Source organism: Hyperolius riggenbachi, chromosome 3 (assembly GCF_040937935.1).
Source record: "Hyperolius riggenbachi isolate aHypRig1 chromosome 3, aHypRig1.pri, whole genome shotgun sequence".
Taxonomy (NCBI): Eukaryota; Metazoa; Chordata; class Amphibia; order Anura; family Hyperoliidae; genus Hyperolius; species Hyperolius riggenbachi.
The window spans coordinates 39,153,751-39,442,108 of NC_090648.1; the positions used below are offsets into that span (position 1 = coordinate 39,153,751).

General features: G+C 45.4%; 3 protein-coding genes across 9 annotated transcripts; 2 read left to right on the forward strand and 1 right to left on the reverse strand.

Annotated features, from left to right (window-relative positions):
• Window positions 1-10,680: 10,680 nt before the first annotated feature.
• LOC137562550 (basement membrane-specific heparan sulfate proteoglycan core protein-like) lies at window positions 10,681-87,897 on the reverse strand. 6 transcript variants are annotated; one of them, XM_068273996.1, is made up of 8 exons: window positions 87,856-87,897; window positions 66,499-66,900; window positions 61,067-61,387; window positions 56,984-57,367; window positions 39,844-40,242; window positions 30,682-31,029; window positions 24,309-24,689; window positions 10,681-11,151 (listed from the first exon to the last, which is right to left on the reverse strand). In XM_068273996.1, exons 1-8 carry the CDS (start codon window positions 87,857-87,859, stop codon window positions 11,027-11,029), a joined length of 2,364 nt encoding a protein of 787 aa, XP_068130097.1. In that variant the 5' UTR covers window positions 87,860-87,897; the 3' UTR covers window positions 10,681-11,026. The 6 variants fall into 6 exon arrangements, with proteins under 6 accessions (XP_068130097.1, XP_068130103.1, XP_068130098.1 ...); XM_068274002.1 differs by lacking the exon at window positions 87,856-87,897 and adding an exon at window positions 65,788-65,935 and having other exon boundaries at window positions 66,499-66,669; XM_068273997.1 differs by lacking the exon at window positions 61,067-61,387.
• A 1,659-nt stretch (window positions 87,898-89,556) lies between these two features.
• Window positions 89,557-134,481, forward strand: LOC137562551 (uncharacterized). 2 transcript variants are annotated; one of them, XM_068274003.1, is made up of 5 exons: window positions 89,557-89,644; window positions 105,859-106,236; window positions 124,232-124,573; window positions 127,596-127,964; window positions 134,243-134,481. In XM_068274003.1, the coding sequence occupies exons 1-5, from the start codon at window positions 89,611-89,613 to the stop codon at window positions 134,380-134,382; spliced, it is 1,263 nt and encodes a 420-aa protein (XP_068130104.1). In that variant the 5' UTR covers window positions 89,557-89,610; the 3' UTR covers window positions 134,383-134,481. The 2 variants fall into 2 exon arrangements, with proteins under 2 accessions (XP_068130104.1, XP_068130105.1); XM_068274004.1 differs by having other exon boundaries at window positions 127,596-127,907.
• Window positions 134,482-136,395: 1,914 nt separating this feature from the next.
• Window positions 136,396-180,340, forward strand: LOC137562552 (uncharacterized). Its single transcript, XM_068274005.1, has 6 exons — window positions 136,396-137,444; window positions 141,304-141,420; window positions 142,979-143,356; window positions 164,907-165,021; window positions 168,235-168,603; window positions 180,166-180,340. The coding sequence occupies exons 4-6, from the start codon at window positions 164,949-164,951 to the stop codon at window positions 180,324-180,326; spliced, it is 603 nt and encodes a 200-aa protein (XP_068130106.1). The 5' UTR covers window positions 136,396-137,444; window positions 141,304-141,420; window positions 142,979-143,356; window positions 164,907-164,948; the 3' UTR covers window positions 180,327-180,340.
• Window positions 180,341-288,358: the final 108,018 nt, after the last annotated feature.

Consider the following 288,358-nt stretch of genomic DNA (forward strand, 5'->3'; position numbering starts at 1 on the left):
ATCTTTGTTTGATAACTTTGCAGGGAATTGGAACGCGAGCTAGCACTCATTCCCTGCTAACCTCCGCCTCCAGGACTTGACTCCAATTGGCGTTAGGTGGTCCTGGCCGCGCCACCTTCCCAACGCCAATTGGTGTGAGGCAGTCAGGAAGAGGTTAGAATTGTTCTGATAACTAATTAGAATGAATGTGTAAGTGGGTATTTTATTGAAGATTGCCACTTATAAGTATTGTGCTATGACGCTATAAAATCTAAATTCGGTTAAATGGTTTCGCAGTTATGACACCATACCAAGTGTATTACCTGGACAGAACAAAAATACAAAAGGGATACTAAGCCCTTACCGCTGGCAAAGTTTTCAGAATCAGAATCCGCTTTATGCATACAATGTTTGTCGTACCTGGGATTGTTTGCGATACACCTGGCATTGGCAACAGACAAACAAAGATTGGCAAACAAATTGTGTTTGTTGTTGGTCTTTAACTGCTTCCAGATCAGTGCAGTTGAAATCTATGTCCTGCTAGTGGCTGGGCAGCTCTGACAGGACGTAGATTGCAACATTGCCTCTGTGTGCACCTGCCGCTCTTGGCAATCGTGCCTCTTTATCCCCGGCATAACTTACTCGCTCTGCTATTAATATGAAGGCAGAGCGCTGTGAGCTAGTCACGAGCTGATTTCATTGGCTCCTGACCACGTAATCACTGTGAGCCAATCCCGTTGGCTTATATTGATTAACAGTGTCAGGGGCAAATGAAGGCGGCTCCTGAGTGGGGCACAGAGCTCTGCTGTCATAGCAACAGCAGACAGAGTGACCTGCGGGATGGAGGAGTAGTGTGACCAGTGGGAGCAGCAGGTATGTGTGAAAATGTCATTGGGAGACGCTTTTTTGCAGTACTAGCAGTCTCTGGTCCTTAAAGGGAACCTTAACTGGCGAGCAAAAAAAAATTCACTTACCTGGGGGCTTTCCCAAGCCTCCCGCAGCCGTCCGGTGCCCGCGCCGGTCCTTCGGTGCCCTCCGGTCTCCCTCCGCCGCTAAGTTTCGTTTTCGGACGACTGCCAGTCGTCCTCGGGCCTCTTCCGCACTCCTCGTCGTAAACTGCAGTAAAGCGCGTCCGCATGACGCCAAACGCGTCATGCGGCGCGCTTTACTGCAGTTTACGACGAGGAATGTGGAAGAGGCCCGAGGACGACTGGCAGTCGTCTGAAAACGAAACTTAGCGGCGGAGGGAGACCGGAGGGCACCGAAGGACCGGCGCGGGCACCGGACGGCTGCGGGAGGCTTGGGAAAGCCCCCAGGTAAGTGAATTTTTTTTTGCTCGCCAGTTAAGGTTCCCTTTAAGTCTGGTCTCTGGTACGATTCAGAATTTTAGACTTTCTTTCCAAATTATATACAATTTTCAACAATAGTATGATCATTTGTTGAAAAACATGACTTCAACTCATCAACACCACACAATCTCGCCTTACAGAACTGGTTCTCTGGATCAAATTCCTGCCAGGGCACTATTTGCACAGAGTTTGTATGTTCTCACCGTGTTCTGTGGGAGTTTTCTCTGGGCACTCTGGTTTCCCCCCACATCCCAAGAACATACAGATTGGTCCTAGACTACAACACAATAATACATACACTAAACCAGTCAATCCCAAGCTGTGTGCTGCGACACATTCAGGTGCCGCGGTAGCATCAGGTATGTGTCGCCGCTCACGGCCCCAGCTCTCTCCCTGCTCTGTCTGTAATTAGAGCAGTGCTACAAGAAAATGGCCACCAATGTCCACAAATGCGGACATAGGCGTCCATTTTCGTGTAGCTATCTAACTACAGACGAAGAGGAGGCAGGGAGAACCAGAGAAAATACTTGCGTTGCAGAAGAGGAGGCCCACTGGCGGGAATGTGCATAGAGATAGCGACTGCCAGCTCAGAAGGATACATGAGGGGCGGCCGCAGGAACGGAGGGGGGAGAAGGCTGGCCACCTAAGCTATGCTGGAGGCAACTATACTACCTACACTGGGGCAGCTATACTACCTACACTGGGGCAGCTATACTACCTATATTGGGGCATGTGTATTACCTATACTGGGGCAGTTATACTACCTATACTGGGGAGGCTATACTACCTATACTGGGGCAACTACACTAGCTACCTATACTGGGGCAACTATACTAGCTACCTACCTATACTGGGGCATCTATACTACCTATAGTGGGAGGAACTAAACTAGCTACCTATACTGGAGCACGTATACTACCTATACTGGGAGCAAATATGCTAGCTATCTATACTGGGGCAACTATACTATCTATACTGGTGACCACTACACTAGCTATCTATACTAAGGCAACTATACTACCTACATATACTGGGGCAACTATACTGGCTTCCTATACTGGGGGCAAATACACCTGGCTACCTACCCCTACCTATCTATACTGAGTCTGAGGGAATTTTTTTTGGGCGGGAGGGGGGGGGGTGCACCATGGCTATAACGCGCGAGATGCAAATTGTTGGTACTATGCTATCATTCCAAATTGGATGGGGCCCCTAACTGTCCCCCTGAAAGGTTTTAGCCTTTATTTTAAGTGTATTCAGTATAATGTACTCTTCCCATCCATTTTGTGGTTATTAGTATTTATCTATTATACCTATATGATATGTCATGGCGTGGTGTCATGACTTCAAAAAGGTTGGGAACCACTGCACTACATGATGCAGGCATATGACTATGGTAGGGATTAGATTGTGGGCCCCTCTGAGGGACAGTTAACGGGTACTTTACCCTTGATTTAAATTTAAAAATTATGCCGTGTGTGTGTGGGGAGGTGTGCAAAGGCTTACCACACCTCCTGTGGCCCAGCATCTTCTATGGTTCCCCTGCTGTGCCTCCCGTTCCTCATTTCCGAGTTGGCATGCTTGGCACCTTTTGACCTGAACATACTGTGCTGCAAGCCTATGCGCACCTCCCCCCACACACAGGGTGTAATTTTTTAATTTAAATTAGGGATTAGGTACCCTTTAAGTGACAAGATAATAGACTCAGCTCCGTGCAAGATGTCTGCACTATATAAATAGTAACAATTATGATAATAATACTCACCAAACAAAAATAAAATACACTTTTTTCATGAAATAGTTTTATTGAACATGCCAAGGTTGTCATACATACTAAATCATGAACATAGATAACACAATAAAAATGTCACCATCTTTATAAATAAGCCCTTTAATAAATGCTATTTGGACCTTAAAACACAATGGGCTTGATTCACAAAAGAGTGCTAACTGTTAGCATGGCCGTTTTCGCGCGAATTTTCGCATCGCGCGCGATCGCGAATTTTACCGCAAAATCGATATCGTTTTCGCGCGAATCTTCGCGCGAAAACGATATCGATTTTGCGGTAAAATTCGCAACCGCCGTGCTAACAGTTAGCATTCTTTTGTGAATCAAGCCCAATATCTTAATATGTCTAAAGATATAACTCATATGTATTGTTACTATAACAATATTTGTTTATGTGACTATGTATAAAGGCTTTATTTACAAGTTCTCCAAGCATCTAATACATCTGGTGGGAATATCATATTTGATACTAGATCCCCTAAAAAATTAGGAAATCCTCTGCCAATATGTAGTGTAAAAAACCCTCTTACTATGGGTATTTGAAAATCTCTTAAGATTTCTTAGTAACTCAGGGCCATATCTATCTAAGCGCTGGCGAGTCCTTCATTTAGGCCAGGGGAGTATTGCCTAATCCTATGTAATGTAACATACCCCAGGTGAAAAAGAACTCGCTTGGGGGATATAATTGCCCAGCGAGTTCTTTACACATTAACCAATTGCCTTTTTTCATGCAGACATGAGTATTAGCTTAGACCAGCAAAGAGCAGGTCTAAACACACTAATGCATGTTGTCGCCACTGCATCTGGGGGTCTCCTTTAATATGGAGACTCCCAGAGCTCCCCGTCGGGTCGCCACACATCGCGAAGCCCCCTACATAGCTGCGCCGTTAAGCCTGGCAATTTACATACCATGGCTAAATACCCACCGCCTCTCACCGCAATGTAATTACCATGTACTCTCACCGTAATCAGGGCTGGATTTGAGCCAAGGCCAGATAGGCCATGGCCTAGGGCACCACATGAACAAAGGGTGGGTGGGCAGCAGGCTATACTGGGGGGGGGGGAGGGTCACCTGGTTACCTATACTGGAGGGGGGGGGGGTCATCAGGCTATCTATATGGAAGGGAGAGGGTCATCTGGTTTCTTATACTAGATGGAAGGGGGGTAGGGGTCTTCAGGCTACCTATACTGGAGGGGGGAGGAAGGGTTATCTGGCTACCTATACTAGAGGTGTGTGTGTGTGTGTGTGGGGGGGGGGGGGGTCATCTGGCTGCCTATACTAATGGGAATGGTCATCAGGCTACCTATTCTGGAGGGGGGGGGGTCATCTGGCTACCTATACTAAAGGGAGGGGGGGGCGCGGCTGCTGATAATGGCCTTGGGTGGTAAAGTGTACAAATGCAGCCCTGACTGTAATTATTGTGTATCGGAGCCCCGGAAAAGCATCTTTAAAGCTCCTGCCGGGCTCCCCATTGGTCCACTGCCTGGACCATTTTCATTGGCTCAGACAGTGGACTAATGGGGAGCCCCAGCGGAAGCTTCAAAGATGCTTTACCGGGGCTCTAATACACAGTAATTACAGTGACACATAGATTAATTACACAGTCAGGAGACTAGCGGCGAGAGGCGGCGGGTGATTAGCGGCAGTATGTAGATTACTTGCTGGTGACCGGCGCAGCTGCGGGGGGCTTCAGAAATGTGCCGTGTCCAACTGAAAGCTCTGGGGGTATCTTTATTAAAGGAGACCCCAGAAGCAGCACGTGTGGGGAGCGAGGCCGTGGTGCTGAAGGTCAGCTCCACATGGTAAAACCTCTCTCCCCATTGCCTGGAAAAAGGGAGCATCCCTAAGGCTTTCTCCTGAGTATTGATCCCTAACTACTGACCATTGCGTGAAGGATATGGGCAATAGGATTTGCCGGTAGTCCTCGCGTGATGGTAAGGTGATACGTAGCTTGCATCTGCAAGCTACTTATCACCTTTAATTGGACATGGCCCTTAAGGGGCCCATACACTGGTCGATTTCAGCCATCGATCGATCGATTCTATAGAATCGATCAGAAATCGATTCTTTCAAATTCCTAGATCAATCGATTTGCGGCCGATTGTGATCGAATTCAATCAATTTGATCTATCTGACTGGATGGAAAATCTAGGTCGATCTGCTGCTGGCAGCAGATCGATGGCCCATAGAGTTGAATTGGATCTAATGGTCCAATAATGCATTTAGATCGATTTCCAATAGATTTTGTTATAAGTTAAGTATTATGTAGGCCTCAGTGATTTGGACTGAGTTAGTCAAAAAGGCTTGGGGTGAAGACTTGTCCTTTAAAGAGATTTTCTCTTAAGAGAGAAAATCTACAGTTTTGACCGTCAGCAGAACTAGGACATACCAAGAAGCTGTTCTATGGACAAGGCCACAGGTTTCACTGACCTCAGCATGTAAACCACAAGAACAATCAACATAGGCCATATTTACCAAACATAACATTCTTGTATGTAGGTTATAGACCGAGCGGAATATTAATTAAGTAGGTGTGTATCATGACATCACAAGGGGTCTGTGCCAATAGTAGGTTTGGGAGGATGGCTCAGATGATGTCACATTTAACTCTCTGGTGACCGGTATTAAAGGGGTCACAGGCTGAGGAGAGACACTCTTTGCTTCTCTCTCCTAGCTTTCTCCAACCCTTGACTTCTATCCAATGATGTTGTGTCATATTCTATAACGTATGCTGTATATACTTAGTTTACAGTGGCTTGCAAAAGTATTCGGCCCCCTTGAAGTTTTCCACATTTTGTCACATTACTGCCACAAACATGAATCAATTTTATTGGAATTCTACGTGAAAGACCAATACAAAGTGTTGTACACATGAGAAGTGGAACAAAAATCATACATGATTCCAAACATTTTTTACAAATCAATAACTGCAAAGTGGGGTGCACGTAATTATTCAGCCAAGTCAATACTTTGTAGAACCACATTTTGCTGCAATTACAGCTGCCAGTCTTTTAGGGTATGTCTCTACCAGCTTTGCATATCTATAGACTGAAATCCTTGCCCATTCTTCTTTGCAAAACAGCTCCAGCTGAGTCAGATTAGATGGACAGCGTTTGTGAACAGCAGTTTTCAGATCTTGCCACAGATTCTCGATTGGATTTAGATCTGGACTTTGACTGGGCCATTCTAACACATGGATATGTTTTGTTTTAAACCATACCATTGTTGCCCTGGCTTTGTGTTTAGTCTCGTTGTCCTGCTGGAAGGTGAACCTCCGCCCCAGTCTCAAGTCTTTTGCAGACTCCAAGAGGTTTTCTTCCAAGATTGCCCTGTATTTGACTCCATCCATCTTCCCATCAACTTTAACCAGCTTCCCTGTCCCTGCTGAAGAGAAGCACCCCCAGAGCATGATGCTGCCACCACCGTATTTGACAGTGGGGATGGTGTGTTCAGAGTGATGTGCAGTGTTAGTTTTCTGCCACACATAGCGTTTTGCATTTTGTCCAAAAAGTTCCATTTTGGTCTCATCCGACCAAAGCACCTTCTTCCACATGTTTGCAGTGTCTTCCACATGGCTTGTGGCAAACTGCAAACAGGACTTCTTATGCTTTTCTGTTAACAATGGCTTTCTTCTTGCCACTCCTCCATAAGAACCAACTTTGTGCAGTGCACGACTAATAGTTGTCCTATGGACAGATTCCCCCACCTGAGCTGTAGATCTCTGCAGCTCGTCCAGAGTCACTATGGGCCTCTTGACTGCATTTTTGATCAGCGCTTTCCTTCTTCGGCCTGTGAGTTTAGGTGGACGGCCTTGTCTTGGTGGGTTTACAGTTGTGGCATACTCCTTCCATTTCTGAATGATCGCTTGAACAGTGCTCCGTGGGATGTTCAAGGCTTTGGAAATCTTTTTGTAGCCTAAGCCTGCTTTACATTTCTCAATAACTTTATCCCTGACCTGTCTGGGGTGTTCTTTGGACTTCATGGTGTTGTTGCTCCCAAGATTCTCTTAGACAACCTCTGAGGCCGTCACAGTACTGACATTTGATTACACACAGGTGCACTCTATTTAGTCATTAGCACTCATCAGGCAATGTCTATGGGCAACTGACTGCACTCAGACCAAAGGGGGCTGAATAATTACGCACACCCCACTTTGCAGTTATTGATTTGTAAAAAATGTTTGGAATCATGTATGATTTTCGTTCCACTTCTCACATGTACACCACTTTGTATTGGTCTTTCACGTGGAATTCCAATAAAATTGATTCATGTTTGTGGCAGTAATGTGACAAAATGTGGAAAACTTCAAGGGGGCTGAATACTTTTGCAAGCCACTGTAGATGTAACTTAGTATAGAAAGAAGATAGCCTGATTACCCTTCAGTAGGAAGGTAATCAAGAAGCTGTAACGAAATGAACCTACTACAGAAGAATCTGCTTTGCTAAGGTGTAACGAACTGTATCTGTATATCTGTTTACTGAATAAACACTTTGGAACTTGGAAGCTGCCTAAAGAAGTTCTATCTCCTATACTGCTTGCTGTGATGAGAGTCGTGTTTGCAGCTCTTGCTAATGAGTTGCTGGTGCCGAAATAAATGTTGTTGACGAAGAAGACATATATAGTGTCTTACAGATTTCATTCTGAAATCTATTGGAAATCTCTTCCTAGTGTGTGGCACATATCAGATAGATTCCTGTCAGATTGGACTTGACAGGCGTCTGACAAAAATCTATCTGATGGTCAAATCTGCTGCAAATCTAAGTGTATGGCCACCTTTAGTCTCTATCGATAGCAGACAATGGTCCTTATTTACATATGTTCCTTAGGGATAGGTATCATTGGAGATCAAAAGTAATCCTAAAGGTGGCCGTATCTTCAATTCAAAAATTATAATCAATTTTTCCAATTAATTGTAACTTTTGAAACATCTGACCAAACTATTTTTGCCCCATTATGCCCCATTATGAAAAAAAAAAATATAAAAACTATAGAAGTAAATAAAAGAAGCTGACGATCTTTTCTACACCATTCACATTTCAGAAAAATTGTTCCGAATTTTCTACTTCTCCCAATTGATATAGATAGATAGAGATAGAGATAGATAGATAGATAGATAGATAGATAGGATAGATAGATAGATAGATAGATAGATAGATAGATAGATAGATAGATAGATAGATAGATAGATAGATAGATAGATAGATAGATAGATAGATATTCAATCACATGTTTTGTGACATCAACAACATTTCGGATTTCTCTTTAAAAGCGCTGGCAAAATCGCTCTGTGTAGGTTTGGACGAGAGATTAGGCCAGCGTTTATATACTTTACATTGCAGAAACGCTAATGTAAAACGCTAAAAAATGCTGCATGTCCTGCTTTTGCGATTTATCAATCGCTCCAGTGGAATTTGGCCCATCCATTAAGATTAGCTGAGTGTTTAGGGAAATCACTAGCATTTTGAATCGCTCCCTAAACGCTCTAAAAATCACTCTGGTGGGTTCCAGCCCCTTAGGCTGCATTTCCACTTGTGCGGTGGGAATCGCCGCGGTAAAAATTTGCATGCGGATGCGAATTTCGCATGCGGGTCTATGCGAATTTGCATGCAAATTCGCATGGATGACGATGTATGCGAATTTAACCATGGCAGTGCCGGAGCGATTTCCCATTGTTTCTATGCGAATTCGCATGCAAATTCACATGCAAATTCACATGCCCAAACCGCATGCGAATTTCCTATTAAATACATTGTATGCAATTCGCATAGCGGCATGCGAATTCTGATGGCTCTGCCATGCGAATTTTTTCTGCACAGAAAAACGCAAAGGAATCCTGACAAGTGGAAACAGTCCCATTCACTTGTATTGCTATGCGAATTTGCATGCGGAAAAACGCATGCGAATTTGCGATAGTGGAAATGGGCCCTCAGAGTTACTAAACATGTTCTGCAGATATGTGTTGCAACTCTCATTTGGCTCTTATAAAATATAGGAAGGGTTTGCTGAAGCATTGCTGTTGGTGGGGTCTTCACCCTATTTTGACATGACTTTTTATTCATTCATTCTTGTGGTACAACAAACAATAAAATAGTAATAATAAAAATAGGAAACTTAAATAAAAGTAAAATAAATGTTGCATTAAATTTAAAGAGGACCCAGTTCAAAAACTTATATTTTGCACAATTTTTCCCAAGTCTAATCATTCATTTTACTGATTGCAGGCTGAAGCTGTTACACCCTAGGGCATTCTGGTGAGACAAACAATCATGTTGCATGCTGGCATAACTTCTACACAGGCTTCCAGAATTGCGAATGCAAACAAAATTGCAGAAAAATTGCAAGTGTTTCCACGCATGTACGCTTTTCATGCATTTGTGTTTACGTTTATCATACATTTGCATTTCATTTTTAACCTCTTTCAGAACTTGATGATTGAAATCTATGCCCTGTTTGTGGCCGCTTATTCCTGTCTATGGTTAGATAGATAATTTCCAACATGTTGGAAATTATCTATCTGGCAGGTAAATCTAACAGAAAATCTAACAGAAAATTGTATGTTGTGTACCTAGCATTACTGCAAACTCAAACGGCCGTTCTTTCTCAGGGCTCACTTCCACTAGATGGCGTTTGATACAATTACTGAAGCGCTGGTGTTTTTTTCAGCTAAAGGTACACTATTTTTGAATAATGTGAGTTGTGAATTGTGTCGCTCTGGTTCCACTGGCATGATGGGATTCTTGTGGGATCTCAAACCTACCATACACTGCATTTTGGTGTTTGTTGCCTTCAGTATCCTTATCTTATGCTTATTCTTAACAGATGCAGAGTTACGAAGAGGGGACAGTTTTTTAAAGGGTATGAAAACTCTTCTATTATCAAAAGGTTAAATAGAGGAGAGAAAAAAGAAAATATTTAACCACTTAATGACAACTGGATGTTTATTAGCGTCCAGTGTATTTGTGGAGAGTGAACCATCAGTTGAGGCACATATGGTATCATTTTTAACTGAGATGGATTGTAGAATACATTTTGGTGTGTCTTTAAGCTTGGACACACATCACATAAAAAATAGGTACGGACAAACTCAATCCAAAATAAAAAAAAGTCATTTTCTAAATTATGATCAAATTTGGGAAAGTTTTAGCAAAACTACAAGAGACATATGTAGTAACATTTTAACCGTGATAAGCAGTAGAATAGAGTTTAGAAAGTTTTAGGGTTGAGGCCCATGTCTTGTGTATTCTTGTTAGTCACAAACTGAATGAAAGGCAATTACATTTTTGCATAGGCTGTACCAAAAAATAAAAGACTTGTAAAATTAAAACAAAGTGGCAGAATATAAAAGAAACAACATATAGTTACCTTAGAAACTTGCCTTTTTAAATATGTGTGCCATGAGGGTATATTACTATTATTTTTGCAAATAAGGTCTTATAATTATCAATAGTGTACAATGAGAAAACAAAAATGAAAAACAGAAAAAAGACACTGTTATTTTCAAATACAATATTGTCACCATACATTGTGCTAGGAATATAATCTAAATGTTGTTATAACCAGGATGAATAAGCAAATTAAATTAGTGGCTTTAACTTATAGTTAGCACTGTTTATTGTAAAGCTATAATGGATGTACTGTACATGGAGAAATTGTGTTTTTCAGTTTTTTTGTTTTTTCTCTCTCTACTTTTCTCTCTCTACTTTTCCCTTTAAAATGCATTAAAATAGGGTCATTACTAAAGAAAATTAGCACACACTAAAAGCCTAATTTGTCCTGAAAAAACTATATATAGATCATTTAGGTGTGATTAGTAGTAATAAAGTTATTGGCAAATGAATGGGAGCAGTGCTGATAGGTGACAATTCATTTGGTCCTGAAGTGGTTAAATGATGAAAACATGTTTTCATATCACGCGCATTTCTTCACATAGACGAAACTGAATATCACAGCAATAAAGAGGAGGAAGGCTTTCATTGCAGCGTATGATACGAGGATCACCGTTTGCCTAGAGAGCTGTACAGATGTATTGTGGTCTGGGTAAGAAAGAGAGACAGAGACAAGTGTTAGGGCACAATGAATGGTTTGAACTCTGGTAAACATACCCCATTTGAATGTTCCATGATTGGCCAATTCTACAACCTCCGTGTAGTATGAGAGCCACTGGGCTTGATTCACAACAGCGTGCTAAGTGTTAGCACAGCAGTGAAAAGCCTCTTACCACGTGCAAGCTGCCTCTTCACGCGCTAATGTGCACGTAAGAGTTTGCGCACGTAAAGTTTAGCTCGCATAAACTTTTTTCCAGCCCTAATTAAACCAGTGTCTGATTTCAAGTCATGGTATCTACTTCGCAAGGCAGACCTATCAGGTTGGAGTAGTATGATACAATGATTTGCCTATTTACTCACTGTTCTGAAGCTTGAAATTGAACCAATCAGAATAACTTCCTGTCAACTTTTATTGGCCCAATTTCAAGCTGCATATAACTTACATGAAATTAAAATTTTGGGCGAACACATTTTCATCTCATTGACCATCTCACTTTGGCTATCGCTAAACAAAACCCAATGGGCAAACTTTGGGATTAATTTAACAATAACACCAGTCCTGATATAGATGGGAAGTAAGAGGCGCCCCAGAGGAAAGATGACTTCAATGAGTGATAATATATAAACAAAAGGCTTACATGAAAGAAGTAAGCCACTAAAACTAAGACATGTAATATTCTCTATTAGCACTGGAAACAATGCGTTTCATGGTTGACTGCTACTTCATTGGATCAAGGATTACCGCTGAGCATCCGGGGTTTGTCGGCTAAATGTTCCCATTCAAGTGAATGGGAGCGTGTAGCATTGGGCGGTTACCACCTATTACTGTCGATTGCACAAATGGGACGTTCCGATCTCAATTTACCGCATAGTTTAAGGTGACCCTATAAGCCTCATGCGGCTTCTAGGGTCGATCCACCACCGCATCTTCATGCCCTCTTGCGGGGATGAAAACCAGCAATCGTGATGCGGACGATCACTGCAGGAAGCCCGGCGCCGCCCCCGAACGTGACGGCGCAGAATGGAAGGCTGGAGAACGCCGCCAAGCGTCCATGTGAACTGACTCTAATACCTGAATTATCTCTGAAAATAAAGTAATCCAGCCGTAGGAGCACCTGTAGGCTTATATAGAATTTATTAGTTTTAGTGGTTTACTGCTTTCACATAAACCCCTTTTGTTTGTTGTACTTGGGGAAGGGGGTAGTCGAGTTAGAGTCCTTTGGACATCCTAACCATACACTCTTCAGAAAAGCGACCCAACTGCTGATGGATGACTTCTTGAGACCCGAGAGCAGGATTTCATCTGCTTGTTACTGTAGTTGCTGGTTTTGCAACCCACCTTTGTGAGTAATATTACTTGTATGTTATTCACACACTTTGCTTGATATACTACACCGTATGGGGCTCCCACGCTCTCTTTGTATTTTTTATTTCTGAAAGTTGTTTTGGAGTCCTGATAGGTCCCATAAGATGCAACATGTATACCTTGTAGTACATTGTGGTAGTACATTGACACTGCAAAGAATGAGAGATTCACAATGTCCAGAGGGAATGACAGGTAGTGTTGGGCGAACACCTAGATGTTCGGGTTCGCGAACGTTCGCCGAACATCGCCGCGATGTTCGGGTGTTCGCGCCGAACTCCGAACATAATGGAAGTCAATGGGGACCCGAACTTTCGTGCTTTGTAAAGCTTCCTTACATGCTACATACCCCAAATTTGCAGGGTATGTGCACCTTGGGAGTGGGTACAAGAGGAAAAAAAATATTTGAAAAAGAGCTTATAGTTTTTGAGAAAATTGATTGTAAAGTTTCAAAGGAAAAACTGTCTTTTAAATGTGGAAAATGTCATGTTTCTTTGCACAGGTAACATGCTTTTTGTCGCCATGCAGTCATAAATGTAATACAGAGAAGAGGTTCCAGGAAAAGGGACCGGTAACGCTAACCCAGCACAAGCAGCAGAACACGTGATGGAACAGGAGGAGGCGCAGGAGGAGAAGGCCACGCTTTTTGAGACACAGCATCCCAGGCCTTGCATGAGGACAAATAGCGTGCGGATATAGCAATGCTTTTTGCCGCCATGCAGTCATAAATGTAATAAAGATGAGAGGTTCAATAAACAGGGACCGGAAACGCTAACCCAGCAGCAGCAGCAGCAGCACACGTGATGGAACAGGAGGAGGCGCAGGAGGAGAAGGCCACGCTTTTTGAGACACAGCATCCCAGGCCTTGCATGAGGACAAATAGCGTGCGGATATAGCAATGCTTTTTGCCGCCATGCAGTCATAAATGTAATACAGATAAGAGGTTCAATAAACAGGGACCGGAAACGCTAACCCATCACAGATGGTCATTGTTCATGTTACTTGGTTGGGGTCCAGGAGTGTTGCGTAGTCGTTTCCAATCCAGGATTGATTCATTTTAATTTGAGTCAGACGGTCTGCATTTTCTGTGGAGAGGCGGATACGCCGATCTGTGACGATGCCTCCGGCAGCACTGAAACAGCGTTCCGACATAACGCTGGCTGCCGGGCAAGCCAGCACCTCTATTGCGTACATTGCCAGTTCATGCCAGGTGTCTAGCTTCGATACCCAATAGTTGAAGTGTGCAGATGGATTGTTCAACACAGCTACGTCATCTGACATGTAGTCCTTGACCATCTTCTCCAGGCGATCGGTGTTGGAGGTGGATCTGCACGCTTGCTGTTCTGTGGGCTGCTGCTGCATGGGTGTCATAAAATTTTCCCACTCCAAGGACACTACCGATACCATTCCCTTTTGGGCACTAGCTGTGGCTTGTGTTGTTTGCTGCCCTCCTGGTCGTCCTGGGTTTGCGGAAGTCAGTCTGTCGGCGTACAACTGGCTAGAGGAGGGGGAGGATGTCAATCTCCTCTCTAAAGTCTCCACAAGGGCCTGCTGGTATTCTTCCATTTTGACCTGTCTGACTCTTTCTTCAAGCAGTTTTGGAACATTGTGTTTGTACCGTGGATCCAGAAGGGTATAAACCCAGTAATTGGTGTTGTCCAGAATGCGCACAATGTGTGGGTCGTGTTCAATGCAGTCTAGCATGAATTGAGCCATGTGTGCCAGAGTCCTGCCAGAATCCTCATCATCCTCTTGTGAGCGTTGTGAAAGTTGTTGTGATGCATCATAGTCGTCACCTTCTTCCTGGTCTGCTTCTGCTGACCATTCGTGCTGAATTGTGGAAGTCCAACGTGCACCGCTCTGGCCCTCGTCAGTGGTGGCAGGAAATTCCTGCTCCAACTCCAGCTGTTCCTCCTCCTCTTCTTTGTCATAGCTGCTGGGGCCAGCGTTTCCTGATGCGGATGGCCTGATGTTTGTACCATCACGCTGATCGCTTTCTCCTTCAGATTCCCCCAGTTGCATCATGTCAGCTGTTTCCTTGATTTTCAACATTGACCTCTTCAGTAAACACAGCAGTGGTATGGTAATGCTGACTGAAGAGTTGTCACTGCTCACAAGCAACGTGGATTGCTCAAAATTTTGGAGGACTTGGCAGAGGTCCAACATGTTGGCCCAATCGGATCCACAGAAGCTTGGCAGCTGTCCGGATGCGCCTCGGTACTGCGCCGTCATGTACTGGACCACTGCACTCTTCTGCTCGCAAAAGCGGGCTAGCATGTGCAGCGTAGAATTCCAGCGCGTAGGGACATCACACAGCAAGCGATGGTGGGGGAGATTGAAGCGCTCCTGCATCTTGGCAAGTGCCCCCGAAGCAGTACTGGAATTTCTGCAATGTTTGGCCACTCGTCGCACCTTCAACAGAAGATCGGCCACGCCTAGAGATGAGCGTAATGGCGTAATTACGATTTCGCGAAATTTCGCGTAATTAGTGTAATTACGTTTATGGCCGTAAGTACATAATCGTAATGAAGAAGGATTTCGCGAAATTTCACGTAAGCGTAATTTTCGCGTAATTTTCGCATTGCAACGGGTATTACAAAATTAATGCGTATGGCCATGCTCCCGAAGCGGAAAAGTTGACGCATGGATCAATGTTAGGTAGCCGCCGACTTTAAGGGTTAATAGCAAAGCCCCCTTAAATGCTAAGAGCCTCAAATTTAGAGAATATATTAAGGAGATCAGAAGGAATAAGAGGAATTTTTTTTTTTCAAAAAGACCTTATAGTTTTTGAGAAAATCGATGTTAAAGTTTCAAAGGAAAAATGTAAACATTTAAAAACCCGCCGACTTTAACGGTTAATAGCAAAGCCTGCTTAAAGTTTAGGAACACCAAATTCCCAGGGTATATTAAGGGGATCAGTGGGAATAAAAGGGACATTTTTTTTTACAAAAAGACCTTATAGTTTTTGAGAAAATCGATTTTTAAGTTTCAAGTGCGAAAATGTCTTTTAAATGCGGAAAATGTCAGGTTTTTTTTGCACAGGTAACAATAGTGTATTATTTTCATAGATTCCCCCAAGTGGGAAGAGTTTTACTTACTTCGTTCTGAGTGTGGGAAATATAAAAAAAAAAACGACGTGGGGTCCCCCCTCCCAGACCTCTTTAACCCCTTGTCCCCCATGCAGGCTGGGATAGCCAGAATGCGGAGCACCGGCCGCGTGGGGCTCCGCACCCTGACTATACCAGCCCGCATGGTCCATGGATTGGGGGGTCTCGGAAGGGGAGGGGCAGCCAAGCTTTCCCCTCCCCCTCCGAGCCCTTGTCCAATCCAAGGACAAGGGGCTCTTCTCCACCTCCGATGGGCGGTGGAGGTGGAGGCCGCGATTTCCTGGGGGGGGGGTTCATGGTGGAATCTGGGAGTCCCCTTTAAAAAGGGGTCCCCCAGATGCCCACCCCCCCTCCCAGGAGAAATGAGTATAGAGGTACTTGTACCCCTTACCCATTTCCTTTAAGAGTTAAAAGTAAATAAACACACAAACACTTAGAAAAAGTATTTTAATTGAACAAAAAACATAACCACGAAAAAAGTCCTTTAATATTCTTAATTAACCATTAATACTTACCTGTCCCTTTAAATAAATGATCCCTCGAAATAGCCTCGGAAATGTTCTATCAGTTACAATGTAACAAAGTTATTACAATGTAACAACCTTGTTACATTGTAACTACGCCGCACCCGACGTCACTCGCCGTCGCCGCATACGCGTCCGTGCTGCACGGACCCGACAGAGCTCTGAGCTATATAGCTCAGAGCTCTCTAAAGCATCTTTGTATTTGGGCTCCAAGGAGCCCCATTGGTCCTTAGCAGACCAATGGGGTTCCTTCTGATTTGAAGGAACCCCATTGGTCTGCTAAGGACCAATGGGGCTCCTTGGAGCCCAAATACAAAGATGCTTAGAGAGCTCTGAGCTATATAGCTCAGAGCTCTGTCGGGTCTGTGCAGCGCAGACGCGTATGCGGCGGCTGGGCGGCGAGTGACGTCGGGTGCGGCGTAGTTACAATGTAACAAAGTTGTTACATTGTAATAACTTTGTTACATTGTAACTGATAGAACATTTCCGAGGCTATTTCGAGGGATCATTTATTTAAAGGGACAGGTAAGTATTAATGGTTAATTAGCGCGGCCGGTGCTCCGCATTCTGGCTATCCCAGCCTGCATGGGGGACAAGGGGTTAAAGAGGTCTGGGAGGGGGGACCCCACGTCTTTTTTTTTTTATATTTCCCACACTCAGAACGAAGTAAGTAAAACTCTTCCCACTTGGGGGAATCTATGAAAATAATACACTATTGCTACCTGTGCAAAAAAACGGACATTTTCTGCATTTAAAAGACATTTTCGCCCTTGAAACTTAAAATCGATTTTCTCAAAAACTATAAGGTCTTTTTGAAAAATTTTTTTCCTCTTATTCCCACTGATCCCCTTAATATACCCTGGGAATTTGGTGTTCCTAAACTTTAAGCAGGCTTTGCTATTAACCGTTAAAGTCGGCGGGTTTTTAAATGATTACATTTTTCCTTTGAAACTTTAACATCGATTTTCTCAAAAACTATAAGGTCTTTTTGAAAAAAAAAATTTCCTCTTATTCCTTCTGATCTCCTTAATATATTCTCTAAATTTGAGGCTCTTAGCATTTAAGGGGGCTTTGCTATTAACCCTTAAAGTCGGCGGCTTTTTTATATTATACGGAGCGTTACGGTTTAACGCGAAATTACGGTAGCGTTTAATGCAAAATTACGGCATGAACGAAACGCGAAATTACGCGTTGAAAATTACGCTTACGGTATTTTCAATTACGATTTTAATGGCAATTACGCTACCGTAATTTCGCATCATAATCGCAAATTTCGCATGCGTAATTTTAGTAATGTGAAATTACGAAAATTTCGGCTCAACTCTAGCCACGCCTGGGTATGTCCTCAGGAACCGCTGAACTACTAGGTTCATCACGTGCGCCAGGCAAGGGATGTGTGTCAGCTTAGCCAAATTAAAGCGCGAATGAGATTACTCCCATTATCACACACAACCATGCCCGGTTTCAGGTCCAGCGGTGCCAGCCACAAATCCCTCTGTTCCTTTATTCCCCTCCAAATTTCCTCCCCTGTGTGCTGCTTATCCCCAAGGCAGATCAGCTTCAGCAACGCTTGCTGACGCATGCCAACAGCTGTGCTGCACTGCTTCCACGATCCTACTGCTGCTGGGTTAGCGTTTCCGGATGAGGTACAGCTTTGAGATGCATTGGAGGAGAAGGAGTCAGAGAGGTAGGTGCTGCTGTTGTTATCCAGTGGGAGGGACGGCGGTGCAGCTGTTTGCGTCGTGGGCAACACCCGCGCCCTAGCAGGTGAGGAATCGCTGCCAGGCTCCACAAGGTTCACCCAGTGCGCGGTAAGGGAGATGTATCGACCCTGGCCGAACGCACTCATCCAGGTGTCAGTGGTGAGGTGAACCCTGCAGGCAACGGCATTCTTCAAGTTTCGGGTTATTTTGCTGACCACGTGCTCATGCAACTCAGGCACTGCAGAGCGCGCAAAGTGGTAGCGGCTGGGAACCACGTAACGTGGGATGGCCACTGACATCATGCCCTTGAAGCTGTTTGTCTCCACCACTCGATATGGCAGCATTTCGCAGGCCAGAAGCTTGGCTATGCTGGCTGTTACTGCCACGGCCCGGGGGTCATTTGCTGGCAATTTCCTCTTGCGATCAAACATCTCCGAGACAGACAACTGAATCGTAGGGCTGCACACTGAAGGGCTGTTGGTTGTTGTGTTTGATGAACACTTGGAGACCTCAAGAGCACTACTCCGGAAAGTGACAGTGTCAGCGTCTGATGTTTGTGAATGTTGTGAACCACGCAATGGCTGGGCTACTGCTGCTGCTGAGGCGGGTCTGGTGGTGAGTCTGGTGACCCCAAGGGAGGCAGTGTTGCTGGTACCCTGTCCTGCCGCATTTGCCCACAGAGTGGGATGTTTGGATAGCATGTGGCGGCTCATGCTGGTGGTGGAGAGGTTGTTAATACTTTTCCCCCTGCTCAGGCGGGTCTTGCACACCTTGCAAATCGCCATAGTACCATCCTCAGTGCAGTCTTCAAAGAAAGCCCAGACTTTGGAGCACCTGCCTTGCTGGCGATTTCTGTTTGCGCCTCTTTTGCCTCTCACTTGAACTTCCACGCTTGTGGTGCCTGAAATTGTGCGCCGCCTACCTTGTGGCACAAGGCGAACTCGTGCAGCAGTGGGTTCTTCAACAGACTCATCTGTGCTGCTGCTACGACGGCGATGTTCTCGTTCACAAACAAAATCTGGGTCTATGTCCACATTGTCCATACCCTCCTCTTCCATCTCCTGAAACTCGTCATATGTCATTGTGGGGGGTCGCCGCCGTGGAGTAGAGCTCCCCAGAACAACCTCTGCGCAGCTCACTCCAACGTCTACTTCCAGATCTTGTCGGCCGACCTCCTGCAATTGCAACCCCTCCTGCCCAACTTGCTCTGGGATTTGGGTTTCCGAGTCCTCCTCGGACTCGCCTTGTATTTCAGTGCGCGGTGCATTTCCCACAGTTAATGGTTGTGAATCCGGGCACAACATTTCTGGCTGTTCCTCCATTAACCTTTGAAAGGTGGAAGTTTGTTGGGCTGGGAATAGCTCCTGCGAATACCCCATTGTGTCCTGAGGTAATTCATCGGACTGGTTATCTGGCAGTTGTGTGCTTGGTGTCGCTGCCGGTTGTGTCAGCTTTGTGCCCACTGGCTCCTTGTAACTGGCTGAGGACTCGGACCTCGTGCGTGATGTGCTGGTGCTGCTTAACCCACTGCTGGACGCTTGAGAGGTCATCCAAGTAATTATCTGGTCCTGTTCTTTTGGATTTGTGAGGGTTGTTGTTCTGGACAACATGGGCGGTATTGAGTGGGTTTTCTTGGGTGCTCCCCTGTGGCCTGTACGTGAACCGTCAGGGGAAACACCTCTTCCCTTGCCCCTCCCTCTTTCACCGGATTTCTTCCTCATTTCACGTATCCTTAAAGTACACGCTGACTGGCAGCAGTACAGTGGCAGTACAGAAATGCTATACAGTGGTGGGTGAGCGGTGTACCACTATTCCCAGCAGCGACACAGAGCACAATGCTATACAGTGGCGGGTGAGCGGTGTACCACTATTCCCAGCAGCGACACAAGCACAATGCTATACAGTGGCGGGTGAGCGGTGTACTACTGTTCCCAGCAGACACAGAGTGGCAGTAAACACAATGCTATATAGTGTGGCTGAGCAAGGTACACAGAGTGGCAGTAAACACAATGCTATATAATGTGGCTGAGCGAGCGGTGTACTACTATTCCCAGCAGACACAGAGTGGCAGTAAACACAATGCTATATAGTGTGGCTGAGCGAGGTACACAGAGTGGCAGTAAACACAATGCTATATAGTGTGGCTGAGCGAGCGGTATACTACTATTCCCAGCAGACACAAAGTGGCAGTAAACACAATGCTATATACTGTGGCTGAGCGAGGTACACAGAGTGGCAGTAAACAGAATGCTATATAGTGTGGCTGAGCGAGCAGTGTACTACTATTCCCAGCAGACACAGAGTGGCAGTAAACAGAATGCTATATAGTGTGGCTGAGCGAGGTACACAGAGTGGCAGTAAACAGAATGCTATATAGTGTGGCTGAGCGAGCGGTGTACTACTATTCCCAGCAGACACAGAGTGGCAGTAAACAGAATGCTATATAGTGTGGCTGAGCGAGGTACACAGAGTGGCAGTAAACAGAATGCTATATAGTGTGGCTGAGCGAGGTACACAGAGTGGCAGTAAACACAATGCTATATAGTGTGGCTGAGCGAGCGGTGTACTACTATTCCCAGCAGACACAGAGTGGCAGTAAACAGAATGCTATATAGTGTGGCTGAGCGAGGTACACAGAGTGGCAGTAAACACAATGCTATATAGTGTGGCTGAGCGAGCGGTGTACTACTATTCCCAGCAGACGCAGAGTGGCAGTAAACAGAATGCTATATAGTGTGGCTAAGCGAGGTACACAGAGTGGCAGTAAACACAATGCTATATAGTGTGGCTGAGCGAGCGGTGTACTACTATTCCCAGCAGACACAGAGTGGCAGTAAACAGAATGCTATATAGTGTGGCTGAGCGAGGTACACAGAGTGGCAGTTAACAGAATGCTATATAGTGTGGCTGAGCGAGCAGTGTACTACTATTCCCAGCAGACACAGAGTGGCAGTAAACAGAATGCTATATAGTGTGGCTGAGCGAGGTACACAGAGTGGCAGTAAACAGAATGCTATATAGTGTGGCTAAGCGAGCGGTGTACTACTATTCCCAGCAGACACAGAACAGTAAACAGAATGCTATATAGTGTGGCTGAGCGAGTTACACAGAGTGGCAGTAAACAGAATGCTATATAGTGGGGCTGAGCGAGGTACACAGAGTGGCAGTAAACACAATGCTATATAGTGTGGCTGAGCGAGCGGTGTACTACTATTCCCAGCAGACACAGAGTGGCAGTAAACAGAATGCTATATAGTGTGACTGAGCGAGGTACACAGAGTGGCAGTAAACACAATGCTATATAGTGTGGCTGAGCGAGCGGTGTACTACTATTCCCAGCAGACACAGAGTGGCAGTAAACAGAATGCTATATAGTGTGGCTGAGCGAGGTACACAGAGTGGCAGTAAACAGAATGCTATATAGTGTGGCTGAGCGAGGTACACAGAGTGGCAGTAAACAGAATGCTATATAGTGTGGCTGAGCGAGGTACACAGAGTGGCAGTAAACACAAGGCTATATAGTGTGGCTGAGCGAGCGGTGTACTACTATTCCCAGCAGACACAAAGTAGCAGTAAACAGAATGCTATATAGTGTGGCTGAGCGAGGTACACAGAGTGGCAGTATACACAATGCTATATAGTGTGGCTGAGCGAGCGGTGTACTACTATTCCCAGCAGACACAGAGTGGCAGTAAACAGAATGCTATATAGTGTGGCTGAGCGAGGTACACAGAGTGGCAGTAAACAGAATGCTATATAGTGTGGCTGAGCGAGCAGTGTACTACTATTCCCAGCAGACACAGAGTGGCAGTAAACAGAATGCTATATAGTGTGGCTGAGCGAGGTACACAGAGTGGCAGTAAACAGAAAGCTATATAGTGTGGCTAAGCGAGCGGTGTACTACTATTCCCAGCAGACACAGAACAGTAAACAGAATGCTATATAGTGTGGCTGAGCGAGGTACACAGAGTGGCAGTAAACAGAATGCTATATAGTGTGGCTGAGCGAGCGGTGTACTACTATTCCCAGCAGCGACACAATGACTGGGGGGACCCTGGCTAGCGTGGCTGGAGCGCGAACTACCCTGCCTGCCTACCCAAAGCTAAACCCACAGACAAATGGCGGAGATATGACGTGGTTCGGGTATTTATTTACCCGAACCACGTGACAGTTCGGCCAATCAGAGGGCGTTCGGGTCCGAACCACGTGACCCGTTCGGCCAATCACAGCGCTAGCCGAACGTTCGGGGAACGTTCGGCCATGCGCTCTTAGTTCGGCCATGTGGCCGAACGGTTTGGCCGAACACCATCAGGTGTTCGGCCGAACTCGAACATCACCCGAACAGGGTGATGTTCTGCAGAACCCGAACAGTGGCGAACACTGTTCGCCCAACACTAATGACAGGTAGTATAAATCTAATACTTGGCAACCTAAAAAATAACCCTTATTTGGATCTATTTTGGGTGTGTATTTTTGTCATGTTATTCCTTAAGATGTACTCTAACACTTTTGCTGGGCTTATTTTTCACCTCACCGCATCAGCCCCTCCCAAAAATCCTCACACTTCACCTATGAGACCCCCGGGTTAATGGCTGGTCATTCTATCCTTGACCTGACCTGATTAGATCACTCAGATGCTTCCTGTATCAGCTTCAGAGACTTTTGTACTGAGGCCACCTCATCCCCAGGTCATGCCTCTCTTCTTTGACTTGACCAGGAAGGAGGGTGAAATACAGTTTTTTTTCATGTTTTATCTCATGACTCTGTTACCTTTACAACAACGTGTTTCAGAAAGAGCTCACAACCTCCAGCACCATATCCACCCCTCCACCACAGCAGAGAAGGGGACAGATAGTATTAGCCATGCCTTCCCTCCAATAAAAAGAGATAAAGAAAGTAAGTGGTGTGAGCCACGCCCTCCCTCCTGTGAGAGTTAGGGCCTCTATGATAACATTGTGACTCCAAAACACCCTAGTTTGGAAAGGAAAAAAAGGGTCTGGTCTGGTAAAAGAGGGCTTGGAATGACAACAGTTTTTTTATTTTTATTTTTAAACAAAGAACAAGGCTACTACATATCCCCCCCCCCCCTTCCCCCAAACAAAAAAACAAACAAAAAAAAAGGTCCTGCTGCTTAAAATGATGCAGTGTTGAAATGAAGAATTTCCTTTGTTCCATAAGTAGTGGCTGGATAGTGTAATGGTTAAGAGCTTCGCCTCTGACACAGGAGGCCTGGGTTCAAATCTCGGCTCTGCCTGTTCAGTAAGCCAGCACCTATTTCAGTAAGGAGTTTCTTGGGCAAGTCTCATTAACACTGCTACTGCCTACTGAGTGCGCTCTAGTGGCTGCCTCGCAAGCGCTTTGAGTCCGACAGGAGAAAGGCGCTATACAAATACTGCCATTATGCCATTAAAGAGTAACTGTCAGGCTGCAGAAGCTAATTTAAACCTCTATTCTCCTGTGTTAGGGCTGGTTCAGACGGACGTTTGCAGAGCGTTTACAGCCAGCGTTCAGGGCTTGGTGTTAAACGCTCCCATTCAAGTGAATGGGAGCGTTTGTACCAAGCTTTCAAGCGCGTTTACACAAACGCGGCGTTTGGGTCCCGATTTTCTCTGGCGTTCAAGGAGCCCCTGGAAGCTACATGTAGCTTCCAGGGGAGGTTAACCGCGACTGCTAATGTCCCCCTAGGGGAAGAAAAAACGCGACCGCATCCAAATGCACACGAACGCTGCTGAACGCGACGCCAGCAAACGCAACGCCTCCAAACGTCCGTCTGAACCAGCCCTTAAACAGTTTAGAAGGAAGCCCAAAAGCAATTAGTGAAGATAAAAATCTCAGTTACCTTTGATGTGTGCTTATCAGCAAGGCTGTTATTCTTAAGAAGACGCAAGCCGCATACCATACTGCAAAGCATTCTGGGGCTCTCCCCTCGGCTGCTAATGAGACGTTACAGCAGCTTGTAATCCCGTAGCACTGATAAATCTCGGGCAGAGTACACTGCAGGAGTCAGCTATTGTTCCTAGCCACATGGCTCATTAATATTCACTGCACACTGTGTTGTTCAAGTACGAGCTTATCTGTGATCAGGAAGCAGGCAGGACATGAGGACACATTTGACTGTAAAACATGGAGCCTGCCATGAGCTGTCAGGAGCATCTATCTCTGCATATACTATATACAAATTCTGTGAAATCCAAACGTGGACAGTGAAATGCATATGTAATGTAAGTACAGCCAATCTTTAGCTACTGATATATGTGTTTATTTTCTCTGAGACCTTATACCTAACAGCTCCTCTTTAAGTAGAAAATATAAAGACTTTCAACGTATTCAACTTAACAGCTGAAGATAATGACCTTGCAATGTGGAGTATTTACCTATCTATAAAGTCAAATGGTATAACCCTTCTGGTCACTTGTACTTGCAAAAGCAGAAACAAATATAAAATTACCTTCAGGTTTTCCAATTATTGTTAGTTGTGTTCCCCCTCCATACTGAATCACAGACTGGGCACTATGATTTCCTGTGCAGAATTTCAGCATCACAAAGCAGTAATAAGTGGCATTATCTGTTTCTACAATGTCCTTTATATGGAGATTAGCCAGTCCCTCCAGCTCAGTTCTTCCATAGTAACTGGAATCAACCATCAATCTGTAGGGGTGATAGGCATAGATTCCACTTGGGCCTCCCACTCTCCAGAAAACTCCAATCCACAGCGGGGTTTGGCCTGGTGGTACATGATATAAGCAATTGATAGTAACAGTGTCTCCTCTCTGAGCTGATATTTCTCCAGGCTGAGTGGCTGTGAACTCAGGAGGGCTGTCTTTGGGGTCTATTTTTTAAATAGAAACACAGGATTAACACAATATGCATTTAATAAAAAAAAAAAAAAACGCTACACCAAAACGCTCCAAAAAATTGATAGGCACCAAAAACACACCTACAGAAGTTACTACACATGGTCAGTCTGTGACATGCTCAAGTGGCATTCAACCTTTGTGACAAACAAACAAAACTGCTCCTGCATACATCAATGATACACAAGATTTTTTGTAATTTAATGGTTGGGTTTTTTTCAGTTTACAGCCGTCTTTGAGTTTCTACAAGGGCCTATACATTTTATAAGTTCAAATAGCTATTTTTTTCTATCTATAAATCAGCATGTTTTGGAGCAGTAAGCATGGTATGAACTGCCCAATGATGCCCCTGTTACTCTTATGCTGCGAATACACGGGTCAATCGGCCGCCGGATCGACCCCACCTGCGTCCCAGCTGCGTCCCCGCTCGTCCGCGTGTGCACGCGGATCGATTGCCGCTCGTCCCCGCTGGCACTTCCGGATCAGCGCTCGATTCCCTGCCATTGTCCGCCGGGGGAGATCGAGCGTGCGGGAGTCGAGCGGCTTGATCGGGCCAGCTGAATATTATCAGCTGGCTGGATCAGCTGGTCGATACACGGTACAGAAACGTACCGTGTATCCCCAGCATTATAGTATGATTGCACACAGCAGGCAGCTTTGCAACTGTAGAAGAACTATCCATCTGTAATTATGAATTTACTATCTATATAGCACCAACATCTTCCGTATCGCTGTATGCAGTGGTATAGCTAGGAAAACTGCGCCTGTGGCAAACACTGGCGTTGCTTCCCTGGGAAGCAGTGTTTACCTCATCCAGGTGCAGCAGTTCCCGCATCCCCGACTCCAAACGTCACATCAGTGGTAATAAGGAGACTTAATGGAAGAGTGACTGGCATCACACAGCTACCACCCCTACCCATGTCACTATGCTTGAAGGCAACGTGGAATTCGGAACTTCTCAATTGCCCCTCTGGCTGAAACGCTTCCCCCTCCTCTTCTACTCTGCAGGCTGCAGAGTCTGCCCCCCTCCTAATGTGAAAGGAAGCAGTTCTAGTGGTGTCCGTAACTCTTCTCTGCTCTCCTCTTCGGCTATCAACGTGGTGCAATGTGTTCATCACATGACACACTTGGGCGCCATACATTAGTACAGTGCACCGGGCTGATAGCCAAAGAAGAGAGCAGAGAGGAGTGATGGACACCAGTGGAACTGCTTCCCTGCATGTTGGGAGGGGCACAGACTCTGCATCCTGTGGAGTAGAAGCAGAGGGGGAAGCGCTTCAGCCAGGGGCAATTAAGAAGTTCCGGACTGCCCGTTGCCTTCAAATACAGTGACAGAGGGACGGGAATTGAGCTGGCCACTCTTCCATTAAGTCTCCTTATTGCTGCTGATGTGAGGTCTGGTTTTGGGGATGCAGGCGCCACCACACAGACGCACGTGAAGTGGTGCAGGCAATGCCACCCATGCGCTGCTGCGCCCATGGCACGAGCCAAGCCTGTACCATAATAGATACGCCAATGGCTGTACATAGTACAAAAAAAGAGTATCGTGGGGAGCATAGATACATGAGCAGTTCAACACATTGTACAATCAAAACAAACAGCGACACATCTAGTACACACAAAGAAACAGGAAACACTAGGAGTGGTCTCTGCCCTTGTGAGCTTAGAATCTAGAGCATTGTTGAATAGAGGCATCAGCCATTAAAGGGGAACTGAAGAGAGAGGTATATGGAGGCTGTCATGTTTATTTCCTTTTAGACAATACCAGTTGCCTGGCAGCCCTGCTGATCCTCTGCCTCTAATACTATTAGCCATAGCCCCTGAACAAGCATTCAGCAGTTCAGGTGTTTCAGTGGTTCAGACTTATAAGTCTGATTTGACAAGACTAGCTGCATGCTTGTTTCTGGTTTTAATCAGATACTACTGCAGAGAAATAGACCAGCAGGGCCGCCAGGTAACTGGTATTGATTAAAAGGAAATAAACATGACAGCCTCCATATACCTCTCTCTTCAGTTCCCCTTTAAGCAGTGCACTGCTACTAATCTTATGGCAAGGCTATAGCTCTCTCTGCTGGTGCAACAAAACTAAGGCCTTGTTCACATTTTAAATTGCTAGCGCAATTGCAAGCATTGAGTGGTTTTGTGAGCACTTTTTAAAGCGCTTTCCCCACACTTTAAAGTGAACCTCCGGACTAAAAATCTACTCAGCAGAACTGAAAAGGCTTGGTGTTTCTTTAAAGAGACTCTGTAACAAATTTTTCAGCCTTAGTTCTTCTATCCTATAAGTTCCTATGCCTGTTCTAATCTGCTCTGGCTTACTGCAGTCTTTCCTAACTGCACTGTCTCTGTAATAAATCAATGTATCTTTCCTCTGTCCTGTTTGTCGGGCTAAAGCTTGATTGTGTGGAATGTGCAGGGCTGCTTGTGATTGGTAGAAGCGATACACACCCTCTGCAGGCCCCCTGCATACTCTGAATGACTCACACACTATGCTTAGCTGAGCCTATTAGAAGCTGTTTAGTTTGTTTGTAAACACTGCCTAAAACTGTTAATTACAAGCCAGGATTGCAGCAGAGAGTGGCAGAAACAGCACAGAGGGGCCCAGGAGAAAATAATGAATAGAATGGTATGCTTTTTATTGTAAGGATATTAGAGTACAGATTCTCTTTAACAGTTTCACAGCATCAGAACTTTTCTTTTCTTACCAAAGCATCATTTTTAGCTGCATTTTTATCTAAGCTCCACCCATCAAAGAAAAAAAGCCCGGGCTTTTTTTCCCTGATGCTGTGCAGAGCATGATGGGATTTCCTATGTTGTTATTCACGTTGCCTAGCAACTGGGAGAGGTGCTCAGGACACAGGACAGTTGGAACTGTGTCTCGTGCTCCCTGTCACCTCCTTTCAACCAAAAAGATGGCTGCCCCATGAAATCACAAACATTTGCCTGTTCTTTTAAAACAGGGTGGGTAAGAGATTATATTACCTATCCATTTTAATTAGCATAACTAATGTAACTTAATGACAGTTCATTGGCATGTTTGTTTAGGCTGGAGTTCCTCTTTAAGAGCGATTTGCGCTTTGTTAAGTGCTTTTAGAAGCGCTTACAAAGCACTTTTGTCTGAAAATCAAATCAGGACGTGAACTCTTTGACCTGGAACTGAATAAATACAATGGGCCCGATTCACAAAGCGGTGCTAACCCAGTTAGAGACTTTAGGCATGATAACCATTGCACCATGCTGGTGAAAAGTCAGTTTAGGCGTGATAAGTTTAGGCGTGATAAGTTTAGGCATGATAAGTTTAGGCATGCTAAGTTTAGATAAGCACCATGGTGAAAAGGCCCTTATCACGCCTAAAGTCACTTTAGGCATGATAAGAAGAAACTCGCGCGAAGTTGCCGCGCGTAAGTGCGCGCGCAACACCCGACGCTTCGCGCGAAGCTCCCATTAAGCCCTATGGGACTTTGCGTGCGCTCTCACGCGCGTACGCGCGAACGCGCTTACACGCGGTAACTTCGCGCGAAGAGCAGGAAAAATCGGTGATAACTCAGTGGTGAAAAGGTCATCACGCCTAAAGTCTTTTAGGCGTGATAACTGGGTTATCACCGCTTTGTGAATCGAGGCCTAGGTGTGATAAGTTTAGGTGTGATAAGTTTAGGCATGATAAGTTTAGGTGTGATAAGTTTAGGCATGATAAGTTTAAGCGCGAACTACGTTAGCACCGCAGTGCACAGCTGATCAAAAGTTTTACGCTAGCAAAGTCTGGTGCACTTCGTATAAAGTTTAATGGCGCTGCTTTGCGTGCGGGACTTTGCAAGCGATCTAAACTTATCTAAACTTAACATGCCTAAACTTATCACACCTAAACTTATCACACCTAAACTTATCATGCCTAAACTGGCTTTTCACCAGCATGGTGCAATGGTTATCATGCCTAAAGTCTTTTAGGCATGCTAACTGGGTTAGCACCGCTTTGTGAATCGAGCCCTTAGTGCTTAAACTTATCATGACTAAACTTATCACACCTAAACTTAACATGCCTAAACTTATCACACCTAGGGCCTGATTCACAAACCGGTGCTAACAGTTAGCACGCTGGTGAAAAGCCCTTTATCATGCCTAAACTCAGTTTAGGCATGATAAGTTTAGGTGTGATAAGTTTAGGTGTGATAAGTTTAGGCATGATAAGTTTAGGTGTGATAAGTTTAGGCATGATAAGTTTAAGCACCAACTGCGTTAGCACCGCAGTGCACAGCTGATCAAAAGTTTTACGCTACCAAAGACTGGTGCACTTCGTATAAAGTTTAATGGCGCTGCTTTGCGTGCGGGACTTTTCAAGCGATCCAAACTTATCTAAACTTAGCATGCCTAAACTTATCACACCTAAACTTATCATGCCTAAACGTATCACACCTAAACTGGCTTTTCACAAGCGTGGTGCAATGGTTATCATGCCTAAAGTCTCTAACTGGGTTAGCACCGCTTTGTGAATCGAGCCCCTAAACTTATCATCCCTAAACTTATCATGCCTAAACTGAGTTTAGGCATGATAAAGGGCTTTTCACCAGCGTGCTAACTGTTAGCACCGCTTTGTGAATCAGGCCCAATGGGCTTGATTTACTAAGCGGTGCTAACCTACTTAGCATGTCTAAAGTCTTTAGGAGTGCTAACCAGGGTGCTAAGTAGGTTAGCACCGGTTTTCTCAATCAGATCGCGCGCTAAGTCCCATAGGCTTTAGTGGGCACTTCGCGTGGAGCGCCCTGGTACTTTGCGCACAATCACTACTTCTCACATTTAATCTGAGTTTAGACGTGCTAAGGGCCAGTGCTAAAGTTAGCACCGTTTTGTAAATCGAGCCCAATGTATTTATTCAGAAAAGCACTGGGAAATCACTTTTTAAAGCGCTTCTTCAAGCGGTTAGCGATTTCCCTATACTTTGTATTGAAGCACAAACACTCGCACGCGTTTGCAATTGGAAAAAAATCTCAGCACTCAAGTGAGAACACTCTCATAGAAAATCATTGCACTAGCGCTTTTAAAGGGCTTTTAAAAATCGCCAGCGCCTAAAAAAAAACAAAAACGCTTATAGGGATTGATTCACAAAGCCGTGAAAACTCACATCACGGCGGCGCTAGCGTTTTGTGTGCGTTACATGGTTTTCACGCATAATCACAAATTTCCACGCAAAATTTTGGGTTAGCGCATGAAAATTTACGATTGCATGCGAAAACCATTATGCGCGTTATAACGTGCGCCAAACCCTAGCGCGACCGTGATAAGACTTATCACGGCTTTGTGAATCAAGCCCATAGTGTGAACAAGCCCTAAGATGTATGAAATAAAGTTTGCAAAGTTCCATAAATCAGTTTGCTTTTATATCAGCAACATTAGAATATCACTTTAACCTCCCTGGCGTTCTATTAAAATCGCCAGGGAGGCTGCGGGAGGGTTTTTTTTAAATTAAAAAAAAAGTATTTCATGCAGCCAACTGAAAGTTGGCTGCATGAAAGCCCACTAGAGGGCGCTCCGGAAGCGTACTTTCGATCGCCTCCGGCAATCGAAAGTAACAAGATAGGCCGCAATGAGCGGCCTATCTTGTTTCGCTTTCCTCGTCGCCATGGCGACGAGCGGAGTGACGTCATGGACGTCAGTCGACGTCCTGACGTCAGAGCCGCCCGATCCAGCCCCTAGCGCCGGCCGGAACTGTTTGTTCCGGCTGCGCTGGGCTCGGGCGGCTGGGGGGACCCTCTTTCGCCGCTGCACGCGGCGGATCGCCGCGGAGCGGCGGCGATCGGGCAGCACACGCGGCTGGCAAAGTGCCGGCTGCGTGTGCTGCTTTTTTCAGACTGCAAATCGGCCCAGCAGGGCCTGAGCGGCGACCTCCGGCGGCATACCCCGAGCTCAGCTCGGGATTACCGCCAAGGAGGTTAACCTTAAAATATATATAAATGAAAACGTAAATTAGCTTACCTACTATTACTACCTGGGTGCCGTGTGCCGGCTGCCGTGCTGGTGGTATCTCTGGTGTAGTCCTCACGTCACAGCAGTACTGGCCAATGTCAGAAGACCGAACTTTCTTTATCGGTAACAGAAGCTTCCACGTGTTTTCCTGGGGTGACTGCCACACATATTCCTTTATGTGGTCATGTCCTAACCGTGTTTTGACCTCCTTATTCTCTGAACACACATCACTTGCTCCTTTTCTCAAAGTGACCTCTCGTATAGACTCAGGATTTATGTTATGAACAATGCATGGTATAGCAGCATCTTCTCCCAGGACAGCAAGGATCACATCTGGCTGCTCCGCAGAGGCTTCATCTGAATGAAACAAATGTAATTACTGATTACAGAGCTGATTACAATTCAAATGCAGGCACAGATAGTTAAATGCCACTGTATTCATTGTTTAAGTATTAAACTTTACATTTACAGTAATTTACTGAATACCTTGAAGCACTTCTATAGTGAAAAAAGTAGGGATGCTTTTTCGGATTGCGCGGAATCACAAGACTGATTTTCCATTTCTCGATTTCCGTTTTTCTGATTTTAATTTTTGGTTTTTTTTCTTTCTTTTGTTTTTTTGAGGGGGGGGGGGGGGGGGGGCGTTCATTGGCATTTCCAACTATGCCTAGAGAAAAGGTGATTTGTTTTGCCACTCTCAATAAAGTTACTGCAAATATCAGATGTAGTGTTTTCTTGTACTCATTTTTCCTGTTTGCCTCAAGACCAGCCAATCGCCTTGATGAATGTTTTCAGCGATGTGGATTACACCGTGTTCTACAGACTGCAGAGACTGTCCTATCAGAACTGCCATTCCTGCTGCATTCTTTATATCATGGTATGTTATCTTCTTATTGTGCTGATGGGGCTCTGATAGTAAGCATTAGTAGTACTGGCTGGTGAGGCGATCAAAAGTTTTATGCCTGGTACACACCATGCAATTTTCCATCAGATCGACGGGTTGAATTGATCATTTCTGACGGGTTCAATCTAGATCCGATTGAATGTGTACATACGTGATCAGAAAGTTGATCTGAAAAAGGGGCGGAAACCTAATCGGACCTGTCAGAAATTATGGACTTGACCTATCGATCTGACAGGAAACTGCACGGTGTGTACCAGGAATTACTAGAAGAGCACTTTGGAAAATGTAGCCTACAGAAGAACTAAGATTTCAGTATCTCAGTATGAAGCTACTTTCATGGAGTGTCTGCTTTAACCTGAACATCTCACATGTTTGTTACCCGGAATAAACTTTCATACAACATTTTTAGAGCGTTTCCTGTAAATAAGAGCATTGTCAGGAACAATAGCAGACAACTGTGCGCTCTTAAGGCCCGTGAAAACGCTAGATTAAATCTGGCTGAGGCAGTCGATAACAACCACTAGGGGCATTTCTACGGTCCTAAGAGATCTGGGGCAGTTTTGGGCACTCCAGCCAAAAAAATGGGTGTACCCATGCACCAGAATGTGGGTGTGACCATGGGTGGAGCCAAATTTACATGAACTTAAAGTGGTCTAAGTAAGCCTGCCCAGCAACCCCCCCCCCCCCCAAAAAAAAAAAAAAACACGGGGGGGGGGGAAGCCCAGAAGAGAAGATGTTTTGGTCTTTCCCTGGAAAACATCCAGGGCACCCCAGAATAGATCCGTGGCACGTGCCACTGATCTTTTGGGCTAGCAATGTCCCTGACAACCACCTTTACTGATAATCTAGGATGTGTACACCAGTTCCCCACCAACACTATTGCTGCATTTTTATAGTAAAATATCAGTAATATTTACCAATATTTTACTTTGGCTAAACCTAACCCTATTCTCACATAAAACCCTTCCCTGGTGGTGCCTAATCCTAAAACAATCCCCCCCTCCTGTGGTGCCTAAATCTAACCCCCTCTGGTGACACCTAACCATAAATCCCCCTCCTAAAACTACCCCATCCATTAAGCTGCAATCTACAGCTATAAAGGTAAATATGGGCGCCTGATTAGCGGTAAGAGGGGGCTATTAATACGGAAATGCTTGCAGTTATCACAATCGGCTTGTGGATACCAAGATTGCGGCATTCTCTGTGCCCGCTGTGTAATGCCACAATCTTGTTATCCACAAGCCGATTGTGATAACCGCAAGACTTTCCACATTAATAGCCCCCTCTTACTGCTTATTGGGTGCCTCCGGGCACGCAAATTTACCTTTATAGTAACCATGAAAGGAGGTAAAATGTGGTTCCCTGAGGCGTCTGCTAGCGGCAGAGGAGCCCAGCAGAAAGTGATGTCCCATGGAGCCCAGAAGGAGGTGAGTTGTTTCAGGTTTCCCAGCACCACTATATCATTTCAGTAGAGGGTGGAGCACAGAGGGGGACCCAGGGAGAAGGGGGTAGAAGTCAGTCCCTCCCTGTGGCTGATTCCCAGTGTGCACTTATACCTTGCTAACCTATACTGGGGGCACTATGCCTGGCTAAACCTTAAGTGGAGGCACCTATGTCTGGCTAACCTTTACTGGGGCACCTATGCCTAGCTAACCTATACTGGGGGCACCTATGCCTGGCTAACCTAAACTGGAGGCACCTATGCCTGGCTAACCTTTACTGTAGGCACCTATGCCTAGCTAACCTATACTGGGGGAACCTATGCCTAGCTAACCTATACTGGAGGCACCTATGCCTGGCTAACCTTTACTGGGGGCACCTATGCCTAGCTAACCTATACTGGGGGCACCTATGCCTGGCTAACCTAAACTGGAGGCACCTATGCCTGGCTAACCTTTACTGGGGGCACCTAAGCCTAGCTAACCTATACTGGGGGAACCTATGCCTGGCTAACCTATACTGGAGGCACCTATGCCTGGCTAACCTATACTGGAGGCACCTATGCCTAGCTAAACTATACTGGGGGCACCTATGCTTGGCTAACCTATGCTGTGGGCACCTATATCTGGCTAACCTATACTGGGGACACATATGCCTGGCTAACCTATACTTTAGGCAATTATGCCTGGCTAACCTATACAGGGGCACCTATGCCTGCCTAACCTATACTTGGGGCACCTATTCCTGGCTAACCTATATTTGGAGCACCTATGCCTGGCTAACCTATAATAGAGTAATTTATACTGGGCTAACCTATACAGCAGGAACCTATGCCTAGCCAACCTACACTGGGGGCACCTATGCCTGGCTACCTATACTGGTGAAGCTATGTCCAGCTACCTATACTGGGACAGCTATACCTGGCTAATGGCTGCGAAAAACCGCATCACAAATTACATTCTCAAATCAGGGGGGTCAAATTTTTACACCCTCGCCCTGGGTGCAATTTACCCTTACCCTGCCCTTCCCAGACAGAAGGGAGCTATGAGTCTGCCCCTCCTCCTGCAGGGTGACACAGACAGACAGGAGCTGGGAGTCTGCCCCTCCGCCTGCAGGTTGACACAGACAGAAGGGAGCTATGAGTCTGTCCCTCCTCCTGCAGGGTGACACAGACAGAAGGGAGCTATGAGTCTGACCCTCCTCCTGCAGGGTGACACAGACAGAAGGGAGCCGGGAGTCTGCCTATCCTCCTGCAGGGTGACACAGACAGAAGGGAGCTATGAGTCTGTCCCTCCTCCCGCAGGGTGATACAAACAGAAGGGAGCTGTGGGTCTGCCCTTTCTCCTGCAGGGTGACACAGACAGAAGGGAGCTGTGAGTCTGCCCCTCTCTCTGCAGAGTGACACAGACAGAAGGGAGCTGGGAGTCTGCCCCTCCTCCTGCAGGGTGACACAGACAGAATTGAGCTGGGAGTCTGCTCCTCCTCCTGCAGGGTGACATAAACAGAAGGGAGCTATGAGTCTGTCCCTCCTCCTGCAGGGTGACACAGACAGAAGGGAGCTGTGAGTCTGCCCCTCCCCCTGCAGGGTGACACAGATAGAAAGGAGCTGTGAGTCTGCCCCTCCCCCTGCAGGGTGACATAGCCAGAAAGGAGCTGATAGACTTTCCCTCCTCCTGCAGGGTGACACAGACAGAAGGGAGCTGTGAGTCTGCCCCTCCTCCTGCAGGGTGACACAGACAGAAGGGCGCTGTGAGTCTGCCCCTCCTGCTGCAGGGTGACACAGACATAAGGGAGCTGTGAGTCTGACCCTCCTCCTGCAGGGTGACACAGACAGAAGGGAGCTGGGAGTCTGCCGCTCCTCCTGCAGGGTGACACAGACAGAAGGGAGCTGTGAGTCTGCCTCTCCTCCTCCTGTAGGGTGACACAGACAGAAGGGAGCTGGGAGTCTGCCCCTTCTCCTGCAGGGTGACACAGACAGAAGGGAGCTGATAGTCTTTCCCTCCTCCTGCAGGGTGACACAGACAGAAGGGAGCTGTGAGTCTGCCCCTCCTCCTGCAGGGTGACACAGACATAAGGGAGCTGTGAGTCTGACGCTCCTCCTGCAGGGTGACATAGACAGAAGGGAGCTGTGAGTCTGCCCCTCCTCCTGCAGGGTGACACAGACAGAAGGGAGCTATGAGTCTTTCCCTCCTCCTGCAGGGTGACACAGACAAAAGGGAGCTGGGAGTCTGCTTCTCCTCCTGCAGGGTGACACAGACAGAAGGCAGCTGTGAGTCTGCCCCTCCTCCTGCAGAGTGACATAGACAGAAGGGAGCTATGAGTCTGCCCCTCCTCCTGCAGGGTGACACAGACAGAAGGGAGCTGTGAGTCTGCCTCTCCTCCTCCTGTAGGGTGACACAGACAGAAGGGAGCTGGGAGTCTGCCCCTTCTCCTGCAGGGTGACACAGACAGAAGGAAGCTGTGAGTCTGCCCCTCCTCCTGCAGGGTGACACAGACAAAAGGAAGCTGTGAGTCTGCCCCTTCTCCTGCAGGGTGACACAGACAGAAGGGAGCTGCGAGTCTGTCCCTCCTCCTGCAGGGTGACACAGACAGAAGGGAGCTGTGAATCTGTCCCTCCTCCTGCAGGGTGACACAGACATAAGGGAGCTGTGAGTCTGACCCTCCTCCGGCAGGGTGACACAGACAGAAGGGAGCTGTGAGTCTGCCCCTCCTCCTGCAGGGTGACACAGACAGAAGGGAGCTATGAGTCTGTCCCTCCTCCTGCAGGGTGACACAGACAAAAGGGAGCTGGGAGTCTGCCTCTCCTCCTGCAGGGTGACACAGACAGAAGGCAGCTGTGAGTCTGCCCCTCCTCCTGCAGAGTGACATAGACAGAAGGGAGCTATGAGTCTGCCCCTCCTCCTGCAGGGTGACACAGACAGAAGGGAGCTGTGGGTCTGCCCCTCAACCTGCAGGTTGACACAGACAGAAGGGAGCTGGGAGTCTGCCGCTCCTCCTGCAGGGTGACACAGACAGAAGGCAGCTGTGAGTCTGCCCCTCCTCCTGCAGAGTGACATAGACAGAAGGGAGCTATGAGTCTGCCCCTCCTCCTGCAGGGTGACACAGACAGAAGGGAGCTGTGAGTCTGCCTCTCCTCCTCCTGTAGGGTGACACAGACAGAAGGGAGCTGGGAGTCTGCCCCTTCTCCTGCAGGGTGACACAGACAGAAGGAAGCTGTGAGTCTGCCCCTCCTCCTGCAGGGTGACACAGACAAAAGGAAGCTGTGAGTCTGCCCCTTCTCCTGCAGGGTGACACAGACAGAAGGGAGCTGCGAGTCTGTCCCTCCTCCTGCAGGGTGACACAGACAGAAGGGAGCTGTGAATCTGTCCCTCCTCCTGCAGGGTGACACAGACATAAGGGAGCTGTGAGTCTGACCCTCCTCCGGCAGGGTGACACAGACAGAAGGGAGCTGTGAGTCTGCCCCTCCTCCTGCAGGGTGACACAGACAGAAGGGAGCTATGAGTCTGTCCCTCCTCCTGCAGGGTGACACAGACAAAAGGGAGCTGGGAGTCTGCCTCTCCTCCTGCAGGGTGACACAGACAGAAGGCAGCTGTGAGTCTGCCCCTCCTCCTGCAGAGTGACATAGACAGAAGGGAGCTATGAGTCTGCCCCTCCTCCTGCAGGGTGACACAGACAGAAGGGAGCTGTGGGTCTGCCCCTCAACCTGCAGGTTGACACAGACAGAAGGGAGCTGGGAGTCTGCCGCTCCTCCTGCAGGGTGACACAGGCAGAAGGGAGCTGTGAGTCTGCCCCTCCTCTTGCAGGGTGATACAGACAAAAAGGAGCTGTGAATCTGTCCCTCCTCCTGCAGGGTGACACAGACAGAAGGGACCTCAGAGTCTGCCTCTCCTCCTGCAGGGTGACACAGGCAGAAGGAAGCTATGAGTCTGCCCCTCCTCCTGCAGGGTGACACAGGCAGAAGGGAGCTGTGAGTCTGCCCCTCCTGCTGCAGGGTGACACAGACATAAGGGAGCTGTGAGTCTGACCCTCCTCCTGCAGGGTGACACAGACAGAAGGGAGCTGGGAGTCTGCCGCTCCTCCTGCAGGGTGACACAGACAGAAGGGAGCTGTGAGTCTGCCTCTCCTCCTCCTGTAGGGTGACACAGACAGAAGGGAGCTGGGAGTCTGCCCCTTCTCCTGCAGGGTGACACAGACAGAAGGGAGCTGATAGTCTTTCCCTCCTCCTGCAGGGTGACACAGACAGAAGGGAGCTGTGAGTCTGCCCCTCCTCCTGCAGGGTGACACAGACATAAGGGAGCTGTGAGTCTGACGCTCCTCCTGCAGGGTGACATAGACAGAAGGGAGCTGTGAGTCTGCCCCTCCTCCTGCAGGGTGACACAGACAGAAGGGAGCTATGAGTCTTTCCCTCCTCCTGCAGGGTGACACAGACAAAAGGGAGCTGGGAGTCTGCTTCTCCTCCTGCAGGGTGACACAGACAGAAGGCAGCTGTGAGTCTGCCCCTCCTCCTGCAGAGTGACATAGACAGAAGGGAGCTATGAGTCTGCCCCTCCTCCTGCAGGGTGACACAGACAGAAGGGAGCTGTGAGTCTGCCTCTCCTCCTCCTGTAGGGTGACACAGACAGAAGGGAGCTGGGAGTCTGCCCCTTCTCCTGCAGGGTGACACAGACAGAAGGAAGCTGTGAGTCTGCCCCTCCTCCTGCAGGGTGACACAGACAAAAGGAAGCTGTGAGTCTGCCCCTTCTCCTGCAGGGTGACACAGACAGAAGGGAGCTGCGAGTCTGTCCCTCCTCCTGCAGGGTGACACAGACAGAAGGGAGCTGTGAATCTGTCCCTCCTCCTGCAGGGTGACACAGACATAAGGGAGCTGTGAGTCTGACCCTCCTCCGGCAGGGTGACACAGACAGAAGGGAGCTGTGAGTCTGCCCCTCCTCCTGCAGGGTGACACAGACAGAAGGGAGCTATGAGTCTGTCCCTCCTCCTGCAGGGTGACACAGACAAAAGGGAGCTGGGAGTCTGCCTCTCCTCCTGCAGGGTGACACAGACAGAAGGCAGCTGTGAGTCTGCCCCTCCTCCTGCAGAGTGACATAGACAGAAGGGAGCTATGAGTCTGCCCCTCCTCCTGCAGGGTGACACAGACAGAAGGGAGCTGTGGGTCTGCCCCTCAACCTGCAGGTTGACACAGACAGAAGGGAGCTGGGAGTCTGCCGCTCCTCCTGCAGGGTGACACAGGCAGAAGGGAGCTGTGAGTCTGCCCCTCCTCTTGCAGGGTGATACAGACAAAAAGGAGCTGTGAATCTGTCCCTCCTCCTGCAGGGTGACACAGACAGAAGGGACCTCAGAGTCTGCCTCTCCTCCTGCAGGGTGACACAGGCAGAAGGAAGCTATGAGTCTGCCCCTCCTCCTGCAGGGTGACACAGGCAGAAGGGAGCTGTGAGTCTGCCCCTCAACCTGCAGGGTGACACAGACAGAAGGGAGCTGTGAGTCTGCCTCTCCTCCTCCTGTAGGGTGAAACAGACAGAAGGGAGCTGGGAGTCTGCCCCTTCTCCTGCAGGGTGACACAGACAGAAGGGAGCTGTGAGTCTGCCCCTCCTCCTGCAGGGTGACACAGACAAAAGGAAGCTGTGAGTCTGCCCCTCCTCCTGCAGTGTGACACAGACAGAAAGGAGCTGTGAATCTGTCCCTCCTCCTGCAGGGTGATACAGACAGAAGGGACCTCAGAGTCTGCCTCTCCTCCTGCAGGGTGACACAGACAGAAGGGAGCTTTGAGTCTGCCTCTCCTCCTGCAGGGTGACACAGACAGAAGGGAGCTGTGAGCCTGCCCCTCCTCCTGCAGGGTGACACAGACAGAAGGGAGCTGTGAGTCTGCCCCTCCTCCTGCAGGGTGACACAGACAGAAAGGAGCTGTGAATCTGTCCCTCCTCCTGCAGGGTGACACAGACAGAAGGGACCTCAGAGTCTGCCTCTCCTCCTGCAGGGTGACACAGGCAGAAGGAAGCTGTGAGTCTGCCCCTCCTCCTGCAGGGTGACACAGACAGAAGGGAGCTGTGAGTCTGCCTCTCCTCCTGCAGGGTGACACAGACAGAAGGGAGCTGTGAGTCTGCCCCTCCTCCTGCATGGTGACACAGACAGAAGGGAGCTGTGAGCCTGCCCCTCCTCCTGCAGGGTGACACAGACAGAAGGGAGCTGTGAGCCTGTTCCTCCTCCTGCAGGCCTATCAATGGACTGAAGAAAAAATGTTGACCATATCAACCCCCCTGGCGGTATGAAAAATTCCGCCAGGGGGCAGCGCAGCAGTTTTTTTTTTTTTAAATCATGTAGCGAGCCCAGGGCTCGCTACATGATAGCCGCTGCTCAGCGGCATCCCCCCGCCCGCTTCGATCGCCTTCGGCGATCTCCGATCTCCGGCGGGATGACGTCACCAACGTCAGCGACGTCGGGACGTCATTGGGAGTCCCGAACCACCCCTCCGCGCTGCCTGGCACCGATTGGCCAGGCAGCGCACGGGGTCTGGGGGGGGGGGCGCGCGCCGCATCAGACAGCGGCGATCGGGCGGGGGCCGGCGGCGATCAGAGTGCTGGCGCAGCTAGCAAAGTGCTAGCTGCGTCCAGCAAAAAAAAAATTATGAAAATCGGCCCAGCAGGGCCTGAGCGGCACCCTCCGGCGGCTTACCCCGTGTCCAGCACGGGGTTACCGCTAAGGAGGTTAATTGATAGAAGAGTATGGCATTAGCACGTAGGTTTTCAAGATTATCAAGCCAGATAGTCAAACAAAGATTGTTGGTTCCAGTGTACAAACTGAGCACTGATGTCACTGATGATGATGATTACCTTTGAACAGCATGTAGGTCCCATGTGGGTTCTGCCATTTTAGGTCTGGAGATTGATTATCATGATCAAGTTCTATCCTGCAGCAGAACATGGACTTCTTCAGTTTTTTGAGGATCGTGATTGTGATTGCTGCCATTCTGTTTGTCATGATGCCTCCCTGCACTTTGAATTCCCGTTGGTAGGATGTATTTATCCACTTGTCTGTATGGTTGTAAATGAAATCACTCTGAGCACATTTGCCACTGGCCGCAGTTCTCCAGGACACTCTGACCTTTGTAGGGTTTATATTCTCCGGATAAGAGAAGTAACACGGGATAGTCACCGTTTCTCTTTCTTCTACCCTTATAGAGCCAGGCTGGTCTGCACATACATTCTGAGCTTTACTGATGCAGATATGATCTACAGAAGAAGATATCACATATATACATTAGCTTAACAAATAGTATTTATGCATCTGCAATAATTATTATTACTATTTTTCTGTTTTGTGTTCCAGCCTTTACTTTGCTACCATTGACTTCTCCCAAATGAGCACTTATTATGCATGGCAGAGGTCAGAGTGTATATGAAAGTGAAATGTATGTGCAAACATTAAAAAAAATGGAACAATTTGCATAGCTAACCACTACCATAGGCGTAGTGGGTAGCGATCTCGCCTTGAAACGCTGGGTCCCTGGTTCAAATCCCAGCTAGGACACTATCTGCAAGGAGTTTGCATGGTCTCCTTGTGTCTTTGTGGGTTTCCTCCAGGCACTTGAGTGTCCTCCCATGCCCAAAAACATATAGGTAAGTTAATTGGCTGCCCCCTAAATTGGCCCTAGACTATGATACAAACACTACATGTATGATAATGGTAAGGATTAGATTGTTAACCCCTCTGAGCGAACACTTTCATTCCAGCGCAGGAGACTTGGGCGCAGCAGTGAGTAACTTTAGCGTCGTCAGAAGACGGAGCTGAAGTTACTTATAAAACACTATAATTCGGAAGTCTAAGTATGTCATTCCCCACCATCCATGGTGGCCTGGAGGGGGAATAGTATTTAACCTGGATGGGAATTTGTGCAGGAGCAGGATCAGCCATACCGGCTGTATCCTGCGCCCAAGTCTCCTGCGCCGATTCCTCTCGTACGCCCTCTGAGGGCCAGTTAATTGAAAAGGCTATATACACTGTACATCACTGCAGAAGATGTAAATTTAAAATACATGTAAACAATACAGGTAAGAAATATGTTTCTTCCAGAGATGCCAGAGATGGACTACTCCAAAACCTGTCAACTCTGTTAGATTTCTACTACCTACTGTAAGTGATGGCAACATAAGAGAAAAGTAATATATTGCTCATTTTAGTCTGGAAGAAATATACTTATTGCTTGAATGCATTTACATGTATTTAAAATTTTACGATTTTTGTGATAGTGGTAGTCTTTTAATTAAGTGTGTATATGCGATTCATCCAACACCAGACCACTCCTACATATATATGTAATTGTCACCTATAAATATGACTCAGAGTGACTGGGTCAAGGAAACAGAGAAAAGAAAGCAGAACCCATCTGCACCCAAGTCTCACTTCAATGAGTCATAGACACCAGGGATATATATAAAAATAAAAATACCATTTATTAATACACTTAAAAAAGTTAATATTAGTCGTACAATTTTAGGTGATCTGAGTGTCTGGGCAGCTGAGGGGAAAAGATGTTATTATACAGCAGCAAGTATACAGCAATAGAACATGGTTCGAAACAAGGAAAGATAGCAATGCACCCCAAATATTGGAGGGTAACCCATATGGCTAGAGAGTCCTTGATGTAAGGATGCTAGGATACAAGAAAATATAGTAGCAGCAATCGGTTAGCACCAAGTTCCTGACCAGAAGCAGGCAACTGATGATTCTGTGAGGTTCCTGTCCACAAGCAGGCAACTAGTTGTACATAGATTTCCTGTCCACAGGCAGGCAGTTGCTGGTTTTGGAGGATCAAGGATTGCCTATCGGCCGTGATGGAGCTCAAATTTATGGTGAGTTAGCGTCATAGCAGCAAAGGTTCATCTCAAAGTTCCTGTCCAGAAGCAGGCAACTGTATATCAAAAAGATTTCAAGATGTAATAATGAAGCACTAAGTCCTGAAAAAACAGTATTGTGGCAATACAAAGGCAATCCAGAGTTCCTGTCCAGAAGCAGGCAACTGATGTAGATAATATAGCTGGTTTGGATAGTTCAACTGTATCCACCATTAATGTACAGTGGCACATATCACATTCATGCATCATGTAGAAAGAATAAGGCATCCATAGGATCAATAGTAGCTCAATATGAGTCATTTGTGAAAGTCCCAATGTGAGGCAATAAGTGAGCCTCAACACATATGATGAAAAAAGTTTATGGTGCTATTGCAGGCTTACATGTCCTTGTATAGATGCCGAGTGCCAACCTCCATGAAGGATCGTGAGTGGTGCTGCAGTAGAGCCATCCCCAAGCCGCCCAGACCTTGTCTACCGGTTTCGCCAAAAGATTCGGCTCATCAGGACACAGACCGCCCTTCATAGCGGTCAGTGCGCTGTCTGCTGGGCACTGTGCTACTCTGTATAGTTCTGTTATTGTAGTTTGATGTGGCAATACTTCTTCTTCTTGCTTGAAGGTTGAGGCACTTAGCCTATTATATATATAGATTGCCTAGTTTCCATGCCTGATGGATGTTCATTGCATCCGTGGTGGATCAGTGAAGTCCATTATCCTAATAGCTTGGATTCTGCCATCACCACGTTGGTGACTGGTAGTATTCCTGCTACTCTAGTTCTGGGACTGTAACTATAGGCTGCAGTTGCTATTAGTTACGTTCTTTCCTGTAGTCTTGCCTGTGTGGATACTTGCTGGTGACTGTTAGCCTGCTTCCGCCGCTTCTGTGGATGTGACTGTGAGCTGCGGTTGCTACTAGTTACACTCCAATCTATAGTCCTGTCTTGTACCTGTCTGAATGCTTGCTATCGCTAAGGCAGCACATCGCACTGCACTGCCATTGTGTCTTATTTGTAGCGATATTGGAAGCTCAGAGCTGCAGTTGCTCTGGGCAACCTGTGTAGCCTCTTCCATTATTCAGCTACTAGCCTTGTTGCTCTGGGTGGTCAGAAAGAATGACCCCCAAGCATTACACTTGTGATTTGTAAACAGACAGTATTGCTTATGCACACAAGCATTACACTTCTATTGTAAAAGAGATACCAACTGAAAGGAAACAGAACGGTAATGGATCAGTTGGGATGGAAATTGAATCCTTTTTCATGGATCCATTTACCAGAAAGGTGCCAGTGTGAACCAGGCCAAAATAGTACATGTTGGAGGTAGCAGGGGATCTGCACACACTGCAGACATTAAGACATTAGAAGCACTCTTAAAGTGAACCTCCAGACTCAAAATCTACTCAGCAGAACTGAAAAGGCTTGGTGTTTCTTTAACAGTTCACAGCATCAGAACTTTGTTTTTCTTACCAAAGCATCATTTTTAGCTGCATTTTTAGCTAAGCTCCACCCATCAAAGAAAACTGTTTTTCCCTGATGCTGAGCAAAGCATGATGGTATTTCCTATGTTGTTATTCATGTTGCCTAGCAACTGGGAATGGTGATCAGCACACAGGACAGTTGGAACTGTGTCTCATGCTCCCTGTCACCTCCTTTCAACCAAAAAAGATGGCTGCCCCTATGAAAGCACAAATATTTGCCTGTTCTTTTAAAACAGGGTGGGTAAGATATTATATTACCTATCTATTTTAATTAAAATAACTAATGTAACTTAATGACAGTATGTTTGTTTAGGCTGGAGTTCCTCTTTAAGTATATGTACAATCTACAGTGGCGTAGCTAGAGATTATATGGGGCCCCATAGCAAAACTTTTATTTGGCCATAAGATGTAGGCATTCTTGGGCAACGCCACCTGCCCCTACCCTATGGATAGGAATTAACTGGGCAATTTTAATTCTCATTGTACACTGGCCACTTAGGCAAAGTCATAGGGTGGAGAAACACAAGAAAGTTAACAGTGAATGCATCAAGTAACACCTGGACCCCCTTTGTTCCAGGGTCCCATAGCAGCTTCTTTTGCTGCTATGGCTATTGCTACACCCTTGTACCTTGTACCATGCTAGTTAAAGGAGTGCATGCACAGATAAGAGCAGACTCTGCACAGAACTTGGAAATTATTTATATCTGGAGTTGAGCTTTGAAAATGCATGAATAAGCTGAGTCGATTGTACTTACCCTGGATGAGGAGTAACAGCAGAAAGACTTTGGCAGCTTCCATACTGGATGACTGGTTCTACCTAACTGCTGGATGACTGGTTCTACTGAGCTGCTGGATGACTGGTTCTACCTAACTGCTGGATGACTGATTCTACCTAACTGCTGGATGACTGATTCTACCGAGCTGCTCAGTTCCTGTGTGCTGCCTTCTACAGAATTAATGTTACGAGCTGATTTCCTGAACTTCATAAACTGTGGTGTAAGTTACCCAACTACTTCTTGTTTCTCGTGCTGAAAACACAGATAAGCTCACAGTGAATTGTTAAATGGCTGACAATAAATGAGTATATTGATAATTAAAAGAGATCTCAGAGTCAGGAAAGATTGAAAAAGAAAATGCTTGTAGAAAGAGGAGACTATAAAGAATAGTGATGAGCTCCGAATGGATTCCGAATTGATTTTGACTCGAAATAATTCAGAATCCAAGTGCTAATTAATGCACCTGAGCTGGCTGGTTGGAGGAGTTAACCTACCCAGGGTTCCTTCTTCTTTAATCCATGTCTAATTGTGTGTCACGTTGCGCTCCAAGTTGCGTCATGTGGCTAACATGCTTCCTCCTTCCGGGTTGAAAGAGGAAGCGTGTTAGTCAGGTGATGCGACTTGGAACGCGACGTGACCTGCAATTAGACACGGATTAAAGAAGAAGAAAACCTGGGTAAGTTAATTCCTCCACACCAGCCCACTCAGGTGCACTAATTAGCACTTGGATTCCAAATAATTTTCGAGTCGAAATCAATTCAGAGTTAATCACTAATAAAGACTTATTTAGGATGGATCTCCACAATTTACTAAGACATCTCTACCCAAACATCTCCAACCATCTCCACTAGGGATAGCATGAATGATCCAGCCGAACTGCACTGGAGTAACCCATTCCAATGCAGTTTCTGGATCACCCATGTCTCTGCCAGCACTTACTTATTTTCCAGTGTGTAGGGGAAGGGGGTGCGTGGGTGATCCAGCGAGTGCTGCAGCAGAAGGGATTGGAAGGGTCTCAATCCCCTTGCACTAGAGTGAAGAAGTGAACCAGCATCAGGTGTGGGTCTGGGAAATGTGGGTACCACCATAGGCTCCTTAGTTGCAGTAGTGCACCCTCCAAGCTTTGTAATGACTGACCTGGCTTGCCTGGTTGATTAGCTGTTAGACACTTGAAGTTCGCACCAAAGTTTATTAGCACTGCCACCAGCAGGATAGCAAAGCCACAGGTCCTGACAGGACATGGGATAATCCTCATCAATTTGCATCATCTCTTCAATTTTCAAAAGCTCTTCTTCAATGACAGTCCAGCTGCCAGAATGGAGGCACACTGGAAGCATTCCGGCTGGCTTCTTATTTATTATTATTATTATTATTATTATGAATTTATATAGGACCTTTCAAGGGAGAGTTTTGTAAGTAATTAAAATAAACTTTAAGAATTCCCTGTAATGATACAGTGAGCTACTCCAAAACCAGTCAGTAAAAAGTTCAAAGCTGCCCCTTTAAGGAACTGAATAGAAGTTACTATATGAATTTACAACTTTTTCTCCATAGAGCTTATTCAAGTTATAGCTGGGCATTTCATTTTTTCCTTTATAAATACTGTAGGCTTGATTACATGATACTAACACAGGACAGCTAGGTTTGTGTTAATAAATGACTGACACTTTTTCAGTTGTCTTTTAGATTTATTTTAGGATCCCGACATTTAATGGATAAGAAACAAAACATGCAACTTTTCTCTGAGCATTTGGTAATATTGTCACCTTTATCCCTCCTGGCGGTCTATTAAAAGCCGCCAGGGGGCAGCGCAGCAGTTTTTATTTATTTATTTTTTTTTAAATCATGTAGCAAGCCTAGGGCTCGCTACATGATAGCTGCTGTGCAGCGGCATCACCCCATCCACTTCGATCGCCGGAGGAGATCGAAGTGTCAGGAAATCCCGTTCAAAGAACGGGATTTCCTGGAGTGCTTCCCCCATCGCCATGGTGATGGGCAGGATGACGTCACCAATGTCATCGACATCGTGACATCATTGGGAGTCCCGATCCACCCCTCAGCGCTGCCTGCCGCTGATAGGCCAGGCTGCGCAAGGGTTCTGGGTGGGGGGGGGGGGGGGCGGCGCAGCGCGGCGGGTAGCGGCGAATTGGCGTGGAGCGGCGGCGATCGGTATGCACACGCAGCTAGCAAAGTGCTAGCTGCGTGTAGCAAAAAAAAATTATGCAAGTCGGCCCAGCAGGGCCTGAGAAATCCTCCTGCGCGGCTTGCCCCGAACTATGTTCGGGGTTACCGCCAGGAAGGTTAATTGCAGGTACACTGCTGCTGAAACTATACTGATGTTGGATTATCCATTCTGGGTTGATCAAAGATAATGACTGATGTAACAAATAACAATTCCTGGAATGATTAAGATTCTTCACAGCTTCTTACTTTAGGAACTTAGGAGTCTATGCATGTAATTGTAAAATCTCATTGGTGTTTTAGAAATTAAAGTATTTACATAGGGTTGAAAAAAGACATACGTCCATCGAGTTCAACCTCAGGGGCGTAACAATAGACCCTGCAAGGGATACAGCTGAAGAGAGGCCCAGAAGCCACAGGGGACCTCTTCCTGTCAGACTGACAAGTCAGGACAAGGAGTGAAAGATACTTTCTGCTCTCTGCACAATTGTTCTAATGACTGCATCTGCTCAGCCACTGATAACAAATCAAACAAAGTTTTGTAGACCAAGATTTGCAGACAGTCCCTATGCATTGTACAGGGGAGGGGGCCCCATCCAAAGTTTTGCAGGGGGACCCAGTGATTTCTAGTTACGTTGTATGTTCTTAAATATATAGGCACTTTAATTTGCATGCCTATGAAAGCATCACATGTAGAAAATAACAGCAATAGAATATTGGTAATTTTACTGATATTCTATTATCCACTTTAGTAAGATATTGGTAACTTTACCAATATTTTACTATGTCTTAACCTAACCTATTCTCACACAGCACCCTTCCTCTTAACACCTAAAACTAACCTTAATTAACCCTTAAGACCCCCTCCCCCTTCCCCATGACTAACTCTTAAGATCCCTACCATGCACACCTAGCCCTTAAGACCCCACCCCCATGCCTAACCCGTAAGATCCCTTCCTAACCCATAAGGAGTAGTTAATGCTACAATTACAGGGGAGCATTATAGATCCTCTTAAATTATGAGCAGCTAAAAGAAAGAAATGTCCCCTCCCCTCCACATCCCCCCCCCCCCCCCCCAAAAAAAAAAAATAACATACACACAAGAAAACTGTGCAACATCTGTATTGATACACATGTTTTTCTTTAAAAAAAAAATGTTGTTTATCCTAGACAATGCAAAATGTTTTGACATGAAAAATATTTCATCAAAAGTAGGTGAAATGGAGAAGAGAGGAATACAGGGGAGAGGAGAGCAAGGTAGGTGAAAGCAGAGGAGAGGAGAGACGTGTAGTGGAGAAGAGCAGGAAGGAGAAGGGTGGAGATAAGTGTGGAGAGAAGTGCAGGGGCGAGGAAGATAGGGGAGAGAAGTGGAGAGGAGGGCAGAGGAGAGAAGGGGGGGGGGTTGAGGGCAGGATAGAGGAAGGCAGGTGAGAGAAGTGAAGAGGGCAGGGTGAAGGTGAAGAGAAGGCAGAAGAGATAAGAGGAGGGCAGGGGAGACAAGTGTAGAGGAGGGAAAGAGATAGGAGGGCAAGGGGGAAGAGTGGAGGAGGGTTTCGAAGAGGAGAAGAAAGGCAGGTAGGGAAGAGGATAGGATGGCAGGGAAGAAAAGAGGAGGGGAGAGGAAGGGGAGCAGGAGACAAGAGAGGAATGAGGAGGGAGCTAAAAACAGGCAAATGGGAGGCAGGAGATAAGGGGGCAGGGAAGAGGAGGGGAAAGGAGAGGAGGCAGTGGCGGCGCCACGCTGGGGCTTACCCAGGCTTAAGCCCCAGCTGGCAACTCATTAGCCCCCCTCAAAGCCCCCCCGCCGCCGCCGGCTGTGTCAGACCCGACCTGGCTCGTCGTCACTCTCTGGCTGCACTGAAGTGAGTGGAGCCGAGGGCTGCCTGGGAGTCTGGGACTCTGGGAGGAGGGCGACTGGGCAAGGGCTTGGGCTGGCACCCACCCCAGCAGCGATCAGTCCCACGGACCCACCCACCCTGGCCGGCCGACATGTCCGCTTCCGTTCTGTTCTGTCCCTGGGCCGGGCACAGGCTCAGCTGAGTGAGTCACGCAGAGCGGCCCGCCCCAGGGGTAACATGGTGGTGGCGACTCGCCGGCGCCGCGTATAGCGGCGTTATAAAAGTGTGACTGCGTCACAGAGTCAGAATCTCTCTGCGGGGCGGGCTAGTCACACCCAGGCACCGACACACGGACAGCGGGGCTGGACTCTGGACCTGACAGCCAGGCTAGCCAGGCAGCAGGACTTGGAAGTTGGAACTAAGTCGGAACTTCGCGACAAGGTGGGTGCGGTGGGCGGTGGCTGTCCTCTCCAGTCAACTGCCAAATTGTCTTTCTGCCGCAGCCCCCCCAGGCCTCCTGAGCCTAGCACCAGCAGCACCACCAACAACAACCCCCAGGCTCCAGGCCTGACTCTGGGGCCCCAGCCCACCTACCAGTCCACCAGCCAGGCCTGAGCTGCCCTGGGCCCCCCCTCCCACCATCACCAGCCAGGCCTGAGCTGCCCTGGGGCCCCCCATCCCACCACCACCAGCCAGGCCTGAGCTGCCCTGGGGGCTGGGGCCCCCCATCCCACCAGCCAGGCCTGAGGCCTTCCCACCAGGCCTGAGCTGCCCTGGGGCCCTCCATCCCACCACCACCAGCCAGGCCTGAGCTGTCCTGGGGCCCTCCATCCCACCACCACCAGCCAGGCCTGAGCTGCCCTGGGGCCCTCCATCCCACCACCACCAGCCAGGCCTGAGCTGCCCTGGGGCCCTCCATCCCACCACCACCAGCCAGGCCTGAGCTGCCCTGGGGCCCTCCATCCCACCACCACCAGCCAGGCCTGAGCTGCCCTGGGGCCCTCCATCCCACCACCACCACCAGCCAGGCCTGAGCTGCCCTGGGGCCCTCCATCCCACCACCACCAGCCAGGCCTGAGCTGCCCTGGGGCCCCCCATCCGACCACCACCAGCCAGGCCTGAGCTGCCCTGGGGCCCCCCATCCGACCACCACCAGCCAGGCCTTAGCTGCCCTGGGGCCCCCAGCCCACCACCACGAGCCAGGTCTCAGGCCTCCAGCCCACCACCAGCCAGGCTTGAGGTGCCCTGGGGCCCCCAGCCCACCATCACTAGCCTGACTACATATACTGGGGACAGCTATACGCCTGGCTACATATACTGGGGACACTGGCTGTCTGTCATTATGTGCATTAACTGGTATAGGCTGTCTCTCATTACATGCATTTACTGGGGAAACGCTATCTGTCATTATGTACATTAACTGGCGAAAAGCTGTCTCTTATGTGCATTTACTGCAGAAACGCTGTCTGTCATTACGTGCATTTACTGGTGAAAAGCTGTCTCTTATGTGCATTTGATGGGGAAACGCTGTCTGTTATTACATGCATTTACTGGTGAAAAGCTGTCTGTCATTACGTGCATTTACTGGTGAAAAGCTGTCTGTCATTACGTGCATTTACTGGTGAAAGGCTGTCTGTCATTACATGCGTTAGCTGGTGAAAAGCTGTCTCTTATGTGCATTTACTGGTGAAAATCTGTCTCTTATGGGCATTAACTGGTGAAAGGCTGTCTGTCATTATGTGCATTAGCTGGTGAAAAGCTGTCTCTTATGTGCATTTACTGGGGAAATGCTGTCTGTCATTATGTGCATGAACTGGTGAAAAGTTGTCCCTTATGTGCATTTACTGCGGAAACGCAGTCTGTCATTATGTGCATTAACTGGTGAAAAGCTGTCCCTTATGTGCATTTACTGCGGAAACGCAGTCTATCATTATGTGAATTAACTGGTGAAAAGCTGTCCCTTATGTGCATTTAATGGGGAAACTGTCTGTCATTACATGCATTAACTGGTGAAAAGCAGGCTCTTATGTGCATTTACTGCAGAAACGCACTCTGTCATTATGTGCATTAACTGGTGAAAAGCTGTCTCTTATGTGCATTTAATGGGGAAACGCTGTCTGTCATTACGTGCATTAACTGCTGAAAAGCTGATTCTTATGTGCATTTACTGGTGAAAGGCTACCTGTCATTATGTGCGTTTACTTCATTTTTTTTCCATGTAACTACGTTAGCTGGTACAACTACATTACAGTTAGCCCCGCCCACATGACATCATGACCACGCCCAATTTTTCGCTGCGGCAAATTCCCCCTCCCCCAAGCCCAGTCTGCCAGCCCTCGTGCCCCCTTTGAGCCCCCCCAAAAATCTGAAGCTGGAGCCGCCACTGAGAGGAGGGGAGGACAGATGAGAGGACGGGAGCAGAGGAAATGAGGACGGGTTTTAGAAAATATTTGTCCACAATGACATCACACACATTTCTTCCTGTAGAGCACACTGAATATAACAGTGATAAAGAGTAGGATGAGGAAGACTTTGATTGCAACATATGATATAAGGATTGTAGTTTGGGGAGAGAGCCACATAGATGCATTCTGACCTGTATAAAGCAAAAAGACACATTAGCACACAATAACCCATTTCAAATCTAACAATACGACGCAGCACTACATCATGCTGAATAAATAATGTTAACATTCCTGTTACCATTATCCTGAGACCGTAAACACACATCACTAATTGCTGCAATTGATATGCTGCACATTTTGATCAGGAAAAAACACGTCAGTGTCTGTCTCCTACCACTATACCTAGCTGTCCTTCAGCACCATGGCACTTCTGTCTCGCTCCCCAGGAGATGCACGTGACTCACTGAACATCCGCCGCCATCTTCTGCCTCTTCATCTGGGGTTTCCTTTAACCATTTCAGCCTGTGGTTATTTTTCACCTTATGCCTCAGAGCAATTTTCACCTCCCATTCATTTGCCAATAACTTTATCACTAATTATCACAATGAATTGATCTACACCTTGTTTTTTCCGCCACCAATTAGGCTTTCTTGGGTGGTACATTTTGCTAAGAATTATTCTTTTCTAAATGCATTTTAACAGGACTATAAAAAATGGAAAAAACATACATGCTACTATAATTAAAACCTATGTATTTTATTTGCCCATTTGTCTCAGTTATTACACCATTTAAATTATGTCCCTATCACAATGTATGGCGTCAATATTTTATTTGGAAATAAAGGTGCATTTTTTCAGTTTTGAATCCATCACTATTTACAAGCTTATAATTTAAAAAATGTTCATAATATACCCTCTTCTCATGCATGTTAAAGAATGTCAGACCCTTAGGTAACTATTTATGTTTTCTTTCTTTTTTTAAATTGTAATTTTTTTTTCAATAATCCTTTTATTTGGGTAATTTTTGGTGTGGTAGGTAAACAGTTAATTTTAAATGTAAAAATATGTGTTTATTTCATAAAAAAAAATGTATGAAGATGTAACTTTACTATTTGGCCACAAGATGACCACAGTCAACTTTTTTTTTTAGTCCTGGAAGCGAGCACTCTCGCTTCAAGGATGTATAAGGAGGACGGGAAACTTTTTTTTTTCTCAGAAAGGCTGTGGCTTCTGATAAGAAGCCGTCAGCCTTTCTACCAGGGACTTAGATCAATGAATGGGAACTATGTTTCCATTCATTGATCTCCAGGCTAACAGGGGGCAGCACGGAAGCATGCGGGAGCACGTGCAATCAGCAGCAGCCTTTTGGACGTGACAGTCACATCCGATCGGCTAGAATGGTTAATAAAAGAGACCCCAGAGCTCCCAGTCAGTCCATCCATGCAGCAACAAACTCGCCCACAGCTGGGTTGGGCACCTTTGCAGTTGAGCAACTCACCCCACAGCGCTGCCAAACATCCACCACCCCTCGCCACAATTCCCTTCCCTGTAATAATCTATGAGCCCCGGCAAAGCATCTTTAAAGCTCCCACTGGGGCTCCCCTATGTTTCACTGTCAGGACCAATAAGGATTTTATTACAGGGACAGGAGTTGCGGCAAGGGGGTGGCAGATGTTCTCTGGGGCTGGGGGGTGCATTGCTCAGCTGCGGGTGTGCCTGGCTCAGCTGTGTGTGTGTGTGGGGGGGAGGGGGGGGTGCACAAACCACTGGCGTGGAGCTCTGGGGGGTCTCCTTTATTAAAGTAGTCCCCCAGATAAAGTGGCAAAGATGTGCATTGGTATGCTGCATGCTGCACAATGAAGACCAAGAAAAGCCATGTGCTCTGAAAGAAGTTGTCAACTCTCTGGTCCCTCCAAACTCAGATCCACCAATCCTATCAAGAGTCCAGATAAAGCACACCACAGCCAAGAGCAAAGGGGACTAGGTAGGTAAATGGAGGAATGAAATAAAACAGTCACAAACGGTTACCATATACCAGTCCAGAGAGAATCTAAAATAGCCCCATACCTGGAAAAGCTCCAAAACACTCAAGAGAGGAAAATCCTGAGCATCTTGCATGTAGAATCCGTGATTACGGGCGTGATCACGGATTAGACTTTAACATTAATAGCAAAACCACCATACATGCTACAATCACCACAATTGCATGGATTATAAAGGTGATAAGGGGCTACAACTTAAGAAAAAAAATAAAAAAAGAACTTTTAGTTTTTGATAAAATCGATTTAAAAATTTCAAATGGAAAAATATCTGTGATTAAAAACCCTCCAAAACCCAACGACTTTAGCGGTTAATAGCAAAGCCCCCTTACATGGTAAGAAACACCACATTTGCCAGATATGTTAAAAAGAATAGTGGGAAAAATAATATTTTTCTATTTTTTTAACCACTTCACCACTGAGGGGTTTTACCCCTTGAACACCAGAGCAATTTTCACCTTTCAGCGCTCCGTCCATTCATTCATCTATAACTTTATTATTACTTATCGCAATAAAAATGAACTATATCTTGTTTTTTCCGCCACCAATTAGGCTTTCTTTAGGTGGGACATTATGCCAAGAATTATTTTATTCTAAATGTGTTTTAATGGGGAAAATAGGAAAAAATGTGGGAAAAAATTATTATTTTCAGTTTTCGGCCATTATAGTTTTTAAATAATGCATGCTACTGTAATTAAAAGCCATGAAATTTATTTGCCCATTATTCCCGATTATAAAACCGTTTAAATTATGTCCCTATCACAATGTTTGGCCCCAATATTTTATTTGGAAATAAAGGTGCATTTTTTTCAGTTTTGCGTCCATCCCTAATTACAAGCCTGTAGTTTATAAAGTAACAGTGTTATACCCTCTTGACATAAATATTTAAAAAGTTCAGTCCCTAAGGTAACTATTTATGTTGTTTTTTTTATTGTATATATTTATTTTTTTTAAAAATTACAAAAAAAAAATAATTGGGGAGTGTGGGAGGTAATGAGTTAATTTATTATGTAAAACAATTTATTTGTATGTGTAAAATGCATTAGGGTGTAGTTTACTATTTGGACACAAGTGAGTATGTTTACATGTGACCTGTAAGCGACCGGAAGGACGCTTACAGGAAGCAGTAGGAGGCTGGGAGACTCACAATGATCGCGCTGTTTCTGAAAGAAGCAGCAGATCATTGCGGGAGCTTAGATCAACAAACGGGAATGGATTTTCCCGTTCATTGATCTCCGGGCAAGCGGGCGGCGGCGTGCACGAGCGGCGGGTGCGTGCGCACGAGCGGCGGTAGCGCGGACAGCGGCGGGAGCGCGGAAGGTACGGATTTCTCCGTCCCTGGTTTTTTAGGAGGGAAAAAAGGGATGGAGAAATTCGTACTGCCGGGGGTAAAGTGGTTAAACTTTGTTTTTTTTATGTTTAGAGGGTGGGAAATTTAAGAAGGGGATCCCCAGATGCCCACCCCCCTCCCAGGAGAAATGAGTATAGGGTGGACGCCACATCATTTTTTTTTAATTTCCCACCCTCTGAACATAAAAAAAGAAATAGGAAAATATTATTTCTCCCACTGTTCTTTTTAACATATCCTGCAAATTTGGTGTTTCTACCATGTAAGGGGGCATTGCTATTAACCGCTTAAGTCAGCGGGTTTTGCTTCAGGTTTGGCAGGTTTTTTAATCCCACATACTTTTTCCATTTGAAATTTTTACATCGATTTTCTCAAAAACTAAAAGTTCTTTTTGAATTTTTTTTCTTAAGTTGTAGTTGTAGTTGCGACCAACTTCCTGAAGACCCAGGAACCCAGTTGGAAAGAGATCAAATTACATCACCACTGTTGTTTTCTGAGTTATTCAATAGGGATGAGCTTCTAAATTCAACAAAATTCTGATTTCTCCATTGGAAATCAGCTATCCGTGGTAGAAATCGGTATGCAGAAATTGGATTTTTGTAAAATTACCGAGACTCGGAAGCATTGGACCAATCAGAGAATCAGTGTTGCCACACAAAAATCATATTATATAAATACGATTAGTTAGTTAATTGTAATTGTTAGTTAATTGTAAACATATATTTACAATTAACTAACTTTATTAACAAAAAAAAAAAAATAACAGTCTGCAGAAATAAGTATTTGGACATTGCACTTATTAGAAAGCATAAATCTGTCAGGATTGCAAAGTGACATTTCCAACCACCCCTGCTAATCAATAAGTGTTCTTGTTTCAAAGCTTACTGCTCTTACTTAGGTCACTCAAAAATAATTACTGGTTGAATTGGTGTAGAAACTTGGTTGAAACGTTTGTGGAGACAATTGCAAAACTTTTCAGCAATTGTACAGATCATGTAGGAGACATAACTAGAGATGGCCCAAACTGCTCTGCCAGCGAATAGTTAGCGGCGAACAACGCGCATGTTCACGTCTATTCGCGAACATATGGCATTCGACCCGCCCCCTGTACATTATAATGGAGCCAAACATTTACCCCTCACCCTGCAGCCAATCAGCTATCCCTCCCACCTGGACACCCCCCCCCCCCCACACACACACACACACACCTATCAGAATGCCAGCACAGAGGCTATTGTCGTATTGCTGTTCAGTGTGTCCACACAGTGCACTGCTATTGCAGACAGGTGCAGTCAGTGATTAGTGCTGCAGTAGTTCCTCATTCTAAGGGCTTTTTCTTTTTCTTGCTATTGTTATATTGCAATTCTGTGTGTCCAGTGCACCCATTGGCTGTTGGAGACAGGTCTGCTCGTCCTAGTAGTGCACCAACTTGATAAATCAATTGCCCTTGTAAGGGCAGTTTTTTTTTTTTTTTTTTTTTTGCTATTGTTATATTGCAATTATGTGTGTCCAGTGCACATGCTAGCTGTTGGAGACAGGTCTGCTGGTCCTAGTAGTGCACCAACCATAACCCAATAATCCATCACTACCACTACTGGCATCTAGTATCACTACTGGCCTCAGTGCAGAATTATCATTTTTAGTCACTTAACTGTCATTGAAGTACCTCAGCCCGACCATAGGGGCTGGAAAACCTGCCTGCAGTCCTGCGAATGTGCACACAAGTACGGCTGCCTCTACACACCACTACACAAAGATTGCCACCGAGAGAACTAACATTTGTGTCTCAGAAGTGTCAACTAGCAAAAACAACGATTTGCTCACCTGACGTTATCACAAAAGCTCTTTGTGGTTGTTTGTGGTGCATTAAACGCAGATTTTCATCTGTCAGTGTAAACTGGGCCTAACTTTTACACGACCTTATCGCCCTGTATGCATGCTGGACATTTTAAAGCACTTTGTTCCACAAATTTAGGAATGCAATGTGATTACTGCCCTTTAGAGATTAAAACATGACTGCGTCAACTCCGTAATTCTTGGTGGGACTTTTGCCATGGATCCCCCTTTGGCATGCCACAGTCCAGGTGTTAGGCCACTTGAAACAACTTTTCCATCACTTTTGTGGCCAGAAACAGCCCCTGTAAATTTTAAAATTCACCTGCCCATTGAAGCCTATGGCGGTTAGCCAGGCTCGCCTATTTGCAAACTTTTGAAGAAAATTTGCGTTCGCGAACCGAAAATTTAAAGAGAACCCGAGGTGTGTTTAAAGAATGTTATCTGCATACAGAGGCTGGATCTGCCTATACAGCCCAGCCTCTGTTGCTATCCCAAACCCCCCTAAGGTCCCCCTGCACTCTGCAATCCCTCATAAATCACAGCCGTGCTGTGAGGCTGTGTTTACATCTGTAGTGTCAGTCTCAGCTGCTCCCCCGCCTCCTGCATAGCTCTGGTCCCTGCCCCCGTCCCTTCCCTCCAATCAGCAGGGAGGGAAGGGATGCAGGCGGGGACTGGAGTTCTGCAGGGGTTGGGGAGTGCAGCAGACTGACACTATAGAGATAAACACAGCCAGCTCTGACAAGCTGTTTGTCAGAAGCGTGGCTGTGATTTATGAGAGATTGCAGAGTGCAGGGGGACCTTAGGGGGGTTTGGGATAGCAACAGAGGCTGGGCTGTATAGGCAGATCCAGCCTCTGTATGCAGATAATATTCTTCAAACCAACCTCGGGTTCTCTTTAATGTTCCCTACATCGTTAGGTAGTTGTTTAGGTAGGTGAAAAAAAGTTGTTTAGGTAGGTGATACCTTTAATGACTAACTGTACAAGATATCCTTGCAAGTTTCCAAAATGTTAAGTTTCTTCTACAAGCAGGATAGAGATTTTTATTTATTTATTTTTTTATGTCTTTGGATTCTCTTCATGACTAACACTAGCCCACATACAGTAGGAGTTAAGAAAACGTTGCAGTTTTGGGCATGTATTGTTTCATGAAGTTACCAGGCATGATGAATAGTCAGTCACTTGGGCGTGTAGAGTACAGGTATTAAAAAAAGAAATGTACCTTCAGTTATTCCAAGTATCTTTATCTGAGTCCCTCTTCCATACTGGATCATGGAGGTTGTACTGTGAGGTCCAATGCAGAATTTCAGCATCACAAAGCAGTAATATGTGGCATTATCTACTTCTTGAACCTCCTTTAGATGGAGATTGGCCCGTCCCTTCAGCTCAGTTCTTCCATTGTAACTGGGATGAACCATCAGTTTGGAGGGGTGGTAGGCATAGATTCCACGTGGACTGCCCACTCTCCAGAAAACTACTCCAGTCCACAGAGGGACTTTTCCTGGTGGAACAATGTATGAGCAATTGATAATTACGGCATCTCCTTTATTGACTGATATTTCTCCAGACTGAGTGATTTTGAACTCAGGAATGCTCTCATTGGGGTCTGAAATGGTAACATAAACAAGGTAACAAAAGAAAGAAAAAGAACCATGTTTATAAAGGTGGCAGTCTGCAGATCACCACAGAAAGATTTAGGTTATTGCCACAGGCTTTTTCAGTATATAGAGGATGGGATATGGAGGCTGCAATATTTATTTTTTCCTTTTAAAGTGTACCCGAGGCAGCATTTAATATGATGACATAAACATATGTACAGTGCAAAACTTATTAATAATAACATAACAAGGCAACACAGAATAGAGACACTGAGAGCCCAATATAGTGTAGTATGAACTGGTATGCGGATTTGACAAGTAAGTATCTATTTATACTCACAAACATAAGTTACCGTCCAGGTAACCACTATATCACCAGGTAAGGAGATTAGACCTGTCCCCACTAAGGATTAAGAAGTCGCTCTCTGTAGATAGGAAATACGGGGCAACACCCCTACCTCAAAGGGTGGACTCAGGAACTGTATAAGCAGACAGAGGCGCCAAAAGGATAAAATATTCTAAAACGTTTAAAATGAGAGGAGGCAGAGATGGACTTACCTCTCCCAAGCAGACACATGAGTGTTGTGTATATTCAAAACAACAAAAAATGATTTAAATACTCCAGAAAGTGCAAGTGAAACGCGTTTCGCGGCATCTCCCGCTTCATCAGGCAATATAAACGGAGCATAAAACTCAAATAGGTCTGGTGCAAAGCTCAGCACCCCTGGGACTACTCAAAGAGGCACTGAGCTTTGCACCAGACTTATTTGAGTTTTATGCTCCGTTTCTATTGCCTGATGCAGCAGGAGATGCCCACGAAACGTGTTGCTTTTGCACTTTCTGGAGTATCTAAATTATTTTTTGTTGTTTTGAATATACACCACACTCGTGTGTCTGCTTGGAGGAGGTAAGTCCACCTCTGCCTCCTCTCATTTTAAATGTTTTAGAATATTTTATCCTTTTGGCACCTCTGTCTGCTTATACAACATAACAAGGCAGTTCTTCTTATCTTGTTTTGTTGCCTGAGTACTTTTTTAGGCATGGAAGTGAAAGCTTCTGTCTTGTCGGTAAATACAGCCATAAAAGTTTTCAGGACAGAACACAACTTCTGAGAGCAGAGGAAGCTAGAAAAAGGTCAATAGTTCATGTATTTTCATTTAGGGACACTTAATAGGCTGCCAGTGCAACTGAGCAACGACAACAAAACATTTGTTCTACTTTGTAAATGTTTAAATATAAAATAATACCATTTGTAGAGTAGGAGGATAAATACAATTGTTTATCTTATCAGTTTATTTTCACCTCAGGTTCACTTTAAACTTGCCTCTCGCTTCAGGTGTACATTAAAGGGAGATTTCCATTTCTTTATAAAACTGTTAAAAAACATTTTTTTTCTTTTCAATGTGCATTTAACTAACACCTGGTACACATGTCTCACTTGAGAATCTAAAATAAGTGATAAACAAGTACATTGTTCTTTAATGTACCCCGCCCAACCAAAACCTGTTGATCATGCACCGCACTATGGTCCCTTCTTTTTCAAATAAACAGTACACACTACTCGGCTATGGCTAAGCGCGCGTGTGTGTGTGGGGTGTGTGTGTGGTGTGTGTGGGGTGTGTGTGGGGTGTGTGTGGGGTGTGTGTGTGGTGTGTGTGGGGTGTGTGTGGGGTGTGTGTGGGGTGTGTGTGGGGTGTGTGTGGGGTGTGTGTGGGGTGTGGGGTGTGGGGTGTGTGTGTGTGTGTGTGTGTGTGTGTGTGTGTGTGTGTGGTGTGGGGTGTGTGTGTGGTGAGTGTGGTGTGGGGTGAGTGTGGTGTGGGGTGTGTGTGTGTGTGTGTGTGTGTGTGTGTGTGTGTGTGTGTGTGTGTGGTGTGGGGTTTGTGTGTGGTGAGTGTGGTGTGGGGTGTGTGTGTGGTGAGTGTGGTGTGGGGTGTGTGTGGGGTGTGTGTGTGTGTGTGTGTGTGTGTGTGTGTGTGGTGTGGGGTGTGTGTGTGGTGAGTGTGGTGTGGGGTGAGTGTGGTGTGGGGTGTGTGTGTGTGTGTGTGTGTGTGTGTGTGTGTGTGTGGTGTGGGGTTTGTGTGTGGTGAGTGTGGTGTGGGGTGTGTGTGTGGTGAGTGTGGTGTGGGGTGAGTGTGGTGTGGGGTGTGTGTGGTGTGGGGTGTGTGTGTGTGTGTGTGTGTGTGCGTGCGTGCGTGCGTGCGTGCGTGCGTGTGTGTGTGTGTGTGTGTGTGTGTGTGTGTGGTGTGGGGTTTGTGTGTGGTGAGTGTGGTGTGGGGTGTGTGTGTGGTGAGTGTGGTGTGGGGTGTGTGTGTGTGTGTGTGTGTGTGTGTGTGTGTGTATACACCTTAAAGAGACTCCGTAACAAAAATTGCATCCTGTTTTTTATCATCCTACAAGTTCCAAAAGCTATTCTAATGTGTTCTGGCTTACTGCAGGACTTTGTACTATCACAGTCTCTGTAATAAATAAACTTATCTCTCTCTTGTCAGACTTGTCAGCCTGTGTCTGGAAGGCTGCCAAGTTCTTCAGTGTTGTGGTTCTGCTATGAACTCCCCCTTCCAGGCCCCTCTATGCACACTGCCTGTGTGTCATTTAGATTAGAGCAGCTTCTCTCTTCTCTCTTATCTTTTACAAGCTGGATAAATCGTCCTCTGAGCTGGCTGGACTTTCACATAGTGAGGAATTACAGACAAGGGCAAAGCTGTTTGCAGGAAGAAACAAGCAGCCTGAAACTTCAGTGCATGAGAGATACAGGGGGAAAGAAACACACAAATGATCTCTTGAGATTCAAAAGGAAGGCTGTATACAGCCTGCTTGTGTATGGATGTATTTTCTATGTGTGGACATACTGTACATCAACCTACTTCCTGTTTTGGTGGCCATTTTGTTTGTTTATAAACAAACTTTTTAAAACTGGTTTTAACCACTTTTAATGCGGCGGGGAGCGGCGAAATTGTGACAGAGGGTAATAGGAGATGTCCCCTAACGCACTGGTATGTTTACTTTTGTGTGATTTTAACAATACAGATTCTCTTTAAGACATTTCACACTTGACTGTAAGTTGAATCTGAGCATCTCTGCAACCTTCACAAAATTTGTGTGAACTCTATTTGGGGTTCTGCTGCCATAAGTGTGTCCAAAAGCTCCCACCTTTTTGCATGAGCAATTGCCTGCATGGTGTAGGAAACTTCACTAATTACTCTTTACCCTAGCAGAAAATGTGTGACTCCTGTCTCCACATTTCTGGTAAAAAACACTGTTTTGTATGCACATAAGGACAGCGAAATTGAGTAGAAACAAGGTTTGCCATTATTCATTTATCCCCATATACATTCCTAATGGTTTTGGGTCACCCCGAGCTGCTTGGTTACTCTGTTGTACTGGTCCAAGCCCTCTCCCATACAGCCATATCAATCCCTGCCCATGCACTGATGATGACCAAAAGTCTGAAACAGGCTGTCTACATGTGGGGTTGATGTAGCTGTGTAATATTTAAAGCTATAGGCTTGCTATACACCAACGATTCTGGATGCTACTCTGGCTTACATGGGAGAAAAGAGATAATTTGCATATTCAGTAGTGGTGCATTGTGGGTAACCACATATGGTTACTTCTAGCTGAAATATTGCAAGTTTCCTTCCATTATTCCTTGAAACTTAAAGTAAAAAAAAAGTAGAATTTCCTTTTAAAAGCTGAAATCAGTGTACCTGCTATCACTAGTTGGGTGCCATGTACAGCCTGATGTTCTGGTGGTATCTTCACCCTTGTCTTCAATTCACAGCAGTAGTGGCCGCTGAAATGAGACTGGACATTCCGTATGATGAGTGATAGCTGCCCAATCGTCAACATTGTCCTGTTCACTTTTACATTTACAAAGATGCCATTTTCCCAGCACAAATCACTGTACCCTATCCTCCAAATCCCCTCATAGATAGAATCAGGAGGCATGTTATGGACAATGCATGGTATGGTGATATCTTCTCCTAAGACAGCAAGGACCACATGTGGCTGTTCTACAGTGACTTCGTCTGCAGAATAGAACAATACAGAGGTTGAACTTTATGGATGCATATTTTTTTTAAATCTAAGGAACTACAGTATGTAATGTGTAAGAAGAACTGTAAAGCATATAGATGTAAAGCAGGGGTCTCAAACTCACGGCCCGCGGGCCATTTTGCGGCCCTCGGTACAATATTTTGTGGCCCGCGCCGGCAAAAGCAAAAGAGACATGGAAGCGAACTATTTTACCTTATAGTTCGCTTCAGTGCTCCCAAGTAATCCGCCGCATCCCCGCCGCTAAACGAGGGCTGCAGAGCCCCCAAATCCCCCGCTCAAACATCCACGACTGCGCTGAGGGGCAGAGCTTTCAGCTGTAGCTCTGCCCCTCCTGACGTCAATCGCCGCACGGATCGCCGCCTCTCCCCGCCACTCTCTGTGAAGGACGAGTGAGAGGGGCGGGCAGAGGCGCGATCCGCCGCGATTGACGTCAGGAGGGGCAGAGCTGAAGCTGAAAGCTCTGCCCCTTCCAGGAAATGCCGGCGGATTGCCCCCCGGGCGATTTGGGGGCCCTCGTTTTGCAGCGGGGAGAAGGCGGATTACTTGTAATGGGAGCACTGAAGCAAACTATAAGGTAGGACACTTCATGTTCAGAAGAAATAATTAAAACTGTTAATAATGACATTTAAGGACTTTTTTAGTTAAATCCCTTATGCTGCCCAGCCTCATCCTGACTTTGCCTCCTGTGGCCCCCAGGTAAATTGAGTTTGAGACCCCTGAGATACCCAGGAGAACAGGTTTGATTAAATGGAGGGTATAGAGATGTGTGTGGATCAGTGCAGAGACTTCCCACTTCTTCGAATTACTCGTGTCCTGCTCCAATCCTATGTAAAGGCCCCATTAGCATTGCAGACCTTTAACTTGGAAGTACTCCGATGTGCATGCGCAGTATGTCCAATTGAACCTCCTTGTCACCGCACTCCCTGAGCTCTGCCTTCCTGTCCAGACCACAGCATAAGGGGTGGATCAGACATACTGGGCATGCGCAGCCAGGTACCTTCAGGTTAAAGGTCGGTGACTCGGCCAAGTTGCCACTACTAGCAGAGCATTTTATATGCAGGATTGGAGCAGCATGGGAGTGGTAAGCCTCGCCCTTTTACACATCTCTATAGCCTCCATTTAATCATACATGTTCAGCTAAGGTACCCTTTTAATATAAACTAATTAAAACATAAACTGAGCTCCCTACTGTTACTGGAGAGATTGTACTAATTGGAAAAAAAAAGTTGAATATTTTCGTTGTGCAATGGCAAGTGGCAACAGTACTTTGCGTGTAAGACACTCAGCAAATCTCAGACATAATCCACTCCTTTCTTATATAACGCATAGTACAGTGACAAAAAAAATATACCCATATTAACTGGAGTGAACTGAGGTTAATTTGTTTGTTATTTATTTATTGTTATTTTATTTTAATAGTAAAGATGTGCTACAAAATGTTGTGCGAACAAGTAATGCTGTTGGCTCGATAATAGTAGTTAGGGCCATAGTGTGTAGAATAGTCACAGTGCCAATTAATGCCTAGATAAATATGCAGCACTTGCAAATCTTCTGCAGCAATGAGCCCCACTGATAGCAGAAAGCCAGAAAGCAGTGCTGATGCAGCCCTTTACTGCTGGTCGAGCCTGGAATAGACCTTGCCAAATCAGCCGTCAGGATCCGCACCATCTAAAATAGTAATTTATTTATAGCTCAATTAAAATCCAAGGCAGGCATGAAAAGTTTGTGCCGGGTCACCATGACCCGGCACACACTTTTCATGCCTGCCTTGGATTTTAATTGAGCTATAAATAAATTACTATGTTAGACGGTGCGGATCCTGACAACCGATTTGATACTGATCCTTGTGCACTCCAGGGGTGATCACTGCTCGTCTTGACCCATTGGCGCGGTCACAATTGAAAATTGGCATAGACCTTGCCTGCAGTAAGAGTGAAATATCCTGCAAATATACATACGGTAGTTTCCCATGGCCCACATGAGTAGAATCATGTTTCCTTCCCCTTTTTAAAAATAAGGTCCTTGTTAGCTAACTTTGCCTTCAGAAGCAACACTATTTGACACGCAATCTCAAGTTCGAATGTACAATGGATGCTAGGAAGCCACATGTCTTCTCTTCCATACCCTGGCTGCAGTCAAATACTAGTTGATCAAGGCATCCAATACAGCAGCTGCCACCAAGGCTGGACACTGGAATTACCATAAGGCACTGTAGACACTTGCCTATAGGCCCCGTATGATGGAAAGGTTCTTCACTCTTCTCCCAGAGTGCCTCCCTCCCTCCTTCCTATCCTAATGTGTGTAAATGAGAGGTTACTCACCCAGCTCTCTGCATTCCCCTGGTGAGAGTTCCCCTCAGTCAGGGGCACCAGCACCACTAGCTACTTAAAGCGGAATACCTGCATTTCAACTTTGCTCTAAAACATTATTTACAGCATATTATATGCAACCAGCATTTTTTTTTACTAGACCAGCATTGGAAGGGTTACACACAGAGCTTTAAAGTTCCATGGAGAGAACTGCTCCCCGCAACCGAAGTTTAGATAGATACATTCTGTTTACTTAAATGTAACAATTGTGGAATGTGACTCACTCTCTCTGACTGTGCAGGAGTTGGAGGACAGCCAAAAAGTGTGTAACATTCCTCACTTGTTACATTCTGTTGACTTAAATGTATCTATCTAAACTTCGGATGCGTCTGCATTTCTATCCATGGAACTTTAAAGCTCTGTGTGTAACCCTTCCAATGCTGGTCTAGTAAAAAAAAATGCTGGTTGCATATAATATGCTGTAAATAATGTTTTAGAGCAAAGTTGAAATGCAGGGTTATATTCCGCTTTAATACTGAGGGTACTTCTGGCTACCTAATACTAAGGGGCACCTGTAGCTACCTATGATGGGCAAGGGAAGTAAGGGAGAAGTGCGAGCCAGCACACTTGCGGTGGAGTTTAGTGGGGGTTTGTGGGATTATGGAGGGCAAAGGCTGAGGTGCCAGGGCATCTGTGCCTATAGGCTCCTGTGAGGTGAATCCGGGCCAGTCTACCACTGCTAAAATAGTTGTCAAATTTCCCTTACTTGTCGTCTTTGCTGATTGGTGTAACAGGGCATTATGGGGGAACTTGCTAATTATTTTTTTCTCATAAAGTAATTGTTCTGATTGAGCTGAATGACTGATGTTTAGAATGAATTTAAATTAAAACTGAATCTGAACAGCAACACTGTTGCTTTGGGTGTCAGCTTTTCTCCTGTGTTCTCCAACCTTAAAAAACCTTAGCCAATGAAAGTGTGACTTTTTACATATTTACTTAAAGTGAACCTCCAGACTAAAAATCTACTTAGCAGCACTGAAAAGGCTTGGTGTTTCTTTAACAGTTTCACAGCATCAGAACTTTGTTTTTCTTACACTAGCTTAATTTTTAGCTGCACAGAAGCTAAGCTCCGCCCCATCAAAGAAAACTGCCTGGTCATTTTTCCCTGATGCTGTGCAAAGCATGATGGGATTTCCTATGTTGTTATTCATGTTGCCTAGCGACTGGGAGGGGTGATCAGCACACAGGACAGTTGGAACTGTGTCTCATGCTCCCTGTCACCTCCTTTCAACCAAAAAGATGGCTGCCCTCATGAAATCACAAACATTTGCCTGTTCTTTTAAAACAGAGTGGGTAAGAGATTATATTACTATCTATTTTAATTAACATAAATAATATAACTTAATGACAGTATGTTTGTTTAGGCTTAGGTCTCTCTTTAAAGTGAACCTGAGGTGAAAATAAACTGATGAGATACGCAATTGTGTTTATCCTCCTACTCCTAACTCCTAAAAATGACTTTTTTTTAGATATCCCATAGTTTTATTTTATATTTAAACATTTATAAAGTAGATTGAATGTTTTATTGTCTTTGCTCAATAATAGCACTTTGTTGTGTCCCAGAGTTAATACACATGAACTACTAGCCTTTTTCTATCTCACCACTGTCTTCAGAAGTTGTATTCTGCCAGGAAAACTTTTATGTCTGTAATCTGCTTATCAGTGATGTTTACTATATTCCCAACAAGTTACCAGCAAGACAAAAGCTGTCACTTGCATGCCTGAAAATTAACTATTACAGACAGCCTGGTTATTAGGAATTGCCGGAAATGCCCATTTACGATTCTGCTGAAATTCTGATTTCTGCCATTGCCCATTTCCATTTTTCCAATTTTCTGTTTTTACGATTTCTGATTTTTGAGTATTTCATTAGTCATTTTTTTTTTTGCATGAGAGAATGAAAAAAATAAAAATAAAAAAATGGAGAAACGGAAATCGGAAAACTGTAAATCAGAAAACGGAAATTGGGAAAACAAAAAACATTGTAATTGGTCTAAAATTACCATGATGATCTGATTTTTGCAAATTCTGCTTTCTCTGATTGGTTCCAATGCTTCCAAATTCTGTGAATGAGCTAAAGTAACCGAGCTGCGGTAAGTTGGATTTCCACGGAATACCACTTTCCGACTTCCTATCTGAAATGTTGATTTCCTGTCAGAAATGCGGAAATTTCAATTTTGCAGAATCTGAATGAGCATAACTACAGTACTGGTTATTAATATATTTGGCACTTGACAAACACATGTTTATCTCATTATGTCAAATGTTGCCTCGGGTACACTTAAAAGTGGATCTGAGCTCAGAACTTCCTCTCTGCTCTAAAAGATTAGGGACGTATAAAAATAATCAGAGGAAAAAAAACCTTTTTACAATGCACAGGAATCCAAAAAAAAGCCCTGAAAATGTACTGGAAGAACTCTCAGGGAGCAAAGGAAGGGTTAAAGCATCTGTCTTTCCTGTACAGCTAATGCTGAGACGCTGTGAGTCATGCCTACTGATTATACACTTGTTACATTCAACTGTAACTAAATAAACAAACACAGCTGTGTGCAGCTGATTTCTACAGCATTTCTATGTGGAATGAACACTTTTCAGTCTGTTCTTTGTAAGAACTCAGGTCTACTTTTAGGTTACTGAAGTGCACACAATCATCTCTATGGCTGAAACAGGGTGTGTTAAAATGCTTTGGTAAACAAAAATTTGCTTATTTTTACCTTTAAAAAGAATATAAGTCCCTTGTCGAGTTTGCCATTGTACTTTGAATTTTCCATCAAGGTAGATTTCAGTTCTACAGCAGAACACAGGCCCATCTGATTTCCGTATGCCCTGAATGACGATTTGCTGTTTTCTCTCTTCCTTAGGGATACCCACCCCTCTGATTCGTCCTTCATAGTCTTTATGAGTCCATGATGTCCCTGTGTCAGTATAATTGTAAATGAACCCATGGTCACATTGGCTATTTCTGCCTTGTTTCCATGTCATTTTCACCACTGCAGGGTTTTTATTCTCGGGATAAGAGAAATGACACGGGATATTCACTGATGTTCCTTCTTCTACCATAATGGACCCACCTTGCTCTGTACAGTAGGCCGAGTGCTCATCAGAGGATATACTGCCTAATAAAAGAGATATTTATACTTTTTTTAGGTTGAACATTTCTATACAAACAACTATTCAGCCTAAATCCAGGTAAATGTTAACTTATTTCAGATTAAAAAATTAAAAATGGGATAGAACCTTTCTGGACTCACCATGTCTACACCTGGAAGAATTTGCTTCACTTTCTGCGGTGGCAGAAAGTGGGTGAATCCTCCAATAAGGAGAGAGACATAAGCAAATAAATAGAGATGTCGCGAACATAGAATTCTCTGTTCGCGAACCGTGAACACGAACTTCTGCAAAATGTTCCCGAACAGGCGAAGACAGTTTCTGGCCACAAAAGTAATGAAAAAGTTGTTTCCAGGGATCTAACACCTGGACAGGGGCACATCAGATGGGGATCCAAGCCAAAAATTATGGAGTTGACGCAAAGTCGGGTTTTAAACCCTAATGGGCAGAAATCCCATTATGCACAGCTCTGGGTGTCAGTGGGCTGTGGAGTGTCTCACACAGAGAGATACAATAGTACTATCAGAATACAGTGAAATAATAATGCATTGGAGTGGTTCTGTGCCTGAAACTTAATTAAGCAACAGCAGTAGTGTGCACACAGCTTTGGGTGTCAGTGGGCCATGGAGTGTTACATAAGAAAACACAGGAGACCGATGTGTTAGCCCTCAAAAGGGCTGTTTGGGATGTTTTCACAGCAAGTAAGGAACAAGAACACAGGCATAGCTAATACTTTCCCTACCTATCTGCTGCAAGTCTGACCCTGCTCTCACCAACAATCAGCAGCCAGCAGAGAATTAATCCAATATGGCCACCGCAACTGTTTTTCGATAGGCGGTGGGAGGTCCAGGAAGGGGTGCTAGCTGATTGGGCGCCATGTGTCTGCTGACTGTGATGTAAGGGGTCAACGTTTAGCTTAATGATGATGTATACGGGGGGGGCAAATCAAACACGCCAAATGTTCGCTGTTCACTGCGAATGCGAACAGCCGATGTTCGCAGAATACTGCTCGCACTGTTCGAGCCATCTCTACAAATAAACCCTTTTTTCTTGTAAGCTAGGAAAAAGTAAGAACCCCCATCAAATTCTAACATTTTTCTACTCGTCCTCATTTTTTTTCCCGAGCAATATACCCTCATGACACACATATTAAAAAAGAGTCTCTAAAGCAACTGTTTATGTGGTTTTTTTTTTTTTTTGCTGTTATTTTTTTTACAAGTGCAAGTTTGTTAATGGGGGAGGGGGGCTTTGGTAGGGATTCATTTTAATAAGTGTTAGTAAAAAAAAATACCTCACTGTGATTTTACTTTTTCACCACTAGATGGTGCTGTTAATGATATCCTGGGTTACCAAGATGGGTTCCCCCTGAAATCAGGGTAATTCAGGGTAAGTCCATTCATTCCAGGCACTGCGATTGGCTTGGGGAACACTTGTCCCCCTTACCAATTGTTGCCACATACATATTTGCCGCTGGGAACGAGACGTAAGCCCCATACACACATTCAACAGCGGTCTTTTATGCTTACACAACTTTTGTTGTGAAAGAAATTAAAACACCTAAAAAAATCTTTTTCTATAGTTCAAAGAGCTGATAAAGGGGCCCATACACTTAATGATTTTCCCACCGATACACAGCAGATTTGATCACTGTGATCAAATCTGCTGTGAAATCATTGCGCAAACGCTAACCGAATGATTGATTTCCATCTGGAATCAATTGTTCCCGTCAATCCGTCCGTGCGGAAGATTTCGCTCAATCGCCGGTGGTTCGGGAGTGCGTCGATAGCGGCGTTCAAATGTCTGATGACCGACGCTAGCGGCAATACATTACCTGTTCTGCCGGCGCGAGTCCCCTGGTCTCCGCTGTCCCTTCTCCGCGCTGGGCTCCGGCAGGCTTCACTTCTTCCTGTTCCGGCAGGAAGTTTAAACAGTTGAGCACCCTCTACTGTTTAAACTTCCCCCGGCAGGAATTAAAGTGAAACTGTAGCCCTGAAGCCCAGAGCGGAGAAGAGACAGCGGAGACCAGGAGACTCGCGCCGGTGGATCAGGTAATGTATAGCTGGCAGGGGGCGGCGGCAGCTCCACAGATGGTGAATCGATTTCATGCTGAAATCGATTCACAATCTATTTGCAGTAAAGCAGCCATACGATCCCTCTCTGATCAGATTTGATCAGAGAGGGATCTATCTGTTGGTCGATCTGATGGCAAATCGACCAGTGTATGGCTACCTTAAGACTGATAAGAAGTATTCTTATCAGTCTTATCAGCTCTTTGAACAATAGCAAAATATCTTTTTTAGGTGTTACAACTTGTTTCACAACAAAAGTTGTGAAAGCATAAAAGACCGCCTTTGAGTGTGTGTATGGGTCTTTAGACTTAAGGTGCATACACACATCAGACTATAGTCTTTGGAAAATGAAAGATCACAGACCAACCTTACCACCCTTCACTCTCTCTCTCTCTCTCTCTCTCTCTCTCTCTCTCTCTCTCTCTCTCTCTCTCTCTCTCTCCCTCTCCCTCTCTTTCTCCCTCTCCCTCTCCCCCTCTCTCTCTCTCTCTCTCTTTCTCTCTCTCTCTCTCTCTCTCTTCAAATGGTCAAAATCCCTTTCAGAGGTCTCTCTCTCTCTCTCTCTCTATCCCTCTTCCTCTCCCTCTCCCTCTCCCTCTCTCTCTCTCTCTCTCTTCAAATGGTCAAAATCCCTTTCAGAGGTCTCTCTCTCTCTCTCTCTCTCCTTCTCCCTCTCCCCCTCTCTCCCCCCCCCCCCCCTCTCTCTCTCTCCCTTCAAATGGGATTTTTGCCATTGAAGGTGATTTTAGCTTCTGCTCGGATATCTGAACTAACTATCCGCCCGGATTTCGGATTTCAGATGGGATAGTGCTATTCAGATTTTAAAAAATATCCAAATTGCTATTCAAAGTGGAAAAAGTTCAGATTATCTGGGTAGTTCGGATATCCGGAATCCAGATGAGCTCCACTGATTAACAGTAAAGAATGGCTGCAGTTAATGTGTGAATGGAAGCAGTTTATCCACCAAGAAAAATCTGATTGGCTGTTTGTGGCTTGGTTGTTTGTGGCTCCGCCCTTTAGTGAATTTGAGCAGTGTAAGAATTGGAGCAGTTTAAATATTCCCCTTGAAAATCAATAAGTGAATTTTGATTGACTGTTGTAGGCTCCATCTTCTTTCCTGAATATTAATCCCATTCGCCCAGTGACCAAGTGTGCCAAGTTTGAAAAAAAAATAAAAGTCTAAGAATTGCTGCAGTTTACATTTTCCCATTTAAAATGAATGGCTGAAATTTGATTGGCTGTTTAATCCTCTGTAAACTTTCCCTGAATTTGTAACCTCAGTCACCAAGTGACCAACTGTGCCAAGTTTAGGGACTCTGGCTTGATTACTGTGAAAATGGCAGCCTTTTACATTTTTTCCACTGACATTAATGGATGAAATATGATTGACTGTGTATAGTTCAATAGAACATATCATCCCAGGTAGTAAGGGATCTGTATACCAATTTTCATTGAAATCGATTAAGGCGTTTTCAAGTTATAGCGGCACATACATACATACATACTTACACACACATACATCCGGTTGTATGTAGATTTATAGAGCACTGACATTTTCTTCAGCACTTTACAGAGTACATAGTCATGTCACTGACTATCCTCAGAGGAGCTCACAATCTAATCCTACCATAGTCTTGCCCAGTGGCTTAACATATTATTATTAGTATGTGTTTATATGGCACTGACCTCTTCTGCAGCACTTTACAGAGTACATAGTCATGCACTGACTTTCCACAGAGGCGCTCACAATATAATCCTACCATTGTCTATTATGCGACCATACTATTATGTATTTATATAGCACTGACATCTTCTGCAGCGCTTTACAGAATAGCTATGTCACTAGCTTTCCTCAGAGGAGCTCACAATCTAATCATACCACAGTCACAGTCTATTATCCTACCATATTATTATTATGTATCTGTAAAATGCTGCAGAAGATATTAGTGCTATATAGAGTGCATAGTCAATGTCACTGACTGTCCTTAGAGGAGCTAACAATCGAATCCCTACCATAGTCATAGTCTAATGCCCTACCATATTATTATTATGTATTTATATGGCACTGGCATCTTCTGCAGCATTTTACAGAGTACATAGTCATAGCTACATGTATGCATCCAGCTGAAAGCACCCTGTACATAAAGAGGAGCATCTGACAAGCAGTTACGTTTTCTGCTGTCAGCCTTTCGTTCGAAGAAGCCTTATGCAGGGATGAGCAGAAACTACGCCAGTGCGAATTTACGCATCGTAGTTCGCATCTACGCATCGTAATTCATAGGCGAAGTTTTAAACCTACGCTTATGAATTTACGTGTAGCGAAGTACCGCTACACCTATGCATACAAATTTACGCATTGGAAAGGGGAATGTACGCATAGAAGGGTTCCCAGTATATACATTTCTAAAGAAATTAATGCATACAATTTTCTGCAAACGGGCATAAGTATCTGCATACACTACGCTTCGCACTACGTGTAATTGCGTATTTTAACGCGTATTCTACGAAATGCATACGAAGCGAATATTTGTTTTCGAAGCCGTAGTTTGGCGAAGCGTAATTGTGTAAAACTACGCGTATTTCCAGCGTAGCGAAGTTGGCTGACTACGACCATCCCTAGCCTTATGCAGTTCTTTGGCAATTCAACACAACAGATTACTAACAAATTAATGACAAATGAGTACATTTTCTTTTTTACAGAACTGCCCCAAATTACTTTACTCACTTTTTAGCTACCCATGGTCCCTTTTCTCCTTTACATAGAACAGTACATGCTGCCAGTAGGAGAGGAATGGGCAATGCACAGAGGTATGTGGATTCAGCATAAAGATACCTCTTTGCGTTTATGGTCCTCGATATTGGAAAATGTGTGTGCAGCTGTGAGAGGTGTGACAGGCAGACCAGGAGCCAGGAGTGGTGTGACACTGCCCCCTTCAGAAATTAAAGCAAACTACTGAAACAGATTTTGGGACACAGAGGATAGGTCGAGTCCTGCCACTAAAAAAAAAAAAAAAAAAAAAAGATAATTTGAGAGAAAAAAAAAAGATAGTTGTATTAAAGTGGTATAAAATCCTGACATAATATTCAATAAAAACATGTTTTCCTACTTTTTATATGCCATACAGTTATCAAATTTTCATGTGTGCTTAACTATCATTGTTCATTTAGAAATGACAAATTCCCAAAAGTTCAGTTTTTTTGCTTTGTGAGCTGCCTTTGCATTTTATTCATAACTGGTTTTATTCATGATGTATTGAAGGCAGAAATGCTTTCAGTGTCTGTGTCCAGGAGCTTCTGCACAGTCAGAGAATGTGTCACATTCCGCACTTGATACAATTGAGTAAACACAAGATAACATTATCTCCACTTTTGGATGCCGCCAGATCTCTCTTCACTGAACTTTAAAGTACTGTGTGTAACCCTTTTAATTCTGTTCTAGTGAAAAAAAATGCTGGTTGTATATAATATGCTGTAAATAATTTTTTAGAGCAAAGACAAAATGCTGGGTTTCATTCCGCTTTAAGAAAAAAGGTAATTTTGAAAGATATAAAATCAGTAAGCCAGTATTAACTGGTTCAAATAATTATTATGAAATTTGCACTGCATGCATGGCTTTGGTAATAACAATTAAATAATGCAGACAATTTGGCATGAACAGAAATGGTTAAAGAGTACCTAAAGCCAAATTGACAGAGCCTGTAATGTCTGAATGATTGAGGATTGGAGGGGTTGTGGGGTTAAATACTCACCTGTCCTGACATTTTACCTTCAGGCAGGTGAGTGCTCCATCTCCCTCTCGGAATAGGCCCTGGCAAATTTTTTAAAAAAAATCGTTGCTGAGGCTGCCACGCCCACCCGCGTAGCTGTGGGCCGCTTTCCTCAAGCAGCCTGATTGGTGGCTGCCATGCAGGCAGAGGTTTTGAAAGACCGTCTGCAGTCTTCCTGTTAGGACTGATAGCAAACCTGTTGACCTTCCCACTGGGGTGAGGGTCCTCCAAGAGCATATAGTCTAAGTGCCCACGGGTGTTCACCAGAGCGCCCAGCAAGGGACAATGGACTTTCAGTGGTCTATTTATTGTTTACCAGTAGTGTTGGGCGAACAGTGTTCGCCACTGTTCGGGTTCGCCCGGATTTTGGGCTGTTCGAGTTCGGTTCGGGCTCCGCCGGACACCTCGTGGTGTTCGACCATGCGTTCGGCCATGTGGTCGAACGTATGGTTGGCCTGACAGCGCATGGCCGAACGTTCCCCGAAAGTTCGGCTCGCACTGTGATTGGCCGAGCGGGTCACGTGGTTCGGGCTCGAACACGCGGCTCGCACTGCGATTGGCCGAGCGGGTCACGTGGTTCGGGTAAATAAATACCCGAACCGCGTCATTTCTCTGCCACTTGAAGTTGGGTTTAGCTTTTGGGTAGGCAGGCAGGTTAGACTCTCTCACCAGCTAGGCTAGCCAGGGCCCCCCCAGCCTCCTAGTCATACTAATGTAGTGCCAGTCAGCGTGCTTGTACTGCTGGGATCAGTAGTACTTCCGCCACCAGTATATAGCATTGTCTATTTGCCACTGTACTGCCAGTCAGCGTGTACTTCTGGGATCAGTAGTACTTCCGCCACCAGTATATAGCATTGTCTATTGCCACTGTACTGCCAGTCAGCGTGTACTGCTGGGATCAGTAGTACTTCCGTCCGTCACCAGTGTATAGCATACTATATAGCATTGTCTTATTGCCACTGTACTGCCACAGTCAGCGTGTACTGCTGGGATCAGTAGTACTTCCGTCCGTCACCATTATATAGCATACTATATAGCATTGTCTTATTGCCACTGTATTGCCACAGTCAGCGTGAAAATAATACAAGATTGTTGTTACCTGTGCAAAAAAAACTGTCATTTTCCGTATTTAAAAGACAATTTCCCTTTCAAACTTAAAAATCGTTTTTCTCAAAAACTATAAGGTCCTTTCGGAAAAAAATAGTTTCCTCTTATACCCACCCCCCCTGTCCACATACCCTGAAAATTTGGTCTATGTTACATGTAAGGAGGCTTTGCAAAGCAGGAAAGTTTGGGTCCCCATTGACTACCATTATGTTCGGTGTTCGGAACGAACGTACCGAACATCGGGACACCGTTCGGCCGAACGTTCTCGAACCCGAACATCTGGATGTTCGCCCAACACTATTTACTAGGTTACGCTCAAGGGGAGACCCTAACAGTGAGTCAGAGAACAGGAGATGCTGCAGTGTGGAGTAGTCCAGTAGATAAGCCAAGGTTCAGGGCAGACAGCAGACAGTGGAGGTTGAGGTCACAAGCCAGAGCTCAGGGCAGGCAGAGATCAATCAGTGGTCGGGATCCCAAGCCGGAGGTCGAGCAGACAGAGATCAATCAGTGGTCATGGTCACAAGCCGGAGGTAGAGGAAGGCAGAGATCAACGTAGGTCGGGGTGACAACTGGAATTAATCAGACAAGGTATAAGGGTTCATCAACAGCGGTTAGTAGTGTTGCTCGGATACCTCATTATCCTATTCAAGTTTGCTCGAATTCGGATAGTAAACTATCCGAATTCACTCGAAGTTCAATATCCGATGTAATCGAATATCCGATTCGACCTCAGATATCCGACGTCACTATCCGAGTCTGTATTCGAGTAAAATATTCGAGCTGGCCTTAAATAGCTTGTAAAACTTGTATTGGAGGTCAAAGATGCATGAAACCACCTTTTTTATGTCTCAAAAAAGTAAATTAACTTCATGAAAAGTGTTTGCATGAGAAGGTGTGTCCAAAATGGGTGTTGGAAATCTTCATTTACGTCGTCTTCATCTTCTTCTTCTATATCTTCTTCTTCTTCTTCTATATCTTCTATATCGTCTTCTTTTTCTTCTTCTTCTATATCTTCTTCTTCTATATCTTCTTCTTCTTCTTCTTCTATATCTTCTTCTTCTTCTTCTATATCTTCTTCTTCTTCTTCTATATCTTCTTCTTCTTCTTCTTCTTCTATATCTTCTTCTATATCTTCTTCTTCTTCTATATCTTCTTCTTCTTCTTCTTCTTCTTCTTCTTCTTCTTCTTCTTCTTCTTCTTCTTCTTCTTCTTCTTCTTCTTCTTCTTCTTCTTCTTCTTCTTCTTCTTCTTCTTCTTCTTCTTCTTCTTCTATATCTTCTTCTTCTTCTTCTATATCTTCTTCTTCTTCTTCTATATCTTCTTCTTCTTCTTCTTCTTCTATATCTTCTTCTATATCTTCTTCTTCTTCTATATCTTCTTCTTCTTCTTCTTCTTCTTCTTCTTCTTCTTCTTCTTCTTCTTCTTCTTCTTCTTCTTCTTCTTCTTCTTCTTCTTCTTCTTCTTCTTCTTCTATATCTTCTTCTTCTTATTCTTCTTCTTCTATATCTTCTTCTTCTTCATCTTCTTCATCTTGTATATCTTCTTCTTCTATATCTTCTTCTTCTATATCTTCTTCATCTTCTTCTATATCTTCTTCTTCTATATCTTCTTCATCTATATCTTCTTCTTCTATATCTTCTTCATCTTCTTCTATATCTTCTTCATCTTCTTCATCTTCTTCTTCTATATCTTCTTCATCTTCTATATCTTCTTCTTCTATATCTTCTTCTTCTTCTTCTTCTTCTATATCTTCTTCTTCTTATTCTTCTTCTTCTATATCTTCTTCTTCTTCTTCTTCTTCATCTTCTTCATCTTGTATATCTTCTTCTTCTATATCTTCTTCTTCTATATCTTCTTCATCTTCTTCTATATCTTCTTCATCTTCTTCTATATCTTCTTCTATATCTTCTTCATCTTCTTCATCTTCTTCTTCTATATCTTCTTCATCTTCTATATCTTCTTCTTCTATATCTTCTTCTTCTATATCTTCTTCATCTTCTGCATCTTCTTCTATATCTTCTTCTTCTATATCTTGTAAAATATCAAAAGAAAAGAGAATTGGCTCTTGGGTGCATGAAAAGGATGAAAAAACCTTTTAATAACATATAGCAAAAATGAGCAAACACATTACAAATATACAAATAACAAAAGTACAAAAACCCCACAAATACCCAAAGGAAACCCCATAAAATTCTCCTCGCAAACCCCTCAAGAATGAGTTAGGGGCTGCAGTCCCCCATGTTGAAATACACTCAGCAAAGGCTTGGTAGTGGTCCCACTGTAATGAGCAACTGAAAGGGCCGCCAAGGTGAAAGTCCAGCAGGTAAAAGGCAATACAGGGCAGTTGATATAGGCAAAGCTTCTGATTAGTATTCCTGAGGCTGGTAACACGCACAGGTAAGCGGATTTAAAGGCAGCATCCACAGCAAAGGCACAAGCAAGCTTGTAAGCTGGAAGTGAAAATGGCATCAAGCAAATTGGTGGCATGCAGTGTGGTTAGATGGCAAGCGATGAGCACATGCAAGCAAAACAGTCCCCCAATCGCAGGGCATGTGACGATGGGACACAAGACGAAAGTCTTTTCCCAAAGTAGACTCAGGGGGTGACAGAAACACAAAATCACCCACTCGCAGGGCACATGAAATCATGCAGCCACCTGTAAGCATGAAAAGCTGTTCTCATATAGTTACCACACTGGAATGATGAAATCCGGAGCCAGTGTGCGTGCCGGCAAAGTTTCTTTATGTGGCCATGCAGCTGCCCCGAAGCCAAAAAACTGGATATCCGTGGGACCAGAAGAACCAGAAGAACCAGCAATTGTCAAACGGCGTCCATAAATGCCGAATGCGCCTGCCATCCATGGTGTCCTGGTGTGTCATTTGTTGGGCGCCGGTTGGCGCCCGCCTGTGACGCATTGTTGGGGCGCATCCGCGCTCCACATGGGGGCCGCCTATACGCCGGCCGGATGGTGGGCGTGTGGCGGAAACGCGCACGGCTTTGGGCGGGCGGTGGGTCGGGCCGCGCAGGCGCATTCGGCATTTATGGACGCCGTTATGGCGTCCATACTATTACCACGCTGTTTGCCTTTGATAAGGCCGCAAGATGCGGCGAAACATGTCAGGCTTTTCCTGACAGCGCGGATGTTCTCCTCCATCCCTTCTCCATTTGACAATTGCTGGTTCTTCTGGTCCCACGGATATCCAGTTTTTTGGCTTCGGGGCAGCTGCATGGCCACATAAAGAAACTTTGCCGGCACGCACACTGGCTCCGGATTTCATCATTCCAGTGTGGTAACTATATGAGAACAGCTTTTCATGCTTACAGGTGGCTGGATGATTTCATGTGCCCTGCGAGTGGGTGATTTTGTGTTTCTGTCACCCCCTGAGTCTACTTTGGGAAAAGACTTTCGTCTTGTGTCCCATCGTCACATGCCCTGCGATTGGGGGACTGTTTTGCTTGCATGTGCTCATCGCTTGCCATCTAACCACACTGCATGCCACCAATTTGCTTGATGCCATTTTCACTTCCAGCTTACAAGCTTGCTTGTGCCTTTGCTGTGGATGCTGCCTTTAAATCCGCTTACCTGTGCGTGTTACCAGCCTCAGGAATACTAATCAGAAGCTTTGCCTATATCAACTGCCCTGTATTGCCTTTTACCTGCTGGACTTTCACCTTGGCGGCCCTTTCAGTTGCTCATTACAGTGGGACCACTACCAAGCCTTTGCTGAGTGTATTTCAACATGGGGGACTGCAGCCCCTAACTCATTCTTGAGGGGTTTGCGAGGAGAATTTTATGGGGTTTCCTTTGGGTATTTGTGGGGTTTTTGTACTTTTGTTATTTGTATATTTGTAATGTGTTTGCTCATTTTTGCTATATGTTATTAAAAGGTTTTTTTCATCCTTTTCATGCACCCAAGAGCCAATTCTCTTTTCTTTTGATATTTTACATGATTCACGTTGGCAAGTGCATGTTTAGGATACACAGTGTTGTTTTGATGTTATGTTATATTATTTGTGGTTAAATTTGTCATATTCCCATTGACGCTGCCCTTGCACATTCAAAGAGGTATTTCCGCTTCTTCTATATCTTCTTCTTCTTCTTCCTCTTCTTCTCTATCATTATATTATGTGTCTTGGTTTTCCTTTCTTTTGTAATATTTTTTTTACTTTATTTGTGGAAATATTTTATTTTAATAACACCATTGTTATATTTGTGTTGATGGCATAATAGGTAGGTAGTGGCACATTGCAAGCCACAGCGCCTTTTTCTGTGTACCCTGGCAAAACACAGACATCAGCAGGAGGAGGAAGTAGTTGCAGCTATTGTAGTGTGGTGGTAATAGCTGGTAGGAGAGTGGGTGGCAGCAGAAAATAGTTCTTCTTCTGTTCTCCCTGGCAGTGGTAGCAGCACACAGACAGCAGAAGCTCAATGCAGCTACAGGAGGAGGAGTAATGTGTGTCAGGCAGTGTGATGTGACTGACATAGTAGGCCCTGGTTCCTAGCGGTGGTTCGAGGGCCGTAAATACACAGCATGAGGTTCCAGACAGCGGTCGTGAAGCCCACATTGTGTCCAATACACAATTGGGACAGCACAGTTTTCAACCCGGACACCTCTAAAATAATTAAAATGTTTTATTTTTTTTTATTTTAAATTATTGCAGCTATTGTTGAGCGTAATAGCTGGTGGCGCTTAGGCAGCAGCACCTTGTAATGTGTTCCCTGGCAGTGGAGAGGAGACACAGACAGCAGGAGGAAATATAACAGCAGGCAGCTTGAGGAGGATAAGTGTGTGTGGCAGACTGGCATTTGGCAGCAGGCAGGAGGGCAGGCAGCGAGACATAGTAGGCCCTGGTCCCTAGCGGTGGTTCCAGGGCCGTAAATACACAGCATGAGGTTCCAGACAGCGGTCGTGAAGCCCACATTGTGTCCAATACACAATTGTGACAGCACAGTTTTCAACCCGGACACCTCTAAAATAATTACAATTTTTTTTTTTTAAATTATTGCAGCTATTGTTGAGCGTAATAGCTGGTGGCGCTTGGGCAGCAGCACCTTGTAATGTGTTCCCTGGCAGTGGAGAGGAGACACAGACAGCAGGAGGAAATATAACAGCAGGCAGCTTGAGGAGGATAAGTGTGTGTGGCAGACTGGCATTTGGCAGCAGGCAGGAGGGCAGGCAGCGAGACATAGTAGGCCCTGGGTCCTAGCGGTGGTTCCAGGGCCGTAAATACACAGCATGAGGTTCCATACAGCGGTCGTGAAGCCCACATTGTGTCCAATACACAATTGGGACAGCACAGTTTTCAACCCGGACACCTCTAAAATAATTACAATTTTTTATTTTTTTTTAAATTATTGCAGCTATTGTTGAGCATAATAGCTGGTGGCGCTTGGGCAGCAGCACCTTGTAATGTGTTCCCTGGCAGTGGAGAGGAGACACAGACAGCAGGAGGAAATATAACAGCAGGCAGCTTGAGGAGGATAAGTGTGTGTGGCAGACTGGCATTTGGCAGCAGGCAGGAGGGCAGGCAGCGAGACATAGTAGGCCCTGGGTCCTAGCGGTGGTTCCAGGGCCGTAAATACACAGCATGAGGTTCCAGACAGCGGTCGTGAAGCCCACATTGTGTCCAATACACAATTGGGACAGCACAGTCTTCAACCCGGACACCTCTAAAATAATGACAATTTTTTTTTTTTACTTATTGTAGCTATTGTTGAGGGTAATAGCTGGTGGTGCTTGGGCAGCAGCACCTTGTAATGTGTTCCCTGGCAGTGGAGACCCAGACAGCAGGATGAAATATAACAGCAGCAGCAGCAGCAGCAGCAGGTGTATGTGTGTGTGCCAGTCGTCACTTCATGTATCCCTCTCGCCGACAACAGGGGCCATGAATTCGCCTTCCACCCAAGCCTGGTTCATTTTGAGAAACGTCAGTCTGTCCACAGACTTGTGAGACAGACGAGATCGCTTCTCAGTGACGACTCCACCGGCTGCACTGAAGCAACGCTCTGACAGTACGTTGGAAGGGGGGCAGGAGAGCACTTCCAGGGCGTACTGCGCAAGCTCGCTCCAGATCGGCAGGTGCTTGACCCAATACTCCATGGAATCAACAGGGGCCACGCTGTCAAGCCCGCTGAAGGACCCCATGTAGTCAGCCACCATGCGGGTCAAGCGCTGCCTGTGACTGGAGAAGAATGCTGCTGCACGCACCTCCTCTCTAGTCCTTGGCAGCTCTACACTCATGTAGAGCTCTTGGGTCAGAGACAGCAGGTCTGTGGTGCGCGAGCGCTTGCTGCTGGTGGATGCAGGCACCTGCTGCTGCCTCTGTGCTGGCTGGACAGTGGGGGTGGATGGCTCAGGGAAGGCTTCCTGCAAGCGCTCAACAAGGGACAGCTGCAAATCCCTCATTTGTTGCGCACGGTCTCCTCCTGCAGGCAGGAACTGGCTGAGCTTCCCCTTCAGAAGTGGGTCCAGCATCATGCAGATCCAGATGTCCTTCCTCTGCTTCATCTGGATCACCCTTGGGTCCTTGTGCAGGCACCTCAGCATGTGCGCTGCCATTGGGAACAGCCTGACCACGTCTGTTGGCACATCATCGGCAGCCCCAGAGCCGACATTGCTGTCCTCCTCTGCCTCCTCCACCTCATCCTCTCTCCACCCCCGCACCAGTCCAGCTGCGCTCTGCTGCTCCCCCTCATCAGCAGCAAGGTCAGGGACCTCCACCAACTCCTCCTCCTCAGAGGTGGCCTGTGAAGCTGCCTGCAGCTCCTGCTGGTCCAAGGCTGCCGCTCCCTCTTCCAGCAGTGCATACAGGGCCCTGTCCAGCACACACACCAAGGGGACCCACTCGCACACCATTGCATGGTCCCTGCTCACCATGTTGGTGGCCTGCAGGAAGGGTGCCAGGACTGAGCACACCTGCTGCATGTGCCCCCAGTCCTCCGTGGAGATGATGGACGGGAGGTTGGTGGCGGCACGCCCAGTTGCAGTGAGGGATGCAACTGTTGCTCATGCAACGTACTGGCTGACAGCCTGCCTCTGTTCAACCAGACGCTCCAACATCGCCAGGATGGAGTTCCAGCGAGTTGAAACATCGAGCATGAGCCGGTGCTGTGGCAGGTGCAGCTTCTTCTGCACCTCTTCCAGGCTCGCTACGGCTGCAGGCGAGTGCCGGAAGTGATGCACAACCTTCCTTGCCGCCTCAAGGAGTCGGTCCATCCCCTGGTAGGTCCGCAGGAACTTTTGGACTACCAGGTTCAGGACGTGCGCCAGGCAGGGGATGTGGGTCAGGTCTCCCCTGCTGATGGCAGCAACCAGGTTTGCCCCATTGTCGGACACCACCTCTCCGACTCTGAGGCCTCTGGGGGTCAGCCAATTCCTCTCCTGCTTTCAGAGTTTGGCCAGGATGTGGTTCGCCATCAGTTTGGTCTTCCCCAGGCTGACCAATTCCAGCAGCGCTTGGCAGTGGCGGGGCTTCACGCTGCTGCTAAGGCGGGGGGTTTGGGCTGGTGTGGCGGAAGATGGAAGTGGATCAGAGGAACCTGCTGCTGTTCCGCTGACCCTGCATGGTTGCACCACCCACTGCGTTGTTGGTGCTGCTGCTGCTCTGACAGTGCCCGATGCTGCTCCCCCCTCCTCACCCCCTTCCACCAAGCTGACCCAATGCGTGGTGAAGGACAGATAGCGGCCTGTCCCAAACCGGCTGCTCCACGAGTCCATGGTGACGTGGACCCGTTGACCCACCGCGTGCTCCAGCCCTCTCCCCACATTGGCCATCACAGAGCAGTGAAGTGTAGGGATGGCCGTGCGTGCAAAATAATGTCGGCTGGGGATTGGCCAATCGGGGGCTGCACACATCAGGAGCGCACGCATGTCGCTCCCCTCCTGCACAAGGGAATAAGGCAGGAGTTGGGAACACATGGCCTGTGCCAGCAAGCCGTTCAGCTGGCGCACGCGACGGCTGCTGGGAGGCAGAACCCTGAACACCCCCTGGAAGGTGTCGCTGAGCAGGGTGTGGCGAGGTCTTTTGCTGGCACGGGAAGCAGTGGAGGGAGCAGAGGAGGCCACTGAGGACTGGCTGCCAGAACAGGCCTCAGTGTCGGTGACAGGAGTTGCAGAGGGAGGAGGAGCAGTGCGTTGCTGACGCACTCCTGCTGCCGACGGCTTCGCAGTAGTGGCGGGTCTGCCACTGCCACTGCCAGCTTCCTTCAACTTCACGAACTCCTCATGCTCGTGAAAGTGTTTCCCTGCAAGGTGGTTGACCAGAGAGGTGGTGCCAAATGCAGAGGGCTCCTTCCTTCTGCTGAGCTGCTTGCGGCACTGGTTTGCAGGTGGCATACTTGCACTCCAAATATGGAAGGGTGAAAAAATTCCATATTGGGGAGGTGAAGTTGCCCCTTCGGCTGGAAGGTGCTGCTGCCGCTGGTCTCCCTGTGGTGGTTGGGGGGGGGTTCTTGGTGTGGCTGGTGGTGGCACTGGCAGAACTTGTCTCCTGATCAGCACGCTGTGTGGCCTGCATACCACGCCCACTTGTGATCCTGCCCATGCCTGCGATGCTGATCCTTCTAGCAAGGCCCGCAGATGCATCCTCCTCCTCCTCAGAGCTGATGACATCCCCACTCCTAGGACCTGGCAACCAGTCTTTGTCCTTCACAGTGTCATCATCATCCTCCCCCTCCACAAACATGTCCTGCTGGGATCCCCCAAACTACCCTTCTGCATGCATGGGCGGATGGACAGTCACCACTGTCTGACTGTCCAAAGCATCATCCCCCAAAGTGCCCATGAGCATTCCTTCCTCCTCCAATTCTGCCGCAACAGCACTCCATAACCCCGCTGTGCTTGGGGATAAGAAGGTGCTCAATGACAGGGTGCTGGTGTCGCCCGCTGGGGCTGGAGAACTGCACTCCTCCTCCTCCCCAGGCAGTGCTGGTCGGCTGCTGCTGCTCTTGCGAACAGGAGTGGTGGCGGGGTTGGAGGACTCGGTTCCATAGCTAATGGTGGCCTGCTCATCCACCATCAGTTCCACCACAGCGTCTGCGTCCTTCTCCTCAATAGGACGGCTACGACCTGGTGGTGGGAGGAACATCTGGGCCACACGCTGCTGCTGCTGTTGCTGTGTCTCTGCAGCGTGACTCCCAGCTGTTGGGCGGCCAAGGCGTCCACGGCCAGTGGCTAATGGCGGAATAGCCACTGGTGCAGACGCAGAATTGCGCTTGGTGGTGGTGGCGCGGCTGCTACGCCCACGACCTCCTCTCTTGGCGATGCCCTTGCTGCCCCTGCCCAGAATGTGGCTGCCAGTGCCAGACATTGTATATTTTTAATATTATACAAATGAAAAAAAAACTTATGTATGTAAAGGCGGGTGGGACAAGTGGGGTACTTTAATGGGGTGGGACTGGTGGTGGTGGGTGTGTGAGGTGACGGACACGTGTACTCTACAGCAGAGATCGGTGTAGCGCTAACGAGAGAGTGCGCACTGCGCACACAAAGACCCTAGCTGACGCTGACTGACGGTGTCCCTATACACAGACTACAGTACAAGTCAGCAAATACACAATAGAAGTAATATGTAAACAATAGGACGGGTGTAGCACTAACGAGAGGGTGCGGATAGCACAGACGTGCACTGCGCACACAAAGACCCTAGGTAACGCGGTGACGGACGGTACCTATACACAGACTAGAGTACAGTACACTACAGTACTACTAACTAAACAATAGAAGAATCTAGCTAAATAATACAACAGGTGTGACTAGATTACAGAGAGCAGATACAGCAGGACAGGTATAGCAGTAAAGCTGGGCCTTGCTAACTATAAAATAGTACAATATATATCTAACACAGAAGTAGTACAGTAAGGACAGGTGATAGCACAGGTGAGGCGAGGTAACTAGAGACTAGAGCAAGAGCACAGAGCAGGGCAGGCACAGGGCCTAGCTGCTGGCTGCAGGCCTGCAGCAGCAGCACCAGTGACAGACTCTCCCTCCCTAGTCCCTAATCACACAACCTAAACTGCCTAAAATACAATCTATCTACAATACAAAGCAATACAGTTGAAGATGTGTTGGAGTGTAAAAACGCTAGGTTTAGAACAATAGCAATGCACTTGCACACAGACAAAAAGCACTGGAGCAGTCTCTCAGTACAATCAGTCAGTAAGTCGCAAGCAGGACGAGTGAGGCAAGATGGCGTCCGCTATTTATAGAGGGGGGCTTGGCCAGGCTCCCCCTCTGTGATTGGCTACAGTCAGAGGGCTTGGAGCCCTCTGATTCGCTTGTGAGGACTTGAGGTGACGTCTGTCGTGACGCTATCCAAGCTCGTGACGCTATCCAAGCGTCACGAGCCTAGGATATCTCCGGATAGCTGCTTACTATCCGAGTGCTATCGGATAGCACAGCCCGGATAGTTAATACTATTCGAGCTCGGTATTCGAGCTCGAATAGTGAAAAAAGAGCTAGGATATCCGAGTAACTCGGATATCCTAGCTCAGATGAGCATCACTGGCGGTTAGCGTGACTCATGGTAGCAGCCAGCAGGCCTGTGCAGAGCATAGCGCACAGCAGGCATTTTCACTCACCTCCTGGGGCATCCAGATGCCGGCAGCCAATCTCCTTCCAGTCCACTGAGTGTTTCCATCCCTCGGGTGAGATCCAGGGCCAGATTTGTACTTCCAAGTGCCCTAGGCCAGCTGTCACCAACCGCCCCTCCCCCCCCCCATCAAATTCTGTCCAACCCTCCGAGTAGCAATAACTGGTTTGAATGGGCTCCCCTCCATTTTGCTGCTCTGCCCCTCATTTGGCAAAGAAGCAGTGCATGCCCAAAGCATTCCTGGCCTCGGCTGCTGTGCACATCTGGGCAGGAGTGCGAAATTGCAAGGAGCGTGAGTAAATAGAGCATGTGCTGCTTCTTTGTCCTCTGTGCGACTGGCTACAGTCAGAGCCACAAACAGGTGACAGGGCAGCGCTATTAAAAGAAGCCCATCCAAAACAGAGAACATGTGAGTAGAAGATCTAAAACTACACATGCTGACATAGATGTGCTTTAAACAGTGACAATATAGTGCTTAGGGCAAGGCAATGAAGGACAGATGAGTCAGTAGGAAGTTTTGAAGTTATTGAAACAGAATGATAACATTTATTAGCTAACTGTAAATAAAAACAGTGAGCCTTTTGTTTCTTCAGACTTTGTATATGTTTGTAGACTTTATACTAACAAGATGTTAGAGCACACAACTATATATACATTCAGCATAAGAAGGAGATACTTAGTTTGTTTTGCAAATATAAATAAATATAATATAATTGCCATCCTGTTTCACTGATAGCTAGCTAGCAAAGTACAATGCTCTTCTAAAATGAGTCAGGAAAGAGTTAAACTGTAGCACAGAGAATGCTGTGGTCATTCCCTAGGAAAAAACAAACAAACCATAAATTTAACAGGTCTCAGGTCTTTAAGAGCTGACCAGACCAGTAATAAATCTGACAGCGCAGAGGGAGAAGATTCCTGTTTATGATTCTGAATTTGTGCATGAAAAAAACTTACAGAACTCAAGAGTTCTGCTACTAAACCCAGGCTGGCACTTCTCACAGCAGCTTGTATGTCCCCACCATCATACATACGACATAATCATCAGGTGACAACACATACTGACTGTCCTCAAACACACTCTACACAAGTTAGAGAGATGCAGGGATCTCTGGAATTCAGGCAGACCAGAGAAAAGCAGGGGAGATGATTTACTTTGACATGTGACCTCTTATCTCTCAAAGTCCAGCGCCGTGCTGATATTTAACGCCATAGGCCATGACCTTTGGGGCCTTCCCAGAAATCCAGCCCTGGTGAGATCACCATTTGTTGACATGACGACAGATGGCAAATTCACTACAAGGTCACAGCGCCACCTGGAGGACCAAGGGAGAACTGCAGCGCTGGATCCCAGGGAGGTGAGTAAGTGCTGAGGCTGTTGCAGATCTCTCTGCAGTGTGATTTTTTCCAGGTTTAATGCTAGGTACACACCATACAATTTCCTGTCAGATTTACCTGCCAGATCGATTATTTCCAACATGTCCAATCAGAATTTCGACCGATTTGCTGCTCGATTTTCCAATCGAATTCCATTCACTTCCGTGGAAATCGATTGGAAAATCAATCAGAAATCGGTCAAAATTCAGATCGGACATGTTGAAACTATTCGATCTGGCAGGTAAATGTGCCAGAAAATTGTATGGTGTGTATCTAGCATTAGGGTCTAAAGAATTGCACCGTTTTTAGACCCTAAAATCCAGAAAGAATCAGACCACCAGGGGGGTTAATACATGGTCTTGGAGGTCCACCTGTGGTATCACGGGACTGTCAAACAGTTTGGAGATTGTCTGATCTTATTCCATTCTGCTGAAGTGATGCAAGCCTCGAAGGATAACCCACTGCTGTATGGATGAGTCCACCTGCACCTGTCCTCCTTCTATGGTGGCAATGGATGCTTCCTGTCTTCCTTAAGTATCCTCCTTTGGGCAGCACTCCACCTCAGCTGTTGCAACTGCCATGTAAGGTCTCTCTCTCGTCTGGGGTACGAAGTTGAGTTCACCCTTCCCCGTCTTCCACAGCCTGACTGCAAATTCTCCATCTGAGACCTTTTGTCAGAAATCTTCTTCCGTTGTTTTGTGGGTCCCCATGCACATAATACACTGCCCCCATAAGACCTTAGGTGTAACCATGGTTACATGGCCAGCTCTTGACATTTTCTATTTGCCCCAGGACAGCAAGAGCTAGACAAGTTGGCAGAAAAACATCTGTGTTCATCATGAGGGATTGTCCTGCTGATTTCACCACTCCTAATCCCCCTTTTAGACGAACAATATTCCACTCTATTTTTATCAAACTATAGTGATTAACCAGTTCCACACCACATGTTACTTCCCCTTAAAAACCAGAGCAATTGTCACATCACGCTTCTCTCATTCATTTGCCAATGACTTTATCACCACGTTTGACACCAAAATGATCAATACATTTATTTTATTTTCACTACAAGCAAAGGCTTTCTTTGGCAGGTACTTTTTGCTTAGAATTCTTTAATTTTATCTGCATTTTAAAGTTAATAATACTAAAAAAAAATAAAAACATAATTATTTCTCAGTTTTTAGCCATTATATTTTTAAAAAATAAAATGTGCTACGAAAGATAAAAACAACACGTTTTATTTGCCCATTTATCTAAATTGTGTCCCTAGTACAATTTATCTCAACAATATTTTATTTAGAAATAAAGGTATATTTTTTTTTGTGTGTTTTTTTTTTTTTTTTAAATACTAGATCAATAATTACAAGCCCTAATTTGCAAAAGTAATAGTGACATACCCTAATGACATACATATTTTTACATAATTGAGTTAGACATCTTTTTTTTTTCAAAATCTATTAAAGGGCACATCCAAGGGGAAAAAGACGTTCCTCCAGCCCCTGGAAGCCGATATGTTCCTCACCACAGCTCTGATGTCCCGGGTCTCCTCCGTTGCAGATGCTGACCTCGCCGACCTAGCGTGCAGTTGGGCTCCAGTGGCTGGGAGCGTGCTGCGCAGGTGCAGTAGTTTTGCGCCTGCACAGAACGCTTGAGGCAAAGTGAGCGCAATCGCGAGCAGCACCACTGCGCGTGCACCCAGGCACAGAAGATGCCAGGGTGCCAGGTCGGCATCTGCAACAGAGGAGACCCCGGGACACCAGGGCTGTGGCGAGGTACATATCGGCTGCCAGGGGCTGGAAGAAGCCCTGGGTAAGTAGAACTTTTTTTGTCTTTTTTCTTTGGACCTTCCCTTTAAGAAGTTTGAAATTTATGAGATGGGTCATGTGTGACTTTAAGCAACTTGTTGGCTAAAATAATCCCATAAAGAAGCACAAGGAGGGACAGATATCATCTTTGCCTGATTCAATAGCCTCCCTTTAAGCACCTTTGCATATTCTTCGCTTATATTAGTGTTGTGTTATTGTTTTACATATATGTTTGTTAAATGCACTTCACTTACGCATACTGACGAATGTTTTCACGGCTTATAGTACTGATTTCTGGACAAAAGAGAAAAATGTAAGCTCAAATTCATGCAATGACTTATAATATATATATATATATATATATATATATATATATATATATATATATATATATATATATATATATACACCTCTACTTATGTTTGTTTCTGTATTACAAAGTGTCTTTTATGAGAAGCATGCAGGATACAAGCTGCAAAGTCATTGTTGGAACTCTGACACGCCCTTATCTCTGTCTATCATATGCTGCCTGTAAGAGTGTATTTCTACGATGTATTTAAAACTTGTGCCATAGTAAAATGTAGGAAGTGAATACATTACTTGGTGCGGCATGTTTTCTTTTTCCAGCGCTGAAGCTCAGTAATTGGACCCCAACAGAGAAGCTGATTGTAGGGGCCGCTGGTGCTCCTTACACCAAGCAAGGAAACACAGTGACCTTTCAAGGTGACAGTTATGTATCATTAAAGGGGACTTCCTGCTTGCCAAGGGTGAAATCACAGAGAGCAGCTGTATTGGTTAAATTGCAGTGGTAGGGCTCATGCAGCAAGAGAATAAAAGCTTTCAAACTGCTTCCATGCTTGGAAAAGGCGTTTAGGGCGCAGAAATCCCAAGGCAATCAAAAGGCAAAATTTAAAACTTTGCAAATGTGATCAAATAATAAAATGCATCAGCTGCATCAAAGGAAAAATGACAAGAAAGACCTCCTAAGCAGAGCAACTGTAGAGCAAGAAATCTGATTGGTCTACCCAGATCTTTGTGGTCCAATGAAGACCTTAACTCCAGGAAAGAAAAAGTATTTTCTCACCTTCACTGCTGATTGCTCCAGATATACCACAGTGTACCTGTTGCACAACAACATGAACTTCCCGAGAAAATAGAGCAGTACCTAGCTGAAGTAAACAGCAATCTGAGAGAATCATACAAACAATGGCGCCGAGTATACTGGTAGCACCACACAATCTATTCTCAAGAAATTGTCTTCCAATCTACAGCAAAATACAATCCAGAACACAATGGAGCTACAGAAAGAATGAATCAGACTCTATGTGAAAGTGAAAGGATTATGCTGAGAAGCAGATATGAAGGCCACCTATTGGGGAGAAGCTATCACAACAGCATGTTATCTTCAGAACCGCCTACCAGGATAGGCAACTGAGAAAACGCCATATGAATTCTGAAACAAAAACAAGACATATTAAATACACAGTCAGAATCTTTCAAAGTAGTCTCTGCGCACGTTCCAAAAGAAAAACACACAAAGTAGGACGCTTGTGCTGAAGAAGGATATCCTTCAAGCTTATACAGTGGTTGCAGGGATCTGAAATCCACTCTTGTGAGTATAGCTCCATATACTTACAACTACGATACTGCACCATTGGGTTCCTAGTCTCTCTTTTTGCCTAGGTATTCCTGAGTACGAAGCTACTACAAGGAGCACTGAAATCTCCATCTCAGATTATATCGGAGTATTGAGAGCCCCTCTCTCTGAAATACTAATTGATAATAATATTGAGAGTTCGAAGCTACCTCTTTCATTATTAATAAATAATATATTACAATAACACTCTTTGCTCAACATCTGTATTTTTTTTTTACTACTTCCTATTTTTACCATGTGAGACGTTATTTCTCTTTCCTCAAAAGGAAAAAAAAATACATCTCAGACAGGATATAGCAGCGATCACACGCTCCCCGCTCTGTGGTGTAACTTCTGCTCTGTATGAGGAGACATGAGGCTACTGATCTTACTCTTCTGTTTTCAAGGTACGTAAATAAATCAGCAACTCTGTATTATAGGGTGGATAGTATTATACTTACTGTATATGTAAGATATGTTATATGTTCAGTTTACCCCAAGCATATGCTTCGGTCAAGAGAGCCCTAGCTTTGTGGTGATGGTGGTGGTTGGGGAAGCACTATTAGTTTCCCTGGGGGAGGTGAGGGTGCAGCCACAGCAGCTTTTTGGTGCCCCCAGGATGTCTCAGAATTACTGATTTTCAGACAATGGGACCCCAAATGATGGAAATATAACTGCTGCCTCTCCATGATCCCTGGTGTCTTTCATCCTTAAAGAAAACCTGAACTGAAAATTAAAAGTCAAAATAAGCATACACAAGTCATACTTACCTTCCATGTAGTCTACTCCTCAGTGTCTTTCTCCTCTCCTGCGTCCTGTTTGTTCACTGCGATCAAGAGAATTTCCCTCCTCCATTTTGAAAATGGCCATTACCCATAACAGCTTTCTGATCAGCAAACAGTTAAACTGTAACATTGCCCACTTGAGCCATAGGGAAACATGGACATTACCTGGTACATCAGTTTTCCTCTCAGCTATAACTGACAGCAACTGATATTTTACTGACAGCAACTGATATATTTCAGATCTGACAAAATATTGTCAGAACTGGAAGGGATTATTGTCAGAAGAAAATGGTGAGCTTCTGAGATGAACTGATGGCAAGGTAACTATGTAATGTTCATTTACAGTTACCTCATGTATTTATTTTAGGGATGCTCATTCGGATTCCGCGGAAATGCAATTTCCGAAATTCCGATCGGAAATTGCATTTCCGCATCGGAATTCGGAAATCGGTAATGCAAGTGCGTTAGGCGGATTTCCGCCGGAAATCGCGGAAATTTCCGCCGGAAATCGCGGAAATTCCGCCCGACTTTAACATTGATTTTCTCAAAAACTATAAGGTCTTTTTTAAAACTTTTTTTGCATCTTGTTCACAAGATTCAGTTTAATAACCCCTGAAAATTTGGTGTTTCTAGGACTTACGGGGGCTTTGCTATTAACTGCTAAAGTCGGTGGATTTTTACTGTAATGTAAAATGCAGAAAATCTGCTTCTGCCTATTTTCTGCATTCACATTACAGGAAAAATCCGCCGACTTTAACGGTTAATAGCAAATCCCCCGTACTTCCTAGAAACACCAAATTTTTAGGGTTTATTAAACAGAATCTTCTGAACAAGATGCAAAAAAAAGTTTTCAAAAAGACCTTATGGTTTTTGAGAAAATCGATGTTAAAGTCGGGCGGAATTTCCGCGATTTCCGGCGGAAATTCCGCATTGGAATGCGGAAATTGGTAGCGGAAAGCGGAATCGGTATTTGGCAATGGCGGAATGCGGAATTACCGCGGAATCGAAAATTGGAATTTCCGACCATCCCTAATTTATTTTAAATATTTTTACTCAGTACAGGTTCCCTTTAAGACTACAGCCATTTCTGATCAGTCCTCCTGCCCTAAACATAATATTTTCCTTATACTATTATTTATATTTATGTTTATAGCAGTGGGATTATCTATTCTGTAGCAGTACAGAGTACATAGTCATGTCACTGATTGTTCTCAGAGGGGTTCACAATCCAGCCCCTACCATAATCATAGTATATTGTCCAATCATATCATTATGTATTTATAAAGCAGCACTTTACAGAGTACATAGTCATGTAACTGACTGTCCTCAGAGGAGTTCACAATCTAATCCCTACCATAGTCATACTCTAATGTCCTTGCATAATATTATTATGTATTTATATAGCACTGACATCTCCTGAAGCACTTTACAGAGCACATAGTCATGTCACTGACTGTCCTCAGAGGAGCTCACAAACCAATCGCTGCCATAATTATAGCATATTGTCCTACCATATTATTATGTATTTATATAGCACTGACATCTTTCACAGCACTTTATACAGTGCAGAGTCATGTCACTGACTGTCCTCAGAGGAGCTCACAATCTAATCCTACCATAGCCCTAGTCTAATATCCTACCATAGTATCATTATGTAGTTATACAGTATATCACTGACAGCTCCTGCAGTACTTTACAGAGTGCATAGTCATGTCACTGACTATCCTCAAAGGAGCTGACAATCGATTCCCTACCATATTCATAGTCTTTTGTCATACCATATTATTATTATTATTATTATTATTATTATTATTATTATTATTATTATGTATTTATATAGCAGTGACATCTTCTGCAGCACGTTACAGAGTACATAGCCATGTCACTGACTGTCCTCAGAGGAGCTCACACTCTAATCCTACCATAGTCATAGTCTAATGTCCTACCATATTATTATTATGTATTTATTCTCATTGGACTGCTGTAATGTAAAAAGTAAGTTTATTTTTATATTGTTTTAATATGTCTTGGCATATTGTTAAAAAAATTTTTGGAAATTCCAATAAAAAATATTGAAAATTATTATGTATTTATATAGCATAGTAATATATATATTTACTAGCCGACCCGCGGCGTAGCATACGCCGCATAAGAAGGTAGAGGGCAGGAAGGGGGTATTGGGCACAGCGGCGGGGAGGGGGGTTGGACCCCCCTCAACTGGGTCCCCCATGTGCGCTCCCCCTCCTGCTTAAGCACAGTAGCAGCCGCCACTATTAGTAAGAGGCAGCGGGCGGGGATGACTCACCTCTTCCGTGTCCCATTGTGCGTTCCACTGTCGTCACTTCCTGCAATGCCGCACACTGTATTGGTATAATTTGCCTTTTTAAAACAGAAAGAATTCTGCAATAATTCAGCTATAAGTGAACATTTATGGTTACCCACAAATAGCCTATAACTTTAATTTTTACACAGCCATATCAAACCCACATGTCACAGTCTGTTTCAGACTTTTGGTCCTCATCAGTACAGAGCAGGGATTGATAAGGCTGTATGAGATAGGGTTTGGACCAGTTCAACAAAGTAACCAAGCAGCTCAGGGTGACCCAAACCACTCGGAATGTATAGGGGGATAAAAGGGACCAAAAAGACCTTATACTAAAAAAAAATCAAAGCTTGGTGTAATTTGCCTTCTTAAAACAGAAGAAAATCTGCAATAATTCAGCTAAAAGTTAACATTTGTGATTACCCACAATGCACCGCTACTGAATATGCAAATTATTCCTTTTCACCCTTGGTAAGTCAAGCAAGCCTATAGCTTTAAGTTTTACACAGTCATATCAAACCCACATGTGACAGCAGGGGAGCCTCTAGGCATAGGCAGTACAGGCCATTGCCTGGAGTGACATTGATCCTGGGGGCGCCATGTTGCTGAATTAAGCCACGGCCCCTAGCCAAAGCCACACTCCCTTACTAAGCCCCGCCCCACAGGTGTTATATTAATTGCTTCTGCTGCATCTGCTTAGCGTAAGTTGCAGGCAGCTCTGCCACTGTGTCCTTCTGTGCCTTGTACATCCCCCCCCCCTTGTGCCTCCTTCTGTCCCTTTTTTGTCTCCTTCTGTTTCCTTGTGCCTTCTTCAGTCCCTTGTGCCATGTCTGACCCCCTGTTTGTCCTTCTGTCTCCCTTTATGCCTCCTGTCTCCCTTTGTGCCTCCTTCAGTCCCCTGTGCCTCCTTCTGTCCCCTTGTGCCCTTCTTTGTCCCCCTGTGCTATTTCTGCCCCCCTGTTCCTCCTTCATCCTACTCTGCCTCCTTCTGTCTCCCATTGTGCCTCATTCTGTCTCCATGTGCCCTTTCAGTCCCAATGTGCCACTTCTGTCCCCTGCGCCTTCCTCTGTCCCCTGTGCCTTATTCTGTCTCCCTGTGACTCTGTCTGTCCCCCTCTACCTCTTTCTGTCTCCCTGTGCCTCCTTACATCCCCCTTTGCCTTCTTCTGTCACCCTTTTGTGGCTCCTTCTGTTCCCCTTTGTTCCTCCTACTGTCTCCCTGTGCCTCCTTCTGGCCCCTTTGCGCTTTTTTCTGTTCCCCATTGTGCCTCCTTCTGTCCCCTGTGTGCCTCCTTCAGTCCCCCTGTGCCTCCATCTTTCCTCCTGTGCCTCCTTTTGTCCCCCTTTGTGCCTCAATCTGTCCCCCATTGTGCCTCCCTCTGCCCCCCTTTGTGCCTCCTTCTGTCCCCCTATGTGCCTCCTGCAGTCCCCCTCTGCCTCCCAATGTCCTGTTTTGTGCCTCCTTCTGGCCCTCATGCCTTCTTCTGTCCCCCTGTACTGCCCGCTGCCCCTCTGTGGACCTCCTTCTGTCCTCCTTTGTGTCTCATTCTGTCCCCCATTGTGCCTCCTTTTGTTGCCCATTGTGCCTCCTTGTGTCTCCCTGTGTGCCTCCTTCCGTTCCCTTGTGCCTCCTTCTGTTCTCCTTTGTGACTTCTTCTGACCCTCATGCCTCCTTCTGTCCCCCTGTGCCTCCCCATATCACCCTGTGTGCCTTATTCAGTCCCCCTGGGTCCCTTTCTGTCCCACTTTGTGCCTCGTGAAAGTGGAGCCCTGTCTATGCGTATTATTGTGTATTTTCTAGTGAAACGCTGCCGCATTTACGTGTATTTTTCTGGTGAAACACTGCCACAATAAGTGTAATTTCTGGTGAAACGCTGCTGCATTACGATAATTTTCTGGTGAAACGCTACTGCAATACGATCATTTTCTGATGAAACGTTTCCGCAATACGCGTACATTTTGGTGAAACGCTGCCACATTACAATTAATTTCATGAGGTGGCGCCACCTGGGGGATGGGGGGGGGGGCACAGGTTTTCTCACCTGGAGTTACCAAATGGCTATAGGCACCCCTGTGTGACAGCCTATTTCAGCCATTTGCTTATCATCAGTACATAGCAGGGATTGATAAGGCTGTATGAGATAGGGCGTGGACCAGTACAACAGAGTAACCAAGCAGCTCAGGGAGATCCAAACTAATAAGAATGTATAGGAGGATAAAAGAGACCAAAAAGCCCTCCTACTAAAAAAGCAAAGCTTGGTGTAATTTTCCTTCTTAAAACAGAAGCAAATCTGCAATAATTCAGTTATAAGTGAATATTTGTGGTTACCCACAATGCACTGCTACTGAATATGCAAATTATCCCTCTTTGCCCTTGGTTTGATAGGACACTACTTCTTCTTCTTGCTTGGACCAGCCCCTTCTTCTTGCTTGGACCGGCCCTGGGGGCAGGGCGCTACTTCTTCTTCTTGCTTGAAGGTTGAGGCACTTACTCTATTATATAGATAGCAGTGGCATCTTCTGCAGAACTTTACAAAGTACATAGTCATGTCACTAACTGTCCTCGGAGGAGCTCACAGTCTAATAGTCATAGTCTAATGTCCTACCATATTATCATTATGTATTTATATAGCGCCACTGACATCTTCTGCAGCCCTTTATAGAATAGTTAGAAGTTATGTGACTGGCATTGATAGTGTTCCTTTAACCACATTTAAAATCTGCCAGCAATCTTCTGCTCACTATTTAATTGAACCTAAATTGAGAATAAACTAATAAGACGAATTGTAAGTGTAGTAGACATGATAAATATTTAGTAGTATAAAAAAAAAATCTCATATACAGTATTTATTTTTAGTTTCATAGCTTAATTTTTAAGATTGCACCAGACACTGCTACTGTATAGAATCCACACTCTGTGGAAACACAATGGAAGCTGATGCTTAGCCACAAGGCAGCACCTGCTATTTAACTGGGTAATGCCCAGTGGTGTTGATCCAGGGATTTTATCTGATTGCAATCTGGAGTCGGGAAGGATTTTTTTCCCTTTTGGGGCTAATTGGACCATGCCTTGTAAGGGTTTTTTTTTTCCACCTTCCTCTGGATCAACAGGGATATGTGAGGGAGCAGGCTGGTGTTGTACTTTGTTCTCTGGTTGAACTCGATGGACATATGTCTTTTTTCAACCCAAATAACTATGTAACTGGTGTGCAGGGTTAAAGGGATACTGTAGGGGGGTCGAGGGAAAATGAGTTGAACTTACCCGGGGCTTCTAATGGTCCCCCGCAGGCATCCTGTGCCCGCGCAGCCGCTCACTGATGCTCCGGCCCGCCTCTGGTTCACTTCTGTAATTTCTGTGAAGACGTGTATCCAGGAGCACCCACACTAACGCTCAGTGGTAAATAAGTGTGTGCCTAGATCCTCACCCTTGTACCACAGGGTCAATGCAATCAAAGTAGTCCACAAAGGATCGGCACGACACAATATGTGTATCAAGTAGCTCTTAAACCTTTATTGCATATTTAAAGGTTGACAGGCAGCCTGTCAACCTTTAAATATGCAATAAAGGTTTAAGAGCTACTTGATACACATATTGTGTCGTGCCGATCCTTTGTGGACTACTTCTGTAATTTCTGACTTTAAAGTCAGAAAACCCCTGCGCCTGCATTGCCGTGTCCTCACTTCCCCTGATGTCACCAGGAGCCTACTGCACAGGCACAGACCATACTGGGCTTGTGCTATACACTCCTGGTGACATCAGCGGGAACGAGGACATGGCAACGCAGGCGCAGGGGTTTTCTGACTTTAAAGTCGAAAATTCCAGAAGTGAACCAGAGGCGGGCCGGAGCATCAGTGAGTGGCTGCACGGGCACAGGATGTCTGCGGGGGATCATTACAAGCCACGGGTAAGTTCAACTCATTTTCCCCCGACCCTCCTACAGTATTCCTTTAAAGCGGGCCTAAACTCAGAATTCCCTCTCTGCTCTAAAAGACACGCAAGAGTATAACATCCTTTAAAGGAAAACATGTATTTGTTACAGCTGATACAAATCCTGAAATACATCTGCACTATTTTTACTTCCTGATTCATGGAAGCAGACATATTTTTAGCATCCCGTGCTTTCAAATGAGATTATCAGCCATTTCTGCCATGACAGTCATGTCACACTGCAGAGAGATTAAATGACAGTGGTGATTAGTCACAGATGAGGGGAAGATTAGACAGGCTAACCTCTCTAAATGCATACAGGGTGCATTTCTTTATGTTCTCCGTCTGCAGTGCCCTGTGCAAGAGTTCTGGTCCATTTTAAGCCAGTCACCAAATGTAAAGACACAGTAATGTGTTCTGACCTGCAATCTCCCCTATACTACAAGGAGACTTTCAGTTTCACATAGTGAAATGATATCAGCAGCAGCAGGGGCAGCATGTGACTCCACACTCTGCATTTTATGCTGAGAAAAGAAGAAGTAATGACCCTTTGAAATTTTTGCAGCAAAACCTCATTATCTCGCCTCTCTCTATCAGCTATCAGCCTTTTAGCTTCTATTTCAGGCAGGGAACACACTAGGTAGAGACGCTGGCATTGCAAAAAACGCCAGTGCTTTTGCTGTTAATGGGAGTCTATGAGCCCCACGTAAAAATGTATATGGGCGCTTTAACGTTCTGCATCATTTTCAAAAACACATGTAAAACGCACATAATGTATCTCAATGGAGTTGCAGAGAATTGCATTTTTACATGCCTTTTTTAGGTTTTTTTGTTTTTAGATTATACTGTATTTTACTCCATTGATAGAAGGCAAATTATGAAAAAACGCACACGCAGCAAAAACGCATGAAAAACACAAACTCAAAACACAATCACAAAACTCTAACACATACAAAAATGCATCAAATAATGAATAAAACGCACATTGCAAAAACGGCATGGCTTTTTGCACTGCCTAGTGTGCCCCCAGCCTCAACCAGACTACATATGACAAGCTGTCAACAAGCTCCTTTTCATAGCCCCAGCTTATCACTAATGTGAACATTTAAAGGAAAACTTAAGAGAGAGGTATATGGAGGCTGCTAGATTTACTTCCTTTTTAGCAATACCAGTTGCCTGGCAGCCCTGCTGATCCTCTGCCCAGTAGCGTCGTGAGGGGGGTGCGACCCGCACCAGGTGGGGTGACCCCAGCCACCCTAGAGGGGGTGCACTCATAGCCAGCGCTGTGTGTGTGCCAGTATGTTGTGCAGCTCAGCTGCAGTGGCAGGGCAGCTAGGAGGTCAGGGTGGTTGCAGCTCGGAGGAGGGGGGTGGTCGGTAGATAATAAACAAACGGAGGGTAATTATACTTTACTCGTCCTGTTGTGATACAACGGCTCCTTCACTCCACTTCTTAGCAGTTGCATGAGCCGTACAGCCAGCCAATCACCTTGCAGGGAGAGTGAAGCCGCATGGTGATTGGCTAGCTGCACAGCACATACAACTTATGAAGAAGTGGAGAAGCTGTGTGTTTCCTAACAGGACCAGGTAAAGTATAGTTACCCTCCGCTCTGTGTTTACCTTGTACAGACCTCCACAGACTGCACGAGCACTGCTGGCTGCTTCTCAGCAGCTGACAAGTGCTGGAAAACCTCCGTGCAAGTCTGTGAGGCACTAGTGTCTGATGTCAGGCAGAGTAACCCCACCCCCTCCCATAGCTGCGTAATCTGAGGCTGGAGCTTCCCCAGGACAGCATGCAGAGCAGACAGCAGCCATAGTGCACCCACCAGGAGATGTACAGGAGAGGAGAGTCTGCAGGGTGTGTGTGTGTGTGTGTGTGTGTGTGTGCGTGCGTGCGTGCGTGCGTGCGTGCGTGCGTGTGTGTGATGTGTGTGGTGTGTGCTTGTGTGTGTGTGTGTGTGTGTGTGATGTCTGTGTGTACAGTGTGTGTGTGTCTGTGTGTACAGTGTGTGTGTGTGTCTGTGTGTACAGTGTGTGTGTCTGTGTGTAGAGTGTGTATGTGTGTGTACAGTGTGTATGGTGTGTCTAAAGTGTGTGGTATATACAGTGTGTGTGTGTGTGTGTGCACAGTTTGTGTGGTGTGTGTGTACGTGTGTCTATGTATAGTGTGTGTATCTGTGTATAGTGTGTGTGTGTATACAGCATGTGTGGTGTATCTATATTGGGGGGCTGCTAACTATCTAACCTATACTGGGGGGCTGTTACCTACCTAACCTATACTTGGGGGCAGCTACCTATCTAACCTATACTGGGGGCACCGACCTAATCTAACCTATACTGGGGGGCAGCTACCTATCTAACCTATACTGGAGGCACCTACCTATCTAACCTATACTGGGGGCAGCTAACTATGTAATCTATACTGGGGGCACCTACCTATCTAGCATGTATTGGAGCACCTACCTACCTAGCTAGCCTATACTGGTGGCAACTATACTGGCTACCTATATTGGAGGCACCTACCCAACTAACCTATACTGGGGGCACCTACCTATCTAACCTATGCTGGGGGCAACTATTCCGTCTACCTATATTATCCCACTGCCTTACTGTTACAGTTACCCCCACCCATGTGATGTCATGTCCACACCCGTTTTTTTGCTGCTGCGCTTTTTTTTTGGGGGGGGGGGGGGTGTCGGTAAATTATCCGCACCGGGTGTCAAACACCCTAGCTACGCCACTGCCTCTGCCTCTAATACTTTTAGCCATAGACCCTGAATGAGCATGCGGGAGATCAGGTGCTTCTGACATTATTGTCAGATTTGACAAGATTAGCTGCATGCTTGTTTCTGGTGTTATTCAGACACTTCTGCAGCAAATAGATCAACAGAGCTGCCAGGCAACTGTTATTGTTTAACCTCTTGAGGACCACAGTCTTACACCACCATACTGACGAGGCAATTTTTCACAATTCAGCACTTCACCGCTCAAACAAGTTATTGCTCGGCAATACAACTAGGCAGCCTGTAAATCTCGCTCATCGTGAGGGTCACGCCATATGGCGTGACGGAGGAACAAGGGAGTCACCCTGGGGCCGCCATCCTGCGTTAGGCAGTTGCAGAATGGTTAAAATGAAATAAATATGGCAGTCTCCATATACCTCTTGCTACAGTTGTCATTTAACACCGATCCTAGACTGCAATGGACATATTTCTATGTTGGGAATAGATTGTGAGCTCCTCAGATGGACAGCCTGTTCATGTTTTGGTAATTCATTTATGAACTTTTTTATATAGCACAGTCCAAGACTAGTATCCGGCATTGCTTGAACAACCAGCTAACATAGAGCTAACTTCCCCCTTAAATACTTATTGACCCTCCAGCGATGTGTAGCAGGCTTCCTGTATCTCCCCACGGGCTCTGAGTGGTTTTCCGGCTTCCCCAGTTGACCCGCATTGGATCATGTGGCATTCCGTACACTGACGCCGGAAGCCGCTTGGAGCTCGTGAGAAGGTACAGGAAAGCTGCTACAGACCGCTGGAGGCTCGGTAAGTATTTTACTGCTAGAGATGTTGCAAACAGCGAACACAAACTTCCACAAATGTTCGCAAACATGCAAACTGCCATAGACTTCAATAGACAGGCACATTTCTGGCCACAAAAGTGATGGAAAAGGGGCCTAACACCTGGACAGGGGCATGCCGGAGGGAATCCATGCCAAAAGTCCCACTAAAAATTATGGAGTTGATGCAAAGTCAGCTTTTAATCCCTAAAGGACACAAATCACATTATGCACAGCTCTGGGTATCAGTGGGCAGTGGAGTGTCTCACACAGAGAGATACAATAGTATTATCAGAATACAGTGAAATAATAATGCAGAGGAATGGTTCTGTGCCTGTAACTTAAAGGAATACTGTAGGAGGGTCGGGGGAAAATGAGTTGAACTTACCAGGGGCTTCTAATGGTCCCCCGTAGACATCCTGTGCCCGCACAGCCACTTACCGATGCTCTGGCCCCGCCTCCGGGTCACTTCTGGAATTTCAGACTTTAAAGTCTGAAAACCACTGCGCCTGCGTTGCCGTGTCCTCGCTTCCCCTGATGTCACCAGGAGCGCACAGCGCAGGCACAGACCATACTAGGCCTGCGCAGTACGCTCCTGGTGCCATCAGCGGGAGTGAGGACACGGCAACGCAGGTGCAGTGGTTTTCAGACTTTAAAGTGAACCAGAGACGAAGCACCCTTGTGTATTTTACCATAGAAATCAGTGGGAACATTAGAGAAAACATTTCCCATGCTCTCTGTTCCATCCTCACTGCTAAAAGTGTCTGTTATCTAGCTGAGATAAGAATCCCGGGCTGAGCATTGAGTCTGGCTTTGCTATAATGACTCAGCTATAATGATTCCTGAGCAAAGCCAGCAGGGGGCAGGCTTGGACTTGAAGACAGCAAAGAACACAGTCTCAGCTATAATTATTCTGTAGCAAAGCCAGACCGACTGCTTAGTCGGGATTCTTATCTTAGAGGTGATAACAGGCAAATTAAACAGAGAACAATGTAACAAAGAGCAGATTAGGTGTTTACAGTCATGTTCCCACTGATTTATAAGGTAAAATACATGAGGTTGCTTCATCTCTGGTTCTCTTTAAAGTCTGAAATTCCAGAAGTGAACCGGAGGCGGGGCCGGAGCATCAGTGAGTGGCTGCGCAGGCACAGGATGTCTACGGGGGACCATTAGAAGCCCCTGGTAAGTTCAACTAATTTTCCCCCGACCCCCCTACAGTATTCCTTTAAAGAGGTAACAGCAGTAGCGTGCATACAGCTCTGGGTGTCAGTGGGCTGTGGAGTGTCATACACAGATAAATGCAATAGTACTATCAGAATCCAGTGAAATAATAATACACTGGAGTGGTTCTGTGCGTGCAACTTAATGAGGCAACAGCAATAGCAGTATTGTGCACACAGCTCTGGGTGACAGTGGGCTGTGGAGTGTCACACACTAAAAAAAACACAGGAGACAGATGTGCTATATAGGGCTGTTTGGGGTGCTTTCACAGCAAGTGAGTAACAATAACTCAAGCCTAGCTAATGCTTTCCCTACCTATCTGCAGCAAGTCTGACCCTGCTCTCGCAGTCAGCAGCAAGCAGACAATGAATCCAATATGGCCACCGCAACTGCTTTTTAGGGGGGTCCAGGAGGGGGTGCTAGCTGATTGGCTGCCATGTGTCTGCTGAATGTGAGGTAAGGGGTCACAATTTGGCTCCATAATGATGTATAGGGGGCAGGTCAAACACGCCATATGTTCGCAGTTCGTGGAGAACGCAAACAGACAAAATTTGCCTGGAAATGTCTGCCAGCGAACCGTTTGGGCCATCTCTATTTACTACCTGCCAGCGCACCCAAAAACCCACAAAAGAGGTCCCCGTTATCCCTCAGGCACGCCGGTTAGTTGAGACTTCAAGTTGCCTGAATTCCGGATAACGGGGACGCTTATATTTTGAGGAATTTCTTATGGTAGATGGCTGTTAAGCCCTCTGGGTCTGGGGCTTTCTTGGCTCCATACACAGGCTAGATCAGTGTCATTAGTAAAGGAATGATCACAGAGAACTATGTGACTTCTGATCATGTGACCATAGAAGTATGTGACATCTGACTGTGACATGGCACGTTTGAAGTAAACAGTGGTGCAACAACATTATACGGAGATATTTAGAGGAAGTTCAAACAAAATGCATCAGAACTCTACATAGGGAGCCATTAGAGGGGCTTATTCAAATTCCGCGGAATATAAATTTACGCATTTCTGATTGGAAATTGGATTTCCGTGAAAACCGCATTACTGCAACTGGGTAATTTCAGGCTAATCACAGAACTTGACAGCATTGGACCAATCAGAGAAAGCAGAAATGTTTTTGGGGCATAAATCAGATTGCCACAGTAATTTTAGAATTTAGACCAATCACAAGTATTGATGATTGTAATCTGCTAATCACGATTATGTAAAATTTTGTGTAATTTTTTGCAGTTACGGTCATACACAATTCCGGTTTGGATGCTTGTTCGGATTCCGCAGAAATGCAATTTCCACATTTCCGATCGGAGATTGCATTTCCGCATCGGAAATTTGGAAATCGGTAATACAAGTGTGGTAGGTGGATTTTCGCGGAAATTTCCACGGAAATTTCCGCTGACTTTAACATTGATTTTCTCAAAAACGACAAGGTTTTTTGAAAGATATTTTCCCCTCTTGTTCCCACCCTTCTCTTCTTCTTAACATACCCTGAAAATGTGGTGTTTCTAGTCTAGTCTGCCTGTCTGTCTAGTCTGTCACCTACGGGGGCTTTGCTATTAACCACTAAAGTCGGTGCTATTTACTGTAATGTAAAATGCTAAAATCCGCATTACCGATATGCGGTATGTCGCCGACTTTAGAGGTTAATAGCAAAGCCCCCATAGGTGCTAGAAACTAGACCTTGTAGTCTTTAAGAAAATCGATGTTAAAGAAATTTCCACGAAAATCTGCATCAGAATGTAGAAATCGGTAGTGGTAATCGGCTGAAGCGTAAATTGGCAATTCCGATCATCCCTACATGCAATTGATTTTGCATAATTCATCCATAATTTTGCAAAATTACACAAAATTTCATGTACTTCCATGCCGACTTTAGTGGTTTATAGCAAAGTCCCCATACATGCTATCATCAAAAAAACACTTTTCATTTTTCTGAGTTTAAAAAACATTTTTTCCTTTGCACTTTCAAAATCAATTATCACAAAATCTACAAGGTCTTTTTGAATTTTTTTTTTTTACTTGTTCCCAAATCCCAATACTCCCCTTAACATACGTAGCAATTTTGGTGATGGTGGGGGGGGTTTCTATTAACCACTAAAGTCGGCACAAAATTATGTAAAATTTCACATAATTACGTGAAATTACAGATGCATTACGTTTACATGCCAAATTAATTATGAATTTTCCATAAATTTCACATTATGTTTTTGCATTGTAATTGTGAATTATGATGTGAAATTACGATTATGCATAATTTGTGCTCATCAATAATCACCAGACTCGAATACTACCAAGTATTTTTGAGTCTTGTGATTTTCCTAAAATTTCTGTGGTATTCTGATTACTGCGGTAAAATTATTTATTCTCTTATTGGTCCAGTACTTCCGAGTCAACTCCAAACAGACAATGCAAAAAAAGTAAAAAAGAAAAAAAAAAGACTCTGGCTCTCTGGACATATGCTTGAGCTACATTAAAAGGCCTTCTTGCAAAAGAGAGCTTGAGAATGCAAGCTGGAACAAATATTGCTGTGCAGGCGTATTGTGTACTACAATTGTTTATTATTTTTCAAAATCCATGTTTTCTACCAGTAAACACAGATATTCATGCCAGCAGATGCACAAGAATGGCTTGGTCTACATGGACATGGATAATGACAGTTTATTATTATTTAACAACTTTTGCATCTTTGCTACGTATATCTACGCCCCTGTATACTTCACTTGCAGATTAGGGGCGTAGATATAAGTATTGTTTACTTACTACCGCCGTTTGTGTTCACTGCGTTGCTCCTGTTCACCTGTGCCGCAATCTTGCTGTTCTATGATCAGTGAATGGGAAACAGCTGTTCCCAAACCCGATCATAGGGCCTGTGATTAACTATTCTTAAAATGAAAGTAAACACATACACACACACTATTTCCTGTCTACTGTATTTTTTGGACTATAAGACTCGCTTTTTTCCCCCAAAAGTGGGGTGAAAAAGTCACTGCATCTTAGAGTCCAAATGCAGGCAGTTCCTGACTTATGAATGCCTGCCAATATGAACCTCCAACATGCAACAATGACGGGATCTCCCTGTACTGTGCCCATGCAGAGGAGGACACAGGGGGACAAACTGGGGACACAAAGAGGCATAGTGGAGGACACCAGGTAGACGACACAAAGGGGCATAGAGGAGGACTCTAGAGGTACAAAGAGGGCATAATTCACAAGATGCCCCTTCACCATGGATGCTCTATATATATATATATATATATATATATATATATATATATATATATATATATATTTCCCCTGTTTTTTAGTCCTCTAAACCTAGGTGCGTCTTATAGTCCGAAAAATACGGGTAAGTGTGGAGACAGCATGTGGCCTTCAGGTAAAAATACACCGTTATATGCTATTAAATAGTAAAATTAAATACATTTGTATGATTTTCTAACTCCTTCCACCCCTACCCAATAGTTATCAAAATAAAACACTTGTTAAATTTTTTTTATAAAATAAAAAAAAAATACATAAATAGTGACCTTAGGGACTTTTTAAAATATGTACGTATGGGTATGTTACTGTTATTTTTGTAAATAAAGGCTTGTAATTAGTGTTATAGTATTACAAAACCACTAAATGGAAAACATAAAATTAAGAAAGAACTTACTACCCCCCCCCCCCCCCCCCCACAAAAAAAAACAGCCTAGTTTGTCCCTCAAAAAATACTATATAGATCATTTCAGTGTGATGAGAAGTGATAGTTATGGAGAAAGAATGAAAGTGACATGAAAATTGCTCTGGTTTTGAAGGGGAAAATACCTGTGGTTTGGAAGTGGTTAAGAAAACACAAATGTGCTAAGTGCTCACAAAGTTATTATAAGCAATCACTCAAAAGCATTAAAAATGCCCAGTTTGAACAACACCAATTCTAAATGCCCTTCTAGGAATGTCTTCTCACTTGTGAGATGGTAATTAAGCATGTATCGTAATAAGGCTGCAGAAAGTAGAAGAAAAAGAGAGCGCTCCTATGGTGGTTTAAACTTCTTTAAAGAGTATCCGTGGTGGGCTAAAAAACTGCAAAAAAAAATTAGGCTACCTGATCCGTGGGGCTGAGCGGATCAAGTAGCCACAAAAACCGCCACTCCCCGCCGCTTCCATGGGCTGCAGTAGCCCACCTTCACTTTTGTGACTCCTGGGTCACGTTGCTGCGCTGAGAGACTGTGTTATCGCTCATAGCGTGCAGGGAGGTGGGGGAGCGGCAGGAGGTGCAGCCAGGGGAGAGAGCTGCCCAGTGGCAGCTCAGAAAACTCTGTAAGAACGCCCCTGGCGGGCATTTTAAACAGGGAATTCCTCTCTATTTACCTCCGAGTTAGTGACAAATCTTGTCGCTAAACTCAGGGGGCTATAGCATGGCAGTGAGGGGGGGCTGGGCAGAGAGCGGTGGTTGGGGGACACAGAGCCATGTCATTAGGCAGAGAACATGCCTCTGTGTCCCATCTGTCCCCCGAAGATCCACCTTGGGTTCTCTTTAATCAAAACGCAATCAATAGTTGCACTTACATAATTAGTAGATAATACCGTTCAGGTCTAGCCTTTATCCCCTGGGTCTGGCCAGGACCTGGGACCGCTGATGGAAGTCGTTGGCTTTAAACATAGTATACTTTCCCTTTTAGTTACATAGTTACATAGTTATTTTGGTTGAAAAAAGACATACGTCCATCGAGTTCAACCAGTACAAAGTACAACTCCAGCCCGTCCCCCACATACCCCTTTAATCAACTGGATGTTGTCTGATCTCCTATCTTTAGGAATTACAACCTCTTCTGGACAAAACTGTACTTATCAAGTGACAACTCTGGCTGTGGAGTATGGAGGATCTGTTACCATCCCGTGTTCTTACTCTGATCCTGAGGACTGGGAGGATAATACCAAGATAGAATTTCACTGGTGGGAGACATCTGGAAGAAACTGTTCATCTTCCACAGAGAAGGTCCTTTCTGGAAATGTTTCTGAGAGGTATAAGGGGCGTCTCACCATAGAGAGAGATTCCAATTGGAAGAGGACAGAAAATCTCATAATAACAGAACTCAAAAATTCAGATGGACCAAGGTTCTGCTGTGGAATATCCAGTGTTGCACTTAACTTTACACTGAATAATAGTTTTGGGACCCTTCTGCAATTTACAGGTGAATACATATTAATTTACATTTAATAACTATGCCAATTAACTACATGTAGTACATTTATGAAATATAGCAAAAAGAATATACTGGACATTTGTAGTCAGGGAAGTTTCTGGCCTTTTTGTCATCCCAGGCAAGAAAGCAAACTCCCACATATATATATATAATTCATAATTTGACATATTTTGATGATTTTTTTTTTATATGTTCCAGAACACATGAAGCACACTATGATCAACAGTGTCCAAAATGTGCTACCATACTAAAATGTTGTAAACACTGGTATAATTGACGAGAGCTGTGTAGACATACTGTACATTTTACCATGGTTTTGTGAATCAAACACATCTGCCTTCCTTGAGGAAGCCACAATTCTAACCTTGTTGGTTAGAATTGTGGCTTACTAATTTGAGGTGTGTGCTTTCATTCCTTGAGAAATCCCAACCTGGCAAATTGCAATGGCTCAGCGGTGGTGGCTCCAACAAAGGCAGATCTTGTTTGGGTAGAAATACCCCCTCTTTGCACTGACACGGTTTCTGGGTATTAGCAGTAGGGTATTGTACCGTGTTAGCCATCAGTAAAAGCAAGACGTTTTAAATCAGGATGATACCATTTATTGGCTAACTACAAATGAATAAGAATAAACAAGCTTTCAGCCTTGCAGCCCCGACGAAGGCTGCAAGGCCGATAGCTTGTTTATCCTTATTCATTTTTAGATAGCCAATAAATTGTATCCAGTGGCGTAGCTAAGGAGCTGCGGGCCCCGATGCAAGTTTTGCAATGGGGCCCCGCAAGCACTCTATACATAGCAATTGATACGGCGCACCAAAACCTGCCAATGGAAACTACAGTGTCAGAGGTGCAAGAAGGGGATGGGAAACAGTTTGTTAATGATTACCACTGTTCAAAGTATCTATAGAAGGGATTATTATGAGCACAGGACCAATAGAGAGATAATACTGTAGTTGAGGGATGGCCCTTCGGGGCCCCTCTGGCCCAAGGGCTCCGATGCGGTCGCTACCTCTGCACCCCCTATTGCTACGCCCCTGATTGTATCATCCTGATTTAAAACGTCTTGCTTTTTCTGGGTATTGGATCCCTTGTGGTTTCCCTTTTGGGTGTCTTCAGGTGAACCTTTTTTTTTGACATTTTATCGCTGATTGCCCTACCATGCATAGCTTTGTTATTTTAAGTGTTTTTAATTCAGTTGTGGCTGTTCAATGAAGATGCTGTTTTGATATTCAATTATACACCAGTTTGGTGCGGTTGAGGATTAGCTTTTGCTTCTATGCTCCACCCAAAAAAAAAAAAAACACGTTTCACGGGACCTTCCAGCTTCCTCAGGTCAATATGAGTCAGTGTCTGTGCTGTGTATCTCTGTTTCAGAGAGCCTATGGGGTTACCTTTGCAACTACATCCAGTGGTCCTTTGTTTTTTTTTCTGGAGGGTGACCCACGTTGACCCAGTCGAGTCATCGTGGATATGGTCTTTCTCCACATGCTCAAAATTGTGGTTGCCTCCCTCTGTCCCCTTGTCCCACTATCTGTTCCCACCCTCCTCCTGTGCTCCCCCAGTCCAGTATATAAAGGCAGAGTATAACGCAGCAGAAGCTGTGCTCTAACCTCCCCTCTGGAGTCCAGCGCTGTGCCTGTGTGACTATCCTGTCTGTTTTTTGCTCCCTCTAGTGCTGGCTCTCCTCATGTAGCGTGTAATCCCTGTACATATGGTAGGAGATGCTGGGCACTAGGGCGAGTGGACAGGTGGAATCACAACACTGGACCCCAACAGAGAGGTGAGAGCACAGCTTCTGCTGCACTATACTCTGTATTCACACACTAAGCTGGGGTAGCGCAGGAAGGAGTGTGCAACAAAATGAGACAGGTTCGGCAAGTTGTTTGTATCTCAGGGACTCCCTGTATTATGCATCCACCCATCCAGTTCCTGTAACCACCATATAGGCCTGCACGGAATTCACTGTCCCTGCTTGGTGCTCCAGGTCCTGCTAGATGCTGGATGGTCGCTCTCCTGCAGTACGATAGACTGAAATCTGAAAAGCTATTACCTCCAAAGCAGGTCTGACTAATAATGGGTAGGATGCTGTGTTCTATTTTAGTGTTTTAAAATATTACTAAAAAATAAAAAAGAGAGGTAATTGCTTATCTCTCCAGAAGATATAACAGTTCAACTGCAAAATGTTTAGTCTTTAGCCCCCAAATATCTCCAACAAAGTCATAGGCAGCAGATTTATAGACTGCTCCTCCCACTCTCTCTGTACTTCTGTTCCCTTAAAGGACATCTGAGGTGAAAATAAACTGATAAGTTAACAATAGTATCTATCTTTTTTCTCCTAAAAATGATTGTTTTAGCTACCCCACAGTTTTATTTTATATTTAAATCTAGTTTTTAAGTTTTTTTTCTCTTGCATTGTCTCTGCTCAATGATACATTCATTGAAGTTCACCAGAGCTAAAATCTATGAACTATTGACCCTTTTTATCTCTTTTATGCTTTAAGAAGCCATTTACTGCCCAGAAAGTGTTTTATGTCTGTAATTACTTATCAGTGAGTGTTATGCTACAGTCCGACACAGTTCCTATCCAAACAGAAACTGCCACTTGCATACCTGATTTTTAACTTTTTCAGGCATAGAAAGAAAAAAAGGACACAGCCTAGTTATTTGTGTGCTTGGCACTATACATACACATGTCTATCTCATCATGTCACATGCCACCTTGGTTGTCCTTTAACCATCTGAACCTGAACCACAAAGTTACTCCACTGCTGTTTGCTAATATAGGAAAGGTAACTGCTACATATTAATAGGAAGTGAACATATTTGTATACCTTTTTATCTAGTTATCCACTTCCCTTGGTCTGTAGTGTAATTCCTATGTTGTAGAAAAGGTGGACTTACAGCATAGGTTTATAATCTGAAAAAGGAAAAAAAAAAAGGGCCCGCAGACGCCTTGTAAAAAGGTGCCGCTTTAGGCTCTCATTCTAAAAGCCGTTATTTGTGGCAATGGGTGGAGATTTTGCCACAGGGAGGCACCCAATACATTAGCAGGCGCCGGGTCTTTCTGCTATGCAAAGCCGCAATCTACATAGTGGAAAAACTCGGCACCCACTATTTTATGGGGTGCCTCGTTGCGCCCAAATGTACCCTCATTGCCAAAAACAGCTCTGGGGGCGGTTAAGGTTTAGGCACCACCAGTAAAAGGGGGGGGAGGGGTCGGGGGTAAGGATTAGGTGCAGGGGTGGCTAGGTAGAGGGACATTTCAGTGTTAGGTATCGGTAGAGAGAGGGATCTGTGTTAGGCATTGGTAGAGGGAACAGTTGCGTAGCTAGAAATGACGGGCCTCATAGCAACATTTTCATGCGACCCTCAGAACTAGGTACTCTTTAGCAACCTGCCCCTATGGATATAAGTTGATTGGCCAATTTACATTCCCAAGCAATGTACACTGTGTGTAGTCCTTGGGCTAAGAGACAAGGGCCTCAATTCTGGTAGGGTTATCAAACAAATTACCTCATGTGAGGCAATTTACCTCATGAGGTAATGACATTTAGCAATTCTCATAGTTTGTAGTCATGTTTTATCTCATGAGGTAAATTGAGGTAATTCATGAGGTAATTTACTGGAAATTACTATTCTCATGGAAATTAGGGAGCATGTTAGCACATAATTTACCGATCAGTTTAAGACCTGCCTGTACCTGGAGGTAAAGTCAATTTGTACGCATTTTGCAGTTTTTAGTGGAGTTCCTATTGCTGCTTTAGTAGAGTTCCTATTCAGGCTGTGTAATAGAAAAGAATAGTAGAAATAAAACTCAAAGGGCTCGATTCAGTAAACCGTGCTAAGTGTTAGCACGCCTGTGAAAAGCCCTATATCATGCCTAAAGTTAGTTAAGGCATGATAAATTCACATCTAAAGACTTTAGGCGTGATAACTAAATTCACATCGCGCGCACAGTCCCGCACGCAAAACTTTGTGCGCACACCGCGAAAACAGCGCACCCGGTGCGCCTATAAGGTCGCATTGGGTGCGACCTTAATGTCGCACCATGTGACGTTAAAGTCGCACGCAATGCGACCTTATAGGCGCATCAACGCACCGTTTTCGTTGCACCGCGATGCGACATTTCGCGCACACCGCGCTGTGGGCACGCAAAGTTTTTAGTGTGGGACTTTGCGCGCGATGTAAATTTAGTAAACGGTGCTGACCCAGTTAGCACCCTAGTTATCACGCCCAAACTTTTTAGGCGTGCTAACTGGGTTAGCACCATTTACTGAATTAAGCCCAAAATATTTACTGGATTTTTTTTTTTAATAAGGGATGCCTATAAATATACTTGGCATAGGTTGCTACATAATCAAATACACTCCCCCCCCTCAAAATAAAAACAACAAACATCTTCCAAAGACTATCCTAACTTATGGAAGACAATTAAAGACTACTATTATTTATTTATTGCATGCTTACTGCTGAAATACCTCATGTTTTACCTCACTTCTTGCATTTACCTCATGTTTTACCTCATGTTCGGAAATGGAGAATAATCTTTCAGAATTGCAAAAAAAAAAAGAGGAAAATACTTCATGAGGTATTTTACCTACAAAAAAATATTTACCTCACATAGCTTCCAGAATTGAGACCAAGATCAGAGAGTGGAGAAACAAAGGAAAGTTAAAAGTGAGCAGCACATCTAATACCACCTGGGCCCCCTCTTCTCCAGGGCCCCATAGCAGTTGCTATGGCTGCTATAGCTATTGCTACACCCCTATGAAGAAAGGTTCTGTGTGAAATTAGGGTTAGGTTCAGAGATAGCAAAATATCGGTAAAGATTACCGATATTAGACTATTGAAATTCAGTAGTAAATATTGCTAATTTACCGATATTCTACTAGTGGCAATCACCAGTGCCCTTTTTTTCCAGGTGCCTTTTTTTCATGTACCCTCATAATCCCAGTATTATCTTCCACTACACAAATGTCACATCCCTCCTGGGCATTTTCTGGAATAAATGGGTATTTTATGACATTTTAGAACAGAAAGGCAGCATACTGTAGTGAAAATAACATAGTGAATAAAATATCTTTTTTTTTTTTTTTTTTTTTTTTTTTTACAATATTTTTCCAATATTAGGTCAGTGTTTGCCCATTGTAATTTTTTTTTCTTCCCGATTTACATTCTGAAATGTATCATAGAGTGCAACATCTTTAGTCCTGGCAGAGGATGTCTATGAAATATTTGGCTACTGAGAGTTTCTAAGCCAGTACAAAATATATCTGGTCTCCCAGAATGCTCAGGGGCGGGGGAAAGAATTCCACAAAGTTAATCAGGTTAGGCAAAGCATCACTGGGAAGGAGGGGCTACATTCAACCTACAGTAATATATAGTTATAGGAAGTGTTTCTGATGCTAAAACCAGGAAAATTACTGTAAAAGTGGGTATCCTGAATAATTATCTGCATTCTACTATATGTCACTACGGGGCCTCTTTAAAGAGGAGCTGTCAGCCATACTATCTCAGAAAAAAACACATTTATAAGTAGATACATACTTGCTCTACTTACATAACATATGTATTGCACTGTCCATGTTTTGATTTTAGTGATTTTACTACAGTAGAAAAAGAGAAAATCCCTTTTACCATTTCCCATTTTAACTGTGGCTATTTTAAAGCCAATCCTTATATCATTTCCTCCCTTACTCTCCTCTGCCTGATTGTGTATGCATTGCCCACCCTGCACTATAGAAAGTGCATTGTCTCAGCATGAGAAATATTGGCCAATCAGAGAGGAACAGAAGTGTGGGAAGGGAAAACAGGAGGGAAAGAGGCTTCAGCCAATCAGGCTGCATTAGTTAAGTCTGAGGGGAAAGTAGAGAAGCAAAAAAGGACAACCCAGCATGCCCTGCAACTTCCTTTTTGCGGCAGTGTACCAAATAAGAGTCAGGTAAACTGGGGAATCATGCCTATGATGAGTCATACCAACGAAACTAGTCGGGCGGAGCCTAGCAGGACGGGAGATGCTAACTACATGTGTTGCTGTTTGATTATATGCACATTTTAACTTGTGAAATGTAAGTGCACTACTTTTAATGGTTTATTTGAATAAACGTTATTACGCTATGGAAGCATCCTTTTGAGTTTGAAGGTCTGCTGGAAACTTTGAAGCTGCTGGATATTGGATGAACAGGTGCAATAAGCTGGTCTGTGCTGGGTCAGCCATTCAATCTGGTGAGAGGCTTTAACCTCCTGAGCATTACGCTGCTCTAGAGGTTTTGTTTGCTGAGTCCCCCAGTCTAAAATTAATAGCTTTAATGGCTTCATTGTAAGTTAGCTAGCACTAGGCTAGCTTGTTTAGGTCACCCGCGATCCAGCGGTTATATACATTACCCAGCCTGGCTCCAGTGATCGGCGCAGCCTCCCCGCACAGCTCCGGTCTCTCTATGGGCAGGATCGTGTCTGTGCATGACGTCATGTGCAATCCTCCCCATAGAGAGACCGGAGCTGTGCAGGGAGGCTGTGCCGTTCGCTGGATCCAGGTTGGGTAATGTATATAACAGCTGGATCGCGGGTCATCTAGGGGTGCCAGCGACCTAAACAAGCTAGCCTAGTGCTAGCTAACTTACAATGAAGCCATTAAAGCTATTAATTTTAGACTGGAGTACACCTGAGGTCAGCAAAACCCCTGATGCGGCATGCCTGACACAGTGTCAGGCATATCACTTAGGAGGTTAATATCATTCAGGTGTGGGTTCACACGTGTGGCGGTGCTGGAAGTTTGAAGCTTCTGAATACTGTATGAATAAGCGCAATAAGCTGGTCTTTTTTGGGTCAGCCATATAATCCGGTGAGAGGCCTATATACTATTGAGGGGTGGGTTCACACATGTGATGGTGCAGTGTGCGGGAGCACTCAAGGGGCCATATGCAATTCGAGGAGATAAGAAGCTGAAAACATGCGAGCTTCTTATCTCCTCACATCGCTCAGGATTTACCGGCAAATTCAATTGCCAGTTTCACCTGAGCGATGTCCTTGCGTAAAGGAGCATAACTCAGGCGAATACTAGGTATTCGCCGAGCGATGCTCCTGTGTGGCCAGCGATGTGGAGTGAGGCATTTGTGCTGTGGAGCTGTCCTTCAGCACCACAACACTGCTGCCTCGCTCCCGGGAAGATGCGCGCGCATCGTCGCAAGAGCCAGCGCATCGTTGCAAGGCTCATACCCGCCGCCCGTCGCCTTCTGCCGCTCGTCGCTACCGCGGGACCTTCAGAAGATACATACCTCCATCGTTCCGGCTCGCCGCATGTCCCACGCCGCTCCTCCGCTCATCTCTGTGACTGTGAGTATTCTTGAAGCCGGCAAAGCATCTTTGAGTCTCCCGCCGGGGCTCCCCATTCCTCCACTAGGTGGCCCAATGAGAATCATCCTGATTCTAATTGGACCAATGAGAATCAGGATGATTCTCATTGGGCCACCTAGTGGACGAATGGGGAGCCTCGGCGGGATACTCAAAATTGCTTTGCCGGCTCCAAGAATACTCACAGTCACAGAGCTGAGCGGAGGAGCGGCGTGGGACATGCGGCGAGACGGGAACGATGGAGGTATGTTTTTTTGTTACATTTTAAATAGGTAAGGAGTCAAAACTGACTCCTTTACCTATTTAAATCACTGGCATCTGGGGTTTCCTTAGTAAAGGAGGCTCCCAGATGCCAAAATCAGCCCGCTGACAGCAGCGATAGGTCTTTTCGCCTGCTCAGAGCAGGTGAAAAGTTAGCACCTATGTTTGCCGGTGCAAAATGCAATTGCATAGGGGGAAAGGAACTTGCTGGGCGATTATATCGCCCAAGCGAGTTCTTTTCCGCCCTGGGGGGTGTTAAATGCAATTGCATTAGGCGACCTTGCTGACGCCTAATTTAAGAACTCGGCAGCACTTAGCGCTGGCGAGTTTGGTAATTGCATAGGGCCCAAGGTGTTAAACTGTTGTGAACATACCACACCATAGGAGTGTTTTCTTTCTATTTTCTTGGAGCCACTGCAAAGTTTGCCGACAGAAGGAAGTTTGCTGGCCGGGCCAAAAGTGTAATTGATAATCTTATTCTGATTAGCCTGGAAATCTGGTGAGCATATTACACAACTGCTGCTGTTGTAGAGACATCTACAGTTCATGAACTGCAACCATTGAAGTGGGACTTATTACATTTGTTGAGCGCTAGACCTATTATAACCGTTGTCTAAGCGTTCAAAATACGATCTGGCATTTATGTTGTGCTGTAATTACAGTTCCCTGTTGGAATAATTTCTAAGGAGCGCACTACTCTGTTACATTTATAAACTGGGGAATGATCATTTATGAACAAGAAAAGTAATAGTGATTTTAACTTTTGGATTGCCTGGTTAGCATCCTTATTACTTGTTAACCAGATAAAAATAAAGATTTGATTTTTTATGTTATGCCCCACAGTTACACTTTAATGACAAAACCAAACTTCTAATATTCAGGACCTAAAAAAATTCCACTACAGGTCATTTTTAAAAAGACACTGAAGCGAAAAAAAAAAATGATGATATTATGATTTGTATGTGTAGTTCAGATAAGAAATAAAACATTAAGATCAGATACATCAGTCTAATTGTTTCTAGTACAGGAAGAGTTAAGAAACTCTAGTTGTTATCTCTATGCAAAAAAACCATTAAGCTCTAGGACTTTCAAAGTCATGGAGAGGGCTGTCTTCTGGACTTTTATTAACTCAAGTGTTAGGCCTGGTGCACACCAAAAACCGCTAGCAGATCCGCAAAATGCTAGCAGATTTTGAAACGCTTTTTCTTCTTTTTCTGTAGCGTTTCAGCTAGCATTTTGCGGTTTTGTGAAGCGTTTTTGGTGTAGTAGATTTCATGTATTGTTACGGTAAAGCTATTACTGAACAGCTACTGTAACAAAAAACGCCTGGCAAACCGCTCTGAAGTGCCATTTTTCAGAGCGGTTTGCGGTTTTCCTATACTTAACATTGAGGCAGAAACGCCTCCGCAATCCAAAATCTGCATCAGCCCGGGAGTATGCGTTTCTGCAAAACGCCTCCCGCTCTGGTGTGCACCAGCCCATTGAAATACATTACCCTAGCGGATCCGCACCCGCAAGCGGATCGCAAACCGCAGCCAAACCGCTCTGGTGTGCACTAGGCCTATGTGAACAATTTTCTTTTTCTCTGCCAGAGGAGAGGTCATTAGTTCACAGACTGCTCTGAAAGACTCATTTTGAATGCTGAGTGTTGTGTAATCTGCACATATTATAGAGTGATGCAATGTTAGAAAAAACACTATATACCTGAAAATAAAAATATGAGAATATTTTCTTTGCTGCTAATCTTCTAGTAATTATTCATAGTACACAACCAATTCACGATATCATTTTTTTTTTCGCTTCAGTGTCTCTTTAAGTCATCAGTTATTAGTCACGCAATGAAGGCGAGGAGAGGCACAATATCACAGAGCAGAGGTAGGTAGACTATGCGGGGACTCTTGGAGACACCCAGAGTAACTTTGAGTCTATGGCCCTGAATCACTAATCCATAATAAAATTGCCATTCTGTTTGTGCCATGCAGGCTACACTTGAAACACCCATGTTGAGTACATGACGCAAGTTGTACTAATGGTGGCCACTAATGATCCAATCTTTTTCATCCAATCTTACCATTTCTATGTAGTATAAGGGAACTGCCTAAATTATGCATTCAATATATTCGCTCAGTTATCCTTATACTACATAGATTTGGTAAAATTGGATGAAAAAGATTGGATCGTTAGTGGCCACCTTTAGAGTGCAACACTTATTACATTGTTTGCATAAACACCAGTAAAATTGCCAAACCCTGTCTGCATAATTTAGTTATCCCCCCCCCCCATTTTTTTTCTTTCTCTGTTTCAAAGAGTTAAACATCAGGCATGCAAGTGACAGTTTCCGCCTGGGTTGGGACTATGTCAGACTAGAGCATAAGATATTTGGGAAAGAAGCAGGCGGTTTACTTCCAGCAAACAGAAGGAGCGATCAGTGTGGCAGGGTAGAAGAGGGGAAGGATAAAGGTGCTGCTCTTGGTATCCACCTCGGTGGCAAAAGTATCTGTGTTTGAGACAAGAAGAGACAGAGCGCACTCAGGGGAACAGTACAGCAGTAGATTGGGTGAATTCAGAATAATCTCACCTCTAGAAGTTGCTGGTGAACTTGTACAGGAGTAGCCAGCGTGTAGGCTTTTATCCCTCTAGCCAGGGATCAGGCACAAAGGCAGCTGGATTCCTCCTTCACTCGGATGGTTGTTGGCAGGCAGCGAGCGGCTCTGAGGTTGTACACCCTGTCTGTGTGCGAGTCCGCTATATGCGGTTGCACAAACAGATTGTGGTGGATTTCAAAGCATCAGCTCCAGGATTGAGGGATCTAAAAGCAAAGCTCCACGCTGCTCCATGAGTCTTGCACAGGCAGTTCACGGGCAGTTGGAGTGGTAGTCTGATTGTAATGCAGCAATGTGTGTAGGAAAGAAGAAACGGCGGCTGCCGTATAGTGTTAAGATTTATTAAAATATATTGCAACGCGTTTCAGGAGACCAAGTCCTCCTTTCATCAGGCAAAGAGTTCACTACCACTCCAACTGCCCGTGAACTGCCTGTGCAAGACTCATGGAGCAGCGTGGAGCTTTGCTTTTAGATCCCTCACTCCTGGAGCTGATGCTTTGAAATCCACCACAATCTGTTTGTGCAACCGCATATAGCGGACTCGCACACAGACAGTACAACCTCAGAGCCGCTCGCTGTCTGCCAACAACCATCCGAGTGAAGGAGGAATCCAGCTGCCTTTGTGCCTGATCCCTGGCTAGAGGGATAAAAGCCTACATGCTAGCTACTCCTGTACAGGTTCGCCAGCAACTTCTAGAGGTGAGATTATTCTGAATTCACCCAATTTACTGCTGTACTGTTCCCCTGAGTGCGCTCTGCCTCTTCTTGTCTCAGACTAGAGCATAACTCTTACTAATACAACCATAAAACACTTTTCTAGCAGGAAATAGCTTCTGAGGGCAGAACAGAGATAAAAAGGGGAAATGGTGCATCGATTTTAGCTCTGTCATGCTTAAATGAATGTGTCATTGAACAGAGACAATGAATTAGTGAAAACTTAAAAAGTATATTTAAATATAAAATACAACAGTGGGAGACCTCAAAAAGTCATTTTTTAGGTGAAGGATAGATATAACTGTTTATCTCATCAGCTTATTTTCACCTTGGGCTTGATTCACAAAACGGTGCTAACTGTTAGCACGGCTGTTAACATGGCTTTTTGCGCGTTTTCGCGTGAAAAAACGGGTTTAATGCAAAAACGGTTATCGCATGTAAAAATTTGTGTCCGTGCGTTAACGCAAATTTTTCACGTGTTAACTCTCGCATTTGCACATTAATGCAAATTTATTGAGCAAACGCAACCGTTAACGTGCGAAAAATTGGCGTTAACGCGTGAACGTGAATTTTTGCACGAGATAACCGTTATTACACGAAATTTTGCGCGAAGCACTTTTCACAGCATGCTAACAGTTAGCACCGTTTTGTGAATCAAGCCCCTTGTGTTTCCTTTAACCACTTTTCCCACCAATACAGTATATCTACATCCACTGTGACTTCATTTAAGCCACAAGGACGTAGATATACAATTTTCCCCTGCAGTACAGCTGTGCACGATCGGGCAGGCTCCGTGCATGCCCCCTGGCACTTTCAGCTGCAGTACTAATTGGTGTAAGGAAACATGTTCCCTTTAAGCAAACTAGTCCCCCCCCCCCCCTCTCATTGATGAACGATCACTGCAGCAGCCAACTACAGTGATCCTACATCTGTCCCCCTCCGTGGCCAGATCACTAGAAGAAAGAAGCTGCAAGCAGCCTATCTCACCTCGCCCAGTTCCTGCAATCATCCTGCAGCCTGAGACTCGATTCACCGCTCTGCATTCAGCCTCGTGATGCTGAATCATACTCCCCAACAGTCCCGAATTTTGTTGGACCGTCCCGATTTTAGGGGGCTCTCCCGCAATCCTGATGTGGCCCCCTTATGTCCCGGCTGCCGGCAATGGGCAGAGAGCGGGGAGAAAAGATCGAGACGCCAGCCGGCAATATAAGATGCAGAATGCCAGTATTCACAATGTATATTCATTCGTACCTCCCTCCCACCCTCCCTCTGAATGTGCCCCCGTGTCCCCTGTTTGCAGAGTATAAAGTGCACTGTGGAGCGGCGTTCATCTTACCATTCATCCTCGTCGGACCAGCATCAGCTTTCTTCTGCTTCCTGTGACGTCACAGGAAGCAGGAACCAACAGAGCCAGATGCCGGCGAGGATGAACGGTAAGATGAACGCCGCTCCGCTGCGCACTTTATACTCTGCAAACAAAGGACACGGGGGAACATTCGGAGGGAGTGTGGGAGGGAGGTACGAATGAATATAAATTGTGATTACTGGCATTCTTCATCTTATATTGCCGGCTGGCGCCTCGATCATTTTTTTTTTAAATAATTTCTTTAAACATTCTTTATGGAATGCGGGACTAGGGGTGTATTTGGGGTGTGGTTAGGGGTGTGGCCTTAATGTCTCGGTTTCTCTTTCCTAAATGTTGGGAGGTATGCTGAATATCTCAGTCCTGGCTTGATGATGTCATCAAGCTGGGGCCCCAAATGTTTGGCAACATGCGGCTAAGTGCAGAGCAGTGTATTAAGGCTCCGGCTGCAGGGTGATCGTGGGAACGAAGCGAGGTGAGACAGACTCCTTGCAGCTGCTTTTTTTTTTAGCAATCTGGACATGGTGGGGGCTTCCTGAGTAGGGGGGCACATCTGGCAATCAAAATGGGGGCTGAGGAGATCGGAAAGGGAAGGGAGGGGGGTACATTTCACTAAAGAACATCTGGGTAACTGGAGGGGGGGACTCTGATAATAGAGGCACATTAGGTTACCAGGGGAGGGGACAACCCAATACTGGGGCCACATCTGGGTATAATGGGGGGTTGCTAATCCTGGAGACAAATCTGACTATAATGAGGGGAATTAATCCTGGGTGCACATCTGTCTATCTATACTGGGGGTGGCAAATGCAGGGGGCACATCTGGCTATACAGGGTGGACTAATACTGGGAACACATCAGGCTATCTATACTGGGGGGACAAAAACGGGTGGCATGATTTTTTTTTTAGTAACACTGATTTTTATTAAGCAGATTAAATAATACACAAAGACCGTTAGAAGATTGGAAGTTAACTTACAAATCATATAAAATTTAAGAGTCAGTGATGTAAGAGTCTTAGGGTGAAAAGTTCTTCAGCCAGTCTTCATGTGGCTCGTAGAATTGTTTACTTCTCTGAGATGGATTTTAATAATATACCTATTTCTTTAAAGAAGTAGACAGCCTTGTATATGGGAGGGGGGAGGGAGGGAGGGGTATGAGGGGGGGGGGAGGGATTAGGGGGGGGGGGTAGTGTAATAGGGATAAGGGAGAGAGGAGTTTAATTATTATTAAAGGTCAACCAGCTAAATAATCAGCAGATAGCAACAATTGAAAATAAAGAACTGATGGACAACAGGTCCAAGTGGGTCACGATGGTCAGATATCCCGCATATCAGTTTTGATAGTTACCTCAGATGAGGTTAGTTCTATTTAGAGATAGAGGGAAGGAAGGGCCTAATAGAGAGGATTGTATAGAGTCCTTGTATTGGGTATAGAGGGGATGATATGGGGATTTGTTTTTCCCTCAACTACCACATTCACTCCAAAGCCCATTCGTCTCCTTCAGCATCCCAAAAAGATTTAAGCATATGTTCTACTCAGCTAGATAATAAAAGTGGCAAACACGCTGCACCATTGACATCACAGGACAGTTGCCTATAAAACTAGACTTCTGACTCTGGGCTCAAGCTTCATTCATCTTACAGATCGTTATCTTCATCTGGCAGTGCTGTGGTCTGGGGCAACCTATATATCATGTTCATGTGGTGTTGCCAAGGCAGGATCCATATCCACTTCGGGTGGGGTATGGGGAGGCATGGCTAGAGACTCAAGGTTTGGGTCCCCTATCAGCTTCCTGGCAAACCCCAGGGTAAATAGGGTACCGGCTCATTTTAGAGAAGGGTGGGTGGTCAGGGTCCCCTTTTTTTTTTTTTTTTTTTTTTTTAAGGGGGTATGTAATCTGAGGAGTTAAAAGTCCATGGGTCCCAGATCTTATGGAATCTGTCTTCGGAGTCTCTCAGAGAGGCTGTCATTTTCTCCATAGTTTTATACCAGGTAATTTTAATTTTTATCTCTAAGGTTGTGGGTGGAGCTATTTGGTTCCATGCGGCTGCTATGGAGAGTCTGGTGGCTGTCAGGATGTGGGTAATTAGACGCATAGAATGTGTAGGGACACCAGGTATGGTTTTACCCAGTAGCATATAAAGGGGATCGTGAAGGATAAAAGTGTCAGTGACATGTTGAATCAAAGATTGGATGTCTCTCCATAATGTATCAATGAGAGGACAGAACCAGAATATATGTGCTAGGGTGCCTTTATTTCCACATCCTCTCCAGCATAAATCAGAGGGTCCATTGTATATTCTGGAGAGTCTATCTGGGGTGAGATACCAATGGAAGAGGATCTTGTATATGTTTTCTTTTATTTGTGTGCAGATGGAGCTATGTTTAGCATTTTCCCAGATGTCTGTCCAGTCCTCCAACGTGATAGAAGTAGAGAGAGCGGACTCCCATTTAGCCATGTAAGGGTGAGAGGGGGTGAGGGAATTTGATTTAGTCTGAAGAAGAGAGTAAATTTGTGATATCAGTCCTTTTTGGTGTCCTCTAAAGTTACATAAACGCTCAAAATGTGTCCAGGAAGGGATTACGTTTGCCCCCTTGGTGGTTTTTTGGAGAAAGTGTTTGATCTGGTAGTACTCTAGGTACATCTGAGGGGAGAACTGGGTCTTTTCTTCTAGTGCTGTTCTATCCCAAATTTTACCCGTTAAAGGATTAATCCAGTCTCTAAGGTTAAAAAAGCCCAGATTGAACCAGCGGGCCATAAATTGTTTTGAGATTCCAGGGGGAAAGGACTGATTTCCAAGTATTGGGAATAGCGGGGAGGGAGTGGACCTAAGCTTGGCAGTAGACATAGTGTTCCTCCATATGCGAGCTGAGAAGGATATAGTAGGTAGTGTAATAGTGGGGGGGAGTTTTGGAGGAGTTGGTGACCAGATAAGTGAAGCTAAAGTGGTTGGTAGGATGCTTGTAGCCTCTATTAGGGCCCATTTAGTAAAAACTCTTGGGCTGGTCCATTCGGTAAGTTGTCTAAGGTGGGTGGCCTGATAGTAAAGCTTCAGGTGGGGGACTGCCAAACCTCCTGATTCTCGTGGGGAAAGGAGTATATTTTTGTGGACTCTCGGGTGTTTGTGGTTCCAGATGAATTTGAAAAACTCAGTTTGTAGTTTGGAGAGTTGGGTTGAAGGGACTTGGACTGGCAGTGTTTCGAATAGGTATAAGAGGCGTGGGAGGATGTTCATTTTTAGAGAGTATATTCTCCCCATCCAAGAAATTTTATATGCTGTCCACTTGTGTAGGTCCTTAAGAATGGTCTGGATGAGTGTAGGGTAGTTTTGTTTATATAGTGTGGAATATGTAGGTGTGAGGTTTATTCCTAAGTATTTGAGGGCGTGTATTTTCCATCTATAAGGGTAGTGAGCTTTAAGGGAGGACAGTAGGGTGGGGGGTATTTTGATAGGGAGAGCTTCTGTCTTATCTTGGTTTAATTTGAAACCTGAGAGGGATTCATATTCTTTTATGGTGGAGTGCAATGTCGGGAGAGAGATAAGGGGTTGTGTGATTGTGAGCAGGACATCATCCGCAAATAAAGATATCTTTTGATCATGTTTGCCTTGTCGAACCCCATGTATATTCGGGTTCAGTCTAATAGCTGAGGCTAGAGGTTCGATGCTTATGGTGAACAATAAGGGGGAAAGGGGACATCCCTGGCGAGTGCCATTTTGTATTCGTAAGGGTTGTGTAGGGGCAAAAGGAAGCTTAATGGAAGTGGATGGTGTGGAGTATAAATACTTAAGTAAAGAGAGGAAGGGCCCTTTGAAGCCTTGATGTTCTAGTACTCGGAATAGATAGGGCCAGGATAGTCTGTCGAAGGCCTTCTCTGCATCCAAACTCAGGAGCAGAGAAGGCCTGCCACTCTGACTCATAAGTGAGATAAGATTTATTGCTTTCCTGGTGTTATCCCCAGCTTGGCGTCCTAGGATAAAACCTACTTGGTCATTATTAATAAGCGTGGTTAGAATAGGGTTAAGACGATTGGCCATGACTTTTGTTATAATTTTCAGGTCTGAGTTTAGGAGAGAAATAGGTCGGTAACTTTGAGGGAGTTGAGGGTCCTTCCCTTCCTTGGGTATTACTGTGAGTAAGGAAGCTAGCATGGATGAGGGGGGAGAGTCTCCTTGGAGTATTTTGTTTGCCACGGGTGGCATGATTTTTACCTACTGTAGCACTTTTTATTTTTTAACTGGAATTGGTAAAAACTGAGAAATAATACAGTTTTTTCATTTTTCATTCATTCATTTTTTCCCTCTTTTTCCCATTTAAATGCATAGAAAACAACGTTTTTTTGGAGAAAAAATACCCGCCAATGAAAGTCTAGTTTGTCTTGGGAAAAAAAAAACGATATAGAGAACATTTATGTGTCGTGAGTAGGGATAAAGTTATGGCTGATTAAATAGGGACATAGCTAAGATGTCAAAATTGCTCTGGACCATAAGGGGAAAACAAGGTCTGGTTGCGAAGTGGTTAAACAAATACAGTATAGGTAACAACCCTGCCCCTAAAAGAGGCTTGTAAATGATGTGGGGTGTGGGGGGGGGGGGGGTAGCCACAGTGATGTTGTGCATGCTCTGGTACCACAATGCATGCTGGGTGATGTATTACACTCATGTGATTACATCTCCCAGTCAGGAGCCAAAATCACATGAATGGACTACATCTCCCAGCACCCACTGCGGTGGTCAGGGACATGTGACATCACCGCGGCTAATTCAGTATGCGGTAAAGCAACACAAGGACAGAAAAGATGGTGGCCCCCATATAGAGAAAAGAGAGCAGCCCTCCATAGGTAAATAAATGTTCTATGTCTACCCCCACCCCACAGCGCACAGTTTTTTAGGTTGAGGTTCGTTTTATATATTTGTTGAATTTGTTGTTCTGGCCTCTTTAAATAATATTTTGGGCTATATCCAATTCCGAGTGTACATACGTTTCTTATCATCTGGCATTACTCAGCTGTTACTGGCAAATTAAATTGCTTGCTTCACCTGGACAATGTGAGTGAGCAGAGCCTTATTTGGGTGAAAATATAAGGGGGAGGAGGTTTCCCACTGATGTGTTAGGATAATTGCTGGTATAGTAACGAACAGTGTTTGCTCGTTAGATGGGTTTTTAAAGTTTTATTGGACACCACAAACAAACAATGCATTTCTCGGGATTTATCAGGTTAATAATACAGTGTCTTAGTGATCACAGCAATTAGATCAGCGTGTCTGGCTAATTGCTCTATTCTGTCCTAAAAGCCTGCAGAGGCTGCTTTGGCCAGGACGACAGCAGTGCGCAAGTGCTAGGCCCGGCGGTGCACGTCATTGATTGTGACTTGAAGTGTACATGTACAGATCACTCCCATCTTTGGGAGCGCCACCAGGTCTACCGCTTCCGTGCTGTTGATGACCTGTCCACCCCAAAAGTAGCTCTTGCTGGTTTTTAGGAAAGAACAGAGGGGGACAGAGGTCAATGGGAGGAGCGATGCACCCCCCACCTCTTCTCGGTCTTACATTCGTAGTCATCTTGGGCATCTTTAAACAGTTCCATACATCTGCATCAACTCAAAATTAGTTTTATTGCATTGATCCTCTCTACTGAGGAAATTATAGTTTGAGTATACTTTTATCGATTTTACTCTTTTCTCTTCATAAAGATGGGGTGTCGGTTACTCAGCTGGATGAAGTGATAGGTGTTCCTGGTGAAGAGGTCCTCATCCCGTGTCATTACCCTGAGGAGGACTCTGGCCCTGCACAGGAAGTCACCTGGTATATTCCAGACACGCCTCATACATGTGATGACCATACAAGAATACTTCATACGTGGAAACATGCAGATGTTGTGAATAACCGTTTCTCATTGGTCAATTTCCCGCAAGATATTTCACTTCGAATACATAAACTGAAAACGTTTGATTATCTATATTACTGCTGTGAGGTCAATACTACCAAAAGTGGAAGATTACTAAGTGAACAAATCACAATGGTGATCATTGGAGGTACAAAGTCAGCTCATTTTCTGTTCCTAAGTTAAGCAATTTATCCTGTTCAGTGAAACATGTTGCAGTTACGTAGCATACGAGTTGATCTGAATAAAGAAGGAGGATGGATGAAAAGAGAGCAGGAAGTAGATGATTCAGGATGGGGCGGGGCCATGACAGGCAGCTCTTCCACCCAGTGCAATTGGTCATTTTCCTGACAAAGCTCACCAAGCGGTTTCTGCAGGCCATGTGTATGTGCACCACTAAAGGTGGCCCCAAAATAGTACATGTCCACCCATTCTGCCCACAAGATAGTCCCCCTTCTGATTGAAATCTGATCGGAGAGGAATTTATACCTGCCATGCACTGCCTGTATGATATTCAATAGATGTCCGCATAAAATCTATTGAATAACTATTGAACCACCGTATTGCCCTGTTCCGTTCAGTGCAATGCTATGGGCCATCAATCTCCTGCCACCACTCCCAGTGAACAAAACTACCAGGAATTATCGGGAAAATGTATAAGCATATGGACACCTTTAGATGAAATGTTAGGCCTCATTTTACAGATTGCCCAGCAAGCTCATGGTGAACCAGAACTCCTAGGAGAGTGTAGGGGGCTAACAGTCTCCTAGCAGCAATCGCCGCTGGGAGACTGATGACGGAGCGGAGCTCCATCATTCAAGTGGAGATACATGCACTTCGGCGCGCACGATCTCCTGCAAAACACGCCCCCAGGACTTAACGCCAATTGGCGTTCCTGGGGGATCCACTGCGTTCACACCAATTAGCATGAGGCAGTCCTCTTTAAATTTTATAGGAAGATAGTTCAGATATGCATGTATATAACCACATAGAGGCCTGACATAGAAACTTCGTTTGCGAGCATAATTCATTCCAAAGCACTCTTATATCAAAGCAAATTTCCTCATAAGAAATAATAGAAACCCAGTTGATTAATTTCACAATCCAAAAACCTTTATAGTAAATAGTATAAAATGAAAATGTACACAAGACTATAACTAACAGAATCCAATGGACAAACCCAAAATCTATTGCCTACTGTAAGTGACAGCAACATAGGAGAAAAGTAATTTATGGCTCATTTTACTCAGGAAAAAACGTACTTCTTATTTGTCTGTTTGCATATATTTTAAATTTTACAATTTTTCGCCATAGTGCCCCTTTAACAGGGAACTTATCCAGTGACATTTACTTTTGAGGATTTCATGGAAATGTGACATTTTACAGTCTCTGCACTCAGATTAAAGCGGAACTGAAGGATCTTTTTTTAATACAATGTGATAATATGGGTATGTACCTTTAATGATGACATACCTCTGTGCGCCCTATGGAGCTCTTTATGTGTTCTCTCCATCCCGAGATTCTGCCGGTAAACAGCATCGACTTATAAGTCGATGCTAAAATCAGGCAGACGAGTCAGTTTTCCTCTCCCTGCAAAATGGTTTACTTCCCCTCAGGCCAGGTCCCCACCCTTTCTCCGCCCCACTCCACGCTCGTTCCTTCAGCGCAGCGTGAGCGCTGATATGACACATGAACGAGGAGGAGACAGGCCTCTGTACATTCCTTCCTTCTGATCCCCCAGCGTTAGGCAATACATCCACCCTGCCTCCACTCTGCATTCCCTCTGATCCCCCAGCCAGCGTTAGGCTGTAAATCCCCCGTCCCTCTGCTGTGCATTCCTTCTGATCCCCCAGCCAGCGTTAGGCTGTAAATCCCCCGTCCCTCCACTGATCTCCCCCCTATTGTGGGCAGTGTCCCTGGCAGCGCTGTGAATAGGGCAGGGGGTGTTTTACTCACGGAGGCTCTTTCCAGCGATGACAGAGTATTCTTCTCTGCATGCAGCTCTGGGCTATTGTATACAGTCAGCCGCGTGTACTGTTTACAATAGCCCAGAGCTGCATGCAGAGAAGAATACTCTGTCATCACTGGAAAGAGCCTCCGTGAGTAAATCACCCCCTGCCCTATTCACAGCGCTGCCAGGGACACTGCCCACAATAGGGGGGAGATCAGTGGAGGGACGGGGGATTTACAGCCTAACGCTGGCTGGGGGATCAGAGGGAATGCAGAGTGGAGGGAGGGTGGATGTATTGCCTAACGCTGGGGAATCAGAAGGAATGAATGTACAGTGCAGGGAGCAGTAACCCGGAAGTTATCAGGCACTGCGACCATCTTGGCTGAAACCAGGAAATGAATAAAAATTACAAAATACAGTGATTGCAGCAGCGGGGAGCGGCAAAAATCATACAGAAAGATAGAGTTTATAATTTAGAATCTACTGGTATGTTTATTTTTATTTTTTTTTTCTATATTGCAGTTCCGCTTTAAAGAGACACTGAAGCGAAAAAAAATATATGATATAATGAATTGGTTGTGTACTATGAATAATTACTAGAAGATTAGCAGCAAAGAAAATATTCTCATACTTTTATTTTTAGGTATATAGTGTTTTTTCTAGCATTGCATCATTCTATAATATGTGCAGATTACACAACACTCAGCATTCAAAATGATTCTTTCAGAGCAGTCTGTGAACTAATGACCTCTCCTCTGGCAGAGAAAAAGTAAATAGTCCAGGAACAGTTGAGATAATAAAAGTCAGATAACAGCCCTCTCCACGACTAAGTTAGTCGGAGAGCTTAATGGCTTGTTTGCATAGAGATAACAACTGGAGTTTCTCAACTCTTCCTGTACTGGAAACAATTACACTGATGCATCTGATCTTAATGTTTTATTTCTTAGCTGTACTACACATACAAATCATAATATCATCATTTTTTTTTTTCGCTTCAGTGTCTCTTTAAGTACAATTAAGTACAATCCTGCAGCTCCGAAGGGAGAAGAGTTATCGTCTCAGTTGTGATGACGTGACGCACATATATTTTTTCAATGCTTGTATATCAAGTCACAATTTCACAAAAATATTTGCTTGTATTTCAAAGCGCTCTCAATCCAAGTTACTTTCCACCCAAGGTTATACTGTACTTGTAAAATGCTTCCATTGCTTTGTTTTTCAGGCTATACATCCTTATCAGTCTCTGTTTATCAGCATGCTGAGACAACAGTTCAAGAAGGAGGTTCAGTAACCCTAAACTGCTCCTACACCATAGATGACCCAATTACAGAGAGTGAAGTTGTGCGGGTCAGTGTGTACTGGAGGGTAGGCAATGAAACTGGACCATATGCCTACCACCCCCACCAGGAAATGGTTCATCCCAACTACAAGGAGAGAGCAACTATAACGGGAACATTGGACCTCTTTATAGAAGATGTGCAGATGGCTGATAACAGCTCCTTCTACTGCATTGTGGTGATAAAGCTGTGTATAGGTAATGGATTTGCAGATGATATTCAGTATGGGAATGGCACCAAACTAAGAGTCCAAGGTAAAATAAACCTAAGGTCTTATTTTAGTTGTATAAATACTTCAGAGGGCAATATAATAGCTTGGCAGATGAGCTTTTTGTCCCTAGGCCTTCTCAAAGGACTAGAGGACATGATCTGCGAATGGAGGAAAAACGTTTTTAGCTTTTTTATTGAGGAAAGGGTTCTTTACAGTAAGAGTGATTAAGATGTGGAATGCATTGCCACAGGAAGTCGTTATGGCAAACTCTATACCTGCATTTAAAGGGGGCTTAGATGCTTCCCTTGCGTTGAAAGACATCCATGGCTACAATTACTAGGTAATGCCTAATGATGTTGATCCAGGGATTTTATCTGATTGCCATCTGGAGTCGGGACGGAATTTTTCCCTTTAGGGGCTAATTGGATCATGCCTTGTAAGAGTTTTTTCATCTTCCTTTGGATCAACAGGGATATGTGAGGGAGCAGGCTGGTGTTGTACTTTATACTGGTTGAACTCGATGGACGTATGTCTTTTTTCAACCAAAATAACGATGTAACTATGTAACTATGTAAATATATTACTGCATTTACCTTAAAGCACCTGTTTATAAAAAAATATAAAAGTAACCTCCCCATAAGGAAGATTTGTGATAAAGTGTGCCGGTGGGTGGGGGCAAGGGGGTTGAGGTGATAGGAACCATAACTATGGGTGTTGCACCTGAAGCCCACTGTCTGTATGGGATTTTCTATGTTCCCCGGGGAACAACCACAGCAACCACATTTTGAAGCTACTGTGGTGGAGTCACATGCTTCAGACCACCGCACTGCAGGCCAGGAGATGTAGTTCATTGATGTAGTCATATCAACAGAACCTCCTCATAAGAGAGATTTATAATAAAGTGTGTCGTTGGGTGGGACAAGGGGGTTGAGGTGATAAGCAGGCACCTTACCTACGGGGCTTCTCCTCTGGCCCACCGTCTGTGTATGGGATTTGCCATATTTCCCAGGGAGCAACCACAGTTTGAAGCCATCGACGGACTACATCTCCCAGCATGCATTGCGGTGGCCATGAGCTTGCTCCACCATCAGAAGCATGAAGCTAAGGTTGCTCCCTGAAGAAAAAAAATGAACCTTATACAAGTAGAATCTATGATCAGCTAACTGCGGTGCCTACATGTTCATCTATGGGAGTTAAAATGTGATGAAACAGTTAAACGCTGGGAAGCCCAAAAGGATCCCAAACGCTTTTCTGCTCACCAGCAAAAAAGCTTTTGACTTTGCCTGAGCAAGATGCCACCGTTGCTAGTTTAAACACCCATCTCAACCAGCCCTACATTCTGCCTGCAGGCAGATATCGCTATGCTACCCAAATCAGAGGTTGAGTCCCTATTTCCCCAAAGTTCAGTGCTACATCGTTATTGATCATAGATATAAAGCTCTTATAGAAAATCCTGGCAACAAGGGTTAACTTGTTCATACCTACTATTATAAACAAAGACCAAGTTGGTAGTGTTCTGGGGAGACAGGCCTCAAAGGCGGTCTTTAGAGAAATTCAAGTTATTGAAACATTACGTAACTGTGAGGAAACGCGGAAAGCCGCCGCGTGTGCCAAGAGCTAGGCGGCTGACTCCGCGTCCTATGCGGCGGTTTTCTCGCGTCTGGGTGTGTGGTGGAACGCAGAAAAGCCGCCGCATGTCCTGACAGCAAAGCGGCTGTTTGCATGCAGCAGCATGTGCTTGGTGTGGCTGGGTCTGTTAGTGCACTTAGGCAGATGGAGAGCTATGCTCGCGCGGGCCTGAATTCAGGACCTTTATACCTGCAGAGGAAGTGTCAGCTGTTCAGGAAGGTCAGCTGATTCCTGCAGGACTCATGATTGGCTGAATGGTTCGGGCGGGGCAGCAGAGTCCAGCAACTATATATTCTGCTGCTTAGTCAGTTGCTGGTTGCCTGTCGTTGCAATCACATACGTAGGAGCACGCAGACCCTTAGTCAGATCCGAAAGTGTGCCGGGACCAGCTGGAGCTGTAATCCTACACTTAGCTAGATTCTCTTGATAGTCTAAAGTACTAGTTTGATTGTGATTATCTGTTTTGACTTTCTGCCTGTCTGACTACACTGCCTCTGTCTTCTGATCCTGTATTCGCTGGGCACCTGCGCCCCAGGGCCTTCCCGACCCTGAGAACTATCTCTATCACTAGGAGATAGTTCATGCCTTGTATGTGCTGGGCACCTGCTTCACAGGGCCAGCTCTGTATTCGCTGGGCACCTGCTTCACAGGGCCAGCTCTGTATGTGCTGGGCACCTGCTTCACAGGGCCAGCTCTGTATTCGCTGGGCACCTGCTTCACAGGGCCAGCTCTGTATTTGCTGGGCACCTGCTCCATAGGGCCAGCTCTGTATGTGCTGGGCACCTGCCCCACAGGGCCAGCTCTGTATTTACTGGGCACCTGCTCCATAGGGCCAGCTCTGTATTTGCTGGGCACCTGCTTCACAGGGCTAGCTCTGTATCTGCTGGGCACCTGCTCACAGGGCCAGCTCTGTATTTGCTGGGCACCTGCTCCATAGGGCCAGCTCTGTATTTGCTGGGCACCTGCTCCACAGGGCCAGCTCTGTATTTACTGCCCCAGGGCCCATCTTGAATTCATTGGGAACCTGCTCCTCAGATTCCCCAAGCTTGTTACTATTCTTCTGTATTCTGATCTTGTACCTTGTCATTCTGATACCCTGTTGCCGGACCTCGGCTCGCTCTTAGACTCTGCATCTGACTCCTGATTCTGTACCCCGATATTTCTGATACCCTGTTGCCGAACCCTGCTTGTTTATTAGTCTCCGCCTCTGCGTTCTGAATCTGTACTGTATTTGTCCGTGTGTTACGACCTGGCTTGCCTGACTTCGAAAACTGACCTTACTGTTAGAGGCAGTTCCCAGATCTGTTAGTGACACTCTCTCCTAGGTGTCACTCACGTTCTGTCCTTCCTACGCTCCGCCTGACTCCTCCCCCGGGAGAGTCCAGGCCTTCGGAAGGAATCTGTATTGCTGCAGTACTTCATACTGTACGGCACTTGTTTCTGAGGCTTAGTCCTCAAGGTATTACTGTTGCACCAAGCACTTACACTACTCAGGTGTTCAGAGGTTAGCGTTATATCGGATTATCGGTGATACTGCAGATCATCGATAATCGGGTATATTCTGCATTCTCGGTGATACTGCAGTTCACCGGTAATCAGACCCTCTCTCTGCTACACCGATCGTGACAGTAACAGGAAGACCGCGGGGCTGTGCTTAACTTAAGATATAAATAGGACCTCGTCTGTCATCCAGCAATATTAACTATGAGTCCTAGACAGATGTGGATTTGAGGTCTTATTTCCAGCATCGGCGCAGATTTTACATTCAATTCCCTCAGCCCAGGTTCATTTTGCTGAATTTACCTCTCTTCCCTTTGACATTTTTCAAAGCACTAGCCAAGGTTGTTTACTTTTTCCCTTCCCTTAATTTTAGTTATGGAGCCTCTGGCCAGTGCTTTCAGATGTATCAGTGGCATTGAATTAGCAGGTGTACACAACAAACTTAGGAATGCTCATTCGGATTCCGCGGAAATCGGTAATGCAAGTGCGGTAGGCGGATTTCCGCCGGAAATCACGGAAATTTCTGTCGATTTTAACATCGATTTTCTCAAAAACTATAAGGTCTTTTTTGAAAACTTTTTTTGCATCTTGTTCACAAGATTCAGTTTAATAAACCCTGAAAATGTGGTGTTTGTAGGACTTACGGGGGCTTTGCTATTAACCGCTAAATTCGCCGAATTTTTACTGTAATGTAAAATGCAGAAAATCTGCATCTGCCAATTTTGTGCATTTTACATTACAGTAAAAATCCGCCAACTTTAGCGGTTAATAGCAAAGCCCCCGTAAATCCTAGAAACACCAAATTTTCAAGGTTTATTAAACAGAATCTTGTGAACAAGATGCGATGAAAAGTTTTCAAAAAGACCTTATAGTTTTTGAGAAAATCGATGTTAAATTCGGGCAGAATTTCCGCGATTTCCGGCGGAAATTTCGCATTGGAATGCGAAAAAGTTTCTGTACCGTGTTAGCCAAACAAGTTATATAGGTAGAAAAAAAACAATGTTTTGTAAAAAAATAATACCTTTTAATGGCTAACTAATAGAGTTAAATGATGCAAGCTTTCTGGGATCTAGTCCCCTTCTTCAGGCATACTTCCAGATGTAAGCTGAAGTAAAACACGGATGCAGATAAATGGTAAACACGAAGATGACAGTTGTGCTAGTTACTGTTTATCCGTTAGGTGTCAGGTGATCAGCAGGCTTGAGCCAGTGAGTTAGTGCAACCATACATGATGTAACTTCAAAAATGATCAATCAAGAAAAATTTCTGAGTACAAATTTATGAAAATGTTCAAGACATTAACAGAAGGTTTAAATTGTGGAACAGGATTCATGACGCCTTATGTAACATGATTGATTTGGCTTCATGATCTTCAGAAACCTGCTGGATTTCATGTATGGTTGCACTAACTCACTGGCTCCAGCCTGCTGATCACCTGACACCTAACGGATAAATAGCAACCAACACAACTGTCATCTTTGTGTTTACCATTTATCTGCATCAGTGTTTTACTTCAGCTTACATCTGGAAATATGCCTGAAGAAGGGGACTAGATCCCAGAAAGCTTGCATCATTTAACTCTATTAGTTAGCCATTAAAAGGTATTGTTTTTTACAAAACATTGGTTTTTTTTCTACCTATATAGCATTGGAATGTGGAAATTGGTAGCCGAAAGCGGAATCGGTAATTGGCAATGGCGGAATGCGGATTTACCGCGGAATTGGAAATTGGCATTTCCGACCATCCCTAAACAAACTAAATCTTTTAATGGATTACCTATTTCTAACTGATCAGCAGTGCAATTGATGGACACCTTGAACCAATTCTTGATGGTCTCGGGCCTATGTAAAAATATAAAAAAAAGTACTCAGTGTCAATCTAGTTTGACAAGTGTCAACAAAGCTAAACGTTTACTCTGCACTTTTCAATAAAAGGTTTGATGAAACACCAAAGAAGCTTCCCAAATGTTATCTTTGTAGCAGCAAAATAGACTATTGTTAAGGTGTGAAAAACACAGTTTTGCCCATATGCAATTCATTTTTTTTCTCCTGAGTCTTCTCCTAGTAGATATTTTTTAATATTCTCTTTAAAGAGAACCCGAGGTGTGTTTAAAGAATGTTATCTGCATACAGAGTCTGGATCTGCCTATACAGCCCAGCCTCTGTTGCTATCCCAAACCCCACTAAGGTCCCCCTGCACTCTGCAATCCCTCATAAATCACAGCCATGCTGTGAGGCTGTGTTTACATCTGTAGTGTCAGTCTCAGCTGCTCCCCCGCCTCCTGCATAGCTCCGGTCCCTGCCCCCGTCCCTTCCCTCCAATCAGCAGGGAGGGAAGGAATGCAGGCGGGGACTGGAGTTCTGCAGGAGGCGGGGAGAGCAGCAGACTGACACTATAGAGATAAACACAGCCAGCTCTGACAAGCTGTTTGTCAGCAGCGTGGCTGTGATTTATGAGGGATTGCAGAGTGCAGGGGGACCTTAGGGGGGTTTGGGATAGCAACAGATGCTGGGCTGTATAGGCAGATCCAGCCTCTGTATGCAGATAATATTCTTCAAACCCACCTCGGGTTCTCTTTAAAATAATTTGTCATCACTTTGCAAATGAAAAAGTACCAAAAAGCAGGTGAAAAAGTACTCATGAACCATCAGAACCATAAAGCCCAGGTAGATAAAGTATGGGTTTGTGGTATCGCTTGGAGGCAATGGGGTATGGGTAAGAAGGGGGGGGGGGGTCCCGGGGTTCTAGGCAACTGATAAACTTTCTACACTTTCCTGCTTGCTTGCCATCTCTCTCACTTTTTTCTTCTGTTTCTGTCCTTCCTTTGTTCTAATTCTCTTTCAATATGGAGCTCTAAAGTTGGACTTGCAGAATGCAGAACAGCAAAGACATCAGCATTCATCTGGACTTCTTAACTAGACAATGTTCACTGAGTATCCGAACACTGCCACCGAGGGGAGTGTTCATGGCACATTACTAAATGCTTGGAATTTGATTTGTGATGCAAAGTATTCTTGTGCTAATGTTGCGTGATTTTCACTTTTTTGCTCTTGTTAAAAAAATTTTTTTTTCTTAAAATAAAAAAATCAAGAATTTTGATTTGTCGCATTTATTTGATTAATTGATTACTATTTCATACCTAGGGTAAGAATAGATAAATGTTATACTTATTTTTGGTTTTTGATTTTACAGATCTACATATGAAGTCACAGATGAGTTCTGCGGAAGTAATATTGGCAGCCTCCGTTGCATCCATATTCCTTATCGTCCTCATAGCTGCCGCACTGCTTGTGTGCTACATACAGTACAAAGGACAAGAAAAGCCCGTATGACAATAGATCCGAGTGGATGAAGAATCGCTAAAACCCAACTGCTCAAAATGTTTCATTTCTGTTTCACATTTAATGGAAAGGAGTTATGACCTCTTCTAAGTTTGTATTGCTCCGTGGTTCTTTATTTAAGGGAATTTCCACTATCTTCTATCCTTGGTATTGAAGTAAATATGCACAAAAGGGATGAAGAAAAAATACAGAACTAAAAACCTACCCTACTCAGGTCTGGGTTTTCTGGCAACACCAGGAATCATGAGAAAAAACACATAGACCCTGGGACTAGAAGGGTAAAGAGAGACAGACGTCAGTAAAAGACAAAGACAAGGACAGCATTGTGGTTAAATACTTACCACATTTGCTTTGCTTTGCAACTTTTTCTCCTGGGAGGTCATTTTACATCTTCATCCATCTTTCATTTCCCTCCGTACGTTTCTCCATTAATCTCCAGATATCAACCCTCCCGGAAAACCTTCACTCCTCCCCAAGACCAACCTGTGTTCTCCGGCTTGGTCACCTCAACTCTCTCTTGCATCGAGGACTTCTCACAAGTGCCACCTCTCCTTTGGAACTCTCTCCTAAAGCCTGTCCATCATGCTCCAAGCCTGTACATTTTCAAACATCCCTTCAAGACATACTTATTAAGACAGGCTTATAATGTGTCATCCACTTATCACTGCCTTATCCACTAACCCCTTTGTCTCCCCCCCTAACATCTATACCTCACTACTCTCTAGATTGGAAGCCCACAAGGGCAGGGACCTCCTCCTACTTTTTACTATTTCTGTTGTATTATTGATATTTTCAAACTCCACCTCAGTTGTAGGTACGTGTATGTTTGCTGCTGGATGTCCTCATTGTACAGTGTTGAAATACCCATGTATTTATGCTCCTCACTATTGTATGTTTTTGTACTACATACTGCACTATGGAAGATGTTAATGCTATTTAAATAAAAAATAATAATCATTTTCTCCTAACTATAAGTACTGAAACATACCGTAGGTAAAAAAGTACTGCCAAAACTATTCTGAATATGTTCTGGCTTGCTGGTGAAATAAAAGGCATTTTACTGACAAGTTGTGAAAATACCCCCTAGAAAAACACAGAAGAAAGGCCTATGGGTCATATTCAATTCACTTTTTCTCCTGAGTTTTCTCCCAGGAGATATTTTTTTCATTTTCAATTTAGAATAACTTTTCAGCACATTGCCATGGAAAAGTACCAAAAAGTAAGTGAAAAGTAATATCAAACTTATTTTGATTATGTATTTATTTATTTATGCATTTGTTTGTTCGTTTGTTTATTTTGTTTGCTGGTAATTTAAAAGGCATTTTATTGACAAGGTTGAAAATATCCCCTAGGAGAAAAGAGAAAACTCAGGAGAAAAAGTTAATTGCATATGGGTCTATGGCCCATATGCAATTCCCTTTTTCTCCATAGTTTTCTCCTAGGTGATATTTTTAAACTTGTCAATAAAATGCCTTTTAAGCCACCAGAAAGCAAGAAAATACTCAAAATAAATTTGATAGTACTTATTCACCTACGTTATGGTACTTTTTTAGTTGAAAAGTGCTGGAAAGTTATTTAAAAGTGAAGATAAAAGTTATCTCCTAGGAGAAAGTGCAGGTGAAAAAGAGAATTGCATATGGGCCCTTGTCATAAAATGTATTTCAAACCATCAGCAAGCAAGAAAATACTCCAAATAATTTTGATAGTACTTTCTCACCAACTTTTAGGTCCTTTTTTCAATTGTTAAATGCTTAAAAATTATTTTAAAGAGAATATAAAAATGATCTCCTAGGAGATAATGCAGGAGAAAAAGTTAATTGCATATGGGTCCATGGGCCATATGCAATTCACTTTATCACCTGAGTTTTCACCTAGGAGATCATTTTTCACCTTCTATTTAAAATAACTTTCCAGCACTTTTCAACTAAAAAAGTACCAAAAAGTAAATGAAAGAGTACTACCAAAATTATTTTGGGTATTTGCTTGCTTTCTGGTAGCTTAAAATGCATTTTATCGACAAGTTTGAAAATATCATCTAGGAGAAAACTCAGGAGAAAAAGTGAATTGCATAGGGCCCCATGTGTTCTACCTGTGATTTGCATGAGTTTCATCTGGGTTCTCTTTTTTTTTCTCACATAACACAAAAGCTATTGTAATGAGCTTACCTTCCAGCGGCAGGTCCCGCTGCGTCTCCGGCGTGCTCTGGGCGAGCGGCGGGGCTTCTGCGCTGGAGTCTTTTGGCGGCATCCCCGGCGTTCCTCCGACAGTGTCTTCTGACTCGCGCGTGCGTGGTGCGACCTTTGGGTCGTGCGCGAGTTTGGATGAGCCTTATAGGCTCAGGAGGAGGGTTTAGGGATGACAGCAGGTGAGGTGATGTCACTAGGTGACATCACCAGAGGGGAGTGGCTGCAGATGGAGTACTTTTGTATTTAAGGCCAGAGCATTTAGTGCTCACTGACCTTGATACTAATCAGTTTGCTGGTTCTAGGTCTAGCTAGCTACTTTGAGCTACATTGATATATTGTGTAGATGCACAATATATATGTACTCCAGTTAGTCAGTCTTTTTTATTTCCATATATATTCTTGTAATATTATTGTAACATCATATTGTATATTATCCATGTACCGACTTCTCGCTGGCCTCTTGACCTCGCTCCTGTCTAGTCCTTCTGTACCGCTGCCATCTGATTTATGTTACCGACTCGGCCTTTCCCTGACTTTGTTACTGCCTGATCCTTTCAATATGACTGACATCTGCTTTATATGTATGACTCTGCTCGATTATTGACTACGATCTAGCCTAGCTACTCTGTACCTCGATATCTCTGACCTGTAAATGACCTCAGCCTGATCTATACTATGCTTTGTACCATTGTTTTATTTATACCTGTACGCTACCTCATGTACCCTAACGTAATACTGATATTACCTATATGTTATCTCATCACACACTAGCGTGATAGCTATCAATTGAGACAATACAAATAACATTTATATCTCACTTTTTTTTTCCAGCGGAGGAGTACTCAAAGCTCTTAAGAGTTTTTCAGGGTATGTGGAGGGGACAGTGCCTACAGGAGGGAAAAACATCGAAAAGACCTTATAGTTTTTATGAAAATCGATTTTAAAGTTTCATAGGAAAAACGTTTACATTTAAATGTGGCAAATGACAGTTAATGTAGCAAACCTAACAGTAGTGTAGATTCAAATCCTCCAATACACAGCTGTGTGACCTTACCGGAACCCTTTGTACCATTCACGGCATCCACGGCATCCATATCTCACCGGCTATGTGGCAATTGCATGCCTTCTCCTGCTGTGCCGGGTCATTCGGTCTGCTTATTGCTCTCCGCGGCATCCCGCGGTATTGGAGGATTTGCCAGGGCTGAGAACTGTTGGGAAGCAAGTGTTTGCAATTACATACGGAGGGACTGTGAATCTTTCAAGAAACTGCAATTGCATGTATATTGGATCACAAGACTGTCCCCTATTGATCAAAGCTTCATATTGCAGCCTTCTTAGAGATCAGAGTGCCACAGTAGAATGCAGTTCAAGGATCGGCCGATCCAGATCTGATGTGTGTGGGTTATGAGAGTGGTCGTGTGCACTAGGAGTACTCCTGTGTGAATTGTGCCCAGGTCCTATATGTTTTTAGGGGTTTGGGGGGTTATTTAATGGGCCGGTTGCAATGATTTTCCTATAATAAAGTAATTTTTGCATATCATTCAGTGAGTGGCGGTTGTTTGTGAATTTGTTGCTTGAGTTGAGAATATCAACCTGCCTTCCCTCTGATTTTTCTGAGGTGAACTAAGCCCAATTAAAGGGACCTGTGCACCGTTTTTTCAATTTTTTTTGTGTAGATTTACATATATCAAAAGAAAGAGCAATGAATTTCGTGAAGGGGTTCCCAGGGAGTCCATAATGCTTTGGCCAGGGATCGCTATACAGCTGCAACATGGCTGTATAAAGACTCCTTGCAATTGTATCTATTTTTTTTATTTTTTTTAATGTTCAGAGGGTGGGAAATTTAAAATAGAAATGACATGGGAACCCCCCTCCTCAGCCTCTTTAACCCCTTGTCCCTATGCAGGCTAGGATAGCCAGAATGCGGAGCCCCGGCCGAGTGGGGCTTCGCACCCTGAGCTATTCCAGCCAGCATGGTCCATGGTATGGGGGGATCCGGGGGGGAGGGCAGCCAGGCCTCCCCCTCCCCCTCGGAGCCCTTGTTCAATCCATGGACAAGGGGCTCTTCTCCACCTCCAGCGCCCAGGAGGAGGTGGGGGCGATGACAACGAGCTTGATTGTAGGAAAAGATCAAAGTTGCACACCGACACTACACACCCCCGCTCCCCGCCGCACAGCACATCTCTATACTTTGGCCCATCATAATAACCAAATTAACTGTTATAACCTAATCTAGTCACCTGCTGATATAACCAATGTTGTAGTTGCATTCACATAGCCTAAAAAAAAATCTTGGCTATATCCAGCACCCTTTTATAGACGAAAAATCTTTGATATAAAAGGGCACCTTTTTGTAGCCAAATCAAAAACCTTGTAGCCAAACCTTGTAATCAAAAATCTAATCTATAAATTGGTGCCCTTTTGTAGCTGAATCAAACATCTCAGCAATAAAAGGGCAACCTTTTGTAGCCGAATCAAAAACCTTGTAGCTGAATCGAAAACTCGGGCGCCCTTTTCACCAGCTTGTAGCCGAGATTTGCAGTAAATAACATTAAATAACATAAAGTCTACACAGATGGCTCAGGTGCCCTTTTCAACTGATCTCTTAAAAGCACATAGGGCCATACGCAATTCACTTTTTCACCTGACTTTTCTCCCAGGAGATAATTTTTCTTCTTTAATTTAGAATAACTTTTTAGTACTTTACAATGGAAAAAGTACCAAAAAGTAGTAGAAAACGTACTATCAAAATTATTTGGAGTATTTTTTTTGCTTTCTAGTGATTTAAAAGACATTTTATCGACACATTTGAACATTTCACCTAGGAGAAAACTCAGGTGAAAAAGTTAATTGCATATGGGCCATCCTGTCTTTTAAACTATAAAACAAAGCAGAAATACAGGAATGACCATTGAAACTTTCCTGCAGTAAAAAGGTATCTCAAGCCGTCTCTCGCTGCTTCTTGGCTGCTCAATTGCTTTAGAAAACAGGACAGTTGGTTAAAGAGTTTAAAGAAGCTATTTTGCATAGATAACAACTACTACTCATACAATTCATTATCTCATATGTTTATTTTTACTTCAGGTTTGCTTTAACCCCCCTCCCCCACCCCCGGCGGTATGATTCTTTCCAGGTTTTAGGGTCTAAAAGCGTTGCAATTTTTTTGCAGGTTTTTAGAACGTAAAAAGGGGAATAAATAACGCTGCCAGAGAGCCTGCAGCAGCCCCTGCATGTTACTCACCTCCATGGGATCCAGCGCTATAGTACCCCCACCATCCTCCGGGTGGCGCTTTAACCCTGTACTGAGATCGCCATCTGTCCTCATGATGATGGCCTCTGAATCCCGGGGGAGGTGAGTCAAAACGCCCGCTGTGCATAGCAGTCTGCCCAGACCTCCCGGCGGCTTCCACGAGTTACGCTCGGGATTACCACTCCTGGCTTGTTTTTTCCACCCCAAGCCTGACTCGGGATAACCGCCAAGGAGGCTAAAGCCTCTCTGACTATAAAATATTTAGTAATGTTAGTAATATTTAGGGATGCATTAAAGTAAATCTGGTAAAGTTGCCGTACGCAGGGAGCACATGGCAATTTTACCATTACTAGTGCAGGGGGAGCACCGGCCATCAACCTTTAGTGCCTCCTGTGTTACTGCGGTAATGCCACACAATAGCATTGATATTATTATTATTGTTGATTATATAGCGCCAGCATCTTCCGTGGCGCTGTACAATAGCAAACAAGGTATAACAATACATAGTATACAATATAACACTTGATACAAGACAAGAGGGTATAACAGCTAATAGAGTGGACAAATTAACTACGTTTTTACAAAAGGTGGGGGATATGTACACCCATTACACAGCATTGTGAGACAAAAGGGGAAGAGAGCCCTGGCCAAAAGGCCTTACAGTCTAAAGGTTTAAGGTATAGGACAGTAGGTAAAGGGAAGCTGTGTGTGGAGTGGTAGAAATGGTGGTCAGTGGGCAGTGTCCTAGGTAGGAGAGTATGCTTGCCTGAAGAGGTGAGTTTTCAGATTGCTCCTAAAATTAGTAAGTGTGGGTGAGTGGCGGATGTGTTGAGGGAGAGTGTTCCAGAGGAGGGGAGAGGATCGAGAGAATTCTTGCAAGCGGGAGTGAGAAGAGGTGATCAGGGAAGAAGACAGAAGGATATCGTTAGCGTAGTGGAGATTGCTTGTAGGATGGTTTCTGGAAATAAGTTGATTAAGATAGGAAGGAGCTATGTTGTGGAGAGCTTTGTAGACGAGAGTAAGGATTTTAAATTGTATCCTTTGTGTAACTGGCAGCCAGTGGAGGGAGTGGGACTGACAGAGGGGGATTTTGGTTGGAGAAGCGGGAGGAGAGGTTGTGCAGCAGAGTTCATGATGGACTGTAGCGGGGCTAAACGGTTGGCAGAGAGGCCGCAGAGCAGAGAGTTGCAATAGTCTAGTTGGGAAATAATCAGGGCAGTCAGGAAATAATCGGGAAATAGCATGGCAATATGTGCGTGAACCAGGTAACACAAATGGCATTAAGTGGTAGTGGCTGGTGTGCTAGTAACAGTGAAATTGTGCAGGAAGCGCACAACAACTTGGCAGGAGTTTACTGCATCAATTCCTATCTGCAAACAAATAGCATTTTGCAAAATGTGAAAAGTGTCTAAAACTATTCTTATCTTAACACCTCCTTTTTATACCAACTTAGCCTTGTTTCCTCTCTCTTACAAGCAATACACACTCCCCAAACAGGATATAGCAGTGATCACACATTGCCCGCAGTATACTGTATTGACTGCCCTGTATAAGGAGACATTTGGCTACTGATTTTACTCTTCTGTTTTCATGGTAAGCAAACATTTCCCTATTATAGGGTGGATATTATTATACTTACTGCATATATTTTATCTTCACTCCACTCCAAGCATATGCTTCAGGCTGGGGATAATTGGGAACACGTTGCTTGGTACTGGAGGAGGGGGCACCACTGAAGGACATGGAAGAACCGTGACAAGCAATAAAACTATCTGTAGTTAGTCATTCAAGTTTCTTTGAGTAGAGTAGGGCCTGGTGTTAGTCGTAGAGCAGATATGCAGACATCAAACCAACAAACGTTGATTTGGGTAATTGAATGACTAACTGTACATGATTTATTGCAGTAGACTAAACACATTGGTGCCCTAGCAATGTTAACAAATACCTGCAGGCACCTGAAGAAGCGGACTGTGACCCGAGAAATGAGTTGTCTAACGTGCATGAATAAAACAATTATTTTTTCCATTATTTATGGTTTGTTCTTCCGAGAAGGTAAGATGTTATATCCATCACCATCACCTGTTACACATCATTCAGGGCACCTCCAGCAGTATTTAGTCTAGTCTATACCCTAAGGGGTCCCAGACAGTAACGAAGACTGTTTAGTCCTCAGAACCCATCCAGGAGAGTGACCAACCGACACCTGTACCCGCAGACTCGGGATAACAACGGGAACAGTTAACTTCCTGTAGGCTCTGACGATAGTTGCAAGTTATTGCAAACCAGCTTTGTATGTTCAAACCTACTTTCTACCTATAATCCTTATCCTGCAATACTGCTCCATCGGGCTCCTGGTCTCTCTCATCACAGATACTTGGAGGTTATGATCAACCATCAAGGATCAACAGTTCCCCATGGTATATTCCAAGCTTTGACATTTTAAGTTTATTCTTCAGGCGGGTCAGAAATGTACAAAAGTGAAAGTAATATACAGAGAATTATGATGATGTTTATCAATCTGTAGAGATGTTGGCGAACTGTTCGCCAGCGAATCTCTATGGGCCGATACTACATCCGGGCCGCTATGACCCATAGTAGTACGGCTGCGCTGGGCCGGCGGTGTGCGTCTTTGATCGCGCGCCTGTTGCCGGGCACTCTCTGCGCATGAGCGTGACGTCACTCATGACGTCACACACATGTGCAGAAAAAATGCCCGGCAACAGGTACGCGATCAAGGATGCGCACCGCCGGCCCAGCGCAGCCGTACTACTCCGGGTCATAGCGACCCAGAAGTAGTACAGGGTGAGGTGTTCACCGTTGAACGGTTTGGGAACCTACATCTCTATCAATATGAAACCTGTCCATGTCGTATAGTCTTACCTCCTTTGCAATGTAAAATACCTCATCAGTGCTTAGATCTATTGAACCCTGACAGCAATTGACAATAAAAGTAAAATACAAACAGTAATCAACTTAGTCTCAGTCAGAAAGCAGCAATGGCCACTGAAAGATTCTGAAGAACACTTCCATATCAGCATAGCTTCCTGGCTGATTTAGTAGTTCAGTTTATTACAAATGTATTGAAATCACAATGCATTGTCTTGAATGAACTGAATTTAATAACAAAGATTGTCTGTTCTTCTATTTTTAGGAATAGTAACCTCCACTGGACAGTACTGTATTTATCAGGTGACAGCTCATACCGTGACATATGGAAGTTCTGTTACCGTTCCGTGTACAGTCTCCGCCCCTGAGGAACTGGAGGAAGATACCAAGATAGAATTTCACTGGTGGGAGACAGATGGAGAAGACTGCTCATCTTCCAAAAATAAACTCAGTTCTGCAAACATTTCAGGGAGGTATAAGAACCGTCTCTCTATACCGAAAGACTCGAATAAGGCCAGGGCAGAAAATCTCATAATTACAAGACTCAAAAGGAATGATGGCCCTAGATTGTGCTGTGGAGTATCCAGTGATAAACTAAACTTTAAAATGAATAATAGTTTTGGGACTCTTCTGCTATTCCCAGGTAAATACATATGATTAATTTATGTCTAATGACTACTTCTTATGCATTTGAAGCATCAGGGACAGCCACACTATCCCAGGGAAAAAAGCCGCACTATCCCAGGGAAAAAAACACATACAGTATATAAGTAGATAAATACTTGTTCTCCTTACGTAACATATGTATGGTACTGTCCACATTTTGATTTCAGTGAATACTATACAGTAAATAAAGAGAAAACTGTTTGAGACATTTTCCATTTTAACTACCTCTGACTAAAGCCAATGCTGATGTCATTTCCTCCCTTACTCTTCTTTTCTCATAGAAACTACACTGTCATATCTAGCTTGCTTTGTAAACACATGTGAGCACAGCATAGATCACATTTTCAGCAGCCTCACACTGAACTGCCCTCAGCCAATCAGTGAGGAGCAGGAATATGGGAGGGGAGATAACAACCTTCCTTCTCATCAGCAATATACCAAATATTACAACAGAAACATTTTGGATCAGATTGGAGTGCACCTGTACCCACAGACTTGCAGAGTCAGGTTACAGGCTGCACACTGACTGAACACAAAACGATGAGAAAATGTAATTGAATTTTGTGGCTGATAATACCACTTTAAGGAATAAAGAAAGGAAAATATACTTTTATGTATGTTAAAAAAAAGTTCAACATTTCCCTTTCCTGTTTGGCTTCTGTGTATAATGAGGCAAAGCAGGTAATTTAGGTGCTTCCTCTAGTGCCTTGGAACTGGTGTGTGTTAGGATGCCATGCCCCACACCCTTTGCTGACTCTTCCTCCCGGTAAGCACCAGCATTTGATTTCAGCGTGTACACGCTGTCTTCTTGCACTTTCTGCACACTCTTCAGCTGCTTTTCTTACACTCATCTACCTCAGTGGTTTATCTGCTATTTTTCTGCACTAATATTGCACTTTACTCTTTTCTCTGCACTTTTGCTTCCCTTATGGGATCCTACCTCATGTAATATGGTTTATGGTTTATGGAATATGCTTTGATTACACTATATATTGCTGAGGCTTTCTGGTTACTCATTAATTGTGTGGCTGGCAGTGTGGTTTATGGATTTTTTCCCCACTGCCATCCAATATTATTGCTGCTAAAAAATTTTATGTGATGTGGAAACCTAGTCATTTTTGTACATATTCTTATTTACTTTGATTATTGGTTGGGTTTTGTGCATGGCTGTCCTCATTGTTTTTAAGTGTTTTTATGTATTTTGTGAATAAAGATGATGATATACCGTATGTACTCGAATACAAGTCAACCTCATGTACAAGTCGACTCCAATATTCAACCATCTTAAGCTGGAATTTTTTATTGACTCAACTATAAGTCTACCCAGCAAAGTTAATGGCTGTACTTGGGGATCAGGAGGGGTTAATGACTGCACTGCATACAGTATTGTAGCCATTAACCCCTCCTGTGCCTTAAGTGCAGCCAGCCCCCCCATGTGCTGCAATTATTCACTCCCTGTTATGCAGCCCAGTATCTCCCCCCCCCCCCCCTGCCCCTTTCCTTTGTAATTGTTGTTGTCTGGACTTTCACACCTGTGCTTTATTGGCATTTCCTTTCCTCAAAGTATCACTTACCACTGGGTAAATTGCTGCAAATGGGAATGTCACTAATAGTACACACATTACTCAGTATGCTTCATGTTGCTCCGACTCGTGTATAAGTCGACCCCTATACTTTTATGAAATGAATCAGACCTACATTTCTAAATTTATACTTGAGTATATACAGTATTTATTTACGTGAGTGATGCGGTCTGTCTAGGGAACTACTGTGTCTTGTCTATTTACTATATACACTTTGAGTTCCATTCTGCACACTCATTTTTTGATTACCCAGATACTTTTGGGTGTGGTTGATGGTGCTTGCCCTTAGTGTGCTTTTTTCGGAACTAAATATTTTCTGATGTATTTATCCTTTTCTTAAAGAGAACCCGAGGTGGGTTTGAAGAATATTATCTGCATACAGCGGCTGGATCTGCCTATACAGCCCAGCCTCTGTTGCTATCCCAACCCCCCTAAGGTCCCCCTGCACTCTGCAATCCCTCATAAATCACAGCCACGCTGCTGACAAACAGCTTGTCAGAGCTGGCTGTGTTTATCTCTATAGTGTCAGTCTGCTGCTCTCCCCGCCTCCTGCAGAACTCCAGTCCCCGCCTGCATCCCTTCCCTCCCTGCTGATTGGAGGGAAGGGACGGGGGCAGGGACCGGAGCTATGCAGGAGGCGGGGGAGCAGCTGAGACTGACACTACAGATGTAAACACAGCCTCACAGCATGGCTGTGATTTATGAGGGATTGCAGAGTGCAGGGGGACCTTAGTGGGGTTTGGGATAGCAACAGAGGCTGGGCTGTATAGGCAGATCCAGCCTCTGTATGCAGATAACATTCTTTAAACACACCTCGGGTTCTCTTTAATGTATATTCAGTAATGTGTAGAATATTTTCTCATAACGTAAGGAGCTTTAACGTCCCCTCTAACAGGCACAAGGCTATGCAGGATTATGCAAAACATAAACCAGTTATCACAGCTTTACAAGAAACTCGCTTAATTTAGGTTGTATTTCCTAAATATACACACTCCTCCTATAGGAGAGTTTTTATGGCCTCTTCACCTACTTGTAAGGTGCAAGGAGTCACCATTGTTCAACACAATGTTGTCGAATCTGATCAAGTAGCTGACGATGAGGGTAGATTTAGAATAGTACTTATTGAACAATAACCGTGTTCGCATTTTCAATGCCTGTTAGAGATACTCAGAAATTCCAATTTCCAATTACGCGGAAATTCTGATTTCTGCCAATGCCAATTACTTTTTCCATGATTTTCTGATTTTTGATTCTGATTTACAAGTACTGGTAGTCTTTTTTTGATCATTTTTTGCTTTCTCTGATCGGCCAAATACTTCCGAGTTGATTCTGCATTCTCTGTTTGGTCCAAAACTTCCAAGTTCTGTGATTGGGTTAAAATTACCAAGTTGTGGTACTGCCATTTGATCATTCTATCTTTATATAAATCATTTAAATTCATTAGGCCCGCCAATCTCATAGGCAATGTATTGATGTTGTACCAAACTGTGAACATTTGTTATAGTTTGTATTGGACAGAATAATGTTCAGGATTATATTAAGGTCTGTGAAATATTGATGGTGACTTTGTACTTCTTTAGTATGTAGTTGAGGGTCTTGATGAAAAGTTGTTTCATTCCATGGATATTAGATGTAACAATGTATAGAACGATCTAGTCCATAGACAAAATATACTACTCTTGAGGCATAGAAAGAGATTGAATTGAACGACAACAAAAAGAAACATAAAACATAACCTCATTCACAACGTTATTTATAATGACATTGTTAATCTCACCACTATATTATCTCATACATTTTATTAGGTAAAATTGTGCAGCTAAGTATTAAGAGAGCAGTCTGGCCTAAGATATTTCTCCGTTGTTATATTGCGTTTATACATTGCTATGAGAGAGACAAAGTCTAATTTATCTGTGGATTTCCAGTTACTCGTTATTGTGCATTGGGTTGCCATCATTAGATGGCAGATCTGCAATCAATATGTGGGATCAATTTTATCTATATCTATACATAACAAGGCTACTTGTGGTGTCATGGAAAATCCCGGGTCTAACTGCTGCCTTATGTACTGCTCTACAGTCTCCAAAGGTCAGAAAAATGTGGGCACTCCCATAACATATGTATTATTGTTCCTATGGAATGTGAACATTTCCAGCATATGGGTGAGGAGGTAGTTACTTATGAATTATGCTAGTTTCCTAGGAGTTATATACCCATATTTGAGTATCTTTATATATTGTTCCCAATGGGAATTACACTTTGAAATTGTGATACTTTCTTAATTGAAGAGATTGTTTGATTATTAGTAGAGATGTCGCGAACCTCCGATTTTAGGTTCGCGAACCTCCGCGAAAGGTTCGGTTCGCGAAAAAGTTCGCGAACCGTTATAGACTTCAATGGGGAGGCGAACTTTGAAAATTTTAAAAAATTCTACCAGCTGGAAAAATTATATAAAACATGTTTCAAGAGCTCTAATACCTGGAGGCACACCTGATTGAGTGAAATACACATCACTGCTGGAGGACCCACCCTCCCTCCCTCCTCCAAGCAAGGTCCTTATACCATTTGACTCAGTTGTCTGCCTACACTAATTAGCTATGGGACAGCTGCTACACACTCTGCTAGGGAGATTTTAATTAGCCTCTTGTGGGTCTCCTCCTTCCTTCCTCCCTCCTACCGGAGTGAGGAGGGTCTCATCTGCCAGGGAATTATGCTATTTCAAAAACCAGTTCACATCACACCATGGCTGGGAATCGAACCCAGATCTCACTGTGTGGTGGGCAAGTCACCCTAACCACTGTACCATCACACCAGTACTAACTGAAGCTGGCCTAAAATTTACCACTTATGCTAAATGCAATAGAAACATTAGGTTGCTTAAAGGGAACCTTAACTGAGAGTGATATGGATGTTTCCTGTAAACAATACCAGTTGCCTGGCAGTCCAGCTGATCTTTGTGACTGCAATAGTGGCTGAATCACACCCTGAAACAAGCATGCAGCTAATCCAGTCTGACTTCAGTCAGAGCACCTGATCTGCATGCTTGTTCAGGGGCTGCGGCTAAAAGTATTAGAGACACAGGATCAGCAGGCGATTCAGGCAACTGGTATTATTTTAAAAGGAAAAATCCATATCCTTCTCCGTTTAGGTTCCCTTTAAGGATTTGTAGCATAAAAGTCAACTCACATTGGCTGGGATTTGAACCTTGGTCTTACTGTGTGGTGGGCAAGCACGCTAACCACTGTACCACAACACCAGTAGTAACTGAAGCTGGCCTAAAATTTACCATTTATGCTAAATGCAATAGAAACATTAGGTTGCTTAAAGGGAACCTTAACTGAGAGTGATATGGATGTTTCCTGTAAACAATACCAGTTGCCTGGCAGTCCAGCTGATCTTTGTGACTGCAATAGTGGCTGAATCACACCCTGAAACAAGCATGCAGCTAATCCAGTCTGACTTCAGTCAGAGCACCTGATCTGCATGCTTGTTCAGGGGCTGTGGCTAAAAGTATTAGAGACACAGGATCAGCAGGCGATTCAGGCAACTGGTATTATTTTAAAAGGAAAAATCCATATCCTTCTCCGTTTAGGTTCCCTTTAAGGATTTGTAGCATAAAAGCCAACTCACATTGGCTGGGATTTGAACCTGGGTCTTACTGTGTGGTGGGCAAGCACTCTAACCACTGTACCACAGCACCAGTAGTAACTGAAGCTGGCCTAAAATTTACCATTTATGCTCAATACAAGAGAAAAAGTAGACAAGACAAATAACATTTATATCACACTTTTCTTCTGGCGGACTCAAAGCACCAGAGCTGCAGGCACTAGGGCATGCTCTATAGGCAGTAGCTGTGTTAGGAAGACTTGCCTAAGGTCTCCTACTGAATAGGTGGTGGCTTACTGAACAGACAGTACCTTGTGAGACCTAGATATGTTGAGTGGCACTCCCTTCTTACAGATCTGCAGAAACGTGTGTGTGGCATAAAGCAAACAATTATGTCTCTCACCCTTCCTCCGGTGACCTTGCATCCACCTGCGCAGACGTGTGCTCCTCGGATCGTGGCAGGAACAAAGACTGTCGGTACAAATCAGGGAGAGAAAGAAAGAAACATCCGGGCACCATCCGTCTTCAAATGCGTGTCAGTGTTTATTAATTGTTTCAGGTCACATACCATTGGAGCTGTCAGCTAAACATCAATGTGATGATGGTGGTGAGTTGGAGGTGGGGGTGCCAGGTATCAGTCGGGGCTTGCGACGGCCGTTTCGCGTCTGCTAGACGCTTGGTCACGCTGCGCTCCTATTGTCAAGGCGGGCTGTAAGCATCCGGTATATGCGGGAGATAACCCCGCCTCTTCCGGGTGTTACGTCCGCCTGTGTTTGGAGAGATCAAAGGGAGGGATTGCGGGAGGGGCACGGGCGCGTATCGTCTAGCCGGCCGGACTACATTACCCATAGTACGTTGCGGGAGAGGAGTGGCAAAGGTGCAGGGGATCCCCGACTCCATCTTGCCTACCAATGGTTAGCGACAATTGTCGCCAGCTCCACCCCACACATAGCAACGTGTTCACTCTGTGTACATTTTGACAGAGTGTCCAAGCAACGGGTAAACATGCCCAGCCGGTAAGAACAATTCTTAATGTACAGTCAGATGCCGCACGTCCGATTCCGCATCCCTCCTGGAATTCCGTGTTTTGTGACTTAGTGAACACAATAGTGGGTTAAAAGAAACCTCATTTAAAAACACGTAAGACCTGGGGAAATAAGACCTAGCTACAGTCCTCAATAACCTTAAAGCTACAGTACACACCCTAGATACACTTATAAATTTAAAACCTCTCATGACGGGATGACAAGGGCATCAAACCAAACAATATACATATATAAAATATACACATATATATTATATCACCGGAAGTAGGGGACTTTATAGAGGCACCACTCATGTTCCTGCCATGATCCGAGGAGCACACGTCTGCGCAGGTGGATGCAAGGTCACCGGAGGAAGGGTGAGAGACATAATTGTTTGCTTTATGCCACACACACGTTTCTGCAGATCTGTAAGAAGGGAGTGCCACTCAACATATCTAGGTCTCACAAGGTACTGGTTGTTGCTTCTTTCTTCCCTCTACTGAGTAGAGCACCCCTACCATGACCTCACGATCAAATGAGGCTTCAGAGAATGCAGATGAATTCAGTGATAGTGACAATGAGATAGATCTACTTGACATCGATTCACTGTTATGTGTGAGTGACAAAGTGGCTGTAGGAAGAGAGGACTTGACAAACTTCTTCTCAAATACAGCAGCCTCTACAGAAGCAAACAAGGAGGTGGGGGCCCGGGTTTTGGAGACCAAATTGGGGAGACTTAGCGAGCAGGAAACAAAACTTTTCTGGACAGTCACTACCCTAAAACGATACAAAGAGGACGGCATTGTAGCCAGGGGATTCAGACGGTACTGGGAACCATCCGAGTACCGCGAGGACAAACAGTTTGTCGAGGATTGGACAGTGGCACATTTAGATCTGGCCAAGAGATTACAAAATATAGTACTGGCACGCACCACAGTCGAGTACAATAAAGTATCGGCTGACCTGAACGATACGAAGCAGAAATTCGAGATTTCAGTCACGAGAGAGAAGTTTACAGCAGTAACCTCCAAAATAGAGGATAAAATAATTAAGATCCAAGATGAAATTAAAACGAGGAAATTAAAAAAGTTTTTTCGCGACAAGGAGGACTTCGATAAAGGCAAAATTTTTAATTGGAATCCGGTCCCTTTCCCTTAAAATCCAAGAGGCCGGGGCTATTGGACCACCGATTCGGGGTCCGATAGTGACCCAGAAACAGGGAAACAACCAAAGAAGACCCCTAGGAGGAAACCTAGAAAGAACCCCAAAACCCCTAAAAAGGAGGACAAAGGAGAACCGTCTGATCCAGCATGTGCAGGAGCAACGGGCCCTTTAGAAGTAGAGTCCGACGAGGAAGGGGAAGTACACGTAGCGGGGTCCTCAAAGACAGTGCACTGGGAAGGGATCAAGGAGACCAAACAACCAAAAAAGAAACGGAAAGCCACGGCTTAAAGGCTGGCAGACAACAGGAAACTTTACAAGTAGTGAATATTTCAGGAGAAGTCATTCCCCAAGCCTGCATTACTCTTTTGAGCCGAGGACTTAACTTTTGCCCTACCCAAGACTTCGATATTGTAGCCTTCACCATTGATCTCTACAGATCCATACGGAAATTGGTGATCTGTCAGAAGTTTGGAGAGCGGGACAATGGGAATAAACACCAGGAGAATATATCACCTTTAAACATAAATTTCACACACCCTATGACAGGAGCCACAGAGATTGGTGAGCCGGGGTTTACCCCAAGTGCCACCAGTCAGGCAATAGAGGGTGGCTTATTGTATGCCCCTCAGATGACACAGGGTTCTACCACTAGCAACTTGGTCTCAGGGCCAACTATGCAGTGGGACCCCACGGATGAGGAGGTAGAAGCCCTGTTGAATGAACTTTGGGAGGAAGGCGGGAGAATGGACTGGCCTAATGCCCTATCTGTAGGGGGACTCACTCTGGGGGACACTCAAACCTTCAGAGCTTGTAGGTCAATACGACCTTTCCCGGTGACCCCGGGGTCAAGCATTGACCATTTCTTCGATGCTGTCCTGAAGGATATGAAAGCTCAAATTTATGAGCGAGCCCTTCCAAATTTGAGCAATCAGGAGAGAAGGGCACTTGACTGGTTAAGGATGAACGACAAGTTGATCATAAGAGGTGCGGACAAGGGTGGAAATCTAGTTATAATGTCCGCTCAACAATATAAAATGGAGGCCGAAAGGCAATTAAATGATAGAGACACCTATTGTCCGCTTTCTTGTGATCCAACTGTACAATACCAGTCGGACCTCAGGACACTCCTTGATAGGGGCGTTGCAAGGGGGTTTCTTCCAAAGAAATTGGCGGGAGATCTTGTCCCGGCCTTTCCCAGACAACCTGTGTGGTATCACATTCCTAAATTGCATAAATCTATGGCCGCACCGCCGGGACGTCCCATAGTCTCAGGCTGTGGGTCTCTTACTGAGAGATTGTCCAGGTACCTGGACCACCTCCTCCGCCCCCTACTTGCAGGAGTGCCCTCTTATCTGAGGGACACCCTGGAGGTTCTGCGGGACGTGGGGCGTGCCACTTGGGTCCCGGGGACAGACTGGCCACCATTGATGTGGTCAGTCTGTACAGCAGGATTCCCCAAGACCTGGGGGTACAGGCCGTCAAGAAATTTTTGCAATGCACTAACAAAGACGAGGATTTCATTGAATTCATTTGTGAATGTTTACATTATGTGTTAACACACAATGCCTTTGTGTTTGACGGTCGATGGTACCAGCAGGTGGCGGGGACAGCTATGGGGACCCCGGTGGCATGCTCCTTTGCGAACCTCTTTTTGGGGGCGTGGGAAGAGTCTGCTGTGCACTCGGACTCCAACCCGTTCCGGGGGCACATCAGACGGTGGTCCAGGTACGTGGACGACGTCCTGGTGGTGTGGTCTGGTACCCTACTTGATTTTGAGGGATTTTTAAATTATCTCAATGATAACCAAATTAATATGCAGTTCACTTCAGAAATGATTGGGGAGGAAGTAGTGTTTCTTGACCTCAAACTCAAAGTGGATGGTGATAGAGTAGTCAGTGAGGGCTATCGTAAGCCGACTGCGACAAATTCAGTTCTCCATGCAAGGAGCTTCCATCCCAGACATGTGGTGGAGGCGATCCCATACGGTCAATATCTACGCTTGAGGAGGAACAATCAGTTGCAGTCGACTTTCGACCAACAGTCAATTGACAATAGGAGCGCAGCATGACCAAGCGTCTAGCAGACGCGAAACGGCCGTCGCAAGCCCCGACTGATACCTGGCACCCCCACCTCCAACTCACCACCATCATCACATTGATGTTTAGCTGACAGCTCCAATGGTATGTGACCTGAAACAATTAATAAACACTGACACGCATTTGAAGACGGATGGTGCCCGGATGTTTCTTTCTTTCTCTCCCTGATTTTTACTGAACAGACAGAGCTGAGATTTGAACTCTGGTCTCCAGTGTCAAAGGCAGAGCCCTTCACCATTACACCTTGCAGCCACTGCTTACAGATATGTAGCCAGACGTGGCCTTGTGTTCAACAATTGTCAAGAGAAAAATTAGACAAGATAGCAGTGTTAGGAAGACTTGCCTAAGGTCTCCTACTGAACTCTGGTCTCCTGTGTCAGAGGCAAAGCCCTTAACCATTACACCAAGCAGCCACTGCATATGGATACACAAGACCATGTCTGGCTACATATCTGAAGTCAGACTGGATTAGTTATGTCTTGTTCTAGTGAAACCCATTTTATAGCGCCGTTTGCTCGAATAGCTCGAATAGTGAATGGGCTATTCGCGTTTACTCGAATAGCCCATTCGAATAGCTGCAGCTATTCGGAGCTCGAATACCGAGCTCGAATAGCTGAAAAAGAGCTCGAATATTCGAGCTCTGCTGAGCACCACTGCTTAAAATTACCAAGTTGTGGTACTGCCATTTGATCATTCTATCTTTATATAAATCATTTAAATTCATTAGGCCCGCCAATCTCATAGGCAATGTATTGATGTTGTACCAAACTGTGAACATTTGTTATAGTTTGTATTGGACAGAATAATGTTCAGGATTATATTAAGGTCTGTGAAATATTGATGGTGACTTTGTACTTCTTTAGTATGTAGTTGAGGGTCTCGATGAAAAGTTGTTTCATTCCATGGATATTAGATGTAACAATGTATAGAACGATCTAGTCCATAGACAAAATATACTACTCTTGAGGCATAGAAAGAGATTGAATTGAACGACAACAAAAAGAAACATAAAACATAACCTCATTCACAACGTTATTTATAATGACATTGTTAATCTCACCACTATATTATCTCATACATTTTATTAGGTAAAATTGTGCAGCTAAGTATTAAGAGAGCAGTCTGGCCTAAGATATTTCTCCGTTGTTATATTGCGTTTATACATTGCTATGAGAGAGACAAAGTCTAATTTATCTGTGGATTTCCAGTTACTCGTTATTGTGCATTGGGTTGCCATCATTAGATGGCAGATCTGCAATCAATATGTGGGATCAATTTTATCTATATCTATACATAACAAGGCTACTTGTGGTGTCATGGAAAATCCCGGGTCTAACTGCTGCCTTATGTACTGCTCTACAGTCTCCAAAGGTCAGAAAAATGTGGGCACTCCCATAACATATGTATTATTGTTCCTATGGAATGTGAACATTTCCAGCATATGGGTGAGGAGGTAGTTACTTATGAATTATGCTAGTTTCCTAGGAGTTATATACCAACATTTGAGTATCTTTATATATTGTTCCCAATGGGAATTACACTTTGAAATTGTGATACTTTCTTAATTGAAGAGATTGTTTGATTATTAGTAGAGATGTCGCGAACCTCCGATTTTAGGTTCGCGAACCTCCGCGAAAGGTTCGGTTCGCGAAAAAGTTCGCGAACCGCTATAGACTTCAATGGGGAGGCAAACTTTGAAAATTTAAAAAAATTCTACCAGCTGGAAAAATTATATAAAACATGTTTCAAGAGCTCTAATACCTGGAGGCACACCTGATTGAGTGAAATACACATCACTGCTGGAGGACCCACCCTCCCTCCCTCCTCCAAGCAAGGTCCTTATACCATTTGACTCAGTTGTCTGCCTACACTAATTAGCTATGGGACAGCTGCTACACACTCTGCTAGGGAGATTTTAATTAGCCTCTTGTGGGTCTCCTCCTTCCTTCCTCCCTCCTACCGGAGTGAGGAGGATCTCATCTGCCAGGGAATTATGCTATTTCAAAAACCAGTTCACATCACACCATGGCTGGGAATCGAACCCAGATCTCACTGTGTGGTGGGCAAGTCACCCTAACCACTGTACCATCACACCAGTACTAACTGAAGCTGGCCTAAAATTTACCACTTATGCTAAATGCAATAGAAACATTAGGTTGCTTAAAGGGAACCTTAACTGAGAGTGATATGGATGTTTCCTGTAAACAATACCAGTTGCCTGGCAGTCCAGCTGATCTTTGTGACTGCAATAGTGGCTGAATCACACCCTGAAACAAGCATGCAGCTAATCCAGTCTGACTTCAGTCAGAGCACCTGATCTGCATGCTTGTTCAGGGGCTGTGGCTAAAAGTATTAGAGAGACACAGGATCAGCAGGCGATTCAGGCAACTGGTATTATTTTAAAAGGAAAAATCCATATCCTTCTCCGTTTAGGTTCCCTTTAAGGATTTGTAGCATAAAAGTCAACTCACATTTGCTGGGATTTGAACCTGGGTCTCACTGTGTGGTGGACAAGCACGCTAACCACTGTACCACAACCCCAGTAGTAACTGAAGCTGGCCTAAAATTTACCATTTATGCTAAATGCAATAGAAACATTAGGTTGCTTAAAGGGAACCTTAACTGAGAGTGATATGGATGTTTCCTGTAAACAATACCAGTTGCCTGGCAGTCCAGCTGATCTTTGTGACTGCAATAGTGGCTGAATCACACCCTGAAACAAGCATGCAGCTAATCCAGTCTGACTTCAGTCAGAGCACCTGATCTGCATGCTTGTTCAGGGGCTGTGGCTAAAAGTATTAGAGACACAGGATCAGCAGGCGATTCAGGCAACTGGTATTATTTTAAAAGGAAAAATCCATATCCTTCTCCGTTTAGGTTCCCTTTAAGGATTTGTAGCATAAAAGCCAACTCACATTGGCTGGGATTTGAACCTGGGTCTCACTGTGTGGTGGGCAAGCACGCTAACCACTGTACCACAGCACCAGTAGTAACTGAAGTTGGCCTAAAATTTACCATTTATGCTCAATACAAGAGAAAAAGTAGACAAGACAAATAACATTTATATCACACTTTTCTTCGGGCGGACTCAAAGCACCAGAGCTGCAGGCACTAGGGCATGCTCTATAGGCAGTAGCTGTGTTAGGAAGACTTGCCTAAGGTCTCCTACTGAATAGGTGGTGGCTTACTGAACAGACAGAGCTGAGATTTGAACTCTGGTCTCCAGTGTCAAAGGCAGAGCCCTTAACCATTACACCATGCAGCCACTGCTTACAGATATGTAGCCAGACATGGCCTTGTGTTCAACAATTGTCAAGAGAAAAATTAGACAAGATAGTAGTGTTAGGAAGACTTGCCTAAGGTCTCCTACTGAACTCTGGTCTCCTGTGTCAGAGGCTGAGCCCTTAACCATTACACCATGCAGCCACTGCATATGGATACACAAGACCATGTCTGGCTACATATCTGAAGTCAGACTGGATTAGTTATGTCTTGTTCTAGTGAAACCCATTTTTTTTCTTTAGAATTAGACCTCCAGGCCTTAGCAAAGTCAAGGATACAAGATTGATAATACATTTCTAAGTTAGGAAGTCCAATACCCCCTAAGTGTTTAGATAAAGTCATAGTGTTATAGGCGATTCTTGGTTTACGGCCTCCCCAAATAAAGGTATTCATAATTTTTTTTTTAGATCTAGGAAGTATGTGCTCTTAGGGCCCTTTTCCACTAGCAATCGCTAGCGTTCACGCTGAACGCTAGCGATTGCTGAATCGCAATTACCGGCGATTCCCCGACGTTCGCGGCCGCGATTTTGCTATGCTATGCACTGCATAGCAAAATCGCGGCAAATATTGCTCCGCCGCGCGTTCGCGTTCCCGACAAAAACGAATCGCGGTAGTGGAAATGACCTACCGCGATTCCTATGTTAAAAAGCAAACCGTAGAAGTCGCTAGCGGTTTGCGTTTTTGCGATTCAGTTTGCGCTGGTGGAAAAGGGCCCTAAAAGTGTATTGGTAGAGTACGAAATATGTAGAGAATTTTTGGTAGCAAGAACATTTAGAAGGAAGCTAATCTACCCGACCAGGATAAGGAAAATTTGGTGAAAGATTGAGATTCAGTTTTGAGAGTTTTTAGAAAGGGTAAAAAATTATGTTTGAATAAATCCGAGACCTTCGGTGTCAAATGGACTCCCAAGTATTGTACTGCTTCTTCAGCCCAAGGAAATGCAAATCTAAGAGAGCTGGAATTTTTGAATTTTGGGGGAATATTCAAGCCTAAAATATAGGACTTAGTTTGGTTCAATTTATAATAAGATGCTTCAGAAAAGGATGTTAGTACTGTAAGTAGATGTTGTAGTGATTCAAGGGGCTTTGAGATTGTTAAGGTGACGTCATCAGCAAAAAGACTGATCACATGTTTTTTGCTTCCTATAGATATTCCTTGCATTTCAGTTGTAGTTTGTGCTAATTTTTGTGCTAATGTCTCCATCAGAAGGACAAATATAATAGGAGAGAGAGGACACCCTTGACGGGTTCCATTTGAGATATCGAAGGTCTCAGATAAAATACCTGCAGCATTCACTTTAGCCGAAGGGTTGGTGTATAGTGCTATTATGGCTACCAAAATTGGGCCTTGAAACCCAAATTTGAGGAGGGTAGCACTTAGAAAACCCCAGTGAACTCTGTTAAACGCCTTCTCAGTATCCAAAGTGAGGAGCAGAGAAGGCGTTCGACAGAGCTCTATGGCCCATATGCAATTCACTTTTTCTCCTGAGTTTTCTCCTAGGTGATATTTTTAAACTTGTTAATAAAATGCCTTTTAAGCCACCAGAAAGCAAGAAAATACTCAAAATAAGTTTGATAGTACTTTTTCACCTACTTTTTGGTACTTTTTTAGTTGAAAAGTGCTGGATATTTTAAATCAAAGATGAAAAAATAACTCCAAGGAGAAAACTCAGGTGAAAAAGTGAATTGCATATGGCCCTATGTGTCTTAGTATATTCAACATTCTTCTTGTTCCATCCGGTGCCTGTCTTCCTTTTGTAAAACCCACTTGGTCAGATAATAGCAAGGTTGGCGTTATATGCATTAGTCGGTTTGCAATTAGTTTGACGTATAGTTTTGTATCTGTGTTTAGTATTCATTAACCCTTCTGGCGGCCAGGGGGAAGCACAGCACTATTTTTTTTTTTCTTAAATCATGTAGCTAGCCTAGCGCTAGCTACATGACAGCCGCTGTGCAGCGGCATCCCCCCACCCTCTTCGATCGCCTCCAGCGATCAAGCCCGTCCGGAAATCCCATTCTGAATGGGATTTCCATTAGGGCTTCCCCCATCGCCATGGCGATGGGCGGGATGACGTCACCGACGTCATAGACGTTGTGACGTCAAAGGGAGCCCCGGTCCACCCCCCAGCGCTGCCTGGCACTGATTGGCCAGGCAATGCATGGGGTCTGGGGGGGGGGGGGCGGCTCGGCACGGCTGGTAGTGGCAAATCGGCGTGGAGCGCCGGCGATCGGGCAGTACACGCTGCTAGCAAAAAAAATTATGCAAATCGGCCCAGCAGGGCCTGAGAAATCCTCCTGCGTGGCATAGCCTTGCCGCCAGGAAGGTTAATAAAGCCATCTGGGCCTGGAGCTTTATTTTTTTAAGGATTTAATGGCTTTAAGTATTTCTAGTGTGGAGAATGGTGTGTTTAGTTCTTCTAATTGATCCAATTTAAGTGTGGGTAGTTGTTTGAGGATAGAAAATCATTAATTAGAGCGGGGGTCGGTTGAACAGTATTGGTATCGTTTTGGAGATTGTACAGTTGGGTGTAGTAATCTGCAAAGGCATTTGCTATACTCTTAGGGTTCATGATTTTGTTTTTTGCGGTTGGGTGTATGCTTGAAAAAATCATCGATTTGAGATTTCCGTGTTTTACAAGATTCGCTAAATATTATTCCTGCTTTGTTATTACTAGAGTATTTGGTAGAGTTGAGTTTCCTCATATTAGCTTCATATTGGTACAAGAGAACATTTCTCAATTCTTGTCTGAGCTGATAAAGTTGGTTGTTGATCAGTGGATCTTGGGAATTCTTGTGGGACTTTTCAAGTATTTGTATCTGGGATAGTTGGTTTGAGTAGGTTTGTTGTCTTTCTTTTTTCAGTTTGGCGCTCTGTTGGAGATAAAGGCCTCTCATATAGGCTTTATGTGCTGACCAAATTGTATGATTGTTAATATCAGGGGTTGAGTTGTTAGCAAAGTACTCTTGTAAGTGATTTTTAAAGATAGGTTTATAAGTGGAGTTAGTTAGGATAGAGTAGTTCATCCTCCATGTCTTAGGTTTCTGGGTCAAGGAAGTGTTCCTAATAGATATCTGTATTGGAGAGTGGTCTGACCACGTTATATTGCCTATATTGGTGTCAACTACTGATTGTAGGAGAACTCTTTCTGGGAGAAAAAAATCAATACGTGAGTGTGTTCGATGAACAGAAGAATAGTGTGAGTAATCTTTTTCGGTTGTATTAAAGATTCTCCATGGATCTAATACATTTTTTCATTTCAGGACTTTCTCCAATGGAAGTGTTTTTGGCGGAGGAGTCTATCTTAGATATACAGGCATTGAAGTCACCTCCTATCAAGAGATGACCCTGTTTGACTTTCTCAACTTTAGATAGTAATTTTTGTAAGAGCTGTCTTTGGGAGGTATTGGGTGCATACAAGGATAATACAATGTAGGTTTGATCGTTAATCTGACCAACAAATATTATGTATCTACCACCTTCATCAATAGATACTGAGATAGGTACCACCTTAATATCTTCACAAAAGGCTAATAATACGCCCCTTTTTTGTTGTTGAATGTGCTATGGAATACAGACAAAAAAAGACAACAGTACCTGGCACCAAATGTAGCAGGGCAGACACACCAGGGCTGGGACCAAGATGCAGAGCGTGCTCATCCAAGAAACTTTGCCATCCAATCAAATTGAAGAAAAAAGCGGGGCACCACTCCTTTTAAAAGTCCCTTTATTCCGGTGGGGGAGACAGCAGGTACATGCAGTGGGGGTATCAAGTGCCTGACAGCTGTTTCGCTGGTTTAAATATGTTCCGCCCATTTTTAAACTGGTGGCAATGGTTACAGGTTTAGAGGTAAGGAGGCGGTTTGTGTCGCCCAGCACCCAATCAGAGTACTTGTTTCTCGGAGAGGTGGGAGGGTGTTTCTGGCCTCCATTACAATATTTAAGAAGCGTTTCTATGGTGTCTTGTGTACATACTGCCTCTGAAGAAGCTGGTTTAAACCAGCGAAACAGCTGTCAGGCACTTGATACCCCCACTGCATGTACCTGCTGTCTCCCCCACCGGAATAAAGGGACTTTTAAAAGGAGTGGTGCCCCGCTTTTTTCTTCAATTTGATTGGATGCTATGGAATACAGTTGGGTAATTTGAGGAAGAACAGAATTTAGTATCAATATTTAGTAAATGTGTTTCTTGTGCCATGAGAATATGGACTTTTTGTGATTGTGCATCTGACCACATTATCCCATTCAGGTTCCGTCGTTTTCACGTGAGAAATGTTCACCTCCCATTCATTAGCCTATAACTTTATCACTACTTATCACAATGCACTGATCTATATCTTGTTTTTTCCACCACCAATTAGGCTTTCTTTGGGGGGTAAATTTTGCTAAGAGCCACTTTACTGTAAATGCATTTTAACAGGAAGAATAAGAAAAAAATGGAAAAATTCATTATTTCTCATTTTTCAGCCATTATAGTTTTAAAATAATACATGCCTCCATAATTAAAACTCACGTATTGTATTTATCCATATGTCCCGGTTATTACACCATTAAAATTATGTCCATATCACAATGTATGGCGACAATATTTTATTTGGAAATAAAGGTGCATTTTTTCCATTTTGCATCTATCACTATTTACAAGTTTCAAATAAAAAAAAATATAGAAATATTTCATCTTTACATTGATATTTAAAAAGTTTAGACCCTTAGGTAAATATTTACATGTTTTTTTTTTTTTTATTGTAATGTTTTTTTTTTTTTTATACTAAACATTTTATTTGGGTACTTTTGGGAGGTAAACAATAGATGTATAATGTAAATGTGTGTTAATTCTTTTTTTTTTTTTTTTCAGGTGTAGTATTACTTTTTGGCCACAAGATGGCGGCCATGAGTTTCTTTACATGACGTCACTCTAAGCGTAGCATGCGCTTAGAGTGACGCATCGGGAAGGAGACGGCCAGAAAAAGCTCAGCTTCCAAGAGAAGCTGTCGCTTTTTCAGCGGGGGAGAGGAATCAGTGATCGGGCTCCATAGCCCGATACATTGATTCCTTGGCTACCGAATCCGTGGCCGGGAGTGCGCGTGCACGCGCACGATCGGCCGCGGGGGCGCACGGTAGCGTGCATGGTTCCTGGACGTAGAAACTACGTCCAGGAACCAAAATAGGTTAATCTTCGTTTAAAAGCTGAATTTAGGCCTTGAGCATTAATTCACTAGAACTTTAGGAAAAATTTCAGGCCATGCCAACCGTAGTATGAATATGATGCTTGTGTATAGTGGTTTAGATAACAAAATTCTTTATATGAGATCACAACTATATACATTATAACAGTTTGCGATTGTAGAATGAGGAACCATAGAAACAATAACATATGAACGTATAACTTTAGTAACGTAAATGTAGAAACAAGTTCAACTTCTACATTGTGTCTCATTGCTTGGACACGCAATGTAAAGAATGCTAGTGAACAGTTATGGCCTGGTTCGGTTTTTAGATTTCTTATGTGCTTGATCAGGAGGTTGTTGAGGAGGAGAAGGGATTCTTCTGATTGGGATTGTATTTGGTGTTAGTAATCAAGTCTCCTTGTATCTTGATTTTAAGTTGCTTGAGAAGGTTTATTCCAGAGTCGGGTGTTGAGATGGTATATTGCTTACTGTGTACGGAGAAAATCAGTTTAGTGGGAAATCCCCATTTGTAGGTAATTTGAGCATCTCTCATGGCTTTTGCAAGAGGTTGTAATGCTCTCCTGTTCTGAAAAGTGGCTTGAGAAAGATCAGAGTAGAGTGAGATTTTAGAAAAGAGGTCCGGCAAGGTACCCATCTTTCTTAAGGCTAACATTAAGTTCTCTTTTATTTGAGAGAATAAAAAGCGAACAATGATGTCTCTGGGTATGTTTTCTGGATGATGTGCAGGTTTTGGTAGGCGGTGGACTCTATGGTGAGCTCAATCGTTGTTGCCTCAGGTAGTGCTGCTTTTGCAAGAGATGTTACATATCGTCTCAGCAGTCAGCTCCCCAGATGAGATGGTTTCTGTGATTCCTCTTAGTTTAAGGTTATTGTGTCTGGAGCGGTCCTCCAGATCTGATGCTTTTGTTTTAAGCCATTTAATGTCATTGGTGTTCTGTTCCGAGGTATCTACCATGAGATTGTGTTGTTTCACTATAGCAATGATTTTATTTTCTGTTAGATCCTCTCTGTGACCTAAGTCATCAGTGTCTCTTTGCAGAGATGTGTGAATGGTTGATAAGTCTGCCATTAATGCTGAACTGAAGGATAGAAGGAGATCTTTAAGATACTCCTGAGACACAGGTTGATCTGTCGCTGGGAAAGCTAATATGTCTGAGGGGCATGCTGCATTCCCTGTGGGAGAGTGAGAGCTCGGCCTACCTTGTCGGTATTGTGGGCGCCGTCATCAAGGCGGGGACAGGATCTCGCCGGGCTGTTAGTCGGCGATGTCTCATTGCAGTGTTCCGGAGGTAGCGAGGAGAGGGTGTATGAGTCGTCACCTTCTGGGCTCTCTGTGTTGCTGCCAGCCACGATGTCAGGACGAGCAGGGAGCTGATTCTGAGATGGAGGAGCGGCGCCATCTTGGTTCCTCCTCGTGGAGCACTGAGGACGCTCGGTGAAAAAATCAGTGAGTTTCTTTGGTTTAGGGTGCCCTGCTTCCTTTTGTTAGAGGAGCCCGTGTCGGTATCCATTCCCTCCTGCATATTCGCCGGATTGCTGTGAATTTGCACTGCTTTGTGCCACTTTAGAAGGAGCCGAACCAGGAGCTCAGGCTTCACACCACCTTCCTGGTCTCCGTCATTGCCATGCCCCCTGGTGTATACATTTCACTAGCAACCTCTTTGTTTACTGTTATCAAAATACTTTCAAACATTACTGATGCCAAAACTGAGGGCAGAATGAGCCATTAGGGGAGGGGAAATTCCCCTCACACTTGATTAGTTAACCCTGCGTGTGACTCTGTATGAGAGAGAGAAAGCTCCCAACAGCTGCAGCTTCTGTGTCCTGTGTTTCTGACTGAAGTGTGTGAAGAGAGCAGAGGAAACTTGTAATTTTCACAGCTTTTCATCCTGTTTTGGCTTTCAGAGAAAAATACTCTGTAGTCCGATATGCAACACTGGCTGTGCATTGAAGCAGAGACTCCTTATGCAATTGATTTGTCCCAGTATAGCTAAATCCTACACTCAATAAATTAAAGCTTTTGCCTCTGATATTTAACATGAAAAGTAGGGAAATGTTTACACAGCTACTTAGACATTATTTGTACATAGTCATTTTAGAACACTTGGGTATTGATAGTATTCCTTTAAATATAAAATAAAACTGTAGAGTATGATAAAAAGTCATTATTAGTAGAAAGAGGATGGATACAATTGTTTATTTCATTAGTTTATTTTTACCTCGGGTGTCCTTTAAGCAACTTGCAATATACATTGGACAAGTTAGTAGCTGAGCATCAAAATTCTCTTTCCCTGTTCCTTTATAAGTTTATCAAAGACACTAACCAGCTGGAAGATGTACTTCTCTCCAATAATGCTGAAAAGGCATCTAAATGGAAGCTATCCAAGTGTCACAAGCTTCTGACAGAGGGCTGGCAGCTCACCTTCAGGAGAGGCAACAGTTGAATTGTGTTAGAAAGATTAGTTTAGTAGATGATACAAGACAAATGACAAGACAAATAACATTTATATCGCGCTTTTCTCCTGGCGGACTCAAAGCGCCAGAGCAGCAGTCACTAGGGCGCGCTCTATAGGCAGTAGCAGTGTTAGGGAGACTTGCCAAAGGTCTCCTACTGAATTAGGTGCTGGCGTACTGAACAGGCAGAGCCGAGATTCGAACCCAGGTCTCCTGTGTCAGAGGCAGAGCCCTTAACCATTACACCATCCAGCCACCACCAACATACAGCGTCATCTAATCCACTATCAATCTTACCCCTAACAAACAATTGTGGCCCAAGAGTCAAAACATTTGCCAAAACCTAGTCTAGTGGATGGTTTGATTTTTTTTTCTGGATATAGGCAGCCTCTTAACCTCCTGAGCGGTATGGACGAGCTCAGCTCGTCCATCACCGCCGGAGGCTGCCGCTCAGGCCCTGCTGGGCCGATTTTCTTCAAATAAAGTGCAGCACACGCAGCCGGCACTTTGCCAGCCGCGTGTGCTGCTTGATCGCCGCCGCTCTGCGGCGATCCGCCGCGAGCAGCGGCGAAAGAGGGTCCCCCCAGCCGCCTGAGCCCACCGTAGCCGGAACAAAAAGTTCCGGCCAGCGCTAAGGGCTGGATCGGAGGCGGCTGACGTCAGGACGTCGGCTGACGTCCATGACGTCACTCCGCTCGTCGCTATGGCGACGATCTAAGCAAAACAAGGAAGGCCGCTCATTGCGGCCTTCCTTGTTTATTCTGGGCGCAGGAGGCGATCAGAAGAACGCCTCCGGAGCGCCCTCTAGTGGGCTTTCATGCAGCCAACTTTCAGTTGGCTGCATGAAATAGTTTTTTTTTTAATTAAAAAAAAACCCTCCCGCAGCCTCCCTGGCGATCTCAATAGAACGCCGGGGAGGTTAATAGTTCTTATCCAAATAGAAAATAAGGTAGCCTTAACCTAACCCCTTTTATTTTCTTTAGGTATGCCACAAGTTGGATAACAAATCATCTTTACAGAAATGTATGCATTTTATTAATTAAAACACTGTATTTGAAATTTCAATAGAAATAAAGGAATAGCTGAAGTGTTTGATAAAGTTTTTTTTAAAACTATTTTGTCTTTGTAAAGATGGGGTGTCGGTTACTCAGTTGGAAGAAGTGATAGGTGTTTATGGTGAGGAGGATGTCATCATCCCGTGTCATTACCCTGAGGAGGACACCGGCCCTGCACAGGAAGTCACATGGTATATTTCAGACAGGGAACATCATACATGTGATCCTACAAGACCCCTTCATACATGGAGGACACCTGCAGATTTGCATTTCCATTTTTCATTGGTCAATTTTCCTCATGATGTTTCACTTCAAATACATAAAGTAAAACCAGGACATTACCAGAACTACTGCTGTGATGTCACTACTGCCGGAAGAGGAAGATTATTAAGCAAGCAAATCACAAAACTGATCGTTACAGGTATAAAGTAAAAAAAGTACTTAAAGGGAAGGTCCAGGCAAAAAAAAAAAATGAGATTCACTTACCTGGGGCTTCTACCAGCCCCATGTAGCCATCCTGTGCCCTTGTAGTCACTCACTGCTGCTCCAGTCCCCCGCTGGCAGCTTTCTGACCTCGGAGGTCAGGGCCACATTGCATACATTTTTACGCATTCCAGCTAGTGCAGGAACAAAAATTTACGCGTTGCACCACTAACGCGTAAAAATGTATGCGTTAATGTTCCTGCACTAGCGGGAATGTGTAAAAATGTACGCAATTCGGCCCTGACCTCCGAGGTCAGAAAGCTGCCAGCGGGGGACTGGAGCAGCAGTGAGTGACTACGAGGGCACAGGATGGCTGCATGGGGCTGGTAGAAGCCCCAGGTAAGTGAAACTCATTTTTTTTTTTTGCTTGAACCTTCCCTTTAAGTTCATAAATGATGAGGGAGTTGAAAAGAGAGCAGGAAGCAAATGATGCAGGGTGGGGGGTGTGGGGCATACATTTAAAAAGGGTACCTGGAAAAAAGGGCACCTGGTGTAAACGAAAAAGCCAGATTTGGATACAAAGGGCACCTGGTGTAGCCGAAATGCCAAATCCGGCTGAAGAAAAGTGATTACTATGACCTAACTTCTCCCTACTCTCACACAGAACCCTCCCCTTGTGGTGCCTAACACTAAGACCACCCTGGTGGTGCCTAATTCTAATCACTCTCCCCCTGGTGTTTAACCCTTACCCTTCCTTGGGGGTGCCTAACACCAAGACCCCCCCGGTGATGTCTAACCCTAAGACCCCTGTGGTGATGCCTAACCCTGAAACCTCCCCTGGTGGTGCCTAACCCTAATACCCTCTAGGTGGTGCCTAACCCTAAGACCCCCTTGGTGGTGCCTAACCCTAAGACTAGCCCTGATGGTACCTAACCCTAAGACCCCCCTTGCCCTTGGTGGTGCCTAAACCTAAGACCCCCCCCCCCCTGGTGGTGCCTAACCCTAAGACCCCCCTGGTTGTGCCTAACCCCCCAGTGGTGCCTAATCCTGAATACTCTCCAGGTGGTGCCTAATCCTAAGACCCCCCCCTGGTGGTGCTCAACAATAAGTGGTAGGGGGGGGGGGTTAAGGTTAGGCATCAGTAAGGGAGGGTTCTCTGTGTGAGAATAGCATTAGGTTAAGTTGTAGTAAAATATCATTATTATTTTAACAATTATTGAAGTAATTTACACTTTTAAAATGTTCTACTAGCCGAAATTGGGCACTCACATTTCCTTGTGCCTTTTTTTCATGCATGCAATAAATATGGCAGCCTCTATATCCCTTTCACTTCAGGTGTCCTTTAATGAAGACAGAACAAATAGTTCACAGACAAAAATCAATAAAAGACCAGATAGCACTGCCAAATATAGACTGAACGCAAGGACTAACGAGCTAATTCATAACAACTGTGTAAATTAAAATTCGTAATATATGCAAGAATCACTCACTGCAAGTAACATTGGGATTAGCCATTATAAATACAAAGCAGCTACAAATTAAATTTTCGGCTCTACTCCAAATTTCCTTTTTGACCATAAACTTCAGATTGTTATGTTCATGTGGAGTCTCTCAGAGGGTGTAAAGGTAGCCATAAACTGGTCAATAGCCACCAGATCGACCAACAGATAGATCCCTCTCTGATTTAATCTGATCACAGAAGCAATTCAAGGTCGGCTGGCACACCAACTCAAAGTTCCAAGCAATTTTATTGAATGCACAACATGACAATTGTTTCGGGGCCGCAGAGGGTCCCCTTGATCAGATAAAGTGCAGACATACAAGTGATGCGAAGTACAAACACTGTGTTTGTACTTCACATCACTTGTATGTCTGCACTTTATCTGATGAAGGGGACCCTCTGCGGCCCCGAAACAATTGTCATGTTGTGCATACAATAAAATTGCTTGGAACTTTGAGTTGGTGTGCCAGCCGACCTTGAATTGCTTGTATTGGACTGATGTTGCTTCTGCATCAAGGCTGAGCACCCAACTATCCACGGCAAGGTGTGCCTATCCAAAACCTGATACTGTAATCTGATCACAGAGGGATCTATTGGCTGCCCATACACTGCACACGGATTTTGAATCGATTTCAGCATGGGATCAATTAAAAACCTGTGGGGGCGCCACTTGCCTCACCACCCCCAGGCCTCCCCCGGCCAGCAGCAATAATAACACCTGTCCGATGGCGCAAGTCCTGGGTCAATGCTGTAATTTCTTCTGGCGTCAGTGGAGGGCGCTCTACTGCTTGAACTTTAGCTTATTACAGGATGGGACAGAAGAGGAGAAGAAGGCCAGCATGAAGAAGTGACAGCAAGGGCTCCAGGGACTTGCGCCGGCGGACAGGTGATAGTATTGCTGCTGCTATGCTGCGTCGGTCATCGGCGAATTAAAAGCTGCTAGCGACGCACCCCTGACCCACCGACGATCAAGCAAAATTTTCCGTCTGGACCGACCGATTGAATCGACTGATGTCGGATGGAATTTGGTCAATCGGTCAATCGGTCAATGTTTGTGTTATTTCATAGCAGATTTGATCACAGTGATGGAATCTGCTGTATATAAACGGGATTTCGAACAAGTGTATGGGTACCATAGGAGTGCTCTTCACATCTACTCAAAACACAACCATCAGTTATTTCAGAAAAGTAAACCATAGACTGTCTCTTTTGAAGAGTGTGGACACTGACCAGTTTACCATCCAAATCATGACATCTTTTTTATATCAGTACAACTTAAGTTGGTCAATTGGCCAGTTTGAGGTTGAATTCTTATCTGTTAAATTTCAGCAGTTCATCACAAATATTTACAAGAAAACTGACATTGCAAAATGATGAGCTGTACCAATATAACAGGTGTGGATGTATCTAATGTATCTACACATATATGGGAATTACACATGTCCTTCATTGCTGAATGTGTGAAATGCTCTATTTTTAGGAAAGCCACCTTCAATATTCTCTGTTAATCAGCCCATCGAGACAACAGCTCAAAAAGTAGATCCTGTAACCCTAAACTGCTCCTACACCATACATTACCCATATATAGAGAGTGAAGTTGTGCGGCTCAGTGTGTACTGGAGGGTAGGCAATATAACTGGACCATATGCCTACCATCCCCACCAGGAAATGGTTCATCCCAACTATAAGGAGAGAGCGACCATAACAGGAACATCAGACCTCTTTATAGAAGGTGTGCAGATGGCTGATAGCACCTCCTTTTACTGCTTTGTGGTGATAAAGCTGTGCACAGATGATGGACATGTAGACTTCATCCAGTATGGAGCTGGCACCAAACTAAGAATCCAAGGTAAAATAAACCTAGTGTCTCGATGAAACTCCTGTAAAGATATTGCTGGATTAGCTTATGTATAGCTTACATATGTTTTCAGGCCTAATGTTTTGTGAGCTTAAAACACCTCGCTGGAATTAAGAATAATAATTATGCAATTAATAATATAATTATATTATAATTTCTTAATAATATAATCAGTTTCAAAGTGAAACATTTACGTGACCAGCCCCGGGCCGCCCATGCCCATGAGGCGGGGTGAGGCAGGTTCCTCAGGCGGAAGGGGGGGGGGGGCACCTGGCCATGGGGAGGGGGGGGTGCCAAGCTGGAGGGCGTAGCAGCCAGGAAGGGGGCAGTGGGGACGGGATTCTGCCCCCCCTCCTCACCTGGGTCCCCTGACTGCTCTCCCCCACCCGCTATGTGTGCAGAGTGGGTGTCAGCAGCAGATGGGGGAGTAATTACTCATCTCTTCCTTCCGCATTTCAAGCAATGAGTACCACCGCTCATCACTTCCTGCAATGCTACCCACTGTACTTGTAGTTCTCAGTAAGGGTCACACTGTAGTCACTTCCTGTCTGAGTCAGGACTGAGTCAGCCAATTACATACCTGATAATTAACTCTTTCAGGCAGAGAAAGAAAAAAAGGAACACAGCATAGTTATTTGTGTGCTAGGCACTGTACATACCCATGTCTATCTCATCATGTCACATGTCACTTCGGGTATCCATTGAATAATAATAAGAAAAGACCATTTATGCAAAAGGTTGCAATAATTTATTTCTGTGTCAATCACCTGAAACAGTGCTGTTCCTTCTAAAACGTATAAGACGGACCCCTTTACCATCACAGGACACATTTTCATAATATTGAACCACAGTTTGGGCAACTGGAATTCCATATGTGATTGTATGACGATTGCAGTCAGGCTGCGTATGTCCAGGTGAACCTAGTTCCCTAATACAGTACCTCTCTTTAGCAAGGGTTGAATTTAAAATTCCTTTAAAAATGTGAAAAGGTGCAGATATCAAAGGTAGAGAATTGTATGAGCTTTTCCACAGTTCAGTTTTTGCAGATCTTCATTTGGTGCCCAAAAGCCATTTCCATGCGAGTTTACCACAGATTGATTGCACAGTCAGTAGCATGGGGCATATTCAGTATGAGTCCCATATCATGAGCAGCATCACATGAGGTAATGTTATTAGACTCCATGCAGTATTTCCAAACTCACAGGTCCTGCAAAGGCCTCAATTCACTAAGTGCAGTTCGTTTAAAATAATTCAGGTCGGTAAAATACCGCTTTCAGCATTTTACACTTTTTTTTTCCAAATTCACTAAAATTTCCTGCATGCAGTAAAAGTTAGGTAATTTACTGAACAAACATACTTTGATTCAATAAGCCCTGCTCGGTAAATGTGTCACTTACCAGCCATGCAGCAGGGCAGCGGTGAGGCAGGAAGCTGCATCTATGACTGGGGGTTTTCTGCCAGTGCATCCCCAGCATCCCTTTAGATGTGCTGCAGCCACCAGGGGGAGCTCTTCTGTGTAAGAACATAGAGATATTAACATCTAAAAGGAAGCAGAAAAGCCTTTTGAAAATCTCCTTCTGCAGCTCTACCATAAAGTCCCGCCTTCCAGGCTATCGGACAAAAATCGGGGTGAGAAGCAGAGCTCTCCGTACTGGTGGTCTGCTACATCTGTCAATATGTTGCTGCATGGAGAGTGTGAGCGACCGGCTGGTCAGAGCTGGAGGTAAATGCCAAACACTTTTGCCCGATTTACCGAATGTGTTAATCTTTGTGAATTGAAGGATTGTTCGTAATCAGCCAATCTCGCTACGCTGCAACTTCGCGTAGTTTTACGCAATTACGCTTCACCAAACGACGGCTTCAAAATCAAAATCAAATATCCGCTTCATATGCATTTTGCAGACTACGCGTTAAAATATGCAATTACGCGTAGTGCAAAGTGTAGTGTATGCGGATGCTTATGCCCGCATGCAGAAAATTTTACGCATTAATTCCTCTTTAAACGCTTATATCGGGACCTCTTCTATGTGTACATTCCCCTTTCCAATGCGTAAATTTCATTCGTAGTTCACTACGCAATACACATGTTAGCTACGCATAGTGGGCGTAAGCTACGCGTAGCGGTACTTCGCTACGCGTAAATTCGTAAGCGTAGGTTTGAAACTTCGCCTATGAACTACGATGCGTAGATGCGAACTACGATGCGTAAATTCGCACTGCCGTAGTTTCTGCTCATCCCTGGTGAATTGCAATTACTTGACATTTCTTGAGGTATTTACCGCACACGTCGGTAATTTACCTCACTAGTCGGTAGTTTTACTTTTCAGTGCGATAATAGGTTCAGTGAACTGGCATTTGGCAAGGTGATCAGTAAAATCAGCTGTTTTCTGTATTACTGAATGGGGTATGCTTAGTGAATTGAGGCCAATGAGGGAAGTGCAGGCTGTGTCTCTAACCCTACCGAACTTCCGTCAGTGTGTCCACTCTGTCCATTAAGCAATCTTGCAAAGATATGCATAAAGGGACACTTAAGTCAAACAAAAAAAAAAGAGTTTTACTCACCTAGGGCTTCCAATAGCCCCCTGCAGCTGTCCGGTGCCCTCGCCGTCTCCCTCCGATCCCCCTGGCCCCGCCGGCAGCCACTTCCTGTTTCGGTGACAGGAGCTGACAGGATGGGGACGCGAGTGATTCTTCACGTTCCCAGACACATTAGCACCCTCTACGCTGCTATATGGTATATGATATATGCTATAGCAGCATAGATGGTGCTATTGTGGCCAGAAAAGCAAAGAATCACTCGCGTCCCCATCCTGTCAGCTCCTGTCACCGAAACAGGAAGTGGCTGCCGGCGGGTCCAGGAGGATCGGAGGGAGACGGTGAGGGCACCGGAAAGCTGCAGCGGGCTATTGGAAGCCCCAGGTGAGTAAAACTCATTATTTTTGTTTGACTTAAGTGTTCCTATAAGATTTTGCTGACCATCAGCAGCATATGTATCTATGCTGCATGGGGACGTCTCCCCTCCACTCCAATCTCTGCAGCAGCCTGCTCCATGTAACATGATTGACAGCCAGACCAGGAGACAACCACGTGGACAAGAGTCTGCTGCAATCAAGGATCAATGCATTTCAGTTGTTGACCAGTTTTCATCAGGATCTTCAAGCTGTTGTCTGCTGCCATCTAGTGGCTATTTATACTAGTGAAGTATCAGCTGTAATAAGACAATTCATTTGTTTATTGTGACTTAATGTTAGTGGTGTCGCTAAGGAGCTATGGCCCTCGGTGCGAGTTTTACATGGGAGCCTCCCAAGCACTATATACATAACAATTGATACGGCGCACCAAAACCTGCCAATGGCAACTACAGTGTCAGAGGTGCAAGAAGGGGATGGGGAACAGCTTGTTAATGATTATTATCATTCATAACATTTATACAGGTGATCATTACAACCACAGGACCAATAAAGAGCTAACACTACAGTTTAGGCAGGGCCCTACGGGCCCCGGCATGGTTGAGACCTCTGCAACCTTTATTGTTACGGCACTGCTTAAAGTGAACCTGAGATGGTAGGATAGAAAAAATGTATATATATACCTGGGGTTTTCTCCAACCCCCCTTCAGTCTGATTCGTCCCTCCCTGCCATCCACTGCTGCCTGAATCCTCCATAAGGGCTCCCGTAAGTTTTGCCAGTCGGAGCTTATTACGCATGCTTGCCCCCGTTGTGCTCCTGTAGCTGGGAGCATTCTGCGCCTGCGCCGTACTGCTGCGCAGGTGCAGAATGCTCCTGGGCACGGGAGCACAATGGGGAGCATGCGCAGCCACACTATGCATGCACCGACTGGCCCCGATTAGCCGAACTTACGGGAGCCCATATGGAGGATTCAGAAGGTGGAGGAAGGCAGGGAGGAACAAATCAGGCTGAAGAGGGCTGGAGGAAGCCCCAGATATGTATAAATGTAGGCATAGAACGCTTCCGGACACAGTGCGATAGGGAACGCACAAAGCCAGCCTGCACAGTATGCCCCAGACCAGAGGATTTTCTGGGGCAATTTGTGGAGGCTGCAGGCAGCAGAGGACGGTGGTCTTCATTTCTTCATCTTAACGTTACCCCTTCCCCCACAGTGTATGATATAGACTGCTACTTAAAGAACAACTGAAGCAAGAGGGATATGGAGATTGCTATATCATTGGCAAACTGTTTCTTCCTCCCACTTTCAACTCACTGTCAGGGTAGCTGAATTTGGCAGATTGTGGTGCTCCCTGTCAATTGCTTAAAGAGACTCTGTAACAAAATTTTCAGCCTTAGTTCTTCTATCCTATAAGTTCCTTTGCCTGTTCTAATGTGCTCTGGCTTACTGCTGTCACGATTGTGGAACTTTCCCCGTGATCAGTGCACAACGCGTGCGCTGACACGGCGGAGATCCTCCACAAGCGTATAATTTGCAGGAACCCAGCAAAAGGTGCTACGCACCTGTAGAGGGAAATTCCTGTCGGCAGATGGCGCTGGGGAGTGCAGAGGAACCAATCCTCTGTACCTCCACAAGTGCCAGACAGGAATTGTACGAAGCGCAGAATGCAATCGCAAGAGAGGCGATAGTGAATGAGATTGAGCAAAAGGGATAGGTTGTATGTGTGTGCGCCAATCCAGTCGCCACTCCGCGACCACGCACACACAACAGCAGATACGAAATAGGAACGCGATCGCGAGAGGTGCGATCGCGAGACGTGACACAAGGCAGAACAGAATAGAATAGAATACAAGGGTAGCAAAGGCACAGCAAATACAATAAGGAGATACGGAAAACAACAACCGCTAGCTAACCGCGAACACCGCACTCATTCGCAACAGTGCAAGCGGTTATGCGCGATCTCCACGTGATAAGCACAATAGAGACAAGCACGCCTAACTAACCATAAACAGACAAACATGAAACAGGGGACGCGAGCGCTTGCTTAACGGTTACCTCACCGAGCCTGTAGCAAGCGCAGCGGACAAGACAGACACACGAAAAACAAGAACTAGGCAGGAAGGATCCACCGCTCTTCCGCCAGAGCAAGTGTGATCCAAGCAGGAACATAGATCAGAAAGATCCACAGCCGCTAACGCTAGCGGCTAGTGCGATCTCAGCAAGACAGAACGATTCGCTATCAACCGCCGTTGGTGACAGCGCAATCGCGACCGACAAGACAGAACAGAAGGATCCCCAGCGCTCGCACAAAGTAGCTAGCGCGATCCCAGGAAACAGAACAGAAGAGATAGCTGGTAGCAACCGCTGCACCAGCTATACTCCAAGAACATAGATCAGAACCATTTCCTGTCAACCACCATAGGGACAGGACAATGGCAAACAGGCAAGACAAGACAGAACAGGCAATACAGATAATACAACCTGACTGGGCTAGAAGGGGAGCCAAAAGCAACCCCCAGGAATTAACTATACTAGATAGCAATGGCTGACACTCCAGCAGTGTCCATCAGGAACTGAGCAAGGAAGGGAAATTACCAGCCAAGCATTCTGGGAAACATAAAGCTCTTATAGTGCCAGTCATCAAAGAAGGCAGGTAGGGGATTTGCATAACGAATGTATGCAAATTCCCCAGCAAGAGAACAGAACAGAAACTTGCAATGAAAAGACAGGTCTCTGTTCCAGAGACCTGCACCCCATAGACTAGAGGAATGGACAAACAGCTGTCTGCCTGTGCAGCCAGCTGAGCGGATCATCACAGTACCCCCCCTTCTAGGGATGGATTCCAGACATCCCTCAAGACTGGTAACATCACAAAACTCTAACTGAAGACTCATGAAGGTCAGGACAGCCCGACAAGGCCCAATTCCAGAGTCAGTCCATCCGAAACCGACCTCATCGGAAGCAGAAGCCACCGAAACATGCCCATCAGCACTACAAGTCTCAGCGTAACACCCATCCGGACTGTGGACACCAGAGAAGAAGCCATCGACACCCTCCAGACAATACCCACCACCTTCCAAGGAGCGTCCAAGAATACCAAACCTGCCGCAATACCTGTTCGAAGTGTCCCTTACAACACCAAAGCCATTGCTGATCGTATTCAGGGCACCAAGCAAAACCTTTCCCGGAATCTCCCAGAACGCCTTGAAGCTCCGCAGAGATCCCAAGAAGCCAGAACGCTCACCAGGCTCACATGGAGAACCACCAAGAACCCTTATGGAACCTATGATCATTCCAGACTCAAAATTAGCAGGACACCCATCAAGATCAGGACTTTCAGGGACCACTTCTGGGCATGCAAGCAGGCAGGCTATATCAGAACATGTCTCCACTGAGGAAGCATCTGAGTACGCTGGTAACCGAGGCACACTTGGGCTTTCTGGGTCACAGAGCACATCGGGGTACACTAGTACAGGAGAAACCTCAGGACATGTCGGGGAACTGCCAACCTCAGAGTCCGATACGACAAGACAAAAACCAGTACCGGGCAGAAAATCATCACGAGTAAAGGTCACAGGTACTGGTCTTTCAAAAGAAGACTCAAATTCAGAATTTTCTGTAACTGTAATATCATCATTGACTACACATGAATGAAGCTCCACAAGAGCTGCAAAAGTAGTCAGCAAGGCAGCAATGCCTACTGAAGTGGGCAACACCTCAGAAGGACCTGGGGGGCAGGAGACATCTCCTTCAAGTTCTGCACCCTTTGGGAGGAACTCGGAGACCTTCAGATCATCAAACAAGACCTCAGGAACATCATTTTTCAAGTTGTCTAAGAAGGATTCTGTACTATCCATGTTACAGGGCAAAACTGGAACTTTACTTTGAGAACAGGGCAGATGTCCCAGGGAAGGTTCCACCATAAACTGAGACTGAATTTCATCATCATGAGTGGAACGTACAGGAATATTCACTGGACCACACACTGACTCCCTAACTTTAATCTCGCTGCACCCAGAACTCTGCGTAGTAATCAAACTAGCTTGCAACTCCAAAACTGCAGAAAGACAGGTAAAAATAGCAGCAATACCTAGACGAGCCTCTAGGGGCAGGGCAGGAGATATTGTACAAGGCAATATTGACTCATCCAGAGTACTGGGTGGAGAGTCAATACTTTCTTCAGAATCAGACTCGCAAATGTCAATGCAAGTGGACATCATGCCTTCATTCATGGTACAGGGCAGGTTCAGAGAAAGCTTCTCTGGACAAGGCAAAGAAGCTTCAGCATCAGATTCGCAAAACCGAAGCGCTGTCTCACTCTTAGATTCGGCTAACAAGGTCGAATCCGAGGAGTCAGAACGCAAAATTTGCGGATCCACGATCGCTTTAGGTTGCGAAACTGACGCTTCCATATCGCAAACCTCCGCGATCTGCGGAGCAGACTGCAAGGCATCTAGGACAGAAACACTGGAGCAACTGTCATCAGGCAACAGGCCTGCACAGGTGCGAACAGAATAAGACATAGATTCATTTGCAAAAGAAGTGGCGACAACAACAGGAGAAACTTTATTAGACACATCAATAATTTTCTTAAAGTTGCATAACTTAGGAATTTTCCCCATGGCAGGCTCACAAACGGACGATCTTAGAGATCCTGAGGGAAAAAATCTGTCTTCCTTAGACACAGGACCACACAGACCTTTTGCAGCCATACGTGCGGTGGCGACATCAGACCGCACTGGTTCAACTTCCACACAAGCAACTGCTCTGAACGACTTGCACTCAGACTTCAAACACTCAGTTGCTTTGGGAAAGGGAATGCATTCAAAACTCACTTTCTTTAAATCCAGAGGATTGGAACAATCGTCCGCTGACAATGTGTTTTTAGCAGATTGAAGCGCATGTAGTTCATCCAAAATCATTCTCCACACGTCAAACAGCGGAGTCACAAAGTCAGAGATACATTCACCAGTCTTTATTAAAGTGCACGCAGACTCAATGCACGCATACAAAACTGCTTCGTTTTTAGAACGGTATTGATTGCAAAACGATCTCCAATCACATTCCAATTCATAGACCAGGAGCTCGATCTCCCATTTCTCAAACGGGGGCTACCATGCACACTTAACAAAGGATGAACAATCATAGTGCGCACAGTCTACAGATGGAACTGGAGCAGGAACAGAACGGGAATCTTTTACCTCTTTATTGGGATCAATTAATTGGTGTGTGTGTGTAATTCATCCAAAATGATCTGCCACACATACATCACCAGATCCACAACACACTTGTCACATTCATCAGAATCAATCAAAAGGCACACAGAGTCAAGACAATCGTTCAGGACATCCGCGCTTTTTGCGATGTAAAAATCGCAAAAGGCTTTCCAATCCAAATCAAATTTCTCCACCAAGGCCCCGATTTCCCATGAGGCAAATGGCGGTTCGAACAACCCAGTATCTAAATAATCTCCATATGGGTGGGGATCAGGAACGAGTACAGATTTTTTGACTGCTTTAATATAGTGTGCGATCCTACCTATAGCAGGATCCACATAAGCTTTGGATTGGGGCAAAAAACCTGGAAACTGATCAGCAGATGCATTATAAACATCATTATCATCATGCATGGTTTTGCCCATTTCAGACTTGACAGAAATAACCTCTCTATCTGTGGTTGCCATGGGCAACGGATCTTTCCGCTGGGAAGCCTTCCTAGATCTTTTACGTTTAGACTTAGAGGCTTTGGATGGCTGCTTTATGGATGAAAGAGTAGATGGAACAGCTGATTGAGCTGCTGACAACAACTCATTAAGGGGGTATGGTAATTGAGGTAATCTCAGCCAATTGTGAATTAAAAAGGCCAAGAATTCCAGGGGTCTTTGACTCAGGGTGGTATGATCTAACACATCATAACCCCACATTGACATTTCTCCCCCCAACAGAATGTAGACCATTTGGGGGGCCCAGGTAGACACTGGGGTGCATTGGAATTCAGGGTTCGCTAACAGTTTCGTACACTCAGACAAAAATTCGTCTGCTGATTCAGGTTCAAGTTTTTTAAATCTCTTAAAGGTACAAGAGCCATATTCGACAAAATCGTACAAATCGAAAAATTCCGTCTACACTGGGGTTTTGGGTTAGGCTGGTCATTCTGTCACGATTGTGGAACTTTCCCCGTGATCAGCGCACAACGCGTGCGCTGACACGGCGGAGATCCTCCACAAGCGTATAATTTGCAGGAACCCAGCAAAAGGTGCTACGCACCTGTAGAGCGAAATTCCTGTCGGCAGATGGCGCTGGGGAGTGCAGAGGAACCAATCCTCTGTACCTCCACAAGTGCCAGACAGGAATTGTACGAAGCGCAGAATGCAATCGCAAGAGAGGCGATAGTGAATGAGATTGAGCAAAAGGGATAGGTTGTATGTGTGTGCGCCAATCCAGTCGCCACTCCGCGACCACGCACACACAACAGCAGATACGAAATAGGAACGCGATCGCGAGAGGTGCGATCGCGAGACGTGACACAAGGCAGAACAGAATAGAATACAAGGGTAGCAAAGGCACAGCAAATACAATAAGGAGATACGGAAAACAACAACCGCTAGCTAACCGCGAACACCGCACTCATTCGCAACAGTGCAAGCGGTTATGCGCGATCTCCACGTGATAAGCACAATAGAGACAAGCACGCCTAACTAACCATAAACAGACAAACATGAAACAGGGGACGCGAGCGCTTGCTTAACGGTTACCTCACCGAGCCTGTAGCAAGCGCAGCGGACAAGACAGACACACGAAAAACAAGAACTAGGCAGGAAGGATCCACCGCTCTTCCGCCAGAGCAAGTGTGATCCAAGCAGGAACATAGATCAGAAAGATCCACAGCCGCTAACGCTAGCGGCTAGTGCGATCTCAGCAAGACAGAACGATTCGCTATCAACCGCCGTTGGTGACAGCGCAATCGCGACCGACAAAACAGAACAGAAGGATCCCCAGCGCTCGCACAAAGTAGCTAGCGCGATCCCAGGAAACAGAACAGAAGAGATAGCTGGTAGCAACCGCTGCACCAGCTATACTCCAAGAACATAGATCAGAACCATTTCCTGTCAACCACCATAGGGACAGGACAATGGCAAACAGGCAAGACAAGACAGAACAGGCAATACAGATAATACAACCTGACTGGGCTAGAAGGGGAGCCAAAAGCAACCCCCAGGAATTAACTATACTAGATAGCAATGGCTGACACTCCAGCAGTGTCCATCAGGAACTGAGCAAGGAAGGGAAATGACCAGCCAAGCATTCTGGGAAACATAAAGCTCTTATAGTGCCAGTCATCAAAGAAGGCAGGTAGGGGATTTGCATAACGAATGTATGCAAATTCCCCAGCAAGAGAACAGAACAGAAACTTGCAATGAAAAGACAGGTCTCTGTTCCAGAGACCTGCAGCCCATAGACTAGAGGAATGGACAAACAGCTGTCTGCCTGTGCAGCCAGCTGAGCGGAACATCACAACTGCAGCCTTTCCTAATTGCACAATGGCCGTGTTATCTCTGTTCTATGATCTAATCTGTTTTCTTCTGTTGGCTCTGTCGGCTAAGGCTGGAGTGTGTGGAATGTGCAGGGCTGCTTGTGATTGGATAGAAGCGATACACACCCTCTGCAGGCCCCCTGCAGGCTCTGTATGACTCACACACTCTGCTTATGTGAGCCTATCACAAGCTGGTTAGTTTGTTTGTAAACACTGCCTAAAACTGTTAATTACAAGCCAGGATTGCAACAGAGAGGGGCAGAAACAGCACAGAGGGGCCCAGGAGAACATAATGAATAGAATGGCATGCTTTTTGCTGTCAAAATTTTAGAGTACAGATTCTCTTTAAGGCCCGGTACACACTTGCATAAAAAAATGGTCAGTTTGTAGATCTGAACGGAATGGACTATAATGGATGGGAACGGATCCAATGTTACCTTAGGATCTGTTCACATTGGGCTGTTAGAACAGATCCACTCCACACGATCCGTTGAACGGACCACAAAGTTCGTTCTGCAGCAATTTTTCTGGCCCGATGAGCCCAGCAGCACTGCACTGGGGGCAATGAGAAAACAGAACGTTTCTTAACACTAGTGAATAAATGGACCACTCTAGCCAGCAAAATCCACTTTGGTGATGGGGGTCAGGGCAGGAAATGGGAAAACGGAATGGAAGCAGCTTAGTGGCAATGGAGTGAAAATGGATCCGATCGACCGGTAATCAGATCCATTTTCATGAATCCATTTGCCACTTAATTGCCAGTGTGAACTGGGCCTAAGAGAATCCCAATGTACAACGTGCACTGGGGCCCCAAGCTACTTAGCTACACCACTGTGTATAAACTACATAGCATGTGTTATGTGGTTTGTGCAACACTTGGTATAATTTACTAGTGCTGTCCAATAGTAAATATACCCCAATGACTAAAAAAAAAATCAGAAACATTTTTGCAAAAAGTTGTATGTGTGGAACTTTTTCAGAGAGGGGAACTTACCCTTTCCATTAAAATGTGTGAATGCATCAGAGTTCTTGCGTTCAAGTTTTCATTTTGTTGTAATGTTTGTACTGAGGTCAATAATAGATCAGTAATGTGCCTATTTTATTTATTACAGATTTTACAGCTCCACCTATGAGGTCCCTTATGTTTCCAGGAGAAGAAATATTAACCCTCTACGTTGCATGTAAATCACTCATCTTGACCATTGTTGCAGCACTGCTTGTGTGCTATGACCAGAGAACAACCAAAGCCCGCATCACAACTCAGAGTGGATAAAGAATCGCTTAAGCCCAACCCCTGAGGAACATTCCATGTATGATTCTGATAGGAGGAGAGGGATTATAACCTCTCTTGGCTTTTATTACAATATATATTGTTTTCATATCTAGAAGTTTCCCTAGCTTTCCGTGAGTGAGGTCGTTAGCCATCTCATCTTATCTATTTTTTTTTCACCTTAGCTATATAAAACCTTATAAAAGGATGAATGTTATTTTATACGTAAGGTGAGAAATAGATTAGACATTATTCATGCTGTGAGTTTAGTGAATCAGTTTCCTGAACTAATAATTTTTGGTTTAAACAATTATGGACAAGCACCATGTAAAGTAAGTTCATGAAATAATTAATTGAGAAGGGAATGTGCTAATTTTGCGTATAATATCACAACGAAAAAACAGGAAAAAGTACCCAATATAAACAGCACCAGACCAATCAGGATTATATCTCAAAATATAACAAATTGTATTGGGAATAGTAATCACATAAAAACATCTAAAATCACCAGCGGTGACAACAGCGGGATGAGTATAAATAATGAATCCAAAAGTGAAGGTTAATAACAGATCCTCAAAAACCCCTTCAATATTGTATCATAATGATCATGGGTCATTCCTATCACAGTACCAAAAAATAGTAACATAAATCACACAAGACCCATAAATAGTGATAAAGATGTCACTCACTGTACAGCAAATACAAAATTATATTTTGCACAGTAATCTAAGAAAAGTATGTACAGTGAACGTATAAATAGTCACAAGGGTTGTGATCCAATGAGAAGAGCAGAGAAAATAACTCTGCAATAGGTGAGGTAAATAAGGAAGAAGATCTGTGCAGGTTAGAGTGAGGAGTGACGAGGGGAGAGGGCAAGGAACTTACATGAGGAGTCTTAATGCATCTTGCGGGTCCAACCGGCTTCTGAAAGGGCCTCTTAATGCATCTCGCGGGTCCAACCGGCTTCTGAAAGGGCCTCTTAATGCATCTCGCGGGTCCAACCGGCTTCTGAAAGGGCCTCTTAATGCATCTCGCGGGTCCAACCCGCTTCTGAAAGGGCCTCGCGAGATGCATTAAGGCCCTCAGTGGCGACAGTCACGGTCCTCAGCCTCTCCTCATGTAAGTTCCTTGCCCTCTCCCCTTGTCACTCCTCACTCTAACCTGCACAGATCTTCTTCCTTATTTACCTCACCTATTGCAGAGTTATTTTCTCTGCTCTTCTCATTGGATCACAACCCTTGTCACTATTTATACATTCACTGTACATACTTTTCTTACATTACTGTGCAAAATATAATTTTGTATTCGCTGTACAGTGAGTGACATCTTTATCACTATTTATGGGTCTTGTGACTTATGTTACTATTTTTTGATACTGTGATATATTACCCATGATCATTATGATACAATATTGAAGGGGTTTTTGAGGATCTGATATTAACCTTCACTTTTGGATTCATTATTTATACTCATCCCGCTGTTGTCACCGCTGGTGATTTTAGATGTTTTTATGTGATTACTATTCCCAATAAAATTTGTTATATTTTGAGATATAATCCTGATTGGTCTGGTGCTGTTTATATTGGGTACTTTTTCTTGTTTTTTCGTTCTAATAATTTTTGGTATCTGGCCAGCAAAAAATAACTTAAAGATGAGATGAGAAATGCTTTCCAACTTTATATAATCCGGGACAATTTCATTCTAGTAATTTTTTTCTCACTCTTTTTTTTTATTTTATATAAAACGGTATTACATTATTAGTATTATTCTTAAAGCTATTATATTCTTAATAATATTCTTAAAGAGACACTGAAGCGAAAAAAAAATATGATATAGTGAATTGGTTGTGTACTATGAATAATTACTAGAAGATTAGCAGCAAAGAAAATATTCTCATACTTTTATTTTCTGGTATATAGTGTTTTTTCTAACATTGCATCATCCTATACTATGTGTAGATTACACAACACTCAGCATTCAAAATGATTCTTTCAGAGCAGTCTGTGAAGTAATGACCTCTCCTCTAGCAGAGAAAAAGTAAACAGTTCACTTACAGTTGAGATAATAAAAGTCAGATAACAGCCCTCTCCACGACTAACTTAGTCGGAGAGTTTAATGGCTTGTTTGCATAGAGATAACAACTGGAGTTTCTCAACTCTTCCTGTACTGGAAACAATTAGACTGATGTATCTGATCTTAATGTTTTATTTCTTAGCTGTACTACACATACAAATCATAATATCATAATTATTTTTGCGCTTCAGTGTCTCTTTAAAGTTATTATATTTTTAATATTAATCTTAAGATTAGTAAAGGGAATCTGAAGTGAAAATAAACATATGATATAATGCATTGTATGTGTAGTACATCTAAGAAACAGAACATTAGCAGCACAGATGTGAGTCTCATATTGTTTCCAGTACAGGAAGAGTTAAGAAACTTCACTTGTTATCTATGCAAAAGAGCTTATCTGAGTTCTATGACTAATTTAGTCAGAGAGCAGCAGAGCTGGGACAAGGTCCTCCAGCACCCAAGGCTGAGACACCAAAGTGCGCCCCCCCATCCCTCCCAACCCAGCAATCACACACTGATTGCTATTAGACTAGGAGGCGTCACAGGGCCCACAACCTCCCCAACACCTCAATATCTAGTTATCTGGCTTGCAGTCACTGTCATGTATCCCCTTTTCTTATTTCTTTCTGCTTCAAACAAAAAAGGGGAATGATAGCTGAGTGAGTTGTGCGCCCCTCCCTCCTACACTGCGCCCTGAGGCTGGAGCTTCTCCCGCCTCTGCCTCGGCCCGGCCCTGGAGAGTAGTGCTATTATCTGAAGCACTTATAGATCAAAGAAACAGTGTAAGACAACTTCAGATAAGATTTTACTACAGAGAAGTTCAAAGGGTCATTAGCTCTGCTCTGTTTCATCGTTTAATATGCAGATTGTAGTTTGTAAACTGCCAATATTAGAGAATGATGCAATGTTATAAAAAAAAAGCTGTATAACTGAAAATAAAAACATGAGACTCTTTTCTTTACAACTAATGTTCTATTAATTATCCGTACTACACTTACAATTATATCATACTTTTTTTTTTCGCTGCAGCGTCCCTTTGAGAACCATTTAGGCTTAGGCATATTGTATATTCTTACCCCATGTTTGCTAATATAGTGCTATAGGTGTGATCCCACATAAGCGATGTGATTTTTAAAAAATCCCCCATAGCATTGCATAAGCAAGAATCGTTAAATTTACAAGCACTTAGAAAAATGCTGCCAGTGGGTCTTAGACTTTACTTAGTACAGGTACAGTACGAAGGGGGGGGGGGGGGGGGGGGGAGCTGACGCTTGGGAAGCTATCGCAAAGGACCTGGGATGAAGGAAAACCTCATTCAACATGCAGAACGCCGGCAAATCGTGCCGCAAATCGTGGCCAAGAACAGTGAGCAAAGCGCCTGCAATTTAGGAAGTGCAAGCGCTGCTCCCAGTGGGCACCTGATCTAGTGCTGAGTGCATGCAGCTTGGAATTAGGTCAATTAATTGCACCTCCTGTTAACTTTAAGCTCCAGTTACAAATTGCAGTAATCCTACTAATATAATAAATGAGAAAGTTCGGATGTTTGGATGTTTGGATGTTTGGATGTTTGGATGTTTGGATGTTTGTTACTCGATCACTCAAAAATGGCTGAACGGATTTGAATGAAATTTGGCACACACATAGTACATTACCTGGAATAAAGTATAGGATACTTTTTATCCCCATAACCAAAAAGAGACAAATACAAATTTCACTGGAAAATGTAAACTGCAGCCATTCTTACACTGTTACACTGGAGGTGTGTTTAGCTTCTAAGGCCTCGATTCATAAAGCATTCCCGCATTCGGAAATGCTGAAAACGGCTCACTTTACCGACCACACAGCAAAATCTGTATTCATAAAGGCTTTTTCCGCATGAAAAGCCGACATTCGCGAGCAGAGTGATGAATCACCGCCTTGAGCGGTGATTATCATAGCAAAAGTAACAAATGTCAATTCATAAAGATTAGAGGTAGCGGTATGCGGACGGGTATTACCGCTACCTCTGATGTGGCGAGAAGCCTGCGGAATCCGTTGCAGTGAATGGGACAGACCTCCCAAGCAGCTGCAGAGAGAACACCGCACGGAGGGATTCCGCCTGCTTCTCCTGTTTCCGCATGTCTCCCGACAGCCTAACGCCTGCCTACAGCGGAATATCTCCGCACGCCTGTCACAAGTAGCAAAATGTTTATGAATTACCACCCTGAAGGCGGAAATACCGACAGCGGTGTTTCCCCGCTCGACGTTACCTTCCCGACAGCACTTTTATGAATCGAGGCCTATGGGTAGAATGGTTAATTTGCATATATTCAGCAGTGATGCACTGGGAGACATCTCAAGCTCACTCCAACCTGAATTGTCACAAATTCTTTCTGTTTTAAGAAAGCAAACGTTTGTTTTTCTTAACATCTTAGTAAGGGGGCTTTTAGGACCATTGAAGTCCCTTACACACTCCAATGAGTTCTGGGTCACCATGAATTTGCTGGGTAGCATGTCCCTCTTGGTGTTACAAGCCCTACTGCATAGAGCCAAATTAATCTATGCCATGCACTGATGAGGATCAAGCAATCCAAAACAGTCTGTGGCTTCTAGGACTTTTGGCGAAGATCAGGTGGAGGATATTTACTTGGACTTGGCACGAGGGGTATTCTAAGGGTCCTCCTTGTGGGGACCCTGGATAAACGGGGAGAGGATGGCAGCTGCGTCGAGTGGAGGAGGTGGAGAAGGCATGCCAAAACTGCGGAACTCAATTCGCTTTGTCGTAAAGATGGATTGGAGGAGACATGGACCGAAGGCGTTCATCGATAAGGTACTGGTGGAGGGGTTGAAGCTGAATAAGAGCAAGATGTTTGCAATACAAGATTTCCCAGGACAAGGGGCCTATGATATCACAATGCATAATGAGGAAGATGCGCTAAAAGTGCTGGCAGATTATAGAGAGAGCAGGGAAGATTATGTTAATTGGTTGGAGTCGGTCACGCCATTATTTAATGAAAAGGCGAGACAGATTTATGTGCATATGTACAATCCTTTCGTGGAGCCAGATGTGGTCAGGCTGTTCATGCTGCGATATTTTGAGGATGTGAGCTATGCTGAAAAAATATACAATCACATAGGAGTATACAGAAGCAAAATTAAGTTTATTGTGAAGTTCAAGAGGCAGGAGGGGTGCTGGCATGATGTAGTTCACCCACCCCCTGTCTTCTCTATTGCCGGGGAGAGAGGTTATGTCACGTATCCTGGGCAGCCTCTCTACTGCCGGAGGTGCTATATGTTTGGGCATGGAACTGAAAGTTGTGTCTCGGAGGAGCGGTGCAGACATTGCAAGGAGCCAGTGCACCCTGGCTCCAGCTGCAAGAAGGTGAAAGTGTGTGACCTCTGTGGTGTGGGCGGCCACTTGGCCAAAGATTGTGAAAAGCGTGGTAAAACAAGGATTTACACGTATGCTGCTGCCGCTGGTTCTTATGGTAGGGGCAGGAGGTGGTCACTGGCTCCCCGTGTGGAGCCCCGGGACTCTGAGGCTGTTACTGAGACCCCCCTTACTGATGCAGCTGGAGAGGGCACCAGTGTAGTCCATATGGGCCCAACCGCTGCTGAGACCCCCCCTGGCCCCCCTGTGGATGAAGTAACTGATTCCCAGATGCTGCAGGCAGAGGAGTTGCCAAAGCTGCAGCGAGTGAAGAAAAGAAAACTGGGTGAGGATATGGATGAAAATGATGATGCTGTGGGGAGTGGGGGTGAAGAGGACGCCGTGCCTCTGTCTGCAGAGTTTCCCTCTGATGTGCAGAAGGCTGCCGGTCCTGCCTGTAAGAAGGCTGCCGCTGCCAAGTCTGCAGCGAGCAGGACAGGAGAGGCCGATGTATGTGCAGTGACTGAGGTTGCCCCGAGTCCCCCCGCTGTGGAGAGTCAGGCTAGGGCTGTGCAGAGTGAGATTGTGGAGGAGACCCCCCCGGAGCAGCTCCCCGAAGATGTGCCCAGCTCTCCAGCAGAGCGGGATTCCCCTGGCGCTGGTGACGTCATAAGCTCAGTTTCTACTGAGCGGGACCCGCAGCGTGAGCCTGGAGAGTGTGCTGAGGCTTCCCCGACCCCTGCCACCAGTACCGAAGCCTCCCCCGTGCTTCTCGTGAGCCAGGCAGAGGTTCCTGATGTCTGCACAGACCCCCAGCGGCCTGCCATGGACGCTAGTAGCCGCAGGTCTGCTGGGAGCAGTAGTGCCACAGTTCCTGGAGCCGGCTCAGCCGGCGAGAACAAGAAGAATGCAGGCGGGGAAACAGCTGTGCAGTCAGCTGACCCCCTGCACAATCCTAAGCCCGCCCCTTCTTCTGCTCTCTCGCAGAAGACTCTGCCAGCACATTCTAGCCCTGTGAAAAGCGCAGGGAAAAAGACAAAGACTGACACTGCTGTGGGGAGATCCCAGCAGGGGACTCCATCACTTCCCTCCAAAAATAACAGCTCCCCAAATTCAAATAAAGGAGGGAAATCAGCCAGCATGATGTCAGAGGAGGTGGGAGGAGGTTATGCAAATGAGGAGGAGGAGTGTGAGATGGACATAACAGACCCTGGGAAGGTGGAAGGGGAGAAAGAGGTGGTGATAGAAGAGAGTGACAGTGATTATCCACTACCTTATCAAGAAAGAAAAGAGGCTGTGACAGAATCAGAGAGTGATGATACCCATGTGGCAAAAATGCGTATTGTCAGTGACATTTCTGAGGGAGAGTTAAAAGTTGACATGACGCAGTCTCCTGTACCCACTAGCTGGGAAAACACTAAACCATCTAGGAGGATTAACCCAGAGGCGCCTGGGCCGAGTGCTGCTGGAGATTCTGGTCCAGAGGACAGGAATATGGCGGAGTCAAAGAAACAAAAAAGAAAGAAAAACAGAAAAGGAAAGCAGGATCCCGCAACAGTGGGCTTAAGGAAGAGTCCCAGGGCATCCAAGAAGTGATGATGGCTGAGTGTAGGGTGCATAACACGTGGTGTCTTTTGGTGATGGTGCTGTCCCTGCTGTCTGTAAATGTGAGGGGGATCGGCTCCTCATACCGCCGGGCTGCAGTCCTGCAGGACCTTGCAAATTTTAGGGTGGATATTTTTTGTCTGCAGGAGTGTATATTGAAGACGGTACCAGGCTCTGGGGAATGGGCAGGGGGCAATGCCATCTGGTCCCCTGCCTGCCAGAATAGGAATGAGGGCATTGGCGTGCTGTTTAATAACCCAGGCATAAAGGTTTTGTCACATGCTGTCATCATTCCGGGAAGGATGATGGTTGTGAATTTTGATTTTTTTGGTTCCCAGTAACGTCTTTTTAACTGTTACGCTCCTGCAGACAAAAATGAGAGGGCGGAGTTTTTGGAGGTGCTCAAGTTCAATCTGCCAGGCCGCATTAAGACCATTGTGGCCGGCGATCTGAACTGTATAAGATCGGTTGGGGATCGAGTGGGGTCAGGAGAGACCAAGCTGGACTCCACCAGTAGGATCCTCAACCAGATTGTGACAGATTTTGGACTGCAGGATGCAGCTTTGGCGGCAGGCAGTAGGGACAGGGAATATACTTACTTTTCGGATACGGGCACGGTTAAGTCACGCATAGATTACTTTTTACTTTCTAGGTATGTGTTGGTTTCTGCTGTCTCTTATCACCAGGTCACTTTTTCTGATCACAGAGCCATTCTTTGTTCCCTGGAAACGTCGGAGAGAGTGGTGTTTGGGAAGGGAGTCTGGAAGTTGAATGTGGAGTTGTTGGAGGATGTGGACATACTTGAAAGATTTAGGGTGGAGTATGCAGGATGAGTGTGTAGGAAGAGAGGTTTTGTGGATTTGTTAGAATGGTGGGATTGGGCAAAGAGGAGGATTTCTGGCTTTTTCAGGAATCTGGCGTATGAGAAGAGGTGTTTGCAGAGAGAGGAGGAAGAGAAGTGGAAAGTGAGATTGCAGTATTTGGTGAAGATAAAGGAATGGGGGTATGAGGTGGAGGAAGAGTTGGAGGAGGCAAGACAGCGAATGAAGGGGATGTTGATGGAGCGTGGGAAGAGGATTGTGTATCAGGCGAAAGTGAGAGATTTGGAAGAGGGAGAGTCTTGCTCCCGGTTCTTCTTTAAGAAGGTGGTGTCCAGTAGGGATGTGTTAGAGTCAGTGGTGGTGGATGAGAAGGAAGTAGTTGGTTCTGAAGTGGTGGAAGAGGTGCAGAAGTTTTATGTGGATTTGTATGGAGGAGGGAATGTTGTGTCAGATGTGGAGATGGAAGAGTATTGTGATGAGGTGTTGGAGGAGTGTTTGGATCCGTTGGAGGTACAGCAGTTGAAAGAGTCGGTGGCCACGGAGGAGGTATGGGCGGCAGTGGGTGCCATGCAAACAGGCAAGACTCCAGGGAAGGACGGGCTCCCAGTGGAGTTTTTTAGGTGGGCCTGGCCTATCATTGGTGGGGAAGTGGTGGAGGTGGTCCAGGAGGTTTTTTCTTCTGGACGGTTGTCCCCATCAATGCGGGAGGGAGTCATCACCCTGATTTATAAGAAAGGAGACAAAAAATTGATAAAAAATTGGAGGCCGATTTCGCTGTTGAATGTGGACTACAAGATAGTGGCGAAATTGGTCGCAAACAGGTTAAGGAGTGTGATAGCATCTATGATTGGAGAGGGGCAGACCTGTGCGGTCCCCGGTCGAAGAAGCGCCGATAACCTGGTTTTGTTAAGGGACATGATAAGTTTTTCACAGGAAAATAAAGCGCCGATGGTCATTGAGGGTATCGATTTGGAAAAGGCATTTGATAGAGTATCACACTCCTTCCTGTTCGGGGTGATGGCAAAATTAGGGGTCCCTGATTGTCTCCTGAAAGTTATTAGAAGTTTTTACACTGGAATTTCGAGCCACGTCTTGGTAAATGGGGTTTTGTCCAGGTCATTCCCCGTTTTGTCCGGAGTCAGGCAGGGGTGTCCACTGTCGCCTATGGCTTTTATTTGTGTGGTGGAGCCTTTGCTGAGGTATGTCCAACGGGACAAGGTGGTGAAAGGATTTGTTGTGCCAGGTGGTGGTGGAGAGCAGGTGAAGTATTTGGCTTATATGGATGATGTGGCGTTTGTGGGTGGGTCGCAGGCTGATATTGATAGGGTGAATTTGCATGTGAAGGTGTTTTGTGGAATGTCTGGAATGGCTGTGAATTGGGAGAAGTCCCAGCTGGTTTCCTTTGGGAGGCCTGTACCTTTGAATGTGGAGAAAGTGCCGGTGAGTCAGGAGATCAAGGTGTTGGGTGTGGTGTTTGATGCAGAGATGAAAGGTAGAAAGACTTTGGATGAGGTGAAAGGGAAAGTGGTAAGAAAGTTGAACTTGTGGAGGTTGCGGAAGTTGTCTTTTTCAGGGAAAGTGTTGGTGGTGAAAGCTGTGATATTGCCGTTGTTGTTGTACTTCTGTTTGGTCTTGCCTCCTGGCAAAAGATGGATGCAAGAGGTGCAGAGAATGTTGTTTGTCTTCTTCTGGGGTTCAAAGATGGAGAGGGTGGCACGGGTGACGGTTCACAAGGGTGTGTCTCTGGGTGGTTGGGATTTCCCTGATGTTGCTTCTTTTTTGTCTCTGCACTATCTGGTGTCTGTCCGTAGAGTATTGGAGTCAGAGGGGAGGGTGAAGGATTTTGTAAGATACTTGGGAGGATGGTTGTGGAACAAGTTGGGATGGGTTGCTAAGGACCTGAGCAAGCCTGTTGCATTCACAACCACGCTATGCTATCAAAAGGTTAAAGAAATTCTGTACAATTTCAATATGACAGGAGCAGCCTTGGCGGATATAAATAAACAGAACATAAAAAAATGGATCACAAGAAATTATATAATATGTTATATAAAAGGAATGACAAGTGCACAAGCAGAGACAATATGGAAAAGAATGAACATTAAAGGAACAACAAACAGACAAAAAGATGTGGTGTGGATGTCCATGGTATCAGCACTCCCTACTAGGGTTTTTTGCAAAAAGAGGGGTATGACTCCCTCAGGAAGGTGCCCAAGAGAAGGGTGCGGAGGGGAAGAAGATGTGGATCACGTTTTTTGGGAGTGTGATTTTGCAAGGGATTTTCGGAGGAAGTTGGGTTTTTTTTTAGAGGTGGTGGTGGAGGTTAGGGGCACATCTCTTTTAATGGTGATGGGTGGAGTGTCACTGGGTGCAAAGGAAAAGGATAGGAAGGGATGGATCGTGTTTTCTGTATTCAAGGAAGTTCTGTGGGATGCAAGGAATCTAATTGTATTCAAGAAGGAGCAGTTGTCATTGGAAGCAGTATGCAATTTTTTCTTGGCGAGATTGTATGTGGTGTATTTGGCAGATAAAAAAAGTGTTGGAGAGGAGAAGGCTCAGGAATGTTGGAAACAAAAAGAATGGAGCTCATTGATATAAAAAGTGAACAGATTTAATAAAGGCCGGTATGATGATTTAATTATGAAGGATGGGCAATATCGCTGCCAACCTGATTGAGAGATCCGCGTGATGGCTGGTTTTTAAGTGATTTTAATCTGAAAGGCCAAAAAAAAAAAAAAAATCCAAAACAGTCTGTATGCGTGTTGGATTATTATGGCTATGTACAATTTAACAAGGTGACACATCATTGCATTCCAGCGGTTCTGGAGGTGTGTTTAGCTTCTAAGGGTAACAATGGTTAATTAGCATATTTTCAGCAGTGATGCACTGGGAGACATCTCAAGCTCTCTCCAACCTGAATTATCGCAAATTCTTTCTGTTTTTAGAAAGCAAACTTTTGTTTTTCTTACACTGTTAATGGTAGGGTTCTCAAACTTCGCACAGTTGGTCGTTGGGTGACTAGGGTTGTTATTCAGAAAAGTGGTTGGAGCCTATAAAAGCCAATCAAAATTCACCTAATGATTTTCAAGGGGAATATTTACATTTCTGCCATTCTTGCACTGTTAATGGCACAAGCCTCAAACCTGGTATAGTTGATCATTGGGTGACTGGGGTTCAATTTTAGAAAGGGGGTGGAGCCACAAATAGCCAATCAGATTTGTTTCATTCCAATGCAAATTATTGTTGCCAAACACCGCAAAGCTCACAAACTTGGTAATTGAGTAATTGATTAATTGTGTGTTAGGGTTAGGAAAGTGGGCACAGCCAACACCAGCCAAATACATAAGCAGGCAACGCCGGGTCATAAGTGGGCGGAGACAAATATAAATTTTACTGGGAAAATGTAAACAGCAGCCATTCTTACACTGTTAATGGTAGGGTTCTCAAACTTTGCACAGTTGGTTACTGGGTGACTGGGGTTAATATTCAGAAAAGTGGGTGGAGCCTACAAAAAACAATCAAAAATTACCTATTGATTTTTCAGGGGAATATTTCATTGCTGCCATTCTTGCACTGTTAATGGCACAAGCCTCAAACCTGGTACAGTTGATCATTGCGTGACTGGGGTTTAAATTTATATAAGGAGGTGGAGCCCCAAACAGCCATTCTGATTTGTTTCATTTTAATGCAGGTTATTGATGCCAAAGACCGCAAAGCTCACAAACTTGGTCATTGAGTAATTGAGTAATTGTGTGTTAGGGTTAGGAAAAGTGGGCGCAGCCAACACCAGCCAAATACATAATCGGGCAATGCTGGGTCATCAGTAGGCGGAGACAAATACAAATTACACTGAGAAAATGTAAACTGCAGCAATTCTTACACTATTAATGGTAGGGTTCTTAAACTTTGCACAGTTGGTCACTGGGTGACTGAGATTAATATTCAGAAAAGTGGGTGGAGCCTACAAAAGCCAATCAAAATCCACCTATTAATCTTTAAGGGGAATATTTAATTGATGCCATTCTTGCACTGTTAATGGCACAAGCCTCTTGCACTGTTAATCACCTGTACCTGGTACAGTTGGCCATTGGGTGATTGGGGTTCAAATTCAGAAAATGGGGGGAGCCACAGCCAATCAGGTTTATTTTATTTCAATGCAAATTATTGATGCCAAAGACCTCAAAGCTCACAAACTTGGTCATTAAGTAATTTTGTGTTTGGGTTAGAAAAAGTAGGCGGAGCTAGCACCAGCCAAATACATACCTGGGCAATGCCGGGTCTTCAGTGGGCGGAGACAAACACAAATTTCACTGGGAAAATGTAAACTGCAGCCATTCTTACACTATTAAGTGTGGGGTTCTAAAACTTTGCACAGTTGGTCACTGGGTGACTGGGATTAATATTCAGAAAAGTGGGTGGAGCCTACAAAAACCAATCACAATTCACCTATTGATTTTCAAGGCAAATATTTAATTGCTGCCATTTTTGCACTGTTAATGGCACAAGCCTCAAACCTGGTACAGTTGATCATTGGGTGACTGGGGTTAAATATTTAGAAAAGGGGTGGGGCTACAAACAGCGAATCAGATGTGTTTCATTTCAATGAAAATTATTCATGCCAAAGACCACAAATCTCACAAACTTGGTCATTGACTATTGACAATTGTGTGTTAGGGTTAGAAAAAGTGGCCACAGCCAACAGCAGCCAAATACATACCCGGGAAACATCAGGACATCAGTGGGTGGAGAAAAATAAAAATTTAACTGCCAGAATGTAAACTGCAGCCATTCTTACACTGTCTGTCAATGGCAGGGTTCTTAAACTTTGCACAGTGGGTGACTGGGATTAATATTCAGAAAAGTAGGTGGAGCCTACAAAAGATAATCAAAATTCACCTATTGATTTTCAAAGTAGTGGAGCCACAGCCCATTATTGATGCTAAAGACTGCAAAGCTCACAAACTAGGTAATTGTGTGTTAGGATTAGAAAAAGTAGACAGAGCTAACACTAGCCAATTACATACCCGGGCAACGCCGGGCTACCAGCTAGTAGTAAAATAACTATATCAGTCATTTGCATTAAACCACATGTGGTTTGTCTGTGTGCTGCAGGGGCGGTTCTTCCAAGAAGCAACGCGAATCACGTGCTTCAGGATGGCAACAACTAGAGGGTGGCAAGAGGCGGCTTCCCTCCCCAAATCTCCCCCTCCTCACACTTCCCATCTCTCCTCCTAGATGTGTGGTGCTGCCTCACTCACCTGCTGTCAGCATTCCAGCGATGAGATCTCATGCCGCCCATCCAGCATCTTGTATCCATGGCTACAGCGGTGCCTCATGTGACTTGTTACATGCTGCCGGGTCACATGAGGCACCGCTGTAGTCAGAGAGGAAGCAGGACTTCATGTGTGGCTGGTGATACCATAATCTTCTGAGAGCGGGTGAATGATACGGTGCTGGTACAGCACATACCAGAGGGCCAGAGCACCAGCTGTCATTGCTATCTAGGTTATTTCCATACACAGCAGAATTTCCTTATGTGAACAATGTTGCATCATTACAGTGCTAGGTCTTCCCTCTTTGTGAATTATTATTTTCCTCTGGGGTGTTGGGTCCCTGTTACTGCTTCCTGAGTCAGAATAAGCATGAAGTTGTGTTCTGATTGGCTTCTACTCATGTCAAAGGACCAGCATGGCAGCCAAGCAGCTGGTATTGTAACAGAAACTATTCTGTACGTATCTGTGTATAAGCCTAAGAGGCCATTTTGTTTTTTTTTATAAGCACAAGAATCTATTTTATTTTGAATCCTTATTCAATAAAAATTATACTCAAAAATGTTAATAAATAATTCCTATTGTATTGAAACTATCCATATTTAAACAATAATGGAGCAACAAGATGAACTTTTTTGGCATCAAAGTGTGAAAGTCATTCATAATAGAATACATTGGGATGCAAAAGTTTGGGCAATCTTGTTAATCGTCATGATTTTCCTGTATAAATCGTTGGTTGTTACAATAAATAAATGTCAGTTAAATATATCATATAGGAGACACACACAGTGATATTTGAGAAGTGAAATGAAGTTTATTGGATTTACAGAAAGTTTGCAATAATTGTTTAACCAAAATTAGCCAGGTGCATAAATTTGGGCACTGTTGTCATTTCATTGATTCAAAAACCTTTAGAACTAATTATTGGAACTCAAATTGGCTTGGTAAGCTCAGTGACCCCTGACTTACATACACAGGTGAATCCAATTATGAGAGAGAGTATTTAAGCGGGTCAGTTGTACATTTCCCTCCTCTTTTAATTTTCTCTGAAGAGTAGCAACATGGGGGTCTCAAAACAACTCTCAAATTACCTAGAGACAAAGATTGTTCACCATCATGGTTTAGGGGAAGTATTCAGAAAGCTGTCTCAGAGATTTCAGATGTCTGTTTCCACAGTTAGGAACATATTGAGGAAATGGAAAACCACAGGATCAGTTCAAGTTCAGGCTCAAAGTGGCAGACTAAGAAAAATCTCGGCTAATCAGATGCGACGAATGGTGAGAACAGTCAAAGTCAACCCACAGACCAGCACCAAAGACCTACACTTTTGCATCCCACGGTATATATAGTGTTTATTTGTGATGTACTGTATTGCTTGTGGCAGACACAGGGATATGCACCTTAGGAGAGAGCCTGGGGGTGCTTCATTTTTTGAAACATATACTTACTTTCAAGTAAAGGGATTCATACAATTCAGTTTGATAAGCAAGGCGTCTAAATGACAATTTGGAATGTGGACAGACAAGTTAGATGTCCTTTAGCTTTTCCCTCACAAAAAACTCAACAACCAAAGTAATTATTGTTGTTCATATTATTATTATTTATTTATATAGTGTCCAGCATCTTTCATGGTGCTGTACAACAGCAGATAGGGTAAAACAATACAAATTAAACAATACAACAGTTAATTCAAGACAATGGTGGTTTATAGCTGATGCAGTGAATAAATCAACTACATATTTTTACACAGGGGTGGGAGATATGCACACACATTGCACAGTATTGGGAGACAAAAGGGGAAGAGAGCCCTGGCCAAAAGGCCTTACTGTGTACAGGTTTAACCCCCTTGGCGGTACGCAGTTTCTGAGTCTGCGTCCGCCGGGAGGTTTTTTGACCCCAATGTTTTTTTTTGCCGCTTTAGCTAGCAATTCGCTAGCTAAACGTATGTATTAGGTTGCTCCGGTCCCCCCCCCCCATGCCCACCGATCGCCGCCAGCTATATGTACCTCGCCACGATCCCACGAAGAGCGCAGTTTCCCGATCGGCTTCCGGCGTTGCTATGGCGACGATCGGAGCTGACGTCATGATGTCATCGACTGGGTGAGGGCGCAATTCAATTTCAGTGTTTGCCATGTTTGCCATAGGTGCTATATTACTCAGGTACTCCCCTGCACAAAGCATCAGTAAAACTGCTGTTCACAGAGAGCAGATGGGAATTTTAACTAACCAATTGTGCAATTAGTGTGACCAGTGTTACCTAGGTGATGTGTACATCACCAGGGTCCCACGTGTTATGCTACCTGGGTTGCGCTGATTGCGTACCATGCATGCTGCCTGTCATTAGTACCGTGAAATTTACTGGGCACTCTCGGTTTTGCTTTGTGCAATCCTGAGACTAGGGATATTCAGGTAGCAGGAAAAAAGGGCGCCGACTGAGGGTGGACGAAAAGGGCGCCGCCATAGACTTTAATGCAATAGTGCCGCAGCTGCTGCCACTGTGATAGATGCTGGAAAGGGGGTGCTGAGAGGAGAGCCCGAGGTGAGGGAAGGAATGTCCCCCCTCCCCGCCGATATGTTGCCATGCTCTCCCTTCATGCTTCAACCCCTCCTGCCCCCCAAATTGGCCCTGAGCAGGGGGGCTCCGGGCCCCCTCCGTGGCTTCATGGCTTGCAGACCCTATTGTTACCCCCTGCCGGGGCCCCAGCAATATTTCAGTGTAGCATCCTCCCAGCAGGAATGCTCCTCAGTCAGTCCGTGGCTCCGGGCACAACTTTATCCTCGCAGGGACAATTCTCCTCTCCGACCTGGAACATTTTATTATGCAATAGCATCCCGCGGGTCACAGAGCTGATGCAGCCAGCGGCTGGTGAAAACAGGAGTGCGCGGAGCCATGGACTGAAAGAGGTGTGTGCCGGCCAGGACAGGTGAGACACTACACTAAGACATTACAGGGGCCTGGGGACCACAGGTAAGTTGGGATAGGCACCTTGGGGGGCTCCTACAGGCTCTGGGGCCTTGTGGTTATTGCCCCATTTGACTCTATGGATGTGCCAGCCCTGGTTATAACCACATTCACTTGCAGTTCTTTCTGGATCCTTAACCTATTTTGGTTCCTGGACGTAGAAACTACGTCCAGGAACCATGTGCGCTACCGAGCGCCCCCGCGGCCGATCGCGCGCGTGCATGCGCACTCCCGGCCACGGATTCGGTAGCCAGGGAATCAATGTATCGGGCTATGGTGCCCGATCACTGATTCCTCTCCCCCGCTGAAAAAGCGACAGCTTCTCTCGGAAGCTGCACCTTTTCTGGCCGTTCCCTTCCCGATGCGCCACTCTAAGCGTTTGTTACGCTTAGAGTGACGTCATGGAAACAAACTCATGGCCGCCATCTTGTGGCCAAAAAGTAATACTACACCTGAAAAAAAAAATTAAAATCAACACACATTTACATTATAAATCTATTGTTTACCCCCCACCCTCCCAAAACTACCCAAATAAAATGTTTACTATAAAAATAAAAAAACAGTACAATAAAAAAAAATGTACATATTTACCTAAGGATCTAAACTTTTTAAATATCAATGTAAAGATGAAATATTTCTATATTTTTTTTTATTTTAAACTTTTTAATAGTGATAGATGCAAAATGGAAAAAATGCACCTTTATTTCCAAATAAAATATTGTCGCCATACATTGTGATAGGGACATAATTTTAACGGTGTAATAACCAGGACATATGGGCATATACAATACGTGAGTTTTAATTATGGAGGCATGTATTATTTTAAAACTATAATGGCTGAAAACTGAGAAATAATGCATTTTTCCATTTTTTTCTTATTCTTCCTGTTTTACAGTAAAGTGGCTCTTAGCAAAATGTACCCCCCAAAGAAAGCCTAATTGGTGGCGGAAAAAACAAGATATAGATCAGTTTATTGTGATAAGTAGTGATAAAGTTATAGGCTAATGAATGGGAGGTGAACATTTCTCTTGTGAAAACCACGGAACCTGAATGGGTTAATGGCAGATGATTGAAAAAAATAGGTACATATCTACCCTTTGAGAAAAGTACTAAGGTATCAAAAATATTACCTCCTGGATAAGGCTTGAGCCAATTTCACAAGCAGAGATGAATATGCTGGGAAATCCTGTAAACCAAACTGTACACTGCTGCTCTGGTTTCAAGTTTACATGTAAGTGTTTGTCAGGATGATTGGTCAACAGTGGTGTACCTAGGGCATTTGACAACCGGTGCTGGGAATTATAAGACCCCCCCCCCTCCCCCAAAAAAAGGAAAGTAGTGAATACGGCATACTAAGCGTGCCACGTCAGGTAATACCAGGTATAGGTGCCACGAGTCTAGGTAACATAGTTGCCCCTGGAAAGGTAGCATAGTTCCCTAGAATAAGTAGTACAGTTGCTCCCAGTATAAGTAGTATAGTTGTATAGTTGCCCCCAGTGTAGGTAGTATAGTTGCCCCCAATATAGCTAGTACAGTTGCCCCCAGTATAGCTAGTACAGTTGCCCCCAGTATAGCTATTCAGTTGCCCCCAGTATAGCTAGTATAGTTGTCCCCAGTGAAGGTAGTATAGTTGCCCCCAGTGAAGCTAGTGTAGTTGCTCCCAGTGTAGGTAGTATATTTGCCCCAGTGTAGGTAGTTTAGTTTCCCCCAGTGTAGGTAGTATAGTTGCCCCCAGTATAGCTATTACAGTTGCCCCAGTGTAGGTAGTATAGTTGCCCCCAGTATAGCTAGTATAGTTGCCCCCAGTATAGCTAGTATAGTTTCCCCCAGTGTAGGTAGTATAGTTGCCCCCAGTATAGCTAGTATAGTTGCCCCAGTGTAGGTAGTATAGTTGCCCCACTATAGCTAGTATAGTTGCCCCCAGTATAGCTAGTATAGTTGCCCCCAGTATAGCTAGTATAGTTGCCCCCAGTATAGCTAGTATAGTTGCCCCCAGTATAGCTAGTACAGTTGCCCCAGTGTAGGTAGTATAGTTGCCCCACTATAGCTAGTATAGTTGCCCCCAGTTGCCCCCAGTATAGCTAGTATAGTTGCCCCCAGTATAGCTAGTATAGTTGCCCCCAGTATAGCTAGTATAGTTGCCCCCAGTATAGCTAGTACAGTTGCCCCCAGTATAGCTAGTATAGTTGCCCCCAGTGTAGGTAGTATAGTTGCCCCCAGTATAGCTAGTATAGTTGCCCCCAGTATAGCTAGTATAGTTGCCCCCAGTGTAGGTAGTATAGTTGCCCCCATTATAGCAAGTATAGTTGCCCCCAGTGTAGGTAGTATAGTTGCCGGGTCTCTACCTGGATTTGTGCAATTATAGCAAAATATTTAATGTATCATAGCAGCTAGCTATGATACATTAAATATTTTGCTATAATTGCATAATTGCACAAATCCAGGTAGAGACCCGGTCATTTTTTCTATTTGCTGAGCTTTCCATGCACCTTTCTGGATCCAGGTGCTGACTGGTTAACTCCCTGGTACTCATTATTTCTGCAGTTGAGCTTTGGACTTCTTTTTCTGGGGTAGTATAGTTGCCCCCAGTACAGCTAGTATAGTTGCCCCCAGTGTAGGTAGTATAGTTGCCCCCAGTGTAGCTAGTACAGTTGCTCCCAGTGTAGGTAGTATAGTTGCCCCCAATATAGCTAGTATAGTTGCCCCCAGTATAGCTAGTATAGTTGCCCCCAGTGTAGGTAGTATAGTTGCCCCCAGTATAGCTAGTACAGTTGCCCCTAGTGTAGGTAGTATAGTTGCCCCCATTATAGCAAGTATAGTTGCCCCCAGTGTAGGTAGTATAGTTGCCCCCAGTGTAGCTAGTACAGTTGCTCCCAGTGTAGGTAGTATAGTTGCCCCCAATATAGCTAGTATAGTTGCCCCCAGTATAGCTAGTACAGTTGCCCCCAGTGTAGGTAGTATAGTTGCCCCCAGTGTAGGTAGTTTATTTGCCCCAGGAGGGGGAAGTAGCGCTAGAAGGAGGAGCAGCAGGACAGCGAGGAGGACCAGAACACCCCCCCCCCCCTCATCTGGGTCCCCTCCTTCTGCCTCTCTCCCCCTCCATATAGTAACGGCAAGCAGGCTCGGTGGGGGGATAATTACTCACTTGACTTCTGCGTTCCAAGTGCTGGAATGCAGCGTCATGTCGTCACAACTCTCCGCCTTCAATGCCGCCCATTGTGCTTCCGCTAATCAGGAAGCACAGTGGGTGGCATTGAAGGCGGAGAGTTGTGATAACTGACGCTGCGCTCCAGTGCTTGGAACACAGGAAGTCAGATGAGTAATTATCCGCCCACCACCCGCCTCACCCAGGTGAGGGAGGGGTGGTTCTGTCCACCATCCCTGCCGCTGTCCCTACTGCCCCTCCTTCTAGCGATGCTTCCCCTGCTGTAGGGGGTTGTGACGACACCCCCCTCATTTTTCAGTCACCCGGTGTGCCACGCCCCCCTGCGCCCTATGGTACGAATGCCCCTGTTGGTCAAATAGCATTTTTTTTCCACCATCAGGGACTCCCAGCGCTTTACAAACACCAGTTCCTGCCAAAACTGACCCAACACTAAATTTGGGACCGCACTGTTTTGTAGTGTGTTATTTTGCCTTAACACACTTCACCCAGAGCTGTGGGGACTTCTTGTGTATTTAGGTGACAATGCTTTCCTTAGCTGCAATGTACTATGGGAATGTAACAACAAAAATGACACCCCACTGACTTCAGTGCAAGTCAGAAATCAGGTTTGATAAATTCAGTTTCAGTCAAGTGAATTTCAGCAGATTAGAAAAACAATAACTTTGATTAAGTTGGTTTTGGTGTCTAGAGGACCACCATCTCAGAATAGTTCAGGGTATTTAAAGCCCCATCTCTGCAATCAGTGTCAGATTGGGAGGTGGAAAAACTGCTGGCCAAGCAGCAGAAACCCTGCGATACGACTCCCAATAGATACCTGCAGCAAGTCTTCACTGTGAGCAGCAACGGCGTAGCTAAGAAATTATGGGCCCCGGTGCAAGATTTACATTGGGGCCCCCCAAGCAATCCATACATAACAATTGACACAGTGCACCAAAACCTAACAAGAACAACTGCAGTGTCGGAGGTGCAAGAAGGGGATGGGGAACAGTGTTATGCAGGAGAACCGAGGCGCCAAAAGGATAAAAGGAAGCTAAATGAGCTTAAAAACTAAATTTTTGGTAAATAGAGGAGGTAGTGGTGGACTTACCTCCTCCAAGTAGACACACAACGACTGTAGTAAAGACATTCAATATATTTTATTTATGAACTCCAAATATGCAACGCGTTTCGCAGGTTTGATCCCGCTTCATCAGGCAATAACAACGGAGCAATAGCATATGTGGTCAGTAGAAGAGCCAGGCACCTCTGTGTAATGATTTCTACTATTCAAATCAGCTATAGAAGGGAATATTATCAACACAGGACCAATAAAGAGCTAATACTGTGTTTAAGGGGTGGGCCCCTTGGGCCCCTCTAGCCCAAGGGCCCTGATGCTGTTGCTACCTCTACATCCCCTATTGCTACACCACTGTAGCAACACCTTATTACTGCTGCTTGGCCAACAAGTGGATTTCCTCAGCTTTTCCAGCTCCCGGTCCGACACTGGCTGCATTAAGTAATGTTAGTGATAATATTTACGTTTACGGAACAGTCAGTTTTCTTTTTAGCAAAAAATGTTTCGCAAAAAGTGAAGTTCAGTTGAACTTCTCTAAAACTGCCCTTATCTTACCACCTCCTCTTTATAGCATGTTAGCTGCTTTCCTCTGCCCTACAGGCAATACACACTTCACAAACAGGATATTGCAGTGATCACACATTACCCGCAGTATATTCCCGCAGTATACTGTATCAGCTGTCCTGTATAAGGAGACATGAGGCTACTGATCTTACTCTTCTGCTTTCATGGTAAGTAAATAAATCAGGCTCTCCCTATTAAAGGGTGGATATTATTATACTTACTGCATGTTAAATATTTTGTCCTCCCACATTACTATTATGTATTTATATAGCACTGACATCTTCTGCAGCACTTTACAGAGTACATAGTCATGTCACTGACTGTCCTCTGAGGAGCTCACAATCTAATCCCTACCATAGTCATAGTCTAATGTCCCATATGACTATTATTATTGTGTATTTATATACTGTATAACATTCATCTTCTGCAGCACTTTACAGAGTGCATGTCATAGTCTAATGTCCTACCATATGACTATTATTATTGTGTATTTATATATAACATTATATATAACATTCATCTTCTGCAGCACTTTACAGAGTGCATGGGGCCTGATTTACAAAGCGGTGCTAACAGTTAGCACGCTGGTGAAAAACCCTTTATCATGCCTAAAATCAGTTTAGGCATAATAAGTTTAGGTGTGATAAGTTTAGGTGTGATAAGTTTAGGCATGTTAAGTTTAGGTGTGATAAGTTTAGGCATGATAAGTTTAAGCACCAACTGGGTTAGCACCGCAGTGCACAGCTGATCAAAAGTTTTGCGCTAGCAAAGTCTGGTGCACTTCGCATAGAGTTTAATGGCGCTGCTTTGCGTGCGGGACTTTGCATGCGATCTAAACTCATCTAAACTTATCATGCCTAAACTTATCACACCTAAACTTATCACGCCTAAACTTTTCACACCTAACCTTATCATGCCTAAACTTATCACACCTAACCTTATCATGCCTAAACTTATCACACCTAAACTTATCACGCCTAAACTTATCACACCTAAACTTATCACGCCTCAACTGGCTTTTCACCAGCGTGGTGCAATGGTTATCACGCCTAACGTCTCTAACTGGGTTAGCACCGCTTTGTGAATCGAGCCCATAGTCATGTCACTGACTGTCCTCAGAGAAGCTCACACTCTAATCCCTACCATAGTCATAGTCTTATGCCCTACCATATTATTATTATTATTACTAGTTGACCTAAACTTTAAAATTGGGCTCTAGCACACCGCCACCACCGCTGCATATCAGTGCCCATGCACGCGCACCCATCCGCCACGCGCACCCTTCTGCCCGCGCACACGCCCGCCTGGCCCCATCCTCCTGTCCAAACAGCTGTCCAGTAGCACAAACGTGTGGACACAGGGACAGGATGAAGCAGGGGTACTTAGATTTTATTACATTAAATAATATTAATAATAATTATTATTATTATGTATTTATATAGCACTGACATCTCCTGCAGCACATTACAGAGTACATAGTCATGTCCCTGACTGTCTTCAGAGGAGCTCACAATCTTATCCTACCATAGTCAGTCTAATGATCTACCATATTGTTATTATACACACTATCTGAAGATTCATCGCAAAACTGACAGAGAACGGCCCCTACTTTATATATAGCAGCCGTTCACACTCATCACTCTGCAATAGATTTATTGGATCTGTTGCGGTAAGCGGGCCGTACTTCGGTGCAGTCCGTGATAATCCCGGAAGAGCAGAAGCATTTCCCATGGAGCCTGCGGTGGTAACACATCTGCCCTGGGCTACAGCCTAACCACAGCGGACCATCTGAGTGGTCCCCTCCTGCTGCCTGCTAGCTGCATATTCATCGCAATCTGGACCCTGACAGAGGAATCTTCCTTCCAGCACTGTCAGATATTCAAATATTAATGTAAATGCTTGATTTAAATAAATAAACTGTTCCCATCCCATGCAATATCTCATTATGATGGCTATTAAAGTGGACTTGAACCTTTAAATAGCGCACAATGAAAAGTCTTTTTTACACATATAGTTGCTGAAAAATATCAGGGATGGCCGTAGTCAGCCAACTTCGCTACGCTGGAACTGCGCGTAGTTCTACGCAATTACGGTTCGCAAACTACGGTTTCGAAATCAAGTAGTGTATGCGGACACTTATGCCCTTATGCGGAAAAATGTCTGCATTAATCCGCTAAATATGCTCATGCTTAAACTAATATATGCGTACTATTCCACCTTCCAATGCGGAATTGTATACGCATTGGAAGGGCAATAATATTACTGCGCATACGCAATTAAAAACCTTGATCCGTAAGCAGATAAATAGACGCGGTTACCGCACGCGTAGTTGACTTCGCAATACATACAGTACGTCAACTACGCGTAGCGGGCGAAGCTTCGAATAGCGGTACTACGACTACGAGTAAATACGTAAGTGTAGTTTTTAAACTTCGCCTACGCACTACGATGCATAGTTGCGGACTACGACACGTACATTTGCACTGGCATAGTTTACGAGCGACCCTGAAAAACTGCACTCCTTCTCCTTCGGTTATGCATTCTGCATCTATTTGCATTGAAAGTTTGCAAGAACTCTGATTTTTTTTTTTATTGATTTTTTTTCCTTTAAAAAAAAAAAAGCCTCAAAAGGTTAATCGCAAAGATTTGCATCCACAGTACGTGAATCCCCTATAAAGGGCCTCATGTGGTCACCTAGGACAAACTTCTGAAGAAGTTTTCAACAAAACGTGTCACGTGATCAGGCATGCACATCAATGCATGTGACCACGCCCACTGTGCCTCTGCTCTCTTACTCTCCCAACGGCTGACACATCGGCTATATGCCGCCATCAGCTGCTACCGGCCAGCCATAACCCTCCAGGATGAAATGAATGCCTCCTATCCATCTATGAGAGAAAGGGCAAGCGGTCTGTGGCACAGAGCTCATCTACCTTGCTGGGGAACACATGAGTGGCCACACCAGTGGTTGAAAACGCTGTGGTCTGCTGTAAGGTCAAGGGATTGAGGCTTGACAGTAAGTTGCGTCAGTAATGAGAGCGTCACAGTTTATACTGAGAGGCGTGCTATATGCAGTGGCATATCTAAGGAGCTATGGGCCCCAGTGCAAGTTTTACATCCCCCCCCCTCCACCCCAAGCACTCTATACAGAACGATTGAAACGGCGCACCAAAACCTGCCAAGGACCTCCACAGTGTTAGAGGTGCAAGAAGGGAATGGGGAACAGGTTGTTAATAATTACTGCTATTCAAAGCATCTATAGAAGTGATTATTACCAGCGTTAATACCAGCACAGGAAAAATAAAGAGCTAATACTGTAGTTGAGGGAGGTCACCTTGGGGTCCTCCACACCCCCTATTGCTACCCCACTGGCTATATGGACACGGCTGGTGCCTTGAATGAGTCTATTGCTGTCTGGTGCATACCTGGCTATATTGTTCACTTCAATCATATGGACCTGAAGAATGGACCGTTTTGTACCATGTTCTAACTATTGAAGTGCAATCCTTAATTAAAGGGACATACAGTGGTGTGAAAAACTATTTGCCCCCTTACTGATTTCTTATTCTTTTGCATGTTTGTCACACTTAAATGTTTCTGCTCATCAAAAACCGTTAACCATTAGTCAAAGATAACATAATTGAACACAAAATGCAGTTTTAAATGATGGTTTTTATTATTTAGTGAGAAAAATAACTCAAAACCTACATGGCCCTGTGTGAAAAAGAAATTGCCCCCTGAACCTAATAACTGGTTGGGCTATCAAGTGTTTACGATAACTTGCAACGAGTCTTTTACAGCGCTCTGGAGGAATTTTGGCCCACTCATCTTTGCAGAATTGTTGTAATTCAGCTTTATTTGAGGGATTCCTAGCATGAACCGCCTTTTTAAGGTCATGCCACAACATCTCAATAGGATTCAGGTCAGGACTTTGACTAGGCCACTCCAAAGTCTTCATTTTGTTTTTCTTCAGCCATTCAGAGGTGGATTTGCTGGTGTGTTTTGGGTCATTGTCCTGCTGCAGCACCCAAGATCGCTTCAGCTTGAGTTGACGAACAGATGGCCAGACATTCTCCTTCAGGATTTTTTGGTAGACAGTAGAATTCATGGTTCCATCTATCACAGCAACCCTTCCAGGTCCTGAAGCAGCAAAATAACCCCAGACCATCACACTACCACCACCATATTTTACTGTTGGTATGATGTTCTTTTGCTGAAATGCTGTGTTACTTCTACGCCAGATGTAACGGGACACGCACCTTCCAAAAAGTTCAACTTTTGTCTCGTCGGTACACAAGGTATTTTCCCAAAAGTCTTGCCAATCATTGAGATGTTTTTTTTAGCAAAATTGAGATGAGCCTTAATGTTCTTTTTGCTTAAAAGTGGTTTGCGCCTTGGATATCTGCCATGCAGACCGTTTTTGCCCAGTCTCTTTCTTATGGTGGAGTTGTGAACAATGATCTTAATTGAGGCAAGTGAGGCCTGCAGTTCTTTAGATGTTGTCCTGGGGTCTTTTGTGGCCTCTTGGATGAGTTTTCTCTGCGCTCTTGGGGTAATTTTGGTCGGCCAGCCACTTCTGGGAAGATTCATCACTGTTCCATGTTTTTGCCATTTGTGGATAATGGCTCTCACTGTGGTTCGCTAGAGTCCCAAAGCTTTAGAAATGGCTTTATAACCTTTACCAGACTGATAGATCTCAATTACAGTACTTTGTTCTCATTTGTTCCTGAATTTCTTTGGATCTTGGCATGATATCTAGCTTTTGAGGTGCTTTTGGTCTACTTCTCTGTGTCAGATAGCTCCTATTTAAGTGATTTCTTGATTGAAACAGGTGTGGCAGTAATCAGGCCTGGGGGTGACTACAGAAATTGAACTCAGGTGTGATAAACCACAGTTAAAGTGGACCGAAATTAAAAATACAAGATTTCAGAAATAACATCTATTTTCTAAATTATAATAATAAATAGCAGCCTTTTTTCAGCTGCATGATGACAAATATAAAATATTTTACCTTTATTGGAGGAACCCCTCCTTCCTTTCAAATTGCCGGAATTTTTCCGGCAAACTGGTGGAGTAGATGGTGTCTGGCAATGGAGGAATTGCTAATGGCTGCCCCCAGTATAATCCTAGCTATGAAAAGTGAAGGGTGAAAAGCATGCACTGAAATGTTCATAGGTTTGAAGGAGTGTTTATTTATCTTTGTATGTTTCAGAGTGGTGCAACTAAATATTTTTAATTAAAAAAATGCTTGGTTTGGGTCCGCTTTAAGTTATTTTTTAACAAGGGGGGCAATCACTTTTTCACACAGGGCCATGTAGATTTGGAGGGTTTTTTTCTCACTAAATAATAAAAACCATCATTTAAAACTGCATTTTGTGTTCAATTATGTTATCTTTGACTAATAGTTAACGGTTTTTGATGAGCGGAAACATTTAAGTGTGACAAACATGCAAAAGAATAAGAAATCAGGAAGGGGGCAAATAGTTTTTCACACCACTGTATTTATAGCTGCATATAGAGGTTGTGGTGATATAGTATTGTTTTTAGGTAGGGGGTTTTAGTAGTTCTTGTACATTTTGTGTATTCCAATTCAAGTTTCTATACTTGGTAATTGTAGCTCTGAGCTCCCTTATTCATTGCTATGTACTTCTCTATAGTCGGTGTTTGTTTAGGCAGATAACCTTATCTAGCTAGCAAATAGACTGTAGGCAAACTCTACCTAATGCCTAGTAGCAACAAGGAGGGAAAGAGGCGCCCTGGTATAATAAAAGCATCTAAAATCATCTAAAAACCATAGAAGATATGAGGTGGCTTACTACCATGGAGGTAAGCCACCTCATATCTTCTATCATTTTTAGCTGATTTTAGATGCTTTTATTATAACAGGGCACCTCTTTCCCTCCTTGTTGCTAAACTACTAGTGGAGTCCCCACAGTGGACTTAATTTGCTATTTTTTTAAAAAAGAGAGCGACCAGCCTGCTGGTTCTGGATAGGACCACCCGAGTGGAGTCGGGTTTGTTGTCTCCACCTGCTTCCTGTGGTTGGTTGCCCCAGCAACCTCCCTTTGTGAGTAGTGTTTATTGACATATTGCACTACTGGGCTCCTGTCTTTTGTCTCCTGTGCCTTTTTCTACAGGGTGCTGTTTTACCCCTACTGCAATTGTCTACCTAATGCCTAGTACACACAATGAGATTTTCTGTCAGATTTACAGATGGATTATTTCCAGCATGTCTGATTTCCGACCAATTTTCTGATGGATAGAACTGTAACGATCGGTGTGACACAGAGATGATCTGATAATCGGTGATCTGCAGTATCACCGAGAATACAGATATATAGCCGACTATTGATGAGCTGCAGTATCACTGATAATCAGATATATCTCTAACCTCTGGACACCTGAGTAATATGAGTGTTTGGTGCAACAGTAATACTTTGAGGAGAGCACCCGTATAGAGGGTGCAAGGCAGCAAGAGATACTGCCCAAAGAACAGGCTCCCTCCAATGGCCTGAGGTTCCCCAAGAGGAGAAGTCAGGCTGAGAGTGGGAGTGACACCAATGGTGGAGTGTCACTGACAGATCTGTGAACTATCTCTAAACAGAGGAGATAGTTCTCGAGGTCGTACAAGCCAGGTCGGCAACCGACAGACAGATCAGATACAGAGACAAGAGACTGATACGGAATCCTAAGGCAAGCAAGGTTTGGCAATGGAGAATCAGATATAGTAAAGTACAAAATCAGAGATTAGAAGAGTGGTCAGGAAAGCAGAAGGTCATAACAAATAATCAAACAATGCCTAGTCTTAGGTGTGAGCTCCTTGATCATCAACACCCCGGAACTAGTCTGAATATGACAAGATGGTAACGCTAATTCCTAGTCTTGGGTGTGAGTTCCGTAGTCATCAACACCCTGGAACTAGTCTGAAAGATAACACAGATAATATACAGTATTCCTAGTCTGAGGTGTGAGGTCCGTGATCATCAACACCCTGGAACTGGTCTAGAGCATACCACAGATGAAATACAGTATTCCTAATCTGAGGTGTGAGGTCCGTGATCATCAACACCTAGGAAATGGCCTAAAGAATAACACAGATTCTGACAAAAGGTCTGAGTGCTACCACGTAGTGATCGCAACGACAGACACCAGAGAAATGACCAGCACCCAGTATATATACACTAGCGCTCTCCAGCGCCTCCCCTAAGTGCTGGACCAATGAGAACTGATGCAATTGTCAGCTGACCGGCTTGGTCAGCTGACTCCCTTCTGGCTGTCATAAAAGCTCTGCCTCTCAGCGCGCGCGCGCGTCCTTCTGAACCTGTGTGGACTATCAGTCCCAGCCACACCAGACATGTGTTGTAACCCATCGGCTGTGCTGGACGCGGAACCAGCCACACCACTATCAGAGCATGTGGCGGTTTCTCCGCGTTCAGCCATACCGTCAGATGTAGGCCTATGCGCGCAACCAGCCGCGTTGGATGCGGAATCAGCCGCCTTGCTCTGAGCACCCGCGGCGGCTTTTCCGCGTTTTCTCACAAGAACTCAAGGGAAAATCGATCAGGTTGGCTATGTTGGAAATAATCGATCTGTCAGTAAATCTGCCAGAAAATCATTGTGTGTACCAGGCATAAGCAGCCATGAGGCTTAACCTTTTCAGGGTTCTCTGCAAATGTGAAACCACTTTTTTAAAGGATTACTATAAATAAATTTTGATACTTGCATATTATACTGCCACCAAATTTGACTGCCCTGTGTTTAAAAGATATAAATCTACATACTGTTGGAAGGCCAAGCAAGGCCAGGCCAAGGCAGAGGTGAGAGAGGCTCCAGCCTCAGGGCGCAGTGTAGGAGGGGGCGCACAACTCACTCAGCTATCATTCCTCTATTGTGTTTGAAGCAGAGAAAAATATGAAAATAGGATACATGGCAGTGACTGCAAGCCAGATAACTAGAGATTGGGGGGTTGGAAGCCCTGGGTGCCTCTTAGTCTAATAGCAATAAGTGTGTGACTGCTGGGGTGGGAGGGATGGAGGGTGTCTTAGCCTTGGGTGGCTCAGTGCCTCAGTCTTGGGTGCTTTTGGTGTCACAGCCTTGGGTGCTGGAGGACTTGTCCTGGCTCTGAGGCCAAGGATTTGGCTTTCATTTGCACTATGCCACACATCTGTGTGGTTTACAGTTCCTAAATTAGGGGGTGTTGAATGAGGGGTGTCCACTCCTTATATGATAAAGAAAAAATGCTAACCTTGGCCCATAAGGAGATGAGAACATGAAACTATGTTCTACATGGAGAAGGTTTATTGAATTTTGTTATAGTCCCTCAGAGATAGCAAAATTGATGGATCCTTTTAAGTACACCTCATAGTATTGTAAGGAACAGCTTGAAGGGACTCTTGGAAAATGGAAATTAACATGTCCACAGAAGGCATATTCCATGTGTGCACTGTGAGACTGTGTCTTTAGCGAGAGATATTTGAGTGCACTGATCCAAAAGAGAACAAAAGGTGTCTCTGTTTTGAAGTTTATGTGAGAGTAATATTGCTGATGGTTATGGGGGCAGGGCCGGATTTAAGCCAAGGCCCCCTAGGCCATGGCCTAGGGCACCACAGGAACAAGGGCACCAAAGCAGCAGGCTAAACTGGTTCAGCATTTGCAAGCTTGCAAATGCTGCAATTCAGGGAGATCAGGCGAGCTAGCCGCCTGTACAGCAGCCATCTTGCTCTCTGTACACGTTTGCAATGTGGCCGGCGGCTATGGACTTGGGCAGCATGGAGTCGGAAAGGAAGAGGAAGCTTCTACACTGGAGACGAGCTGGCTACTTATACTGAAAGGGGGAGTGGGAAAAGGAGGGATTAGAGAGTCATCTGGCTATCTATACTGGAGGGAAGGGGGGAGGGGTCATTTTGCTACCTATACTGAAGGGGGGGTGCGGCTGGTGACAGTGGCCTTGGGCGGTAAATAGTACAAATCCGGCCCTGTATGGGGGAGGAGGTGGTGGGTGGGGGAGGGGGAGAAAAACATTTAAACCAGAAAGGAGAATAAGTATCTTTACTCCAATTGTAATAATGAATGTCAGATATTGTGGATAACCTTGTTGTTGATATATGATGGTTATCTGTCAAAGATGATACTTGTTATATACTATGTATGTATTTGGCTGGGGTTGGCTGGGCCCACTTTTTCTAACCCAACACGCAATTACTAAATGACCAAGTTTGTTAGCTTTGCCGTCTTTGGTATCAATAATTTGCAATGAAATGAGACAAATCTGATTGGCTGTTTGTGGCCCCACGCCCTTTCCTGAATTTGAACCCCAGTCACCTAATGACCAACTGTACCAGGTTTGAGGCTTGTGCCATTAACAGTGCAAGAATGGCAGAAATGAAATATTCCCCCTGAAAAGCAATAGGTGAATTTTGACTCTTTCTGTCAATAATTCTGCACTTGGGATAGCCTGTGTCCCACAACTTCAGCAAACAGCCAATAGGTGCAGCTGCTGTTTTTATATATAAATAGAACAAGAAAAAAAAAAAGAAAGAAAATTAAAATTAAAGTAAACAACTGTACCGTATCTATTCAAATACAAGTCGACCTCGCTCATAAGTCGACCCCAATATTTTACCCTCTAAGGGCCCGTTTCCACTAGTGCGGAAACCGGGCAGAATACGCAGAGTTTCCCCACAGGCTAATCGCTCGGGGAAACTTTGCCATAGGAAGTAATGGCGCCGCCAGACGAATTGCTTGCCCTAGTGATTCGGCCGGCATTGCCCACAGTTTTCGCACGGGAGGCAGCGAATCCCATAGCCATGCATGGCACGGCTTCTGGGATTCGTCTGCGTTCCTGCAGACCCGGAAGTGCTGCCACGCATCTTGCAGCTGCACGCGGTGGCCAGTGGAAACTGGCCCTCAAGCTGGAATTTTTAATTGGCTCAAGTATAAGTCTACCCAGCAAAGGTAACAGCTGCACTTTGGGACCAGGAGGGGATAATGACTGTACTGTACAAGGCAGTTTCTACTTTCTAGGCTAAATTGCACCCAGGGTAAGGGCGTAAAATGTGCCCCCCCCCCCCCCCCACATGGGGATAGGTAAAGGTACCCACAGTATAGATTAGCCAGGTCTAGCTGCCCCAGTATAGGTAGCCAGCTATAGCCCCCCCCCCAGTATAGGTAGCCCATATAGTTGCCCCAGTATAGGTTAGATAAGTAGGCACCCCAGTATAGGTTAGATAGGTAGGTGCCTCCAATATAGGTAGCCAGTATAGTTGACCCATATAAGTTAGATAGGTAGGTGCCCCCAGTATAGGTTAGATAGATAGGTGCCTCCAGTATACGTTAGATAGGTAGGTGCCTCCAAAATAGGTAGCCAGCGATTCTGCCCCAGTATAGGTTAGATAGGTAGGTTCACCAGTATAGGTTAGCTAGTATAGTTGCCCCCGGTATAGGTTAGATAGGTAGGTGCCAGCAGTATAGGTTAGATAGGTAGGTGCCCACAGTATAAGCTAGATAGGTAGGTGCCCACAGTATAGGCTAGATAGGTAGGTGCACACAGTTTAGGTTAGATAGGTAGGTGCATGCAGTATAGGTTAAATAGGTAGGTGCCCCTCAGTATAGGTTAGATAGGTAGATGCCCCCAGTATAGGTTAGGTAGGTGCACACAGTATAGGTTAGATAGATAGATACCCCTCAGTATAGGTTAGATAGGTAGATGCCCCCAGTGTAGGTTAGATAGATAGGTACACGCAGTATAGATTAGATAGGTAGGTACCCCTCAGTATAGGTTAGATAGGTAGATTCCCCCAGTATAGGTTAGATAGGTAGGTGCACGCAGTATAGGTTAGATAGGTAGGTACCCCTCAGTATAGGTTAGATAGGTAGATTATCCTTTTATAGGTTAGATAGACAGGTGTCTCCAGCACGATCCCCGCATGCAGCCTCTATCTTCTTCCTGTCCCAGCATCCGTCACATTGGTAAGAGCTCCCGCTGTGATGACATGCGGTTACGTCATCACAGGGTGCGCTGTTACCATCACAGTGAGTCTCAGCCAATGAGATTTCACCCATTCACGTAAATGGAAAAAATGGAAAGGGCTGCCATTCGCACAGTAACACAGCCAGAGTTCTCAAACTTGGCTCAGTTGGCCACTTGATGACCGAGGTAAAAAATTTAGGGAAAGTGGGCTCAGCATAAAACAGCCAATCAAATTTCAGTAATTCCTTTTCAATGGGAGAATGTAAACTGCAGCCATTCTTATACTGATAATGGTAGTGTTTTCAAACTTGGCACACTTGGTCACTGGGTAACTGGGATTAATATTTAGGGAAGTGGGTGGAGCCTACAACAACCAATCAAAATTCTCCTATTGACTTTCTAGGGGATTTTTTAAACTGCTGTCATTCTTACACTGTTGATGGCAGAGGCTTAAAACCTGCTACAGTCGGTCATTGAGTGACTGGCCTTCAAATTCATTAAAGAGGGTGGAGCCACAAACATCCAGTTAGATTTATTTGCTAGATAAACTGCTTACATTTATAAATTTTTGATGCCAGGAACCTGAAAGCTCCCAAACTTGGTCATTGAGTGATTGTCTGTCAAGGTAACAAACAGTGGGCAGAGCCAAAAACAAACCTCATTGGAAACAAGTAAACTGCAGCCATTCTTGCACTGTCAATGGTAAGGTTCTCAAACTCTGTACAGCTGGTCACTGGGTGATTGGGATGAATGTTTAAAAAAGTGGGTGGAGCCTACAAAAGACAATCAAAATTCACCTATTGATTTTTAAGGGGAATTTTGAAATTGCTGCCATTCTTGCACTGCTAATGGCAGAGGCCTCAAACCTGGTACAGTTGGTCATTGGATGACTGGGGTTCAAATTCAAAAAAGTGGAGCCACAAACAGTCAATCAGATTTGTTTCATTTCAATTGGAAAATACAAATTATTGATGCCAAATTGCCAATGACCCCAAAGCTCATAAACCTGGACTGGTCATTGAGTGACTGTGTGTTAAAGAGGAACTTCAGCCTAAACAAACATACTGTCATTAAGTTACATTAGTTATATTAATTAAAATTATAATCTCTTACCCACCCTGTTTTAAAAGAACAGGAAAATGTTTGTGATTTCATGAGGGCAGCCATCTTTTTGATTGAAAGGAGGTGACAGGGAGCATGAGACACAGTTCCAACTGTCCTGTGTACTGATCACCCCTCCTAGTTGATAGGCAACGTGAATAACAACTTAGGAAATCCCATCATGCTTTGCACAGCATCAGGGTAAAAAAAGCCCGGGCAGTTTTTTTTATGGGTGGAGCTTAGCTAAAATGCAGCTAAAAATAATGCTTTCGTAAGGAAAACAAAGTTCTGATGCTGTGAAACTGTTAAAGAAACACCAAGCCTTTTTAGTGCTGCTGAGTAGATTTTTAGTCCGGAGGTTCACTTTAAGGTTAGAAAAAGATGGAGGAGGCAACAACAACCAAATACATACCCGGGCAACACCATGTCATCGGCTAGTAATTGATATAAAAACAGCATATTTTTTAATGCCAAGAAAAAAAATTATTAGTACAAATATAGTAAAAACAATTTGCATTCTGTTAAAGGACAATTAAAGTGTGGAGGCTGCCTTATGTCTGTCCTCTTAATCATTATCAGGTGTCTGGCAGCCCTGTTTATCTATTTGGCTGCAGAAGTATCTGCATAACACCAGAAAAAAAGCATGCAGCTAATCTTCTCAGATCTGACAATACTGTCAGAAACACCTGATATGCTGCATGCTTGTTCAGGGTCTGAAAGCATTCGAGGCAGAGGATCAGCAAGACAGCCAGGTTCCTTTCAGCCATTGCTTGAAAGGAAATACATATGGCAGCCTTTATATTCATTGTGCTTCAGTTGTCATTTAAATTAACTGGATTTAATAACAGGAGTTGTCTGATCTCCTATTTTTAGGAATGACAGTCTCTTCTGGACACAACTGTACGTATCAGGTGGCAACTCTTGCAGTGAAGTATGAAGGTTCTGTTACGATTCCCTGTTCATTCGCTACCTCTGAGGAACTGGAGGAAAATACCAAGCTACAATTCCACTGGTCGGAGACAACTAGAGGAGACTGTTCATCTTCCAAAAAGAAAATTTCTGCTAAAAATATTTTTGAAAAGTATAAGAAGCGTTTTGACAGACAGAAGGATCCCAATCAGAAAAGGACAGAAAATCTCATAATTACAAAACTCAGAAGAGAAGATGGACCCAGATTTTGCTGTGGAGTATTCAATAATAAATCTAATTTTATCCAGAATAATACTTTTGGGACCCTTCTGCAATTCCCAGGTAATTACATACTGATTTGTGTCTACTGACTGCATGTAGATGAGTACATGTCGTTATTTACTGAGATCAGTAGGAGATTCTAAATCATGGGTGCGTCTTTCAGTAGCTCTCCTCCCATGCATGGGCGTCGTCTGTGTGAAATCTCCCACTTGCTCACGTCAGCTTCCCTGTGACATCATCAGAAGCTGCCAGTATTATTTGTTTTTCCTCTTCTGAACAAGTTAGTAAATAAGAAAGTAGAGAAGGCTGTCATTTCTTATGTACATCTGCAGAACAATTTCTGGAGACAGAATTGAGACTAAAACCTTGCTTTTAGTTATAGGGCTTTTTGTTCTTTTTTAGGCTGCATTCAAACTGGTAATAAAAATGTTTCATTTAGGTTAATGACACAGAATTCCTATGTAAAACAATATGATCCGTTTACATCACTCCATTTCAAGCAGATCTGTTTGGTCAGTTTCGACAAACAGAACTCAACTTTGGGTCCGGCGTGAGTTTTCTGGATCAGCCAGATGTAGCGGTTGGCAAAAAGGACAACGGAATCAATCAAAAAGGGCAGAGTCCATTCTCACTAGGCTGCGCGCAGTTATAATTCACAAAATATTCAACTGTTGCCGGCGTCCTTTTGGATCCATGCCCGCTAGAAATGCCGGCAAGCTGATCCCAGAGCTCCATCAGAACCATCATGCTACAATTGGGGGTTTGCAATAGATCAATGGGAATCATCCTTCACCAGGGAGACTTCTTACTGGCTCACTGAGTATGACATGCTCATGGAGGGTTTCCATTGGTATTTTGCACACCAATAGGAGCCTGATGCTTCTGATATGGCTTTAGGATCGGTGTAACAGCACCTCTAGCAAATGAGCAGCAGCAGAAGAACGAGTGACAGGTATTGTATGGGTGGTGATGGGTAAACAGAAAAACAGATGAAAAATGCTCAATGTAACAAACTGATTTGTTTAAAATAGACCCAAGGTTAGAAAAAATAAAGTTTCCATTAGTTGATTAGAGATTACATTGTATAATGTCCAAATGTTTTTCATAGTAAAAGCAGGAAATAGCTGTGGAGTCAGGGCTGGCTCTAGACTTTTTGCTGCCGGAGGCAAACTTGCCCGATTTGGAATCATCACCCAGCACCCAACTATTTACTCTGCTTCATTTAATGTTCTCACCTGACATGCTGCAGCTCAATACAATAGCACGCTAGCTTGCTGTGAGTTTGTGACATACAAATTGCTCACCCTCAGTCACTCCATTCCTCTCTTCAGTCAGGACAGCAGTGCCACCTCCTCCCTTCTGCTCTGCAAGTCAAATGAAACACTGCTGCTCTCCTGCTTCCCCCCTCCTCACTCACTGTCAGACTCCTAACACAGCACAACAAGCTGCTTTTCCCCAATGATGACCTCTTCACCTTGCTCTCCTCTCGCTTCTCCTCCTACTCTGACTGCATGCTGTAAGAGACAGTGCAATTAGAAAAGGCTGCACTAATCCAGACCACATTAGAACAGTTTTAGGAACTTATAGGATAGAATAAATAAGGCTGAACATTTTGTTACAGAGTCTCTTTAAGCTTTCTATTCACGGTAATGCTCTTCAAAGCTCTTCTAATTTTCTTTAAATTTTACTTCCTAAAACCATTTGAAACTAAACCACAAAGTTACTCCACTGCTGTTTATTGCTGTAACAAAAGAAACTGCTAGTGCTACATATTCTGCAACTTCCACCTTTGTAACATCTGTAAGATTCGCCCTTTCCTGACCCTTGCCACCACCAAACTCCTCATCCATGCCCTCATAATTTCCCGCCTCGACTACTGCAATGCCCTGCTGTCTGGTCTCCCTAAGACCCGAATAGCCCCACTGCAGTCCATCATGAATGCGGCAGCCAGAATTATCCACTCCACCCATCGCTCCACCAGGGCGGCTCCCCTCTGTGAATCCCTCCACTGGCTTCCTATCCAGTCCAGAATCAGATTCAAGATATTGTGTCTGACCTACAAATCCGTCCACAAAACCTGTCCAACCTACATTTCTGATCTTACTCAGAGATACACACCAAGCCGCTCACTCCGCTCCTCCAATGAACTTCGCCTGACCGTCCCCCGCATCACCCAGTCCCATGCACGCCTCCAAGACTTCTCAAGAGCCGCTCCAACACTTTGGAACTCCCTACCTCCACCCATTAGGGCAGCCCCCTCCTTCAACACCTTCAAGAAGGCCCTTAAAACTCACCTTTTCACTCTGGCCTACCACCCCTCACAATTGCTCTAAACCCACAGCTGAACTCTGGTCCCCTACCTCTTGTGTCCCTACCTCTCCCTCTAGATTGTAAGCCTTTGGGCAGGGTCCTCCTCCTTTTGTGTCCTACCTGATCACCTCCATTACTGTGAACCCATGCTATGCATCTGAGTGAACCTAACTTGCCTAATCTCCATGCTCCATCCAGTGACTGACTAAGCATTACCTTGTACTCATACTGTGCTGTGTGATCTGGTTTTCTTGTATTCCTGTATTGTCTTATTGCTGTATGTCACCCCTAAATATTGTCTGTAACCTAAACTAATATCCAGCGCTGCGTAATATGTTGTCGCTTTATAAATACAATAAATAATAATAACTAGCCGACCCGCAGCGTAGCATACGCCGCATAAGAAGGTAGAGGGCAGGAAGGGGGTATTGGGCACAGCGGCGGGGAGGGGGGTTGGACTCCCCCCTCAACTGGGCCCCTCATGTGTGCTCTACCTCCAGCTTAAGCTCAGCAGGAACCCCCCCTCACCTGGGTCCCCCATGTGCACTCCCTCTCCAGCTTAAGCTCAGCAGGAACCCCCCCTCACCTGGGTCCCCATGTGCACTCCCCCTCCTGCTTAAGCACAGTAGCAGCCGCCACTATTAGTAAGAGGCAGCGGGCGGGGATGACTCACCTCTTCCGTGTTCCATCGTGCGTTCCACTGTCGTCACTTCCTGCAATGCCGCACACTGTATTGGTGTAATTTGCCTTTTTAAAACAGAAGGAAATCTGCAATAATTCAGCTATAAGTAAACATTTGTGGCTACCCACAATGCACTGCTACTAAATATGCAAATTACCCCTTTTCCCTCTTGATAAGCCAAGCAAGCATCCAGAGCTGCTGGTGTATAGCAAGCATATAGTTTTAAATTTTGCACAGTCATATCAAACCCACATGTAGACAGCCTGTTTCAGACTTTTGGTCCTCATCAGTACATGGCAGGGATTAATACGTCTGTATGAGATAGGGCTTGGACCAGTACAACAGAGTAACCAAGCAGCTCAGGGTGACCCAAACCACTTGGAATGTATAGGGCAGGGGTCCCCAAACGTTTGGGTCGAGGGCCGGGTCAACATACTTCAGACTGCTGGGGGGCCAGAGTATACATAAAATGATGTAGAAGTCTTTGCATGCCTGACAGTGAAGCAACCTGCCAGGTGACAACCTGCAATTCAATTGGACAACAGTGTCACCTGATGTGGAATTTGATTGGAAACCAGCGAATTACTACTTTCTGGCTTCATTCTATATGCTGACCAAAAATATTTCAAGATGTAGCTGATCATACCTATAATACATTTTGTGTGTGGGGGGGGGGCAGTAAAAAAGCCTCAGGGGGCCACATTCGGCCGCGGGCCTTAGTCTGAGGACCACTGGTTTAGGGGATAAAAGGAACCAAAAAGGCCTCCTACCAAAAAAAGCAAAGCTTGGTGTAATTTGCCTTCCTAAAACAGAAGGAAATCTGCAATAATTCAGCTATCAGTGAACATTTGTGGTTACCCACAATGCACTGCTACTAAATATGCAAATAATTCCTTTTCACCCTTAGTAAGCCAAGCAAGCATCCAGAACCACTGGTGTATAGCAAGCCTATAGCTTTAAAATTTTCACAGCCATATCAAACCCACATGTGACAGCCTGTTTCAGACTTTTAGTCCTCATCTGTACATGGCAAGGATTGATATGGCTGAATGCGATAGGGCTTGGACCGGTACAACAGAGTAACCAAGCAGCTCAGGGTGACTCAAACCACTCGGAATGTATAGGGGGATAAAAGGGACCAAAAAGACCTTATACTAAAAAAAAATCAAAGCTTGGTGTAATTTGCGTTCTTTAAACAGAAGAAAACCTGCAATAATTCAGCTATAAGTTAACATTTGTGATTACGCACAATGCACCGCTACTAAATATGCAAATTATTTCTTTTCACCCTTGGCAAGTCAAGCAAGCCTATAGCTTTAAGTTTAATACAGTCATATCAAACCCACATGTGACAGCCTATTTCATCCATTTGGTAATCCTCAGTACATAGCAGGGATTGATAAGGCTGTATGAGATAGGGCTTGGACCAGTACAACAGAGTAACCAAGCTGCTCAGGGTGACCCAAACTACTAAGAATGTATAGGAGGATAAAACAGACCAAAAAGCCCTCCTACTAATAAAGGCAAAGCTTGGTGTAATTTTCCTTCTTAAAACAGAAGTAAATCTGCAATAATTCAGCTATAAGTGAACATTTGTGGTTACCCACAATGCACTGCTACTGAATATGCAAATTATCCCTCTTTGCCCTTGGTTTGATATGACACTACTTCTTCTTCTTGCTTGGACCAGCCCCTTCTTCTTGCTTGGACCGGCCCTGGGGGCAGGGCGCTACTTCTTCTTCTTGCTTGAAGGTTGAGGCACTTACTCTATTATATATATAGATAATAATATTCACAATAAATGAGAATCGTTGTGTACTTTTTTTTTAGCAGCTTCTACTTATCGGATGTTCAGAGCACTTCCTCTGGTCTTTCAAAAGATGTTTAAGAGGTGAAATTACGGAATCAAGAAAATGATTGCATTATCCCTTCCACTCCACAAATATCACACCCCTTCTAATGATAAATGGGTATGTTGTGAGGTTTTGGCACAAACAACAGTTGGCAACAAAACTGATATTTAAGCCACAGACACCCAGAGAATACATCTGAGGTTTTATGGGGTGACACCAGGCAGGTTCAAGACTTCATTGCAGGGGCATATCTAGAAATCATGGGGCCTCTAAGCAAAATTTTGATCCCCCCCCCCCCCCCCAAAAAAAAATGATAAAGTTTCCTTTGTGCCCCAGGTACCCTCCAGTATTAGGTAGCCACAGTATAAGTAGCTAAAGGTACTCGTAGTATGGGCAGGCAGAGGGGCCCACAATATAAGTAGCTCCTCAAGTATAGGTAGCCAGATTACCCCCCCAAGTATAAGTTGTCAGATGCACAAGGGTTTATTCAAACATTATATATTATTTAAAGTATTATACTGGACTCCCATTATTACAGATGCACAAAGCTGAGTTCACAACATATCCTGATCGCTGGGGATGATCACCGCGTTCCGCGGAATTCCGTTTTCCCCGATTCCGGACAGAATTTGGTGGTTCCGCTCCATCGCATCGGAACGGAATTGCCATAGCGCTATAGCGGAAATTCCGTGGAATGATGCGTCATTTTTGGCGGAATGCGGAATTTTGTAAGCCAATCACAAGGAAGCCCTTAGAAGAAGTTTAAAGTGAAAACAACCGGATTTCTTCATGAAAATAGGAATTTCTGCACCAAACAAAAACCATCCAAATGGATTTCTGCATGAAAATCAGAAATATTTCAGCCCCAATTACAGTGTTAACAAAAACCAATCAATCCTATGTTAGCAACCAGCTCCCTAGCTATCTCACCTTTCATAACCATTTAGGTCCCAAAGCTTACGCGACACCTCCTGCGGCGCCAAAGCCACTGCCATGGGACCACCGCCAGGTCCCATAGCTTACGCAACACATCCTGCGGCGCAAAAACCACTACCATGGGCAACCGCCAGGTCCCAAAGCTTACGCGACACCTCCTGCAGTGCAGAAACAACCGCCATGGGACCACCACCAGGTCCCATACCTTACGTGACACCTCCTGCGGCGCCAAAACCACCGCCATGGAACCACCGCCAGGTCCCATATATTAAGCGACACCTCCTTCGCCGCAAAAACCACCGCCATGGGACCACCGCCAAGTCCCATAGCTTACGTGACACCTCCAACGGCACCAAAACAACCGCCATGGAACCACAGCCAGGTCCCATAGCTTATGCGACACCTCCTGCGGTGCCAAAATGACCAACATGGGACCATCGCCAGGTCCCATGGCTTAAGCAACACCTCCTGCGCCGCCAAAATGACTGCCATGGGACCACTGCTAGGTCCCATGGCTTAAGTGACACCTCCTGCTGCAAAAAAAAAATAAAAATACAGAATTTAAAAAAATGACCGGGGGAACAGTCCCATGGGCTACCATTTAGCATAAACAAGGTTTCATTTGCGATTACTTTAATTTTTCCGCCGGAATGCGGAATTCTGTGGAAATTCCGCAGAAATGTAATGGCGACTGAATTTAATGCTGGCGGAATTCCGCAATTCCAGCGGAATGGAATTTGCTCATTTCAATCATCCATACGCTGTTCCCCATCGAGTGTCCTTCACCATGTTCTCAATACTAAGCATTGTGTATTCACCACCATTCGGGTCCTCAGCACTGCTGCCACCATCGCTTGGCTCCACTGCAGGAGACACTTGGACGATTTATGGATCCCTGCAGAAGAAGGCTCCCGTTAGACAGCGCTGAGAATCCTGCCTAGCAACAGGGAGGATTTTTATTGTTCCACCAGAAGCCTGCTTCTGGCCAAGTTTCAATATATATTTGTGAGGAAACGCGGAAAAGCCGCCGCTAATACTCAGAGTGAGGCGGCTGACTCTGCGTTCAACATGGCAGCTGGCGCGCAGTCGAAGCGCGGAGAAACCGCCGCATGCTCAAACAACAGGGCGGTGGATTCCGCGTCCAATGCGGCAAGTTGCAAGCATAGGCCTGCTCCTCTCAGTAATGCGGAATGCGGAGAAAACACCGCACGCACGGACAGCGGTGCGGCGGATTCCGCATCCAACACAGCAGAAACATTACAACACATGACTGGTGTGGCTGGGACTGATAGTCCACACTGGTTTAGGAGGACGTGCAGAGAGGCAGGGCCTTTATGGCAGTCAGAAGGGGGTCAGCTGACCAAGCCGGTCAGCTGACAAATTCAGCAACCTTCATTGGTCCAGCACTTAGGGGAGGCGCTGGAGAGCGCTAGTGTATATATACTGGGTGCTGGTCATTTATCTGGTGTCTGGCGTTGTGATCACTACGTGGTAGCACTCAGACCTTGTCAGTATCTGTGTTTATTAGACAGTTTCGTAGGTGGTGATGATCACGGAGCTCACACCTTAGCCTAGGAATTCTGTTATTATCTGTATTATTATCTAGACCAGTTTCCAAGGTGTTGATGGCCAAGGAACTCACACCTTAGTCTAGGAATTCTGTACCATCTGTATTATTGTTATTATCTAGTCTAGTTCCTGGAGTGTGAGAATCTAGGAACTCACACTCAAGCCTAGGCATTGTTGATTATCTGTTATGACCTTCTGCTTTTCTGACCATTCTTCTGATCTCTGATTCTGTACCTTTGTCTTTCTGATACCTTGTTACCAAACTCTGCTAGCCCCAGGATCCTGCATCTGTCTCCGGTCTCTGTACTGTATCTGTCCGTGTGTTTACGACCTGGCCTGTCCGACCTCGAGAACTATCTCTCCTGTTATGAGATAGTTCACAGATGTGTCAGTGACACTTCCTATTGGTGTCACTCACGTTCTGTCCTTTCCACTCTCTCAGCCTGGCTCCGCCCATTGGGGAGCATCAGACCTGTGGAAGGAATCTGATCCATAGCAGTATCTCTTACTGCCTAGCACCTATCTTACGGGTGCTTTCCTCAAAGTATTACTGTTGCACCAAACACTCTCATCTCTCAGGTGTCCAGAGGTTAGAGATATATCTGATTATCGGTGATACTGCAGATCATCAATAATCGGGTATATATCTGCATTCTCGGTGATACTGCAGATCACAGGTAATCAGATCCTCTCTGTGTTACACCGATCGTTATAGAACGCCAGACACAAAAATGCAAATGAACGCACACACTGACCGTCTGGGCGCACTTACCACTTCGGTGGACTCTATCAACCAAGTGCTGGGTAATCACAAAGCTATGATTGACGCTTTGTCCGGTTCTTTACGAACCCTGCAGACGGCAGTGGACGAGGTGCGATCCCCTCCTAGCACAGACATACGTATGTCTGTACCTGAAAAATTTTCCGGTCACAGATCTGACTTTCGAAATTTTAGGAGTAGAGTGTTGTCATACTTTGAGTTGAGATCTAGATCTTCAGGAACCATGACCCAAAGGGTCACGTTTATTAAGACTTTGTTATCAGGCGATTCCCAGACCTGGGCATACAGTTTACCCGCTGGGGATTTAGCTCTAACCTCTGTAGACACATTTTTTAAGGCTATTACAGTAATTTACGACGATCCAGACATTGCTTCGACTTCTGAGCGGAAGTTCAAGTTGTTGCGTCAAGGCAAGAGTCCGGTCGAGGAGTATGCTGCCGAATTTAGGAGGTGGTCAGTTTCAGCCAGGTGGGACACCTATGCTCTCTTAGACTGTTTCTTATCAGGGTTGTCAGATGAAGTCTCTGATCTTATGTTAAGTCAGCCCGAGCCCAAAACCGTCAATGAGGCCATTTAATCGGCAATCAGCATTGATCGCAGATTACGTTATCAACGGCAGACTCGGGGTAGAAACAACGTTAAAATGGTGTCCTACGCTGCGCCTCAGGTGACTCCATCTCCTCCCGTCTCACCTTCCCCTGAGCCAATGCATATTAGTCAGTCAAAACTGTCCCAGGTGGAGCGGAGACGCAGGATTTCTGAACAGTTGTGTCTTTATTGTGCAGAGGGGGGTCATAGAGTACGAAATTGCCCTAAAAAGTCGGGAAACGCCACTGCCTAGGAGTAGTTGGGGGTAATACTCTAGGCGTACAGCTCTTACCCCTAGAGGATAAGCGGTTACTCCTTCCTTGTATGATCAAATGGGAGGATAAATCTGAAGTCTCTGAGGCCTTTATTGATTCAAGCTCAGCGGCTAATTTTATGGATTACGAATTTGCCAAGAAATTGGGTGTTCCACTCACCCCGGTTAAACCACCCCTGCAGGTTACGGCATTGGACGATTCCCCCTTACAGCGTAACCATCCGCTGTCTCAGACACAGGAGGTGGAAGTCACTATAGGGGTGCTGCATAGAGAGAAATTGCAGTTTTTTGTATTGCGCATGACAACCTCCACAATCATCTTTGGCATGCCGTGGTTACACCTTCACTACCCTCAGATAAATTGGGCTACTGGTCAGCTAACGAGCTGGTCAGCCCACTGTATTCGTCATTGTTTAGTGAAGGTGACCTTAGGCCAGACCAGGATTCATGTGCAGGGTGTTCCGGAACAATATGCTAAATTTTCGGACGTGTTTTGTTCCAAAGCTGCCGATAAACTACCTCCACATCGCCCTTTCGATTGCCCGATTGATCTCCGATCAGGGTGTATGCCCCCTAGAGGTCATCTCTACAATTTGTCTGGGCCAGAAAAGGTGGCCATGCAAGAGTATATCCGTGAAAACTTAGCTAAGGGTTTCATTCGTCCTTCCCGGTCGCCTGCCGGAGTAGGGTTCTTTTTTGTAAAAAAAAAAGACGGAGGCCTTCGGCCATGTATTGATTACCGGGGACTGAATAAAATCATAGTTAAAAATCGTTATCCGTTACCTTTGCTAGATGATTTATTCACTCAAGTCACCAATGCTAAGATTTTTTCTAAATTGGATTTGCGGGGTGCATACAATCTGGTGCGGATCAGAGAGGGCGATGAATGGAAGACGGCCTTTAACACACCCGACGGGCATTACGAGTATCTGGTGATGCCCTTCGGGTTGTGTAAGGCCCCGGCCGTCTTCCAGGAACTCATTAATGAAGTTTTCAGGGAGGTGTTGGGTAAATTTGTCCTAATATACCTGGACGATATATTGATCTTCTCAGACAACCTCTCTGAGCACAGGGCTCATGTCAAATTCGTGCTACACAAGCTCAGACAAAACAGGCTTTATGCTAAATTGGAGAAATGCATTTTTGAGGTGACATCTGTCGCTTTTCTAGGATACATAATTTCCACCTCGGGCCTTTCTATGGATCCCGCCAAAGTCTCTGCTGTCCTGGAATGGCCCCAACCAGTAGGACTCAAATCTCTTCAGAGATTTCTAGGGTTTGCAAATTACTATAGAAGGTTCATAAAGGGGTACTCCACAGTCATAGCACCCCTCACCAGTCTCACTAAAAAAGGGGCAGATACCAACCATTGGTCCCCCGAAGCTCTGGCCGCTTTCTCCACTTTGAAATAACTGTTTTGCTCTGCACCCATATTGAGACACGTGGACACCTCTTATCCATTCATTGTCGAGGTTGACACCTCAGAGGTTGGGGTAGGGGCTGTGCTGTCTCAACGCTCTGGGCTGCAGGGAAGATTGCACCCGTGTGCCTATTTCTCTCTGAGGTTTTCTCCAGCTGAGAAAAACTACGTTATAGGCAACAGGGAGCTCCTAGCCATTAAGTTGGCCTTTGAAGAATGGCGTCATTGGCTAGAAGGAGCAGAACATACAATTACAGTCTACACTGATCACAAAAATTTGGAATACATTGAGGGGGCTAAGAGATTGAGTCCCCGTCAGGTTCAGTGGTCACTGTTTTTCTCGAGATTTAGATTTGTAATTACGTACACTCCAGGTAGTAAAACATTAAGGTGGATGCCTTGTCCAGATGTTTTGAGCCGGAGACAGCACAGCCCTCAGAACCTGAAACCATTGTTCCACAGAAGGTAGTACTGGAAGCCACAGAAACTTGGAAAGACTGGATGGAGACTTTAGGTCCCTTCCAGCAGGATGTCCCTGAGGGAAAGCCTGAAGGGGTTTTGTTTGTGCCACTGCCCTTTCGTCTCCAGATTTTTCAGATGTTTCACTCACACAAGAATGCCGGGCACCCAGGGGCCTCCAGAACGCAAGACTTGGTTGCTAGATGTGCTTGGAGGCCTTCTTTGGCAACAGACTGCAAGGAGTTTGTCAGAGAGTGTGCAGTGTGTGCAAAAAGCAAACCTTCCCGTCTGGCACCTGTGGGAACGTTGCAGCCTTTGCCCACCCCGGGTGAACCATGGACCCATCTGTCCATGGATTTTGTAGGTGAGCTTCCAAGGTCTGAAGGCATGTCGGTCATTTGGGTGGTAGTCGACCGTTTCAGTAAAATGGCCCATTTTGTGCCCTTGAAAGGACTCCCCTCGGCCCAGGAGTTGGCCGATCTTTTCATCATCCACATTTTCCGACTTCATGGCATTCCGGAAAACATAGTGTCAGATCGGGGAGTCCAATTTGTCTCTAGATTTTGGAGGGCATTTTGCCATCAAATGGGCATGGAACTGTCATTTTCGTCGGGCTACCACCCACAGACCAATGGTCAGACGGAGAGCGTTAATCAGTCATTGGAACAGTTTTTGAGGTGTTATGTTGCAGAAGCGCAAAGTGATTGGGTCAAGTTCTTGCCATATGCAGAATTTGCGCACAATAATTTGAAAAGCTCTTCCTCTGGGTTCTCTCCGTTTCAGGTGGTAACTGGAAAGTTGCCCAAGTTTTCCCCATTACCAGTAGCCTCCACTCCGTTTCCAGCTCTGGAGGCTTGGCAAAAGTCGTTCAAAGCCATTTGGGGAATCGTGAAAAGCAATTTGGAAAAGGCTTTTCAAAGTCAGAAAGGTCAAGCTGACAAGAAACGATCCTTAGAGAGGAAGTTCCGACCAGGAGACCTGGTCTGGGTGTCCACACGTCATTTAACCCTGAAACAACCCTCGCCCAAGTTAGGTCTCAGGTTTGTGGGCCCTTTTTCTGTGACCTGAAAGATCAACAATGTTACTTATGCCATCGATCTTCCTGCTAGCATGCGTGGTGTAAGATCTTTTCATGTGTCCCTGCTTAAGCCAGCAGTCCATGTGGGTACCACTCCTCCTCCTCCTGTGATGGTAGACAACCAACCTGAGTATGAAATAGAGAAAATTTTAGATTCACGAGGAGTGCAGAACTCACTACAGTATCTAGTGCACTGGAAGGGGTATGGTATGGAGGAGAGAACATGGGTACCTGAGTGTCGCATGCATGCGGACAAATTAAGAAGGGAATTCCACACTTGATATCCCGAGAAACCTGGTAGGAGTTGTCCGGAGTCCACTCCTCAGGGGGGTACTGTGAAGAGACGCGGAAAAGCTGCCGCTAATACTCAGAGTGAGGCGGCTGACTCCGCGTTCAACATGGCAGCTGGCGCGCAGTCAGAGTGCGGAGAAACCGCCGCATGCTCAAACAAAAGGGCGGCGGATTCCACGTCCAATGCGGCAAGTTGCACGCATAGGCCTGCTCATCTCAGTAATGCAGAATGAAGAGAAAACGCCGCACGCACGGACAGCGGTGCGACGGATTCCGCATCCAACACAGCAGAAACATTACAACACATGACTGGTGTGGCTGGGACTGATAATCCACACTGGTTTAGGAGGACGCGCGCGCGCACAGAGAGGCAGGGCCTTTATGGCAGTCAGAAGGGGGTCAGCTGACCAAGCCGGTCAGCTGACAAATTCAGCAACCTTCATTGGTCCAGCACTTAGGGGAGGCGCTGGAGAGCGCTAGTGTATATATACTGGGTGCTGGTCATTCATCTGGTGTCTGGCGTTGCGATCACTACGTGGTAGCACTCAGACCTTGTCAGTATCTGTGTTTATTAGACAGTTTCGTAGGTGTTGATGATCACGGAGCTCACACCTTAGCCTAGGAATTCTGTTATTATCTGTATTATTATCTAGACCAGTTTCCAAGGTGTTGATGGCCAAGGAACTCACACCTTAGTCTAGGAATTCTGTACCATCTGTATTATTGTTATTATCTAGTCTAGTTCCTGGAGTGTGAGAATCTAGGAGCTCACACTCAAGCCTAGGCATTGTTGATTATCTGTTATGACCTTCTGCTTTCCTGACCATTCTTCTGATCTCTGATTCTGTACCTTTGTCTTTCTGATACCTTGTTACCAAACTCTGCTAGTCCCAGGATTCCGCATCTGTCTCCTGTCTCTGTACTGTATCTGTCCGTGTGTTTACGATCTGGCCTGTCCGACCTCGAGAACTATCTCTCCTGTTAAGAGATAGTTCACAGATCTGTCAGTGACACTTCCCATTGGTGTCACTCACGTTCTGTCCTTCCCACTCTCTCAGCCTGGCTCCGCCCCTTGGGGAGCATCAGACCTGTGGAAGGAATATGATCCATAGCAGTAGCTCTTACTGTTTAGCACCTATCTTACGGGTGCTTTCCTCAAAGTATTACTGTTGCACCAAACACTCTCATCTCTCAGGTGTCCAGAGGTTAGAGATATATCTGATTATCGGTGATACTGCAGATCATCAATAATCGGGTATATATCTGCATTCTCGGTGATACTGCAGATCACCGGTAATCAGATCCTCTCTGTGTTACACCGATCGTTACAATATTCAGGTGGAGTGTCCCATGCAGTGCTGCCAAACACAGGATTCAAGAAGATCCCCAAAGACACTTAAAAGAGCTTAGTAGAGCAGGAACATACACGTTGACAAGCCTAGGGAGAGCAGACACTGTCCGTTCTCATAGGCATTCCGTCAATCATCCACTTTGTTGGCATTCAGTGAATATCATCATGCAGGCTGCAGATTTGCATTATGCTTACCACAAGGGATCAAACAGATCCATTGTTGCCCACTGACAAGTGGGCGGCAGTGTATTTGAGGGGACCCAGTAGGGAAACCTCATAGATCAATGGCCGCATCCTGCTTGTGGCAGTCTGGTTGCAAAACAGGGGACCCAGGGGGAAGCACTAAAGCTGAAAATTGCACAACCCTCACCCGCAGCCTCTGGTCACTGGGCTTCAGGCATAGCGCTTACTCGGCTACCACCTCTACTCACTCAAATTTTCTAAACCTATTCGTTAGTGATGTGGATAGTGACCAGATTACTGTGAGCTGGAAGCAGTGGTGGGTCCCCTCTCTAGTACGCTAGCGCTGACAAGTATGCATGGAGCCTATAAATAACATGGGATCTGTGCACATGTACGTTTCTCTGATGCAGAATTTGTCAGGATTTTTCACTGGTCAGAAATGGGACCTAACAGACGCAGGCAGATATCAACTGACCAAATCATGCTAGAATAATCACTAGATATAAACCACCTAGATAATATAGCAGACAGAGGCGCCTCTAGAGACCAGCTGATAAGCTAGTTGCCTAGAGTGAAGATTTATGGCAGGGTGCTTTGAGGGGAAAAAAAGTTTATTTTTCCTGTCCTTAGAGACTGAAAACTTATCAAACGGAGATAAAAAGTTCTAATGAAAGCCTGTACTGCTCATCCTCAAATAAGGAATCTACAAACCTTTTGTCTACAATACTTTGTATGGCATTCCCTAATGTTAGTGTTATCTCGGGATCTAGAGTGTGTCTGTGTGACTCCTGTCCTGCCCGCCCCTCCTTATGACTTGAAAAGAAGAGGAGGATTGTATCTTTGTGTGCATTCCAGAACGGACTAGCCAGGAGGAAGGAGGGAGATTTTCCCCCAGGCTGCTGGTACAGTGTATAAGGCAATGTGAAGCACTAGGCTGGTTGAGGCAAATAAATGTACAATTTGATGGCAAGCTGGTAAATGTACACAGCATGATGCAGAAGAGAGGCTTGCCTCCTACAGTGTCCTAAAAAAAAACTCTGTCTGCTTTCTCATCATTGTAAAGACTGCATGTGGTCAGCTAGATAAGGTATTACAAAGGTTGAAACGTTTTCGACAGTCCCTAGACTCCATGTGGGCTGCTGCAGCTTGTGTGAGAGATTGGCAGGACAGGAGTCACATTACAGGCAAGTCGCCTCTGTGTTATGTGGCTGCAATACAGATAAGCTCTCTGCTCCATGTCAGGCTATTCTCAGTCTCTCTCCACTCCTCCTCTCTCCCTCATTTACCTTTGCCCCCCCCCCCCCTTTCCCCTAGTGCTGGCTGTCTTTTCCTCCTCTCTCTGGATAGTGTAATTGTTAAGGGCTCTGCCTCTGGTACAGGCAACCTGGGTTCAAATCTCTGCTTCTTTCTACTCAGTAAGCTAGCACCTATACAGTAGGAAACCTTAGGCAAGACTCCCTAACACTGCTACTGCCTGCTGAGCGAGTCAGCACTGAGTCCGCCAGGAGAAAGTAATTATAAATGTTCCTTGTTACTCTCTACTTTGCCCCCCCCCCCCCCCCCCCTCCAATCTTACCTTCACAATTGAATCACCTAGTCTTGTTATTAGTAACCGTAGCCTATAGCTGTCAATACATGCATTCATTTTTACAGACAGATTCTTTCAAAATGATCAAATATGGCGATTATCAACCACCACATCGATCAGAATTTCAATCAATCCATGGCAAACATGTACCAAAAGTACAACCAAGCAGTACATTTTTATAATTGGACACAGTGGTATAGTGTCGGTAGATCGGCGGCTCGTAGTATTGCACTGAACCACTACTGTACTACGATTATTTTCTGGTGAAAAGCTGCCGCATTGTGAATATTTTCATGGAGGGGGGAGGGGCACCACAGGTTTCTTTGCCTGGAGTGACAAAATGGCCAGAGGTGCCCCTGAGAGCAGATATAAAGTGCATGAAGCATGTACTAAGATGCCTTGCTGCAGTATAAAGCAAAGGAAAGTGCATAGTGCAATTTATGAGAAACCAGTACCCTAAAACAATCAAACAATCAGACCTGGCAACAGTTAATAGGAAATGCAGGGCCTGTTCTCCCATGAAGCAAGGTGAAACATTTGCACCAGGTGCAGTGATTACAGGGACAGCATTTTTGTACTGTGTTCACACTAACAGCATGCAGCCAGAGTAGGAGGAGAAGTGAGAGGAGAGCGAGGTGAAGAGGTCATCATTGGGGGAAAGCAGATTGTTGTGCTGTGTGAGGAGTCTGACAGTGAGTGAGGAGGGAGGAGGCAGGAGAGCAGCAGTGTTTCATGTGACTTGCACAGCAGAAGGGAGGAGGTGGCACTGCTGTCCTGACTGAAGAGGAATGGAGTGGCTGAGGGTGAGCAGTTTGTTTGTCACAGACGCACAGCCAGACAGTGTGCTATAGTGTTGAGCTGCAACCAGGGCCGGATTTCTGCAAAGGCCACAAAGGTCACGGCCTAGGGCGGAAAAAAATCAGAAGGATAAAAGGGCGGCAGGACCTGAGAGAGATAAGAGGCTGCATGTCAAAATAAATCATTTCTCCTGCTCCAAAGCGCCCGGCTTTGCTGCACAAACACAGTCAGAATTCCAGAGCTCCGTGTATTTTCCTTACTTCGTGGTGTGCGATGAGACAGTGCTATCTACTGAACATACACGCTTCAGTTTATTGCCAGGGGTGAGAGAAACATGGATCACAATGTAGACAATTTCTGATCCAGTAAAAGTAAACATTTTAACAGAATTATTTCCACTTTACAACTCAAGCTGGGCTAAACAATGTATTGCTGGTCAGATTCTGTTAATGACTTGAGCCATTCCTTCTCCTCTCTCCCCCTGGATTGTAAATCTTAAACAGATAAGGGTTTTTTTTTCCTTAGAGAGATTTATGGCAGCCCCTTCTAAGCTAAATCTTAACCCCTTGCTGGCTCATTTTAAAGGCAGCAGTAGTCTAGTATGAGATAGACAACTTCTCTATAATTATAATTACAAATGTACTGTTGTATACTTTTGAATTGTTACATTCTGTTTTGTATACCAAAAGTAATAACATACACTAAAAATTTAAAAAAATATATATTTGTACCGTGTTGGCAAACAGTAAAAAAACACCTGTGAAAGAATCAGTACAATAAATACTATAAAATAAATGCAACAGATCTGTGATTACAGAAGAGCAGAGAGGGAGATGAATGCCGCTCTGCTACTTCATGCCTGGTACACACCATGCAATTTGCCATCAGATAGATGGGTTCAAATTGATTATTTCTGACAGGTCTAATCTGATTTCTGATCATTTTTCTAATCGACTTTGTATAAGTGATCGGAAAATCGATTCAACCCATCTATCTGGTGCATACCAGGCATTAGGGACTCACTGCTCTTACAGGAAAAACAATCATTCATCATTTTTCAGAGAGAAAACATTCATAGGTATCCTGCAAACAAGTAATCGTTAAGGCTCATACACATATCAGACTATAGTCTTTGGAAAAAGAAAGATCACAGTCCAATCTTACCACCCTTCATGTAGTATGAGAGCCATACCTTCACAGTCTTTTCTATGGAGCTGAACTCCCCATCAGAAAAAATCTTTGCAAGATTCTGCACACACAGATGCTGTACAGACACAAAAGATCAGTATCTGCAAAAGATCTGTTCCTGCCACAAATCCGTTCCTGCAAATTGCATTCATAGTCTATGAGATCTGCAGATCATCATACACACCTTGTTTAACTGACATTCATCTGCAGATCAGACAATCATCTGCAGATCTGAAAACCCATCCTGGTGGATCGGATCTGCAGATGAATGTCTGTTAAACAAGGTGTGTATGATGATCTGCAGATATCATAGACTATGAATGCATTTTGCAGGAGCAGATCTTTTGCAGATACTGATCTTTTGAATGTGTACAGCATCTTTGTGTGCAGCATCTTGCAAAGATTTTTATCTGATGGGGAGTTCAGCTCCATAGAATAGACTGTGTAGGTATGGCGGTACTTATCCGTTAGCCGGGCGCATCCTCTAGGTGGCGACAAAACTCCACCAGAGTTACATCTTTCCCTACTATCCATGTCGGCCTGGAGGGGGAATAGTAATTAGCGCCACCTGCCGGATGCGCCCGGCTAACGGATAAGTACCGGTATGGCTCTCGGACTCCATGGAAGGGGGTAAAATTGGTCTGTCATCTTTCATTTTCCTAAAGGCTCATACACACATCAGACCACAGTCTTTGGAAAATGAAAGATCACAGACCAATTTTACCCCCTTCCATGTAGTATGAGAGCCATACCTACACCATCTATTCTATGTAGCTGAACTCCCCATCAGATAAAAATCTTTTCAAGATGCTGAACACGTTCAAAAGATCAATATCTGCAAAAGATCTGTTCCTGCAAAAGATCCGTTCCTGCAAAATGCATTCATAGTCTATGATATCTGCAGATCCTCATACACACCTTGTTTAACAGACAATTATCTGCAGATCAGACAATCATCTGCAGATCTGAAGATCCATCCTGGTGGATCTGATCTGCAGATGAATGTTTGTTAAACAAGGTGTGTATGAGGATCTGCAGATATCATAGACTATGAATGCATTTTGCAGAAACGGATCTTTTGCAGGAACAGATCTTTTGCAGATACTGATCTGTTGCATGTGTACAGCATCTTTGTGTGCAGCATCTTGCAAAGATTTCTATCTGATGGGGAGTTCAGCTCAATAGAATAGACTTTGTAGGTATGGCCCTCATACTACATGAAAGGGGGTAAAATTGGTCTGTGATCCTTCATTTTCCAAAGACTATGGTCTGATGTGTGTATGCACCCTGAGTGTGTGTGTGTGTGTGTGTGTGTGTGGGAGGGGGGGGGGGGGCGGTTGGTGGTACCGGGCCTAGGGCACTGGGAAGTCTAAATCCGTCCCTGGCTGCAACATGTCATGTAAGAGCATTAAATGAAGAAGAGTAAATTGTTGGGTGCTGTGTGATCATTCCAAATCAACTGTGTGCCCCCCCAGCATCCTCACTAGTTTGCCTCAGGCAGCAAAAAGTCCAGGACCGGCCCTGGGAAAATGAAATGGGAATTGAAAACATACCCAGAAGGAAACTAGCAGTAAGCAAAACAAAATGCAGCGCTGAAGAGATGACAAACTATCCGGACAGAAGAACAGCATGGAGATTAAAGAAATTGCAGCAGTGAAACGGTGATTAGCTGCCAGAGGGAAGAAGATATGCCAGGGAAAGGAATGATTAGCTGTCAGATAGTCTAGGGTGTGAAATGAGGAGAGCAGTGTAACAAAACAAAGTGAAACTTACAGAAGGGGGGAGACTGTCAGCTTCTGCACAGTGCAGTGCAACAGCAGCAGGCAGCAGCCACTCCTCGCTGGCCGGAACTATAGATTTGTAGGGTGGCCAGAGAGGTATTCATACGCCACTGGTGGGAATTGTCCACATTTAAATGCCTGCTGCACTTAGCAGGGGGAGCGAAGAGATGCGTCCATATGGCTGCATGTTGGGAGGGGGAAGAAGGGTATGGAGAGATTGTTATTGTCACTTATTCATTTTACTTACATAAAAATGAAGTCCTCTGCAGTTGGGACTGGGCACCCTAGTGGAGGAGGGCCCCATAACAGTTGCTATGCTTGCTATGGCTATCCCTACGCCATTGCTTCATTGCTCTAACAGCTGTGAAAGAAATGTGATTGGTAGAGCCTTTCAACTAATATTAAAGATTGAAGAAGACATAAATATGAAGGTAAGAGGAGTGTGGTCTTGTGTATTAATCTGTTTATGTGTTTTTCCTACTTTTAGGCAGACTTTTAACTGTTTTTATCCAAAGAAAGATTGAGGCAAAGAAGGCAATTGTCACAGGGACCCGATCACTCCAGGGGCCCCGACGCCGCTGGACCCTCCCTGTGGTCTTCTGCTGACTGCTGCTCCCGTGGCTTCTGGCCCCGCATTTTCCATAGCTGTGCCTGAGCTGTCTTGTTGTAACAACTCGCCTGTCCCTGCGGCTGCATTTTTCCGAATTCCGATCTCCATCTTGAGCCACACTGCCTGCCTCCTCTGTATGCCCAGAGCATGTTATTTACATTTACATGTGACAGATGAAGAAGACACAGGCAAAGGGAGATCGGAAGGGTGAGTTGTTATAGGGCAGCCCAGGTCAATAGTCAGTGGGAGACCACCTGGGGGTCTGGTGGAACAGGGACCCTAAAGGCCGACTGTGCTTGCTTGTGGTGTGTGTGTGTGTGTGGGGGGGGGGGGGGGGGAGGGCTAGTGTTTTGCCTCACGGGAAGGGTTTTTAAACCACCTTAGTGAGTAAAATGAATTGCAGCAAAACATGAGGAAAGGTTCAATAATAAAATTTATTGAGCTACAGTCCTTTTATAATAATTATCTAGGCTTGCAGAATCATAGTTTAAGGGTTAGTTATTATGAGTAAGCATGCATCAACATTTCTTTACCAAGTGTTGTAGCAACATCACCCAAGGAAGAAGGGACTCCGTCAATCCTCCGTAGGGGAAAACACCTGGCGACACGTTCCATCACGTCTGTTGGTCTCAGCAAAAGTCCCGGAGTCCAGGCGTTTTCCCAACCCAGTTATACTCCCTAAACCATAACACATGCAATCGCATATACGGTCGCTGTCATAGGCACATGATCACAGTACAAATCTATGATGGCCACTTCTGCACAATACAACACAGCCAGGCGTGGAAACTTCATGCACAGGCAATGGCTTTGGCCTTCATAAACCAGATAAAATAGGTTACAACAAGATAAAGGTGGAACTGAAATGTAACAAACATATTATTCTGACCTGAAGTTAACTCCAGTCTGAAGGGTAACTCCAGGGGTTCAAGTGTAACTTTATAGATCAGATGGGATGTGAACAGCAATTGTCCATACATACAGTCCATATACGTCACATGTGTATCTCAGCAAGTCTCGTTTGTATTAGATAGCTGAAGTATTTAATACATTTTTTTTTTGCTCTTTTGTCTTGGTAAAGATGGGAAGTCAGTTACTCAACTGGATGAGCTGATAGGTGTCCCAGGTGAAGAAATCATCATCCCGTGTCATTACCCTGAGGAGGACACTGACCCCGCCCAGGAAGTCAGCTGGTATAGTACAGACTCACCTCATAAATGTGACCAGAAAATATCCCTTCATACGTGGAAACATGCAGAAGTTGTACAAAACCGTCTCTCATTGGTCAATTTCCCTCAAGATGTTTCACTTCGAATACATAAAATAGAAGAAAGACAATACTCGGGTTTCTGCTGTGAGGTCACTACTGCCAGAACTAAAACATTATTATTAAGCAACCAAAAAACACAGCTGTTCATTACAGGTACAAAGTAAGCTCATCTTCTGTCGTTAATTAAGAAAAAAAAGAAAAATGTTCCTTTTTTTGTGCAGAATGTTGAAGGTCGGACGCAAAAAATTGCATCTGAATGATGAGGGAGCTACAAAGAGAACAGGAAGCAGATAGCTTAGGATGGAGGGCAGGGCCATAACAGGTCAGGTATTGTATCCAGTAGGATCAGGCTAGGCATCCCAGGCAGAGAAACATATGTTGCCTCTCCCCCCCTTCCCCACACACACACACACACAAACACACACACACACACACACACACACACACACACACACACACACACACACACACACACACACACACACACACACACACACACATACCACAAACACTACACACCACACACCACACACACACCACACACCACACACCACACACACACACACGCACGCATGCACACACACACCACCACCACCACAAGGGGAGTAGTAGCTTCTACTGACAAATAGCAATAGGTACAGTTTAGCAACAGGTAGGTGGAAAGTAATAACAGACCAAAGAAGACACGTATTAGTAAATAGTGGAAGACTCATAGTTTCAAATAGTGGGTGTAAAGTGATTTTCAGAAAGTAATGGGTGACAAGTAGTGTTGGGTGAACATCTAGATGTTCGGGTTCGGGCCGAACAGGCCGAACATGGCCGCGATGTTCGGGTGTGTTCGACCCGAACTCCGAACATAATGGAAGTCAATGGGGACCCGAACTTTTGTGCTTTGTAAAGCCTTCTTACATGCTACATACCCCAAATTTACAGGGTATGTGCACCTTGGGAGTGGGTACAAGAGGAAAAAAAAATTAGCAAAAAGAGCTTATAGTTTTTGAGAAAATCGATTTTAAAGTTTCAAAGGGAAAACTGTCTTTTAAATGCGGGAAATGTCTGTTTTCTTTGCACAGGTAACATGCTTTTTGTCGGCATGCAGTCATAAATGTAATACATATAAGAGGTTCCAGGAAAAGGGACCGGTAACGCTAACCCAGCAGCAGCACACGTGATGGAACAGGAGGAGGGTGGCGCAGGAGGAGAAGGCCACGCTTTGAGACACAACAACCCAGGCCTTGCATGAGGACAAGAAGTGTGCGGATAGCATGCTTTGTACCGCCATGCAGTCATAAATGTAATAAAGATAAGTGGTTCAATAAACAGGGACCACGCGGCAACGCTAACCCAGCAGCAGCAGACGTGATGGAACAGGAGGAGGCGCAGGAGGAGAAGGCCACGCTTTGTGAGACACAACAACCCAGGCCTTGCATGAGGACAAGAAGCGTGCGGATAGCATGCTTTGTACCGCCATGCAGTCATAAATGTAATAAAGATAAGTGGTTCAATAAACAGGGACCACGCGGCAACGCTAACCCAGCAGCAGCAGACGTGATGGAACAGGAGGAGGCGCAGGAGGAGAAGGCCACGCTTTGTGAGACACAACAACCCAGGCCTTGCATGAGGACAAGAAGCGTGCGGATAGCATGCTTTGTACCGCCATGCAGTCATAAATGTAATAAAGATAAGTGGTTCAATAAACAGGGACCACGCGGCAACGCTAACCCAGCAGCAGCAGACGTGATGGAACAGGAGGAGGCGCAGGAGGAGAAGGCCACGCTTTGTGAGACACAACAACCCAGGCCTTGCATGAGGACAAGAAGCGTGCGGATAGCATGCTTTGTACCGCCATGCAGTCATAAATGTAATAAAGATAAGAGGTTCCATAAACAGGGACCGGCAACGCTAACCCAGCAGCAGCAGCAGCACACGTGATGGAACAGGAGCAGGCGCAGGAGGAGAAGGCCATGCTTTTTGAGACACAACAACCCAGGCCTTGCATGAGGACAAAAAGTGTGTGGATAGCATGCTTTGTACCGCCATGCAGTCATAAATGTAATAAAGATAAGTGGTTCAATAAACAGGGACCACGCGGCAACGCTAACCCAGCAGCAGCAGACGTGATGGAACAGGAGGAGGCGCAGGAGGAGAAGGCCATGCTTTTTGAGACACAACAACCCAGGCCTTGCATGAGGACAAAAAGCGTGCGGATATAGCAGCAATGCTTTTTGCCGCCATGCAGTCATAAATGTAATACAGATGAGAGGTTCAATAAACAGGGACCGGAAACGCTACACCATCCCAGATGTTCATTGGTCATGTTACTTGGTTGGGGTCCTGGAGTGTTGCGTAGTCATTTCCAATCCAGGATTGATTCATTTTAATTTGAGTCAGACGGTCTGCATTTTCTGTGGAGAGGCGGATACGCTGATCTGTGACGATGCCTCCGGCAGCACTGACACAGCGTTCCGACATAACGCTGGCTGCCGGGCAAGCCAGCACCTCTATTGCGTACATTGCCAGTTCGTGCCAGGTGTCTAGCTTCGATACCCAATAGTTGAAGGGTGCAGATGGATTGTTCGACACAGCTACGTCATCTGACATGTAGTCCTTGACCATCTTCTCCAGGCGATCGGTGTTGGAGGTGGATCTGCACGCTTGCTGTTCAGTGGGCTGCTGCTGCATAAGTGTCAGAGAATTTTCCCACTCCAAGGACACTGCCGATACCATTCCCTTTTGGGCACTAGCTGCGGCTTGCGTTGTTTGCTGCCCTCCTGGTCGTCCTGGGTTTGCGGAAGTCAGTCTGTCGGCGTACAACTGGCTAGAGGAGGGGGAGGATGTCAATCTCCTCTCTAAAGTCTCCACAAGGGCCTGCTGGTATTCTTCCATTTTGACCTGTCTGACTCTTTCTTCAAGCAGTTTTGGAACATTGTGTTTGTACCGTGGATCCAGAAGGGTATAAACCCAGTAATTGGTGTTGTCCAGAATGCGCACAATGCGTGGGTCGCGTTCAATGCAGTCTAGCATGAATTGAGCCATGTGTGCCAGAGTCCTACCAGAATCCTCATCATCCTCTTGTGAGCATTGTGATAGTTGTTGTGATGCATCATAGTCGTCACCTTCCTACTGGTCTGCTTCTGCTGACCATTCGCGCTGAATTGTGGAAGTCCAACGTGCACCGCTCTGGCCCTCGTCAGTGGTGGCATGAAATTCCTGCTCCAACTCCAGCTGTTCCTCCTCCTCTTCTTCGTCATAGCTGCTGGGGCCAGCGTTCCCTGAGGCGGATGGCCTGATGTTGGTACCATCACGCTGATCGTTTTCTCCTTCAGATTCCCCCAGTTGCATCATGACAGCTGTTTCCTTGATTTTCAACATTGACCTCTTCAGTAAACACAGCAGTGGTATGGTAATGCTGACTGAAGAGTTGTCACTGCTCACAAGCAACGTGGATTGCTCAAAATTTTGGAGGACTTGGCAGAGGTCCAACATGTTGGCCCAATCGGATCCACAGAAGCTTGGCAGCTGTCCGGATGCGCCTCGGTACTGCGCCGTCATGTACTGGACCACTGCACTCTTCTGCTCACAAAAGCGTGCTAGCATGTGCAACGTAGAATTCCAGCGCGTAGGGACATCACACAGCAAGCGATGGTGGGGGAGATTGAAGCGCTCCTGCATCTTGGCGAGTGCCCCCGAAGCAGTACTGGAATTTCTACAATGTTTGGCCACTCGACGCACCTTCAACAGAAGATCGGCCACGCCTGGGTATGTCCTCAGGAACCGCTGAACTACTAGGTTCATCACGTGCGCCAGGCAAGGGATGTGTGTCAGCTTAGCCAACCTTAAAGCGCGAATGAGATTACTCCCATTATCACACACAACCATTCCTGGTTTCAGGTCCAGCGGTGCCAGCCACAAATCCGTCTGTTCCTTTATTCCCTTCCAAATTTCCTCCCCTGTGTGCTGCTTATCCCCAAGGCAGATCAGCTTCAGCAACGCTTGCTGACACATGCCAACAGCTGTGCTGCACTGCTTCCACGATCCTACTGCTGCTGGGTTAGCGTTTCCGGATAAGGTACAGCTTTGAGATGCGTTGGAGGAGAAGGAGTCAGAGAGGTAGGTGCTGCTGTTGTTATCCAGTGGGAGGGACGGCGGTGCAGCTGTTTGCGGCGTGGGCAACACCCGCGCCGTAGCAGGTGAGGAATCGCTGCCAGGCTCCACAAAGTTCACCCAGTGCGCGGTAAGGGAGATGTATCGACCCTGTCCGAACGCACTCGTCCAAGTGTCAGTGGTGAGGTGAACCTTGCAGGCAACGGCATTCTTCAAGCTTCGGGTTATTTTGCTGACCACGTGCTCATGCAACTCAGGCACTGCAGAGCGCGCAAAGTGGTAGCGGCTGGGAACCACGTAACGTGGGATGGCCACTGACATCATGCCCTTGAAGCTGTTTGTCTCCACCACTCGATATGGCAGCATTTCGCAGGCCAGAAGCTTGGCTATGCTGGCTGTTACTGCCACGGCCCGGGGGTCATTTGCTGGCAATTTCCTCTTGCGCTCAAACATCTCCGACACAGACAACTGAACCGTAGCGCTGCACACGGAAGGGCTGTTGGTTGTTGTGTTTGATGAACACTGGGAGACCTCAAGAGCACTACTCCGGAAAGTGACAGTGTCAGCGTCGTCTGATGTTTGTGAATGTTGTGAACCACGCAATGGCTGGGCTACTGCTGCTGCTGAGGCGGGTCTGGTGGTGAGTCTGGTGAACCCAAGGGAGGCAGTGTTGCTGGTACCCTGTTCTGCCGCGTTTGCCCACAGAGTGGGATGTTTGGATAGCATGTGGCGGCTCATGCTGGTGGTGGAGAGGTTGTTAATACTTTTCCCCCTGCTCAGGCGGGTCTTGCACACCTTGCAAATCGCCATGGTAACATCCTCAGTGCAGTCTTCAAAGAAAGCCCAGACTTTGGAGCACCTGCCTCCTTGCTGGCGATTTCTGTTTGCTCCTCTTTTGCCTCTCACTTGAACTTCCACGCTTGTGGTGCCTGAAATTGCGCGCCGCCTACCTTGTGGCACAAGGCGAACTCGTGCAGCAGTGGGTTCTTCAACAAACTCATCTGTGGTGCTGCTACAACGGCGATGTTCTCGTTCACAAACAAAATCTGGGTCTATGTCCACATTGTCCATACCCTCCTCTTCCATCTCCTCAAACTCGTCATATGTCATTGTGGGGGGCCGCCGCCGTGGAGTAGAGCTCCCCAGAACAACCTCTGCGCAGCTCACTCCAACGTCGTCTTCCAGATCTTGTCGGCCGACCTCCTGCAATTGCAACCCCTCCTGCCCAACTTGCTCTGGGATTTGGGTTTCCGAGTCCTCCTCGGACTCGCCTTGTATTTTAGTGCGCGATGCATTTCCCACAGTTAATGGTTGTGAATCCGGGCACAACATTTCTGGCTGTTCCTCCATTGACCTTTGAAAGGTGGAAGTTTGTTGGGCTGGGAATAGCTCCTGCGAATACCCCATTGTGTCCTGAGGTAATTCATCGGACTGGTTATCTGGCAGTTGTGTGCGTGGTGTCGCTGCCGGTTGTGTCAGCTTTGTGCCCACTGGCTCCTTGTAACTGGCTGAGGACTCGGACCTCGTGCGTGATGTGCTGGTGCTGCTTAACCCACTGCTGGACGCTTGAGAGGTCATCCAAGTAATTATCTGGTCCTGTTCTTTTGGATCTGTGAGGGTTGTTGTCCTGGACAACATGGGCAGTATTGAGTGGGTTTTCTTGGGTGCTCCCCTGTGGCCTGTACGTGAACCGTCAGGGGAAACACCTCTTCCCTTGCCCCTTCCTCTTTCACCGGATTTCTTCCTCATTTCACTTATCCTTACAGTACACGCTGACTGGCAGCAGTACAGTGGCAGTACAGAAATGCTATACAGTACCAGTATTCCCAGCAGCGACACAGAGCACAATGCTATACAGTGGCGGGTGAGCGGTGTACCACTATTCCCAGCAGCGACACAGAGCACAATGCTATACAGTGGCGGGTGAGCGGTGTACTACTGTTCCCAGGCCCAGCAGACACAGAGTGGAAGTAAACACAATGCTATATAGTCTGGCTGAGCGGTGTACACAGAGTGGCAGTACACACAATGCTATATAGTCTGGCTGAGCGGTGTACACAGAGTGGCAGTACACACAATGCTATATAGTCTGGCTGAGCGGTGTACACAGAGTGGCAGTACACACAATGCTATATAGTCTGGCTGAGCGGTGTACACAGAGTGGCAGTACACACAATGATATATAGTCTGGCTGAGCCGTGTACACAGAGTGGCAGTACACACAATGCTATATAGTCTGGCCGAGCCGTGTACACAGAGTGTCAGTAAACAATGCTATATATAGCGTGGCTGAGCGAGGTACACAGTGGCAGTACACACAATGCTATATAGTCAGGCTGAGCCGTGTACACAGAGTGTCAGTAAACAATGTGAACGGTTTGGCCGAGCACCGTCAGGTGTTCGGCCGAACTCGAACATCACCCGAACAGGGTGATGTTCTGCAGAACCCGAACAGTGGCGAACACTGTTCGCCCAACACTAGTGACAAGCAATGGCAGGTAGTAATGAGTGAAAGGGACAAGTAGTAGGTGACAGCACGTCTTATGAGTTATGACAGATAGTAATGAGTTACAGATAGTTAACAATAAGCAATGACAGGTAGAAGGTGAACGATAGTAACAAATAGTTGGTGACAATTATTAGCCAGTAGTTGGTGACAAGTAGAAGCAGATAGTTGGTGGCAGGTGGTGTAAGGTAGTGGGATACAAATAGTGAAAGGTATTTGGTGACTGACTAGTAGATTAGTGAGCGATAGTGAATTACAAGTGGGGATGGTCGTAGTCAGCCAACTTCGCTACGTTGGAACTACGTGTAGTTTTAAGCAATTACGCTTCGCCAAACTACAGTTTTGAAATCAAATATTCGCTTTGTATGCATTTCGTAGACTACGCGTTAAAATACGCAATTATGCGTAGAAAGAAGCATAGTGTATGCGGTTGCTTATGCCCACATGCACAAAAGTTTACGCATTCATTCCTTTAACCACCCTAGCGTTCTGGACGAGCTGAGCTCGTCCAAGAAAAAGTTGCTGTTAGTGTTTAGGACGAGCTCAGCTCGTCCAGCGCTGTCCCCACTCACCAGCGTGCACAGCGTGATCTCCGCCGCCTCCTCTGTGCTGCTGCGGCTGCTGCGGGGCTCCCTCTCCCTCCTGCTGGCTCTGATCGCCGGCGCCAGGCTCCCCAGGCTCCTCCGATCCTCCGGTCCCCGCTCCCCAGGCTCCCCCGATCCTCCGGTCCCAGCTCCCCTCCTCTCCGCAAGCCTACGGAGATCCAGCAGTCAGGGAAGATGGCGTAGCCCAGCCACTTCCTCTGACGCCGGCTCCTGCGCCCCCTAGTGTCCGGCGCGGCGACAGCATCATTGGATTACATAGGTACACAAACTCTATGTAATCCAATCATGCTACTGTATTTCAAAAAGTTGTTTGCACAAACACAAACACCTGTCAGCTCTCAATAAAAGCCCTGAACAGTTACTGGCTCTCCCTCTTTCAGAGTCCTCAGCGTCCAGTGTTAGTCTGTTTACAGCTATCATCTGTGATTTCTGTGCGATTTCTGTGCGATTACTGCTTTTTTCCAGCCTTAGCTTCGTTCATATTACTGTCAGATTGCGTATTGCTTTCCGTCTTTTTCAAGACGCTGTGATCCCTGTGCGTTTGCTTTTGCTGGTTTTTTTTGTTTTTTTTTTTTGTCGCTGCTCGTGACCCCGTACCCTGCTTGGGGTCATGGCCTCGTCCTCCCGGAGGCGTGTGCGTGACGAGGAGTTGTTGGATGTCCTCGAGGCAAGCGACAGCGAAGACGAGCTCCTAGAGGAATCGACAGACAGCGATGTTCCCGGTAACCTGTCTTCGGAGACGGAGACCAGTGATGAGGAAGCCGAGGAGCCAGTGACGGTCGCACGCACCTGGTGTGAGCTGGGGAGCCCCACTCAAGCTCCGCCACCCAGGTTCCCCTTCACAGGGGCACCCGGGCAGAAGATCGCGTGCGACGAGAGTCCGCTGTCCTTTCTGGAGCTCTTCCTGACTGATGACGTCATCCGCAAGATTGTTGAGGAGACGAATCGCTATGCAGCGCAACATCAGCAGGGATCTTCTCTACCCAGGTTCTCGCGGAGCAGGAAGTGGGAACCTGTGACCAGCAACGACATCTGGGTGTTCCTGGGGCTCGTCATCCTCCAGGGAGTTGTTGGTAAGCCGCTGCAGAAGTGGTACTGGACCACTAATAAGATCCTCAGTACGCCCTTCTTTGGATCTGTTATGTCCGAGCCACGGTATACCCTCATCATGAAGTATTTGCACTTCGGAAACAACGAGGAGTTTGATGAGGCCACCCATCCCGCACCCAAGCTGAAAAAAATTTGGGACATATACCAGATGATTGTTGCGAACTTCAAGGCTGTGTATGTTCCAGATCGCGACATCACGGTTGACGAAAGCCTCATGGCATATAAGGGGAGACTGAGCTGGGTGCAATTTATTGCCTCAAAAAGGGCACGCTTTGGGGTGAAGTCGTATATGCTCTGTGAGGCCAACTCCGGGTACATCTGGAACTCTGTAATTTACACGGGCAAAGGCACCAAATTTGCCCCTCAGTTCAGCCAGTTTGGGTGTGCCACCTCCTCTGTCCTAACCCTAATTGAGCCATTGCTGGATCAGGGGTACTGCCTGACGACAGACAATTTCTACAGCTCCCCTGAACTTTTTGATTACCTGGTCCAGCATAAAACCGATGCCTATGGTACCTTGAGGGCTAACCGTCGGAATCTGCCGCCGGCCTTTTCTGCCAGGAAGCTGAAAAAGGGGGAGGTCGTTGCCTGGCAGAAAGGCAAAATGATGGCTCTAAGGTGGAAGGACAAACGTGATGTCTGTGTCCTCAGCACTATTCATAATGCCGAGACTGTCCGCACCACCAACAGGAGTAAACAGGAGGTGGATAAACCCAAAGCCATACTGGATTATAACAACACTATGGGGGGTGTGGACAGGGCTGATGGAGCCATGACTTTCTATCCGGCTGTCCGCAAGCAGCAGCGGAAATATTATAAAAAAAATTTCCGCCACTTACTTGAGCAGTGCTTGTGGAATGGCTATGTGCTCTACAAGAAAAGGTGTGTAAGGCCTGTACCCCACCATGACTTTGTCTGGCAGCTGACGGAAGCAATCTGCACGAAGTACCCCCCACCAGAGTCAACATCTAGACCGGGGCGCAGGGCATCATATGTCGTGAATCCGGCACGGCTTTCAGGGAGACACTTTGTGGAGTACTTGCCACCGACCCCACAGAAAGCAAACCCTACAAGAAGGTGCGTTGTTTGCTGCAATAAGAAGGACAAGGATGGCAAAAAGATGCGGAAGGAGACCCGCACTTACTGCCCAGATTGTGACATGGCACTTTGCGCATTACCATGCTTCAAGATCTACCACACTAAAGAAGTGTTCTAAGGTACACTTGTAGCCTGTATAATTTTGTTTCTGCCTTCATTTATTTATTTCTGCATTGATTTATTTATTTCTGCATTTTCTTTATATTTCTGCATTGAGGAAAAATGCAAGGTATTTCAGTTAGTTATTCATAAATTTTATTTTATTTTTGACAAGAATTAGTGTTTGACACTTTTATTATACTCAGAATGTATACTAAACTCTTGCTTGGCTCATTTTGGTAAGTTACAGGAAAAAAGGTGCTGAAAATTAAATGTACCGCTTTTTGCACAGAAATCCTTGGGAATCAGAACGCCGAGGTGGTTAAAATACCTACACCGGGAACTTTTCTATGCGTACATTTCCCTTTTCAATGCGTAAATTTGTAAGCATACAATCGCACACGGAAAATTAGATACGAGTAACGCATTCGTAGTTCACTACACAATTCACATGTTACCTACGCATAGTGGGCGTAAGTTACACGTAGCGGTACTTTGTTACGTGTAAATTCGTAAGCGTACTTTTGAAACTTCACCTACGAGCTACGATGCGAACTACGATGCGTAACTTCGCACTGGCGTAGTTTCTGCTCATTCCTGATTACAAGTAGTGGCAGATAGTGAGTGATGGGTAGTGTTTAAAATAGCATGTGACACGTAGATGTTTTAGCTCACATACAATATAGGAGAACCAACTTATATAGAGAGCTTCACTCAATAAAGAGTTCCTTCTCCCAGAGCCAGTTATACGGGTTTCTAGACAATGCTTGGCCATAATATTGACTCATAAAAGCAGATATGACCTGAGCTCAACCACAATAACAGATTTGTAAGAGTGAACAGAGGCGCCAGCAGGATAAAAGGTTCTAAAAGGCTTAAAATCCCTTAGGAGGTGGTGGTGGACTCGCCTCCCCGAAGCAGACAAGATACCGTCAGTTTTATGACAACAGGTTTATTAATATACTCCAAAACAAACAGTGCAACGCGTTTCATGGGCATGTTCCCGCTTCCTCAGGCAATAAACAGATAGGAGTACACAGTATAGTCTCAAGGTCACGAAAATCTGTTTATTGACTGAGGAAGCGGGAACATGCCCATGAAACGCGTTGCACTGTTTGTTTTGAAGTATATTAATAAACCTGTTGTCATAAAACTGACGGTATCTGGACTGCTTCAGGGAGGCGAGTCCACCACCACCTCCTGAGGGATTTTAAGCCTTTTAGAACCTGTTATCCTGCTGGCGCCTCTGTTCACTCTTGCATTACCAATATCCACCCCTGGTGGAGGGGTTGATCCCCATTTTTTCCTTATCTACAAAGAGTGACTTTTAATCCTGAGTGAGGACAGGTCTAATCTCCTCACCCCCCTATACAGTGGTTACCTAGGCGGTAACCCACGTTTGTGAGTATATCTATATATATAATAGAGTAAGTGCCTCAACCTTCAAGCAAGAAGAAGAAGTAGCGCCCCGCCCCCAGGGCCGGTCCAAGCAAGAAGAAGGGGCTGGTCCAAGCAGGAAGAAGAAGTAGTGTCATATCAAACCAAGGGCAAAGAGGGATAATTTGCATATTCAGTAGCAGTGCATTGTGGGTAACCACAAATGTTCACTTATAGCTGAATTATTGCAGATTTACTTCTGTTTTAAAAAGGAAAATTACACCAAGCTTTGCTTTTTTTTAGTAGGAGGGCTTTTTGGTCTCTTTTATCCACCTATACATTCTTAGTAGTTTGGGTCACCCTGAGCTGCTTGGTTACTCTGTTGTACTGGTCCAAGCCCTATCTCATACAGCCTTATCAATACCTGCCATGCACTGATGAGGACCAAATGTCTGAAATAGGCTGTCACATGTGGGTTTGATATGACTGTGCAAAACTTAAAGGAATATTATTGATTCACATATTTTTCAATTGCCACAGGAATTGTTTGGCAAGTGCTGCTAAGTACTGGTGTATACATTTTAGAATCAACTTCTTTGTTTACTGTTATCAAAATACATCCAAACTTTTCTGATGCCAAAACTGAGAGCTGACTGAGCCATGAGGAGAGGGGAAATTTCCCTCACACTTGATCAAGTTAACTCTATGTGTAACTCTGAGTGTGACAGAGAGAAAGCTGCAGCTCCTGTGTCCTGTGTTTCTGACTGACGTGTCTGAAGAGAGCAGAGGAAATATAACTAATTGTCACAGCTTTTTCATACTGTTTTTGCTTTCAGAGTTTGATATGTTTGATATTTGCTTTCTGTAGTCTGATATGCACCTCTTCTGCAATTGATTAGTCCCAACATAGCTAAATCCTACCCTCAATAAATTACAGCTTTTGCCTCTGATATTTAACATGAAAAGTAGGAAAATGTTTACACAGCTACTTAGACATTTGTACACTGTCATTTTAGAACACTTGGGTATCGATAGCATTCCTTTAACCTCCTTGGCGGTATGAAAAATACCGCCAGGAGGGAGCGCAGCAGTTTTAAAAAAAAATTTTTTTTTTTTTAATCATGTAGCGAGCCGAGGGCTCGCTACATGATAGCCGCTGCTGAGCGGCATCCCCCCGCCCGCTTTGATCGCCTTCGGCGATCTCCGATCAGGAAATCCCGTTCATAGAACGGGATTTCCTGGAGGGCTTCCCCCGTCGCCATGGCGACGGGGCGGGATGACGTCACCGACGTCACTGACGTCGGGACGTCATTGGGAGTCCTGGGCCACCCCTCGGCGCTGCCTGGCACTGATTGGCCAGGCAGCGCTGGGGTCTGGGGGGGGGGGGGGGCCGCGCGCCGCAGAAAATAGCGGCGATCGGGCGGGGGCCGGCGGCGATCAGAGTGCTGGCGCAGCTAGCAAAGTGCTAGCTGCGTCCAGCAAAAAAAAAATTATGAAAATCGGCCCAGCAGGGCCTGAGCGGCACCCTCCGGCGGCTTACCCCGTGTCCAGCACGGGGTTACCGCTAAGGAGGTTAAAGCTATAGGCTTGCTTGACTTACCAAGGGTGAAAAGGAATACATTTGCATATTTAGTAGTGGTGCATTGTGGATAATCACAAATGTCCTTGCAATGTACAGATAAGGACCAAAAGTCTGAAACAGGTTGTCACATGTGGGTTTGATATGACTGTGTAAAATTTAAAGGGAAGGTTCAGGGAGGGTGGGGAAAAAATAAAAATCAATTTCCACTTACCTGGGGCTTCCTCCAGCCCGTGGCAGGCAGGAGGTGCCCTCGCCGCCGCTCCGCAGGCTCCCGGTGGTCTCCGGTGGCCGACCCGACCTGGCCAGGCCGGCTGCCAGGTCGGGCTCTTCTGCGCTCCAAGTCCTTGTACTTCTGCGTCCCATGCCGGCGCTCTGACGTCATCGGACGTCCGCCGGGCTGTACTGCGCATGCGCAGTAGTTCAGTCTTTGACCAGGACCGGATTTACAGCTCCGGAGCCTATAGGTACATACCCTCCGACGCCCTAATCTCCGCCCTTTAATGTTCACAACCCAAATGCCACGCCCCCACTGTTTTGAAATATAAGCTGATACTAGCAGGATTCAGTGGTGGTAGGTGGGTGTGATAGTAAATAGTCAGTGGGGGTAGGTAGGTGGGAGAGTGCAGCGGGTAGGTATAGAGTGCCCAGTAAATAGTCAGTGGGGTTAGGAAGGTGGGAGAGTGCAGTGGGTAGGTACAGAGATCTCAAAGAGTAGTCAATGGGGGTAGGTAAGTGGGAAAGTCCAGCAGGTAGGTATAGAGAGCAGAGAAAGGAGTCAGTGGGGGTAGGTAGGTGGAAGAGTGCAGCAGGTAGGTATAGAGAGCAGAGAGAGAAGTCAGTGGGATTAGGGAAGTGGGAGAGTGCAGCAGGTAGGTGTAGAGGGTACAGAGAGGAGTCAGTGGTGGTAGGTAGGTGGGAGAGTGCAGCAGGTAGGTACAGAGAGCAGAGAGAGGAGGCAGTGGGATTAGGGAAGTGGGAGAGTGTATCAGGTAGGTGTAGAGGGTACAGAGAGAAGTCAGTGGGGGTAGGTAGGTGGGAGAGCACAGCAGGTAGGTACAGAGAGCACAGAGAGGAGGCAGTGGGGGTAGGTAGGTGGGAGAGCACAGCTGGTAGGTGTAGAGGGCACAGAGAGGAGGCAGTGGGAGAAGGTAGGTGGGAGAGTGCAGCAGGTAGGTACAGAGAGCAGAGAGAGGAGGCAGTGGGAGTAGGTAGGTGGGAGAGTGTATCAGGTAGGTGTAGAGGGTACATAGAGAAGTCAGTGGGGGTAGGTAGGTGGGGGAGCACAGCAGGAAGGTACAGAGAGCACAGAAAGGAGGCAGTGGGGGTAGGTAGGTGGGAGAGCACAGCCGGTAGGTGTAGAGGTCACAGAGAGGAGGCAGTGGGGGTAGGTAGCTGGGAAAGTGTAGTAGGTAGGTGTAAAAATCAGAGAGAGGAGTCAGTGGTGGTAGGTTAGTGGGAGAGCACAGTGGGTAGGTATAAAGCAGAGAGAGGAGTCAGTGGGGGTAGGTAGGTAGGCAGGCAGGTAGGTGGGAGAGCAAGATAGTAATAGCATAATAGCCTTTAAAGAAAAACATTTTGAAAGAGCTGATATTAATTCTGCACTAAATCTGCCATTTGTCTACTTCCTACTTTCATGGAAGTAGACATATTTTTATCTCTGCCATGGCAGCCAGCTGAGACAGAGGAGAGATCAATTTACGATTAACCACAGATGACAGGGAATCAGACAGGCTAAACTCTCTTAAAACTTACAGGGTCCTTCTGTCCTGTAAAAGAGTTCAGGTCCCTGTGCAGGAGTTTATTCAGGTCCACTGACAGAGGCAGTGTTGGAGTGGACGGGGTTCCTGGTGGAGGGGCGGACTTGCGGTAGATTTAAATCCTTCTTCTCCCGAATGCCCCGAGGATCCAGATGGTGGCTGAGGGGGACTCGGTGGGCAGAAGAAGGACTCAGAGGATGGAGGAGGAGAGCAGGTCTAAAGGAACGGTGGGGACCGGTTGCTATCTTTCTGGCGGCGGCATCCTCATTCTACAACAGCAAGCAGCACATTTCATAGGATGCTCACCGGCGTTGACGTCACTCAGCAGCGCCCTCTGCGTCCCCTCCATGGTCACACACTGTAACCATGGCGAGGACGCAGGGGGCGCTGCTGAGTGACGTCAACACTAGACACCAGGAGCCGATAGGCATCCTTTGATCCATGCCGCTTGCTGCTGCCGAGGGAGGGAGCCGCCATCACTGCTGCTGGTATGGAGGGAGGGAAGGAGGGAGGGAGAAAGAGAAGTGGCACTTTTGGTGGCCAGTGAGCCACCCGCCCCTTACAAATGGCTCCGTCTCTAGGCACGTGCCTTTAGTGCCTATTGTTAAATCCGGCCCTGACTTTGACCCAAAATTTAAAGCTTGAATAATCTGGCATAACTATAAACAGTGAAAAGGTCAGCATTTGCTAAATTACACTTAGGATGGTGTGGAGAGGAGTGGTGCTCGGATACCCCCAATTATGGATTCAAGTGAATCCGATCACGGCAGTATCAAAATCCGGATACGCCGTGATCGTGAATCCGGACTTGATGCCCAATTCCCGAATTTGACTCGGAATTTAACCGTGATTAAAAGTGATATCCGTGATCACGGCCGTGATCCCGATTTGACTTTAACGGTTAATAGCAAAGCCCCTTACATGCTAGAAACACCAAATTTGCTAAGTAGAAAAGTGAGAACAAGAGGATAACATTTTTTTCAAAAAGACCTTATAGTTTTTGAAAAAACGATTCTAATGTTTCAAAGGAAAAAGTATACATTTAAATTCGGTAAATACATTAACTGTCATTATATGTATACTTTTTTCATTTGGAAACTTTAAGATCTTAAAATGTTCCTCTTGTCCCCACTGTTCTTCTTACCATATCTGGCTAATCACGAATACCGTGATCACGAGTCAGGTAACAAGTGCATTTGTGATCGGTATTCGTGATCAAGAGCTGATCACTATTGCCGATTACGACCTTGTGATCAGCAAAAACGACTCATGATCACGAGGTCGTAGCATGCACCACTAGTGGAGAGGAATTAGAGGGAGGAGATTAATTTTTTAGATTTAATATTTAATGCATACTTTGCCTTATGGATCAGTTTAAATTGTGATTCCCTCCAAATCTCCCCTGAATCAGTTTTCAGATTAATAAGCGTCCCTCAAAAATGTTAGTCTCAATCTCCTTACCCTCAATTTCCTTAGTCGAAAGCCTGAGGTTCCGCACCGCCAACTAGAAATATCCATGCATCACTCAGTTCTGATAACATTGGAGTACACAGTTATAAATACCAAGTGGCTACAAATTACATTTCTAACTAAATAAACTGTTGAGATGAACACAGTTGTATTTATCCTCTTACTCCTAAAATGACCTTTTTTTTTTTTTAGATATTCCATGGTCTTATTTTTTATTTAAACATTAAGGCTTCTTGCACACCAAGACGTTGCATTAGGTGGCACGTTAAGGTCGCATAACGTGCACCTAACACAACGTATGGTGCTGCAAGAGCCGACGGTAGAGTGAGCCGCGTTAGGCGGCTCGAGTCCTATAATGTCTCCCAGAGTGGCGCTGATTGGCCAGCGGGACCACGTGATGCGGAGCGAGACACTCCGCATCACGTGGTCCCGCCGGCCAATCAGCGCCCGCCAGTGCAGTGAATATTAAGTAGCCATGTGCGCGGCTACTGTAGCTGGCTCTCCCCGCCTCCTCCGCCCCCCACTGCGCATGTGCAAACAGTCTAACGCGGCTATAGCCGCTCCAACGCCTTAGCATGCTGCACTTTGCACAGAACGTGCAGCGTTACATGTAACGCAACGTGGGCTGTGTGAACAGCCCACTTGTGTTACATTGCTGTGCGTTGGGGGAGCGTTACAGGCGCACTAACGTGCACCTGTAACGTCTTGGTATGTAAGCAGCCTTACAATGTAGATTGCATGTTTTATTGCCCCTGCTTAGTGGCAGCCTATTAAGTGTCCCAGTGTTAAAATACATGAACTATTGACCTTTTTCTATGTCTCCACTGCGCTCAGAAGTTGTATTCAGCCAGGAAAACCTTTATGTCTGTAATTTGCCTATCAGTGATGTTGCTGTCACTTGCATGCCTGAAAATTAACTATTTCAGTTAGTTCTTACTTTAGTCAGTTCTTTTAAAGCGGAATATAACCCTGCATTTCAACTTTGCTCTAAAACATTATTTACAGTATATTATATGCAACCAGCATTTTTTTTTTTACTAGACCAGCATTGGAAGGGTTACACAGGGCTTTAAAGTTCCTTTAGATTTCTGCAGACGCATCCGAAGCTGAAAAGAGATACATTTTGTTTACAGAAATGTATCTAAGTGTTTAATGTGACTCATCTCTCTGACTGAGAAGGAGCTTGGAGGACTGCCAAAGAGTGTGTAACTGTTTATCAATAGATACATAGAATGTAACAATCGGAACTTCTGCATATCTCTCCACGGAACTTGAAACGTCTGTGTTTAACCCTTCCAATGCTGGTCTAGTAAAAAAAAATGCTTTTTGCATATAATATGCTGTAAATAATATTTTAGAGCAAAGTTGAAATGCAGGGTTATATTCTGCTTTAAAATAAGAAAACCACCCTGGTTATTAGTAATATGTTTTGCACTTACATACACCGGTTTATTTCACCATGTCGCATGATGCCTTGAGTACACTTTAAAGAGGAGCTGTTAGGTATAGGGTCTCGGAGAAAAAACACATTGATCAGTAGCTAAATATTGGCTGTACTTACATTGCATATGCATTTCACTGTCCACGTTTGGATTTCACAGAATTTTTATATAGTATTTGCAGAGAATGATGCTCCTGACAGCTCATGGCAGGTTCCATGATTGTCTGTCTTGTATGAAGCCAATTGTGATGTAATATCCTCCCTTACCTTGCTTCCTGAGGATTTGACTCACAAAAAAAATCAGGATCAAATATCCTAATGGTTCATGATCCGGAGAACACTACTGTGCAGTGAATATTAATTAGCCATGTGGCTAGGAACAATAGCGGACACATGCAGTATACTCTAACGGAACATGTGCCCTGTGAACAGCACATTGATTTTAGCTGGGCTGCAAGTTACAAGCTGCTGTAACATGAGCCTGTAACTTCCCACTGTGAAAGCAGCCTTAGGGCGGGATAGGGAAATGAAGGGGAGAACTAAGGTAGTGCAGTGGGGAGAAGAAGCAGCCCCAGAATGCTTTGCAGTATCTGTTATGCATCCTGCCGGCCTCCTTAAGAGCTTGGGAATAACAGCCGTGCTGTTCAGCACACATCAAAGTAAGAGAGATTTTTAACTTCAGTATTGCCTTTTTGGCTTCCTTCTAAACTGTTTAACACAGGAGAATAGAGGTTTAAATTAGTTTTTGCAGCCTGACAGTTACTCTTTAAAGTACATTTTTAAAGGTAACCTGAAGTGAGAGGAATATGGAAACCACCATCTTATAAACAATGCCAGTTGCCTGGCTGCTGTCATGCTGAGCTTTTGGCTTTAGTTGTGCTTCAGTCACACATCTGCAAAAAGCATGCAGCCAGCGGTCCACAGGCATGCTCAGATGTACCAAAATTCGGTTCGGGTACATTCGAATTCGGGTCCGCATGACATTCGAATTCACCTTCGACCACGAAATTCGGTTCGAATTCATATTCGGTTCTGGGTTATGGCTCAAAATTCGGTAAAAATTAGTGTTTGCAAATTCCGGGTTTTTTTGTGTGTTTTTTTTAAAGGGAATTCACATTGCAATAGGTGTACTTAAAAAAAAAAAACTAAAAACGTGACGTGTGGCACTGGCAGCAGGCAATGCATTGTGTGGACCCTGACAGCAGGAGGATAAATACAGCAGCAGGAGGATAAATACAGCAGCAGCAGGAGGAGGAGTGACGTGTTGCACTGGCAGCAGGCAATGTATTGTGTTGACCCTGGCGGTGGGACCACTGACAGCAGGAGGATAAATACAACAGCAGCAGGAGGAGGAGAAGGAGGAGTGACGTGTGTGTGGCACTGGCAGCAGGCAATGCATTGTGTGGACCCTGGCGGTGGGACCACTGACAGCAGGAGGATAAATACAGCAGCAGCAGGAGGAGAAGTAACGTGTGGCACTTGCAGCAGGCAATGTATTGTGTTGACCCTGGCGGTGGGACCACTGACAGCCGGAGGATAAATACAACAGCAGCAGGAGGAGAAGGTGGAGTGACGTGTGTCACTGACAGGAGGCAATGCATAGTGTGGACCCTGGCGGTGGGACCACTGACAGCAGCAGGATAAATACAACAGCAGCAGCAGGAGGAGGAGGTGTGGCGTGTGGCACTGGCAGCAGGCAATGCATAGTGTGGACTCTGGCGGTGGGACCACTGACAGCAGCAGGATAAATACAACAGCAGCAAGAGGAGGAGGTGGAGTGACGTGTGGCACTGACAGCAGGCAATGCATAGTGTGGACTTTGGCGGTGGGACCACTGACAGCAGCAGGATAAATACAACAGCAGCAGCAGGAGGTGGAGTGACGTGTGGCACTGACAGCAGGCAATGCATAGTGTGGACTCTGGCGGTGGGACCACTGACAGCAGCAGGATAAATACAACAGCAGCAGGAGGAGGAGGTGGAGTGACATGTGGCACTGACAGCAGGCAATGCATAGTGTGGACTCTGGCGGTGGGACCACTGACAGCAGCAGGATAAATACAACAGCAGCAGTAGGAGGAGGAGTGGCGTGTGGCACTGGCAGAAGGCAATGCATAGTGTGGACTCTGGCGGTGGGACCACTGACAGCAGCAGGATAAATACAACAGCAGCAGGAGGAGGAGGTGTGGCGTGTGGCACTGGCAGAAGGCAATGCATAGTGTGGACTCTGGCGGTGGGACCACTGACAGCAGCAGGATAAATACAACAGCAGCAGGAGGAGGTGGAGTGACGTGTGGCACTGACAGCAGGCAATGCATAGTGTGGACCCTGGCGGTGGAACCACTGACAGCAGCAGGATGAAAATGAGCGCGGTGTAATATGTTGCCGCTTTATAAATACAATAAATACATAAATAAATTCATAGGTAAATCAATGCAGCAGGCCAGCAGCAGCAGGAGGAGTCCGGTAGAAATATAATAAATACATAAATAAATTCATAGGTAAATCAATGCAGCAGGCCAGCAGCAGCAGGAGGAGTCCGGTAGAAATACAATAAATACATAAACAAATTCATAGGTAAATCAATGCAGCAGGCCAGCAGCAGCAGGAGGAGTCCGGTAGAAATACAATAAATACATAAATAAATTCATAGGTAAATCAATGCAGCAGGCCAGCAGCAGCAGAAGGAGTCCGGTAGAAATACAATAAATACATAAATAAATTCATAGGTAACCATAAATCAATGCAGCAGGCCAGCAGCAGCAGCAGGAGGAGTCCGGTAGAAATACAATAAATACATCAATGCAGCAGGCCAGCAGCAGGAGTCAGGTAGAAATACAATAAATACATAAATAAATTCATAGGTAAATCAATGTAGCAGGCCCGCAGGAGCAGGAGGAGTCCGGTAGAAATACAATAAATACATAAATAAATTCATAGGTAACCGTAAATCAATGCAGCAGGCCAGCAGCAGCAGCAGGAGTCAGGTAGAAATACAATAAATACATAAATAAATTCATAGGTAAATCAATGCAGCAGGCCAGCAGCAGGAGGAGGAGGAGGAGTCGTCACATATGGCAGGCAGCAGGCAATGTATTGTAATTCCCAGGCAGGCACCTCATGTCCTCCTTTCGCTGACAACAGGTGCCAGGAACGTGCCTTCTATCCAGGCCTGGTTTATCTTCAAAAATGTCAGTCTGTCCACGCCCTCTGTGGACAGACGAGAGCGCTTCTCGGTGACCACGCCACCGGCCGCACTGAAGCACCTCTCAGACAGCGCGCTGGAATGGGGGCAAGACAATACCTCCAGGGCGTACTGCGCAAGCTCCCTCCAGATGTGCAAGCGCTCCACCCAGTACTCCATGGGGTCCACAGACTCTTCGCTGCCGGTGTCAAGCCCACTGAAGGACCCCATGTAGTCGGCCACCATCCGGATCATGCGCTGGCTGTGACTCTCACCGAAGGTGGCTGCTGCCCGCACCTCCTCTCTCGGCTGCTTTACCTTCATTTAGAACGCCTGCGTCAATGACAGCAGGTCTCCTGGGCGCCTGACGCTGCTGCTGGCCGCAGGCACCTGCTGCTGTGCTGCTGGCTGCTGGACAGGGAAAGAGGGAGTGGAAGGCGGGGGGAAGGGTTCCTCCAGTCGCCGAATAAGGATCTCCTGCAACTCCCTTGCTCGCTGCGCACGGTCTCTGGCAGGCAGAAATTGATCCCACCTCCCCCTCAGCCGTGGGTCCAGGATCATGCTGATGCAGGCGTCCTCCCTCGCTTGCATCCGCTTGACCCTGGGGTCTGTGTGCAGGCAGCGCAGCATGTGCGCTGCCATGGGGAACAGGGTGGACCGTCTAACAGAGACATCAGGGTCAGCGTCCTCCTCCTCCTCTTGCCCCTGAGACTCTTCCTCCTCTCTCCACCCTCGCACCACTGCTGCTGCGCTCCGATGTTCCCCCCCCAGCAGCAACGTCCAGCACCTCCAACTCCTCCTCCTCCTCCTCCAGGCACTCAAATACCTGCGGAGCAGTGGACTGTGAAAGCAGCTGCTCTTCCAGCTGCTTCAGGGCCTCCTCTCCCAAATCCACCAAATCGCCAAGTGCCCTATCCAGCAGACAAACAAAGGGCACCCACTGGCAGAGGGATGCCCGTTGTTCACTCACCAGGTTGGTTCCCTGCAGGAAGGGAGCCAACACCAAGCAGACCTGCTGCATCTGCTCCCATTGCGCGTTGGTGAGGAGCTGGAGTGTGGTGCTGCTTCTGCTGCCGGTGCCGGCGACAGTGGCATCATAGATGTACCGGTTGACAGCCCTCCTCTGCTCAACCAGCCGCTCCAACATCGCCAGGGTGGAGTTCCAGCGAGTTGGCACATCTATGATGAGGCGGTGTTGTGGCAGGCCCTCCTGCTGCTGGATGTCTGCCAGTTTTGCTGCGGCAGCTGCTGAGCGGCGGAAAGTGCACACAATTTTCCCTGCCGCTTCTAACAGCTCCGACATCCCCAGGTAGGTGCGCATGAACTTTTGCACCACCAGGTTCAGGACGTGGGCCAAGCAAGGGACGTGGAGCAAGTCTCCACTGCTGATAGCAGACAGCAGGTTGGCGGCATTGTCGGACACCACCAATCCCACAGTGAGGCCTCTGGGGGTCAGCCACGTCCTCTCCTGCTCCCTGAGGTACCGGAGCTCGTTGGATGCCGTCAAGGAGTTCTTCCCCAGGCTTTTCATCTCCTGCAGCGCTTGGCAGTGGCGGGCCTTCACGCTGCTGGAGAGACGGGATCGCTTGGTGGTGGGAGCTGCTGCTTCTCCCCTGACCCCGCGCGGTGGCACCACGTAGTGGGCGACTGGTGCTGCTGCGCCCAAGGATGGACCTGCTGCTTCCTCGCTCGGGCTTTCCACCAGGCTGACCCAGTGGGCCATAAAGGACAGATAGCGCTCTGTCCCAAACCGGCTGCTCCAGGAATCCATGGTTATGTGGATCCGTGCACTGACAGCGTGATCCAGCGCGCGACCCATGTTCTCCATGGCAGAGCGGTGCAGTGCTGGGATCGCCCCGCGGGAGAAATAGTGGCGGCTGGGGACTTGCCACTCCGGGATCCCAACCTGCAGCAGCGCTCTGATGTCACTCCCCTCCTGCACAAAGGAATATGGCAGGAGCTGGGAGCACATGGCCCGGGCAAGCAACCCGTTCAGCAACCGGATGCGCCTGTGGGCGGGAGGCAGCACCTTGGTCACACCGGGGAATGCTTCGCTGAGCAGGGTCTGGCGGCGTTTGCCTGCACGGGAGGATGAGGAGGCCACTGTGGAGGGAGCTGGTGATGAGGCCACTGAGGACTGGCTGCCCGGGGGGGGTGAGTGAGTTGCTGCTGTGCTCCTGCTGCTGCTGCTGGATGGGCAGGAGGGGCTGCTGCTGCTGCTGGATGGGCAGGAGGGTCGGCTGCTGCTGCTGAAATCTGTGCAGTGGCTGTCTGGCTCTGACCACTGCCTGCACCACTTTGCATAAGCTTCTCCAACTCATTAAAGTCCTCAAAATGTCTGCTCTGTAAGTGGGTCTGCAGGCACGAGGTACTCAATTTGTGGATATCACGACCTCTGCTGAGACTGAGATTGCAACTGTTGCAAATTTGCACGGGTCGGGTCCACTGGGCACTTGGTGAAGTACCGCCAGACTGGGGACTTCAACCTGCTCTTTGAGCTTGAGGGCTGGGGTTTTTGGGTGCCCTTGGAGGATTGTGCCTTTTTGGTTGTAGTTAGAGGTTTGCTGCGGGTGGTGGTAGTGACTGAAGCAGCAGGCTGTGGCTCCTGCCTTCCACGCCCTGTGCTGGCCACCTTGCTGCTGACGCACCTCTGCGCCAAAGACGCCTCCTCCTCCGATGACGAGCTGCCTTCAACCAACTGTGCTGGTGGTACTGGTGGCACATAGGAAGGATCTATCAAGTCATTATCATCAACCCCAAACAAATCCTGTGAGCCTGACTCAACCAACTCCTCTACCCCAACATCCCCTGCATCACGCCCCTCCTCCTCAGCGCCAACAACAAACTTCTGCACCTCAAACTCCTCCTCCTCCTCCTTGGATGGCCCCATCATCTCCAACTCATACTTCTCCAAAACATCCCTGTACATGGTCACAGTCTCAGGGGAGAAGAGCGTGCTCATTGAGGGCAGGCTGGTCGATGGGGTCACCGTGACCATGGCCTCAAGTGCTGGTGGAGGCCTGCTGCGGACAGGAGTGCTGGTGCTAATGGCACTAGTCTCGCTGGTGCTGGAGGCCTGGCTGGAAAAGGTGGCTTCCTGCCCCACCATCATTTCCACCACAGCCTGCACCTGACTCTCCCCAATGGGCCGTGGGCGACGACCCGTCTCAAAGATGGGCGCAACACGCTGCTGTTGCTCCTCTGCTCCCTCCTCCCTCTGGTCAGTGGCTGGCGGTGGACCAGTCCCAGACCTGCTGCTACTGGCAGTGGCTCCTGCAATGGCGCTTCCTCTCCTGGTGGTGCCTCGCCCTCTACCTCTACCTCTGCCAGTCATTGTGCACTATACAAATACAGTAAAAAAAAATAAGTAGAAGAGGGCGGGAAAGGGTGTAAACTTTAATAAAGTCTGTGTTGGTGGTGACTTGGTGGTGACTAGTAGTAGTAGTAGGCAGTAGTAGTACGCACGCAGGTAGCTAAGAAACACCTAGCGTACTACGCTACAAGTAAGTCGTGCGGCAGACAGCCGGTGACAATTAAAAACGGTCACACACGGTCAGACGCAATCAATCAATAGGCTTGGGCAGGCGACAGACAGTCACAGGTCACTCACAACAATGGATGCTGGTGGTGGCCTGCCGCCTGTATGTGTTGTAACTCTTATTTATTACACACACTACGGATGATAATAAAATCACACAGTAAAAGTGAAAAAAATATATATATGTGAACGGGTACTAGTAGACTAGTAGTATAGTAGTAGACACTAGTAATATGCACGCACGCAGGTAACTAAGAAACACCTAGCGTACTACGCTACAAGTAAGTCGTGCGGCAGACAGTCGGTGACAATTACAAACGGTCACACACGGTCAGACGCAATCAATCAATAGGCTCGGGCAGGCGACAGACAGTCACAGGTCACTCACAACAACGGATGCAGGTGGCGCCCTGTATGTGTTGTAACTCTTATTTATTACACACACTACGGATGATAATAAAATCACACAGTAAAAGTGAAAAAAATATATATGTGAACGGGTACTAGACTACTAGTAGTATAGTAGTAGACACTAGTAATATGCACGCACGCAGGTAACTAAGAAACACCTAGCGTACTACGCTACAAGTAAGTCGTGTGGCAGACAGTCGGTGACAATTACAACAATCGGTCACACACGGTCAGACACAATCAATCAATAGGCTCGGGCAGGTGAGGTGACAGACAGTCACAGGTCAGGTCACGCACAATGGATGCTGGTGGTGGCCTGACACAGTCAGTAACTAACTAACACAGTACTGAAACTAATAAAGTAACAGACTACAGCAGTAATAATTAACTAAACTAGTACTACTAGCACACAACTAACTAGAATCCCTAACCTACCTAAGCTAGTAGTAGGCTAAGGCTACCTAGGCTAGCAGGCCTAGCCTGCTCACAGACTAACACTAGCCTAGCACAGTATACACTATACACTAGCTGACTAAAAACAATCAAAATACTAGCTAACTATATAAGACAACAATAAATGTGTTTAGGAGGTGTTTAGGAAGCAAAACGCTAGGTTTAGCAGTGAAAAGCACTTGCTCAGACACAGCACAGCACTGGAGAATCTCTCAGTACCAGCAGCAGTCACACAAGTGCGTGGCTCCGCAACATGGCCGCCGCCTTATATACAGGAGGGGAGGGCCAGGCTCCCCTCCTCTGATTGGTTGCTAGGGTTGCCAGCTCCTCGGCAGGAGGACTTCTGATTGGCTCAATCACGTCATCCCCGAATCCCGAAGCCGAAACCGAACCCACAGCTCCATCCGGCCGAATTCGAGTGCGCACATTCGGCAGGCTTTGTATTCGGGTTCGGCTCGGATCGCAGCATTCGGGTTCGGGTTCGCATGCGGCAAACCCAAAAAACACCCGATTTTTGGGGGGAACTTTGCATTCGGGGTCCTGCTGAGCAACCCTGCCAGCGGAGTCACAGCATTTGACCTGCACACTTTATTCTAGGCCAGCTACTTATAATGTTAGAAGCAGAGGATCAGCGCAGAAGTCTGGCAAATAGTAATGATTGAAATCAGCTAATTACGATTACGCAAAATTTAGCATACATTTTTGCAATGACACCTGTATGTAATTACTGTTTGTAAATTCATTTGATTTCGTATTATCATTCATAATTTTGTGTAATTTTTGTGTCATTTCGTGCCGACTTTAGCAGTTAGTAGCAAAGCACCAACGTTGCTACAAAAGTTAAGGAGTATGGGGGAAGGGGGGGGGGGGGGATAGTGCGTAAAAGTCAAAAAAAGAATTTTAAAAAAAACCTTAGTTTATAAACTCAAAAGCGACAGTTTAAAAACCATTTTCTTTGCATTTTGAAAATTGATTTTCTCAAAAACTACAAGGTCTTTTGGAAAAAATATTTTTTTTACTTGTATCCACTATTCTACTTAACATATGTAGTGATTTGTGGCAATAATATGTATGAGGGCTTTGTCATTGACCTCTAAAGCAGGCACAAAATTACGCAAAAATTACACATAAATTACACCCCCATCCCCCCCCCCCAAAAAAAAAAAATCAGAAATCAATTGAATAAAAATTGTAATTACATATAGGTGTAACTGAGAAAATTACGAATGATTACAGTTACGGACTAAATTAATTATGATTTTGTCTTGAAAATTTGCATTGCGATTTCACATCCTAATTGTGAATTTCGATGCAAAATTACATCAATGCAAAATATGTGTTCATCACGACTGCCAATTGGCATTGTTTATAAGGCTTCTTTTCCACTTGCAAGCGCAATCCCAAATGTGTATGCGCTTGCAAAAGCTTCTTTTTCCTCTCGACACGATTGCGACGTTCAGTGTCGGGAGCGAAACGTAATTGCAGCAATAATCGTGCAGCACTATGATTGTGCTCAGGGAAAAATCTAAGTGCGCTAATGGAAAAGTGCATTGCTATTTACATGTAAATCATGGTGCACTAGCGATCGTCAAAACGCCGGATTGTGGCTAGTGAAAAAAGACCCTAAGGGAATGAAGATGGCAGCCGCCATATTACGCCCACTTCTTAATAAATCGTCATCACTGCATGTTAATATTCATCTGGATGCTCTCAGAGGATATTGGAGGGCTCCATAGATCGATTCAAACACAACCATCAGTCGTTTTAGAAAGGAAAACAAAACAACAAGCATGTATGATTATACAAGTAAAGGGGGAATGACATGTTTCCTTCATTGGTGAATGTCTGAACTTATTTATTTTCAGGCCAAACATCTTCAGTATTCTCTGTTAATCAGTCTGCTGAGTCAATAGCTCAAGAAGGAGGTTCTGTAACCCTAAACTGCTCGTACACCACACATCACCCATATATAGAGGCTGACATTATGCGGGTCAGTGTGTACTGGAGAGTGGGCAATGTAACTGGACCATATGCCTACCACCCCCACCAGGAAATGGTTCATCCCAACTACAAGGAGAGAACGGTCATAACAGAGACTTCAGACCTCATTATAGAAGATGTGCAGATGGCTGATAACACCTCCTACTACTGCTTTGTGGTGATAAAGCTGTGTACAGACAATGGATATGCAGATGATATTCAGTATGGCGCCGGCACCAAACTAACCATACAAGGTAAAGTAAAGCTAATGTCACGTTCTGGTTTAATAAATTACTTTGGAAATAAATAATGACAAATCTACTTAGGTATATTTTTTATGCTGAAAGTTATTTATTGTTATCTTTAGATGGATTATCAAACAAATTAACACATCCTACCTTTTTCTCCAATAAAAATGCCTAGTGCTTGAATGAAGAATGAACAAAAAAAAAAAAAAAGAAAGCTATGACTTTAAAGGGGAAGTATGGCAAAAAAATTTTAAATATGTGCAAACATATACAAATTAGAAGTACCGTACTTTTTTCCTGAGCAAAATGAGACATAAATGACTTTTCTCCTATGTTGCTGTCACTTACAGTTGGTAGTAGAAATCTGACAGAAGTGACAGGTTTTGGACTAGTCCATCTCTTTATAGGGGATTTTCAGGGATATATTTATTTTCAAAAGCACTTAGTGAATGGCAGTTGCTCTTTCCAACTGCCAAAAAACTGTGTAGTGAGCAGGGAAGCTGGCCAGCATCATTGTTTAAATCCTTTTTAGGGAATATCTTTATAAAGAATAAAAGCCTTGCTGAGAATCCCCCATGAAAAGATGGACTAGTCCAGAACCTGTCTGTGAGAAAACGCGGAAGAGCCGCCTCAAGTGTTCTGAGTGAGGCGGCTGATTCCGCGTTTGGCATGGCAGCTGGAGCATTTAGGCACTCGTCCACCAGTGGGGCGGAACGCGGAGAAACCGCCGCATGCCTAGCGGCGGAATCTGCGTCCGAAGCAGAAGGCGGTACGCCTAGGCCTATTACTGACACAGTGGCTGAGCGCGGGGAAACTGCCACATGCTCGGTTAGCGGTGCGGCTGGTTCCGCATCCTGCACAGCGGATACATTGCAAGACAGATCTGGTGTGACTGGGACTGATAGTCCACACAGGTTCAGAAGGACGCGTGCGCGCGTGGAGAGGCAGAGCTTTTATGACAGACAGAAGGGTGTCAGCTGACCAAGCCGGTCAGCTGACAAATCCACCACTTCCTATTGGTCCAGCACTTAGGGGAGGCGCTGGATAGCGCTAGTGTATATATACTGGGTGCTGGTCATTCCTCTGGTGTCTGGCGTTGCGATCACAACGTGGTAGCACTCAGACCTTGTCAGTATCTGTGTTTATTAGATCAGTTTCCAAAGGTGTTGACGGCCAAGGATCTCACACCTTAGTCTAGGAAATCTGTTATTATCTGTATTATACTCTAGTTCAGTTTCCAAAGGTGTTGACGGCCAAGGAACTCACACCTTAGCTTAGGCATTGTTGATTATTTGTTATGACCTTCTGCTTTCCTGACCATTCTTCTGATCTCTGATTGTGTACATTTGTCATTCTGATACTCTGTTGCTGAACTCGGCTAGTCTCTGGAATCCGCATCTGCCTCCTGTCTCTGTACCTGATCTGTCTGTCTGTTGCCGACCTGGCCTATCCGACCTCGAGAACTATCTTCCCTGTTTGGAGATAGTTCACTGACCTGTCAGTGACACTTCCCCATTGGTGTCACTCACCTTCTGTCCTTCCCTCTCTCAGCCTTGCTCCACCCCTTGGGGAGCTTCAGGCCTGTGGAAGGAATCTAAACCTCAGCAGTATCTCTTACTGTCTAGCACCTATGTTACGGGTGCGTTCCTCAAAGTATTACTGTTGCACCAAACACTCTCATCTCTCAGGTGTCCAGAGGTTAGTAGATATATCTGATTATCGGTGATACTGCAGATCATCAATGATCGGGTATATTCTGTATTCTCGGTGATACAGATCACCGGTAATCAGGCCCTCTCTGTGTTACACCGATCGTTACACTGTCACTTCTGTCAGATTTCTACTACCTACTGTAAGTGACAGCAACATAGGAGAAAAGTCATTTATGGCTTATTTTACTCTGGAAAAAAACATACTTCTTTTTTGTCTATGTTTGCACATATTTAAAATTTTACAATTTGTTTTACCATAGTGCCCTTTTAAGTTGAGAGTTAAATAGTTGTGTGATGCTGGCTGGGCTCTGTGGTTTTCAGGAGCCATCAGTCAGTAGCTTTGATGTAGGTATCACAATAGTGACCATAATGGTTGTTACAGGGCCTGGGGACAGGGGGGACCTGAAGCCCCAGACGAGACATCTACTCATGCTAAATATTATGCCAAAACTAATACTGGCAAAGATGACATAAACATGTTGAGCAAACATTCAAAGGGACATTGACTCAACTTACACAAAGCCAGCAGATTGAATTAGCACTGCCAGTAAAGCAGAGATTTTGGGTTCTGCTTATACATAGACATATGCGGGAAACCGGATCGGAGGGATGTTGATGATTATAGCAACTGACAAGCATAGAGGATTAAAAACAAATTGTGGGTAGTGTATCCTGGTGAATACAGTAGTGATTTTGGGGGAGGGGTGCATTGTGGGATGCAATACTTTGTGGAGGAGAGAAAGCCCTTCAGGGAACCAAGCATCATTTTTAACTTACAGAAAAACTCAACATCACATAAAAAACGCATGATAAAAATGTGTCTCATAAAAAAAAAAAAACTTTCAGTTTACCTCACCTTTTTACATGTAAGGGTTAATTACAGGCACTATTCCTCTACTTCCTCCGTCCGCAAGCAGTACTTAAGCAGCAAAAAAATGGAAGGCAGATACAGACTCTTCTAATTAGACTTAGTTGCTCAGAGGCTGAGATCAAACAAACCCGTTCACCATTATGGAGGGGGAAGGAGGGTCACTGTGCTTCAAACTGATAAGTCACACCTGATGAACTGCTCACCAACAATTGGATAATGGCAGTGAAAAGGGGATGGGACGGGGGGGGGGGGTATGTAATAGTATGAAAATGCAATAAGAAGTGAAAGGGAATGAGGGAACTTTTGTGAAGGGATCGGCACCCAGAAAGCCATCAATCCCAAAGACTGTATGATGGAGTCTGGCAGTCAGCTTGGAGGGATGAATTTTAGTGCTGGTGATCTCTATTTATTTAAGGAAAGGTGTGGGGGGGGGGAAGGCTGCGCATCCCTAAACACATGTTGCAATTGAATGGTTAATCGCACAGGCATACACCGCCTCTGCCAGACTGAAAAATGCATGCCCTGCATCCAAGACAAGTGCTAACATTTATTAAACTAGGAGGTACTTTAGCTTCCAATATGGTTTGCATGCAAAGTATATTATACTAGACACTTGCGCCACGGTGAGGCAAACCTCCGGGCAAGTGGCCTAACCTAAATTTAAAACCTCGGGAGCAGCTAAGCAGAAAAAATGTGTAACTTACATTTGGTAGAACAGCGAGGAGAACGCCAGCGCATACCACTAAGGCTGCATCTGAAATGACCACCAGCTCAGTGTGTAGCACCTATATAGATTTTCTGCACACTTTGCATTCAATTCAGATGCAAATCATATGCAAATCTGCTACTACTTATCATGCAAACAGGAAAACGCAGGAGGAGGGGCTGGGAGCAGCTAACCTGACAGTTACATAGTTACAAAGTTAAGGAAAGGGGGGGGGGGAGCATTTCCTTAACTTTGTAACTATGTAACATGTCAGGTTAGCTGCTCCCAGCCCCTCCACCTGAGTTTCCTGTTTGCATGATAAGTAGTAGCAGATTTGCATATGATTTGCATCTGAATTGAATGCAAAGTGTGCAGAAAGTCTATATAGGTGCTACACACTAAACTGGTGGTCATTTCAGATGCAGCCTTAGTGGTATGCGCTGGCGTTCTCCTCGCTGCATCTCTATTTATTTATTTATTTATTTATGTTACTTCTATCCATCTAAATTTGAGGGGACAGTGTTGCAAAACTGAATGTGTTTTTATTCCCCCAAGAATGTATTCCCGTAGCACAGTCACTGTTAGGAACCTTGTAGAATAAGTTTTGCATGAACATCTTTAACCTACATTAAGATGTATTATTAATCCAGGGACAGTTCTAGCTACAATGGGGCCCTGGGACAAGAGTACCTTGGGGCCCCTCTGACACCACCCCCCCACAGAAAATTCACACCAAGTACCCCAGAGCTGATTGACAGGCCCCATCACCACCACCCCCATACACACCATCACATGATATCGGGAAGGCATCCATCATATGTCCCCTCAAATGCATTTGGCTGTGCATTAACCTCGGAAGCAGGTAGTGCAATCCAGCCTTGCACCGATGGGTCATCATATCTGGAGGGGGGGTCACTTGGGGGGGGGGGGGGGGCTTCAGGCTCTGGGGCCCTGGGGCAATTGCTTCCTTTGCCTCTACAGAAGTGACGGCCCTGTATTAATCCCTGAAACATACAGAGCTAAAATGTTCCTCAGCAACAGTAGTTACATTTTAAAGGGAAGGACAGTAACCACCCAAGAGGGGAACGACGACTGTTGGCTCAGACTAACCCTGTAATAGGCCACACCCTCCCTATCTGACAGTACGGCCGTATGGTATACAGTTTTACTACCTCAAAAGAACTGCCTACTTTCACAAAAATACTCTTTAAAAAGGAACTGTAGTGAAAATAATGTGATGAATACAATTTTTTTTTTGCAATACTCACTTAAAAAATATTTCATCAGTGTTTGCCCATTGTAAAATCTTTCATCTCCTTGATGTACATTCGGAAATTTCGCACAGGTGGCGACATCTTTAGTCCTGTCAGGTGCAGCTCTGTGACGTTATGATTTTTTAATCATGCCACGTTGTGCCACGTTGTGCCACCTTGAAGCCATAGCGCAGTTCACTTGATTTGGTGGATGTAGCCCACCACATTTATATTTTTTCATCCCCATTTCCTTTTGCAATTCATTTTTTTATTCATGGAGGCAGGACTGTTCACATCTACATGGAATTCATTATGCCAAATGTCTGTTCACAGGCCATGTGCAACCACTGCCAGGTACAACTTCCTGGAGAACATCTCTGAGCCAAGAGAGTAACATAAAGCCACAGGAAGAAAGCAAGCTTATTTATAATGTGCAACCAAATCTCTTTTATGCATATAGCTAATATAGAGAGAATCTGACTAAAATTGGCAAAATCCAGTTTTGAATTCCATGCTGAGTTTACAGTCTAAATTCCACTACAATTTTGATTTTGAAGAATTTGCAGTGACGTTAATGGGAAAGCTGTGCTGAAACTCTTATGGCTTTATACTAATTTCCTCCCATTATTCAATCCTACAAGATCCCGCAAGGCTACAACCCACCTAAATCTTTTTTTCATTTTTTTAAAATGTATTTGCTTTTTGAAATTTGTGGCTAAACTGTAGATATTTTTACTTATTTAATTGTTTAATTGTGAGTAGAACTTTTATGGAGAAGAGAAGGAGGGATAGGCGTCCCTTTATCAAATTTGTGGTAGATAAGTATGGCAATGTGCACCAGTGTTAGGGGGCTTCCAGCACTGGGTCACTGAGGCTTAAAGGATACCCCAACTGAAATGTGACATGATGAGATACACATGTGTATGTACAGTGCCTAGCACACAGATAACTATGCTGTGTTCCTTTTTTTTTTCTGCCTGAAAGAGTTCAATATCAGGTATGCAAGTGGCTGACTCAGTCTTGACTCAGACAGGAAGTGACTACAGTGTGACCCTCACTAATAAGAAATTCTAACTATAAAATACTTTCCTAGCAGAAAATGGCTCCTGAGAGCAAGAAAGAGGTAAAAAAGGGGAATTTCTTATCGGTGTGGGTCACACAGTAGTCACTTCCTGTCTGAGTCTGGACTGAGTCAGCCACTTACATACCTGATATTTAACTCTTTCAGGCAGAGAAAGAAAAAAAGGAACACAGCATAGTTATCTGTATGCTAGGCACTGTACATACACATGTCTATCTCATTATGTCACATTTCAGTTGGGGTATCCTTTAAGAGGACGGAGGAAGCCTTATTAGGATTCAGGGGCTTTCCCCTTTCAAGGAAAGTATTGGGGGTTAGTTTAAGCATCAATGTGGATTTTCTGGAAGTTCTGGTTTTTTTTGGTCTGTTGTTGTATTTATTTATTGATAAAAACTTGTCGATTTTATGTTATCCTTGCCAGCTGAACCAAAAGGAGACCACAGAAACCTTATTATAATTACCAGTGCGATTGGCCTGATCATCTTGATACTCATCATAAGCCTGTACGTTGTATCACGTAAGTAGAATTTCGAGTTTTGTTCCTTGTGTTCTTTTAAAGCGGATCTGAACGCAGAACTTCCTCTCTGCTCTAAAAGATACACAACAGCATAATAACCTTTAAGAAAAAACATTACTTTGTTACAGCTGATACAAATCCTAAAATAAATCTGCACTGTTTCTACTTCCTGATTCATGGAAGCAGACATATTTTTTACAGCCTGTGCTTTCAAATGGGCTTATCTGCCATCTCAGCCACAGGCAGTCAGCTGACACAGGGGAGAGATCAGATTACATTTTGTGATTATACACAAATGAGGGGGGATTAGACAGGCGAAACTCTCATACAGGGTGCATTTCTCTCTGTTTTCCTTCTGTCCTGTGCAGTGTCAGACTGGAAGCTGGAAAAACTGAGGAAATCCACCTGCTGGCCAAGCAGCAGTAACCCTGTGTGATCACACCCAGTACAAACCTGCAGCAAGTTATCACTCCCAATAAAAACCTGCAGCAAGTCCTTACTGTGAGCAGCAACACCTGATTACTGCTGCTTGGCCAGCAAGTGGATACCCGCAGCTTTTCCAGCTTCCAGTCCGACACTGGTCCTCTGCAAAAGTTCAGGTCCACTTTAAAGCAGTGTTGTTTTTGTGCAGTGGAGTTCCTACAGATCACAGGGCTTTGGAACAAAAGGTAAACATACTGTCAAATAGCATTTCATAGATGGTCGATCGTTGAACACTTAAAGTAAACCTGTAACATTCATGGGAAAGATATTTAAATACTTACCTTGGTAGAGGAAAGGCTCTGGGACCTCCTGAGGCTTCCCACGTCATCGTCCCAACCACCATTGGATGCTGCGATACTGTGGTAGTTCACAACCATGCTCCCCTTTGTAAAAGAGTGAGGTCACACTGTACAGGTGCAGGACACTCCGCATCTGTGCAGTAGCATGGAGCTCACTCGGGCTTGGTGATAAAAGCTGAACCAGATCAGCCCCCTGCTACTGCGTGGATGTGGCTGCACTCATTTACAAATGAGAGCATTCCTAGGCAAAGAGGTTTGGGGAGGATGCTGGATTGGTGGAGGCAAACGGATATAGGGAATCCCACGGAGGGGTTACAGCTGCCCAGAATCCCGCTAAGACCAGGGCCAGTGCAGTGTCTTGGGACTAGTGTTGGGCGAACATCTAGATGTTCGGGTTCGGGCCGAATAGCCCGAACATGGCCGCGATGTTCGGGTGTTCGAGCCGAACTCCGAACATAATGGAAGTCAATGGGGACCCGAACTTTCGTGCTTTGTAAAGCCTCCTTACATGCTACATACCCCAAATTTACAGGGTATGTGCACCTTGGGAGTGGGTAGAAGAGGAAAAAATTTTTAGCAAAAAGAGCTTATAGTTTTTGAGAAAATCGTTTTTAAAATTTCAAAGGGAAAACTGTCTTTTAAATGCGGGAAATGTCTGTTTTCTTTGCACAGGTAACATGCTTTTTGTCAGCATGCAGTCATAAATGTAATACATATAAGAGGTTCCAGGAAAAGGGACCGGTAACGCTAACCCAGCAGCAGCACACGTGATGGAACAGGAGGAGGGTAGCGCAGGAGGAACAGGCCACGCTTTGAGACACAACAACCCAGGCCTCGCATGAGGACAAGAAGCGTGCGGATTGCAATTTGCATTTTGTCGCCATGCAGTCATAAATGTAATACAGATGAGAGGTTCAATAAACAGGGACCGGAAACGCTAACCCATCACAGATGTTCATTGTTCATGTTACTTGGTTGGGGTCTGGGAGTGTTGCGTAGTCGTTTCCAATCCAGGATTGATTCATTTTAATTTGAGTCATACGGTCTGCATTTTCTGTGGAGAGGCGGATACGCCGATCTGTGACGATGCCTCCGGCAGCACTGAAACAGCGTTCCGACATAACGCTGGCTGCCGGGCAAGCCAGCACCTCTATTGCGTACATTGCCAGTTTGTGCCAGGTGTCTAGCTTCGATACCCAATAGTTGAAGGGTGCAGATGGATTGTTCAACACAGCTATACCATCTGACATGTAGTCCTTGACCATCTTCTCCAGGCGATCGGTGTTGGAGGTGGATCTGCACGCTTGCTTTTCTGTGTGCTGCTGCATGGGTGTCAGAAAATGTTCCCACTCCAAGGACACTGCCGATACCATTCCCTTTTGGGCACTAGCTGCGGCTTGTGTTGTTTGCTGCCCTCCTGGTCGTCCTGGGTTTGCGGAAGTCAGTCTGTCGGCGTACAACTGGCTAGAGGAGGGGGAGGATGTCAATCTCCTCTCTAAAGTCTCCACAAGGGCCTGCTGGTATTCTTCCATTTTGAACTGTCTGACTCTTTCTTCAAGCAGTTTTGGAACATTGTGTTTGTACCGTGGATCCAGAGGGTATAAACCCAGTAATTGGTGTTGTCCACAATGCGCACAATGCGTGGGTCGCGTTCAATGCAGTCCTAGGCCGAAGAGGTCATAGCCTAGGGTCACAAAAACCTTTTTATTTGGGCAATTTCAATGGTAGTGATGCTGACGTACATAAATCTCAGCCATGGCCGTTAGCAACGTCTGAATTGCAGGTAGAAGACATATTGTTAGACTTGGATTCCAAAGATGGGGTCCCTACATCTCTGCAAATCAGAGTTACAGGGGTCCAAAATTGGTAAAATCCCCCATAGGCTTTCATTGCCTCCCTATTTCACTTTCCAAAATCTCACATCTTTTCAAAGGGCAATTGCTCAGCAGTGGCAAATTTTCTAGCATTGTAGGGACCCTTAGGGGGAACATGACTGGTGAGTTTTGGGCCCCTAGGCTGAAGAGGTCATAGCCGAGGGTCACAAAAACCTGTTTATTTGGGCTATTTCAATGGTGGCGAGTCTGACGTACATAAATCGCAGCAATGGCCGTTAGCAACGTCTGAATCTCACGAAATGTCTCATGCAGGTAGAAGTTATATTGTTAGACTTGGGCTCCAAAGATGGGTTCCCTACATCTCTGCAAACCAGAGTTACAGGGCTCCAAATTTGGTAAAATCCCCCCATAGGCTTTCATTGGGCCTCCTATTTACAGTTACAAAATCTCACATCTTTTCAAAGGGCAATTGCTCAGCAGTGGCAAATTTTCTAGCATTGTAGGAACTGTTAGGGGGATCATAACTGGTGAGTTTCGGGCCCCTAGGCCAAAGAGGTCATAGCCTAGGGTCACAAAAACCTGTTTATTTGGGCTATTTCAATGGTAGTGATGCTGACGTACATAAATCTCAGCCATGGCCGTTAGCAACGTCTGAATTTCACGAAATGTCTCATGCAGGTAGAAGACATATTGTTAGACTTGGATTCCAAAGATGGGGTCCCTACATCTCTGCAAACCAGAGTTACAGGGGTGCAAAATTGGTAAAATCCCCCATAGGCTTTCATTGCCTCCCTATTTCACTTTCCAAAATCTCACATCTTTTCAAAGGGCAATTGCTCAGCAGTGGCAAATTTTCTAGCATTGTAGGGACCCTTAGGGGGAACATGACTGGTGAGTGTCGGGCCCCTAGGCCGAAGAGGTCATAGCCTAGGGTCACAAAAACCTGTTTATTTGGGCAATTTCAATGGTGGCGAGTCTGACGTACATAAATCGCAGCAATGGCCGTTAGCAACGTCTGAATCTCACGAAATGTCTCATGCAGGTAGAAGACATATTGTTAGACTTGGATTCCAAAGATGGGGTCTCTTCATCTCTGCAAACCAGAGTTACAGGGCTCCAAAATTGGTAAAATCCCCCATAGGCTTTCATTGAGCCTACTATTTACCGTTCCAAAATCTCACACCATTTCAAAAGGCAATGGCTCAGCAGTGGCAAAACTCACCACTCATGATCCCCCTAAGAGTCCCTACAATGCTAGAAAATTTGGTACTGCTGAGCCATTGCCCTTTGAAAAGATGTGAGATTTTGGAAAGTGAAATAGGGAGGCAATGAAAGCCTATGGGGGATTTTACCAATTTTGCACCCCTGTAACTCTGGTTTGCAGAGATGTAGGGACCCCATCTTTGGAATCCAAGTCTAACAATATGTCTTCTACCTGCATGAGACATTTCGTGAAATTCAGACGTTGCTAACGGCCATGGCTGAGATTTATGTACGTCAGCATCACTACCATTGAAATTGCCCAAATAAACAGGTTTTTGTGACCCTAGGCTATGACCTCTTCGGCCTAGGGGCCCGAAACTCACCAGTCATGTTCCCCCTAAGGGTCCCTACAATGCTAGAAAATTTGCCACTGCTGAGCAATTGCCCTTTGAAAAGATGTGAGATTTTGGAAAGTGAAATAGGGAGGCAATTGTGATGTATATGTAAAATGTGATATATGATATGTAATAATCTTATGTTTTGCTTAATGTATTTTGTTCCTGCTTTGTTTGCTGTGTTTGGACCCTGCATTGATTGTGTTACTGGAGTCGGGTGGGGAATATACCATTGTTCTGTTGTGTGTTAGCAGACTGGCCTTGTCCTTATCACCTAATAAGATTTGAGGTCCGTTTGTTGACAAGCTGATATACTGTCTATTAGAGAGGGAGAGACAGTCAGTTTGGTGTGAGACAGCTAGGTGAAAGCTGTATGCTACGTTATGGATGGAAGTTCACTTTTGTATTGATCGCAATAAAGCGTTTATCATTGGATTCCATGTCTGCTCACTGTTTATGGACGGCCCTCATGTCATATCATGACATATTGGTGAGCAGTGGTGGGACAGAGTAGACATTGGAACACCATAAACATGGAGGAGATACTGCAGGAGCTAGAAAACGCTACCCTTCGGAGGTTATGCCGGAAGAAGGGCTTACATCCTGATGGGCTGAAGAAACCTCAGCTTGTGGAACTTCTGGTGGACAGGATACAAGCTACCAGTAATGGTGAGGCACCGAGAGAAGGTGGAGATGTGCAGACTGATGAAGGCTCGGAGGAACAGTCTCAGGATCAGACTCAGCAAGGTGTTGCCAGAGGTGAGGACATGCTTCACACATTGCTCAGGATAGTTGGTGAGATGATGGCACAGAATATGAACCGATCTCAGGGGGGAATGTTACAGCCACATATGGACACTGTTGCACTGTACTCATTATTCCCCATGTTTGAGGAGTCTAAAGAGGAAATGGATGCCTACTTGGAAACTTTTGAACTCATTTGTGAGACACACTGTATTCCAACCAGTGAGTGGCATCGCATCCTGTTAGGAAAGCTGACTGGGCGTGCCAGTGATACTTTTAAATTGCTTCCTCTGGCACAACGAATGAACTTTGTGGAAGTGAAACGGGCATTGCTGGCTCGGTATGCTAAAACTCCAGAGACATATAGACAGTCTTTCCGATCCTTGTTTAAGACCCCAAAAGACTCTTTCACTGAGTTTGGAGTTAAGCTGACAAATGTGTTTAATCAGTGGATTCAGGGCAGTGGTGTCAGGACTTTGGAGGACTTAAAAGAACTTTGTTTGAAAGAACAATTCCTGAGCTGCTGTCCTACAGAGGTGAAAATGTGGGTGCTGGATCGGAACCCTGCAACAATGAGGGATGCTGCAAAGCTAGCCGATCAGTTTGTGGAGAACCGGTCCCATGTGTGTCATCTACCAGAGGATTTATGTGTCTGTGAAGCATCCAGGACAACATCGTGTCTAGAGCCCAGACCACCCCATCCAGAGAGGAGTTATGCCACATCAGCTGATGGTAGAAACAAGGTGAGGAAGTCATGTTTTGGCTGTGGGTCGACTGAGCACCTGGTAGCAGCATGCCCGCATGTCATCAGAGACAATAGAGCTGCTCAGTTTCCTCAGCCCACTGATGATAGGAATGTGCAGGGGCGTAGCAATAGGGGGTGCAGAGGTAGCGACCGCATCGGGGCCCTTGGGCCAGAGGGGCCCGTAGGGCCCTCCCTGAACTTCAGCATTAGCTATCTATTGGTCCTGTGCTCATAATAATCAGTTCTATAGATACTTCGAATAGTGGTAATCCTTAACAAACTATTCCCCATCCCCTTCTTGCACCTCTGACACTGTAGTTGCCATTGGCAGGTTTTGGCGCGCCATTTCATTTGTTATGTACAGAGTGCTTGGGGGGCCCCATGTAAAACTTGCATCGGGGCCCACAGCTCCTAAGCTACGCTACTGGGAATGTGGCAACCAACTCCTCGGGCGTTTCCCCACTCTTAAGAACAGTAGCGGAAAGAGACCATGCCAGAGGGATTAATTACGTTCGTCTGTCACATGATGTTTTGACCAATGATGTATCTGACTGTGCCCAATCCCATGGAGCTCGCAGAGCAAATTCCAAAGTGTACATTGGACACTTAGGAAGACAAAGCAGCAAGTGGGAGTTGGGGCAAGTGTTTGGTCGCTATGGATCTGTGCGCCATATCTGGGTTGCGAGGAGTCCACCTGGGTTCGGTTTTGTTGAGTATGAGAATCCAGATGATGCCGTAAGGGCTGTATTTGGATTAAATGGACAAATCATATGTGGACATCGAGTAAAAGTCGAACTGGCCCGTATGAAGACAAGGACAATTCATTATGAACTCCCACCTAGACTGAGAAGGAGTAGATGGACAGATTTGCCACGTGCCTGTACCTCAGTCTCACCCAACTAATGGGTTCACCTGGGGGTCCAGGAATGTATGGGGGGAGGAATGTGATGTATATGTAAAATGTGATATATGATATGTAATAATCTTATGTTTTGCTTAATGTATTTTGTTCCTGCTTTGTTTGCTGTGTTTGGACCCTGCATTGATTGTGTTACTGGAGTCGGGTGGGGAATATACCATTGTTCTGTTGTGTGTTAGCAGACTGGCCTTGTCCTTATCACCTAATAAGATTTGAGGTCTGTTTGTTGACAAGCTGATATACTGTCTATTAGAGAGGGAGAGACAGTCAGTTTGGTGTGAGACAGCTAGGTGAAAGCTGTATGCTACGTTATGGATGGAAGTTCACTTTTGTATTGATCGCAATAAAGCGTTTATCATTGGATTCCATGTCTGCTCACTGTTTATGGACGGCCCTCATGTCATATCATGACAGCAATGAAAGCCTATGGGGGATTTTACCAATTTTGCACCCCTGTAACTCTGGTTTTCAGAGATGTAGGGACCCCATCTTTGGAATCCAAGTCTAACAATATGTCTTCTACCTGCAATTCAGACGTTGCTAACGGCCATGGCTGAGATTTATGTACGTCAGCATCACTACCATTGAAATTGCCCAAATAAACAGGTTTTTGTGACCCTAGGCAATGACCTCTTCGGCCTAGGACTGCATTGAACGCGACCCACGCATTGTGCGCATTCTGGACAACACCAATTACTGGGTTTATACCCTTCTGGATCCACGGTACAAACACAATGTTCCAAAACTGCTTAAAGAAAGAGTCAGACAGGTCAAAATGGAAGAATACCAGCAGGCCCTTGTGGAGACTTTAGAGAGGAGATTGACATCCTACCCCTCCTCTAGCCAGTTGTACGCCGACAGACTGACTTCCGCAAACCCAGGACGACCAGGAGGGCAGCAAACAACACAAGCCGCAGCTAGTGCCCAAAAGGGAATGATATCGGCAGTGTCCTTGGAGTGGGAAAATTTTCTGACACCCATGCAGCAGCACACAGAACAGCAAGCGTGCAGATCCACCTCCAACACCGATCGCCTGGAGAAGATGGTCAAGGACTACATGTCAGATGGCATAGCTGTGTTGAACAATCCATCTGCACCCTTCAACTATTGGGTATCGAAGCTAGACACCTGGCACGAACTGGCAATGTATGCAATAGAGGTGCTGGCTTGCCCGGCAGCCAGTGTTATGTCGGAACGCTGTTTCAGTGCTGCCGGAGGCATCGTCACAGATCGGCGTATCCGCCTCTCCACAGAAAATGCAGACCGTCTGACTCTATATTAAAATGAATCAATCCTGGATTGGAAACGACTACGCAACACTCCCGGACCCCAACCAAGTAACATGAACAATGAATATCTGTGATGGGTTAGCGTTTCCGGTCCCTGTTTATTGAACCTCTCATCTGTATTACATTTATGACTGCATGGCGACAAAATGCAAATTGCTATCCGCACGCTTCTTGTCCTCATGCAAGGCCTGGGTTGTTGTGTCTCAAAGCGTGGCCTTCTCCTCCTGCGCCGCCCTCCTCCTGTTCCATCACGTGTGCTGCTGCTGGGTTAGCGTTACCGGTCCCTTTTCCTGGAACCTCTCATCTGTATTACATTTATGACTGCATGCCGACAAAATGCAAATTGCTATCCGCACGCTTCTTGTCCTCATGCAAGGCCTGGGTTGTTGTGTCTCAAAGCGTGGCCTTCTCCTCCTGCGCCGCCCTCCTCCTGTTCCATCACGTGTGCTGCTGCTGGGTTAGCGTTACCGGTCCCTTTTCCTGGAACCTCTCATCTGTATTACATTTATGACTGCATGCCGACAAAATGCAAATTGCTATCCGCACGCTTCTTGTCCTCATGCGAGGCCTGGGTTGTTGTGTCTCAAAGCGTGGCCTTCTCCTCCTGCGCCGCCCTCCTCCTGTTCCATCACGTGTGCTGCTGCTGGGTTAGCGTTACCGGTCCCTTTTCCTGGAACCTCTCATCTGTATTACATTTATGACTGCATGCCGACAAAATGCAAATTGCTATCCGCACGTTTCTTGTCCTCATGCAAGGCCTGGGTTGTTGTGTCTCAAAGCGTGGCCTTCTCCTCCTGCGCCGCCCTCCTCCTGTTCCATCACTTGTGCTGCTGCTGGGTTAGCGTTACCGGTCCCTTTTCCTGGAACCTCTTATCTGTATTACATTTATGACTGCATGCCGACAAAAAGCATGTTACCTGTGCAAAGAAAACAGAAATTTCCCGCATTTAAAAGACAGTTTTCCCTTTGAAACTTTAAAATCGATTTTCTCAAAAACTATAAGCTCTTTTTGCTAAATTTTTTTTCCTCTTGTACCCACTCCCAAGGTGCACATACCCTGTAAATTTGGGGTATGTAGCATGTAAGGAGGCTTTACAAAGCACGAAAGTTCGGGTCCCCATTGACTTCCATTATGTTCGGAGTTCGGCTCGAACACCCGAACATCGCGGCCATGTTCGGCCTGAACCCGAACATCTAGATGTTCGCCCAACACTACACGTGACCCGTTCGGCCAATCACAGCGCTAGCCGAACGTTCGGGTAATGTTCAGCCATGCGCTCTTAGTTCGGCCATATGGCCGAACAGTTTGGCCGAACACCATCAGGTGTTCAGCCGAACTCGAACATCACCCGAACAGGGTGATGTTCTGCAGAACCCGAACAGTGGCGAACACTGTTCGCCCAACACTACTTGGGACAGGCACAAGTTGAGACAGCAGAATATCTGCAGGCATCCTGCAGCTCACAGCCCTGCTCCCTTTCTTTCTATGCTGCAGTTACTTTGGATGGAGCAGCAGCGTGTGTACAGAGCACGGAGCAGCTGTGTGTGTACAGAGCATGGAGCAGCAGCATGTGTATGGAGCAGCAGTGTATGTACAGAGCATGGAGCAGCAGCATGTGTATGGATCAGCAGTGTATGTACTGCGCATGGAGCAGCAGCGTGTGTACAGAGCATGGAGCAGCAGCATGTGTATGGAGCAGCAGTGTATGTACAGAGCATGGAGCAGCAGCGTGTGTATGGATCAGCAGTGTATGTACAGAGCATGGAACAGCACCGTGTGTACAGAGCATGGAGCAGCGGTGTGTATATGGATCAGCAGCGTGTGTACAGAGCATGGAGCAGTGGTGTGTGTACAGAGCATGGAGCAGCAGCATGTGTACAGAGCATAAAGCAGCAGTGTGTGTACAGAGTATGGAGCAGCAGCATGTGTACAGAGCATGGAACAGCACCGTGTGTACAGAGCATAGAGAAGCAGCATTAGGACAGAGCATGAGCAGCTCTGAGGAACTTAACAGAGTCAGATGTGAGCACAGCCCTGTGCCCTGCTGTGTGAATGCTTCACTTTCCACCTTTAATACCAATGTCGGCTGTCCTCATTATTATCTGCATCTAAACTGCTCCTGAATGATCCCTTTGTTGGTCGGGCTGGCAGACGGGGAATTGCATTATGTGCACCCAGCATGATGTCCTACTATATTATTTACTGTATTGTGAGTGGCTGAAGGAGACCTTTCAGCAACCCCCCCCTTAAAAATCCTGGATTTGCCCCTGAACGGGATGAGAGAAAACCTCTGGATTATTTTATCTACTTAGAGCACTTCACTTTAAAAGTTTTTAATTAGTTAGGAATGGACCTTTTTTTCCTGATAAATCTTTTGGCGTATTAGAGGGAAAACAAACAGATAACCAGTGTTGACTAAATTCCTTCCACTGAATTTAAACTATCCACAGCTCTAGATGATTCAGAGCAACAGCATACACTCTAAAACTAACAATTAAATTATGAAGTAGGGTAATCTGCTCAATAAATTGGTACAGTCAAGTGGTCTCTTCATCTTCTATAATTTAAGTAGAGGTTGCCCTTTTACATGTAACAGAAGCTAATGCTGTCATGGGCTGCAGGCTTTGTGGCCTACATTTTTTTGTTATTATTAACTTTTATGGTAAAGCTCAAAATATTGCCACTAATAATAATAACAATTGCGCTAAACAATTTAATAAACATGGTCATTTTATTTTTCCCTCATTTTTGCAAAAAAATGTCATATTTTTCTCAAAAATTAGATATTTGCCAAGAACCTGTGGGCTTGAGAAACTCATTTTCACACAAATGTACTGAAAACAGGTCAATAAGAATAAGAAAATATTTTCAAGTAAGTTCTAATTTTCATGAAACGAGTTTATTGTGAAATGCCACTACATTTTGCAAATATTTTTAGTCCGGTTAAAAATGCTAATTTCAATGCCAAAATAACATTGGTCAAAATCCGAACTCAACCTTAAAGAGAACCCGAGGTGTGTTTAAAGACTGTTATCTGCATACAGAGGCTGGATCTGCCTATACAGCCCAGCCTCTGTTGCTATCCCAAACCCCACTAAGGTCCCCCTGCACTCTGCAATCCCTCATAAATCACAGCCGTGCTGTGAGGCTCTGTTTACATCTGTAGTGTCAGTCTCAGCTGCTCCCCCGCCTCCTGCATAGCTTCGGTCTCTGCCCCCGTCCCTTTCCTCCAATCAGCAGGGAGGGAAGGGATGCAGGCGGGGACCGGAGTTCTGCAGGAGGCGGGGAGAGCAGCAGACTGACACTATAGAGATAAACACAGCCAGCTCTGACAAGCTGTTTGTCAGCAGCGTGGCTGTGATTTATGAGGGATTGCAGAGTGCAGGGGGACCTTAGGGGGTTTGGGATAGCAACAGAGGCTGGGCTGTATAGGCAGAATCCAGCCTCTGTATGCAGATAATATTCTTCAAACCCACCTCGGGTTCTCTTTAATGATGATGACAAAACTCCTAGTGATGCCAACTGCCCCCCCCCCCTTCCATGCTAAACCCTGACTGACAGCCCCCCCACGATGCCCAACCTTAAAAGACCTCTCATCCATGCCTTGCCTGACTGTCTCTGCCCATTCACCCCCCCCCCCCCCCCGCCCTGCAAACTCACTAATACGCATGAAGCAGCAAAATATCGGGCACCTGAGAAGTTTGGTCACTGTCTTCCAGCACCCATACAAATTGCGGCTATAAGGGAAAATTGGTGGGTACCAGGGCTACTCACTATGCATACAAAGGGGTGCCAACATGTCACCTTGTGGCTGCAATTTGTATGGGCATCTTTGGTTGTGCATAAACTTCTATGGTGCCTTGGCGCCTACATTTCCTGCTTCCACAAAAACATTCTATTGTGGAGTAGGAGGAAAGGATCCATCCCAACAAAACTTATAATCAAGGAGGAAATCCTAGCTAAGGTCAGTACCTATTCAGTAAGGAGTACTTGGGCAATACTTCCTAACACTGCAGAGTGGCCTTGTGAGCCTGTCTTTTGTGGCTGCAGCTCTTGAAGCACTTTGAGTCCAACAGGAGAAAAGCGCTATACAAATGTTAGGGTTATTTAAATCGGACTGTGGGTAATTGAAGATGATTACGCTAGAGAGTAGATGGTTTGCGAGTTTTAACAAGTGGGTTTTGCGTGTTTGTTTGTTTTGAAGGTAGGAATAAGGTAGTATAAATGGGATAGGGTAAAATTGCAAAGCGTTGGATTTTATTACATCTGCCCCAGTCTCTGGAACTCACATTCTTGTCCTCTATAAAACAATACAGGATTCTCAATGAGAAGTCCAGCAAGCCTTCCTGCACAGTCAACATTTGCAATCTTATTTGTGAACCCACTGACTGCTTACTTGAATCTAACAACAACAGTTGGAGCTTATATGACATTTTTGGGAGATGTATATTAAATGAGAAGGTTAACTTTTTTCCTTCTTATTGTTTCAGGGGGTATTTGTAAAAAGAAATCAAAAAGGTAAGTATAGTACATGCAGATTTTCTTTGCTCTGTTGTTCAGTCTGAAAGTGAACCTTAAAGAGACACTGAAGCGAAAAAAAAATATGTATAGTGAATTGGTTGTGTACTATGAATAATTACTAGAAGTTTAGCAGCAAAGAAAATATTCTCATACTTTTATTTTCAGGTATATAGTGTTTTTTCTAACATTGCATCATTCTATAATATGTGCAGATTACACAACACTCAGCATTCAAAATGATTCTTTCAGAGCAGTCTGTGAAGTAATGACCTCTCCTCTAGCAGAGAAAAAGTAAACAGTTCACTTACAGTTGAGATAATAAAAGTCAAATAACAGCCCTCTCCACGACTAAAGGTCCGTTTACACACGTCGGACTGTAGGCAACGACAGGTCCGTCGTTGCCTCCCGCTGGGTGGGGCGTTCCAACGACAGTCCGGCGTGTGTACGCACTGTCGGCGGACTGATACGGCTGTTTCTGGCGGATCGCTCAAAAACAGCCGTATCAGTCCGCCGACAGTGCGTACACACGCCGGACTGTCGTTGGAACGCCCACCCAGCGGGAAGGCAACGACGGACCCGTCGTTGCCTCCTGTCCGACGTGTGTACGGACCTTAACTTAGTCGAAGAGCTTAATGGCTTGTTTGCATAGAGATAACAACTGGAGTTTCTCAACTCTTCCTGTACTGGAAACAATTAGACTGATGTATCTGATCTTAATGTTTTATTTCTTAGCTGTACTTACACATACAAATCATAATATCACAATTTGTTTTTCGCTTCAGTGTCTCTTAAGTGAAAATAAACTTGTGAGATAAACAATTTATCTTTCTACTGCTAAAATTGATTGATGACTTTTTTTTTGGGGGGGGGGGGGGGGGGGGGGGGGGGGGGGGGGGGCAATCAAAGACACTTCCTGTCTGATGAAGGGGCAGCGTCTGAAACGTAGTGTGTTAGAATGTTGCAATAAACAGAGAATGCAAGTTTTAGCCTGTAGTGTGTCTCCTTCTACAGGTTTGAAGTATCACTTTGTGTCGCAGATGTGGTGTACTGCTTGAGGGAGAGCTCTCCTACCCAGGATAGAGCCTATTGGGGTTTCACATCAGCTACGGTACTGGACTTTAGGGATGATCATTGGGATTCCACAAAATTGAAATTTCCGCATTTCTGATCGAAATCTGCATTTCCGATCACAATTCAGAAATTGGTATTCGGAAATCGGATTCATCACAACTCAGTTATTTTAGCCATTTACAGAACTTGGAGGCATTTGACTGATCAGAGAATGCAGAATTTTTCTACAAAAAATCGATTACCACGGTAATTTTAGATCAATCACAAGATTCAGTTTTTTCTGATTTCTAAATTTTGGGTAATTTTTGCTTTCTCTGATGCAAAAAAATAACACTTAAAGAGACTCTGAAGCGAGAATAAATCTCGCTTCAGAGCTCATAGTTAGCAGGGGCATGTGTGCCCCTGCTAAACCGCCGCTATTGCGCCGCTAAACGGGGGTCCCTTCACCTCCAAACCCACCCCCCAAGATGTGGTCGCAGACTTGGTTGTTGCTGGAGGCAGCGCTAACGGCTGCAGCCCTGCCTCCAGTCGCATCTATCAGCGGCGCATTGCCTCTCCCCCGCCCCTCTCAGTGAAGGAAGACTGAGAGGGGCGGGGGAGAGGCGGGAGGAGATACGCGCTGACAGACGCGCGTGGGCAGGGCTGCGGCGGTTAGCCCTGCCCCAACCAGGAAGCGCTCCCCCGCTGCGCCAGGGGATTTGGGGGTGAAGGAACCCCCGTTTAGCGGCGCGATATCGGCGGTTTAGCAGGGGCACACATGCCCCTGCTAACTATGAGGTCTGAAGCGAGATTTATTCTCGCTTCAGACTGTCTTTAAATTACTCCTCAGAAATCAGAAAATCAGAAAAATGGAAACTGGAGATCGGAAATATGGAAATTGGAAAAATGGAATCGGAAAAACGGAAAATCTGAAATCGGCATTGGCAGAAATCGGAATTTCTGCCGAGTCGGGAATGAGGAATTTCCAACCATCCCTACTGGACTTGGTCAATTCTCCTGTCTATCCAGATTGTCCCAGGTCTAAACAAGATACAATTTGGTATAATAGAAAGTTTTAAAGAGAACCTGTAACAAATAAATAGTTCCCCTGGGGTACTCACTTCAGGAGGGGAAGCTCAGGGTCCCAATGAGGCTTCTCCCTCCGCTGTAGCTGTAGGCAGTCCAGCGCTGTCTTCCCAAAGTGTCCGGAAATCTTCCCTCAACAAGCCTGACAAGCGCTGATAAGTGCTGATTTATTTACCTTTCCTGGCTCCAGCCGGGGCACTTTTGCGGATCTCCGCACGGAGATAGGCAGAAATAGCCGATCTCTGTTGGGTCCGCTCTACTGCGCAGGTGCAGGAGACTTGTGCCTGCATAGTAGAGCGGGCCGGCAGCGATCGGCTATTCCGCCTATCTCCGTGCGGAGAGGCGATACTGCCAGTGGCGTATCTGGGTAATATGGCGCCCATGGCAAAAACTGAACTTGCGCCCCCCCCCTCCTTTTTTACATACATAGTGATCATTCTCTGCATCAAAATTAAAAAAAATAGTCACATGCTACCCAATTAATATATAAAGTAGCTATAAACATCCAGATAACTAAGTGGTCACACAGCTCCAGATAAAATGATTAAGTAGCCAGGACAGGTGCCACATAATGGATTAATTAAATAGCCAGGTGCGTCAAGATAAAATAATTTAGTAGCCAAGTGCACCCTGCATACATGAATTAAGTAGCCCTATTGCCCAGATAACAATTAAGTAGCCATGTGCCCCTATAGATCAGTATTAGGGAGCCGGAGCTATAGCTGTCCCTTATTTAGCAGTATTAGGTCGACAGATGTGCCAGTGCCCCTCAAATAGTATTAGGTAGCTAAAGTGCCCCAAATGTATGAGGTAGACAGAATACTAAACAGGTGCCCCCTGTCCCCCTCAGCACATAACACCCCTTCCCCTCTGTCCTCCAGCACGTCATGTACTGAGGGACAGGGTTGTCGTGCGGGGGGGGGGGGGGGGTGGTGTCATGTGGAAGGGGGGGCCAGTGGGTGTCATGCTGGGAGGACAGGGGGTGTCGTGCTGGGAAGACAGGGGTGTCATACCTGTCCCCCCAGTACATCACACCCCCTGTCCCCCCAGCACATTACACCCCTGGCTGTCTCCAAACACATCACACGCCAATCACCCCAGCACATCACACCCCTGGGCTGTCTCCCAAACACATCACACCCCAATCGCCCCAGCACATCACACCCGTGGCCGTCCCCCAAACATCACACCCCTGCATCCCCAGCACATCACACTCCTGGCTGCCCCCTGCCCAGCATATCACACCCCTGGCTGTCTCTAACATATCACACCCCTGCCCCCCCAGCACATCACACCCCTGGCTGTCCCCATCATATCACACCTCTGAGTGTCCCCAAACCACTCCCCTGCCCCCTCCCCAGCACATCACACCCCTGTCCCCCCAGCACATCACACCCCTGGCCCCCAAACATCACTCCCCTGCACCCCAGCACATCACACCCCTGGCTGTCAACTAAAAATCACTCCCTATCCCCCCCCCCAGCACATCACACCCCTGGCTGTCTCCCAAACATCACCCCCCCCCCAGCACATCACACCCCCTGGCTGTCTCCCAAACATCACCCCCCGCCCCCCCCCCCCCCAGCACATCACACCCCCTGGCTGTCTCCCAAACATCACCCCCCCCCCCAGCACATTACACCTCTGGCTGTCTCCCAAACATCACCCACCCCCCCAGTACATCACACCCCTGGCTGTCTCCCAAACACCCCCCCCCCCCCAGCAACATCACATTTGTCTCCCACACATCATGCCCTCCCCTTCCCCCCAGCACATCACGCCCCTGGCTTTTCTGACCCCAGCAAATCACACCCCAGCTGTCCTGTCCCCCAAGAATCAACTTCCCCCAGCACATCATACCTCTGGCAATTGGCTAACATCAAACTCCTAACCCCCAGCACTGACCTTGTCCTTCAGCTCAGGTCAGGACCTCCCAGAAGCTGATGGTTGACAGGCAGCCTCCATAGGTTGCCCTGCAGAAGCTGTCGGGAGGAAGCACGTGGTGGCTCCCATGGTTCCGGGTTTCGTCTAGGGGTGGGAAGGAGGAGGCTGCACAAATCGCTGCCCGCAGCCCTGCATGGAGAGAAAGAGCCACAGGCATCCAAGCTGGCTGGATCACATGACCTGCAGCACCGCTCAGGCAGCATCAGCTGACCAAAGAAACGGCATCAGCTGATCAAAGATCGGCTGATCAAGGATCTCCCGGGTGGCTGAGGGGGCGGCGGCGGCTCATCAAAGATCCGGGGGAGGGGGCGGCGCTGTGGCGCGGCAGCTCTTCAAAGATCTTGGTGAGAGGGGCGGCGGCTCTTCAAAGGTCTCCCGGGCGGGATCAGCTGAGAGCGATGTGAGCAATTGAGCCTTTCAGTAATTAAGCCATTCACTGCAAACATGACTCCCAAGTCTGGGTGCAGCGGCACACAGGGAGACAGCAGTAGGCTGCGGCAAAGTATGGGGACAGGTATGGCGCCCATGGTGATGTGGTGCCTATGGCAGCAGCCATACCTGCATCCCTCTAAGTATGCCTCTGGATACTGCGCCTGCACTGGAGCCGGGAAGGTAAATATTTACATCCCCGCTGTTCGGGGAGCTTTATTGCCACCACCGTGGGACCGAGGAGGATGAGGGAATAGAGTTGGGCCGAACGATTCGCCTGCGAACAGTTCCATGCGAACTTCCGTGGTTCGCGTTCGCGTCCCGCAGGCGAAGTATTGCGGAAGTTCGGTTCGCCCCATAATGCACCATGAGGGTCAACTTTGACCCTCTACATCACAGTCAGCCGGCCCAGTGTAGCCAATTAGGCTACACTAGCCCCTGGAGCCACTCCCCATCTTATAAAAGGCAGGCAGCGGCGGCCATTACGCTCACTCGTGTGCCTGCATTAGTGAGAGTAGGGCGAGCTGCTGCAGACTGTCTCTCATAGGGAAAGATTAGTTAGGCTTAGCTTGTTCCTGGCTGCATACCTGTTCTGTTCAGTGAACCTGCCACTGCATACCTGTTCTGTGAACCCACCACTGCATACCTGTACTGTGAACCCACCACTGCATACCTGTTCAGTGAACCCACCACTGCATACCTGTTCAGTGAACCCACCACTGCATACCTGTTCAGTGAACCCACCACTGCATACCTGTTCAGTGAACCCACCACTGCATACCTGTTCAGTGAACCTGCCACTGCATACCTGTTCAGTGAACCTGCCACTGCATACCTGTACTGTTCTGTGAACCCGCCACTGTATTCCTGTTCAGTGAACCTGCCACTGCATACCTGTTCTGTGAACCCGCCACTGTATACCTGTTCTGTTCAGTGAACCCGCCACTGTATACCTGTTCTGTTCAGTGAACCCACCACTGTATACCTGTTCAGTGAACCTGCCACTGCATATCTGTTCAGTGAACCCACCACTGCATACCTGTTGTGTTCAGTGAACCCGCCACTGTATACCTGTTCTGTTCAGTGAACCCGCCACTGTATACCTGTTCAGTGAACCTGCCACTGCATACCTGTTCTGTTCAGTGAACCTGTCACTGTATACCTGTTCTGTTTAGTGAACCCGCCACTGTATACCTGTTCTGTTCAGTGAACCCGCCACTGCATACCTGTTCTGTTCAGTGAACCTGCCACTGCATACCTGTTCTGTTCAGTGAACCTGCCACTGTATACCTGTTCTGTTCAGTGAACCCGCCACTGTATACCTGTTCTGTTCAGTGAACCTGCCACTGTATACCTGTTCAGTGAACCCGCCACTGCATACCTGTTGTGTTCAGTGAACCCGCCACTGTATACCTGTTCTGTTCAGTGAACCTGCCACTGTATACCTGTTCTGTTCAGTGAACCTGCCACTGTATACCTGTTCAGTGAACCCGCCACTGCATACCTGTTGTGTTCAGTGAACCCGCCACTGTATACCTGTTCTGTTCAGTGAACCTGCCACTGTATACCTGTTCTGTTCAGTGAACCCGCCACTGCATACCTGTTCTGTTCAGTGAACCCGCCACTGTATACCTGTTCTGTTCAGTGAACCCGCCACTGTATACCTGTTCTGTTCAGTGAACCCGCCACTGCATACCTGTTCTGTTCAGTGAACCCGCCACTGCATACCTGTTCTGTTCAGTGAACCGCCACTGCATACCTGTTCTCGCCATGGTGCGCACCAGTCTAGCACGGCCGTCACTACACAAACAGCTGTTTGCGGTGCGTTACACGGTGAGTTTGGTGTGTCAGTGTGAAGCAGTACCTTAATTACACTACCTGATTGATGTATACACATGCAAGATGTTTTAAAGCACTTTAGGCCTGTCATTTAGCATTCAATGTGATTTCTGCCCTTAAAACGCTGCTTTGCGTCAAATCCAGATTTTTCCGGGGGACTTTTGGCGTGTATCCCACTCCGCCATGCCCCCCTCCAGGTGTTAGACCCCTTGAAACATCGGAGGTTCGGCCCAACTCTACGAGGGAAGCCTCGATAGGATCCGGAGGCTTCCCCCACCTGAGGTGAGTACCCCCCAGGGGAGGTTTTTCTTTGTTACAGGTTTTCTTTAAGTCTTATTTGCAGGGTTGCTCATCCAGATTCCGGATATCCGGGTAACCCGGATATCCGAACTTTTTGGGGCTATCTGACCGGATTCGGATTCCAGATACCTGGGCCCAATCCGGATAGCTATCTGCGGATATTTGACCGCATAACCCGGATATCCGCAGATATTTGCAGATGTCCGGATCCGAAATACTGTAACTAAGGTGATGACGTCCTGGCCTCATTGAGCCAATCAGAGGGTTCCCAGCCTAAGCCCTGGCACCCAATCACATAAAGGAACACTGGCCAGCCCCCCTGTATAATAAGGAGGGCTGCCATGATGAGACGGATTGTCCTGGCTTGCTGAATGCACACTGAGAGATATGCTCCAGTGTTGGTGCCCTACAAAGGGCTGTACACAGTTATAAACCTAAAGCTGTTCATTGATTAACCCCTTCACTACTATCACTACTCTATAGTTAAACCGTTAATTAGCTTGATTGATGTTTCATAGTGTGACAGTTAGAGTGTGTGCTGCTAGCCTAGGAAGGGCTGTGTACACAGTGATAAGCTGTTCAGTGATTAACCCCTTCACTATCACTACAGTATTCTTAAATCGTTAATTTAAGAATTTTTCTTAAATCGTTAATTAGCGTGATTTCATTATGTGACAGTCAGTCAGAGTGTGTGCTGTGCTGCAGGGCTGCTGCAG

Bases quoted from the DNA above. Each gene is read 5' to 3' on its own strand.
- LOC137562550 (XM_068273996.1), bottom strand. The intron at 61,388-66,498 runs GTAAAAATAAGC...TCTATTCTGCAG, and splicing joins GACTTATATTCTTTTTAAAG to ACGAAGTCACTGTAGAACAG. The intron at 31,030-39,843 runs GTAATCATCATC...TGTTTCATTCAG, and splicing joins GACCTACATGCTGTTCAAAG to ATGAAGCCTCTGCGGAGCAG.
- LOC137562551 (XM_068274003.1), top strand. From the start codon at position 89,611: ATGAGGCTACTGATCTTACTCTTCTGTTTTCAAG. The intron at 106,237-124,231 runs GTGAATACATAT...CTCTTCATAAAG, and splicing joins GACCCTTCTGCAATTTACAG to ATGGGGTGTCGGTTACTCAG. The intron at 124,574-127,595 runs GTACAAAGTCAG...TTTGTTTTTCAG, and splicing joins CACAATGGTGATCATTGGAG to GCTATACATCCTTATCAGTC.
- LOC137562552 (XM_068274005.1), top strand. From the start codon at position 164,949: ATGGTGAGGAGGATGTCATCATCCCGTGTCATTACCCTGAGGAGGACA. The intron at 165,022-168,234 runs GTATATTTCAGA...CTCTATTTTTAG, and splicing joins CCTGCACAGGAAGTCACATG to GAAAGCCACCTTCAATATTC. The intron at 168,604-180,165 runs GTAAAATAAACC...TATTTATTACAG, and splicing joins CACCAAACTAAGAATCCAAG to ATTTTACAGCTCCACCTATG.